Here is a 242936-nt window from a genome sequence, read left to right as displayed (position 1 = left end):
GACTTTAAAAAACCTAGATCTAATTTGATTGTGTGATGCAGTTACTTTAATGCAGTTCGGAATAAAACGCCAGTCTTTTTGTATTTTTTGAGAACTCGAGAATTCTTTTCTTAATCAACAATTATAGTAATTGTCCGTGGGGAAATTATTACCAGGGTTTCAGAAGTCTGATCTTAACATATATTCTGATGGGAACAATGAAAAATTATTAAAAAACTTGCAGCATATGAGAAATCAACCACTACTGAATGCTGCATTCCATTGATTCGTTCGTGCTCATTAATTTTCCTCTAAAATATAATTCAGATGAAAAGCGATTCCATTGGAAAGAGAGTCTCCAATCGACCCAGTCCCACAACGATGATGTGACTTCAGGTTTAGAAATCTTGACATTAAACGTTAAAAGTTTTTAAAATCCCCATCTCTTATAGGGGCATGGCCACGATTTTGGTCAAATTCAATTTTAATATTTTTATTATTTACAATGCTTTAGGAATGTATTTATAATGATCAAGTGAAATTTAAGAGTCAGTCGTACTGTTATGAGCAAGATACATGGGTCACAACTTCTTGTCTGCTAAACAAGGCTCGTGCCCTGTTTTTGTTTATGTAGGGTCAATATACCAGTAAAAAAATTTTTAAAGCTGATTTGTCAATCTTCTTATTTATTTTAAGCATAAATAAACAGTTTCTAATGTTTAACACATTCATTTTCAGTTTAAAAATGGAATTTTTGCTTCAACATTCCAAATGTAAACAAAAGCTTTGTTTACATAGCTCTGTAACTCGCTTATAACTCAACAAATGATGCTCAAATTTCAGTTGCCTATTACAAATGTCTTACTAAAGCATTGTAAACATTATTATCGGAAAAATATTTTTTGACCAAAATGGTGACCATGCCCCTTTAAAAAAAATCCAGTTCAGGCTATAGAACAATGCAACCGTTACGGTTTTACATTGTATCCTTGTTCATTCAAATGTAGACAATCGATCTCAAAACATGACGCTTTTAGATGCAAAAATCATATTGCATAACGTATGCTGGTAGCATCCCTTTTTATTGTTTCTTTTTTTCCATCTTTTGTTTTGTTTGCGGCTTTCTTCTTCTTCTTTTTTGCCAAACAAGCTAATTGCTGAACTTATATCGAACAATGACTATTGTATGATTAAACAAATTGTAACAAACAATAACCACATGATGCACAACAGCGGCGCTAGCAAGGCACTCAGAACTGTTGTATTGCTTATTAATGGGAACAATGGTAGCAGTTATACTTGAAAAATTGCTGTGTTTATTTCCACTATTCATTTTCTTATCGTCTAAAAATCTTGATGATTACATGGAGAAATTCGGAATTTTGTCAAAGATTTGTATCGTTCAGATTTACGTGTATTTAAAGAGACTTGATGCATATTACAACTTCAGGATATTAGCTGGCAGCCTGACGTCCAAACCAGATTCTCTAGAATTTACATATACAATTAATATGCATTAACTAAAGAAAACATAGTTGTTTTTAGAGTTTTTCAAACACATATGGTGTCTTCATTTATGTTCAATTCAAAAGTTTACTAACTTCAATTATATAATGAAAGATATCATATGAATATCATAAATAAGGGGTTAAAGATTAAATGCAGAAAAAACAACAACAAAGAAACAGGCTGAACTAGCTATCTATAGATTTCAATTTAATAGTATTTGTCAGTAAAGAGGAAAAGACACTGTGCCGGGTAATTATGCCAGACAGTGCCAAGGTGGCATTTTTGCACCCGCTTAAGATGCGGTTTCGGAAAAATCCATTTATACCAAATGATAGACCATTGTCTAGAGAGTATATAACCACTTTTGATTTTAATGTATTTCACCTGACAGGTGAGATATTTACCCTTAAAATTAATATCCCATAGGAAATGATAATTCCCATAGGAGAATTGAATCTCCTACAGGAAATATTGACAATCCTATAGGATTTTTTAAAAGTCCTATAGGAATTATATTTCCTGTAGGAGAATGGTTTTTCCTGTATAAATTTGATTCAGAAATCCTATAGGATATCGTGTTTTCCTATCGGATTTTATTAAATCCTATCGGAATAAAAATTCCTATAGGAAGTTTTTGTATTCCGATAGAAAGTTTATAATTACCTATAGGAATATTGTTTTTCCTATGGGAAAAATTATTTTCCTATAGGAATTTGTTTTTGAAAGGTAAATATCTCACCTGAGAGGTGAGATACAATGATAACAAAGATGGTTGTTTACTCTATAAGCAATGGTCTATCATATGGCATATTTGAATTTTTCGATATATGCAGCATAGACGGGTGCAAAAATGCCACCTTGGCACTGGCATAATTATCCGGCACAGTGTAAAAACAGTATAGAGCATTGATCTGAACCTTAAATTCCGGGATAACAAAACACACATACTATACTAATGGCTTTATATTTATATATACAAACCATACGCCATTATTCATTCTTCAGGAAATTAATGACATCATTACCCATTATTTCTCAATCAACAATGATTATATCAATGTATGTCATCGGAATAAAATGTCTTACTGCAACATCAACAAAATATAAACGATCTTCGGAATGTGCATCACTATCACTTCCAAATGTCCGATTCCAACTTTTATCCGTAAATTTGTAACTGTAAAAATTACAAGGCTTTTCGACAAATGTTATTTATATAGTGTGGTGACATACATTTTATATAAAACTACAAACAAAAACTTTTTAATTCTTAGAATTCTAATCTTTCATTTTCTTAATCTATGAAGTAAAGATTATACATTGTATGCAAATAAAAATTACGTTGGGTGTAATAAGCAATGTCGGGAACTAGACCACTAGAGAGTTTAGCAAGGTGTTTTGTAATTTGAGTTAGATTTCCTATTCTTGGGTCATAAAATTTATAATTATAGCAGGCAGTTTTATAGTTTTTCCAAATATAAAGTCAGTTTCTACTCAGTTTCAGTGAACTAAAACAGGTTATTAAACATAATATACAGTAACACGTTATGACCATTTTAGCCCCGTTTGATAGAAAAATCCCTACTCCTGAAGACATGAAATTTGAATTTAAGGAAGAATTCTTTTGAATTTCTTTCATCTTTCAGATGTGTAAATTTTGAAATAATAATCAAATTTGGCTCTGTCCTTAAGAAACTTACAATTCCTGATTCCTTACCCCAAAGATGCATCATACATGTATCACATTTGAATAGGATTGGCCATGTAGTTTTCAATAAGTTAAAACTGTTAATTGTTATAACGCTCGTCGAACGTCACACGGACGGAAGACGAATACCACTTGCAATAGGTACCCCAAAGTTACTAAAAACCTCAATGTGGTCTGTCATTATCTCTAATGACTTGCTATTAATTGGTGAACCGCAAGAACTAGCTTAGAACTTTATTGAATCTAGTAAACAAATTATTTCACTCTTATTATTATTTCGTAAAAGTCAAAATTTCATTGATTTAAAAAATGTAGTGACCGCTTACGGCCTGGTACATGTACATTGATGAGATCATGAAAAGCATATCTGTTTTCCTTTTCTATCCTTTAGATCCGATTATTGTTTATTGGTTTTTTTTCAGTAGTACCCAATCACCCAATTCTCGCATCCATATTTTAGGTAGAAAATAGCAGTTGTTTATTAAATGATGAAAAGATTAATCTAGCAATTTCGTGTTCATTACAAATGACCAACGACAACGTTCTAATCTTTTCTCGTTCTCTCAAATCCTTTTAAACGTTAAAGAAAACTAAAATTAACGGATAGGATGATTATTCTATCACTTGCAGATCTGCTATCGATTGTGCTTAGGAGATTCCTTTTTTGTAAGAGTTCATTCCGCTCGAAGCTCCTTTGGAGTATTCGATATTTTTACGAAACAGGTAGTGATCACTGTGCTTTGTTCACCTACTCGCTGTGATGTACGACGAAAAGATGTGCTGGATTAGAAGACTGGGGAAAAAACAATGGTCTTCGCTTAAATCTCTGAAGCAAAGCCCGCGACATGAAAAAGATTTTGAAGAGAATTAATGAACGAAAGCTGTAGAGCTTTCCGTAATCATTTAGCGATTTAAGATATTCTTAGCTGATGAATGCCCAGCTGAGCAGAATTTCAAGAGTACTAATATACTTATATCACATTCTTTGGGTTATGGCATCCTTTATACATAATGAAGAATAAATTGTTACGAACGACAAGGAGATACCAGATTCTTTCGAAAAGCTTTAGTTATAGATGGAGAAAACAGCAATTTATGTATTTAGAACGCAAGCAAAAGCACAAGGACCTGATTTATGATGGTACCAGAACCCGAACCCTTAGAATGTGATCGACAACAGTGCAATTATCTTGAGTATCCATTACACAGAAATGAACTTTAAGGTTTTTTTTTTTATTATTATTAGACATGTACCAAACTCTCTTACGTGCCTTTGTAAGACACCCCCTTCAATCTATACACTACACGTAGTAACAAGAATAATATACAGAAGAGCAAGCAAGCAAATTTAAGTCCAAATTAAAAAAAAAATTAACACCCCCAAACCATTTAAAATATACATTCTTTACATAGACCATTGAGAATAAAAACTATATATAACTTCAATTTAATTATCATTTATCAAGGAAGCCTAGTTTTAGATCTATGTTACAGCTTTAATTACCTTTTTTTCAGTTAAATGGGTCTCTTGAGTAATTGTAATAAAGACAAAAGGTTTTATAGAATTATTCAATTAAGGAGCTTTGATTAAAAATAACTATTCAATTCTTTAACCAAAGACCCACCCATATTATACATCAAAGAGTTACTTAACAAGAACAAAAAGAATTGAGAATAAACATATATCTCTTGAGTTAAGGGTCTTCTGATTTAATAAATTATTTTCTAGCAAATTCCAATTTGAAAAGAAAAATCCAATTTTGTTGACAGAAAACGGATTGATTGTGTCGAAACAGAAGTGAACATACGTAAACATATTGACTTTAGAGCAGACACCAAAAAGCATTATTTATCTATTGGACAGGTGGATTAGCAGGGATCGCATCAATCGACAAAACTGCACTCATCTTCTTGACAGCAGTGTAGTCGGTGAAGAAAGCTAGACTGCCAAACTATCGTTTAACTATCTCTGAGTCAGGGTGCTACTTTATCGAGACAAGTCACGAGTCTTGTGCTGCTATTATTTCGTGTTAAATAGTAAAAAAAATCTGAGACAATACGAGGATATCAAAATGACACTCATGATTTTCTGCACAAATAATATGATATGCTGAAAATGGAAAAATAAGAAAGGTAACAAAAAATTGTGATTCAATTTCAAATCACGTTTGTGATTCAAAATCATAGACTGTAATATGTACATTCATTCTTTTAAATGTTGCTACCACAAAACTTTTAATGATTACCAGATTTTCTTTATTAATCACGATGTTTTTTTTAAATAGACTTCTGCTCTGCGGGCGCCGTAATTTACGCCGATCAAGTCCGTCCGTCCTACATCACTTGTTCGGTGTTTATCTTCCCTAGGCCCAATGACATACTTCCCCCGCAGTGTGCTTTCTGGTATGGGATGTGCATAACCTTAAACAGAATTTTCTCTTACCCATCTATCCTTTGCCCGGACCATATGTTCTCTCCCCTTGACCTTACATGTCTCATACTTCATACTAGGCGGTACTGGCATTGTATGGCATTGTAATATATTATGTATAAGGAAAGGACATTCTAAGTTTTTGAAACTTGTGTCCAATCCTTTTGGCATTAGTCAATAAAATATGTTCAACTCAACACTAGGCGGTACAAATGACGAGGCTTGCCTTATATGTTTTATTCTTATAGGTCTATTCAAAGTAAGAATTCATTGTTTAATTATACAGGGATTGATCCAAAAGTAATGTTACATACTTTAACGCGCTTCTCATGGGCGCTGTATTACTAGGATATAAAATGTTATAACAAAATCTGCCAACAAAAGTTTAGATTCAAATTAGAAATTTTATGACATTTCGTTAAATAATTTTAACAAAGAGATAAAAAATTATGAAAAATCTCCAGCACGGATTAAAAAAGTACTGATGTTTTCACTTAAATAGTTACATTGCTATACATGTGAGTGGAATACATATTTTATCATTGTACCCAAATTGAAGTCTCACCTGCTTCGGTTGAATGTGGTTTGAAGCTTACAGAATCTCATGGGTTCTGGCAATTTGAAAAAACCCCACTGGAATTTCAGCACTAAACACACGAATTTTAATTATAAAATGCAACTCCTCAGGCCTCTCCGGAAGAACCTCGAAAACCCGAAAAACACCTCATATGTATTAGTCGCTTTCCATCATTTTAATTATTGTTTAGACTGCATTTAATGTGGGTTTTTTTTTGTGTGGTGTTTTTTTATTTTTTGGAAAGGGTGTGGGGGCAACGTAATACATGCGAGGTTGTTTTTCCGCTTATCAGAAAGTCCCGGGAAGTTGTAATTGTCATTTTTTGTCTACATCAGTTGTTTATAAACCGCAAACATAAATGGTTTGGTGATGGAATTGTTTATTTAATTCACTAGAATTTAAGGACTAAATATCCCGATACAATAAACTTCTCCCAAAGAACATAAAGAATAATACAAATGATGCAATTATGATCACTTGAGTGTATCGCTCTCTTATTGTGTGTAGAAAATTCTTGGTGATACAAATAATACCATTACTTAGAGAACATAAAGAATAATACAAATGATGCAATTATTTATCATTTGAGTGTATCGTTCTCTCATTGTGTGTAGAATATTCGGATGTGTAGACCTTCGATGTTTCCTTTATATTTCTGTGCTATTTGTATTTCAACTCCTGGGAACGGTCTTCCAAAGAACCTCTCCGACTAATTTCCTCGAATACAATTTAATTGATATTTTTTTCGCCCCCATGTGTCGACATGTACAAATATGATCCAAGTTAAATAAATTGTCGATTGTTTATCCCTTACATGCGACAATACATCTAAGGTTAAATGTTGTCAGTTCTTAACACAATATTTTCATAGCGTCTCTTATCGTCTGCTCTGCAGCTCAAGTTCAAAAGTATATTTCCGGTGGGTTTTCCTTTTATAGAGACCGATTTATCAGAGAGAATCGATTTTTCTATGAAATAGGTGAACACGACAATTCAAGACAGGCTGACCGGCTGGTTCTCATCAAACAGGTAACAAGAAGAAGTGTCAATTCGAAATGATATTTATATTGACATGTATGTCTTGTAGTTTAGAATTCTTTGTTTTATAAACAAGGCTAGAGTCTTTTTGTTGTTTACTGTCCATATGTGCTGTAGTGGTAAAAGTTTCAATCAAACCTGGTTTTTTTTGTTTACAATTCTATTTACTAAAACATTGCATAAGTTTATTTTGTTTTCCTGTGGTAAAGGACAAGAGCGTACAAGGCCTGACAAATCCCCCCGTACCCAGGATTTTGAAATGGCATACAAACATATACAAAAATCTTTACATTTGAAAGTGTGCATCTGTTCATGTACATGTATGATATAGAACTGCATTCTCTGACGAATAAATAATATACGTTAATAGATGTACTTGGTACTTATCTTCTTTGTTCGATTTATTTGCTTTCAAAAAATTACAGCATGGTCTCATATCTGTGCTAGCTATTATTATTTGGCATTGTGTGTACAGAACATGAACATTACGTAATTGTTATCATTATATAAATGGTATTGGATATTTTTTTCATAACGATCCAATAAAAAAGCCAAAAATGCTTTACTTAAAAGCAAATGAATTAAAAATGAAATGCTCCTGCATGACCTCTACTTTTGTAGATTCCCATTGTTGGTTCAAACGATATACTTTAATATATCTGAATATATGGATGAATTATTTATGTGTGCCTTTATGACATTGAGGACAAATTACGTTTCCTTTTCCAGAAGATTTTCCATCTCAAGTTTTTGAAATAAATGATAAGCGGCGAATTTGATCGTAATGTAATCGTAAAATGTTAATAAAAACATCACTAATATATTTTAACAATTTTATTATAAAAGAAAGAAACTCAATATTCACTTTTGAAATATGTATCTGCATGTTTTTTATTCATAAATGGGAGCACCAGCGGTTGTTGAAATGCAATTTAAAATTGATGGATACGTTATAAATATTATGACATATACATGTGTATAAACACACATCATAACCAAACATTAAAAAATTGCTGACAAATTAAACTTTAAAAAATGGAAACCTCATAAATGGTTTTAGCACACTAAATTCTCCTTACCCTATATTTTGTAGGTTTTAGGTACTGACAGTCTGAAGTTATCTGCGGTATCAAATTTGAAAAACAACATTAAAACCATAAAGGGATGAATATGTAGGAACAATTAGAAATTCTAAACATATTTTCCAACAATATACAAATACATGTTTTAATGTTTATCTGTTTTGTAGATGAAAATGTACATTGTGTTATATTTTTGTAACATTCGTTCAAACTATGAAAAGTACAGGATAATTCTGATGTGGCACCATTAAAAAATGGTTTTAAAGTGCATATAGGTTCCTTTAAAATATTACGAGAGGTCAAAACATTACGCCCCTAACTCATAATTCGACTAAAAAGAAAATGTTTATCTTAGGGGTAAAAATATCCATACCAAACAGTCATAAGAAACTTGTATTTATTTTTTACTTGCAGCATGTTTGCTTTTTGGCATAGACACAAAGCCATTTAATTTTTTTTAAGTACATGTACATGTAGATTTATAATCTGCTATTTTAAAGCCAATGTATTACGAAATGCCAACGAAAGTAATATTTTTTCAACTTTTCTAATACGGTTATATTGATTTCTTCTTGGAGATCAATCAACCAAACTATTTACTTTTATAATTGCAGTAATTGTTAACAACAAAAAGATTCATTTACGTAGCATTAATTGCTGGACTCCTGGTGTTTTCATGATTAATAGGTAGACGTTTATTAAACAGGCCAACCTCAACGATCTATGATCGATTTGTCTAATTTAGTTTTTTTTTACTGCCAAATTATAATATTTTTAATGGCGAGTTTTTCGTATTTATTGAGAATACGAGACAATATAATGATTAAATGTGACACATGAAGCTGTCATTTAATCGTGCTTGAAATATCAATTAAATTAATGAATTGATCCGTCACAATCTGCAGATCTATAGCGTTGTTTATTCCATACAGAATAAATTGTTCATTCAATTTTTTGCAAGAAGCACAAATCGAATGCAAGGTAAATTACAAATACAACTGCAATTTAAAAAAAAATAGATATATCTAAATTTAATGTTGACTTCAACACTTGGTCATTAATTTCTTTCATTTTATTATAATAGGATATAAGTTAGTTTATTCTACGTTTAACGTCGCCATCAAAATACCAAAAGTACGAGGGAGGAAAATAATGTTCATACAAGTGTTTTTGTTTATTTACATTTAAACAAATACATTGAGTATTCAAGCTACAAATATACAATGGCAAGGAGAAAGCCATCTTTCTAAGTCAAGAGTTTCGGATCAGAAACTCTTGACTTAGGAAGAATGGAAAAGTTTAACAACAACTAGTTAGTGCAGTCTTATTTCACACGAGAATAATTTTACTCTTTGTGATTCTTTTTTTAGTTTCAAGTTGATATGTCTTTTGGAATAAAGGATAGAAAAATGCCAAACTGTTCAATATCTTTCCAAGATGGTTAAAAAGAAGGGAAACAAGCTTTTGTATCTTTTAATTAATAAAATAAATTTAATTAGGGGAGACAATCAAGGTTTGTTTAAAAAAGCTGAATTGCATATTTGCCTTCAGTGATGTTTCAAAGGCTGGGATTATCTGGTCTGCATTTGACGTAGTCTCATTCTCTCTGTCTTAATGGTAATGGTTGTCGTTCTTAAAAAGCAGTTTCTGTTTTATTTTCTGCTTATGGTCTGGTTATCAGTTGTTTATACTAGTAGTTTTCCACATTTATCTATACACTGGGATATATTGCATATTTTTTGTTTCGTTTGTATTTACTTTGTATTACAACACTTATCTATTTGCTTGCTTACTGTAATTCATTCCTTTCAATAGCTTTTATTCCCCCAAAATAGGCACCACCGGTGTTATATCATTTTAACCGAAGATGCGGCAATGATTGGTCGTTTACAATGTGCCAATCTCAACCTCTCTATTGTCAATTATGACCTTCGTGGTTAGGGTTTTATTTCTTTATTGCTTTTAGCTTAACAGCTCATCAGTATAGCATATATATGTATAACATATTTACAGGCCTATGAGAACTTATTTTACATGAATAACATACTAGTATACTACTACATGTAAAGGTTGAGAAAACAAATTAAAAAAACATAAATACATAGCAAATATATATTACAGTACCATCTTAATAGCATGCATTTTGAAACGAATTTACCAAGATTACAGAGATCTTTTATAACATTTTCAGTATTAAAAAGTTTAATTAATCTAAACATAGATGGTTTCTTATAATAATATTCTTTCATTATAATTTGTGCAATCTTCTGTATAAAAGACATTCAGCAAAAAAATAAAAATAAAATAAAATAAAACTCATCTTCAACACTTGTTCGGCAATGCGGACAAAGTCTATTACATTTGTGTTATTATATCTACCAGTTTATAAGGCCATGCGACAGTCGTAGTTTTGTTATACGGTATATTTCTGTAAGTTACTGGGAATAGGTGTCCTTGAATAGTATTGAAGATATATTCCATCGATTAGACATTTATAAAAATAACGTTTTGTTTTTTTAAAACTTCAACATTTGCAAAAATATCTTGTTTTGCCTGATCAAATTTTTTTGTTTTACAATTTGTAAAATACCTTTGTTTATTTGTTGGTTAATCCATATATCAACAAAATCGAGGTCCATTGGGATTTTCTTTACATCGAAAACTTAAATTTTACAACCATATTCTTCACAATTAATATATACATAACTTCCTAGCAAATGTCTAATTATACAATTGTCTCTATTTAAGACATTTTTCCAAACCTTAATAATTTTAAACATTCTATAATGTACAATGAGCGGCCCAATTCAGCATACAAATCAGCAGTATTTTTACTTTTCTTCACTCCGAGAATTGGTTTACAAAAGTCTGTATGAAGTTTCTCGATATTGCAACATGTATTTTCCCCCATATACATGTATCTGAAAAATGATTAACAATTTCGTCAATAAAACAACCAAAAAGCGACAATAAAGTTTTTAAATGACATTCCCCGTATTTGTTTTAAGAGCAAACAACTTGTGTGCTTATCTGATAACTGCTTTTTAGCTTTGGCTTTTTTTGTTAAAGTTGAAAAGTATTCTTCAATAAATGAATTTATTTACAAATTCTAAACCATCATAAACAATGTACCAACACTCACTATTTTGCAATATACTATATCTAGTGTACCGTTATATCTAAAAATTACATTTTTATACTTTCCACATTAACATGCATTTTCTAAGTATTACAAGAGCTATATAATTCATTCAAAAGACATTGTAAACCCTCCACAGATTCAGAGAACAAAACCATGTCATCAGCTTCCTAAAATCTAATATGAATAGAGTTTAGGAGGATAACTCGTAAAAAGAAACAACAAGCATTTAAAAAGCTATTTTCAAAATCGTTGACATACAAATTGAATGGAATGGGTGACAACATTTCGCACGCATTAATCCTAGGTTATCAAAAAAATATTCACTTAAAAACCCTTCAACACCAATACAAGATTTCACATGACGATATAACGCTTTAATAACTTCCAATGACTTCCCTACAATGGCAACCTTTGAAAGTTTAAGCCACAAAAGTCGTCTATCAACAAAGTCAAACCCTTTTTTGAAATAGATAAACGCACAATATAACCTCATTGGTTTTTTTTTTTACATAAACTCTTACTAATAATAGAATGTTGAGCAAAAATAGCATCACGTGTACCATACCTTGGTTTAAAACCAAATTGCATCAGTTATAATTCCATTGTATTTCGACAGTTCCAATAACCTTTTATTACGGGCCGCCAGAAGGCTGTCCGTTATTTGATATACATTTAGATTTTGTAACTGCGTTTCTGCGGGATAGTTTTTTTTTTAATAGAATTAATATTATGCTTATTTTTTTATAAGTTTAAAGTAAATTTGCATGTAGAAATATGTTTTATTCCTTAAAAAAATGTTACACATTTTTTGTTTTACTTGTAAATGTAAAGTGGGTCGTAGACTGTCGTGTTAGGTGCGTTTTTATCGAGACTTTAATCTATTCGGAAAATTTCGGAGTTTTTCATTCTTTTCAAAACAATGTATCGGGATCAGTATACGGGGCATACTTAAAGACTTGAAATATTAAAGACCTGAATGATATGAAATTTTATATAAATTATATATTTGATTCATGAAATATCAATTATTTACGCAAAAATATGTAAGACCTGAAATTTGAGCTGACCTTATTTTTTTAAAATACTATTGAGAACCTCATGCAATTAAATAAGCATGATTATCTTCATAAAATGAAGTGTAGATAAGATTTAGGGGGAAAAAATATCCGGCTTAATTTTTACCCTTGAAATTGTGCAGTTTCTACCGGATGAGCATATGATCTTGCACGTACCTTTAAAATAATCCATTTCTATTTATTATGAAATCATTTAAACTAATGCATTTAGTTTTAATTCAATACAATGCAACAAAAATAGAAATGATCTGAAATACATAATCTCCATGAGAATAATGATAAGTTGAACTTTGTATTAGAATACATACAAATCAATGTTTTCTACTATACTTCATACTATGGCAATGGTCATACAATTACCGTTAGAAATGCTAACGAACTCGGTTCTTAATAAAAATAGTAAAATGTAAACTTCAAAACGTGTTGCTGAAAATATTACTAAAACCGATTTGGTTTGACTTTTCCGATCGCGTCGCTTTTTCAGCTACGTCATACATAAACAATACCCGCACCTTAACCACAGTTTTTTTAATTGGTGGATTCAGCTTACCGCTGATTGGCTGCTGGTTAACTAAGACTAAATTATGCACGGACAGAACAACAACATATCAGAGAATGAAAAATTCACATGGGTACTCGTGACTGTCGAAATTGGGCTATTTTTCGAAAGTGTACACTTGTGATAAAACAATACATACGGTACATAACATATATAGCTGTAGCTCTGTGTATAAATTTTGGGTTAGAAAATATAAAGCTACAGTGCATACAATACTTACATGTACAAAAAAACTTTACGGCAATTTGCCGCGTATAAAAATAACACTATTTTTTTTAAAATATTTACATCATACCATACCACATTTTGTGCAAATAATCCATTTAAATAATTCTTCATTTAGTTTACTACTGTTAATAATTGTAGCTTTACCCGCCCCAAACTTTCTCCTATTAAACAACCTTTAACCGTACTCGGAAAGCGGATCAAGAACTGTATTTTTTATGTATGTAAACAAACCAGTGTTCATGTATGGAGCGGGTGATCGGGGGTTCAGAGACAGGTAAAATAAAGAAATCTGCAGTAAATGGTTTGTGGATATTTTAGTATATATATTTACACCGAAAGTGATAGGGCAACAGAAGAGAAACGAATCGGACACTTGCCTAATGAAGACGCACATGTACAAACCTCCTTGCACTCTCCACTTCCGTCTCGTTCTTTCACACCATCGTTCAATACTTTTATTGACTGTCGATTGCCGATCGAAAGGTGTAGAAATCGAGGAATTCATACCGATCACTTTGACTGGCAAATTAGTAGGTAATACATGTGCATTATACATTTACGGTATTTACATGAAATGAACGCTTAGCACATGCAACTTTTAAATATTATATTTTTTAAAACGCCGTACTCTGGACCGTAGCTTGAGGCTATGGTTTAACGCCCGTTTACACTCAGAGAGAGAGAGAGAGAGAGAGAGAGAGAGAGAGAGAGAGAGAGAGAGAGAGAGAGAGAGTTTAGCACAGAATTTAAACATACGGGATAGTCGATTTTGAATGAATAATATTGGGGGGTGAAAAATCCTTCAGCTCTGGCATTGCATAAGCGTATACTGATAACTCGGCCTAAAAATAGGAGTTAACCAATCATATAGTTTTCACACCGGCGGCGTGTATAATTTATGCATGACGTAGCTGAGAGAAATGATCGTGACGCTATAGGAAAAGTCAAACCAAATCGGTTTTGGTAATATATTAAAATTTACCATAAAATTAGTAAAACAACTCGTTTTATTTTCTTCTTTTTGGTGTGTTTTTATGTAAACAATCAATGATGATTCGTACAACAATTATATTTTTTTGCGGCCCATTTGACGCTTGCGTCAATATATGCTTTCTTGTTTAATATTGAAGTAAAAAATTTACACATATTACTGACAAGACTTATGCCCCTATAGTTGTAAGGGCCTGTAGAGTCATCTTTTTTAAACACTTGAACAATAATTGATGAATACCACGTACTGGGAAAAATACTAGTATTTAAAATACAATTAAAAAGGTTATGTAATACAGGACAAAATTATAAAGGAATTCAATAAAATATTCCTTCAAAATCCCATCTCTTCGATGTGGAATTTTCCAGGCTTTAGATTATCGATAGCCTCTTTAATTTCATCAATTCTAATAGCTTTATCCAACTCTTAAAAAAACACAATTCATATCCAAACCTTCATTTCCACCTTCGGTGTCACCGTTATCCTGCGTGGTAGCAATTGATTTAATGTGCTCATGAAAATTTTCTAAAGAAATTTTTGCACTAGTTTTTGACCCTTTTTTATAATTTGGCGAAAAAATATTTTGGGTTGTTTTGTTTAAACAAAGATAATTGGTCACCTTCAGTATTTTTGTAGATACGTTTGGCTTTGGATTCATGTTTTTTGTAGGTACGTTTTTACTCAAAAGATCGTATGATTAGAATTACTTTTAAAACTGTTAAATGTGGAACGCGACAAGATAATCCTTTATACAAAAATTTTAGTTTTCCATCAAACCAGGGTTTATCGTCAACCGGTAGGTATACTATACATGTACATCTATGGCTACTGCGTACTTTCTTTGTTTGTTTCGGATTTTTAAATTGAAGCTAAAATGTTTGCCAAAAGAGAAGTCTTACGAATTTAAAAGTCCTTGTCAAGTTCGTCTTGTGACGCAATGCGCACTAAATATACGGACTTTCTGGCAAAAAGTGCTTTTTTTTTTTTTAAACATTTCTAAACAGCTAGGATCCCATTTATATACAAAAATCACGGGATCTTGAAAAATCATTGTTTACAAAATTGTAACCATCCAAAGAGCAATGAGGTCCAATATGTTGTGGAGCATGGTCAGAAAACATTGTAAAACTAGTTACAATATACTGACGGTATCATACATATCTATGGTGTTCCGATGGTGCCACTTCGACCTTCGCACTTTCGCCTTTAGGTCGAAGATGCGAGAGTGCGAAGTTGCGAGGGCGAGAGTGCGACGGTGAGGGAGCAAAAGTGCGAAGATGCGACGGCGAAGCGCGAAGATGCGATGGCGAAGGTGAGAAGGCGAAGGAGCGATGCTACTATCGTTCCTTCGCCTTCGCACTTTCACCTTCTTACTTTCGCCTTCGCATCTTCGCGTTTCGCCGTCGCATCTTCGAACTTTCGCTCCTTCGCCGTCGTACCTTCGCACTTTCGCCTTCGCAACTTCGCACTCTCGCACCTCGACCTAAAGGCGAAAGTGCGGATGTCGAAGTGGCCACATCGGAACACCATACATATCAGATGCTGTTGAAGGATGTTGTTAGATGACAATAGCCGTGTTCCATACTCGTTGTGACCTACATCTGGGTTGATCCGCTCGATCAGCTGATCGTCGTTTGAATACGACAACACAGAAACAGAATTATATTGTATGTACAGTTCATTCTCAAAATATTAATATTTTTGTTCCACTATTCAAAACCCCAAATATGATGGTATCACATGAGGATTCAACAACAGATAGGTAAGAGGTATATTCACTCTTAATTAAAATAATTGAGCATCCTTTTTGTGCTGATTTGGATTTCCTAGGGAAGATATATGCTTTAAAATCTGGATCATCCATTGTAAATTCCTTGTCGATCCAACATAACGTCGTACGTACACAAAAAGTTTTTAAAATTTGATTCTTTCCATTTATTTTCGAAGCCTCCTTGGATATTCCATTCTATGATTTTTAGGTATTTGGGGTTGTTCTTTAGTTACAGTAGCATGGCCATTGGGCTGAAACTTGGACTTGTTGTGTACCAAGTCAATTGGTATCAGTAATCAAAGTACTGAAGAACTGACGGGAGTTGATTTTGTCGATGTTTATTTATTTTAAAATCAATGATATGTTATTTTGCATGACAAGTACATGTACGAGTATCTAATTTGAATTACGCACATTTTTATAATATGAATTTTTGGACTTTTTCGACAAGAATGTCGATCGAGAAACACCCATATGACTAATGTTAAATAATATTTAAAGATAAAATTAATTCAATCAAACTATGTATCAGTGATAGAAATATTTCTCGAAAATTGTATGGATCCAAGCAATAATGAACTCTAGTCTCGTTCAACCAAACGCTCGGCTGACACCGTAAATCTCCGACAAGGATTTACAGAGACAGTCGAGCGTCCAGTTTAACGAGATTATATTGAACCTTGGCGTAGGAATACATACGACTACAAAAATATTTAAATTGTTCGTACCATTTAAAATCTGACTATTTTCAAGGTATTTATAAATAAGTTTCCTTGAAAAACAATGCTTTAGCAAACATTACATCGAAATCATCAATTATTTTCAAGAACTAAGTCTTGTTAGCAGCAATGATTTGTGCTGAGGTCCAAACACTGTTTCACTTTCGGTTTGTCTGAGTAACTGCATAGGAGAGTTGATTAAAATCAACTCCCAAAAATCCATTGTTCGAGGTGTAAGAGATGTACTAAAGGCTGTATGTATTTTTAAAATCCGTTTTCGACTCTTTTAAAGACGATTCAATACTTCATTCTTTGTTCACTTTAGTCTTTACAGTCCACCTATTTTCATATAGATACAATACATATTTTATAAATATAAGCACGAGAACAGGACATTAGACAAAATACTTGAACTGAGGTTATAAATCATTTAGTAATTTAAACTATTACCAATATACTTTCCAAGATTGTTATTTCATTTTTTTAGCTTAAAAGTTGTACAAGTTTGACCATCGAAGGTCTCCTTCAAAAGGTAGATTTAATATATTTTTTTACGGGAAATATCACAAAAAGGACGTACATGTATCAACATAAAACGAAAATCATCTTCCACGAAATAAATATTACGATTTATGCATGATACCTGGTGGTCCTATTGAATCGACCAGTTTCAACAGCAATGGTAATTGAAGACTAAATTTTACAAATACATTTTTAAGCTTAGTAGGTATGACTATTGTAAGCAATGTTGTGAAATAGGTATCGATAATATGAACATTTAATAGAATTTTCAATGCATGCAAACATGTCTTGTTTTGCATGGTTACACATTATTTGTTTAACAAGGCTGAGTACAGATCGAGTACGCACGCTTTCGCGCAGCGTTTCATTTGTATTGTGACGTCATCTTTTTGCGTGGTTGACGCCATGGCGTGATAGTTTCAACTGCAGATATTCAGCAAAATTTGTTGAAAATAGCTCGTTTGATGCGTAAAATTGATATTATATTGTGGAATAAACATAAATGTAACGAAGTATAAGCTATATTTTTGCTCGGGTCGAAAACGTGAAGAGGGTTCAGCAAGCCTAGCCGTCTGTCAAGTTTTTAAAAACCCGCCTTAATATAGCTTGATTCATATATTTCAAGACAGTAACCATGTATTTTATATCAATGACCCTTAATATGGTATGTTATATATTTATATATAGCTTAAATATGTCTAAATGTTTTTATAATACTATAAAGATACTATAAAGATCACCATTTCCGCCTTTGTCAAATAAAAAATAGCCATTATCTGACAAATCTGGGGAATTTGGCATACAAAAAACAACTGATAAGACCCCTGGAACAAACCAGGAGGTAAAAGGATTTTTGTATTTGACCATTTGATGCCTTTTAGCAATAACTATAATATGAAGAAAAGAAAAAGAAATCCCTAGGGCAAAAGCTTTTTAAAAAATGTAAAAAGATTTGCAAAATTGATACATTTCAAGCAAAATCCAATAGGTCCTATGTTAAATTGTAAAAATTAACAAACTTTGAGATTACCCCTTAAACAAACGGTGTGGTAAATGTCTAATTTTTTAATCTTAAAATAATAATTTTATTAGTAGAAATTCAAATTCATGTAAAAAAAAATTCATTAAAAAATCTGGGGCAGAACAAATTAATTCCGGCCTCGTTAAGGTAACTTCATTGCATCTCTGAGCATCAGTGGTAGCTAGACGACACGTCAACGGAGAATGGTTTAACCTTGAATACCGGGGCCTTATGTCTTGAAATTTTGATACTAAGCACTAGTACTTTTTGTCATTTATAGAAAGATAAACTTTATGTTACACTGCTTATTTCAAATATTATTGATTTATTGAAAAGATTAGATATGATTGTACTTATAGTATAACAATAATGTATCCACTACAATTACACCAAAATATAAGTGTTTGAAGATTATTTGGACACAGTTAACGATTTGACAATGCAGTGTCAAGGTATTATTTGCAAGTATTGTTATTTGTATAATACAAAACACACTGGAAAACCATTCCAGTTCTTTCTGAGATCGATTTTAAATAGTGCTTCACCACGATCACATTTTATAAATTCAGTATGCATGCATCTTTATATCTTCAGGCTTAGTTACTTTTATTGTTGATACGTCAGATGGACAACTGCTAACCAAGGTCTTCCTGATAAGTTAAAATGATAAGTAAAACAAATTCAAGATGTGGCCATGTTCTCTGTGTATTCTCAGTGTTCTCTGTACTCTATCCTGTCGATGCCAAGGTTATAACGGGGGTCTACATCTGAATATCAGACTTAGATAAATCAAATTCTCTTGATAAAACGGACATGGTTTTGCAATTTATTTATGGACGTTTTGGAAAAACACGGTTCTCATACAGTTAACCCCTTAGGAATGTCTCCGGCATTTTTGTGTGTGATAGGAACTTGTTTTTATGCCATTCGGACCATAGGGTTATTTTACTCCAACGTCTCCATATAAGCGGAGTATTCTTGTGGGGATTTGTAAGGCCAATTACTGAAACAATCTTAATCCGTCAATAGACGTTTCAATAACGCTGCGAAAAGCAGACTCTTTTATCACCAGTAGGTAATGCCTACTTTATAAATGCCCATTTCGCAAATAGATTGGTCTTTTGACTCGCATGTACTTCAGTGTTTGTCGTACATTGGTAGTCTTGTACACATACCCTGAGGGTATTGTCTTTTACATCTAGAATTATTCCTGTTTCTGTTCCAAATCCACTTAGAACCCCGATGGGTATCTTTGATCTAGATTGATCAAATCATCATCAGAACTATGAATATGCAAAATGTACATTGTAAACAAGGCATTATGATAAAAACCAATTTTCTTAGCTTGAGAATTCCACTTGAAGACAAAATAGATTGGTGAAATGTTTTTGTAAAGAGTTAGAATATCTAACATTGAATGCAAAACACTGCTTTAACATCAAATAAATAAGAGGCCAATGGGCTACAACGCTCATCTGAACAACAGCTATTTTATTTCTTTATAAATTCTTATAAATTAAGCTCTTTTAATAATCTCATACATTCCAAAATTTGACAATGAATAAAAGTAATATATAAATAGAAACTCTCTTTTCGGACATCATACCCTAAGATAAAAGATGTACCAACTGACCAATCTAGTTGTGTATAAATGGTAACAAAATTGGAAATGAACTTCGTATAATGTAAATAATATACAATTTATATAAAAGGTAAACGGAGGTCACTGTGAATTGATATGAGGATATAAAGATATGAGGATGCATAAAAAGTAAAATCACCAGACATTATGATAGCATTGGTTCTCTTCAGGAATTTTTTAAAAGCATTTTTCCTTTAATATATTTTTGCTTTGAACTTTAAACCCTTTTTGGGGCCACATCATTAGTCCGGGGTAAGAGTTAGTAATCTCACAAGTTTACGAATGCTAAATCTTAAGTTTATCTGCCTGTAATGAGAATAAATTCATTTATACAATTGCAAGCAACAGCAACCGCAACATCAGTCGTGATCCTAATGAGGATCGGGTTAGCTTCAGCTAAACCATCGGGTTTTTGATTTTCGCAATTCAATCGGGCTTGGCATCCTTTTTCATCAAATTATTCCGCAATGCTGGATCATCTGACGAAATTTTTGGGTGTTTTTTTACATGCATTGCAGGTTGACATTGGTTTTCTGATTTAGTATAAACACATTCCGGGCTTATGCTGATTGATCATGGATTGATTGATTGAATATTTCTTTTGCTGATGTCATTAATTTATATTGATCAATCAAACAATTTGATTGGTTCATTATGGATCGATTGATTGATTCAACATGGTTCATTATGGATCGATTGATTGATTCAACAATCCATTGCTGATATGATTGATTACCGTAACATTTATTTATTTCTTGATTGCTGATGTGAATATTGATCGATTTATTGTACAGCCATATTCCTGTTCACCAACTGGGTGAACAGGTCGGTTGTATAAAAATGCATGTTCAACTTTAATAAACAAGCCATGACCAAAAACGCCAGTTGCTATTCAGCTGTTGTTTTTTATAATGTTGATAAAAATAGATTCACATCTGTGAACTATAAATTACATTCGTTAACTATTATATGATAGTATAGAATTGTTTATCATAATATCAAAACTCGTGAAAATATATTTACATGTATCACATTGATGATCTTCAAGTTATTTTTCAAATCGTGAAACCATATTTTTCAAATAAAATATGTTTTGCAATCACAAGTCATAGTTTTCAGTGTTAATTATAGTTTACACTTCTGAATATAGATTATTGCGTCAACTATGGTTTACAGATGTGAAATATAGATTAACATCGTTAACTAGAGTTTACGGTCCGTAAACTGTCGTTTACACCTGGTAAACCTAATTAATCGACTGTGAAACTATGTTTAACTCATATTAGTTTCACGTAAAGTAAGGATCAGATATGAATTAAACTACGGGATTTCATGCAGTGTTGTTTTCAAAAGAGTCTAGAGAAAGACAATTTCAATGTTCAACGTATCGTATTATAAAATTCAAGGAAACTTAACAAAAGTGAGATTTAATAATACGGACAACAAATCTTGGGGAATCTCGGTGAAACGATACTTTATAAATAACCATAAGTCCATTCATTTTGAGAGAAATTATCAAAGAAACCTTAGAAGTAAATGATGGGTGAATTTGCATCGTAGCAGAGATCACTTTAATTCAATTTACGTATAAATTGTTATCGTTCGACATACTCAGACGAATCATAACTATTCTCTTAGTCCCACACAACAGGATAACCAGACAAGATAACATTATATATACTTTATTTATCGATTGGGATAAAACTTCTCAAAGTAGAGGTTCACAGGAATTCAAATCCTAAGATTGCTTAATGGAGAACAGTAATCCTATTAACTCCATTGAGGGCAGATAATTCCAATTAAAGCCGTTATCCTTTAACCTCATGTTTTCTTCTCCCATGGGATTTTAAATAGGATTAATTTAAGTGGGAACTTTCCCCAATTAGATGATATCTGCAACTGTGGAAGAATACTAGAAAAATGTGTACGTTCAGGATGACATGATGTGGTCAGAGTAAGAAGTCCAACAGAAATTCATAAAAAAATAAACTTACGTCTCAAAGAACGTTTTGGCTTAGAGTCTGAACTTTGTGAAAATTGGAATCCTTATCATGTTAATTTGCCTTTAGTGGTTAATTGTGGACTGAAAAAAATTGTCAGAGATCACATGTAGAATATTTCGTCTTCAATAATTACTTATCTTGGGTTTAATACTTCTGTTTTAGACTTTGTTTAGAGTTGCCTCGCTTTGCCAAATCGGAAAAGTATAACTTTTGATCGTTGTTTGGCCTATCTTAGAAAAAAAAGAGAAATTCCTCAATAAAACAAACATCTTGAAGTGTCACCGATAATTTTACCTTGATGGTGAAACCAAGCTGACATTGAAAGAAACATCGATAAACCTGATCAAAAGAAGCAGCACAAAGTCACTGATGATATCGACATGCATAGTTCATATGGCGGCCCACCCAAAACGGCAAATAAATCGACAATGGATTTTATCAGATGATTGTCTGTTTCCTACAAGCGTACGTTTTCTATATCACTCAATGCAGATCTTGTTATTACGGTTAATTTGATGAGATAAAAAAAATTAATCGACAGATCTGGTAAACCATGAAAACTACATACAAAACAAGAATTGCTAAGAGAAAGAAAATGATTTGTTCGTTTTAATCCTTGGCCCAATAAAATATTACACAATTATGCTAGCGTCATTCCTATCTTGGTTTTGATTTTACAATGCACCTTTCACTGTTCTGATTCTTTGAAAGATAACACAGTCAAAACAAATGTCAACAAACTTGGAAGTTTGGATCGACGTGGAAGAGAAGCATCGATCACGTCGACATGCCTTGATTGTAATTACATGTAATATAAATCACGAAAAAGCAAATATATTATGGTCTCATAACAAAGGGTTATTCGCGGTTAAACGCGAGTACCAAATATGACGAGTTTATTTCTTGTAGACAAAAAGTTCGACAAGAGAAAGTTCACAATATCACCGTGTGTGGCAACGCACTTTGAAATTTTTTTTCAAGTGTGTTTTGGGAACATCAACGCATTTTGAATTTTTTTTTTCAAAGTGCATTAAAGGATCTATTGCAAATAACAATTGAATTGACCTTTAGGACCAGTATTGGTTTTTGTCTTTACAAAAAAAACATATAGATTTCCGTTCCACTTCTTGATTTTAGGCCATACACTGTAAACTCTTTGGTTCTAGTTCTTATAATGTATAGTTTTACTGAAAAAAAGTTTCACAGTCGTTTTCCGAGCAATATGAGTTATGGTTGCTTTTTACTTGATTATTTTTTAATTCTATATTCAGTTAACATTTTTATACGATCCATTCTTTATATGCCGTTATCTACAACCAGAGATATATTAGCAACTATCGAAAGTCTCGCGTTATGCAATTTTAAAGTTGCTGAATATCATTTGTTTTGGAAAGAAAAATGAAGGGTAGGGGACCTTCTTCTTGCAATCAGTTCAATGACGTACTAGTAACTGACCTGTATCTTTGGTTCACTCCCCCCCCCCCCCCCCGTTCTCAAAGACGGTAAATTGGATTCACTAGTGTTAACAAATCATCATACTATCAACAAATTAGAAATTTAGTTCCAGAATTTGTGATTTATGATTTTTTTTCAAAGTGCATTAAGTGTTTGATATCAAAAATGTTGATGTACCTTCATAACTAGCTGCAGGTCCATAGCTCCCGGTCTAAAATAGTTTGGATGGACGACCTGGGAGCTACAGTGCCACCCATTGAAATAATTGTGTATTTATTGCTTCTTCTTCATGAAATCAATTAAATGATGTACTTATAATTGCCCTGTATCCTTCGTTAATCCCCCCCCCACCCATCTTCATCCCCGTTCTCAAAGACGGTAAATTGAATTTACTAGTATTAACAAATCATCATACTGTCAACAAATTAGAAAATCAATTCCAGAATTTGTGACTTATACATATTTTTTTCAAAGTAGGAAAGTGTCTTGATACTTAAAATGTTGATATACTTCAAAACGCACTTAGAAAAAAGTTTTCAAAGTGGGTTAACTTGCAATTGGTCCCAAATTGAACGCAAATTGAACGCACTTTGAACAAAAAAATTTCAAAGTGCGTAATTTTTTCAAAGTGCGTTGCCACACGGCTTGTCGTCAAAAGCAATTTATCTATTTATTTATTAGGCGTATATTCCAATTTTTACTTGTAGTTCCCTGTTATTCTTCTTCTGATCCGCTCTCCTGTATCAAATTATCAATTTACGTCTTATATATCTCCATTTTCATACACGCTTTAGTACCAACGTTTTCTCATACCTCTGTTAATTTTTGTTGATGTTTACATGTTGTTTTCTATGTTTTAATCACTGAAACAATTCGTTTCCATTGGAAACGGAAGGCCCTAATTTAAAGAAACAGTAGAGTAACAGAATGGTCTTCCGTTAGAAACTGACAACACTGATAGTACCAGTAGAAGGCCCTTGGTTGGAGCGGGAGACTTTTAAATAAATGGTTCAAGTTATGGGGATTGTGGAAATTTCAGTTAATTAAAAACAAAAAATAGATGTTATCTGTATGAATAACAAATGGCAATGATGTAATTCTAAAGGCGATCAATTAGTAAACACTTGTACAGTAGTTGTTATTTATTCCTACAAAACTTGGTCCGTTTTATGAACTTTTGTCAGTGCTTCCAATAAATGGAATTGAATAATAATAGATCATGTTAATCCCATTATAAAAACATAACTGTACGTCAGATGCGTTTATCAATGCTTCCAATTTTCCCATTAGATTCTGTCGTTACTCCCTTTCTCAGGTGACGTCCAGCAGATGTAATTAATGTATGATTGATCCAAAATTAATGGACAATTCCTATACCTCATCCATTGATCGAAGGTGGAAAAGTTCTTGTACATCAAAGAAATCGGTTACCTGCCATGAGATGTTTTGTCTCAACCTTGCCAAATCAATTACTGCCGACCCATTGCTGTAAAGAACGCGGTAAGATGTAATAGAGAGAATCACAATGTCAATGGAATTGACATGCAGTGGACTGATTCGTGTCCTGTTCATTAAGAATGACGATTATTAAGTGTGAGTGTGAGAATAATTCTGCTTTCTTGCTCAATACTTAAAGTTTCTTTACGCCATTCCCAATGTTAATCTACACAATTTTTTTTGGTATTTAATTTTTTTTGGGAACATGTTTTGCCATCAACGACTCTCCAGATAAATCACAGTCTAGAAAAATTGTGGAATCAGATTTTTTCAGCCTTTGAATTTATCATAATAGTATTACAAATTCGCATTCTGCGATTACCAAGTCAGATAAAAACCAAAGTAGTGAAACTACTGAGGGATTTCATTTTTGTAAGAATTTCGTTCGACAAATGCCTGAACATTGCTGATTCATTGTCAGTTGTTACAACTTATCTGTGAAGGGAAAGTCTCTGGGAAATTCTAATAAAATTTTACCCTTTATTATAGTCAATGTGTTGCTCTTCAGTAAAAAATTTTTTAAAAATCAAGTAATTGCCATCTGATTTTATTGCTTGATAAATAATCTGCCAGAGTGGATCAGTTAAACCCAAATGGCAAAAAAAAAAAATAAAAATACTACAAGCGGGTCAGATTCTTTTTTTTCCTTTATTTTCAGTTTTCAGTGATGAGACGAGATTTCGCAAGGTTATTGATCCTCACACTCGGTAACAATGCAACAGCTGTAAAAATAAAGTAAACCGACCTTTTACTTGGTGTTTTCATTGTTGCAACAAATGATGGTAACTAATTTTGGGTAGAATGCACGCAAATATGATTAGGAAATTCTTATATTGCTATCTTGTTAGTAAACACATAAAAAAAAATTCTTTACAGTTACGTAGTTTTGGGAAAATCTACATCCCCAAGCTTTGCTTGAGATGAGCATACATTACAGTTCCTGATTGATTATCTAAAGATATGATGTTTTATAAGCGAGGGATAGCGCTCTATGGCCGACAGGGGATATTGTCTTATTGAGTTAAGGTTACTGAAGTAACGAGTGAGTGGGTTGAAGCACTCAGGATTGCAATAAGACTTTCGAAGATTTTTTTAGTTTGTTGTCTCGTAAAAGAAATTATATCTAACTTTAAAATGGTTCAGATTAATTTTTTTTCAACTGTAGACTTTCTTTGCTTATTCTAAGAAAGCCGCACAATTCATCATTCGTTGTATACGAGACGTCGATTGGGTCAGAAGTAATGATAAGCGCTCTGTTTTGTAAATGGCAAATAAGAAATGATCTCTTCTGTCTTGCAAATGGCGGTGAGCAGGGTTAGGGAACCAGTTTATATAGCTGGTTGTGCAGATAGAAGACGCGTTATATAATGAAACATGGAAACATAAATCATATACCGGTATATGTCAACATAATATTGATAGGCAATACTTAGGTCAAGAAAAAGAATCCCACTCCTCGCGCTTCTAACTTGCAGTCATCACATAACGGTAAACAGATGTATTGCGAGACTATGTTAGACTTTAAAGCGAACGCCTCTAACGTATATGGTTAGTACTGTGCATCAATAATCTCACTCTACATACCGAAAACAACGCCAAAGGGATCTTAAACTGTTTTATTTTGAAAATAAAGGAAAAAAATCGACCAGTCTTTTTCCCAGAACTTTTCGGCTTCAGAAGTCGTTTTAATTAAGGTGAAGGATATCACGAAAACAGCTGCCTATCGCTGACGTTATAAATACTGCTGTTGTAAAATCTCAGCAAATGCAAATGTAGAGTGAATAATTCATAAAACTTTATATAACAAATTCATGATCATTTATCCTTAGGGCTAGCTAGTCATCACCCTATTAACCTTTTGTCTGACGTGTATGTAAAGCATTCTCTCTCTCTCTCTCTCTCTCTCTCTCTCTCTCTCTCTCTCTCTCTCTCTCTCTCTCTCTCTCTTTCTCTCTTACTCTCTCTCAGATTTATATAAGATAGATAAGAATTGTTTTATTAATTTCTTTTATCAGCTTTAAATTGCAGACTTTTTCTTTGATAACAGAATTCGTTTAATTAATCTGTCTTCATATCAAAATTTGAGAATTTTGTCTACGTGAATTTAAGAGAATCGGCGGCGATCCATTGCTGTTACTTCCTGAGTCGTCTGAGGCCATTGGCAGAGTGATGATACATTCTTTTGGGGATAGCTGCAACTTTTTTTGAACGCATGCAAGTATGTAGAAGTGTTGATCGATTACAAGTCTACACAACACCAAGTCTGTGCTCACATTAATGACAAGAAGAGGCGTTCTCACAATTTCTCTGATCTAAAGTCAACATTTTTTATGAAATGCCCTAGAATCAGATGTTGAGTTCATTTCATCAAAATTACAACACTGTAACACCCAAAGATGTTAACAATTTGAATTTGAATATGATTCTTACCAATCATTTATGACATGCGTATATTTTGATATGACAAGCAATGGTCAACAGACAACGCCATAAGACAAATCATATTTATTCATAATGATAGAAACCAAAGAATAAACGTTATCTTATGATAAACACATATATTAACAAAACGTTCGTATGATACACGAACCCGCTCTAATTCCGATTTTGTTTGGCAATATATATATACATGTATGTTATAGTGCGGTATGGAACATTTTTCGCAATATAATTTGGCGATTTGTTTTCATTTACCATTTATGATTTGGGTAAATAACTAGATGCTGGGTAAATTTCTGTTTTGTTTCATGATGAAAGAGGAAGGCATAAATACATGTATGTTATAGTGCGGTATGGAATTTAACATTTGAACACGATTTTTAACTGGCGTCTGAATGCTTTGTTCATAAACGCATATATAATAGGGTTAGCAACATTATAGGCGAAATACATGTAAAATATGACCCGATTGTAGTCAATTATTTGGTGTGCCATTAACCAAGCAGGTAGAAAAACTAATATGAAAACAGCTGTAACAACAAATAACATCAATGCTGTTTTAATGTTGGCGACAAGCCCGCGTTCACGGATGGCTAATTGTCGCAGAAGTTCGGACTCGACTGCACTATTACTTTTCTCATTTTTCTCCTCTGAATTTTTCCTTAAACTGGACACCATCGAAAATCTGTATTCGTGAAACCAGGATTCTTTTGAAGTGGTGTATGAACACATTGAGCGTCTCTGTCGTCTTCTTTTGGCCCGACGGATTAAAACAGAGCGGTAAATCAGAGCGTACAACACCATGACTACAAGGAGAGCCAAGAAAAACAGGGCTGTGTACAGTCTCTGATAGTACAGTGTAAACGTATGTGGAAGTAAGATTTCCGAGGTTTTGCAAACCCCCGTGAATTTCACAACACACGTATCGTTCACACCTCCACAACCCTCGTATACACTGTAGTTCAATGCCGTGATTATGCCCAGCGTGAACGCCAAAAGAGCCATGGATGCTGTGATGATCTTCGCTCTTTGCGCGTTCATTAGGTGTTTGAACGGATGAACAATGCAGAAATATCTATCAAAGGCAATGCCCACCATGATAAATGCAGCAAAAGGAACGTTCGATGTTATGAAAAACATATACATTTTACAGAATATGTCGTACTTGACATAGTAGTTCAGGTATTCTATCACAATGGTATACGGCATGACCACGATACTAGTCGTCAAATCTGTGGTGGCCAGTGATATAATGAACACGGTCGCCGCCAGTTTATTGCGTTTCCTCGTGTATACATACAGAACAAGAGCATTGCCAGTAGTTCCGATGACACTGAAGAAAGACAGCATGCCCACAACGGCGTGAATGGGTCCCCCATCTCCAGAACCCGTACCGCTGATGTTAGCCGTCTCTGTGGACAGGGCAGTTGTATTCATAACGTTATATTACCTGAAATCATAAAATATTCCATGTCATATGCAACATTATAAACATACAGCAGTTCACAGATGTGTCATGAATCATGCATGTTTAAACCATGGATCACTTTAACAAGTGTTTTTGAAATAAAAAATCTAATACTTTCATAAATGATATTTTTGCACTTTTTTTCCTAGATTAAAGGATCAATTTGACGAAATTACAAATCCTAATTGTATTGTAAAAGAAAAATAACACTAAATGACACTTCTTCAATGTACTAAAATATACTCCAATGTGAATGTGTACAATTGTGTAAATGTGTACAAAACTCCTCAAAACAGGAGGATTGTGTGTTACACAGAGTAGAGTACATGTTCCATATATGAATGGGTACATGTAATTACCTAAACAAAAATGGTAGATGTCAGATATTCTAAAGAAACGAATTATGGTTATATTATAGATACGCATTTTATTGTTAAATCTGTGACTATTAAAGGCTCTGCCAAAAAGTTGAACCTGTACCTGTACCAACACGGCCGATGCGGCTTTTTTTTAACACCTGTCTGGGGCCTGTTTCTCAAAAAGGCCTACGTCCAGGCACAAGCTTAGTCCGGACTAAATCAGGGATTAAACCTCAAAACCAGACTAAGTTTCGTATTTTCATTTAAAAAATATACATGTAAATGCAATACGATACTTGTAAAAATTACCTAGTGTGTATGTTAACTGCCTTTTGTTTCTAGCCTGACAGGGGATATCATTTAAAAAAAACAGAAAAAAAATTGTCATTAAGTGACAAATAATTGTCTTTAAGAATACTTTGATTCTGTAGGTTATTTATAAAAAATATAATACAGGAATGTTATCTTATTTCCTTACCAGATAAAAATACATGCATATGAGACCGTTGGGATTGATCAGAACTTTAATTACCATAAGGTTTTAACATTCTAAAAAATCTGTAATTTATTTTTCCTACGATAATTATTAATGAAACATAATATTTTTGAAAAAGATATAAATATTCCACTTGACAGGTGATATTCACCAACCAGGAAAGTGGTTCTAATTAACTTTTAATGGTCTACTATATAACATATTTTAATTATCTAGAAACTGCAATTGGTGCACAAATACCACCATAGCAGTGACATTATTGTCCGAAACGGTGCTATGCACTGGTCAAGGCAATGCATCACATTAAGACTTGTCATTTTGTTTCACTAGTATACCACAATTATAGTTCCAAAACGGCAAAGTAATTCAGTTATCCATAAGATGAGAAGTTTAAAAGTTGAGTTAGGTTAGTCTTGGTGTTGTTAATTATTAAGTAGCTTGAACAGAACAATCATTCAACACAGTTCCATGACCAGAGTTCAGATACACAATTGAAGACCTGAAAAAGAACCTAGCACATTCTAGCAGTCTGTGTAATTAATGTGTTTCTATCTTTAATGGGACTACAGACATAGAGATGATACATTTGTCAGAACGTTCCTGTCGTTCGTGCGGTAATGCTTTTTGTGAGTTCAGGCAGAAAATCAAATTATCTAAGATTGATATAAAACGGCTTCATGATTTTGAAGGAACACCGACAATTACAATGTTTTGTGCTAAATGGGTTTTTATTTTACAACCAGAATTGCAAAACGAATTTTAAAAAACAATGATTTAAAATTCTACAATAAATGGTGCATTTGCACACAACACAAAACTTAATTCATAAAGAAAGATAGTTTTAATAAAATAATTATAGTCCTTGTTTTAAAAAGAATATAATCATTAATGTCAATCAATTCAAAAAATACTCTGTTTAAATAGTACCACTTTGAACATCTAAAAATCTGAATAATACATGTATAATTAAAAAACTCAGAGAGAGAGAGAGAGAGAGAGAGAGAGAGAGAGAGAGAGAATGCAGTGTTGAATATAATCATAATTGAATGAATCATTTTTTTTCTTCTGACAGTGAACACTGTTTTACTTTACAATTAAATCCGATTTTGTGAAATCGGTTCATTTCTTGCATTGTTTGACTTTTGAAATTGTATCATAAAATTAATGCCAATATACAAAAAATTTTGTTTAGACAGAACACGAATATAAAGAAATCAAAGATACTGCCAAGTTTTATTACCTCCTTTGCTAAATCTTCGGTAATTTCAGGTAAAGTGTTACAGTTACTATAACAAACCCCGACAAATTAAGCGAGAAAGTAAATTAATTTAAAGGCACATATTGGTCGAAAAAATGCAATTTTCATCTCTTTGAACAATTTGTTTCAAAGACCTAAAATTTTTAAACATTATCCAGTAACTTTTAATTAGTTTCCCAGTATAAAGAATTGTGTTAAAACTACTAACATGTCAAACATACTTCGCAATAACCGAAACTGACTGCAGCAAAAGTTAGTCAAACCAAAAAAAAAAAACCCACCAATAACAATTTTAACTTCTTTTTTTTAAAATATCACCGGCACACGCAAATGTGATATCGTTCAAAAAGATGAAAAGGCAAGAAAAATTCTTACCTACAGGTAAAGCCTCTAGGCACTCTAGATCTCATTTCTGAGGCAGAGGAAAAAACATTTCCCGCTATCACATTTATCCTATCAAAATCTAACCTCCAATTATAACACAAATTCAAAATACACAAGAAATGACAAATAATCTGTTTCGCTGCTGCTGTTTCGTTAGCTGTAACTCAAGCAGCAGGGCGCTGTTAAAATGCATCATTGATATTGATCGGATAACCCTGAAAATCCCAAGCCTGCTAGAGTCGCTCAGCGGACATCAAGTGGTGTCCTACATGCATGACAGACGAGTAGTTTCTCGTGGTGTTTTTTAATTTAGGAATAATTTGTTTCTCAATCATATTCCTATATGTGTAGTAGCTTTATGTAAATTGTAAGATAATACGTGTTTAGAGACCATATTGCAATTATGTGTCAAATTCAATCCTTGTTCAAATATTCGCTGATTTTTCACAAAATGATAACTTTAAAAATAGACGCTAACAGCAAATGAATTAGTGACATAAAAAAATATATACTTGTAGGATGTATAGTTATAAAACTCTGATAATATGTCATCAATCATAATGGAAAGCACAAACTAAACGAAGGATTCTTTAAAGTTTCAAATGAACTAGAACTGCAGAAAGCAACAATAAGCCCTTGCAATATTGCCACATGTTGATGACCGAATTAATGTGACGACGGAGAGGCTTGCAAAAACGTCATTTGATATTAAATCCCACAACAATGTACTGTTTAAGATCTTTCTTAAAAGATCATAGAACAGTCCTGGTGATCTTTTCATTAGAAAATCGGACGTTAAATCGTAGACGTAAGTTTGACGTAAGATATTTTGGTAAGATTTTGGTTATTAACAAAATGTCATACGTGTGACGTAACGTCAAAAACAGTCGTAAGTTTACGTCTACTTTTGGATTGAAAAAAAATTAATTATTTAAGGTAGACCCAGCCTTTAAGAAATTTGTGTCCAACAATTTTTTTTCTTTGAAACAACCTTTAAACTTATTAAAAAGACCAAAATAGTTATACCTTTTGCAAGTTTGTTTTCCTATAGTGAGCTTCAGCTTACAACAAGGTCCAAATATTCAACCGCCAATGTTAATACAATGAAGCATGATTTCATAATTTTTTAAATTATGCGCAAAAATAAAAATCTAATGATAGTCATGAACTAGATAAATTCTTATTGATTTTTCTGTAGAAAAAAATATGAAAAAAAATATTACATTTATTCTTCAGACGACCTTTCAAAAAATTCACAATATCGAAAGGAAAATAATCAATGGACACGCCGACGTGGGTGATAACACCTAGTAACTATATTATCGCTGAAACAGACAAAAAAAACAGCATACATGTATTTGGAATGTACATGAGCGATAGACTGACAGTATTTTTGACAGTATTTTAAGTATGCCACGTTTTATTACAAACAAATTCTGTCGTAGATTTTTTGGAAGTTTAAAACATGAAATAAATTTCATACAGAATTAAGATTTTCTCACATGCGTCTGACGTTGAAAATATTTCTTTTTATAATATGTTATTCCCGGGAATATAATAATGCTATGATAAATCAGGGAATTATCTTTATATTATAATAAAACATATTTTTAACGTCAGGCACATGTGGATTTTCTTTCTGTCGATAATTGTAAACAAACGCACATTAGAATAGGCGTATGGAAAGAAAAAAGTAACTTTTTTATATATGTCAGTGCTCAAAGGCGCTAAAAAAAGTTCCACCAATGTAAATGTGCGAAAATACAGCGTAACGTCATTTTTCCACAATGCTCACTGCGCATGAGCATGGTCGGTAACTAAGAACTTCGACGCACTTACGGCTGTAACAGACGTACGACAACGCTATCATCTTACGATAGCTTTTTTGAATAGCACAATAAACATTGTCAATTTCTTGACCCATAAGATGCTGAGTGTACAGACCTTTTATTTAATATCATTTTGGTATTTGCACTAACTATTGGTGAACCCATAGTTTTGACTTCATTGTTGGTGCTGTTGTTTTAAAGTCTAGAGTTTGTTTTGATTACGGCCTTATCTTGCTTGCTAACAAAGAATCTTCTTGCATAATAATGATTTTAACTTGTCATAATTTTGATCGTTTTTATTCTTTTTGAAGATCCTTGATCCTATCACTCTTTATACTTTTAAGTTTTCAAACTCAATATTGATTACTTCCTATCCTTTTGACGACTGTGTGAAGTTTTTAGATATGAAATATGAATATCACTTTGGTTATGGGGTAGTGTCTGAAATTTGAATAACAATGTGTTTTGATCACGAATATGAAAAGTAAGAACAACCCCGCGAGATATAAAAAACATTATATTTAGTCATGACCGTAGATGGTTCTTCAAAGAGAATACAGACTATCAATGTGCTGCCAGCACACGTTTCCTTTCAACTTTGATCATTTTTATGTAGGAAGTTGAATTATCTAACGAGAATTGCAAATCAAACCAAGGCCATTTTCTGACTGTTTATTCTGAAGAACTGTTTTGATCCATTTCATGAACGATAAACTGATGTAGATATGTGGACAAAATATTCATTTAATCAGCTATAAAAATCAAAGTTTCCTTAAAAAGCTGTGTGTGTTTAGTTAACAGGAAATATTTAGATCGAGCAGTGTCTATAACCCCTTTTTCACTGTGTTCCTTGACGAAACTATCCCCCATTTATTTATGCGTTGGATGCTTATTTTGGATGTCGTCGGTCCTGTAACATTTAACAATTGAATACCGCGCGTTAGCGGTGTGTGATAATTTGTCTGCATCGCTTGGTGTGTTACAGAAACGACAGCATCCAAAAATAAGCATTCAATGCTTATATTTATATTCATACCGATATCTGTTTGTATAAAATATATGTTTATTGTTGCTGTAAAGCCATAATTTACGCTCTCAGTCAGGGAGATGAAACGTACATGGAACAGCAATATTAACATGTTGTTTCGCTTCTGCGACCAAAAATATAGTGCCAGAGACTCAAAACCCATGAAGACGTTTATATTTGTGTTCATGGTGCATGAATTAGCAAAGTGTATTCATAGGAACTTGAACTTCGCAGATTCCCAATGCAAACATATGGGGAAATATACACTGAATGTAAATACAGGGACATGCATTTTGATGATATATAGAGAAAAAAATTACAACCAATTTCTAATCATAACGTTCCATTAGTAGTGCAATGTATATCAATAAATGTCAACAACCGAAATACATTGAGGAAAACAAATGAGTAAATAGCCTGGTTATTTTCACTTTCCTTTTCCCAGAGCCGTTAAATTTCCTATTTCGAGTGCTAGGTTCTTTTTCATCAATAATGAGTAAATGATGTTAGTTGTGTTTTGGTGTTTACCACAGATTCCCCTTTTAATAAAGTTAAACGTCAGTTAATGATCACGTTTAAGAAAAAAAAAACAGTTTGAGGCTCTGACTGTGTGATAAAATAATGAAACCGTCTCTCAAATAAGACAACAAACTGAGAAAAAAATGTGTTTGTTGCCGAGCAACAAAGCAAAATCAAGTAAATAATCGAGTAAAGGGGTCCACTTAAACAAAGAATAAGACACATTATCTTTCATTGCTTGTTATGCTAGGCATACAGCCAAAACAACATTAACCAAATTTCTCAACTGTGTCTTTTAATAGTATCACTCTGAAGGCAGTTTTATAAAATTATGAATAATAAAAAATTACGGAGCTAGCCGAGACGAGACACCATCTTTATTATATTTAATGAAAACCAAAGTTCATGGTCAATATTAAAATATCATGTTGTATAGTTTGAAACATCATATAATACAATATTGTATTTTATCACTGCATGTACAATATCACATTGTAAGGTATACAAATGTCATTTGATACATTAAATATGAAATCATGTGGTAATATATTAAACAAAATGAGTATGTATAATATCATATTGTATCATATGACACAATATTGTATTATGCAATCATTTTGTATCATATCATACAATATTGTATTATATGATATCCAACACACATGACTCAGATTTAGCATTCAAGCTTGTCAAGTACATCAATATCAAAATATGCATCATTTGTGCAAGTTTAGTAAAGTTATGTCAAGTAATAATCAGATATGGCCAGCAAAGGACACCTGCTTTAAAACTTGAACCAGTTACAAAAACTATAACCTCCTCCAGCATCCGAAATCTGTGGATAAGAACTAGCATCAAAGCCAGCCGAGTGTATTAGTATCATATGCTGCACCATACATGCAAGTATTATGAGGTAAATATGACTTTGTCCCCGTGAGCTAAAAAGAAATGTTGAATCTTGACGAAGGCCAATTTCACAAGTCAGTTTTGAGTACACTAGATAGAAATTGATAACCGAACCAAATGCCGCAAGGTACAATCATTAGTTCATTATTTTCTCGTGCATGAAACAGCTTCTTCTCTGTTTGACCAAATGACAGATATATTAATCATTTACATTGTTTGTGAACAAAAGTCGGTGTTTAACAAACACTTGTAAATACCTTTAGAGCAAACAGATGATAAAAACTTAAAATGATGAATTGCATATATTGTGAACATCGATTTTTGCACACAAAATAATCTTCAAGCTGTTCCTAAGATATCAGAAAGGGGTCATCTTTAGATATCTCAAAAGCTGGTGCTCTTTGTAGTTGACATTTGACTTTTGATTTAGGGGTTGCAGATCGTTGTTCAACAAAGATGCAAACACCACATTTGAATAATTGTTTAATCAATGGTTGAACCTTTATTTGCATTTCTAAACATTTAATTAATCATGGTAGATATATACACATATTTTTATACATCAATATAAGGTATTATATTGTATTGAATACCCATCTGAATAGGCCCAATTCTTCCAGCATATCTTTGATTCTCTTACCACTTAACCACTACAACAGTTGAGTGCGATTGCATACTTTAACCTGGAAGTTTTTATTTCTTCACACATTCAAATAAATAAAATATCGTATTGACAAAGGTCTTGCTTCTATATACTTTATAATTCATATAGCTTAGTTATTATCTATTTTATCTTATACAACCTGAGACTTTTATCAGAAATAAAAACAAGACGCCCAGGGGTCACATAGCTCAACTGAGCAACAATAACCATAACTCTGATCAAATCAGCATAACAGTATTTAATTCAAAATATCTTGACAATTTAGTAAAGTAGATTTTGCATAAAAAGTTAACAAATCGTCCTATTTTTATCCACATAATTATATCTTAAAATTCAAACTCTTTTGTTGTTTCAGTATTTGTGAGCAGATTTTTCTCTTTTCCTATTTAAAAAATCCCCTTTTTGGGCCCCACCCTTCTTCAAGGAACTGTGATTTGAACAAACTTTAATCTGCACAACCTGTGCTTTTACACAAGTTTCAGCTTTTTGGCTTTTCCAACAGATTTTTAGAGGGTTTCTCTATGTATAATCCTATGTAAAAAAAATTCGATCCACCTCCTTTATGGCTCAACCCTGTCCCATGGGATAATTATTTGAACATACTTGAATCTAAACTACCTGAGGATGCTTCCTACAAGTTACAGCTTCTCTGGCTGACTGGTTTTGGAGAGGAAGATTTTAAAAGATTTTTTTTCTGTATAATCCTTTGTAAAAAGATTTTTTTCTCTGTAATTTCCTATTTAAAAATTCACCCCTTTCCCCATTGTGGCCCCATCCTACTCTCGCAGATTATGATTTTTTTAGTAAACTAAAATCTACACTACAAGAGAATGTTTCCAAACAAGTTTCAGCTTTTCTGACGAAAGGGTTTATGAGAAGAAGCTTTTTTAAAGCTTTTCTCTATATGATACTATGTAAAATTTCACACACACCCTCATTGTGGCCCCACCCCTACCCCAGGAACCATGATTTGAACAAACTTGAATCTACACTACCTGAAGACGCTTCCACACAAGTTTAAGCTTTTCTGGCCAAATGGTTTTTTAGAAAAAGATTTTTATAGATTTTCTTTATATATTCCTTTGTAAACATTCGTCCCCCCAATGTGGCCCTAGTTTACTCCCGGGGATTATGATTTGAACAAACTTGAATCTACACTACCTGAAGATGCTTCCACACATGTTTCAGCTTTTCTGGCCAAATGGTTTTTGGGACGACTTTGTAAAATATCAACAAATTTTAATAATTCTTAATTATTTTTCCCTTTAAAGAGGGTGTGGCCCTTCCGTTGATAAAATTTGAATCCCCTTTAACCAATGACACTTTGTGCCAAGTTTAGTTGAAATTTGCACAGTGGTTCTGGAGAAAAGGTGAAAATGTGAAAAGTTATCAACGACGACAGACAACGGACAAATTTTGACAGAAAAGTTCACTTGAGCCTTCGGCTCAAGTGAGCTAGAAATGAAAATAGTCCTTTTTGTAAGCTCAAACTGATAACAAAATGAAACAATTGAATTATTTTAAAAAACGTTTATTGCATATATATCTGCATGTCAAGGTCTTTTTGCACAGCAAAGTTTGGTTGATTTGTAACTGATCGTTTTTAATAACTCTTTTCCTTTCATTTCCCGTGACAAGTATAGTACGTAGTAACAGACGGCTGATAAGAAACCCACAGATGTAATATACCTGCAAACGACATGATCCGACAAATAAACTGAAAAAATTAATGAGATAACTGGGATATCGTTAAGAAAGGAAATATCTTTTTTTTTTATCTTGGTTAGCTTTGCTGTTCTCCAAAATATGAATTAAAACTTTAAAATTCACATAAAAACCTTCAAATTATAAAATAAATGTTTCTAGCATTTTCAGTGAAAAGTTATACCCTCTTTGCACATCCTTGTTTCGAAATTCTGTAATATTGTAACGTTTAGTTGCATTAGTTATTAACTTTAGTGACATCTCTTTTGTACAAATTTAGAATGAAGGAAACTCAGTAAAATACTTTAGATACCCCAACAGAAGAAGAAGACATTATATTGTGTATTTAGTAAGCATTGATATGCTATATTGGACACCTTATACAACCTAGAAGTTTTGTCGAAAACAACAAATTCTAAAATAAAATGTAAGCTTCTGGTGACGAAAGAAGAAACAATCAGAACATTAAAGCTTTGTTTGCATATCTACATGTCAAGGCCTTCATGAAAAGCAATGTTTTTCAAAAGCTGCTTCATACAAGAGACAAACATTGTGAGACAACTAAGAACACGAAAATCGAACTTTATGTAGTAAAATTACTAAGTGTTTGTCATTAACATCTCAAACATTAAAATCATTTAAAAGATTGTGAATGTAAACACATATTAATTAAAAAATCAAAACGAGTAAGAAACCCAAATTAAATACCTGAGCAATAAGATTCTTGAAGACGGAAAACGTTAAAGATAGTGGTTATATCCTCTGATACCAACTATAATTGCCGTTGCTGAAAATGACATGCTTAGAGTCATGAAGATGAATACTGGTAAAGATGTATTTGTACTTTTATCAGTTTGTATACTTGTCGACTTGTATAATCAAAGTACTGAAGTACCGACGGGAGTTGATTTTATTAATTATTATTCATTTTGAAATCAACGATATGTTACTTTGGTTGGCAAGTAGTTTATAATCTGTCTTTGAATTATGCACATTTTTATAATATGAATTCTCGGACTTTTCCGACAAGAATTTTGAGAAAAACCTCGTATGAATCGTGTTGTGTAAAGATTAAAGATAGAATTGATTCCATCAAACTATGTATAAGTAATCGAAATATTCAAATAGTTGTATAAATCCAAGCAATAATGAACTCTAGTCTCGTTCAATCTGATGCTCGGCTGTCTCCGTTAAGGTAATTATCCATACGTCACAAAACAACGTCTGACGTAATTCACGCGTTATTAGGTCTTATCCGTGCCCGATCTAATTGAGACCTCACGTTAAAAGGCGTATTTCAAAACAAAGAAATCAAGCTGACATAGAAATTGATTCAAAACAAATATATAAAAAATCCTGGCAACTGCAATCAATTAGGCCCACCGGGGTATTAATCAGCGAAATAACATGACTGGGTTGTGTCGATTGTGTACTCGTTTTGAAAATATAGACCGCTTACTTTTGTCCTGCATGAACATCAATCCATTATAAGGTTGAATTTAATCTAATTCTTTTAACATTAATCCCTGAAAGTCCATAAACATCCAAAATGAAATCCTGACCGAGATCTATATTTCAGTGCATAAGGGAGATAAAAACACAAGGGGAAATAATTTGACCTATATCATCTTTATCCTATTCGCTTAGCAACGAGCATAGATTTGTTTTCCACAAAAAAATGTTTTTAGAATTAAAAACCGTGCGCTGAAGAGAAGTTATTTCATTATAAGAACAGTCTTTAAAACCAGTAAAAAAAAGTTTGAATAGAGGTTTTGTCTTGAAGGCATATATCAGGTAGTTAGCATTATCCACGCATGTATCCGCAATTTCTAAATACCGATCTCGATCCATAATACTAACCGATATCCAAAGAAACCATCTTTTGCGATTTAAATGATACAGATTAATCTACAGTTTGTTTAAATCATATTTTCTATTTAACAATAATGAAAACATATTTGTTTAGAGTTATGAAATAATTAACCTATGCACAGTTTTATTTTTACGGATCTTTTTTCAAAATATATATTTTAATGATTTTACCAAAAATATGCCAATTGTGATCCTGCAAAGGCCGGTCCCTTGGGTAATTTTATTTCCAATTGATTAATGGCGTTAAGATGTAAATAATATCAAAATTTTAGAGAATTCTGTACGTAAATAAAATCATAAGAGCTTATATTCTCTTTGAAAATTTATTCATTTTATCTAATTTGTATGCAGATTTATCTATTTTTTGATAAATAAGCAAGTGTAACATAAAATTTTTTGTTTTGAAATAATAATTCCTTTATTTTACATAGGATGCAAGTCAAAAAAAGATTTTGTAAAAGTCAAATTTTAGGCTTAGGCTTTTATTCTTTGTGTATGAGAAAAGCGCCATTTCCGCAATCGGTTCTATTTTTAGCAACGGCCCTAGCTTTTATAATACCGATGGACCAGCCAACAGGGTAAAATTTGATAAGAACATATCCTCAGATACACGTTTGAAAAATATGAAAAAATTCTGTACGCATTTTATTTATCTAGTGGGGTATGGACCATTACCTTAATATCCAACAAGCAAGAGAATGTGTACACCAGGTCACGTGATAGCTTGATGACGCGACCTCTAAATATAGAATGACTCTTTGCTTGTCGGAGATTTACGGAGACAGCCGATGGTTGAACGAGACTTTATTGAACTTTGGCGTATGAATACATACGACTGCAAAAATATCTAAATTGTTCGTACTATTTAAAGTAAATCCACCCTCCTGTGACGTCATACATTTTACATAAACCATGAATTCATTAAAATTCTTGCAAGTAGATTTGTAATTTCTATGTTATCATAAGTGCACATCAAAAACTCAAATCACTGTTTACTTGGAGATATTTAATAAACGTTTTTCATCCTAATATTCGACATAATTCAATAATGACAAAGGGAAATAACTCTTTTCTACTTTTCTCTAAGTGATATATCTAAATGCTATAATGTTTCTAATGTAAACAATTTTTTCTTTTTTTTTTAAATTAATTTTAGTTTTCTGGCATAGTAAGCAATAAAATTTAAATAGACAAACAAGTATCCGTCCACTTTTATTTAATTTTTATACAAAAATGTGTGATTTTCAGATGATAATTTCAGCCTTTGTTTTTTATTACCTTACATCTTAGATAGTATGGATACTTATATATTTAATTTATTTTTTGATGAAATTCAAGTCCAATAAGTTAAAAAAAAGTTAAGTTTTTAACTTTGAACCCATGGTTTTATAGGTACGGAGTTACCTTAATATCTGACTATTTTCAAGGTATTCATAAATAAGTTTCTTAAAAACCAATGGTTCAAGATACATTACATCGAATTTATCGATTATTTTCAAGAACTAAATCTTGTCAGCGGTGATGATTTGTCCTTAGGTCCAAACAATGTTTCACTTTCGGTTTGCCAGAGTAACTGCATAGGAGAGTTGATTAAAATCAACTCCCAAAAAGTATCTTAAATTAATGATCATGCCCTTTAAGCTAGAAACAAATCAATAAAGAAAACCCTGCAAAATAATTCACTTTCTTAACGAGATTTCTATTATTGATAAAAATCTATCCAACTCTTCACACACGCAGCTAGACCGCACAAAATTTATCAGTGTAATTAATGTAGGTAATCAATTTCTATAACACTTTTTTTTGTTAACTATAGAGGATAAACGACACCTTACTTGCAAACGTGCTCGTTGTGTCACGAGTCTTTACATATTAGAGTATTGTGTTTGTGTATGTGTATATATACACACACACTGTGTTTGAAATTACACGTGGTACAACTATTCAAAACTTGGACGTAAATTGATGGCTTCGTACTGTATTACGAACAAAGGTTCCTGTATTTTCTGAGGTTGCTGTACTGTTGGGTCTATCATTGTTAGATAAATAGTGTAATTTATTGATATAAAACGTTGGGGGTTCATCTAAAATTCTATTAACCATTGTGTGCACTAAGTGAATGCATGTCAAACATAGGAGAGTCTTTCTATCATCAGGGCTACCTGTGTACAACAAATGGATGAAGTACGCCACGGCCTTTTAGAATAAGATTACGTTCGTCACGAAGATTGCTATATTTACTCAACATTAAAGAAAAACACTTTTGATATTTTTTTCCCAGGGCTTTATTGATACGCACACACTTTATACCAAAGAAAAAAAAACACTTTTAGAAGAATGGCGTTGTGTAGGACGAAAGAATAACATATATAGTTCAAGGCATTGGAAATGCAATTTTAAGGCAATAAATGGTATGTCCACAGTTTTTAATTTAATGCCATCATGCTTTTCGTTTGATCCAAAGATGCCCTTCTTTGAAATAAACGTTGAATTTCGTGGATCCTCTAAACATCGATTTCCACGAAAATTGGTACTCAATGAAAAATGATGATGAAATCACGGTATACGGTTAATGTTTGTCTTTTTAGGGGGATCAATGAACATTTATTTTCTGATTCATTGAATTTTAATCTAATTAAACGTATAAATCGAACCAATATGGTCAACATATAATATAAAAACACATTGATCAATTAAGTGTTATACGTTATTTTTTAAGACGTCTTAACGAGACCTTAATCCATGTTTTAAATAAAAAAACCCAAAAACGTGTCATTTTAATCAGCCATCTCACATCTAATACATTAATTTCCAAACACTTGGTCTGTTTTGGTTTCTTTTTTTAAAAAGTCCATAATCTAAAATCATCATCTGTCGCTAACATTTTGGAAGAAAATCAATCACCGTTTTAAAAAAAAACCACATTCACAATATAAATGGTTGATACCGATAAAGTATATACATCATTGCGGCTCAAATGACCCCAGGTGGATTTATATCTCTGATTTCTCAAGGCAGTACCTACAACAACTGAGTATCACTTACCGTGCACATGCGTCTGTTCTGATCCGCGCTGAGAAACTGGAGAGAATTGTCTCGTTTCCCATGAACCCTTTGCTTTAAGCCGTGTACGAACTGTCGTAACAAGGTGTCTAATAGTGCTGTGTACTGTTCTATCACTAGACATTAACTCCAATGTAGAATCTGTTATTGGTATAAACAGTTACTAAAGCAGATGCGTTCATCACACATCGATTTGAAAATAATCAGCAGAGATTCCTGTCAATACAGAGTCATTTATGAAAATAGTAATAGCTGATGGCCGCAATCATCCAAGACACTTCCCTGCAATTAGCCTTTTGGTCGTACATTTTGTGTAGATTTACGAGCAATACTGTTTTAGAGTTACTCGCAGTGCTACAACTTTCAATTCATATTTTAAAACGCATGAAGAATAACAGAAATATAGTGAGACGTTTGTCTTGAAATGTATTGTCTCCGTGTTGCTGTTACTAGCAAAGGCGTTTTAGCTTTTAGGGTTGCTTTGATGACGTGAATAAATCGTTAAAGGGATTTACCCTTTATTAGATCATCAATGCATTTTATTTCAAACAAATTTTATGCGCTAATACTTCTTGTGGATTGCGCAAAAGTGGTTACTCTAATTGAGAAATATTCCATGTTTAAAACAAAATTATTCAATTTTTCAAATTAAAAGGAATTATCAGGTAGAAATGGCTTATGCTAAAATGTTTTGTAAATAATTCACCAACTCTATCTAAAAGGACTGTCAGGCGCCAATGATAAAACTATATTTCAACGATTATTTAGTTACATATTTCAGAGACTGTTGTTTTTATCTAAAAATCTTAATGACTAAACAGAAAGCATGTTACAAACAAATCATTAAAAATAATTTGAAAAAATTCCATTTAATCTTGACTGTTTATTTGGATCCTTGCTTTTACCACTTCGTAATTATTCTTATTAAATGATTTATATCAGTCATCGAGATGTACGGAAGCCCATTGAGGCCAGCTTAGCAGAAACAATAATTGCTTTTGCGTTTAAACGCAATAACTATTGCGTTTAAACGCAATAACTATTGCGTTTAATCGCAATCTTTTGTGTTATATCGCGTTATATTTGCATTTCCATTGTTCTTTCCCACTGTAAGCCCATACGGAGGAGCTGCAATTATTTCTCTATAATCGCAATTGCTCTGTCAGTATACTATGACGTCATATTCGTGTAACGTTATATATACTTTTCCATGACGTTATAGATTTAAACCACTATACGATACATCATGTGTTTTTCTCCAACTCCATTAAAATTGACATATTTACATGTAATATTAAAACATGTTTTTGATAACATTTTAAAGGAATTACTGTTATAACATATCATTGATTCTGTTAACAAATCTATGTGAATTAAAAAGATACATTACAGTCTGAATGTTTATTTTTGATGTAATAGGTAAATGTCAAGGTCTAGGCTAATACAGGGTATTTGCGAGTGGTAAAATGCAAATATAAGTAATAAACAACGATTATTTAGTGAACATAGCGTTATGAATAGCAGCTGCTCTGCTGGCTTATTTTCCATGATGCGCTAGCGCGCATCATGGAATATGCCAACAGAGCAATTGCTATTCATAACGCCATGTTCACTAAATAACGTTGTTTATTTCTTAATAACGCAAAAGATTGGGATTAAACGCAATAGCTATTGTGTTTAAACGCAAAGGTATTGGGTTTAAATGCAATAGCTATTGCGTTTTATTGCAAAACTGTTTTTTAATTTGAACATGACTTTTTTATTCAGACCAAAAGAATAGGTTTATGTTGTTAGGACATACTAATGTTATGCCACAATCATCCGTCAATCTGTCCATCAAACGTAATGTTAGACATTTCTCGCTTTTCTCGTCGAGCTCTCTCCTCTATTTCTAATGGTTTTACATATTGTTTCTCATAAATCGAATCTTAATTATTCAATAAAATCAAATAGTCCGCACATACACTGTTTAACTGCCATCCATAATGCTTTACTATATCATTGTGAAAACGTTTATTCAACTAGACTTTGACCCGTGCGTGCACGGGCTGAGATTGCATATCGGACATTTACGAAATACGTACATCGACACACCTTATTATTGACATTTACCATGTTTACAGAAGAAAGCTATAACCCTACAATAATGCTATTAATTTCATCTGTTTTTCGGGAAAGGCCCTCACCACAGTTAGAATGCCTCTTTTATACCCGTAATATAGCAGAAAATTGCAGAATCGCTCCGGAACGATTTTGGAGAAAGTTAATGAAGTTGCCTTGAAAATAAGAGCCATATTCATCACAACAAACCTTTTTGAGACTGCAAATAACTTTCAACTCAAAAGTTTAATCCATAGAATGGAAGAATTCAACCCTTTTTCACCAACGTACACGTATTTTCTTTGTAAAACTGGGTCCGTAGGACATTGTTCATTTATACGATAAAACATATTATATCTTCACTCTCCTAACAAACATAATGTAACTTTTTTGCATGCAATCAAATATTTTTTGTCATCACGAAGACGAAAGGAAGTAATTAGTTGAAATTATATTTGTTATTTTATACTCTCTCTCATAAGAAATCATTAATATATATGAACAGATTACATAGCAAAAGTCCAATGAAAATTTACCCGTATTTGTATTATCATTTCTGAGTTTATTCATGCTGATGTGATATTGTGGAAACATAAACTAAAGATCCCGTTAGCATTAATGTATTGCGCAAGCGCAAGATTATAAAATCCAAAAAATCCAGGTGATTTCCGGGATTTTTGAGGAATTCTCGTTGATTATTAATCAGCGAAGCTTAACTGAGAAAAAATAAAAACAAATTGGTAATCTTCAAGTACCAATGATGTTTAAAATATATAAAACAAAAGACAGTATTATTCCGATTTCTCGGTATTACAGACCAAAAATTCGAGTCTATTATTTTAATATAGTAGTATAGATATGAAAGACTGATTGGCATTTATTGTAATTGTTATATCACTGATTTGAATTAGTGATATCACCTATTCAAAAAGTGATAGCATTTATTAGAATAGGTATTATCACCTATCAAGCACCTATTTATCTTGTGATTTGAACAAGGGATATCACATATTTGAAAAAAAAATGATATATGTATCACTCTTTTAGTTTGAATAGATGAAATCACCTATTCAAATAGATGATCTTACTTTTTGAAAATTTTTTGAAAATTTGGTAATACCTTGGAGACAATAAATTTTCAAAGTATAGCCATCAATGCAACTGTTTGTGCAAGTTCCATTTGTTTTAATTTGTCACCCGAATCGAAATGCCTTCATTAATAAGGCCCCTAGGCTTAGCATAATGCTCTTTGCGAAGGAGTCTTTTCCGTTTTTTCAATTCAACTGTTTCTCATAGTCTACATACCGAGTGTCCGGCAAGCAAACATCACTGGTGCATCCATCAATAGCCATTTTGCATGTCACCTCTAAGGAAGAATTTGGAAACAAATATAAGCAAAGACTTATTTTTTCTCTTGTATTTATTTATAGCGCGATCCTTCTTTTCATGATATGTTTGCTTAGAAGTGCCTGATGCTTTTAAGTTATGACAGTTTACTATTTCATTATAAGTTAATCCACGTGAAAACCAGAAACTGAGTCTATGTGATGTGTCAAGTGTTGCCCTCACATCAAGGACTTGGTACATATACTAAGTGTATGTATAAGCAAAATACTAAGTGTATGTATAAGCAAATAAATTGATTGCTATTTAACGCAAAAATCATTGCGTTGAATCGAAAAATCATTGCATTTAATCGCAAAATTATAGCGTTTAATCGCAAAAACTATTGCGTTTAATCGCAAAAACTTTTGCGTTTATTCGCAAAATATATTGCGTTTAAACGCAATAATAGCTTTGCGTTTAAACGCAATATATTTTTGCGTTTAAACGCAATAATTTTGCGTTTAAACGCAATAATTTTGCGATTAAACGCAATACTTTGAGATTAAAGGCAATCCCTCTGCTTTTAATCGAAATACTTTTTGCTATTTATCGCAATCTTTTGCATTTAAACGCAAACTACATTGCGAATAAACGCAAAAGATTGCATTAAAACGCAATAACTATTGCGATTTACCGCAATATAAACTAATTTTTTTACTGAACTGGCCTTAATAAGCTTCCGTAGAGATGTCTTACGCAACTAAATAAAACATTCACTCTAGTTTATATGCCAAAAAGAGAACACGCTTTTAATGCAGTTAACTCTCTATGAATTATAGCTTTAAGATAATATAAACCAGTCTCATATTTCAAAAGCTATTTGTTTACTACCGTTTAGATATTAAGGATATGAATATCAAAATTAGACACAATTTTAAATGCACCATAAATGGTGAACAGTAGTATCATGAATCCTTTATAAACATACTTGACAACGTGTAACACAACGAATTGTTACATGCACGTAAATTATGTGCTTACGGTTCGCAATAGAATTTACTTAATTTCTTTATAAAAGCAGTAAAATTTCCTTTAAAACTAAGACATTCAGTATAATAAAATAAATAGTGACGTCAAATACGCCATCATTGAAAATTTAATAATGAAGATTTTACGCCCACAGCATTATTTGAATGTTGTGCATTTGATTGTGAATTAGCGAAAATGCACTCTCTGTGTAAAATAATTAGAAAGAAGGAAGTTTTGAAACAAAATTTGATTAAAATAAGTCCAAGAAATTTGAACAATCATTCTCGAGTACAATTTTTAGCAAGATTTACATGTACTAAGCATTATGCACACATTATGTTACACATTATTAACAATTTTGTTAATGATTAATTTGGGTTTTGTGGTTGTCCTCTCTATAAGAATATCTAATAAAATGACGCAGTCCTTGTTTTTGGGAGTTGATTATAATCAACTCTCCTATGCAGTTACTCTGGCAAAGCGATAGTGAAAAGTGTTTGGACCGGGACATACTAAAGACCTAAAAAACTAAAGACCTGAATGACCTGAAACTTTAAATAAATGATATACCGAGTACTTTTTATATGTTGCGTCAAATAAATGACTTTGTGTGTGTGTGGTTATTATATTTCCTTATTTGTGGTAGTAAAATATCATGAAATGACATCTATATGAATTATTTACGCAAAAATATGAAAAACTTGATAATTTGAATTAACCTGAAAATTTCAGTTGACATGGAATTTTATATAAATGATACGTTTCAATGTTATGTGTCAAATTATATGACTATGTGTAAGGTTTTACCATACTAAACATGTAGTTCGGAATTCTTATTGGAAGAACCAAAAAATTCATAATAGAAAAAATGTACGCAATATTATTCATATACAGCTAAGGAATTACTTGCCAGGCCAAATAACATATTTTTGATTTTAGCATAAAAATAATCGATAAAATCAACTCCCGTCAGTACTTCAGTACTTTGATTGTACATTGCATGCACTAATCAACACACATGCATTATCCTCACTCCCTTTGCACTATAAAACGATCAATAAAATAATCCCATTTAACTTGCAAGAATCACCGCCTTTGATGTTGGGCTGCAGTGTTCTTTTAAGACGATGGCTTAAAACGTGTGTGTATATATATCATGCTTTGGCGTATTGATTTTTAGAATTCGGAGACAAAATGGTCTTTTGTTAAAAAAAAAAAATAAATAAACAAGACTGTGTATAATTGAATAAAAAAACCTCGATCTAGATATATAAGACTGAATGTTGCAGATATCTCAATATAAATGAAAGACTGATATAATATTTGCAAGTTTACACGTATAAACAATTTAACACGCATGTTGGTGTCAACTTGACAAATCAAATAAAAGTTATCTTTAAGGTGATATAGGACACCTGTCGATATTGATGTGGATAAAAGTACTTTATAATCAAAATACTTTCAACGTTTTAGAATTTCCAATTTTTACAAAATTTGACCAAAAACTATATTTTAAAAATTTTGTAAGGGTGAAAACTATAAAAGCCCCAACGGGGTTCGAACTAATGATTTACAGGTTCGTAGTTATCGCTCTACACACTGCGCTACGCTGTTAGGTTACAAAATTGGGACGGAAAAATATTTAAAATTATACTTGAATTGATAGATTATTTCGATAGGAAATGTCATTTTTGTCATCAGAGTCGCCCAGAGGACTTATCATCGTTGGTCATTTAATCGTCATGCATGATGCGTGATCCGTCGTCCGTTGACAATTCTACAGTTTAAACTAAATTCTTTCTGAAACTTCAGGGCCAATCTTGACTTGATCGATCATCAGTAAAGATAATGGAATAAGAACATTGAATTTCATAGTCAAAAGACTAAAAGACTGTGACTAATCTTTTAATTTTTCAAACTTGGGCATCTAGCAGAGAAACTTATGACTTGGTTATGATGTCCGTTACAAATGCTTCGAACCATTTGTCGCTTTTTCCACTGCAGAAATTTCAAACACAAGGAGGAAAACTCGACAGTCAGCTGCGTAAAAAGCGGACAGACACGAACGACAACACAAAAGCTAACTACACAATTATAGCTAAATGGAGTGGAACCTTTCGTTCTTTGAATTCAAACTGATTGCCTACTTACCGTTATCAGAACGGTACTCAGCGTTCCATAAATGACATGTATGATGTGTAATTTTAGCTAGAAAAGGAAATCATCGGAAAAATGAAGTACTTGCACGAGGGACTGAGAATGCTTACCGAATAACACCTTAACCTCACAGTGAACAAAGTGCAAAGTGTAGTAAGCAAAAGTTGGAAATGTTCAAAATCGTTGTACATTATAGGCAATGAAATCGAATTCTGCGATTCATTATACTGTTTTAACATTTTTTTCAACAAATGAATGTTTTGCTGATGATTGTCAATGTCTTATAAGGCGCATCCATCTTTTATAAGATTTCGCTGCCCCTCCCCCCTCGCCAAACATGAATGCTACACGTATCACCTCTGATTTCTATCATTTCTATGAAGTTTATAAGCGAGGTCAAAATTCTATGGGGTCAGTTTTCAACGTATGGGGATCGTAGATTTACAGGTCTGGAATGGATTTCTACTGTAGAAAAAGGACCCTACTTGTCACAGAATACTGGCCCTGTGTCAGTTTTCTCCGTTGAAATTTGACCACCGGGTCAGTATTCTACAGGGGTCACTTTTCGTCGTTACACCAGATCTAATATATGTACATAAACTAAGCCAGTAAAATGAACATATAAAGCACTAAAAATGAAATGGCGAACGACATGAACAATTGAAATTGTACATATTCTGTGTAATTTGTGTATATCATAATTCAGCACACAACTGTGCCTTAGTTTAGTATGAATGATATCAGTCACTTTTTTGCCGTGAAGTAACTATTTTGGAAGTATTGCATCATTATTCTGATAAGGATATATATCTTTCTTCAAAATTGACACCTTTGTGTTGCTTTTTAGCACCCAAATTTAGTTGATAAACACACTTCATTTCAAATAGTCAGAAAATGTCTAGATGTTTTTGAGAAGAAACTGTACCTGATTGACAATCTTGAAAAAACAGTTTTTGGATTTCATTACGTATTGATTTGATAAAGAACACAATTTTGGTTTTATTCGAATTAAATTTTAGTAACCAATCATCAGACCATTTCCCAATATCTAAAAGTCATGATTAAACACAATTTCTTTATTTCTTGAGTTTTTATACGTCTACGGGATTGAATTATCATCCGCGTATAATCTACAAAAGGACAACATAGTTTGTGCAGCATCATTAACTTAAATTAAAAACAGAAGGGGTTCAAGTACAAGTCCTTGTGGCACCCCAGCAATTATGCTTAAGCTGGATGCATATCGCAATACATCACTTTTTGATATCTGTAACACAGATAGCTACTAAACCACTGAAAAAAAAGCCACAGATACCATACATTTTAATCTAAAAAGAAGATCATCATGCCATACTCCATCAATATATTGTCAAAAGCAAAAATATTGAATAGAACTTTCACTGATTTTTGGAGGGGCCTAAAAAAGTACATTTATAACGATCGCAAAAAATGTTGCAACTGGACCAAATCATTTACTCAAAGAGTACTTCGTTTTCTTAAAAAGGCGTTGTCCATTGTTATTAAGTTATGCTTTTTGGTGGGAAATGAGCAACAAGATGTTTCACAATTATAGTTCAAAACTAAATTTTCTGAAATCTTCACCCTTCCTAATCCCCTTTGAAGTTCTGCATTTTTAAACCTACACAAGAGTATCAATATAGCTATTGACCCAATCAAGCACATTTTCCATAAGCTCTTCCATACCGTGAAAACACTTTTTTTCAACCAAATATATTTCTTCTCTCCTAAAACTAATATAGAAAAGAATTACAATAAGCGAATAGAATTAATATTATTTGCAGATGTCTCAAATTTCATCTCCCGTTCAGCAACGTAAATGCTGGTTGATAGGAATACGACGAAGCTGCGATGACTTATGCCAAATATACTCGGTATTTTCATGTTGCTTGGCGCGATCGTTGAATAAAATCAGCATTTACGTGACGTCATGGAATGAAAAATTACAGGGTTTTTAAACAAAGCATTGAAAACACCGATGTTACTTTTTTTCTATTTTTGTACTTGGTCTTATGAAGTTTTGCACACCAAAAAATGATTACGTAGCAAAACCTTGTAAGCAGTATTGTTTATGTTTTTCTAAAGCGCTGTAAATCTATGAAATGCTGTTTGATTATACATTCCCTTGCAATAAAGACCAACATTCAGAGATTTTATTAGAACATTTCTCTTTCCATTTACATATTCCATCTCTATCTCACGAACCTCGTATTTCTTGTAACAAAGTTACATCTGAATCGGATTGCCAATTTTCAAAAAGAAGACGTTTGGTAACATCGATACAATGAAACTAATCAATTTGACGTAGATGAATATTTATGAATCTTTTCATGAACATTCCCTAATGCAAAAGGACACAAAATAACAGAATACAAAAAAAAATTAAAATTGTGCATAATTTAAACCATAAATTTTAGGTGTCAGCTCAAGGTGAATTTTGATCAAAACACATTCATTGATACATAAATATAAAAAAAGTATAAAACTGCATGCTTCATGATCTAGATGGAATCTAAACATTAAAATAAGAGACTTAGCGGCCACATCGCCTACCTAAGCAAAAATAACCATTACGCTGATAAAATCAAATACAAAATATATGGACAATCAAGTAGAGTAGATCTTGTTTTAAAATATTATTCAGATGTTCTTCACATAATGATTATTATTGTGTTAAACATTGAGCTCCATTCTTTTTGTTTTATCTTTTGAGAAGATTTTTGACGACTTTTCTCTATTTAAGGTCAGACGACACGTTCCTCGAGCATCTTTTTTGTATCTCTTCGTAATAAAGAGTTCCAATAAAAATTATCAATTTTATAATAATTTTTAAAACTAGATCTCGTTACGAGTAACGAGTAGGTCTTCCGTCCGATTTTGTTTTCATATGATACGATGAAATATCGATATTCTCTGCCAAATCTGCGATCTTGGTGAATCTAGGTTTTTTGTCTCGAGACCGAAAACGGAAGAACAAAAGAGGTTTATGAAAATAAAAGCTAGGGTTTTTTATACATATGTTTAGTGTACACTACTGTTAATCATAGCAGATGAAACACCAAAGATAATCAGTTAAACTTGTGAAAAAAATGAATTGTTTGAACTCTTCTGGTGAGTACCGGAAGTGACGGTTGACAAAAGAAAACCCGTTAAATATATCTTCAATCAATTGTCTATCATTTATAAAAGTTTGTGTCTCAATCACTTACAGTGACTAAAATCTCGCTGGTATCAATTTTGTAAAAAAGGCTAAGTACCAAAGATATTTGAAATCTTGCTTGTTTTCAAGTTATCTGTAATATAGTTTACGAGTGTCTTGGCTTCTCATTTAAGGGGCCAGCCCCTTTTTCTTGAGTTCAATCGACAGTTCTCACGAATACTAACATTTTTTGTTCTTACACCCATCTAAAATTGTTGTTCATTTTTGAGATACAAATGATTGAATATTTTAGGGGCCAGCCCTATAGATCCTTAATGGGGACAGACTTTGGAGTTTTGATTAGTGGAATTGATTAGAATCATCAATGCAAACATTTTCTTTTCTACATTGCCTAACAAAATATGTCTCCCTCTCTAGATATATTGCATCAAAGTTTAAGTACTTCGGCCCCTTAAAATCCCTAATTACGTCATAAAATGGGTGTGAAAATGATTTTACCTGATAAATATTGCTACAATCAACAACTTTGCTTCTATATTGCATTACCAAATTTTGATCGTTTTTAAGTTATTTGCAATAGAGTTTACGAGTGTCTTGGCCCCTAATTTAAGGGGCCAGCCCCTTTTTCTTGATTTTGTTGGAAAGAACGTTTAATTATCTACTATATTTGTTATATATGTCTTAACAAAATATCAACTGATAAAAAGATACAGATGAAAACGTATGAAGAATTTGAATGAAAATTCGTACCCAATTTTCGTGCCTACGCGAGCTCCAAAAAATGGCGCCACTGGCGTAAAACAAAATAATAGTGCACAACTTCAGACTATAGACTACCTATCCTGAAAATTTCATAGTCATATCTCTGATAGTTTCTGAGATCAGCTCTGCACAAAATAGGTCGTAAAAATGTACAAAATGGCCGATAAATCGGTACCGGAAGTGCTGACAGGAAAAATCTCAAAAACGTATGAAGTTTACATCAAGACTCATCTTCTCTGAAAAAATGGTCGAAATCGGTCGAACAGTTTTTGAGAAATCTCGTGCACAAAATTTGTGGAAAAAAATAATAATAACTAGATACGATCTCGTTACGAGTAACGAGTAGGTCTTCCGTTCAATTTTTAAACGATAGGATTAAAATATCAATGGAATTTCAGAATCCCCCCCCCCCCGATCCACTCCCTGATAATGTATACGATTGTCAATATCCTTTCAAATGCTTGACAAAGTGTTTTGCTTTTTCACATACAAAACATTGAAGATTTAAGATGTTAGTCCCCTAAAATCCCTAATTATGTCATCAATGGGTGTTGCAATGAGTTTCACAAACTGACATTGTTACGATCAACAACTTTGTTTCTATAATGCATTACAAAATCTTTATCGTTTTTAAGAAATATGTAAAAGACTTTACGAGTGTCTTGGCCCCTAATGTAAGGGTCAAGCCCCTTTTTCTTGAGTTCATTCAAAAGGTCTCACAAATTCTAACATATTTTGTTCTTACACGTATCCAAAATTGTTGTTCATTTTTTAGATACAAATGATTGAATATTTTAGGGGCCAGCCCTCTAGATCCTTAATGGGGACAGACCTTGGTGTTTTGATTGATGGAATCGATTAGAATCATCAACGCAAGCATTTTTTCTCCTAAAAAGCTTAACAAAATATGTCTCCTTCTCTAGATATATTACGTCAAAGTTTCAGTACTTTGGCCTCTAAAAATCCCTAATTACGTAATAAAAGGGCGTGGCCATGATTTTTCCTGATAGATATTGTTACGGTCAATAACTTTGCTTCTATAATGCATTACAAAATATGTATCATTTTTAAGTTATTTGTATTAGAGTTTACAAGTGCCTTGGCCCGTAAATAAAGGGGCCAGCCCCTTTTTCTTGATTTTGTTGGAAAGAACTTATGATTATCTACCACTTTTGTTATATATGTCTTAACAAAATATCAACTGATAAAAAGATACAGATCAAAACGTATGAAAATTGTTGATAAAAATTCGTACCCAATTTTGGTGCCTAAGCGAGCTCCAAGAAATGGCGCCACTGGCGTAAAACAAAATAATAGTGCACAACTTCAGACTATAGACTACCTATCCTGAAAATTTCATAGTCATATCTCTGATAGTTTCCGAGATCAGCTCTGCACAAAATAGGTCGTAAAAAAACTACAAAATTGCCGATTAATCGGTACCGGAAGTGACGACAACAAACATTTCAAAAACATATAAAATTCAGATCATGACTCATCATCTGTGAAAAAATGGCTGAAATCGGCCGAATAGTTTTCGAGAAATCGCGTGCACAAAATTTGGAAAAAAAAATAATAATAATAAGAAACAGTACGAAAACTATAAGGTCTTCCGTTGGAAACGGAAGACCTTAACTAGATACGATCTCGTTACGAGTAACGAGTAGGTCTTCCGTTCAATTTTTTAAACGATTCGATTAAAATATCAATGAAATTTCAGAATTCTCCCTCAACCACTTCCTTTTAGATAATGTATACGATTGTCAATATCCTTTAAAATGCTTAACAAAGAGTTTAGCTTTTTAACATATATCACATTAAAGATTTAAGATTTTAGTCCCCTAAAATCTCTAAATACGTCATCAATGGGTTTGGAAATGAGTTTAACAAACTGATATTGCTGCGATCAACAACTTTGTTTTTCAAATGCATTACAAAATCTTGATCATTTTTAACGTATGAGTAAAAGAGTTAAGGAGTCTATTGGCCCCTAATTTAAGGGGCCAGCCCCTTTTTCTTGATTTTATACGAAAGGTCTCATGAATACTAACATTTTTTGTTCTTACAGCCATCTAAAATTGATGATCACTTTTGAGATACAAATGATTAAATATTTTAGGGGCCAGCCCTCTAGATCCTTAATGGGGACAGAAATTCGTGTTTTGATAAGTAGAATCAATTTAAATCATTTAATCAGACATTTTCTCTTCTTTGATGTTTAACAAAATATGTATACTTCTCTAGTTATTTTTCGTCAAAGTTTAAGTACTTTGGCCCCTAAAAATCCCTAATTACGTAATAAATGGGCGTGGCAATGATTTTTTCAAATAGATATTGGTACGATCAACAACTTTGCTTCTATAATGCATTACAAAATCTTTATCGTTTCTAAGTTATTATAATAGAGTTAACGAGTGCCTTGGCCCCTAAAAAAAGGGGCCAGCCCCTTTTTCTTGATTTCTTTGAAAAGGTCTTAAGAATACAAACAATTTTTGTTCTTACACCAATGTAAAATTGTTGATCATTTTTGAGATACAAATGATTGAATATTTTAGGGGCCAGCCCTCTAGATCCTTAATGGGGACAGAAATTCGTGTTTTGATAAGTGGAATTAATTTAAATCATTTATTCAAACATTTTCTCTTCTATGATGTCTAACAAAATATGCATACTTCTCTAGTTATTTTTTGTCAAAGTTTAAATACTTTGGCCCCTAAAAATCCCCAATTACGTAATAAATGGGCGTGGCAATGATTTTTTCTAATAGATATTGGTACGATCAACAACTTTGCTTCTATAATGCATTACAAAATCTTTATCGTTTTTAAGTTATTTGTAATAGAGTTTACGAGTGCCTTGGCCCCTAAAAAAAGGGGCAGGCCCCTTTTTCTTGATTTCGTTGAAAAGAACTTTTGATTATCTACCACTTTTGTTATATATATGTTAACAAAATATCAACTGATAAAAAGATACAGATCAAAACGTTTGAAAATTTTGAATGAAAATTCGTACTCAATTTTCGTGCCCAGGCGAGCTCCAAGAAATGGCGCCACTGGCGTAAAACAAAATAATAGTGCACAACTTCAGACTATAGACTACCGATCCTGAAAATTTCATAGTCATATCTCTGACAGTTTCTGAGATCAGCTCTGCACAAAATAGGTCGTAAAAAACTACAAAATGGTCGATAAATCGGTACCGGAAGTGACGACAACAAAAATTTCAAAAACATATAAAATTCAGATGATGACTCATCATCTATGAAAAAATGTTGAAAATCGGTCGAATAGTTTTCGAGAAATCGCGTGCACAAAATTTGGAAAAAAAAATAATAATAATAATAACTAGATACGACCTCGTTACGAGTAACGAGTAGGTCTTCCGTCCGATTTTTTTTTTTTTAAGATAAAATGATACCATGAGATATCGATACAATTTCAAAATTACCCCCCCCCCCCCCCCAAAAAAAAAAAATTTGAAGATAAAGAATAAAAATCCTAATTACGTCAGACATGGGCCTGACGATGACTCTTTCAAACCGATAATGTAGAGATCAACAACTTTGATTTTTATAATGCATAACAAAATATTTATCGTTTTCAAGTTATTCGTAATAGAATTTACGAGTCTCTTGGTCCCTAATTAAAGGGGCCAGCCCCTTTTTCTTGATTTTATTGGATATAACTTTTGATTCTCTACTACTTTTGTTCTATATGTCTTTTCAAAATATCAACTGATAAAAAGATACTGATCAAAACATATGGAAATTTTGATTCGAAATCTGTACCCCATTTTTGTGCCTAAGCGAGCTCCAAGGAATAGCGCCACTGGTGCAAAACAACTAAATAGTGCACAACTTCAAACCATGCTCTACCTATCCTGAAAATTTCAAAGTCATATCTCTTATAGTTTCTGAGATCAACTCTGCACAAAATTGGTCGTAAAAAATTTCAAAATCGACCGTTAATCCGAACCGGAAGTGACGACGACAAAAAATTCAAAAACATATAAAATTCAGATAATTTCCCATCATCTGTGAAAAAATTGTTCAGATCGGTTGAGCAGTTTTCGAGAAATCGCGTGCACAAAATTTGGAAAAAAAAAATAATAATAAACAGTACGAAAACAATAAGGTCTTCCGTTGGAAACGGAAGACCTTAATAAGAAACAGTACGAAAACTATAAGGTCTTCCGTTGGAAACGGAAGACCTTAACTAGATACGATCTCGTTACGAGTAACGAGTAGGTCTTCCGTTCAATTTTTTAAACGATTCGATTAAAATATCAATGAAATTTCAAAATTCTCCCACAACCACTTCCTTTTAGATAATGTATACGATTTTCAATATCCTTTAAAATGCTTAACAAAGAGTTTTGCTTTTTAACATACAGCACATTAAAGATTTAAGATTTTAGTCCCCTAAAATGTTTAATTACGTCATCAATGTGTTTGGAAATGAGTTTTACAAACTGATATTGCTGCGATCAACAACTTTGATTCTATAATGCATTACAAAATCTTGATCATTTTTAAGGTATGAGTAATAGAGTTTAGGAGTCTATTGGCCCCTAATATAAGGGGCCAGCCCCTTTTTCTTGATTTTATATGAAAGGTCTCATCAATACTAACATTTTTTGTTCTTACATCCATCTAAAATTGTTGATCATTTTTGAGATACAAAAGAATAAATCATAAATTCAAACATTTTCTCTTCTATGATGTCTTACAAAATATTTATACTTCTCTAGTTATTTTTCGTCAAAGTTTAAGTACTTTGGCCCCTAAAAATCCCTAATTACGTAATAAATGGGCGTGGCAATGGTTTTTTCTAATAGATATTGATACAATCAACAACTTCGCTTCTATAATGCATTACAAAATCTTTATCGTTTTTAAGGTATGAGTAATAGAGTTTTGGAGTCTATTGGCCCCTAATGTAAGGGGCCAGCCCCTTTTTCTTGATTTTATATGAAAGGTCTCATCAATACTAACATTTTTTGTTCTTACATCCATCTAAAATTGTTGATCATTTTTGAGATACAAATGATTGAATATTTTAGGGGCCAGCCCTCTAGATCCTTAATGGGGACAGAAACTCGAGTTTTGATAAGTGGAATCAATTTAAATCATTTATTCAAATATTTTCTCTTCTATGATGTTTAACAAAATATGTATACTTCTTTAGTTATTTTACGTCAAAGTTTAAGTAATTTGGCCCCTAAAAATCCCTAATTACGTAATAAATGGGCGTGGCAATGGTTTTTTCTAATAGATATTGATACAATAAACAAATTTGCTTCTATAAAGCATTACAAAATCTTTATCACTTTTAAGTTATTTGTAATAGAGTTTAAGAGTGCCCTGGCCCCTGATTAAAGGGGCCAGCCCCTTTTTCTTGATTTCTTTGAAAAGGTCTTAAGAATACTAACAATTTTTGTTCTTACACGTATTTAAAATTGTTGATCATTTTTGAGATACAAATGTTTGAATATTTTAGGGGCCAGCCCTCTAGATCCTTAATGGGGACAGAAATTCGTGTTTTGATAAATTGAATCAATTTAAATTATTAATTCAAACATTTTTTCTTCTATGATGTCTAACAAAATATTTCTACTTCTCTAGTTATATTGCGTCAAAGTTTAAGTATTTTGGCCCCTAAAAATCCCTAATTACGTAATAAATGGGCGTGGTAATAATTTTTTCTAATAGATATTGGTACGATCAACAACTTTGCTTCTATAATACATTACAAAATCTTTATCGTTTTTTTTAAGTTATTTGTAATAGAGTTTACGAGTATTTTAGCCCCTAAATAAAGGGGCCAGCCCCTTATTTTTGATTTTGTTGGAAAGAACTTTTGATTCTTTACCTCTTTTGTTATATATGTCTTAACAAAATATCAACTGATAAAAAGATATAAATCAAAACGTGTGAAAATTTTGAAAGAAAATTCGTGCCCAATTTTCGCGCCCAGGCGAGCTCCAAGAAATGGCGCAACAGGCATTAAACAACTACATGCTGCACAACTCCAAACTATCGTCTACTTATCCTGAAAATTTGATATTCATATCTCTAATGGTTTCCGAGTTTATAGCTGCACAAAATTGGTCGTCAAAAATTACAAAATGGCCGACAATTCGGTACCGGAAGTGACTACGAAAAAATTAAGAAAAATGTATTAAGTTTAGATCAAGCCCTAACAACTGTGAAAAAATATTTGAGATCGGTCGAATAGATTCCGAGAAATCGCGTGCACAAAATTTGGAAAAAAATAATAATAATAATAAATAATAATAAGAAACAGTACGAAAACAATAAGGTCTTCCGTTGGGAACGGAAGACCTTAATAATAATAATAAGAAATCGTACGAAAACTATAAGGTCTTCCGTTGGAAACGGAAGACCTTAATGATTTAAATTTACTTGTATATAGATATATGCTTAGATGGCCGAGTGGTTAGAGCCGTGGCCGCTCTCTGACAGGAGCGTAGGTTCTAGAGGTTGTGAGTTCAAAACGCGGTCCAATATAGTGAATTTCGCTGTGCTGTATTATTCATTTTTATATCAGCAATTCAAGTATATTTTCAAGAAGATTATATAGGAAATTGCATCCTAATTTTTTGCAAGAAAGCTTGTCAGAGTAGTAGTAAACCATTAACTGTAAACCAAACCTGTAAAAATGTTATATAAAATTGAGGAACGTGTCGTCTGACCTTAATTCTAGTGAAACATTCAATATCCACATTGTGACCCCACCCTACCACCAGGGATCATGATTTAAACAAACTTGAATTTACAACGAGTGGATTTTGAGAATACTTTTAAAAACTGTCGATTAATTTTTAATATATGTGAATTATTTCGCTTTAACAGAAGATATAGCCCTTCATTTAAACAAAGAATTGTTTACACCAAAAATGCTTTCAAATTGTATCAAATTGGTAAAAATTAGCCTAGTGATTCTAGAGGAGATGAAAATTTGAGAGGCCAAAATCGACATACAATGAACAAATTCTAAATGAAGTTACCATTTTTGATCTTTTTTAAAATTAGTTTTAATAAGTGTTTTTTAAACTTTTCTTCACTGGTATAGGCCTAAATGTATTTTATTTTCTACAGAAAATCGACAAAAGATGAAGGAAACAGGAGCTTGAGACAGACATTTATTGATTTGCATATCTCAATTATGTTTATTTTGATATTTTAGGCTTTTATCATCAGAAAATTTTTAGCCATGTGCGACCTATTTTTTCATTCTTTTTCTAAAAACTAATACTTCAAAATGATATCAAATAATTAAAGAATTGGAGTACATCAGTATTCATACAGGACACTGTGATTTAGCTTAAAAATAGTGTGATATTCCCCCTTAAGATACCATGGCTGACTTTTTTACGCTGTACTGGTATTGTACATTGTATTTCGATATAAAATAGACAACTATATGTAGCATAATTTGGCCATGGATAATGACATAAAAAATGAAGTCTATGTATGCAACGTTTTTACTGGCAGTCAATGTTTGGACGGAATTGAAACAACAAATTTACTGATTAATCCAACAAAATCAGATCCGAGAGTTCGATATGCATATGATTAAATGTACTAGAAATGAATTTTGTTTTGAATACATCAATACATATATAAAAAACGAGCTTTTTGTCAAATCAGAACTCCTTACTGGAAAAAAAATTCCTTGACATCATATTGTGATAAAAAGTTTGAAAATTGAGAAAAAAGTTATTCAAGGGCATTACTTTGACATATAACCTCTGAATTAGAAATCAAGATCACGATCACTGGATATTCTTATCTAACAAGCAGTTTATGTGTTGAATAAACGGTAAGAAGAGCAAACAGAAAAAAAAAGGTCACAACAAGGATTTATACAAAAGTCTGTGACCTTGACCTTGCCATTCAACTGAACAAATTCAAGATTATTGAAAACCCATTCAATTCAATCAGTCTTTTGGTAAGGTTTGAACAAGAAGAATGAAATAACGGTTCCAAACTAGATTCCGAATAGATTTGCTATGACCTTATAATTTAACATTGTTCAAAGTCAATGTAAACCTGTTTCTGACAGACACTATTTATTTAAATATAACCAGGTAGGACCAAGGAAAGAGAATACATGTATATATATATTAGTCCAGACAGGATTTTGCTTACCTGTCTGATATGACCTGATATAACCTGACGTTTGACCTTGAATTTTTGTTCAATGTCACTGCACATTGTTCATCCACGGGCATCCTGTGGTTGTAATAAGAGCCAGATTGGGCTATGAGAATAGAATAATCTGATATCTGGTCAGGGTAAGGATTTTACTTATGTCTGGATATGGTCTAAAAAATGAAAACATGGTTTAAGGTCACTGCGTATTATTTACTCAATAGGTAAATGAAGTATCAACAAGAGTGATATAGGGGAGGGAGGGGAGAGAAAATATGCACCGGACAAGTGATGGCGACGGACAAATAGACGGACAGACTGATCGCAAAGCGGGGTCCAAAATAAAAAAAATACATAAAGCAATACCTACAAATGTAAATGAACACCTGGGTCTGTATAGATAGTACAGTTTCTACATTTCTCATTCATAGTTGTAAACACACTACAGAACGCTACAAACAACCACCAAGTTGTTGTAAACTATTTACATTCGGTTTATATTTAGAATCCCCTTATTTTAGCATTGGAAATCTGTGACGTTCAATTTTCAATAACATACACGGCGAGCACAAGTGAACATCATCATTTGTTTTGAATAAATTTATTTAGCATAATTAGATAAAACTTCCATAACCATTTTGATATCTACTTTTGAAAAATAATCGTTAAATCATATCTTTTCGATCTCAAAAAAGAGTTTTCCAAACAAAGTCAATGGCACTTTATATTTTTAGCCGCGAAAGCTTACTAATTGAATAACATAAACGATTTATGGCTGTTCCATCAATTATTAATATCACTTATAAAAAGCGGATATAAAATGGCTTTAAAGTAATGATACAAAAGAAAATACAAATAAACAACAACTGATAAACAATAAACAATGGTCTGGTGTATTATAGGACCCACAATATCCAAAAATAAGCATTCAATGCTTAAGTAAAGATAATATGGAAAAAAAAGAATATCAATAACTCAATAAATAAAAAAAAATCACTGGTCTTCATTGTCAACAATACATATACATCAATACAAAAATATTTCGCATCAATTATGATACATGTACTTGTAATAGTAAAAACAAGCTTTATAATATTTTGGCAATAATACAGTATATACAACTAAATATTTAAGGTAGACCCGTTTTAAAAAGAACTTAAAAACTATTTATTTGAAGTATGAACCAAATAGGACTATGTGGAGAGTATAAATTATATGCTCTGGAAAAAGGATTTTTGCGTGGTTTGATACGACCTTGACACTTGACCTACAAACTTCATGCAAGGTCACTGCACACCCTTTGACTTAGACTTTGCACAGTACGTGAAAAACTCCGATTTTATGAAGGTAGGGTCAACTCGTGGCAAACTGCCCAGCCATTGATTAATAGATATGAAAACATTAAACGCAATGACACTTGTCTGACTATATCCAGAGCTATATATCTTAGTTGAAATAGAGTCCATATCCCACAACAAAGCAGTTCTTGGAGGAAAAAAACATCCCTAGTTGACAGTCTGTGTATATCAAAAGTGGACAGCTTGTTTTGGTGAGCAAACTAGATATAAAGTAACATCCTACCAAAATCCCAAGCTTTTGGTAAAGGGACATGGTCACGATATTGGTCAAAATTATTTTTCCGATTTTAATATTTGCAATGCTTCAGAAAGGCATTTTTAATAGGCAACCGAAATTTGAGTGTCATTTGTTGAGTTATAAACGAGTAACAGAGCTTGACATTCTTCGCTATGTAAACAAAGCGTTTGTTTACATTTTGAACGTTGAAGTAAAAAATTCAATTTTAAACCTAAAACGAATGTGTTAAACATTAGAAACTGTGTATTTATTCTTTAAATAAATAAAAAGATAGACAAATAGGCTGGGAAAGATATTTTACTGGTATATTGAACCTTTGTAAACAAAAACAGGGCACGAGCCTTGTTTACATGACAAAGAATTGTGAACACTGTGTCTTGCTAATAACTCTACGAATAATTCTCTCATTTTATTTGATTATTAGAAATGCATTTCTAAAGCATTGTAAATAATAAAAACATAAAAATAGAATTTGATCAAAATCGTGACCATGCCCCTTTACAACGGCTCTACCCTCCCATCTTTATTATGTACATGAGAAATCATGTCAAATCATACGTTTCAAAATTCACGTTATGTCTCACCTAGACATAAGTCTCCAGCAGTGATTGATCCGGATATGTATATTCAGAAAAAAGTTGATTATTGCATAAATTATTAATGGTTGATGACGGACGAAATATAGGAATTTTTAGCTAGATAACAATAGCCACAATTAATACATAACTAATCAATTTATACGATGATACTTTCAAAGAGGAGTTCAAGATGATGCTTTTGTGCTTGTAAAAGAATACATAGTTGGCAGCTGCCTACTAATTTTTCAGAGTTTATCAATTAAAGACGCGGATATATATATATATATATATATATATATATATATATATATATATATTTCAGACCACGTAGGTATTAAGCTTCAACGCAAAAATTACTCACTATTGAACTACTGAACTAGTCACTTCATGAGCAATATCATAAAACCACAAAAAAAATCAGCCATATCTGCGAAATGGGTTCACGTTTGGATTTTTTGATCTTGAATCCGCCTTTTGTTCTTTTCGTAATCGATCCAAGATGATTTGTTGAAGCCAAAAAATATGAAGTTTAAATAATCTCATTTTATAGATTATGCAAAGAGCAGTAACAAGAATTAGCGTGCTATAAAATAGTGAACTAATCCACCGCTGCTAATTTGAGAAATGCGGAACTTCGCATAAAACGACGTATGATTCTATAACATTTGATTCGGATTAAAAACACTGTAGACTAGCCAGCATCAATGACAAGAAGGTTTGCAATGGTAAGATATAGTTCATCATACAGAGATATCATTCTATGAAGCAAGAGAAGGCCTACTTCAGCGAAAGACTTGTCGTGTTCATAGTTTGTGGTACATGCAATGATTACCTAGTCGTTGCTTAAAGACAAGCTGGCATCATATAAAGTTAAAAAGATAGATGCCTCATATCAAATTTTTATCCACTGCATTCCAATTACCCTTAAGAGATCACAGTTCTTCAAAAGTTCAACTTTACTAAGCTATGTATCATTTGGGTAATTAAGATATCTGGCATTGTAGAAGATGATGATGTCGGTAAATTTGTTTGCTGCTGCAAACTACCTGCAAAGAAAACCTCAAAACAATCGCCAAAGTCACATCACTTGTGCTGCTTTTCCATTCAACATTGCGTGTTAAAAATGTTGGCAAGCAAACGTTGCAGAGAGAGATTGTACAGGTATTTATTACTTCTGAATATTACCAATAGATCGGCACGCTTGGTTTCACTATAGATGCGGCGAATAAGCTGTCCACTGACCAAGTGTAAGTTTTCCTTTGCCAATATAACAAGATGGAGAGCGTCTGAAGTGAATCTAGATTTAAATTCACGTGCCAGCCTATTCACAAATTAATACATACAGGCTTATCGAAATTCATTTATGTACACTTTTGGTGTTTTTTTCTTCATACAAACTTTACGATTATGAAGATATGCTATCAAATTTAACTAAAGACAACATGGCGGACACGTATGTGTAGGGATCTGAGTTCCAAAAAGGAAAAGGTCCTCTTTCGGCGTTATACCCATGAAATACTTTTGGAACATTAAAACCAAAATGTTTCCGATAGAGCTGCTTTCTGTACCACTCCGGCGATTCCACTCCTTCCATTGCAATAATTGTATCCGAATTTGGTATTTGGGACTCGTCACTGAACGAAGTTCCGTTCAGATATTCTTTCCTGTTTGATGGATACCACCAAGGCATAGAATTCTGATAAGAAGAATTACAAGATAAATGACATGCTATTTTATCAAACAAAAATGCATGCCATTGTCATACTTTAAATCAAAAAGAATATTTTGATTCAATTAAAAAAATAACTACGTGTAGTAAGTGAGACCTAAGGTACATGTTATACAAAATTAAGAAAATAATTTCATTTCTTTAGGAACGAGTCAACCGACATTTTTTTCAATTCATTATTTTGTCTGTCTGATATTTTTCTTTTTCAAACTGACTTTGAAAAAAACAACAGCAATGTACAATGATAAATAAAGTAGCGCAAAACTATTCAAACTGCGAATCATAATTCCGTTTACTTGTTATTATTACCATTCAATTACATTAAAAATTTGCATTTTGTTAATTTTTTTTTTATAATATTCTGCATATTTTTCAGTCTTTTAGGTAGAACATTTTATATAAAGAAAAATCAAATGTATACTTACAAAACTTTTGACTGATCCTGAGAAGAAAGCATTCCAAGGACGAAATCTTCCAGACAAAACGTTTCTATATATCCAACTAACACCTCTCTTAACCACATCCACCACCTTTACTGGAACATCTAAATTTAAATATCACTCATGCGTTTACAAATAAACTGATGTCAATTTTTTCTTGTGCAGTTTAATTTTATGTAATACCACAAGTTAAGAGATTTTACAGACTTTACTTCACAATTGGGTTTCCTCCATTACCTTTAACCCATGTCAGCTGTCTTTTGGCAGGGTCATAGATGGTCCAAGTTGTCATCAAGGCATTCACCGCCATAGACGTAGTGAATATTCTATCTTCACCTCTTTCCTAAATAACATCAATATAAAAATGTAGATTATCCAGCTAAAAACTATGTTATGGTTTCTAAAAGCTATAAGAAGAAGATAAATCACATCATCATATGGTGTCACCTAATTCGGTGCTTACACTTTTGTCAGAAAGAGGAGCTTTTTAAGTAGTGTCGTCATCATATGCAACAAGTGACGTAAATCTTATCGGTTTCCATTAAGTTGTAACTCAAATGCAGGAGTGGCAGAGTTATACCATTGTGGTTTTTGACAAGAAATTACGACGTTTCTACTTGACTGCATCGGCCAACTGAAGGGACTTATTTCCACTTACATTTAAATTCATGTATCAATTGTTTTCTTTACATACTATTGTTTTATTTAGAGATGACATATCGCCGTCTCCCAGAAAGTCGTCATAGAAAGCAAAACCTTCCTCGTCGGTCTTGTAGGACTGCAGAAGTGAGGAGGTCATCTGACCGCAAAGAGCCTCTCCAAGAATACCGTGGACCTGCTTCATTACCTGCAAACACAGAGAAAAATACATTAATCGGTAAATCTGCTTAATGGAACTACCCTGTAACTGTAAGGGAACAAGATTAATTGTCTGTTTTACTTTAAAAATTGATTTCAAGGTATACATGTATATGTAAATACAATATGCTACTATGTTCATAACTGTCAGCAAAACGTAGAACGGTTGGTTGCAAAAATGGGCCGAATCTCCTTCCGTCCATATGCCAACAGAAAAGTTTTCTAGTCATCCAAATAAACTATCAATTCGAAGATTTATTAAACACCGTGTTAGAACGTTTATTTTAAATCAAAAGAGGTAAATGTAATAACGCCTTTTCCCATTTTTTGCCTACAACCGTGTTCGAGAGGAAAGAACACGTTACCAAAAATAGATACAGGTACCTGTTGTAAAATGATTCTCGCAACCCTGGTACTGATTTTAAAATGCATTGTGTCTGTAACCACTGATTCGTCAAAAATTCAGGGCACCATCGATAAATGATGTAGAACTCTGTGTATAAAAACAGCTGATATTCTGAACCGTGATAACTTTCAGCAAATTTAAATGAATGTAAATGTAAATAGAGTACGTGTAAAATGCTACAGACGATTCCCAGGGAGAGTCTGATGCGCAGTTTGACTTATTTAGAAACTGGCGAGTTTTCTTAACACGGAATGCCTAATTTCTTCCCAGAAATCCAATGAACACAGACGCAATCGAATTTTTATCCGAACTTGAATTAGTCAGTTGACACTTGATAAAAAGGTTAATAGCAAAAAGGCTGGCCTGGCGCTTTCGGTACTTTGATATATGTGGCTAGATGATAGATGATAGTATTAGAAAAGTCACTCATCGAGATATTTGTCTTTTTTTCAGTACGAAGACTACGTTTAATTAAAATTAATCTAATATAAACATGTACTACAATACCTGTAGAATATAGTTTTAATCGGCTTTCTTTGGTTTAGAGTTTATAGTGGTTCAAACAGTCAAATATTCATTTTTAATATCGTTTTCTAATTATTTTCCCTAACAAAACCTGAATATTTTAATGATGTCGTGTAAGATTATTTAGATTCTTTTAACGTGGTGATTGCGTAAATTGGGTTCATTTGAATATACTTTAACTTAAAAAAATATTATACAATATTGAAAATGCTTGATGTTTTCAAAAGCGGTATATATTAAGCGAAATCGTTATGCTGACTAAAGAATCGTCGGTCGTCTAGCGGTTATATGCTATCAAATACAGAGGGGTTATTACACTTGGGTTAGCAATTGATCATGATTGTTTGTCTAAGCTGGAACTAAACTTTTTGTTAGAATTTGCAACTGGTTGAATTGTGTTAAATGACAAGACACTCATAAGTATTTTTAAAAAAGCATGAGATTAAAAAAAAAAAACAATGTACACAAACAAAATCCTAACATTTGCAAAATTTTAAATAGGTGTATTCAGTTTTTAAGCGGTTTCATTTTTCAGGTTTTCTTTCCTCTATTGAAGTTGTTTTTTTAATCAACTCCTCTATGCAATCACTCGCACCGGAAGTGGAGTGGACCTGTGCACTCATTAAATAATGGATCTGCAGCATAAAATAATTCTTTGGAAAAAAAAGTAAGAAAATTGTACTATGTCACTGAAATCATAACATGTATTTAACTTAAATTAAAAAAATATAACAAAAATGCTATCTTAATCAATTAAAAATGAAAATGATGATATTATTTACAGCCTTCTATAATTCATAACAATGCTCATCAGCACGTGATGAAATTTTGAAAACAAACCTTTAATTTTTTTTTTACACAACAGGAATAATGACACAATAGCTCATAGTATTATCTGCTCAAATGTTTAGTTTTATTCTCAGGGAGAGACAATTATGCGTGTAGAAAAAAAATTATCGTAACAAAATTTTAACAACACGATTGTCGCGGCAAACATAAAGATCTAGTGAGATAACCACCTTTAATCTACGCTAACTATTTTGAATCTACGATTTAGACCACGATTTTAATCGCGCCGCGAATCGTGATAACGGGAACGCAACATAATAGTCTATGATGAAAAGTAACATGTTTAAAACTCTAGGGCAGGTCTGATGGGCAATTTGTTGACCATGCAGCCGCCACCTCAACTGTACCCAACTTCATGAAATATCAACATTTATATCTATATGAAAATTTGAGCTTGTCATCAACATGATTATTACATGCAGTATGTGATTTTTAATGTTTGCTGAAGGTAAGGATCAATCGATAAACTGTTTAGAACTGGATCATGTAGATTTCAGTTCTGTCAGTTTCTACAGATCTGTGAATCACAATCGGTTTGCTTAAGAAATACAATGAAGCTGAGAAAATATACATTAAATGTGGTTAACGTTTGTGGTAAAGCAAAAATATATGAAATACAAAAATTATTTCATATAGCTACTATACCTACAAGACCTGTATAGAACTTACTGGATGTAACCGTTGATGCTGGGAGTGTTCCTGTAGTTTACTAAACGTCCTCGAAACAAACCAGTAAAACTCATACTCTGAGGGGTAATAGGTCAACGCCAGATCTTTTCTATTGGTTAAATTTGTCTTGATTTCATGAGCAATCAAAGCTGAAGTGTTCAGGTAAATTTGCTGCAAACAAATTGAAATCATGAGGAAAACAGTGCAGAAAACAAAATCATATCTAAATAGTAATGACATATTTTCTTTAAAATAAATATTATATAACAGCATATTATAACCATTTTTTAAAACCGTTTTCTATCTATTTATTTCTCTTAGAAATATCTGAGATAAGAAATAATAGGCCCATAGGCCTTACAGTCACCTGATTACCATAGCCCATAAATGGACTTGTCACAGTCTCATGTCTGCATTTTAAGCATTTTGATGTCTAAACCCTAATCCAAGATGTCTCTGCGAGTAACCACCATTTACATCATAAATTTTATGTTTGCAAACATAATTTTATAACAGTGTAATAAAAGTCAGATTAATACCCTAGTGACTAAAGTGACCAAAAAATTTTTCAACCATATAGCCATATTTGTCACACACACACACACACATCTACACCACCAACCTACCCCCCCCCCCCCAATAATAATAAGCTTGAACTCATGCCCCATGGGCATACATTTCGCAACTTAAGGAAAGAACATTATGGACAAAATATCAATTCATTTGGCTTATCTCCAATGACTGTGAAAATCATAGGAAAATATTACAAAATTTTATACATTTTCACTATATGGCCATGTTGGAGATTCTACTCAGTGCCCTATATGGCCTGACCCAGGAGTAATGAATTTCACAATTTTGGTAAAGGGTTACATGGAGATTAAAACTATGCATTCAGTTTACTTCCCCCTGCTGTAGACGTAGAGAAGAAGATTTTCTAAGACTAAATACATTTTCACCATATGGCCATATTTACTTTGCCCAAGGGCCTGAACCCCTGACCCAGGGGTCATGTATTTCACGAGTTAAGTAGAGGGCATCATGGACATCATAACCAGGTATTTAATTTGAATTTTTTAATGCATGTACAGCTTGCCGACTTGCCAGGGTAGTTTAAAATGTGCTCTTTCTTACTCAAGAGTTGAAAGATTTCCTCTTCCAGTTTTTGGGGCATACTCTAAATAGTACTCAGTTGAGAACATACTTCAAAACTCATGTAACCTCGGTTTTTAGAGTTTTACTCAGCAGAGCACTGTGAGTTTGAACTATGAGTTTGAGTACAAATATGAAAACAAGAAAAAAGCTGTGACAGCAGACCAGGCTTTGTTTTGTGTAAATCCTAATCCATTTGTCAACCCTGAATTAACAAACACTACTTATACAGAGAAATGGGGTACTCTATCTGTAATATTTTGCCAAAAATGACTAAGTTCAACAAGTTCTATTTTTTCATAAATTATTAAAACTCAAAATTCAAGTTACCTTTGAGATGCTTAAAACCAAAAATGGTAACAATTGGCCTTGTGGTTTTCAAGAAGAAGTCAAAACTGTAAAATTGTTAATGAAAGACTCACAGTGACAAAGACCAATGGCAGTAGGTCACCTGAGTCACTCAAGTGTATTGAAAAAAAATGTAGAATATTCAGATGTCTGTGATATATCTGAAATACTTATCAAGTATGGTACACTTATTCAACCAACTATGAACAACATCACAACTTTTCCATGTTGTTGCATCATTGGGAACTCATGGCCAGTCTTGTATAAGGTATCCTTAACAAAGCAGGCCAAGTCATTGAACAGACTTCTAATTTCCAGAAATATTCCATATTCTCAATCCACTAATGCAAATGCAGAGCTACAGCGAATCTTGGGAGGTGTAAAACAATGATCATATTTATATTACAAAAACATACCAATGTTTACCGATGTATGCACAAGCAATAACGTGATTGGTTAGATTTCCTTTGGGAAAGCGTGAAGGCTCCTCTTGGTTATTCATATTTTTAATATAATAAATATAACAAGTTGGCCCAGGGAGAGAGGGCAATATTAGCAAGATTGTCCATGGTTTCCAACAATGCAATTTTGGAATTAGTGTTAAACTTGTTAATCATCTTAATTTGAAATTGTACAATAACATGTGTGTATTCTTATTAATTGTACATGTAATCATTTTTTAGATATCCTACCTGAATATCAAGATCCTCCAACATGGAGCCTGGCAATAGGCCTGATAAAACACCATTGGTTATTCCATAGATACCATTGGCTGCCACTGTGACATCCACATTATTAACATTAAATGGCATCACATTTCCCTTGTAATAGTCTTTCCTAGATTCATCTAAATTCTGAACCTGCATATTTAAAATTTTTGTTTTTACGTACATGTATAATGATATATATTTGTACAGAGCATAATGCTTATTTTCAAAGCTATGGCGAGATTTGAAACTGGAACAAATACATTACCATACATTGTCCTAGAAAACTATAATTTCCTATTATAAATTACAAATATTATTTAAACAAAACTCAGTGTAAAAGTATAAAATGTGGTTTACATAAATGACTTTTTTTAACAAAAATCTGTTTTAGTGTTATATAGTCAGAAAATGTTGTGGTTTTTTCAGACTTGCATTCAAACATTGCATTATGCTTACATCTGGACTTCATTATTGGGTACATGTATTATGTTTATTACAGCAACTCTTATGAATTTTTGGACTTAAACTGTGTGTAAATACATGTTAGAACACTTTCTATTTATACCTAAATTTATTTTTGCAAATTATTTTGAATAAGTTGTTATATCAGTTACATAAATAAAGTTACTGGTAATTAAATATTCAAATTTTGTTAGGGATTATTGTCTGCATTTCAAGTTACAATGACCAATATTAAACATTGGTCAATTCAACACTATAGCAACCCTAGCTACTCAAGCGCCACAATTCTATTCAATGCAGGTCAACAACCCACAAATAATAATGGTAGTGTAGTTGTTTTTACATAAAAAGAAGAATTATACCCAGGTTGGAATAAGAACAATAGTCTCTCCTGCAGATTTGGATTTTTCCAGGAATTCTCGTAAGTAGAAGTATGTCCTTGGGTCTACTGTATTAGTGTTCCTGTCAGCTGACATTGGTCTAGTAAACAAAAAAATTTGTATGTAAGATATATTGTACTCAATTCCGCGATCCCGCTATTTTGTATCAAATCGCAAGAATATAAAATTGCGAACGCAAAACTTTTATCTTTATTTCTTATTGTTCCAAACTCTAAAAAATAATGGCAAGATTTTAAAATTTTTAAAAGGGTGCTCCTCGCGATTTAAAGTGGATATTAATTCCTCGCGTTTAATTAGAAATCTACAGAATATTTTAGTGACACTTATATTATCATAAAATAATTTAATAAATGCATCATACAATTTTTGTAGCACTGATGCATCATTAACATATGAATCATACAAAATCTACATACAAAAAAGTAATGAGACATATACAGTAAAACACGGTTATAGCGAACACGCTTATAATGAATTGACGCTTACAGCGAAGTGAATTTCATTCCCCAAGTCTCTATTTCATCTTGTAAACTTGACGGATATAACAAATTACGCTTATAACGAAGTTAAATTGGCCGTCCCTGGGACTTCGTTATAACCGTGTTTTACTGTACCTACCTGTAAGCATACTTCTTTAGAGCTGAAAAAGCTGAGTTTAAATTGGAATTTCTTTTTGTCCAAGACTTGTAAGACTTTGGGAAAGACTTTGAGTTCTCCTTTAGTAGTGAACCTAAACCTATGTTCACAAATGTATCATCAAAATCAGCAGGAATGTGGAAAGCTTTGATATAAGTATCCCTGAAAGACACGAAAAATCTTGAACAAACACATTGAAATTAATAAAATATTCAACAGACTAAGTGATGATTAAAGCAAAAAAACTTTTCAGTTTAGTTCTAACTTTAAAGCATGGTTTAAAATAAATGTATGTGTATTGTGGATCTGCTCATACATTATCATAATCATTATGGTATATGTAAATGTTTCATATACTGTGGTTTCATCAACATTCATTTAACACCAAATTTTTGGAATATTGTTGTTGAGCTTAATTCACCTACAAGATCAAATGTTCATCAAGTAGGAAAAATGTTAATGATATGACAATTGACCACAAATGTCTATATGCAGGATTAAGTGTTAATTTATGCACCCAAAATCAAAGCTATGAATAGAACTTTAGAAATTTGCTTATGTCAATGGATTAAAACATACATGTATATTATTCAAGTATATAATAATAAATAATCTGATCTATGTCATTATGAAAATATGTATATGATTAACTGATGATGATCTTATTTTACAAAATGTACATATAAGAGAGCAAAATTTCTGTATGTCATGAACATAAAATAAATTATTAAGAGGGCAGAAAAAAGGCCTAATCACATTTTTGACTCTCTGCTTCATGTGGAGAGAGAGAGAGAGAGAGAGAGAGAGAGAGAGAGAGAGAGAGAGAGAGAGAGAGAGAGAGAGAGAGAGAGCGCAAAATATTTTAATGTTAAATACATATGTATTTCATTTCTGTAATATTATACAATTATTTAATGCTTGAGCAGTCAATAGACCAGAATATTTTTCCCGAGGTGCAGGGAACAGCTCAGTATGATCTATTGCCCGAGGCCAACGGCCGAGGGCAATAGATCATACTGAGCTGTTCCCTGCACCAAGGGAAAAAATTCTGGTCTATTGACTGTTCAAGCATTAAATAATTGTTTTATTACCTAATTCCTTTTTTGGTTTTCGGGGTTTACAATTTGCATATTGTAAATGGTTTGCGTGCCATTATGCAATATACTAAGATTTTTTTTCATCTTTTACATGCACAAAACCTGTTGCATGCATTAGAACATCTCAATTTAATATTAGTTACACAAAGAAGGGGGAGTCTTCAACCCATTAGATTTTAAATAGTCTTTTACCTTAAGTTATATGAGGCTTTAAAACTGTTGCTTATTTGATACTCCATTTTGATAACATAAATTTGGTTTTACCAAGTACTAAAAACAGCGTCTATGTAAAGAAATATACATTCCCTTAGAACTATCGAAAGGATGTAACATTAACATACCCGCGTTCTGAAATACGTTGCCGGTCCAATAGATCGCAGTCTATTGACCGGCGGTCCAATAGATCGAAGTCTATTGACCGGCGGTCTAATAGATCGCAGTCTATTGACCGGCTGTTCAAAATAGACTCAAATATTTAATTTGTAATAAAACAACAAAATCCCTTTGATTAGGTAATAAAAGTAAATGATACAAATGTGGCTGATTTAAATACAATATCAAACCTTGCAAATTTCCCTTTGTAAACTGTGTGCATACTTCTGCATATTTTTTTTTTCTTTTTAAATAACAGAAAATAGGAAAGTTAGAAAAGCTCGACCAAAATTCAAAAACCAAGGACTCCAATATTTCTTGTCTGATGCTTAACATCAGGGCTACAGGGGCTGACAAATCCGATTGCCCGACGCCCGGCAGAGTTGCATGGGGTCAATTACTTTGAAAAGTAATTAATTACTTTCAAATACATTGACAATTTTATCAATTACTTGCAATTACAATTACATTGATTTTTAAAAATGTAATTAATTACTCTCAATTACTTTGATAAATGTAATTAATTACATTTCAATTAGTTTAGTTTTATTTTTTAAATCTTGAGAACATATACATATATTAAGGACATTAAGATATACATGGCTATATGTACGGTTATGTTTTTAAAGGTTGTATAGTTCAGTTCAGATCTGATTTCTTGAAAATTTTCTTTCACATTAAATTCATTAAGTACTATTGGGTTCATTTTTGGTTCTGAATAATATTTTCTCTATAGTGAATTAATCTTTATTCACATATTAAAACTATGTTTATGCAGAAAGTACAACTTTCGGCAATAAAGCATATCAGTATATAAATAATAATTTCTATAATTCACAAGAATGAGATATTTTTATTCCCTTGAGTCTAAAATCAATTGGGGTTCTTGGGTATTGGAGGAGTTTACACCTCCACAAAACTAGATCTTTAACTATTGCCCTGGGCAGTGTGTCATGCTGTTTAAACATATGAAACATTATGGAACATTTAATTATTGTATAAACAAAAGTCCATGCCAAACATGTATAAAATCTATTTATCATTATAAGACACCTTTTTTATATTTTAAACTTGAAAAAAAGTAATTGAGATGTAATTGAAAAGTAATTGAAAATACACAATATTTTTGGAATGTATTTAAATACATTCAATTACTTGTAATTGAAGACAGACTCAATTACCAATTACTTTCAATTACTTTGAAAAATGTAATTAATTACACTCAATTACAAATACTTTTTTCAATTACCCCATCCCTGACGCCCGGGGCAAGTGGTTTTTCCGATCGGGCAAGTAAAAAATCGGTAGGGACTTGCCCGTGGGCAAGTGACTTTTTAAACTTTCGCATATGTACTGAAAATGAAAGTACCGTATTTTGCTGAACATAATACTTACTTTTTTCTAGAAAATTCTTTACGATCTAAGGGTACTTAAATCATACACCACAATAGGATTTTGACGGGTTTTTTTTTTTTCAGGTGCAGCATAGGCTATATCATAATGAAATAAAATTCTAACTACTGTTCTTCAGATCGACTGTTCTTGTGTTTGTTTATCATAATGTTTAAAACTAATTTAATCTTTGTTAAAGTGTTTAATTGCAAAAACTGTTTTGATTATAATTTGACAATTTAACATCAATTTGAGCTGTTTATTCTATGTTCGACTTCTTTAAGCTGTGTTCACCGTCTCCATGTACGTCGCCATAACTGATGTTAAAAATAGATGTGTGCCCGTTATCACTCACTAATCATAATCATAGCCTAGAACTTTTTTAAAATAAAAATATCAGGCTTAATATGATTAGATACAACTCCTAATGATTCATTTCACCTTTATTTTTAACACCTCTGTGCCCTAAATGAAATCATGGCCGTGAAGACGTGTCCGCTTGTGACCTATTAATATCGGACATTCACCTAAGGTGACAAAAATTATCAAAACACCCAAAACTGTTTATAAAATGTTTGTTTTTTACCTTTAAAACAAATCCAACTAAATATCAACATGTTATGTGTTGATTTTTTAACACACTCTCTCGAGAAAACCAAGAGGAAGAGATGTGGAATCAAAACTATATATTTTATGAAGAATACTCGTATTAAAAGTGGAAAAATTTAAAGTGAGGGGCAAAAACAGCGTACGGTATGTGTATTGTTATTTTTAATCACAAAAAAGAATTTGGTTGGGCTAGTAAATATTGAAGTAGGGCAAGTAAATTTTGCCTTGCCACTTGCCCTAGGGCAAGTGCTTAAAAAATGTATTTGTCAGCCCCTGGAGCTATTCAAACCAAAATTCTTAATCTTTCGAACAAATTTACCAAACTAGAACAGTGTTCTAGTCAACTTTCTGTTACACCCATATATGGTTTCTAATGAATCAGTAGTGCACATTGTGTATATACATGTACTGGTTCATGTACATGAGCATGTATTTTATCAAAATAACAAAGAAGCTTTCTTACTTTTCTCGCAATAACTCCTGGATGGTTTTGATCACATCAGTATCAACTATGCCTAGTTTCTGCAAAAACTTTAGAATCGTTGACAATGGAATATCATCAACAAGTGCGAAAAAGTTCAACAAATTTTGTGGAGTGCTTTGCCATACATTCACTGAATCATTAAACTCCTGAGGCCAAAACGTACAAACAGAGGAATTGAATCGGTTTTTATCAGCAAAGTTTCCTATAGCATGCACTGCATTGAATATTAAATCCTCATGAACATATGTTTCATTTGCATCTAACTTATGCATTTCTAGAAGAGCCATTGTAATCCAGGCTGAGGCAAAGTTGTTGTTGTCATATATTTCAAATCCTTGGCGTAGAATAAATTGACTGAATGATCCATGGAAATACAGTTTGACGTGGCTTTCAAACAGCCCTTTATCTTTTTGCCATGAAAATGGAGGAAATCCTCTTGAAGACTTTTTTATTTGTGCGTCACTTACTTTCTTGTAGAGCTTTCTTGCCATAGATGGAATGTCCATACCACATACCGAATACAATAATATAAACAATGCAAACGTTATTAAAAGAATTCTCGTTAGATTAAGATTTTTCATGACGATCTTGCTTCAAAATATATAGTTGGATACCACTGTCTGTAACTTTTTTTAAACTAAGGCTGTCAAAATGAACGTTACCATGATGAATGATACAAACAGCTGACTATAAAAAAAATAAAAGTATAAGGAAATGCACACCGGAAATGGTATTTACCTTATATTAAACACAATTCGCAAGGAAATGTTTTATCCGAAAAAATGTCACCTTTGGGAAACCTTAGATCTTATAAGGAGGCTGGCAATAAATCACTCACCAGATCCACCTTAAATTTTTAGAAATGTAATTTTTTTGAAGCTATATACTATTATTAAGGAAAGAATAATTTCATTCTTAACTTGAGAAGATCAGTCACGAGTCGACCATCCAAACTCAAAATATTGACTATAATAGTATATATCAACTCAACCGGACCGCTAATGCAGGTTCTTATAAATCACCCTAATACCTGCATGAATACCCACAGAAAGTTGATGTTGTTTTTTGTTTTTGTTTTTATTATTATTATTTATTTATTTATTTATTTTATTTTATGCTTTTCAAATTAAAGAAGAAAAGAAAACGAGGACTGAAGAATGTTTGTGAAAACAATTTTTCCTTTCCTTTTTCATTTTTTCATAAAAAAATAAACAATTCCATTTTCTATTTTCCAACATATAATAACGTTATAATTATACCAATGTAAAAATAATTTTAAAAAAATATTTTTTGTAGATTAAAACAATTTTTAAAAATGAAAAAAAATTATTACTTGTATAAACAAATGCAAAGGTGTTGAGCAAAATGTCAATAATCAAATGTAGTACGGAGAACAAGTTTCGTTTTAAAAGTAAAATAATAATATAGGGTGTCTTTAGAAGCCGTAATGTCAAGTCCAAAGAAACAAGTCCGTTTTATAAAATCCCACCTCACGTTCCACGAAAGTGCAACTTTCGGTACAATATCGATCCACGGGCGATAATATTTCCATCGAAACGTGTTCTAATAGAAACAATGGAGAACAAGGACTGACAGTGATTCCGTTTCTGTCAATGCGAGAGCGGATGGAGCGCCGAGGTAATTACAGCCGTCACTCACTTCTCTCACTGCAAGACAGCGCCAACAAAAGACCTCAAATAATAGCAATGAGGAAAAAGACAGACGAGAGCGTTTCGTCGAATGCTATTTCCTTTGTGTGCGTTGTCGTTTTCAGAATTTCATAGAAACGATACAAATTTTCCGGAGACTTCAAACATGTTTGAAGAATATTAATTTTTTACCATCTAAGAGCCTTGAGTTTTTTAAGTTCTCATAGTGTCTTAACCTTTCATCTTAATGATTTCACGTAATCGTAATTTCTGCAGATTGTTGAACAATATAACAGTGTATCTGAAATATAAGGATGACGTGACAAAAGGAAAATCATTGAAATATGTCAAGTATATGGCTACTTCTTTCAGACAACGCATTGATTTTACAAATAGTGCTCACACATTCTAACTAAGCCAATCTATTTACTTCCTTATAACCAAAAGTACATGTAAACATTTCCAGTTGCCCTTATAGAAGGACAAAGGGAACCAATTACGGCCGGTCAATCATGCAATTACTTTTCCCAATTATTTCAGAAAATATTGTTCGAGTATTGTAAAAAGTAACACAGCTGACTAATGGCTTAGATGTATGCACGTGTTTTGCTTGTGATGGCTACTTTTATATTTATACCATTACTGCCCAATCTCTCCTAGCTGTATACTAAATGCAAAAATAAATTAATTATACCCAGAGTCCTGCATTTCACCAGACAGACTCGCACTTTATTCATTTATTCCCACCCGAATTGAATGATTAAGAGTTTCTGTGAAAATTTAGAGCAACAAAACTGGATACTTGCGGGTGAAATCATTCTGGACCTTAAAATTCTAAACATATACACCTCATGAATATTTGTTTAAAACAAAATAAAAGAGTAAAAATATTAAAACGATATCTGAAGTTTAGCTTTAATAGTGGCACTCTCGATAACGCAAGAATTAATAGTTTTGCAATTCATATTGAGAACATTTTAGCAAAAAGGCATCGATGAGAAAATTTAATAAATAGATCCATAGATTTCTCACAGTAGCCTTTGTAGTCTGGAGGTTTTTAACTTTGTCATTTGACATTAAAATCTGTTTCCGTTGTGTATTTTGATTGCCCAATGATGAGGCAACCCACACATCGAAGGGATACAGCAAATTCAAAGAGATTTCATCACAGGACGCAAAATATTTGATTGCATAAAGAAGGGGAAAGTTGGGTTTTTCCTTTTTGACCTTTGAATCGACCCTGCAGAGGGAAACAGCTTTCGCAAAGTGTGGATTGGACTATTTTGGTACACATATTTCAATCAGTACATCGATACTTGACCCAAGTTATTGATTTTGCTAAATTGCCAAATCGCCGTAGACTCTCGTACATCTCCCATATTTGAAAGCCTTTAAAATATACGAGCGCAATATTAAGGTACATTTTTCTTCATCAGCTGGTCAATGTAAATATATCTATATTTTAAAGGAGAAAAATATACCTCAATGCGATCATATGTAACTTTTTAAATGATGGAATAGTCCAGCTGGCCATCCCCATTGTAAACTGATGTTGTTTACTTTGTGTGTACTCGCCTACTAGGTTAACCTTTAAGACATAATATTTACATGTTCCAGTGTCTTTGCCTGTGATAACACTACGTATCGATTTTGTGCTATATAACCCATAATACAAATGACGCCAAATCGAGGCGCCAGCGGGGTTTGCTTATTAGTATTTAAACATATAATCGTACGATTGCTTAAAATTATGTAAATATAAGTAATAAGGAATCATTCTTTGAATATTATGAGATGACAATTTCGGTCGGGGTGTGATCAAATCTATCATAAAGCCCTTCGGGCTTTATTGGATTTGATCACACCCCGACCGAAATTATCACCTCATAATACTCAAAGAATGATTCCTTATTCCTTATGTATGCATATGTGCATATTCCAGGAAATACTGATTCCTTTATTTTTGGGGGAATTTTGGCCCTTTTGAACTTAGCATTTTTACCATATATTGAATACATTAATGAACAATTTGTCATCACAACTCCTCTTAAACCGTTGCACGGAATTTCTTAAAACTATGTAAGCATTTAGGACATAATATGTAGATGTGCATTTTACCAGGAAATTCTGCTTTTGGTCGAGTCTCAGAATGAATTACAATTAATTTTCACATGAAATAGAAGCAAAAATACATAGTGAAATGGATACCTTAACTTATTTCTCACATAAATCATAAACCGGGATCAATAACGTTGAGACTTTGAACTTTTGATTTATATTACAGAGTGGTGGCAAATGGTAAACTTTACACAAGAGAAAGCCTGCAATCTTTATCATCCATCTAAAAAGAAACAGAATAGAAAGATCAGCGCAGGTAAATACCTGTACCTTCATGAAAATCATTTCATGTGCGTATAGTAATACTGAATTGTTGAGCAATGTGTATTTAATCCTTTACCACAGACAGTTGGCGAAGGAAATGACTTTGACATCATTTGGAATCCAGGCGACTCACAAATCCAAAACCATCGCGGATGTTTTGGAACACGACACCAATCTTTTGGTAAATCAATTGGAAATGATTATTATACAATAACCATCTGCGCCGGGAAGGTGCCGTAAACCTGGGAAATGAAAAGAATGATTGTTCGGCTCTGAGGTTGTGTGTTGAAGATTAGGCCTAGTTTCTGCAGAAAGGTTCTTCGACTTACGTTTTTTACGTCTAGATTATAAATTTAAGAAGGACTAATGAGAAGAACTGATTAATATGAAATTAAGTTTCAAAATTTGAAATATAAAAAAAAAAAACTTTCAAAGATGCATATAGATATCACTGCTTAAAAAAAGACGTGCTGAAAAAGAATGATGCAAATCTTTCATTATTTTTTTTCTTCTCTATTTTAGGGATATGAGGGGGGGCAGTAGGGTAAAAAGTTATTTGTTATGTAAGAAGGAGCCTAAAATTCTTGATAAGAAAATTGCTACAGTCAAATTCAAACCCGTTTTCCTTACAGATAATCGAATGGATACGATAACAAAACAAATTTGCCTCCTCTTGTAGAGGTGAAACGTCAGTTGTGATAAATGCTACATGCGCATCAAAAATGTCGACACAGTCAGAGGATTTATGTTCGCAAGATCAGAGGTAAGATGTCTCAGCTTTTTAAAGAATTTATTTTTTGTTTTTGTTTTTTATTGTTCCTGTAAAAAAAAACAAACACTTTTTTAACTTGAACGGAAATTCGAAATGTATACATTTGGTTTAGTTATAACGTGAATCGATTCATACTCTCCTCTGCACATCTTTGACCAAAAGGTTTCTCTAAAAGGGGTTGTCAAAAGAAGAAATCAAGGAAACTTATGCTTTAAAAGTAAGAGGAAATCTTGAAAATCTGTGTCAAACTGTTTTCGTAATCTAGAAATCTATTAAGATGTTTGAAATACTTCAAAACCTTTAAAAGACTTTTTTTTCATAAAAATAGGTTTTATTTTTTATAGTGCTACAAGCATGCAAACATCGGATTGTTGTTTAAAGAATACTGGTATCTAACATCGTTTATGTTATTGAATATTGTAATTATTGAACATTTAAAAATTTTATTTTAACAAAACAGTCACATTTTTTTCATTCTGGATGTTTCATAGAAAAATGGTGCACGAACATTAATAAATCAAGTCTGCAAACAAATGTTGCGAAAAATTAAAAGCAACATAATTTATATTATTGAGAGAAAACAAACGTGAATAAATTGTGATGGGAATAACCCCTTAGAAATATAATTAATCTCAATTGGGAAACATCTTTACGAATCTGTATTGAAAGGAACACGAGAGATGTAAGTTGTATTGTATCTTTGCGTTCGTTGACTTCTTATAAGGTTAGATATAATGCGTCTGTGCAATCGTGCGTACATTGTAGTAGGGGTAGGGCGCGGGCACTATTTCCCTAAAGATAACAATACTACATAAATCTAAATTTAAAAAATGAATAGTTATATATCTAAAAATTAAATTTCAGAAAGACATTTTCATACGAAAAACAAGCAAGGGCTTCATGATCTTTCAGCTACTCTGAATTGGATACTTTAGAAGTTATTTGAAAACAACAAATCTCTTAATGAAAATTAATTCAAAACCGGAATACTCTTTGATTCACTTAGTTTCTGTCGCCTCTATTTTATTGATATTCCCACAGTTTCCTTTGACAAGCATTATTTGGTAGATTTCCTGGATGGGTTTCCTGAAACCATTTTCTGGAACTATTTAAGACATCGTCAATATTAACCAGCGAACCAATTCCTTCAACCTTGGCCAATTTGTCTTTATCCTGTGATTCAGACAGAAACGGTCTGATACTGACACCAATACGCGAAAATTGGTAATTTTCACGGGCTCTAGAACCTCCTTATTAGATCAACGTAATCACCACATAAAGATTTAGATATCGGAGTTGAGATGATCCTTGCATAGCTCTGTCGTAAGCTGAATAACCTCATATGTCCTTGGAGAATGCTACACCATTCTCTATTGATTCTTGTCTTGTCTGTCGGGGAAACTCCAATTTAGTAAAATTAATTGTGTGGATAAACCACAGTCTAAGTTATTGCTATCTGCCTGAAATAAATGAGATTTTATGTTATTTAAGCGACGACTTTAACAACGAATGTAAATAATTGTTTTCATTTTAAGTGTGGATTCTGTGGAGCAATTCTCAAAAACTGACGATCTTACATCATGGCCACATAGAAGTAAAACGATTCTTTTCAAATTTCATATACTTAACGTCATCTAGCAGGAAAACTGTATTAATTTGTGTTCGATGAATTGGCGCACATTTGTCTTTTTTAAGAAACTGGAACTTTCGGACGGTCCATGTCTAATACACATCTTATATATGTTTTGATTAGGCGTTGCCATCTAGAAACCGAGTTATCTGCATTTTGTCTTAAACTAAACATTGAGTTGAAAAAACTCACACACGTCACATTCTGCTAATCGCCTGAAATTGAAAGAATGACTTCTTTTTTATCAATCCAGAACATTTATCGTAACTTTATCACGTTTTTCAGGTGAAAAAACAAACCGATGTTTCAGTAAGATGTTCTCTTTGGCCGACTTTATTGTTTATGCTGGGACCGTACAAACTGTTTCAATGAATATTTGTGCGAGAGTGAGTTCGGGGATGTGATGTATCAATTGTTTAAGCGACCCAAAAACGACTACAGCAGGTTTTTTTTGTAAGTACACATTAAAATACATAATATATTTGTTCAAAAGTTTGGGAAAATGAAATTGGACAAAACAAAGACTTTAATCCAAAATTCTCTGTGTCACGAGTATACTTTGACTTCGTTTTAATTATAACCTTATGTGAATGAACTGTTTTGATTTGATTATTCATCATGCTTATAATATCAAGTTAAAGAGAATGCATTAATGTACATCATTCAAATTGTGTTAAAGTTAAAGATGTTAACTTATTTTTAAAAAATATACTTTTTTTAAAAGAATCAGTACAAAGTGACTACAATGGAAGCCAATGGAAATTCCAAATATTATATAACAGACGACCCTAGCCAGGTAGACTTCAAAAGGTAGGCCAAGGACAAAACATATTGATTGAAACAATAATTACGGAGTTGCGTCGTTGCTTTACATCTTTAGCTGATATAAGATTTATATAACCAATAAGCTTCAAAATTAAAATCTATTTTCCTTTACAATTTCTTGAATTTTCAATATTAGGTATTCATACGACGGAGGAAGCGCAGTTCTAGATAACGAATGCAACTTTTCAGATATTTTTTTTCAAGCATCTCACCAGATGAGATTAGTTAGATGCGTTTCAAATTATTAAGGTATTCAGGTTATTTACGTGAGTGAAATTCCAGTAGAAACCGATATATCAAATGAGTGTTAATGAGTCATTTACTGAAAAATTTCGTTAAGATCGTAACAATAACCCGGTCAGTCTGTCACTGACCTGTTGTAATTAAAATGATGACCCAAATGAAAGAAAGGAAAATCAGATTGACCTTATTAAATTCAAGATCTTAAACAGTATAAAAATCGAAACAACGTAATTAAGTACAATTTTTTAGATCGAAATAAGAGCCTTGGATTTTGACTTTGGACCGGTTAAAAGATGACCCAAACGGGCACAGACTCAACTGTGACGCTGACTAAGAAGTAGATCTTTCAATGCACAATGGGGACCAATATTACACCTTTTCGATGATTAACTTCTTAAATATCTAAATTATGTTGGCTTAAAAAGTGTAAATAGTATCGCAATCACCTCATACATGTAATTTAGTAAACTATATATATTTGTTAATTTAATTTACTAGTATCATGAATAAACAAACCATTGATTTTTATTCGACATTACGAAGTATTTTGAATAATAAAGGTAGTTTATGAAAGAGCTTTACCGGTGTAACAAATAAAAAAAAACTCAAACAAAAACAACTTTTTAAAAAACTCTCAATATTTTCTTTTCTAAGTAAGGCAAACGAATTACAATTAAAATGCGATAGGAATTTACAAATCTACAAAAAAAAATGAAAGATAAACTCCTCGTACATCTTGTATGCTGTCAGAAATAAAATTGGTATGGAGTCTATTTTAAAGTGTGAGATGTGTAGACCTGCCAAGAGAGAAAATGTGTTGTTTTCATCACATTGAGCGGGAATCTTGTTCCCTGTCAGATCTGTATACAAATTATGACTTCCTCTCAAGATGCCTTTGTTGATACAGTTATCACATAATAACTCACTCACAGACATTTACTCCTAGCTCAATGAAAATAGTGCTGTTATCATATATATTTACGATACCAGCTGAAAGCTGATATGTAATACTTCTCCGATTGTTGATGGCGTAATAAATGTCATGTCTTAATAATTAATATTTAGTGGTAGTATTATAGGGTAACTTTATGTTCGATATCTTTATTTCTGGCACTTTTTGTAAACATGATTTTTTTGGTATAGTAATCAGAGAGAGAGAGAGAGGGAGAGAGAGAGAGAGAGAAAGAGAGAGAGGGGGGGGGGTTGATGGAGAATTATTTAACACAATCAATGGATCTGAATGGATCTTATACATGTAATTGGTATAAGTATTTTTATACCTATCTTGTAGTTGAAAATATGAACAAGTTATTTGCGAACTCGGATATATTCATCCTTAAGAAAAGTGAATATACGTTTTCACGCGAAGACGTGGGAGTAATGATAATGGAAGAGCTTTATGTTAATAATATCCTCAGGATGCCCATTATCATATCGTATCCTGATTTTCTGACTGTGTATTGAATTAGTTGATGGGCTACCCACACGCCCTTTTGTTTATAGAATGATAATTTTCACCAGAAATAACACAAGCGTGTTTTATTGGCAGTTAATTCTTAGTTGTAATCTAAATCAAAGCAATATACGGATGGAGAAATCTGTTATAAACGATAAGGGGAGTATCTGTGTAAAGTATGTTTCATAATTCAATAGACCGTTTGTGTCTTACACCGGGCTATGATACTGATTCGTCGCGTGATCAAATCTTGATCACGAACCAGACAAGTTCACATCACGGTGAACTTTTTTTGAATTGTTGTTATTACTTTTTACGTTTGAGTGTCAAACTGATCAAAATTATTATCATAACTGAGTTTTTATGTTTTTAATGATGCTAGGGCTCGTGTAATAATCAAATATGAATAAGACCTCTTGGTCCATACAAGATACACGTTTTTGTACTTCTGTAAAGAAATTTATTCCCAAAGTAAATGCGCTTCAAGGCGGATTAAAAAGTTCAAGAATTGCGTACGCGAACAATTTGATTTAAACTATTTAGATTCTGATTCGGCGATTATTACAACTTATCTAAAGAATAAGGAATCATTCTTTGAGTATTATGAGGTGATAATTTCGGTCGGAGCGTGGTCAAATCCAATAAAGCCCGAAGAGCTTTATGATAAATTTGACAACGCTACGACCGAAATTCACATCGTAATATTCAATCAATGATTCCTTATTACTTATATTATTATATTAGTTCCATTTTCTACACTTTAAAACAACATTTTAAAACCACTTGTTTTTTTTTTTTTCATATAGCACATGCTATGTACATGTATCACTACGCGGCGCAGCCAATACCGTTTTTCGATTATGCTATAAGACACGCCCATTTAGTGTCACTCATCTTTTATGAAATTATTGGGCAATAGGCTTCAAAATTGATTCGTAATGTTATCATAGACAAAGACAGTTGAAAATGTAAATATTAAAGAAGCAATACTTAGTCAATGTAAATATTTGTCTTTCACTTTCTTTGCACTAGGTCGATTTTTGATTATTGACACTTTTGCGTTTGAACTTTTTTGTTTTGCTCCTTTTTCTCCTTTGATAGATCACAGGATGATTTTAACCGGCCGTGGTGGAATAGGAAGAGAACCCCGCTTGAGATAGTCCTTGTTCTTATATGCCTTGTATGCATTGCTGTTACAACTATTTTAATTGTCATAGAAACTACGAGAGGTAAAAGTTCCAAATTGTCCACTTAATATGAGGTAAATTGGTGTCTGTTGCATGAAGTGAATTTGACACGTAACTTTTCTTTGCAGAAAATAGCCAATCGAATCATTTAATACAGACTCAAACTGAGGCTGGAATTTGTTTGACAGAAGAATGCGTGAAAGCTTGTGAGTATATGAAGATGTAAACAGCCTGTAATTAACTGCTGGCTGGCTGTTTGTATATACTGTTTATTTAATAAAATGCTTTCTTTGGTGGTTCATGCTGGACATGAAGATAGCGACGTAGTACAAAAAAATACATGACCCACGTTTATGGATAATGAATTTTTTTTTTTGCAATGATTGCTACCTTTAGAACCCTTATAAATTATCAAAGAAAGCATTTTATTGTTTATATGATCATCTTTCTTTTAACAAATTATAGTGAATTTTAATTAAGTAAGTTAAATGAACTAAATTATTGTTAATGTACATCAGTTCGTTAGATAAAAGAAATATCCATTAATTCGTCTTATATAAATTCATTATTATTTCATGCACTCCGTGATTTTTGCTGAAGGTTTCAACCAATCGATGAACCGCTTAGAACTGAATTGTGTAGATTTCAGCCCTGTCAGTTTTTAAAAAAGCTATGAATCAGAATATTAGGTTCTTTTTTAGAAATAGAGGTAAAATTACTCGGTAAATGTAAATATAAGTTCATAGTCCACGCTTGGGTTGGATGGTATTATTTCCCAATAAAGAAAACTAACAAGAAATATTTGTTGTTTTCAAGGACTTGCTTTTTTATGATAACTTATATAAATCGATAATTATACCACACGCAACAATCAATATGTATTTTATATTTATCTAAGAAACTGACAGCAATTTAAAAAGCTACCCCGGATGTGAATTAAATTTGGCTGGTCACGTGATCAAATTTTATTTTCGTTTGATATTGGCAAACTGTTCATAACCGTGTTTTATGTTTATAATAATTCAACTTTCAGCTCGCATGTTGATCATTGTGAGATCAAAAATATGACCTCTTGACCCTTTAAAATGTTCATAGAAAAATTAACATTTTTGCTTTTTTAAAGGTTCAAACGTTTAAACGAGAACGGCTTCTTTTCCAGTTATAGAAATAATTTTTAAAAAAGGAAACTATACAAATTATTTTCACAATCAAATTTTACAGCTGCTCGTCTTCTACGCGGAATGAGACAGGATATTAACCCATGTGACGACTTCTTTGAGTATGCATGTGGGTCTTGGAATAAAATAAACGTCATTCCAGAGGATAGATCAGGCTACAACACGTTCGCCAAACTTCGTGATGACTTACAAGTCATTTTAAAAGGTATTGTCTTATATGTGGTTTGCATACAAACGAGTATAAATGTGAATCATGTTAAATATCACGATTGGAAAATATGTCGAAAAATAAACAAATTAATTTTTTTTTTCAACGGTTGGTCCAAAAAAATCCAAGACTCGTGTTTCTTGGTTTAATAGCTATTTTTTGTGATACTTTGCATACTTTTTTTGACATGGGTTTGAGTAATTATAATTTTAAAATTTCAAAAATTAAAATATGTATGTATTCATTTAACGACTTTGTAGAAACTTGAAGTCTAACGAGTTTATTTTGATAAAGATCCAACGTGCAGAATCATGTTGTTTAAATATTATTGTTATAGATTATGCAAAAATGGAGGATTGTCAAAGAAGAACCTTGCAATCTAGTCTATGCTATACACTATATTGCTATTGCTGGTTTGGCTTTCTTCTAATCTGAGAAAGTTAATTGAGCCGATTAGTTAGAAAGCGTGCTACTGATTACTGCACTTACTTTATCTCCTTGGGTCGAGCAAGAACACCATATTTTCGGCTCTTTATCTCAATGGTTTAAAGTTATTCTCAATGATACATGTCTCAATTTTTTAAGTGCAATGTGTTTTCTGGTCAGTTGCGTCTTATTTGATATGCATTTGAAGCCTCTTCGACAGGACTTTGCTCCTGCCATCAAGCTAAATGTATTTTTTTTTTTCACGAATATTTGGATGAAAAGCTTCTAAAATATAATGCCCTTGGAATGGAATCGTTTTGATAGCCTTGATGCTATTTCAACCAATACACAGATTTAATACCATGCATTTTGGATGTTATATTTGAATATATTAATGAAAGAATAATTATACATAAAGCTTTATTTCAAGAGTTTCCTTGTTTTAATAGAGAGAATTATTTCTTTTCAGTAAACCTCTGTAATCTTACATGCACGTCACGCTTCAAGTAAAAATCAAAACATTGTGAATTTATACATGCTTTTTTTTATTCTTAGATTTGCTTGAGCAACCAATATCAAACGATGAGCCAAAAGCAACCCAAAAGGCCAAACATCTGTATAGATCATGTGTCAACGAGTGTAAGTATTCTTTGCACGAGTCTTCTAAACACATGAATCATTATTTGTCATTTGTACATATTTTTGAAAATTGCTTATTTTTGCTGTACAAGTGTATATTTCTAATGATAAGATACACATCGTTTTATTCTTTTACCTTTAATCTCTGCTAATTTAAAAAAAATGTTAGAACTCTCACATTTGGATAAACATCTCTGAAGAAACCGTACAATGATATCAACACCTGGGCACTTAAACCCGACACAGTTGCCTTTTTCTATCTTCGTGATCATTAATCAATGCAACAGCTTGGTGATCGTTTGACTTAGCAGTAACAAAACATTCTTCTTGAATAGAATCCTGTTTCCAAAATTATACGAATTTTGCGACTTTTGATATCAATAAGATTAGGATGTATCTATGCATATATCAGCATGTGGATTTTATTATCTTTGTTCACTTTTTATAACCGAAGTTTGTCGAATTTTGAAATTGTTCAATTTAACCTTGAAAGTTCGTTATTTTCATTTTAGAATATATTTTCATCACTTCACACTTATTTATATTTTTGTAGAAATAACTATTTATAGGTTTCAGTTTGACTAATGCAAAATTAAATAAGTTCCATCCTGTATAGACTCGTAATACTATAAATACTGTAAAGCTATCAATTCTTTTCAGCAAAAATTTTGCTTTTTATGTAATTAAACGCTTGGTTTTAGTTTTATCTACCAGAATGCTGTAGGCAGACAAAAAAGCATGTTTAACATTAAAAAAATTCTTTATTGAAGTAAATTTAAATATATTTTACAATGCAGTCGAAAAGAAATCCAGTAATGCCATTTGTCTGTTGCTGAAATTAAAACAACGCATTGCGTAAACAGTTGTATCATTCTCATTTTTAGCAATGATAGACGAGAGAGGACTCGAGCCGGTCAAAATATTTCTGGAGGAATTGGGTGGATGGCCGGTCACCTACCCAAAGAACAAACTCTGGGATGAAACGAAATTCAATTTTATCGACCTGTTAGTGAAGCTGAAACTTTATAATAACAAAATCTTTGTTGATCAGTGGGTGAGCGCAGACGATAAGAACTCAAATGTGAATATCATACAGGTTAGAGACGTTTTACTTTGAATTCTCGGTCGATATTGTATCTCGAAACTCAATGAATTCATAAATGAGGTGTCTGACACCTTATCAAAAGAAACAACAACCGTAATGCATATTGAACGCCGATTCGTGAACGATAATTTATCTGAGAGTGCTCCCGGATTATTTTGATACTTTATCTAAAAGAATATTTATTTCAGTTAGACCAACCAGAACTTGGGATGCCGTCACGTGATTATTACTTACGCGGCATTGGGGATGAGGATGTTCAAATTTACGAGAAATTTGCTGTCGATGTTGCCATGATGTTCGGGGCAAGTGAACCCCAAGCAAGGAGAGACATGAGAGAAATGGTCGAATTAGAGATTGAGTTAGCAAATGTAACTATGCAACAGATTTTTTTCCCTTAAATATTGAAATGACTGTAGAAACAGTGCATTGCATGAGATAATTACATAATGTCAATTAATAGAAATGAAAACTTTGTTGAATAATTAGTATCTTCAATAAATAAATTTGACCTAACAAATTTTCATATAGATGTTGAGGTTGAAAAAAATCAATGTAAAGAAAATTGTTTCTTTAATAGATAACTACACCTCAAGATCAGCGTCGAGATGGGGAAGAAATATACAATAGGATGACAGTGAAGGAACTTCAGGGGAAAATCCCAGGGGTAGGTTGATATATATATTAAAGAAGACATCATTTTAATTTGAGACCCCAAAACCAACTTGTTTTACTTAGTTCTTAGTAGTCAGACATACTGACCAATTGTGTGAAATAAAATTTTCGAATTTAAAGTACATAAATTAGAACTGTAACGTTCATAGTTTCTGTCATGTATATGGTTGAAGTGATTTATATAATAAAAGATATATTCTCAGTGTTATTCTGTTACAGCTTTAATGTTAAATAATTTTCAAGGCTGTAGTACTTTTTTAATGTATGAAAACAGAAATTGATACACAAAGTCATCATTCCGGAATTAATTCCGGAATTCCGGGTAAGGGGTGATTCCTATTGTAGTATGCTGGTTGAATGCCACCAAAATGAAATAAAATATATAGCAATGAAATAAAATATTTTATAAGGCACGTGTAAATGTTAACGTAAACAAAGAAAACAAAATCTAGCACTACAATCTACTAAAGAAACTATAAAACGAACAACTACATTTTAAACAGCGTTGAATTCCAGTGATAGAGAAGGTGTTGGCAATGTGGCCGATCGCTCTGATTGCGACTTCATTATGCCTTCAATCTTGTTAATTTCCAGTTCACTTTATCATATACTTAATATAATAAGCATTTTTGGGAGTTGATTTTAATCAACTCTCCTATGCAGTTACTCAGACAAACCGAAAGTGAAACAGTGTTTGGGCCTGGCACAAATCATTGCTGTTGACAAGACTTAGTTCTTGAAAATAATTGATGAATTCGATGTAATGAATGGTAAAGCATTGTTTTTCAGGGAAACTTATTGATAAATAGTAAATACCTTGAAAATAGTCAGATGGTAAATGGTACACACAATTTAAATATTTTTGTAGTCGTACGTATTCCTACGCCAGAGTTCAATATAATCTCGTTCTCAACTTGTTTGCGGCTGTTCTTCTGATTTTTGTGTCATTTCTTTCCTTGCTGTATATTTGTAGTTTGATTGGTTGGGATACCTCAGACTTATATTTCAAAAAGTGAACATAACTATTGAAGAAACAGAAGAAATAGTAGTATATGCCCCTGAGTACCTCGGCAACATGGTAAAAATTGTCAAGAATGCAAATAACAGGTAATTCAAAATGGAACTTGTTACTTGACTTTGAGAAAGTATATACATGTGTATTATTTTTTTTTCCTGAATAGAATGATTTAGTACTTTATTTGCAACCAGGCTATTGGCGAATTACATGATTTGGCGCATAATGATGAACCGAGTTACCAACTTACCTCTGAAGTACAGGAATATTCGAAATGAGTACTATAAAGTAAGGAATCATGCACACTTGAGTGATCTAATGCAAATGAACGCGACTCATGATATGTCGCAACAGAATTGTAATAACAAAGTTCTGTTAATTGTTTCGTCTAGAAAATTTATGGGTCAGACACGGAGAGGTCGCGGTGGAGGGACTGTATAAGCTATGTGAACGATAACATGGGTAACGCTGTCGGGAGACTCTTTGTCAAGGATCATTTTGATGCGGGGGCAAAGGAAGTGGTAGGGGTTTTTTTTATCAGCTAACCTAAACCGAAGGAAAAGTGAGCTTTTTTGGTCATCATTTGTCCGTCCGCCTGTCTGTAAACCTTTTACATTTTTGACTTTAGAACCCATGGGCCTTTGAGAAGCCTTGGTAACAAGCATCTTTATGGTCAAGGTATTCTTAATTGTTAAAAAAGGGGTGGGGATAATCACGAAACAGTGAAAATAGGGTGAGTGTCTTTAAAATATTTTCGTCTGAAAAACCACTGCTGCACCAGAAATGCCAATATTTAAATCAAAGCTTGTATTAATATTGAAGATTCTAAATCGTTAAAATAGTTACCGCCTGATTAAAACAGAAACACAAAGAAGTTTAACATTGAATTATTATATATTGAGAAAATGTTTCAAAAAATCTTCTCAGGAACTACAGTGCTACAATCTTTTATATATCTGTGCAAGCATCCTTAGACAGTGCAGATTCTAAATTGTTAAAACTATGACCCCTTGACCAAAATTGAGGCCCAAAGAAGAGTTAAAATTTAAACATAGATATTTGTAGGGAAATTGTTTGTAAAATCTTCTCAAGAACCACAATGCTACAATTTGTGATATTACTATGTAAGCATCTTCAAATAATGTAGAGTCTAACTTGTAAAAACTAAAAAATGAAGGTTTAGCCGAAGAGGGGTTCAACGTTCGACATTGAAATAAATTAATCTTTCCTGAAAAAAAAACCATCACTACGTAAGCATCCTCAAATCATAATATTCTCATATCAAGTTACAGTGACCTTCTCTCACTTTTTATAATTATTTATGAATAGTCCATTTTCAAATTTTGCTATTTCTGATACGTTGAGGCCAAGGATAATACTTTCACAATATTTTTGAAGAGTTTCATATTAATTAACTTTAAAAGAGATAAAAGAGATACAAGAACGTCTGGCTGTGTGAGCGATGTGGCCCATGGGCCTCTTGTTTTACATATGTTATTACACATCTATTATATTTTGCATAACACAAATCAGTGTTATGTGGGGTACTGTGTGCTATTATAGACATATGTTCATAATCTGCGTGTCATTTTATTGTTTAATGGTAGAGGAAGAGGTATTTTTGTCATATAAATAAGTTATAATAGCAAATACTAATTTCTATCTTATTTGATCTTATGCTCGATTTTGATTTAAATCGAGGTCTTCCGACTTTGTCAATACCGGTTTTAAGATGATCGTATAAACGCTGTGTGACTGTTTATAGGCTCTCAATATGATCCATGACATCAGAGCGGCATTCTACGACTTACTGGAGGAGGTTACGTGGTTAGATCAGAAAACGAGGACAGTGGCCATAGAAAAGGTATAGACTTTTAAATTGATATTTCATATAACTCATCAAATGTATATCTTTGTTGCCGACCGTCAATTACATGATATGAAAGTTTTTTAAGCCGCCATGCGTTTCGAACTTGTTTTAAATCTCATTCTTTAATAAAGCTGTTTTATAATCTCAAAAATGCTCCCAAAACATAAGTACATTGTAGAAGTAAACAAAACAAAAATAATAAAAGAACTTTTTCCGTTACGTACGAGTATGAGGGTAAATAAAGTCCGAGAATATTTTTCAGTCATATATCTCAACAATCAAATTATACGGCACCCTAAAGCATGGTAGATATTTATACCATTAACGGGATTGTGTACATCTTGTACAATTGACAATAAAAATGTGAACATTCCTTGAACTGGCTTGTTTTTGCCCAAAACTGGCCAAAATTTTGTCTAATGACGAAAAAGCTATAAATTTGGGGTCTTGTCATGTTGTAAATTTTGAATTTACTGGGTGGGTGTAAATACAAAATTTACAACATGACAACTGTAAATTTAGTTTTTTTTATAGATTACTTATTTAATTTAACCACATTTATTATGCAAGAGATATATCTTACATGTGAAAATGTACTAAAGAAAATAAATAAACATCATTTTATACCTAGCTCAAATTCTATAAAATAAAAGGTATACTTCTTGCTAGAAAATGATTATAATATTGATATATGATACTTATACTAATAAAATGTTTAAAATACACAACTTGATATAAAAATGAACAGTGAAAATTGTATCCAAGTAGGTTTAAAAGTTTTGAATTTACTGGGTGGGTGTAAATACAAAATTTACAACATGACAGTTTTATACATGTTGTTTTGTATGCAAATTATGCATAGAAGAACAGAACAATGCCTTTTTAGCTCACCTGAGCCAAAGGCTCAAGTGAGCTTTTCTGATCACAATTTGTCCGTTGTCTGTCGTTGTCGTTGTCGTAGTCGTAGTCGTTGTCGTTAACTTTTCACATTTTCATCTTCTTCTCAAGAACCACTGGGCAGATTTCAACCAAATTTAGCACAAAGCACCACTAGGTCAAGGGGATTTAAGTTTGTTCAAATGAAGGGCCACGCCCTCTTTAAAGGGGAGATAATTGAGAATTATTGAAAAATTGTTGGTATTTTTCAAAAATCTTCTTCTCAAAAACTATTCGACCTGAAAAGCTAAACCTTGTGTGGAGGCATCCTCAGGTAGTGTAGATTTAAGTTTGTTCAAATCATGGTCCCCGGGGGTAGGGAGGGGCCACAAGAAGGGGATCAAGTTTTACATAAAATATATAGAGAAAATCTGTAAAAATCTTCTTCTCAAAAACTATTGGGCCAGAAAAGCTCAAATTATAATGAAATCATCTTCAGGTAGTGTAGATTCAAGTTTGTTCAAATCATGGTCTCAGGGGGTAGGGTGGGGCCACAATTGGGGGATCAAGTTTTACATAGGAATATATAGAGAACATCTTTAAAAATCTTCTTTTCAAAAACTATTAGGCCATGAAAGCTCAAATTTGAGTGGAAGCATCCTCAGATATTGTAGATTCAAGTTTGTTCAAATCATGGTCCCCAGGGGTAGGGAGGGGCCACAAGAAGGGGATGAATTTTTACATAGGAATATATAGAGAAAATCTTAAAAAATCTTCTTCTCAAAAACTATTGGGCCAGAAAAGCTCAAATTATAATGGAATTATCTTCAGGTAGTGTAGATTCAAGCTCGTTCAAATCATTGTCCTCGGGGGTAGGGTGGGGCCAAAATGGGGGGATCAAGTTTTACATAGGAATATATAGAGAACATCTTCTTCTCAAAAACTATTAGGCCAGGAAAGCTCAAATTTGAATGGAAGCATTCTCAGGTATTGTAGATTCAAGTTTGTTCAAATCATGGTCCCCGGGGGTAGGGTGGGGCCACAATAGGGGGGATGAATTTTTACATAGGAATATATAGAGAAAATCTTAAAAAATCTTCTTCTCAAAAACTATTGGGCCAGAAAAGCTCAAATTATAATGAAATCATCTTCAGGTAGTGTACATTCAAGTGTTCAAATCATGGTCCCCGGGGGTAGGGAGGGGCCACAAGAAGGGGATCAAGTTTAACATAAAATACATAGAGAAAATCTTCTTCTCAAAAACTATTAGGCCAGGAAAGCTCAAATTTGAATGGAAGCATTCTCAGGTATTGTAGATTCAAGTTTGTACAAATCATGGTCCCAGGGGGTAGGGTGGGGCCACTATTGGGGGATCAAGTTTTACATAGGAATATATAGAGAAAATCTTTAAAAATCTTCTTCTCAAAAACTATTTGATCAAGAAAGCTCAAATTGGCGGGTAACCATCCTCAGATAATGTAGATTCAAGTTTGTTCAAATCATGGTCCCTGGGGGTAGGGCGGGGCCACAATGGGGGATATATTTTTATACATAGAGAAAATCTCTAAAAAATCTTCTTCTCAAAACTACCGGTATTATGCCAGGAAATCCCAAATCTGAGTGGAAGCATTTCAAAATTGTATAGATTGAAGTTTTTTAAAATAATAGTCCAGTGGTATGGTGAGGCCACAGTGGGGAATGAATTTTTACATAGGAATATATAGAGAAAATCTTTAAAAATCTTCTTTTTAAAGACCATTTGACCAGAAAAGCTTTAACTTGTGTAGAGGCATCCTCGGGTATTGTAAATTTAAAATTACAGTCCCTAGTGGTAGGGCGGGTCCGTGATGGCAGTTTGAATTTTTACATAGGAATACATAGAGAAAATCTTTAAAAATATTCTGGGAAAGTTTTTCGGTCCAAAACTCAGTACTTAGTGTGAAAGCACAGGTTATGCAGATATAAGTTTGATGAAACCATGATACCCTAGAGAAAAGTGGGGCCACAAAATGGAGGGGGGGGGGGGGGTATATAGGAATAGAGAAAAATCTTCTTACAGGTACAAAATAAACAGGATAAAAATTGGCAAGATCTACTCTACTTAGTTGTCAAGATATTTTAAAACTGTAATGCTAATTTGATCAGAATTAAGGCAATTGTTGCTCAGGTGAGCGATGTGGCCCTTGGGCCTCTTGTTAATCACTTAGAACAGCTGTAGAACTGTGCAGCTACATTCACAGACTTATTTTGAAGGTTTAAAACCTAGAAAAATAAGAAAGGGGTTTATTGATGTCTTTTCTACTACCATTCATTGAGAAAAAGGTTTAATTTTGCACATTATGTAGTAACTTTGTCTCAAAATAGACTACCTTTGTTTTTATTTTTTGTTTTTAGAACAAGAAAAATCTTGTCTATACTTAGAACTCCTATGTCTATGGAGGTACATTGACGTTATATTTTCATTAAAAAATATAAATGTCAATTCAAAACAATCTGTGTTGAATGTCACAGATATCTCTATAACAATTCAAATGGGTAGGGTTTTTTAAAGTTCTTTAAGTATTAATTAAATTAAATATATTCTTTTTAGAAGTAGGATAGGGGCCCAAAACATTGTCTTGAATTGAAAAAATATAAAAAATTTCAAATGAAAATGTAACGTCAATGTACTCCCATACACATAGACAAAAAACATCTCATGCAAATTGATGGTTTTTTAAAACCAATTTGAGAATATGGTGCCATCTATTGAGACAAAGTTGCAACTTAAATAAGCAAGTTTAGACCTTTTCCTAAACAAATAGTTGTACAGTGGACACCAATGACCTCCTTCATATTTTCAGATTTTGAATATAGAATTTAAGTCTGTAGCTGCGCAGTTCTAATATTTCATTTCATTTGTTACCCACTCTCAGGGAGACATTCATAGTTATATAGTTAATTATATGTCTTTGTATCTATGTCGAAGAGTTTTACATAAAGAAATTTTTCTTTCCGTGTCTATGACCTGTTTATAATTTTCCCACGTACATATGACATCTACGTGAGAAAATGCTTATTCTTTGTGCTGACTCTCCATAGTTCATATGTCTGAGCATATTTTATGTATTTTTCATGTAATGCAATAAAACAGTTTTTAGAGGTTACACCGCAACCTTTCATTTAACATCATATTTTCAAACACTTATTTTTAAAAACAAATTGCTGTTGCCGTTCTTTTTATTTTTGCGCAATTTATTTTGCTTAATCATTACAATAAATTTTGTTTTTTCTTTATCAAAGGCTGATGCTATGGCAGAGAAAATAGGATATGCGCCTTTTATCCTTAATAATACAGCACTGGATAAAACTTATGACGCAGTATGTTGTGAAACAAAAATCTAAATACTTTAAATATAATTATGAGTACAGAATGGCTTCCAATCTAAGAGAAGTTCGTATTGAATCGGAATTTATTTTTTCAATTTATATTTCAGGTAAATTTTTCATCTGACACATATTTTGAAAACGTCTTGGATAATATCCGATCGATTGCCTGGAGCAATTCCAAAAAGCTTCGCGAAGCAGTTGATAAGACAGAGTATATATATATATATATAACTATAACTTTATCCATTTCAATTAAAATGTTTGCGATTCTAAATAAATCTTGCTAACTTATCGATATTTTTAAAAACAGAACGTTTTTTTTTATATATAAGAATCAAAGATAAGTAGAGAGAGCTACTAAAACACTGTTGTATTTACTTGTCTATTCAACAGATGGTCAACAACGCCGGTAGTAGTCAACGCATTTTACAGCTCAACCAAAAATCAAATAAGTACGTTTGTCAATTTTTCAAGCTTATTGCAAACTGTGCCTGTAAATTCTAGATTCTTTAACCCATTAATTTTTTTTTCTAGTGTTTCCAGCAGGAATTTTACAGCCACCGTTTTACAGCAAAGGCTATCCAAGGTATACATGTTAAAGTTTTTGACCAGTAGATAGAATAAGTTAAAACGACTTAAGTCAGACAAGTGAAATAAAATTCGCTCGATCTAAGCTTTTAAGAGTCAGGTACAAGACCGTCATATTTATTTCTCAGATCATTGAATTATGGAGGAATCGGTATGGTGATTGGACATGAAATAACTCATGGATTTGACGACAGAGGTACAGAGTCACCTAATCTTTTGTTATAAGATTTTTCTTTCATAACATAACATCATAACATGATAGGTTCTCAAAATAAAAAAAAAATGCCTTTTACAATTTCACTACTCATTTTTTGTAATATAGCAAAAAAGTAACAACAGAAATAAATATTAAGTATCTTGAACAGTTAATTTAACAATTCGTGATGTAACCGATTAAAATCACATTACTGCTATACAGTACATTTGTATTTGCAGTTGTTTGATACATATTATGGGATTATATACATTTTATTATAGAACAAATACGTTCTCACCTAAACGTATACTCGTTTTTAAATGGAAATTGTGCATGATAGTTCCAATTTTGTTTTTGTAATCTTCGTAAAATCAGTTATTTCTCTTGTTTAACCATTTTTATAGGAAGGCAATTTGACAAATTTGGCAACCTTAAACAGTGGTGGGATGACGAAGTGATAGCCAAATTCAAGGATCAAGCCATGTGCATTATAGAGCAATATGGCAATTATACGATGCCGGAAGTTGCGATAAATGTATGGGGTTACGAATTAATATTGTCATTTTAATTAGACAACGTCAATTTTTGGAAATTTGATATCGACTTCAAACTTTTATATAAGTCGTTTTTCTATAATGTTTGTTAACAGTTGAATGGAGTTCAAACACAGGGGGAGAACATTGCAGACAACGGAGGATTAAAGGAAGCTTATAGAGTAAATGATTTCAAGAACAGTAGCATAGAAATTTTATTACGATTCAAAAATGCTAGTAAATTTCTTTTGTGTTATCCTTTACGGACAATGGTGAGATATTTTTGATAGGCTTATGAGAAATGGGAGAATAACCAGGCACGAGAACCCGACAGACTCCCGGGGATGTCTCAGCTCAGCAACAAGCAGCTCTTTTTCTTAAACTTTGCTCAGGTAAGACAACATTTAACTACTTTAAACATACTAGACTTGTGAAGTAAGGTGGTATAAATCGACGAAAGTTATACCAGGTTTTCTTGCTCTAGACAACGTTTTACAAAATACAGGTTGGAAGCGATTTCATGAAAGTAAAAACATGTAGGAAAGTGTGGTAATTGCGCAACAATTTTCAAACAACAAAATTCAAACAAAAGAGGCAAATAACTCTCAAAATAACACTAATTCGTAAGTTTGAAATTGAAAATTGCTTCCTCCAGCGAGTTCTACGTTTGGAATCGATTTTGCAAATCCTCTTTTTAGACTGGCTCATAAATTTGTGATGTTAATTGACATAGGTATGGTGTGGTACCATGAGACCGGAAGCCATTATCAACAGAATCAGGACGACATTACACAGTCCGGGAAAATTCAGGTACCTCATCATACATTTGTTTAACTCATTTCACTTATTTTTTCAAAATCATTTTGGTTGCAAACCTTTTTATTTTAGGGTCATTGGAACTCTTCAAAACATGCCCGAATTCGCAGAAGTTTTTAATTGTTCTGCAGATTCTTATATGAATCCAGTCAAGAAATGTCGAATATGGTGATGTAAGTGTTCAAAGTAGATGAACCAGGTGATTAAAATGTGATTGAAAAAAGTCTAGATATTCGTCACAACGGCCGAAACATGATTGCTTTGTCTTAAGATTGTTTCAGGACGAAGAAAAGGGTTTTTTTTTTTCGTTAGGCGAAAGTAAAGGGAAAAAAGTGAAACTTCTAATGGCAGTTGATAACACCTGAATTGTAAATAATGTAACTACTTTTGTGTTAAATATTCATAGATGACAGCTTGATAAAATAAATGTTTGTTTGTTTTTGTATATGGATATCATCTTGTTTTCCTACCATTTTATCATCATTTTTGCTTCATACGTTTGTCACAAGTTTGGACAGTGGTTTGTAAATCTATATGGGTTTTTTTTCAGAGCAAAACATGACAATTCTCTCTTATAGGATAGTATAATATGCTCATAAAAAGCATGTAGATATATATAAACGCAATTATTTCAAATAATGTTCTAAACCATCTTTTATATACGTGTATCCTTTAGCACGTAGCATACGGGGAAGGGGCTCTGCCATTTTTTATACGACCTTTGTCTTATATTTTTATACAGAAAATAAAATGAAAATTGAAAGATACCTGTAAAATGCTGGTGTTGATCAAATTTTAAGATAACAAGGCAAATACTCCCCTGCAAATGCCCTATTTACATTAGAAAATAGAGATTTGGTAAAATTTATGTTAAATTTATTGATTTGAAATTTTTTAAATTAGATTTATCATTTATTTCTTTTTATTCTGTTAAAGTGTTGGGGTAAGTCCCCTTTAAAAAAAATACTTCGTGCCTGTTTTGTAAGAACTTTTATTTTAATTAAACAAATTACTTAATTTCTAAGGATTTGCGTTGTTTGTTCAAGGTTTAGATGCGTAGATGAAGTTTTGAATATGTCATCGAAGACTTCTTAACTTTGCAAAATATACAAAAAAACCCACACAAAGCTAAATGCAAGGTTTATTGAAAGAAAATATCACAGATAAATCAGAAATATAGTATCCGTATACTACGTAAAAAAGCAATGATATAGAAGTATCGAACCTTCATTTGAAAATCTTTCAGTACTTAAACGATTCACATGTGTGGGCAGACATACATATACATGTAATTATCTACAGTTACGATTTTCAAAAAGTTATAAAACGTATTAAACATTTTCCTTCATGTCCTAAGTTTCTGGTGAAGATATGAGGTAAAGCTCCATAGTGAAGAAACATGGGTATCAGTTACACAGAATGTGTAATTTGTGTTATTTTTTATTTCAAATTATGCCTTCGAGGTCATTTGCACAAAAGGAAATGAGCAACCTCTATATCAATTAAACAAACATTACAGCGATGAAAAATGTTATTTGTAAGTTCAAGGAATTAATACATGTAAAAGTTGGTATTCTGAGCTTAACTTGACATGTTCAAATTAACATATGATACATGCTACTTGCTACTTTAACCCAGAAAAAATCAACAAAAGGCACTAGTAAATGAATTCGAAAGTGCATGTAATTCAAGTTTCCTATTACTTAATCTTGGTCTAATCTAAATTTTACATCAAATAGCAGATATCACGAACTGCAAAAAAGTACCCTTGATAGTTTATATTGGAAGTCTTTATATAATTTATCACAGGCTCTGTTCGTTAAACAGTCTATTAGAAATATCATAGCGTGGAGAAATGGCGGAGTCCAGTTGATAAATAGTTGGTTCAACAGTGTTCTGGTGTATGGCTCTCGGTATGTACAAAGATATCATCTATAAACCAACATAGCTACACACAAGCAGACGAGAATCCGGAGATGAAATCGGCCCTTGTTTATGTCCTTATTTTCACTTCCTTCCACCAACAATTATCTTTTCCAAGGCCATAAACGGAGCCTCAAAGGCAAGTGATGCCACAAAAGATGTCATAAACGTCATCACCGTATGCCCAAGGAACAGATAAATCTACAATAAATAGTATTAACAGTGCTTGGTGAGGATTTAAATCTGGATTTGTAGATCTACCAAACGTAGTAATTCTTTAAAGAAAAAAGTTTATGAAATACGCGCTCCTATATATTCGATTTGATACTGAATACCCAGCAGGCTCACCTCTGATCCAATCTTCACAAAATTTAAAATATGAAAAGTTTACAGACGCGAACGGTTGACAAAACATGGTCAGAAAAGCTGACAAGGTCATAAAAGGGTTTAAATCATACACTTACAACATCAAAATCTGCAAGATACACAAGATTTCTCTTGGAGAACACGTAGATCATCATCATCATTGGATGTACAAGGTAGGCCGCATACGACATCCTGGACAGGGGCACCAATCCACTCCACGACAAGATTGAATTTACGACACCTTCGATAAATTAAATTGAAATGTAGTTTTATTATATGCCATAACTGAATATTAGCGAAGCTGAGTACAATTTGAGTGCGCAAGACTTTGCGCACCTTTATATTATATTGCTATTTACATGTATATCTCTCCTTTGCATTGAGTGGTTTTTGAATTAACACAAGTAATAGCTTTCCAAAAAGCTTGCCTGACTAAACAAATTTATTCAATGGAAGCATGCAAGTATTAATTAGGCTATCTTATCAGAAATGAATTTTAATTTTCGCTGCTGATCATAAAATTATAAACGGAACGTGCAAATTTAAGACAAAATGTCAGTCTTTTCTTCGATCTAGAACATGTACATATATATTACTTGAAATTCATTGATTTTATTAATTCAGTTTTTTAGGAATGTACACATATCATATACATGTAAGTGCATGTAAGCTTGAAAGCTGGAGAGTAAATAGTCGTTTTTTTAAATTTTATTTGTTATATTAAGATGCAAAATCAAATGAAAGGCATTTTTAAAAATTTCCAACCATATGAAATATGAAAAGGTATACAAACACGTATTGTTTTAGAATGTGTGTGAGCAGCTTCATCAAAATCATCTTGACGAGCAGCTTCATCAAAATCATCTTGACAAGCAATTAAAAAAGTTTGAATTCTCAAATTCATGAAAAAAAAACCCTAACTGTAACTTCAATTCAATTAGAATTCCTTATTTGCAGTTTAATTTATTGCATGCTCCTACAAAAGTGGGGGGGGGGGGTCCATGATATTTCCATTTATCCTATAAAGTTAAGAAAAGTGCTAGCTGCCAAAAAAGTGGGGAGGGGGAAGCAGCCTCCCTCACCCCAACCCCCGATGCTACGTGCCTGTGATGTAAACACATAGTGTGCTCTGGGGTATTCGCATGATCCCAACGGACTCGTCAACTATTCGGCGCGCAAAAAATATGAATGAGATATTATGGCGCGAAATCTACGCAAGGAATGAACTCATCCATTGGCAGAGATCCATGGGGAGGGGGTCAGAAGAATTTTTTGACAATTGTTTTGAAACAGTTACATACATGTATATCATACTTTGGATCGGATGTTTTGGAAGAATTTTATCGAATTAAAAAACACATTTGATTAATAATTGTTAAATGTAGTAATGTACATTTAGTAAGACACGCAAGTTATGACCCCTTTTCAAGATTAATGAAATCGCCCAACTGAACGAAAATCGGGTCACACCCCGCTTTGGCGATTTAGTTCCTCCAGTAAACATTCCAGCTGTATAAATATATATTTGTTTTAATCCAAACTGATGACTCTCTTGCAATCATGATAATCCAACGCCAATTATACCATTGTACCGTAATAGACAATATGTTACAACTTATTGCGATGATCCCCTCCCACTTTAATATGGTGGAATGCCTGATCTATTTTTAAATCAGGATTACACACGTGCACTTGAAACCTCTTGCTCGCTATTGTTATAACATGCCATATAACATTTTCATCAATTGTGAATGTAAATGCTGATATCTTAAACATGCATCGGTAAATCTTGTTTGTGAAATATCATGATATTGATTGTCCCATTGTCTGCACTGAACATTTCGGAGATTGCAACTTTTAAACCTTAGATATGCCTGACGTCATGACGTCAGGCAATAATCAATCCGTAACGTTTATTAGATTAAGAAAAAAAACCTGTTATTTTATGGCATTAATCGCGTAAAATCTTTAAAAGGCGCTTATGTCAGCATCGTTTCCTGGTATTTTAAACTATGCGTGAAGCCAAACAAAAAGTAGGACTCGTTCACATATCTCAGGGGCCGTAATTATTTTCACCGGGAATCATATAACAGGGGCATCAACAGAACAATAAGCAGATAAATACTTCTTAAAAACATGTTTCTTAGCCATTATATACCGTAATTTGCCAATTTAACTTAGAAAGAGATAGCCCATTGAAACAAATTCACTTTGATATTATAATACCTGGAGCAGATAGTCGTCTTTTTAAATGTCACTACTTGGTGACTTTTACAATTGTTTTCATAGATTTGAACGAAAAAGAAATCAACAACGTCCTACAGTATCCAATAGTGAAAATGAATAACATTCGACGACCCGTTAGAAAATCCGTGTAATAAATGACTGAATTTTAAGATATGTAAATAAAACTTAGTGCAAGAAATTTCATCAACATTTCTATGGTAGAAATAATGAGACCCGGTCTCGAACCTTTAGGAAGTACCCTTGTGAAAGGAATATATGTTTAATCATCGAATTTGAATAGATTTTTTTACCCCCTCGTCCATAATGACAAGCTGCTATAACCCAGGCTACACAAGCGGCCCACAACGGCCTACCAACGGACTCGTACACAGCACGGAATTCTCGTGACCACGTCTCGCCATTTTCTTTATTTTCACTGTATGTACAATACACGAGAGTAAATCCGATTGAGATAGCCATACTCCACCCAATGAAAGTCTTCACCTGTGAACAATGCAGTAAAGTGACGTATAAATTTTAGTAACATGCACAACATTAGGCAAAGGTAATTTACAACTAGAAATTAGTATTCCATCATATTGGTATATGATATAGTTATAATTTGAATTGAATAGAAAAAACGCAGTTACGTAAAATACTATTTTCCATGGGACCCCACATCGTACAAAATATTGTTTTTGTATCATAAAGCGTAATATAGAGTATGCAGTAGTACCCTTGATAAGTAAGCTTTTGGCTTTTTGTAGAAAATGATGCCGAGGAACAGACCCACACAGAAAGCGGCCACTCGACACCACGGCGTTATGTAGACGTTGTTCCAGAAGGCACCACCGTCTGACTTCATCCTGTTACATATGAAATTCATTTTCAAAGTATTGACTTACATGTTTATTCGTTCTTGATGAATACTGGTAAAATATACCCATAGATTCACCAAAAGATTCAGTGCATTGCACGAGAATAAATGCCGCTTACGTGAAGAAGCTTCCGTTGTACGTGTGCTCTTTGACCCCAGCAGAAACGATTCCAGCGGTCATCAGAAGGAAAACAAAACAGGAGCCCAGTTTGATGTTACTGAGGTTATAAATTTTACGTTGTTAGATTCAATAAAGGAAATTGGTACTATGAAAGTGCATTATTATCGTACTGGTATAAAATGACAGTTGATACAAAGATCTTAGTTTAAATCTTTAGAAAGTTACAACTGAGGGCTGATATGTTCAAACTTATAATAATCGCTGCAGACACAAAACATTGATGTAGACACAAGGCCAAAGGTTTGACAGAGACACTTACACGGTGAGGAAAAAGAGAAGCACAATGGAGACGACGTAAAACTGCATGTCATTTGCAAGGAACCACGACCAAGCCATACACTAAATGGACAACACAACACATGTCAAACGGAATATGCATAATCATAATTATATATAATTATATATATTGTTTACGTTGTCCTCTTTGGGCATTTCATTCATTCGCACCTGTTTGTTAACCAGCACCAGGTTGTTGACGTATAACAGATTCGTCCACCAGCTCTCTCTGCAGTTTTGTGCAGATTCTATCTGTTTTGGCCACATTGGACCATCACCCAGATATGTGGTCAGACAAGTGTATATCATCAGTATGATCATATACATGGGAGTTAGCCTAAAACCAAAAATAAATTTAAGTGTAATGTATCGATTGACAAGCAAATGGATGAAAAACGTTGGTAGTAAATTAGTTTTCTACACAGCACCTCCAAAACCTGTGGAAGTAGTAGTAAAAGACGTAATATCCGATCTTCCCTGGCTCGGGATCTTTCTTTAATTTTGCCATCTGTTTAAGCTGAATAAAAGCCAGGAGCATTCCACTAAATGAAAAGGGGAAAAAATCAAAACATGCTCACTTAATCTTGATAATTAGTGTCATTCTGACTGATTTCAACTAATTGTATAACATTAAAAGTTTACCATTTTACATGGATATGGGTTACCTGATCATGTAGAATGTATCAACAGCATAGCCTGCCCCTACCACCGCCTGATAGGTAAAGCGCTGTGTCATAGGAACGGCATCCACAAAGTTTACTACAATTTATTCATTACACTGTTTCAACATCTTACATCATATGAAATAATCTCCAAGAAACTATATAGCATACACACTTTTCCGTTATATTAAAATTATGAATACACAATTTATGATTTAATTCTGAAATTCATTTCTGAAGATCTATGTACATATCATTGTTATTCTCTCATTGAATAATTTTTTTCCAAATGTTTCTCCTGAAAATGCCTGGAACTACCACATGTACTAGTACCTACGTTTAACGTGTCTTACTTGTTGTCATGACACCTGGATTTGTCACCAGGCCGTAGTTATACGTATGTCCCAAGATAATCCACGTAATGCTAAAAAAACGGATTCCGTGGAGGCATGTGATGGCACCCGGACCACTTTTACCGGACAAAAGTTTGGGGGCATTGGTGATGATCGAAAAGCTCTTCAAGATAGCTCCGAGTGTGCCTTGATGAATATAAAATTTCATCAATTTTAAGTAAGTATTCAATAATGTACATTCTTTTAAAGTTTTTAAATTTGTAGTTTAAGAGTTTATGAGTCCCTTACTGTCCCTCGTTTTATGGGGCGTTGCCTCTGTATTAAGGTGCGGTTTGATGTTGACAGTGAAGGACTTATTTGTATCCGTCTCCGCGTTATTTCCGTTCGGAATCGCGGAGGGGTTGAATTGGTTGTCTTCTTTGTGGTGCATGTACCCAGCCGGAAGTTCTACATTGGTGTTTCCATTTTGTATCACTCCTCCTCCGTTTTGCTTTGAGATATCACCGTTTTGATTTGAGATATCACCGTTTTGCGGTGAGATATCACCGTTCGTCTTCGGTTCGTCATGGACGTACGCTTTGTTAAATGACGTGTATTCGTTCTCGGACTGACTTTTTTTACCTATAACATCATAATGTTTACTCTCTGATTTCGGCTTCAGTTGCGCAGATTTTTTGCTTTCTTGACGGAATTCGTAAACGGTTCCACAAAGAACCAAAAATCCAAAGAAGGACAGAATTATGCTAAAAGAAACATACAAAAAACGAAATAAGTACAAAAAATGGGGGATTTTATTAACTTTATGATTTTGAAAAACAAGAGTTTTAACATACACTGCAGCAAGCGCCGGTGTGTCGTCTCCAATAGAACGTTCCTCGGGACAATAAACGTCTATTGAATCCGCACTCGATCCCATGATTCGACCAAGGAAACCTGACGTAAGACGATACACTCAGATAAATGGTTTGAATGTTACTTTAACTCGAGTGGTATTTCTTCCATGTAGTGTATAAATAGAATAAACATAGTAAATTCTTACCCAACTTCAGAATCCCATCTACGTCCTCTGCTTTGCACGAATCTGGTAGACACATACCTAATGTAAGCAGTGGGTGAATGCCATGGGTGTCCTTTATACAGAAATAGAAATGTTTTAAAGATTCAGACATGCATGTAGACTAATATTCATTGATGCAGTCCACAGTTAAATAGTCCTATTTTCCCTCATCGCTGTTCACTTATAGTTACCAAAGACGAGTAGACTGGTTAAAATAATTGTAATTTTCTCGGGATTTGTTCATAAGCAAATCAAAAAGTGTCGATTCGTGGTAATTGGTGTCCATAAAATCAAAGAAATATAAGTCAACACAAAAAATGATATACCACAGAAGTTGGTATAAACCTTATCATGACAGTAATGATATCAAAATATTGATTTCTAGTGATTTAGTACTCACAAGTCCCCCTAGCACAGAGGGATCCAGGGCCATTGTAGCTCGGCAATATTTTGTATCAAATTCCCGAGGGTAACGGGACGCGGTTTTGTTTAGAGCGCCGATGACAATGTTTCTGGGAATCCTGCCGTGGATTGCTAGACAAGAGTCGTAGGATCCTAACGAGGTAGTGTGTCCTCTTAGCACTCCGGAGGGTATCTTGCCTGTGGCGTCAAACACTGAAGTAGCAAGGAAAAAACCCTAAAGTTTCTATGTGATGAAAGATTTATCAAGCAATAATATAGCAAACTTATACAAGTTGCTTGTGTTTATCAATAATATAGCAAACTTATACAAGTTCCTTGTGTTTATCAATAATATAGCAAACTGTTACACGTTGCTTGTGTTTATCAATAATATAGCAAACTTATACAAGTTGCTTGTGTTTATCTGTCTATCATGGTTTATTATGTGTAAGATTCTGCAAAGCCTAAATTTGTCACAATGGTCATGACGTCTTACTTTGCCTCAGTTGGACGATCAAGTATTTGTTTCCCCGCTATCCTTAGATGTGAACTTAAAATACATTGTAAACTTTATATTATAAATCTGCTGTAAACCCCCATTCACATTTGCAATAACGGCCGACGGTATCTGAAGCAAAAATTCTTCGGGTGACAGTCGACAGATCATCAGCCGTTACACCCGCCGATATCACTTTTTTTTCGTCGGCCGACCAATTTTGTGTTCGTCAACCTAAATTAAACTGCGTCGATGGCAGATTTCTGAAGTTGAATCAGTTGTTAAATAGTCCGTATAGCAACCTTCGACAGACAGTTTTATAATGTCCGTCGTCAGTCGATCAACATTTAGGCATTCGGGTTTTTCATAATTGTCGACCGGTAGACACCGACTGAAGACGAAAATCGACCGAAGGTCGACTTGTCTGTCGGGCGATTTTGAGAAATCGTCTGACGGACGACTGAACGTTAAATATCTACCATTTATCGCTCGATAAGCTGCTATAAACATCTATCAATACATTGAAGCGATGCCACCGAGGTTACAAGTGAAAATTTATCAACTGCAGAATTTTTTTCAAATCAATTATGCAACTGCAATCATGGTCGGCTGACAATGGTTTTCTCGGGGTGTCAGTTTCAACTATAATCCTCCCAAACAGGCACTATTTATTTTATTATACTAGAGAAATGTTTACTGCTTTTGTATAGAAATGACGTGAATTCTACGGCGAACCATACGCGCATAAATTACGCGCTTGTTACAATTCGTTGTGTTACCCGTTGCCAAGTGTGTTGCTAACGCTGAGGGTAATAAAACGGATTATCAACTACGTCTTAACTAATCAGATTTCAGTATTTAACATGAAAGTATAATAAACTAAAATATGTAATCGGCCTCTCTCCTTTTTTTCTAGAAGTATGTGTTGAATTTAAGAGTAATCAACAATATTAACACTTTTCAAGATTTCGTTTACATCCTCCCCAGTAAATTAAAAATTTACAACATGAAACTGCCCCCACTCCCTTCACCCATCCCGTCCTATATATAATGTTGAAGTATCAGATATAATGACGAGTATCAGCATATAATGTTGAAGTATCAGCATATGAAAATAAAGTATCATCATGTAATTTTTAAGTATAGTGTATCACCATATAAGATAGAACTATCTATCATCTTTATTCACAGGCTATTTGAGGCGTTCGATAGTTTAAGCTTTAGTTAAATGTCATGATGTACGAAACACGTTCAGTTTTCATATATGCTATTATATGTCCAGCTAAATACGTTTAACCCAAATAGATAAAGATGTGTCCAATATTTAGAACGTCAAGACCAAAAATGGCGACCGGGTACCCCAATGGGCGTTGGTACATGTATTACATTTGCTCTCTAGTGATTGGGGTCAGGTGTTTATATTATATATAATAAGCACAAACATTGCTTATAACTCTCAAATTGACATATACCTGCCCATAGTGAATGATATAGATATATATAAAGAGCACTAAAAATGATGGCTAACGATACGAACAAAATATATTATTATACTTTCATGTTAAATACTGAAATCTGATTGGTTTAGACGCAGTTGATAATCCGTTCTATTACCCTCAGCGTTAGCAACACACTTAGCAATGGGTAACACTATATAAATAGTGCCTGTTTGGGAGGGTAACAGTTGAAATTGACACCCCGAGAGAACCATTGTCAACCGACGCGAAGCGGAGGTTGACAATGGTTTTCTCGGGGTGTCAATTTCAACTGTTATCCTCCCAAACAGGCACTATTTATTTTGTTATACTGAATGTCTTAATTTTAAAGAAAATTTCACTTCTTTTATATAGGAATAACGTGAATTCTACAGCGAACCGTTCGCGCATAATTTTCGCGCATGTAACATTTTTTAATGTTACCCGTTGCTAAGTGCGTTGCTAACGCTGAGGGTAATAGAAAAAATTATGAACTGCGTCTAAACCAATCAGATTTCAGTATTTAACATGAAAGTATAACAAAACGAGTTGTTACATGCGCGTAAATTATGCGCGTACGGTTCGCCGTGGAATTCACGTCATTTCTATATAAAATCAGTAAAAAAAAATCTCTGAAATTAAGACATTCAGTATAACAAAATAAATAGTGCCTGTTTGGGAGGATAACAGTTGAAATTGACATCCCTCGAAAACCATTGTCAACCTCCGCTTCGCGTCGGTTGACAATGGTTTCCTCGGGGTGTCAATTTCAACTGTTACCCTCCCAAACAGGCACTATTTATATATTGTCAAATTTTCGGGATAACCAGTTTCTTCCTCAGTACAAAAGAAATAAACTACATGGGTAAAAACAAAGAAAACAAAATCTAGCGCTACTACTAAAACTACTGAAGAAACTATAAAAAAGAACAACTACATTATAAACTGTTTTAGTTCACATTTTTAAAGAAGAGGTTAACAATGCGGTCGATCGCTCTAAAGTAATCAATCGACTATATATACATGTAGATATCATATCATCTGGACTGATGACAAAAAGGAAATATTTCGTTAATATGTTATTCCACAATCAGGTTGAACATGGGGTTAAAAATAAACAAGATAGGGTCTGAAATCTGACATCGTAATCATATCATGATAAGGCTTAATATTCGTGGAACGCAAATTAGGAAATGTGTATCAAACTAATGTTTACAAATGATTTATAAGATTTTTCACTATTGTTTATATTGATACGTAGAACGCTGTTTTCGGGGTTTTTAATTGTCATTTTCGATTTCTAATATACAGTGTATAATTTGTAATGTTCTGTATTCTAAATAATAAGAAAACACACAGCATTTATGATTTAATTTTTGTTAGTGATAAAATAGAAATTATGTGTCTTCTTGAAAATGTGTATATATAGCAATATTTTGTAAACATATTTAAACCCACACGACACTAGCTTACTTAATTAAATCTGTGTCAAAAAGAATTCAGTCATTCTTATCATCAAAGTTGATGGTCATTGTCTATCGTGCCGATCGTGTATTTGGACCAAGCTGTCGGCAGTGTTAGTACATGTGTACATATACCGGTACTGTCCCCGTCGTCTATCCCCTCGTGTTTATTATGTAGGTGATTATTTGCACTGACCAGTGCATATTTAGTGCTATCGCAAGGTATCTGGGTACAGTCTGTGTATTGTATATGTGTTATCACCATTTCAAGTATCAACAGACCGTAGAGCCAAAGTGCACTTTCACAATAATAGCCATTATTTGTATATACGAAATGTAACATGTGCAACGGATCAAAGAAACTTTGTCTCGTTTTTTCCCCCCGAAAAGTTTTTAAAATTAATGATCTTGAGATAAGAGTGTTATGTAACTACTAGCATTATAATTTGCTGTAAAAAATATCCCTGACAAAATATGCAAAAAAGTCTCACTTGTCAACTGACTTGATATTATTTCTTACTGTTAGTAAATTAATTAGTTTTAATTCAAATTGTTACGGTTTGTATATAGCAGCGTGAAAAAAGCGAGGATTTTTTTTCAGCGGTTACTGTACAGTGTAAAAGCTGTACTCAATAAAAAATGTAAAAGATATCTGGAGGAAAAATTCTGAATTCGATACCTTTTAAATTCCATACTACATATTACATACTGGATTATCAAATTGAAATCGTTACTATTAAAATATGAATTTTCATAAAACTCCTTTTAAGCAAATCAATTGTATCGAAAAAGGCAGTTAACTAAAAATAAGGTGAATTGAAAGTTTTTTCCCGTTTTTAGGACTATTGTCCAAACTTAAAAATTCTTGCATTACTTACTGACTCTTGCCCACGCCAGATCGCTTCTCTGCATCTCGTTGACGGCATCCAGGACGTCCATGGCATCTTCATAACAATCTTTGTTCATTTTGGAATCCTTGGTCAGAGGCATCAGCATGCGGGCACCGCCAAGTCTGGTGATATCATGTATCGTCCCCACAAAGTCCATTTTGCTGAGAATCAGTCCCCCTAACTGACTCTGGTGGTCACGCAGCATGGTCCTGTTCCACTTGCCCACTCCAGATTTGTTGTAAGCATCCGAAAGATGATCGAGGACAACGTCTGCAACCCGGCCTGCCGTGGGGTCCTTAGTACCCTGCAGCATTCCTCCCAGAATAATTCCCGCCGCCTGAGCTCCGACTTTGGACACAAGATGGGCCCCGGCATCATACATAGAGGCACCAATTGACGGCTGATCAATTCCTACAAAGTTACCGACCCATCTTGCCTTGTCCCCCACTGACATGTTCTGGGCGGTCACTTTCCCGTGACAAACAGAAAAAGCTGAGGATACAACTAAAATTAACGGGATAAATTTCTTCACACAAGTCATGATCATTCAGTCACTAGTATTTCTTCTTCGATACAAATGTTACCAATGGGCTTGTCCCAGGACCTCTTGGTTTGCAATGTTGGAAGGTAATAACAAACAATGAGATAGACCTGTGTTGATATTGAGTTATCTCACGGACTAGAAGGGTAACCGAGGAATCTCCGCGTGGTCTTGTAAACAAAATCAGCTGATTGTCAATATTACCGCCTTCCTTACCTGCAGACCACCACGTGATTCCTATGTTTTTACTTTATTTCATTAAATATTTGTGTTTTACATGTATCAAAGTCCAGTTGTAGGGTTCGAAGGTCCATTTTCTGGGTGCATTATGTGACTCAGTAGTAAGGAATCGATTATATTACGCAATAGGGCGTAATGGAATGGTTCAAGTTCCCTCAAATGCTGTTTTAATGTTCGAAAAATTTTAAACATTTTTTTAGACTATAATTCATCATTTTTTTTTTTACAAAATCAAAGTGTTCATCCAAGGAAAACTTAATATTTCCTTAAACTTAATCAATATGTGTACATGAGATAGGGTATTTTGGAAATCATTTGATTGAAGCAAATACATGTATCTATTGGCTTTGTTGCAACGGTAACATATTAATTTTTTAGTTTGGGTAGGACATCATTCTTTATATCATCATCAACCAGCACCTCAAAATATCTGAAAAACTGGTTTTTGAATTGCTTAGTGCTTGAAATCGTTTCAAATAATTTCCTCATGCTTTCAGCCTGGCATGCCTTTTCCGTTTTTGGTTTTGGACTTTGGAACAAGGGAATATTCCAAAGATTCCAATTGATAGGCAACGCAAAAATGACTCTAGTAAACTCGTCACGTACGAATAAGACGCTCAGGCTAAATGAAAACATTTTTTGCTGACAAGGGAGGGCTCAATTATTCATATAAATTTTTTGCTATAAATAGAGCCCACATAAGGTCTTATCTGAAAAGTGGACTTTGATCTTGAAATGTTGAAAGTCGAACCCCCCCCCCCCCCCAAACACACACACACGTATATGTATATTTAATATATAAATGTAATTAAGTTTGTTTTGGAAAATTCAAGTTTTGAACTTATGACTGCAAAATTGTGCAAACAACTGCATAAATGACAAAAAGAATAAACCATACACATACTGTAAAAGTTTTATATATATATATATATATATACAGTTGTATGGCACTTACTAAAAAGGTTTAATGAAATCTGTAATGGTCTTGGTTGACTCCCTGAATCCGGCATGCATATCAAAAAATGAATTATTAAACTTACTTGTATATACCCAAAAGGGGATCCGAATTTGCTATTATACATGTAAATGTTTACAAAATAAATATGACAAAAATTATATACAAGGGTCAATAAAAAAAATAGGAAGACTTTTACCATAGCTTTTTAACTTAACGTCATATTATTCCTTTTGGCAGACATAATTTAGCAATAGTTTCAAATAGTTTGATGTTAAAAAAATAATAATAATATGTCTTAATTTTTATGAACTATTCAAAATGTTATTCCTGCAATAATGAGGTCACGGCGCACGGTCAAAACTTATGTTATGTCAACAATAAACCATATATTGTCGAAAGTAATATTTCCAAAAATTGGACTTTAAACCAAAGAATATTGAAATCTCAAATTAAGTATTGTCTTGCTATTTTATGTTCCAAAAATTGACGCGATATAGTGTTTCATTAAACAGATATCGGTTACTAAAGACAGATAGTCCTATTTAAAGATTGAATATAATGAATAACCTTCAGATACATCTATCACTAACGTTACGTACGTTTAGAACAATTCAAAATTATACGTAGGTGTACACATTAAAAGAAAGACCATGGGAAATATCAATCTATATAATAAATCAAACACATTGAAGCTTATTCATAATGTTATTACTGGAAAATATCTGGATGTAGGTTTTAAAAGATGTACTCTGAACATCATGACGTCAGGCATTTGCCAGTCCCACAGTGACATGTTTGCACCTGTCTAAGGTGCACGTAACTAAAAAAAACAAAGGTGCCATATGATAGAGCATTGGTTAAATAGTGCATGAGATATTTACCGTTGAAAAATATATTCCTACGAGAAAATATTTTTTTTTCATGGGGAAAGCAATTTTTCTACAGGATATTCGGAATTTCATATCGGAAAAAAGAACTTCCTTTATGAATTTTGATTTCGATAGGATTCGACAAAACTCCCATAGGATTTTAAAATCCGATAGGAAATTTTCATTTTCTATAGGAAAACTACCTTTCTGAGCTAAATTCCTGTAGGAAATACTTTTCTCGTACATAAAATATTATTTTTAGAAAATTCTGTATGATTTTCAATATTCCAAGTAGGAAAATTATTTTTCCTATAGGAATTTTTATTTTCTTGTATGATATTAAGTTTTGAAGGTAAATATCTCACCTGTCAGGAGATACACTAAAATCAAAAGTGGTTATATACTTTTTAGACAATGACTTAGCTATCATTTATGCATGAATTTTTACGAAAGTAACCTGCATCTTAAGCGGATGTAAAATGGCATCTTGACACTGGCATCATTATCTGGCACAGTGTTTTATCTTAGGTTTGAAAGTTATGTTGCATTCTACGAAACAGCCAATGGGAGCCAGCGTTATCAATATTTTACATGAGAGAACAACGCGTACAATTCCGTAATCAAAGAAAATGTGATATTGGATGCAATGAGCAACAATGATATTTCATGGTATAATGTTCATCTATCATCGCACTGCATGCATGATAGACATATATATCAAAATATATCTTAATTAATTTAAATGCGTATAATTTTACCCAAATATATTGTACTCTTGATTACATTGGAGAGATATATATATAGGTTTCCTATACACTGCAAAGCCACATAACCTATTCTACAATATGTTTAAAATTCATATTTTTTGTGAAGAACTGATTTGCAAATATTAATTTCTCTGTGGAAATTATGTTAAAATTATATCAATCAATAATAATACCAGTAATGACTTATGGGTCTGAAATATGGATATCCGACATCAAATGTGATTTAATGTCTTCAGAACAATTTACATTTGAAAAAACACAAAACCTTATTTTTAAAGACATCTTGGGGGTACACAGAAAGGCATCAAATCTTGCTGTTTTATGTTAATTAGGACAATTTCCTCTGTATTATCTATGTATTGAGAATATGTTCAAATTTTATAAGAGACTGGAAGATATGGAATACAAAAATGACTATAATAATTAATTAGTAACATCTGCATTCAAAGAAGACAAAAAATGGACTTCTAGAGTATCTTGGCAAAGAGCTACAAAAATTAAATATCAATTCTTTGAATATATGTCACAAAATTTTAAAGAACAAGTTAAAAGAACAATATCAAAACAAAATACATGAACAACTAAACAATATATGTAAAGCTGACTCTGGAAAATTGTCTTTTTATAGCAAAATTGTAAACCAAAATGAATATGAACTTAAACAATACTTAAAACTACCTTTAAAAAAATGTGACAGATCTGTTCTAACAAAACTAAGAATCAGTGCTCATTCATTATTTATTGAAACTGGTAGATATTCTAAACCTCCTATTCCAAGAGAAAAACGTCTACGTAATTTTTGGAAATTGTTTATTGAAGATGAGAAACACTTCGTATTGTATTGTTCAAAATATGACCAATGTAGATTGAATTATAATGATATTTTTAATGTGAACACATATACAAATGTCAATCCCATTAAGGAACTTGTCAATCCTAAAAACGTTACAGCTGCTAGAAGGATATGTTGTTTTCTAAAAAACTGTTTCAACGCTAGAAAGGAAAGTCAACAATGAACACTTACCCAATTTTATGAATACCAATAATAGTCTTCGGACAAGCCTAGTTTTGTTCACCCAATGTTTTGTCCATTGTAGATTTGTAGTGGAGATTTATAAGTTAATGTTTAACTTTTGCATGCTATGTTTTATGTTTTTGTTTTATGTAACTCATATTCATGACTGTATGCCGACATGGTAATTGTCAATAAATGAATTGAATATTTTTCTTTCAGAATAGAAAACCTTTAATAACATATTACCCAACTGACACAGTTTGCATTGTATTCTGAGCATACTAACCCTTTCTCTCACGATGATGTCATCACTGATACGTTTATCTTATAGGAAGCAGTAAATGATGTCACTCTGCTTCCAACTTATTAATTAGTTCAGCATCGTTTAATATATGGTGTAGTTTGATTTGCTAAACCAATGACAGTATCTATAAACACATACGTACATGTATATCTCATCATTTGTATCTTTGCAATCAGCCTTTGGTAGTTATGCAATACCACCAGTCTACATGTAGATGACAGCATTGTAGCAACCTCTAATGATATAACGTCCACTAATGATATAATGTTGCATTAGTGGTCAGGATGTTGACCGCAAATGATATAATTTAATCATTAACGAACAACCTAACCGTCCGCTAATGATATAATTTCAGATTTATATCATTAGCGGTCAAAAACTGTAACCTCTAATGATATAGACAAAAAACGGGAAATAAGTACTATCTTGACCACTAATGATACACATCTGTATATATTTTCAATTGTATTAGTGAATGGATGTGCAACCTTTAATGATAAAATATGATATAATTTAATATAATATTAAATCGTATTTGAGTATACCTGCGCTCTATACTTACAAGGGCAAAGTATCAAGGAAAAATGACGATATTTACATTTGGGAAAAAATGCTTAAGTGACGTCATAGATGGACAGGTCAGAGACAATAGTGACTAATGTTGAGTCTAATATGTTAGACAACCTCTGTATAACGTTGGATAAAGATTTGATTTTGATACGATACTACATAAGAATTGGTTAAAATTTTAGGGGGGGGGGGGGCAGTTATTTGATCATAGATATAGTCCTTTATTGTAAAATACACCATTCTGACATTGCCCCTGATATTTTGCGTTTTTACTTGAACTGAAATAGTCGCATACAAACAAAATACATACAATTTACGACTTCGTCGGTTTACTTGAATTCGAAGATCCAAAATTGATTAGCATTAATCAAAAAGGAGTTGTGCTAAATATGTTTAGTTGAAGAAAGTTTGAAGAAAAGCAATTTTACGATATTAAAAAAATTAGTGTTAAACTTGAAGCGGGATTAGCATAAAAAAGGTCCAGTTCATAAGACTATTTGCTATTGTGGTCTGTAGCACAATTGAATCACTAATCTGTTGTTAAGTTGAAAATGTGGGTTTGTTAATTTTATATTAGAACAACAAAGAACGTTAATTAAAGATAGCTGAATTAAAACTACTTTAACAATGGTGATTATGTCAGTGTACCAAAGAATATTGACCCGGTTTGAAAACTAACCTGGGTTTGATAAAATTATATCATTAGTGGTCAACATCCCGACCACTAATGCAACATTATATCATTAGTGGACGATGTATTATTAAAGGTTGCTACATACTACGTTTTCAGTCTAATGAAATATTAAAGGATTGAAGTAAGAAAAATCAACCTTTGAAATTTCAAATTACCTAAGACGGCAAATATAGCGGATAGTATGAAACCGAAACTTTTATAGTACACACATGTAAAATTAAACTGTGAAGAGCAAGTTACACTTCTGTTCGAAGACAGTTCAAAACTCTGAAGTCAGAGTCAATTTTCAACAGGATCAGTTTTTAACGTGTCGATGTCATTAGAAGTTTGAAAAATATTTTTCAAGCTGTTGAAAACTGACCCCAGGTATAATTTCACGACTTTTGGTATCAGTCTTTCAACGTTGAAAAATGATATCCGGGTCAAATTCACGTCAAAACATGGCTGAGACAAATTAATCCCAATTTCACCTGATGATTTTCGCCATTTTTGACTGCGACATTTGATAATTTTTTTATGCAAACAAGATCACAATGCTTGGTGTTCTATTATCTCATATTCGTAATAATACGATGTCTTTTTAGTTTTCGATTGATGTTGTTTCCAGGGGAGTAAAAAGGCCAAAGGATAATAAACGCACATGTTCAACTTCGATGTAAACAAATTATCTTGCCACACTGGATTGGCTTGGGGTTTTTATTGTTATTTGTTTTATGCCTTTAAATTTACTTTAATTTAACATGTCTTTTATATCATAATATCATAATCAATATTTTATATCATAATATTACTTTATACGATGCATATATTTTTTCTATTTGTATCAATAAGACTACACTTAGAATAACATTATTTTCATAACTTATTACATGTATAGACGTATTTCATTTCTATCCAACAAAGGCGCATTTATAACTCTTATCCAGGCGAGCTTTACTGCTTCGGAAGTCGTCAATGCTCGTACAAATTTTAGAGCATTAATCATTTTGATATTAATTGAAACATGTCGATAATTAAGAATTATATTTTTCTGTTCCAGTACTCTCAGTACTTTGATGAATTTCCTTATTGGCTGCTAGCCTCTACGGGCTGCAGGTGTCGCTACAGTATTTCAATGAAGGTTGATAACATGGCTGACGCAAAATAATTCCCCAATTTTCTTTTGAATTTGGGATGTTTCCGCTCGAGACAGGAGCTGATTTTTTATGAGATGAAAACCAATGTGTAAGAATGCGTCAGAAATGTCCAATATTCCCTAAACACACCCACGAAAAAGTTTGTATCTGTATTGAACACAATATTTTTTTCTGTCAAGTCAAGATCAGTAGCTTATTAATCATCATTTAATATTGTTAATCTTGCAAGTTAAAGAAAAATATTAATTAAACTAGATACGATCTCGTTACGAATAACGAGTAGGTCTTCCTTGCGATTTCTGTTTTAAATCATGCCATGAATAATCGATACAATTTCAGAATTACCCCCCCCCTACACACACACTTTCAGATAATATATACAAATCCCTAATTACGTTATAAATGGGTGTGGCAATGAGTTTTCCAGATAGATATTGCTACAATCAACAACTTTGCTTCTAAATTGCATTACGAAATCTTAATCGTTTTTATGTAATTTGTAATTGACTTTATGAGTCTCTTCCCCCCCCCCCCCCCAAAAAAAGGGGCCAGCCTCTTTTTCTTGATTTCTTTGAAAAGGTCTTAAGAATACTAACATTTTTTGTTCTTACACCCATCTAAAATTGTTGATCATTTTTGAGATACAAATGATTGAATATTTTAGAAGCCAGCCCTTTAGATCCTTAATGGGGACAAAAATTCGTGTTTTGATAAGTGGAATCGATTTCAATCAAAAATTCAAACATTTTCTCCTCTATGATGTCTAACAAAATATTTCTACTTCCCTAGATAGATCGTGTCAAAGTTTAAGTACTTTGGCCCCTAAAAATCCCTAATTACGCAATAAATGGGCGTGGCAATGATTTTTTCTAATAGATATTGGTACGATTAACAACTTTGCTTCTATAATGCATTACAAAATCTTTATCGTATTTAAGTTATTTGTATTATAGTTAACAAGTGTTTTGGACCCTAAAAAAAGGGGCCAGCCCCTTTTTATTGAATTTGTTGGGAAGTACTTTTTATTATCTACCACTTTTGTTATATATATGTTAACAAAATATTAACTAATAAAAAGATACAGATCAAAGCGTATGAAAATTTTGATTCAAATTTCGTATCCAATTTTCGAGCCCAGGCGAGCTCCTAAACTTTGCGCCAATGGCATTAAAAAACTGCATTGTGCTCAACTTCAATCTATGGTCTACCTATCCTGAAAATTTTATATTCATATCTCTGATAGTCTCTGAGTTTATGTCTGCACAGAATTGGTCGTAAAAATTTACAAAATTAGCCGTAAATCGGAACCGGAAGTGACGATTTCAAAATTTCAAAAAACTTCTAGAATTATAACTTCTGGCAATCATCTGTGAAAAAATGGTCGAATTCGGCCGAATAGTTTTCGAGATATCGCGTGCACAAAATTTGGGGAAAAAAATAATAATAACTAGATACGACCTCGTTACGAGTAACGAGTAGGTCTTCCGTCCGATTTTTTTTTTTTTAGTTTAAATGATACCATGAAATATCGATACAATTTCAAAATTACCCCCCCCCCCAAAAAAAAAATTAAGATAAAGAATAAAAACCTTAATTACGTCAAACATGGGCCTGACGATGACTTTTTCAAACCGATAATGTAGAGATCAACAACTTTGATTTTATAATGCATAACAAAATATTTATCGTTTTCAAGTTATTCGTAATAGGCTTGACGAGTCTCTTGGTCCCTAATTAAAGGGGCCAGCCCCTATTTCTTGATTTTATTGGATAGAACTTTTGATTCTCTACTACTTTTGTTCTATATGTCTTAACAAAATATCAACTGATAAAGAGATACTGATCAAAACATATGAAAATTTTGATTCGAAATCTGTACCCCATTTTCGTGCCTAAGCGAGCTCCAAGGTATAGCACCACTGGTGCAATACAACTAAATAGTGCACAACTTCAAACCATGCTCTACCTACCCTGAAAATCTCAAAGTCATATCTCTAATAGTTTCTGAGATCAGCTCTGCACAAAATTGATCGTAAAAAATTACAAAATCGACCGTAACTCCGGACCGGAAGTGACGACGAAAAAAATTCAAAAACATATAAAATTCAGATAATGTCCCATCATCTGTGAAAAAATTGTTGAGATCAGTTGAGTAGTTTTCGAGAAATCGCGTGCACAAAATTTGGAAAAAAAAAATAATAAACAGTACGAAAACAAAAAGGTCTTCAGTTGGAAACGGAAGACCTTAATAAGAAACAGTACGAAAACTATAAGGTCTTCCGTCGGAAACGGAAGACCTTAATAATCACTGATTGCGACTTGTCTGATAAAAATATGACTTCTGTTCATTATTGTGCTGTCAATTAATTATCATGACTTCTCAAAATAAATTAAAGTTGAAGCGATTAACCGGAAATATTACATAAACGGCCGGTATTGGTTTGACAATCTTAGCAAACCACGGCCCACATGAACGATCATGATTGAGAGAGGTATATATAAACGGACTCCGGACCATGGCTTGAGACGATGTTGTTTGAAATATATGCCTTTTAGCTCTATCTACACAGCTTAACAACAAGAGACAGTTCTTAGTCTTAATAACAAACTGTTGCTATCGGGGAAAAAAACAAAAACAAAAATCCATGAATCGGCATGAATATCGGACAATATTAGTGTCCTTTCTGATATATTTTATTTATCAAATGAAATATACAACATAAGCAGTCGTATTGTATATTTTATTTGATAAAATAAAATATATCAGAAAGGACATTAGGAATTAAAATATGGAGCTGAATTTTTTTATCAGAATACATAATAATTGCGTAGAGCAAGTTCCATTTCAGAGACAGTTCAAAACCTGTAGTTGGTCAATTTTCAACGTGTGAGGTCATCAGAAATAAGAAAAAAAAACTTTTTTAAGCTGTTGAAAAATGACCCCGGGCATAAATTTCAAGACGTTTGGTCTCAGTTTAAACGTTAGAAAAGCGCCCCCCCCCCCCATATCCAAAATCAATAATCAACGTTGAAAAATGAAATCCGGGTATACATTTCACGATTTTTGGTATCATTTTTCAACGTTAGAAAAGCCTCCCCCCTCCCATCCCCTCCCCAATCAATATTCAATGTTGAAAAATGAAACGCGGGTCAATATTTAACTCAAGTTAATATTTTTTGTTACAACTACATGATCTCTATTGTTTAGGTAGTTTTAATTCAACCAACTTTAATTGATATTCTTCGTTGTTTTAATCTATAATTAACAAACCCATATATATATATATATATATATATATATATATATATATATATATATATATATATATATATATATATATATATATATATATATATATATATATATATATATATATATATATATATATCTTTTATCATGTTATATCATTATCATTTAAGGTTGCAAATCCATCCACTAATGGAATTGAAAATTTGTGCAAATGTGTATCATTAGTGGTCAAGGTAGTACTTATTTCTCATTTTTTTTTCATATCATTAGAGGTTACGGTTTTTGACCGCTAATGATATAAATCTGAAATTATATCATTAGCGGACGGTTAGGTTGTTCGTTAATGATAAAATTATATCATTAGTGGTCAACATCCTGACCACTAATGCAACATTATATCATTAGTGGACGTTGTATCATTAGAGGTTGCTACACAGCATCCCAAGATTAAGTTCTGGGAGCAAGATGTAAAATATCAACTAGAGAGTTCAGTAAATAAAGAAATGTGTGTAATTATCTTTTACATGGACATATACGTACACTGTTATATGTTCATGGTTCCATGGAGCGTAAAAATATGTTTTTCTCTATAATATATCACTATAATATATATCATTTGATATTTTTATCATATATAAATGACATTAAATTAAAAAAAAGGGAAAAAAAAGAACGACATGCTATGCACAGGATTAGTAGTGTGTTTGTTAGACACGAAGTACACTTTGTGGAAGTTAATTCAGCCTTTTGACGTTCTTTTGACATTTCGCCTGCAACTAGAGTGTATGATTTTAAGAGTAGTTTTTCATTGTAGCTTTTGCATAAATATGTGTACTTTATGCGGAGACATGTCGATAGTAGATAGCTAGGAATCAGAATGTCGAAGACAGCTGAAATCATTGCTAGATGCCTAGGCCTTATGTCATTATAATAATAATTAATGTGATTCCATATAAATCGAGTACTTGATTTTAGTGGAAAATTAAAAAGAAAATATCACGTTCATTACTTTCATAAATATTAGGAATAAGAAACAATAAGAAACTAGTATAAATCTTCAATAGGTGTGGTTTAAATTATATAGGTTAATTTCACACGTTTTAACGTTGGGTGTCAATTTTACGTATAATGAAAGATTTGATCCGCGCGGGATCTATGATGGGCGAGTGAGCCAATGGAAATATCTGTTTTATTAGGGTCTTTGGATTTTAAATCTCGCGAGAATGGAAGAATTTCGCGGGAATTCGCCGGTTGAAATAACATCTGACACAGGGTTGTCTTTGTTATTAAAATCGATAAAAATTCTTATTAACGAAAATGCCACCAAAGAAAAGAAATACAGAAAGCAAAGGAAATTCTCAAACAAAACGTAGAAAGAAGCAAAATGATGTTATCGAAGAGTTTGAAGAGGATTCCGGGGGAGAATTGGATAACACAAATAATGGCACGGAAACAGATGAAACTTACGATGTTGTGAGTTTGCTTTCAGATGGCAATTTCATTTAGTTGCTTTGTGTACCAAGCTTTGCCCACTGTAATAAACTGGTATTATGATGAACCCCTCCATTAATCATTATTACGATCAACATCGAATTTTTATTTGCAATTTATAAACGGTGTAATGGGAAAGGAGGAATGAACATTAATACATTGAACCGGTCTGTCCGTCACTTTTGGAGGTTTCAGCGAGGACGAGCCCCCAAAATGTAATGGGATGGGAGAAATAATGACAAACCAGACCGGGAATCGAACCCGGGCACCCTGAATCTCAATGGTCTGTCCCAGGTTACTTCTTCCATCACTTTTTGACAAATATTTTAACGAAAATACACATATCTGTCAAAGAATTACAAGTGAAATCAATGTAAAAGGAAAAATCCAAGATGTATTCATTGACAATTCATCTATTTTTATCGCAGAAATGAACATGAACAAAAACAAATTTTGGATGGAGATTTGTAATGGGAAATGTTTACATCTTTTTTCCATTTGGAATTACCTGCTTGCACAATTTCCCAACCTTACCAGTTGGGTGTTTTCAAGTCTTCTGCAATGAAAATTCCCTGTAGATTTTCAATTTTTGGTTGTGTATTGAAACCTGAGGCAATAGAGTGGGACTGTTTCGAAACAAATGATCGGGACTTTTTTCATTCTATTGGAAAAACGTAGTTTATTGCAAAGATATTTATGATTATGGAAGTATTCAGCAAAAGGTGGTGGAAGCAGAAACTTGGGACAGAGTATAGTCAGGTGCTCTACCAACTGAGTTATCTGACACCGTTACTCGAACTGGTCTGACCATCACGTTCTTCCCCCTTAATTGATCTTTGCCCTTGAAAATCATCCCCGGCTCTTCCTCTTGCAGGAGTTAACCTGTCAATTCCAGTAGGTCACAACACCAATGTAATTGTTTAATGGTTATTACTTTCATTTACATGTATTTGATACACTAATGAATCAAAGTTGCATCACCAATTTACTGATATAGGGTTTTTATAAAACTCTTGACACCAGTGTATTGTTCACTTGAAGGGAAGGTTCAAGTGAGCTTTTCTGATCATCTTTTATACTTCATCTGTTTATCTTTTTGTCCATCTGTCTGTCTTTAAACTTTTACATATTTGATTTCTTTTCTAGAACCACTAGGTCAAATTTAACCAAACTTAACACAATATTGGGGATCCAGGAGGGGGTCCATATTAAATATAGGAATATAAAAGTTGCAGTGTCCTTCTCATTATAATACTACGGCTGTGATATTATTAGACCTATGACATGCTCGTTAGTTGGTGTATCTATATCTATTCAAAAGTAGGTCACAGTATCATTCTTTTCACACTTTATCATTTTCCATTTTTATGTAAGAAAAATTAACCAAAATACTTTTTCAACAGATTTTCTAGTTTTTGAATGTTTTTTAGACCCTTGAGGGATCAATGCTGACTGGGGAACTGCTGATTAGTGGTGGAACAAACTGGGACTTGGTGGGAAGGAAATCTCTTCCTAAAGGAGGTATCATGAAACAGCTATCATTTTATTAGAAGTGTAACGATACAGCAATATATTGGTCGTATCGATCGCGAGGGTCCATGATATGTGTATCCTATCTTCACATGTGTATCATGATACACTGTTCATGAGTAATTTTCATTGACTTTCTAGAATAGTTATATGATGCATAACATGAAGACATTGAGAAATTTCAATTAAAGTTGTAAATTTGGTTCTAATTGATTGAATTTTATATCTCTACAGTTTGTTGACTGATTTTGTAAGGGCTTAGAAAATTAATCTCTTGGTTCTCGGGCCAACATTTTCAAAAACAGATGCCGTCATGTGGTGATAATTTTTAAGGCGTCGAGATAATGCTCAGCAGCCTTCTAGCGATCGTCTGGATTTGCAATCGTCCAAAAATTCATGCTCTGCACCGCCTTTTAAATGGGCATAGGAAATAAGTTCCTCAAAGTATTAAATATATTGCAAGATTTTAATTCCATTTATTCAACTAAATTGTGTACAAAAAAAACAACTTTGCCTCTCTGGTTACTGACAACTTGTTACATAAGTATAAATTCGCTTAATCAAGAAATGGCGAATGAATACAATAAGGTGTAAACATTCGCAAAATATTATTTTAGTTTATTGCTTACATTTTAATTGGAGACCGTGCCCGATAAAAATTAAATTTGATATGTAAATTCATTTGTTATCAGGCACGGTCTCCAAAATAAATTTAAGCGATAAATGTATCTAGTGATTTTGTTGCAATAAATAAACACGATAATGCAGTTTGTTTGGTCGAGCATTTTAGATAGCAGGTGTTGTGGATTTGTTTGGAAACAACCATACTACAGGCAATCTTGTTTCAAACAGGAATTGAAATAAATAAAAGTATGTTTTATTATTATAATTAGCGACACACTATTAATGTATTCAAATTATGAACCTGTGAAAGATGTTCAAAGACTGATTATAGCAGGAAGAAAATATTTTTTTTGAACTTTGAAATTTCTTAGATTTTTGTAATCATGATGAGTTATTGTATTATAAACGCTTCACTACCTATTTTATAAGAAAATATACTCATTTTTGTCTTTAAAGCAGCACAAAACATAATTCATTTACTTTTTTATTCTAATATTATTTGATAATACGACTATTAGTACAGAAATTCAAATTATTGATAGCATTTTATATAAAAGAAAATGTCAGCTTGACACCTTTGTGGCCATTCCGGCCTTTGATTTCTTTTTATTTCATAAAAAAAGTATTTTTATTTTAACAATGTGCAATTCTTATTCAGATCCAGAAAAAGCGATGTTTTATAGCAAATGAATAGTTAACGTGCAATGAATGTTCGGATTATAAGCTCAAACTAAATAAAATAAATAAGTACGTGGCTTGAGAAAGCTATGTGTTTAAGCATAATGGGATATTTGGAATAGTACAACCTGCAGGAACTCCCTCCTATGTGCATTGAGGTTAAACGACGTTCTTTTTCATATACCAAATTTAAAATCATTGCTGTAGCGATCATAACTTGAACACAGGGTCTCGTAACTAGATTTGGTGGCCGTTTGCAATTGTTTCAATCAAATTTGAATCATCGTGATGTTTTCAATATTCTTCATAAAATAGTGTTTTACTGACTTGTGTATCTAAAATGCAGTCCTAAATCCGGATTTTTTTTCCCGGAATAAGCAAGAGCACTGCGAAATTTTATTTTATTCATTTAATGATAAAAATGGGCAATGCGCAATGTTAAATCACATGCACGCGGGCCTGAGAACCAAGGAATTAATTTTTGATGACCTTAGTAGTTGACAATTTTGGCAACATAGATATCAGTTTAGTTTTAGTTGACAACTATATTGTGAGACATGATGTATTGCATTAGTATTTCATTATGCTTGTATTTCAATTTAATTGGTAAGTTGTTTTTTTCTTAGCCAAAAATGCAGGGGGTCCCAATCTATGGAGGCCACATAGGATGAGCAGCTTGGTTGGAGTCAAAATTAGATCTGCAATTTCTGGATGTACAGCTTGTCACAGCGTTATTATTACAGCAGATGGAAAAGCAATGACATTTGGTAAGAACCCCCAACTATGTACTGAGTTGTTTGGAAGGGGTATAGATTCAAATTTTTATGCCCATGCGCATCTTGTTGCGAAGGGGATATAGCATCGCTGCTGTGTGTGTGTATGTATGTATGTGTAAGTATTATCTGTCCACTGCAGCTAATGGGCAATATTCAAAGAAAACCCTCACATGAATTTGTACACTTCTTTGGCATGTTAAAGGACAAACCCTATCAATTTTCAAGTTAATTGGTTAAATATATATTAAAATATCACTAAAATTATTTAATACCAACATTGAATACAGAAATTTTATGTACGACTTGACAATAGGCATTTCCAGTACAAAAGTATTAGTTGACATTTCAAATCAACAACTTAATATTTTTTAGGATTAAGACATTTTAGAAACAAACCTTTTGTAGTAATGGAGAGTTATAAGTGTTTCACAAACATCTCTTGTTATTTTTTATTTTGCCTCTCAGAATAAAATATGCCTGATTAAATTTAAAATCACATACTTATTATAGCTAATTTGGCAGAACAGTCTTTTTTTGTTCTGCATGAAAGGGAATAAAAAGGAGGGGGGGGGGGGGTTTGCTTGTCAACCATCTATACATATACCTGGGTCTCTGGAGAGGTTCAAAAATCATTTTAGAAATTTAATTGAACCTAAAAATATTTTTCAAACAAGATATATTCTACTTAAGTGTCAAATTATTTTGTATTTGACCTTAAAGTCTGTGTTGATAAGAGTTATGACCATTTATGCACATGTGAATGATGTATGTCCCTTCGGCTTCTTGTTGTTTTCCTTGTCTTGGTATTTTTATACATGTATAAGCAAATAAACTGTACAATGTAAATTTATTTATGTGACAATTTTAAAGTCATGAAAGAGCTTTGATATATTAATTGATTATTTACTTGATATACAGGTAGAAATGATTGTGGACAGCTAGGTCAAGGCGACTTAAACAGAAGAGATCTTCCAACAGAGGTACCACTACTTCAGGGACTTAACATAGTGGATGCATGCTGCGGAAAAAACCATACATTGTTTCTAACAGGTAAGAAATATTATCTCAAACCACGTCTTCAAAAAATTGTAATGATGGTTGGTACATATAGACTTACTAGATTTAAAGCAATTCAAACCACTTTTGACATGTTAAATTGGACAGCACATGACCAGCTTTATGAAGTCTTTTGTTCGTTTGCTTGTGTTTCAAATGTTCTAAAGAGATTTAGATACCAAACTCAAAGTCTCTGTATGTTCTGGCTTGTAAGCTAACAGAGATGAAATCAGAAGGGTTTGGGGGGTGGGGGCTTATGCTATACTCATGGTTGGCATCAATACCTTGTTAAAGTTTTTGCAGCAGGTCCTGCATCTACATTGTAGGTTATTACTTGTCTAATCTTCCTCAATCTTGCATGAAGGGTCCATCTGGGCATACTTAAGAATTACAAAGACTTGGATGCTGAATCTAGGCCATGAAATTTAGATGCTGGTGGAGGTAAAGATTATTACTGGTTTGGAGCTGGTGCCCTTTTATGGCCATATGTAGGTTATTACTTGTTCTATTACTTCAAACTTGGATGGATAATGCATCTTGTGTTTCTGATACGGATTTGTTGCTAGATCTGAGCTATAGATTTCAGATGCTTGAGGAGGTTATGGTTTTTGGAGCAGGTCGCATGTTGATTTACTATGTAAATGAATCACAAGAGTCAGATTCAGATATGGACAGACTGAGTGATGTTGATTATTCTGATGCTTAGGCCGGTTCAAGATTTTCAACAGCTGAAACTGGTTTTGAATATTCATCTGGTTACACATTGAAGTAAATTCTGTTCTTACCCAATCAGACTTGTGCAGTTAATAGAACTTTTGATGTGCATATAAAGATAGCTTCAGATACAGAACGTGATCTTGATTATCTGAATGCTGGGTCAGGTTTTAGTTTTATCAGTAGTTTAAAGCAGGCTTGAGTTTTCAAAAATCTGTCTTGACCAACTTTCACTGCCAAAAGAATACCCCTACTAAATGGATAACTCCTCCTTCAGTTTTCAAGATAGGAAGTTATTGTTTTGCAGACCAATTGTACATTTATCTGAGATTTGCATATTATTTGGGTTTTGATTTTTGATTACTAATGAAAAAAATGCAAGCTAATGAACAAAGTAGTCTTTTTTCCCATAATATTGCAAATAGGGTACCCCTTTTGTATGGACAACTCCTCATACAGTTTTCAAGATAAGAAGCTTTTGTTTTGCAGATCAAGTGTACATATATCAGAGATGTGCATTATAAAACTTGGATTTTGATTTTTGATAATTTATGAAAAAAAAGAAGCCCCTGAACTTTGTGTTTTTTGGGCAAAATATTACATACATGTATAGAGAACCCCATTTCTCTGTATTGGTATATAGGGTTAATCAATTCAGGTTGACAAATGGATTATGGATACCGTTCACATAAAAGTAAACCCGGTTTGCTGTCACATTGACAGCTTTTCTCTTCATATAATATGATAGGTTCACCTATGATAATGGTGGTCTCATAAAGGTGATGCCTTATCTGGGTGAGATCTGTCTACGTTTTAGGTTGTTAAAAAAGAGCCCTCATATGTACCTTCTCTGCCTTTTGGTTATTTTGAAGTTGGCATATTTTTTTTTAAGCAAAAAATCTCTGTTTTGCAGCTGTAGATTATCTTCCCTTTTGTTTCAGACAAAGGTCATGTATATGCATGTGGAGACAACAAAATGGGACAACTTGGATTGGGTCATCAAAGCAGCACTGTTCTGGTTCCAACAAAGGTGAGGGGATTAAAATCTATTGAAACTTGATTAATGAAGTATAAGTTTCTCAAAAACTATTTGGTAGGAAAAGCTGTAACTTGTGTGGAAGCATCATTCGGGTAGTGTTGATTTAAGTTTATGCAAATTAAGATCCCTTGGGTAGGGTGGGGCCACATTTATGGGAGGGGGGGGGGTTCAATTTTTTCCATGTAAATATATAGAGAAAAAATCTAAATAATTTGTACAGATTGTACTGATAGAATAAAGCAGAGTTGATCTGTAATGGCTGTTGTTTCTCAGGTGAGCATGGTGGCCCCTGAATCTCTTGTATTTTGACTTGTTATTAATAATAAAATAATTTTTTTGTTACATATACATGTTATACATAACATATTCATTCAATGAGTAAAATATGTATATGTATTTCTCATATAGAATAATGTTTGTACTGACAGATATCATATAAAGGACCTCCGGTCAGGAAAGTTGCAGGTGGGGGAGAATTTTCAATGATGGCTGACATCAGAGGAAACCTATACTCCTTTGGTTGTCCTGAATATGGTCAGCTAGGTAGGTGTTGTTTGAATATCTTTCAAAGCTATTACACAAGTTATCAAAATACTAATGCAGTCTTTGATTTTCTTTCCATTGTATATTTTATATACATGTAAGTTTATTATGTTGTGTTAAAGGTACACAAACCAGGCTTAAAGTAGCCAAATGGCTACCTACCCATATTGAATTTATAAACAAAATATATTTGTATGCTTGATACATTAAAACACTAGAAAAGAAGATAATAAGTCAATGATTTTGGAAATATTTTATTTGAGATATAATTTATATGTGTTATATACTTGAAAATTCAACATTTCCCTATCTACCCATTCATATCAAGCTTTGATGTTATGGTCATATCATACACATCAATTTATTCTCTCCTGTCAATTTTATTTTAATCTTATTAATTGGCATCTTTGTTTGCCAATAGCTAGCAAAGATGATTATTTAGAAGACAAAATGAATCTCGACAGCTTTGTGTTGTTTTGATTTGATGCAAAAAAAAAAAAAAAACCGAGGATCTGTTATTAAATTTCTCATTGGCTTTACAAAGTTACTTTTTGCCTTCCAGTGACCAAATGTTTGCCTCACACAATTTTGCCAATTAAACTTGATTGAAGTCTGAACCTGATATAAAAATATTTTAACATGCAAAACCTGAATTAAGGTCACAAATGCTGGCTGACCTCATAGCTCACAACTTAGAGCCTATGGTGTTAAATGTATCTGAAGACTATCAACACTTCAGTTCAAATTTGTTTTTGTGATTTAGATAAATGAGGCTCTGTACATGGATGCCAGCTAGAATGTATACCCTGTAGCATAACTTATACTCATACATCTGATGGTTTGTTTTTTAGGTCACAATACAGATGGGAAGTATTTCGTCACTAGCAACAAGATGTCCTTCAGATGCGAGACTCGTCCTCGTAAGGTCAATGTATTCATTGAGAAGGCACGAGACGGCCATATTGTCCCTGTCACTGATGTAGAGGTCAGAGAGCTGGCCTGTGGAGCCAATCACACGGTGGGTCCGCTATGTACACTTATTTATTCTTCTCCACTTAGATCAGTTAACTGGCCTGTGGCGCCAATCACACAGTGGGTCCTCTACGTACATTTATTTATTCTTCTCCACTAAGATCAGTTAACTGGCCCGTGGAGCCAATCACACAGTGGGTCCGCTACGTACATTTATTTATTCTTCTCCACTAAGATCAGTTAACTGGCCTGTGGCGCCAATCACACAGTGGGTCTGCTACGTACATTTATTTATTCTTCTCCACTAAGATCAGTTTTATGAAACTGCCTATCTGTATGTGAATTTGAAAGGAATATGGTATTTATAGAAGGTCTTCCAGTGGATATTGAATTTGATTTTGACAAAAAGAAATACAATACAAATGTATGACAAGTTATTTTTACAGCTGTAAATTTTTATGAATTTATAGGCAAACTCACTATTTTAAATCTTATATATTAATTTATAACAATTTTGAATATGCATAAAAATCTTAATCAATATAATATTTCAAAGTGAAAAGAGGGGTTGTTCAGACAATTAATCACTTAGCATTTACAAATAAAATAAAAGATTAAAATGCAATTTCATTGCTAATGCAAGGTAAATACTTAGGTTTCAAGCAGTTGACATACAGATTATTTCTTCACACCTTACAAAAAAATATGTTTTATTCTAAATTCAAACCACATAAAGGTTAACTGATTAATTTGATAATCAGTTAATCTAATATTTGCATGAATGCACCAGGAACACTATCGAGAGTATACAAATTATAAGCAAAATACACTTCTTTTTTACTTTTACCACTTTCATAAATTCCTGCAGTCATTTTGTGTGAGAAAAAATTGGGTGAGGTAGCTCAAGTTAAAGACAAGCAGTTTTCACCTGAGATTGAATTAAGATACCAATATGATGTAAATTAGGCGAGAAAATGTACCCACAGGTGCGCAGTTTTACCCGAGTTACCTTTGTTAAACGCGAATCATTTTTACAGAATGAGAACTCATGGTAAAAACACAAACAACATTAGTGTGTAAGCCTACGTTTTCATATATATAATGATAAAAAAAAATCAAAGTACTGAAAGTACTGAAAAGCGCTAACCTAGCTTGGTTCTAAGAAAATTTACTGTGTGCAAGCGTAGGCGGAAATGAGCCTTATTGAAATTTTGGTTTATGTTTAATGAATATCAATTTAAAGTATCGAAGGCCAGACATTTTCTTGCAAAGAATCAATTTTATTTTTCTATATTTTAGCTTCTGAATACGCACTTTATTTTTTCATCACTGCGTAGCATCCCGTGCTGATATACGTAAGCCCCGCAAACCAATCGTATCTACTCGGCCATTTCCGCCACCCAGATAACTGGTTCCCTATACCTCTTACCAGTTTAAATGATGTATATTTCTGCTCATAGAGGGCAGTTATTCCTTGCACCGGAAATAGAAGTCTAACGACAATAAAGCGCTGAGCTATGCTTAGCGCTTTAATTAAATTAAATTAAATTCTTGTTGTATTCACAAGACTGGCATATGAAGTGTATCTTTAGCTGATAAATTAAAGATGATATTACAGCCGATTTTAGTTTAGCACTATAGACCGGTATGGAAATGTCAGAAGATCACCTTGGTGGGACTTGTTTGTAAACAGGCACACCATGATATTGAGTCAAAATGGGAAGTAACTAGAATTTTTAAGATATCAATAAAATTAAAGTATATTTGCAGAACTGTTGATGTATCCTCATATTCAAATTGACAAGATTTTAATAAAGGCATCAATGTGCAATTTCAGTTGATTTAAGTAACGTGTATGTCTTTCATTTTGATTCTTTTGTAGGCAATCATCGATTCAAAGAAAAGAGTGTTCACCTGGGGATTTGGTGGATACGGACGACTTGGCCACGCTGAACCGAAGGATGAAATGGTTCCTCGCCATCTCAAGTTTTTTGATGGGCCTAACAGAGGGGCAACACAAATACATGCAGGCTCTACCTTCACTTTGGCCACAAATGAATATGGTAAATATCTTGAATGTAGAATTGTTTATCTCTAGATTTTCAAATGCAAAAAAAATTTTTTATGGCCATTGGCATTGATCTGATAGGTAAAACAAGACAGCCTTACATTTATACTGTTAAATTCATCAAATGTAGATACTATAGATGTTATTGAAAGAAAACAAGATAGTTTTCATCGTTTTAAAAAATCATATTATGAAGGTAACTATTGCCTGATGTCTACTTGTATTTTTTAAAGGTACCACGGTATAATGATCTCTAGATGATAGGGAATCCGTTCGTGATTTTCAAGTCTGGTGAACCTATTCATTTAAAGAGCAAAATGTTCAAAGATTGAAATTTTTAGATATATACACTGTTTCTTTGACATTTTACACCAAGACATCCTAGTAGTTAATCCAATTGTTTGTTTACAGGGGCATTGTACATGTGGGGCATAAACAAAGCAGTAGGAGAAGCCGCAATGTATCCCAAACTTGTCCAAGACCTGAGTGGGTGGAGAATCAGAAGTGTTGGGTGCTGGTAGGCGTCTAAATTTACTTATTTCAGAGGATTAGGCTATAAGACCGTTTATTAGGTCATCTGAGTGACTCAGGTGACCTATTGCAATTGGTCATTGTCCATCATTGTCCTTCATCCATCATGGGTTTTCTGCAAACAATCGTAAACAAATCATTTATATATTTTACAAAAGTTTAAAATGTAAAAAGAGGTTCAGAATGTTCCTTATAGCTACAGATCTATGTGTTGAAACATGATACAGACACTTAACATTTGTTGGAATGATTTAGTGTGCATGATAACACTGACATGTGTACTGAAATGATGATTGTTTGGATTTAAAAGAGATTTTCAAAAAAGAATCCTTACTATTGAAATATTGTGATTTCAATGTTTGCGTCTTTCAATATTCTTACTTTTTTTTCAGCAACAAAAGTATTGTGGTGGCAGCAGATGAAAGTCTGATATCTTGGGGGCCAAGTCCAACATATGGAGAGCTGGTAAGACATTTTTAGATTACGTTAGTCACTCAGGTGACCTATTGCCGTGTTTGTCTGTTGTCCTATGTCGTTCATTGTGCGTTAACAATTTTACATTTTTAACTTCTTCTTGAAAAGTAAGGCCAATGGTTACCATTTTTGGTTTGAAGCATCTCTGGTAAGGGGAATCTTAATTGTGAAATTTGTGGCTCTACCACCCCCAGGGCATCATGGGTGGGGCCAAATATGCCAATTTTTAAAAAATCTTCTCTACTTCCACACATGTGAGGGAAAATCAAGGCCCCTGGGTCAAGGGTTCAGGCCGTAGGGTGGGGCCAATATGGCCATATAGTAAAATGTATTAATCTTAGAAAATCTTCTTCTCTACACCAATATATATTTGTTAAAACTAAATGCATGATTATAATGTCCATGAAGTCTTCTATATAAATTATGAAATTCATGACCATGCAGTTCAAAAATTATGGCCATGAAAAATTGGAACAACCAACCCCCACCCCCAACCCCCACCAGAAGTTGTCTTTTTTGAAATCTTTTGTAATAGAATAAGGACTTTTGTAGTGTTATGGAGAAGACAAAGCCAAATCATCCACAACTCCCCAGGAAGTGAAGACCCTGTACGGGGGATACATTCAATCGGTCGGCTGTGGATACGGACACACATTACTTATCTTCCGAGCAGACTCTGAGGAGGACAAGGTGAAGATCGAAAAAATCAATGTGTTTACCCCATAAAGGGGCTCTTGTGAACAGTAGGGACACCATTGAATCATGTATATATTATAGATGTAGTTACTGAACAAAAAAACCCATTGAATCATACTGATATTGATTGCACATTTGTTCTACCTCTTCTTGGTATTGACATTAACAAAATCCTGCAATAATCATTGTTTTCTTTATAGATATGTCAATCACTGTTGTTATCATCTTGAGTAGTCTTTTTGTTGTGTTGTTTGTTTGTTTTTTTTTGCATGATTGTTTTTTATAAAATGAATTTTTCTTCTATTTCTCTCTCTCCAGTATTTTGTATAAACTGTGGTGCAATAGTGGTATGTCTAGAGGTTAATTTTAGTTAAAGAAGATAGTGATTCAACTGTAAGCAATTAAGCAAAACATGTTATCTACAGTATATTGATGTATTGTACTTTGACAGTGTTAATAAAATGTTCATTAGGCCATAATTTTTTTTATTAGTTGTTTTTCAAGACTTTTTTGAGAAAGAAATTTGGCTGGTAGGTTGAGAAAAAAAATGTAAAGACCCATTTTTACAAACTTTAAATGTTACAGTAATACAACCATTGAATTGCATCCAACATCCAAAAAAATTTATAACAGATTCAATGTGAATTTGCTATTTAAAATCTTATTCAACAAATCTTGTGTAATATGTATGCTGATTTTTCTTGTGATTTGATGGTTTTGATGAATTCATTTACTCGACACCTCAAGCAAAATTTTTCCCCCCAATTTCTGAAAATCTGGGTTGGTCGGTCTTGAAGCCCAACTAATTAAAAACAAATGTTCAATATGATAGCTTTACAACTATTAATTGAAGATTTCTCTGGTATATTGTGCATCTAAAAATGTTTGAAACACATAATATTTTTGCATTTTATAGAAAATGGTAACCAAGCTATTGCTTAACTTAATAAAATGTGTGCTAATTATACAGGTTACAATTGGTTGTTGTTCTAAATCTAAACTATATCTTATTTGAGATTCTTAAGAAATTATGTAGCTGTAATTGTATTTTTTAAACACCTTGCCACTTGTGTCACTTCTGTTTTATTAAAATTTGTATCCATTTGAAATCAAAACCAGTCTATATGTGTATTACACCACCATTTTTCCCCATTCCTTCTCAATAGTTAAGCAGTACGCTTGTTAGTGAAGAATGAAAACAACTGGCAGATACAGTATATCAATTAAAAACATGCAGAAATTTGAAAATTTATCAAGTATTCACCTGTTTCAGACATTTTTATACCCACCCAATGAAAATTAGTTTGCTCTATAGTGTGTTTTTTGTATTTTCCAGCATATATAGACTGCATTTTTATTATATATTTATTCACCAAATTTTTGTATACATATATTTTTAGTTTGTTTTCATAGAAAGTCAGGGAAACATTTGATCATGCTGTCAATTTCTTTTTGTTAAGAGTTAATTTTGTTTAATTAAAAAAAGGTTCCAAATCTATTTTGTCAAATTTTTTGCAAAACATATTGCCACTGATTTTTCTGTGCTACATTTTGAAAGAAAACTTTCCCATGTACTAGCTCAATATTAATCGAAAATAGAAATAAAATTATATCAATATGGAATCTAGTTATTCTTGGTAGGATTTTTTTTCCGTCCAGTGTGCACGTCAACAAATACAGGGTATATCATATGCAAGATGTATATACTAGTAGAATATTCATTTAAGTTTCTTTTAAAATACATATAATTTTACTTTTAACAAGAATTATTGCTCTCTACCCTGAAATTTATTATGGTACTTAAAACAAAGCAAACATTTATCTGTAGTAAACTATATACATAATTATGTACTAATTTTACTTTGTGTATAGATCTTGTATAGCAAGCAGAATAGGTACATGTAATTGTGTCTATGTACAAAAATTATACTTGATTAATAAAGACATAAATTCATTTATTTTTCAGACTTTCATGAATCTGTAATTCAAATGAAAAGAATTTTGCATGTACTTATTTCAAAGGGGCATGGTCACAATTTGGGCTCAAAAATTATTTTTCAGATTTTAATGTTTACACAATTACTAATATGGAATAGTCTGAAAATTTGTACATAAGTTCAACATCATCTGAAGATGTGCACCTACAATTCTTATTAAGATTGGACAAGAATGATTTTATGGCAGTTTTCAATTTCCCTTATTCTATATATTGTTCACTAATGTTGAAAAGGTAGGTCTTCTTTACATATTCTATCAATCAACAGTTATGCCTTAAAATTTTGGTAGTATCAAACCCACAACTAAAAAGCCAAGGTATATAAGGTTAGGTTACGCCTGTTGCTCTAAACACTGAGCCATTTAAGACACAAGAAACTAGATATTTAAATACTATCTGTTACTTTGGCCCTGAATTTACTGACTTGTATTACTTTTTCAAATCCTTCAACTGTTGGGATACTAAATGATATTTTAGTGGGTCATCTCTCCACGTTTTTGATGATTGAAATTGGTTTTCCCATTAGACGTCATTTAGACTGAGAAAAAGGAGCACAGACCCACTCAGTGACTCTTTAAAAGAAAAGGAATTGAAGGTCTAAAAAAATTACACTATTTGGAGGTTTTGATACGTATACGCCTGTTTGAGTTAACATATTCCAAGTATGGAAGACATTTAAGGGTTACAAATTGATGATATGTTAAATATATATATATTTTTAAAAATATCAGATTTATTGATATTTTAATTTTTCAGTATCTTATCAATCCATGTATAGACGTTTTACATGCCTTATCTACCCATCTTCTTTATACATGTATTTTATAGTTACTTAATTAAAATTAGGGGTATTAGTCCCATTAGGACAGTTCTAGTTGATTCAGCATTGTTTATTCACAAAGAAAAACACTTATCATAACAGAAAATAATGACTTTTAATGCAAGTCCTGATGGCAAACACTGTATCAAATAGCAAAACTTATTAAATGTTCCAAAACCTGATGGCAGATAAGTTCATAGTATGGAGCAATAATACACAGGAGTAAACATGATGGTTATAACAGTCCATATTATCTGTAAAAAAAAAATTCTAATTTCCTCCTTGCTGTGGAACAAGATGTCACAATATATGTAAAAGACGGGTCCATAGTTGTCACTCATTCCATCTGTGTTATTTCCAGAGCTTAGCACTACCGCTTCCTCTTAATCTGTAAAAAGAGAAGTTTCATTGATCCAATTTACGAGGTGAAATATATAGTAGAGCACCGCTAATGTTCCTACTTAAATAAACTTGTGGCACTTGCACTTCATATATTGGTACCAGAGCATGCAGGGATGGGGTCAGTTATGTTACTTGGAAAGTAAATAACTAAATTACAGTTACTTGCTTAAATCTTTTAATTTATTACCATAAATATAATGATTTTCAAATGTAAATAATTATATTACAATTGCTGTGCAGATGTATTTTATTGAATAACAAATTACTTTTTGAGAAAATACATTTATTTGTTGACTTAAAGCAGATAGAACAGATTAAGGTAGTAGGAACACTTCCGTATTGTGACATACTTCCTATTGAAATAAACAATAAAATCAAGTATAGTTTAATGAAAAAAAATTCTCAGATTTTTTTTTACCTAACAGCGTAGCGCAATGGGTTGGATCGTTGTAAGTCATGAGTTTGAATCCCACTGGGGCTTTTATGATTTTTACCTTTCCAAATACCGGGTACTTATTTTTGGGTCAAATATTGTAAAATTTGAAAATTCTTAAATGGTGAAAGTATTTTGATTATAAGGTACTTTTATTTACATTAATATGGACAGGTTTCTCATACCACCTTAAACAAATTTGTCATGAAAATTTACTAAAAACATGATTTAGCTACATTATAAGTTTTAAGTGGTGTTTGATGTTCATTAAATGTTCAAAAGTCATGTCCCCTATCATATACCTCTCGGGTCTGAAAGTCTTTCAAGTTGGTGTAATATTAGTTAAACTTAAAGGGTATAAATATTTGTTATAGGAAAATTATATAACATCAGGTGCTTGTGACCTGACTCTACTCTTAACAGAAATGCTGTTTGATATACATGTATCAAAGAAATTACAATGTCTTACTGTGGAATCCTTTAAACTTGTTGGACTAATTTTCACATTGTCATTTTTCACAGGTTCATGATAATTTGTAGATTTACAAACAAACTGATATGATCTATGAAGTAATACTATTTTTCATATATTTGTTATGAATGTATATTCCTTGGTGAGAACAAGGGCCAAAGAATTAATGAAAACTAATGAATCATAAATTCTAATGATTCCGCAGTATTGATAGTTTTCAAAACAACTAAAACAGCTAGTCCATAACTATTGTAGTTACCCCTTTGTTTTGGAGGATTTCTTGCTTGGTTTATCACAGGACATAGACACTTGACTATCAGTGACCATCTGTTCTTCTGAATCCTGTTGCTGTGTGTTCTTCAATGTTTTCTTGATATTGACAACCTATTTCATAAACAACAAGGCTTTATACAGTAATATCAAACAAGAGGCCCAGGGGCCATATCACTCACCTATGCAACAATAGCACAACTCTGATCAAATCAGCTCTATGGTATCAAATACAAAAATCAAGTACATGATTCTCCAGGTATTCTTACGTTAAACATTGAGTCCTTAAAATTTGGTTCTTTTTTGAGAAAAGACTTTTCCCTCGCCCTATGTAAACATAGGTAGTAAAAGATTATAGAGCTCAACAAGACGAGGCATCACCTTTAAGAGACCACTATAAAAATCATAGTTGATGATTCTTATTACGATATTGGATATTGTTATACTTTCATGTTAAATACCGAAATCTGATTGGTTAAGACGCAGTTAATAATATTTACTATTACCCTCAGCGTTAGCAACGCACTTGGCAACGGGTAACATTAAAAAATGTTACATGCGCGAAAATTATGCGCGTACGGTTCGCTGTAGAATTCACGTTATTCCTATATAAAAGCAGTAAAATTTTCTTAAAAATTTTAAAAAAGACATTCAGTATAACAAAATAAATAGTGCCTGTTTGGGAGGATAACAGTTGAAATTGACACCCCTCGAAAACCATTGTCAACCTCCGCTTCGCGTCGGTTGACAATGGTTTTCTCGGGGTGTCAATTTCAACTGTTACCCTCCCAAACAGGCACTATTTATATATTGTAGTGTGGTTTGACACAATATCATATAATATCATGATACAAAATTTTATCATATTTCATGTAAATGTCATAATGTATATTACATTATAAAATGTATAACAATACTCAACTGTATATTACAATGTTGTATCATATGATACAATATTTCATATAAGGTTTAGCTTTTCTAGCCCAATGCTTTTTGAGAAGACTTCCCATGAAACATGACAAATGTTTGCAGCACAAAAAGTGATCTGAAAATCTCACTTGAGCACAGGTAAGCTTAAAATGCTTTAACAACATTGAACTGATTGGAACACTCTGTTTAATGTTTACCAGAATAACCATTGCTTGATCTTACTTCCTGTTCAATCTGATGTTTGATTCGTATGTTGTTCTCCTTATTTTGGTTAGCTTTAGAGATCTGGGTTTCTATACTCTGCAACATTGCCTCACAGCCTGTGCACCTGAATGTTCATCAAATTGTTTTAAGCTACATGGACATGCATATATGTACTGATGAAAAATCACAATGAAATGAGTATTTTTCTTTAAGAGTTAGTATATTTTAAATTACATGTACACAAACTAGTTGTGTGTTTGATATAGTGAAAGAATTTGACCCACTCACCAGTCTTGAAGGACAGATACAATTTCTGGGACAGCTTCGGGTCGAATGTCTCGACCTAAAGCATAATCCACCTCCAGTTGTTGGTTCTTTTGATCTAACTTCCCATGAACAATATCAGCATAGATAACTTCAATAATTAAATCCTGAAACACAAAACCCTTCATTCAAAATATCTGGACAATGTAGAAGAATAGATCCTGTATAAAAAGATTTTTAAAATTTTGTCGGTATATTCTCTTGCCCCTTTTGTAACAGGATGATATCATAGTTATATCACATACTGAGCATTGCAAATCTCAGGAAGATCTTAATTATGGACAATACTACATACTTCCAGTGTTCGTAAATTCTGCATATCCAGTTCTTCTAATAAAACAGAATAGGGAATGCACTGAAAAAATTAAGAATAATTGAAAATATTTTTAACCAGCATATGCATAATTCATCATGATTTGTAATGATACTAAAAATATTCCAAGATATACATTGAACGTAAGTTATCAAAGATTACAGAGCTCACCGAGACAATGCGTAATCTTTATGAGACCACCAATATCATTTAATTTATTTGAATATCAAAGTTAATAATCCATTTACTATATCATATTGTATTGTATGGTACAAAATTGTATCATATCATATGATACAATATACAAAGTGGCCAGTTAATTCCATATGGGGGGGGGGGGGGGGGTGGAGCTAGAGTTACTGACCACATATAAACCATATTAGGTCAACTATACACCATGTAACCAATATATCTTATTGACTGCCTTTGTTTAAGTTACATATGTACAAATAGTTAATAAAACAATGAAAAGTAAATGTTTTATAACAGTTTTACTAGTTTCAATTTGGGTACAAAACTCTATGAATGACTTCATAATGCTCAAAGAGAGCAATAGTTTGTACTGACGGTGTATCGTTTATACAGGTGACTGCTGTCAATAATTAGAAAAGTTTAAAAAAAATCAATGCAAGAGTGAAAATCAAGCATTTTATAACAAAGTTACAAGTTTCAATTTGGATACAAAACCTGATGTTTCAATATGCTAAGAATGATGTCATAATGCTCAAGGAGTGTTATCTTCCAAACTAACAGTGTATATAATACAGTATTTTCTGTGGCTCAAAATTTTTGCAGTTTAGACACCAAAAGGTATCAAATTATACTCTGTGTTTCAAATTTCTGCGATTAATTTAGACTGCAAAAAACAAATTTAAACATAAAACATGTTATAAACTGTATCAAATTTTGACTCCATCTTTGCGAGTTTATTGAGACTCTGCTAGGGTTATTACCGCAATACCTAGTGCAATGAGGGTGTTAATTTTCCCATTATGTAATCAGCCACCTTTTTATACTAGATGTAGTAACTGTCACATGATCAATGTGTATCTTAGATATGGCCAACAAGGGGCATCTGCTCCCAAAACTTAAACATGCTCCAAAATCCTAAACCTCCTCAAGCATGTGAAATTTATCCCTCATTTTCAGTATTCAAGTGTGTCAAGTCTATAAGTATGCCTAGATACACCATCCATGTAAGTTCTGTGAAGATAGGACCAGTTATAGTTTATATACAGGACCTGCTCTGAAACCAGGTCAGGACGCTGAGGGTATAGCATAAGCTTTCCCTGATTTTGTCTCGGTGAGCTAAACATTAAAATAATTCTCAAAATGAAATAAGCATTTTAACAAGTTAAGTTAAAATCAGTTTGTATAATACATCTTCACATCTTGTAAGAGTAAGAAAAATACTGGACCTACATGAATGAGCCTCATGACTTTAAAAAGAATAATAATTAATAAATTGTATTTTCATGAAAAGATACCATTTGTATCACTACTCAAATGAAAATTACCTTGTTTTTTGTTGCTAAGGAAACAATAGTCAGGTGCCTTAGTTTATCTAACTGTGCTGGACTTAATGATGGAAGGCTGGAGGAGGCTGCTGTACAACATAAAACAATATAGCAATCAAGAACTGGTGAAATTTTTTAAAAAACATTGATAATTGACTGCCCTCATGAAAAAAGGGCCCTTAACCTTTGACCTCATAATGCTCAGAAAACGCTGCAATTTCAATTTTTTTTTTTATGATTTGTTGTGTTGTTAACACAGGAGTAAGACTTTTTTAAAATACCCAATGAAAAAATTTTTTCAGTCAAATATGACATGTGGATTAAAAAAATAGTTATTTAATAAATCACATATCATTTTTTTTGGCAAGTTACTATACTCTTCGAATGTAATATTGCATACAAGCTGATGCCTATATTTCATAAGAATGTGCTAATTCTTTTTGTTATACTTTCATGTTAAATACTGAAATCTGATTGGTTAAGACGCAGTTAATAATATTTACTATTACCCTCAGCGTTAGCAACGCACTTGGCAACGGGTAACATTAAAAATGTTACATGTGCGAAAATTATGCGCGTACGGTTCGCTGTAGAATTCACGTTATTCCTATATAAAAGCAGTAAAATTTTCTTAAAAATTTTAAAAAAGACATTCAGTATAACAAAATAAATAGTGCCTGTTTGGGAGGATAACAGTTGAAATTGACACCCCTCGAAAACCATTGTCAACCTCCGCTTCGCGTCGGTTGACAATGGTTTTCTCGGAGTGTCAATTTCAACTGTTACCCTCCCAAACAGGCACTATTTATATAATGGTCAAAATTTCTAAAAACTTATGAAAATAAGCATTAAATGTATTTGATTTCAAATAACTTTAAAAAGTATTTTATTTAAATATCCATTAGCTAATGTATTATCTTTCTGGTGACGCTTATAGATATTTGAGCTTCATATCATCTTTAAAAGCAAGTCATGTTAAGTCAAACAAACTTAAAAGTCCTTCCCCAAAGGATACTTTTAGCAAGTTTGGGTTTATATTAGACCAGTGGTCTGGAGAAGATTTTTAACACATGGAACCCTATTTTCACTCTTTCCTGATTATCTCCCCTTCAAAGTCAGACTGCACTTCAACTGAACAAATCTGAAAGCCCTTCACCAAAGGATGCTTTGTACCAATATGTTAAAATTAGCCCTATGGTTCTGGAGAAAAAAGATTTTTAAAACAATTAACCCAACTTCCAGTCTTTCATTCCCCCTTTGAAGAGGGACTAGCACTTCATTTGTACAAACTTGAAAGCCCATCCCAAAATGATGCTTTGCACCAAGTTTGGTGGAAATTGGCTCAGTGGTTCTGGGAAAAAAATTTTTTTAAAACATTGAACCCTATTTTCACTCTCTCCTGATTATCTACCCTATGAAGAGGAAATGGCCCATTATCTGAACAAACTGGAAAGCCTTCACCAAAGGATGCTTTGTGCTAAGTTTTGTTGAAATTGGCAAAGAAGATTTTGAAAACATTAACCAAATTATCACTCTTTCCTTATTATCTCCCCTTTGAAGATGAACTAGCCCTTCTGTTGAAATTATTTGAAAAGACCTTCCCCCAAGAATGCCTTGTGTTAAGTTTGGTCAAAATTGGCTCAGTGGTTCTGGAGAGGATGAAATTGTGAAAAGTTTACTATGCTGCTGATGACATTGACGACAGATGACAGACAAATTTTGATCAGAAAAGCTAACTTGAGCCTTCGGCTCATGTGAACGTAAATGTGAGTTTGTGAAATTTTGACCCTACGGGCCCTCTTCTCATGGCAACAGTCAATAGAATATAGTAAACAATTGAAAATTTTATCATTCAGACATGTTGTACAAGCACAGTACCTTTGTAATCTTTGTAACATCCATAAGCAAATATGTTGAGGAGGTTGAAGTATTGTGAATGTGCACCAGATGCAAGCTGAAAAGGAAATATTCTTATACCAGTAAGTAAGCTGATACACAAACAGTCAAACTTCGATATCTCGAACTAGATTGGACTGTTTAAAAGCTCTGAGATATTCGAGATATTGACGGTAAAATACGTAAAAAACAAGTGTTTGGGACTTACAAGTCTTTTTGACATATCCATTGTATTCAAGATATCAGTGTTCGAGATATGTCAAATTCAACTGTACTTGCATTCTTCTGACTAAGATTGCATACATGTATTAATGTCTTAAATAAAGCAGGAAAACGATACACCGTCAGTACAAACAATTTCTTCATTTTTTGTAGTCTCTTAGGCTTAAGGATCCTTGCATCATCTAAAGTCAAGGGTTTCTGAACTGCTTTGCTCTACATAAACCATTGACCAGACTGGCATAGTTGGATTGGGGGCTAGAAACCAGCTCTTTGGTTGGTGTCATTAAAGTCTGCATTATCCAATAAGAAACGTTGTTTCATGATTGATGTTAATGGTGCAATGATTAACGCTGCTCCATTGTCATTATAAAATTTGGGCCCTATCCAATATAACTCTGATGGAACAAACTGACACTTCAACTGACTAGCAAACAAACTACAGGACTCTTGTCAACGAAAATTGCTACAGTCTTAAGTTTGACCCAGGTTACTGTTCATGAATTTTAACGAGTATACATGGTACACACACCTGTCAAAGAAATGATACAAGGAGAAAAAATTCAAGATTTCTTCAAAGATACTTCATCCCTTTTTACCTACAGATACTACAGGTAGCTAAACAAAAACAAATTTTATGGAGATTTATAATGGGAAATTTTGTCATCTTTTCTCCATTCGTAAGCACGAGAGAGACCTCGCAAATTTTTTCTTTTCATGTCATTTGAAATGCAAAATCTCCCTGGACTTTTCATTTTTGGTTGTGTTTTGAAACCTACACTGGTAGATGGGCAAACTGAAAATCTGATTTTTTATCATTCTGAATGCAATTTTGGCACAAAGGTACTTGCGATCATCAAAATACCCTCTAAGCAAATAGCGGTGGAAGCAGAAACTAAGGACAGAGTCAGGGCTCATCATTAACACTTGACTGCTACCAGTGAAAATAAAATTTGGACATGTCAATATTGATGGGCGCTTGTCTAATTGGACAAGTGATTTTTTATTTAAAGAAGTCTTCAAATCATTAAAAAAAAAACAATCGATGAAAAGTTTGTTACTGAATTTGGAAGGAATGTTTTATCAAAATAATTTTGATAAAAAATCAGACAAAGTTGAAATTCGGAAATATCATGATCTCTTGTCTGAATTGACAAGTAGGAAAAAAATTTAATGTGGAGCCCTGAGAGTAATGTGAAATAATACAAATGAATCATGTATCAATTTCACAATTAACTATCCGACGTGCAACCAGTTCTCGCCAAGTACTATTTCTTACAAGTGCATTGTTATTTCATTTTTCGTACGTGATTTTATTTGTTAATAAAATGATGTAACAATGCACTGGCAAGGGTTTGTACTCGGCAGGAACTGGTTGCATGTCTTTGCCAATCATGAGTTATTACTGTAATGCCTTCGCCATCTAAACAGACATGTCATCCATTCTAAACCAGTGAACCTGGGAAGAAGATATATTGTTTTTGTTGTTTCAGGACACTTCCTAAATAAGTTGTACCACAGATGAACTGGACTACTAATAGCGAGTGCAGCTCGCCGGCGCTGCGAAGCGAGCTCTAAGAACCAGTGTGCGCGGGAAAAAGAACGAGCTAAACCTAAAGTTCATCAAACAAAATTTTTTGTCTACGTCCCATAATGCTCTCTAATGTTTTCACCCGTGGTGCTGTGCCAAAAATGGCTGACTTTTAACTCGTAATTTACGGTGTCTTAAGGTTTGAAGACACGTTTTGAGTACCGCATATGCTTTGGCGAGACTCAAGAGATTTGTTAGTTGCTTCCATACCTTCGTATTGAGTCGAGATACGTAAACAAAGACGAACAAAGTTATGGATGACGTCACAGTGCACCCGCGCTATATTTCCCGCGATAAATTTAGAGGTGGATCAAACATCTATTATGCGTGTACTAGCTATTTCAGTATAGACTGCGATACCTGTCTCATTGACATACGATTTGTTTTTTGTTTTTTTTTTAAATATAGAGATTATTTAAGTATATACTAGCAAAACCAAACTTTACTGTCATATCAATTCATTTTTAAGCTAATTGTGTATGCATGTAAAGTAGGCAGGTAAGTATATGAGTATATCAGAAGGGAGGAAATAAACAATAGGATATTTTGAACAAAATAAAAAGGAATAAAGAGAAAAAATAAACAGTTAAAAAATTTATGTAGATATTGCATATAGTCAAACCATTAAATTTAAAAGTGGGAAATTACACACCTACAAACACGCAGGAACGGGACTCTCTCTCTCTCTCTCTCTCTCGGGAGAGGGGTAGGGGGTTGCGCTGTATTTATCATGACCATTAAAATTAGTACATTTGCCCCGGCATACTTATTGTAGAGAAATAATCTCTCAAAAAATTTTTGACGTTCGTTGATACCTAAATAACACTAGGTTGACGGTATGTGTAATTCTTGCTGCGCTCGCCAGAACGGTAGCACCGTAAAACATATTATAAATGGTTTTGGTATCCTAATGGTCAATATGTAATTAAGCTATATTAATTAAACATTATTTCAGCAACAACCAAATTAATATCAAATCAATATGCTCTGCAGTTTAATATTTACCTCCTGAATATGTGGCATATCCAAAAGCTCTCCAAAGACGTAAACTCCCTGTGCATCCAGGGCTTGCTTGATAAGCTCTACAGCTCCAGCACCCTTGGCAGTTTTGGCCAAGAGAACGAACTGTTCCAAAGGATTGGGGGTCGCTTTGTCTGTCATCTTAAATCTATAACACAACGAGAAATAAAAAGTGGAATGTTCTTTTTATCGACGCACGGAATTATTTAGTTTAAAAAAATGAATGGATATATGAACATTAAATATTATTCCTGTGCCAAACCTGATAGTGATATTTGATAAATAATAAGAATGGAATTCGGACAATCAAATCAAAAGATTTCTTATCTAACAATAAAAGGAATGAATATTAACTAAAGAATTTAAAGTAAATACGTTTGTTTTTCTCAAACCAGGAGTATCCTACAAAGCGAAGATCTTCATCATGTTCATGGTCTGATTGGTCAACATCGAAACATCACAGGAAGTTTACATGTTATCTCCCTTCCAATATGATTCTAAATTTTAAAAACATGAACGAGTCCACATTTTTATTCCGGAAAAAGTGAACCATTTTGGTGTCCCAATGAGCATTTTCGGAATCTTAGAAACCCGACAGGGGACTTCGGACTGTGTACTTATTAGTTGAAGGAAAATGTCCAAAAGAAGTTTGAAGAATTTAAATTAACTATATAATATAATTATATAGTTGATTTATTGAACTTAATTTTTAACCATAAATAGTAACGTTAACTTCATTTGCTCTCATAAGTAAAAGGAATATATATGCACATAATATAATTTTTTTTCAATATTCTATTTCGATATTTTCTATGATTCATTCAAATGAATTCAAGACGTTATTTTAAATTGATTTTTTTTCTATAGTAATTTCATGTATATCATAGTGATACCGGACAAAAAACTGGGGCAGGCACGTAGCCTCGTTTTTGAAAGTGGGGGGGGGGGGGGAGACTCATCCCAAAAATCTTGTCAAGCAAAAAAAAAATTTTAATTTAAACTTTCCCAAAATTTTCAAAATCCTAATCGGGGGGGGGGGGGGGGGGGGGGGGTAGCGTAATGTATCACTTCACTTTCACTCCTCATTTCCTTATTTTTATATCAATTTTTTACATACCCCCAGAAAAGTGGGGGGGGGGGCAACTCCATGATTATTCAATTTTTTATATGTAATTTTTAAAAAAATTGTTGCTGCGAGAAAAAGTGGGGGGGGGGGGGCAGGCTACGTGCCTGTGGGGGACGTCATGCATAATTGTATGGATTGCTTTCCAATGCTAATGATCTTTTGGGGCAAAAACCATGATCATTGTTTATATACGTTGCACTTTTGTACCCAGTTTATGAACTGATCAAATCACCCTTTAAACCGAAAGTTACTAGGCTCGTATCATTAAGAAAATTGTGTTCTCAATAAAATGTTTCCCATAATCGTAATCCGTGGGGGGGGGGGGGGGGGGGGGGGGGGCTGGCTCATTTCCTTATTCTCTTATCATTTTTTTCCATACTTCCAAAAAAGTGGGGGGGGGGGGCAACTCATTCAAAGTTCAAATTTTTACGTGTAAATTTTTAAAAATTTGTTGCTGCGAGAAAAAGATGCTGCGTGCCTGTTATAAACAATGTATGACATGTACATACAAAAGCAAGACTTGGTGGAAGATTCTACCCCCCCCCCCCCCCCCCCCACAAAAGGATTAGGAATTTGTTGTATGCGTGGCCCAGTGGTAAAGTGTAAAGTCTGGTCGATTTTGCGGTCGCTAAATCGATTCCCCATGCTGTATAAATGCTATCTCATCCTGTGTTTTTTTTTTTCAATTCCTTTAGTACAACTCTGTGTATGACATCCAATATAAAAAGACCTCTTTGGTACCATTTCATTTTTTTACATTAAGATGCATTGCATTTTCTGGAGGTATGGCCCGGAATATCAACTGATATCATCATATAACATATAACTTCAGTTCTATATAATTATTAATTTCTCGATGCAGACAAATCAGTGGTTTCAAACGCCATTTTAAAATTAGTACCTATTTAGACAGGTATACAGGTATCAACATATTTAAAGGGCGCTACACATGTGTACGTTTATATGGTCAAATATATGATATTGTCGATTCACTATGGTGATCATATGCATGCTCGTTTTTAATTATCTATTCATTGATTTTGTTCAATATGTTTATTTGTATGATATTTTTGTGCTTTTTATCACGAGTACAAGAAGTTGTGTATTAAAGGTGATATTGACAAAAACCAAGTAAAAGTATTTATACATTTGTACAAGTATCGTAAACTGAAAATGTCAATAAATTAAGTAATTTGGAGAAACTTTTACAGAAAGCTTAAATACACTCGTTAAATTGCTATCTGTGAAATTTTGAAATACATGTACTAGCATAAAAGTGAATATTAAAATACTATAGCGTTAAGTTCTGATGCATTATCTTTGTGATTTACTGTCTGTATTCTAAATTCTCTACTTCGTATTATTATTTTTTTTTTTTTTTGGTGCTTCATGGGGTATGAAGGTAGATAGCATAGCAGAAAAATACAAAACCTGCGTTATAAAAATTGACGAGCTTTGTTTCACATGAATGAATGTGTTTACCTTTTGGCCAAGGACCCAAGCTAGTGTGACAAGCATCAAAGAATTTTTATTTCTTTTGTCTCTTATGTGGGTTCCTTACATTTACTAGATCTTAACTTCAAGATGTACATATTGTCCTTTACAAAAAATTAGATTATTGAGAATCAAAATTTGTACATGAAAAAGTTGTCATGTACAAATTTTGATTCTCAATAATCTAAATTTTTGTAAAGGACAATATATTGGTTTCTATTTTGACTTTTTACCATTGACAGATTACGGATTTAGTAAGCTGTTAGCATCGTTTCGACTGAGTAATCGGATAAGCGGTTATAGCAGTTGCCATCCCATATACATGTACTACTATATACCGGTATTAGATTTACAACACTGCTCTCTCTCTCTCTCTCTCTCTCTCTCTCTCTCTCTCTCTCTCTCTCTCTCTCTCTCTCTCTCTCTCTCTAAATATATGTATTAGATTTACAACATCGCTCTGTTATGGTTACTTTTAAACATCCATTTGTATTACCTTCAGCGCCCATTCCCACATTCTATGTACAAAACATTTTATTTCTGTCGACGAAAATGGAACTAGTGTGTACATACACCTAACGCTCAAGTGCCAGTTTAACACACCTCTATTTACAGAGGTATAGAGTACACTCAGTTCTTAAAGGCATCTGGACTGTGTTAAATTTCAGAAAAAATATATTATCTGTCAAGGCAACATACAATGTATTTACCTCATATATTGATCAGACTTTTTTTTTTTATACCAGTTTCATGTTCATAAAATGTCCATAAAATGTAGAAAATCTTAGAACAAATTACATTATAATAACTGCTTGAAGAATATCATCCAAATCTATTTCATTATCCCCTAGAGTGGAACAAAGACCGATTGTACCCCAAAACACAAGCCAGTCATTGATTACATAAATATTCCCGCCAACATGACATACAACAAGACTTGTTATTTAGTTGTAGTTGTGCATTAAGCATACATATACAACTAGTAGCATACTGTGTTTGTTGATTTTTGTGAAAGGTTGCCAGTGGATTTATTTTAACGTTTATACATATATGTGATTAAAAATCCCAGCGACAAAAAAAACCCCAATAGAAAAGTACCTTTGAATAAAACAAGTAAACACATCTATTCAAAATCAATGTCATAAATATATAAATTTTTTAAATCGATCCATATTCAAACAGGTCCTTATATTTTATTTGTTATTGATTCTGCAGGGCGAGTCCTTAGTTACCACCATATTAGAAGCCGAACAGCTAAACCTTGGGCGCACATTGAATCTTTTCCCGGGAGGCTTCACTGCACACATTTCAATCAACTTTAAAGGTAAGAAAATTATGAAAATTGCAGGTACATGTCGACGCTTTATATAACGTTTGTAAGTGATGTGATGTAGTAGGCCGTTTTTGGAGATGTTGGATACAGATCTTAACTTTTAAAATCTAAAAGAAATGTTGACCTACCCATGTGACTTTATTATGGTAAATCAAATACCCTTATATCGTTATTGTCGTCTGCCTCTTAAAATGGCATCTTAATTACACCATACATACAAAGAGTGTAGGAGGCTAATTTTCTTATACAGTATGTAAAATCAAGTTATGTGCTACACGTTGTGTAAATCTCAATCAGTTTTTTTTATCTTACGTACGCCTATGTATACTTGTTAGCATTTCATTACATAAATGCACTACTTACCCGTACACGTAAAAAATCGTAACCTCTTGGCATCTTAATTCCATCATGGATACAAAAGTAAACGTCACATGAGAGATGCTGTTTACCAGTATTGATCTAATCAATAATTTCTTGTCTTATATATAGTTTCTAATTTAGTATTTATGGGCAAATGATTAAAAAGTTCTTTTGTTGATCAATGCATACCGTGCGACCGCTACCTCGCTGCTGTATGAGAATGACCATTGCAAATAAAAGTGTCCAATTTGATACTCAAGTTCATTGAACTTTCAGGTATCATCACCAAGAACCAATGCCGACTCAAGGTCACGCAAAACTCTTGTTGTCCTTTCACATTGTCGGGTTCGAATAACTCCGGAAAGCTCCTCTGTCATGCAATCCATGCAGAAAGTGGGGGGGGGGGGGGGGGGGGGGAGAGACATGACGACTTGTGGGTTTTCATAACTGTATGAACGACCCGCTCATAGTTGCCGAATCTGTTTATGGATTTTTCCCTTAATTATACCAAAACCCTTTGTATGGTGCATTTTTGTCGTTGTTTTTATAATGATGTGTCCAACAATAAAATCGATTACAATTTGCTTTTTTTTGTAAGTCACCACTATAAATTATGATCGAAACAGAAGAATCAAGTTTACGTTCAGGTGTGTTGCACCGCTACTAAAAAAGAACTCATTTTTGCATTACAAAAAAAAAAATAATAAAAACTCCCATATGACTGTTGTCAAAACAAAAATCCAGCGCTGTAGAAAATGAAAGCGAATTTAAACCATTACAATACATTGAATGCACGCAATTCTAATTGAAATTCGTCACGGGGTAGAAATGATTGCACCCATAGAAAGGGCCGAGACAAGTACAACGGAATAAACCATTCAGATGAGTGACGCATGTACATGTTAACAACAATCTACTCTTTAAAATTAATAGATTTTCTTTAAATGAAAATCCAATTGAACGTTTACACAAAATAAATTGTTTAGCATTTGAAATCTTTGTCATGAATATGGCCGACCCATTGAGAGCTTATTGCTCGGTTTATAACCAAATAATGGATGTTAAAGGCAATGACATACGTACGTGCTCTTTACAAATAAAGAGCGCCAAGTTTTTTTCATTGAATATTGAATATATAATGTAAATATACCGCTATGAACAAGTATTTACACGTGTGTAATTGTATACAAATATAAAATGAACTATAAGATAGAATGTTAAAATATGTATCAGATTATCTCCTCTTTTTTTTGGGGGGGGGATAAATCAAACACATTATCAATAATAATTACTAGGGGAGGGGTCGTGATTGCTTTAATTTTTTTTTGTTTTTTTTTGTTTTAATTTTTGTTTTTGTGTTCGAAACAAACAAAGATCTATTTTAACTTTATGAAAGAGATTTAACATTCATATGGTTTTCGAGCGTTAAGGTGCCAAGTATGATCGGTTTAATATAGATGAATGGACTGATTTTGTCAGTTTCTGATTACAAAAGTTGCACCAAAAGAAGTATTTTGTATGATGTTACATGTATTTACACTCTTTATAGAAACAACCCTTTAGTGTTATGGAACAAACTCAGATTTGACGATCCAATCCGAACAACAGATGTTCGGTAGCTCAAATATATATATAAACTCAAACTGTATACTCTGATTTTTAATAAAAGATGTTTTTTATTATTATTTTTAGATGGGAAATGCTTGTTCGGGTGGTAAAGGGAAAGGTAATGGGGGAGTCATGAAGTCAGTGAACAAATTCTGTAAATGTGGAGGACCACGCCCCCATTCCGGGCATAGCCGAAAGGGTTCCGGTCATAGCCGAAAGGGTTCCGGAAAAGGCCGAGGCAAAGGTCATGGTCGTAAACGAAGAGGATCGGGATCGTCCAAAGGATCGCATTGACCTAATGTCTAATCTAGCTGTTATGTTATATCACCACTGTTGTTTGTTGACTGCACTCACTTCAAGCTACTCTACGTTACTTATATGAACTGTGAATTTGTTGAATTAATTTCCCCCACACTCAAAACGGTGCTTTCAGACTACTGGGTATGCTTACATGATACGAGAGGAAAAATCCAAGCAGCAAGAGTGAACATAATTTGAAAATCTAGGCCAGTTTGGCATGCCCACGTGCTTTTCTACTCTAAGATACCCATGTATTATGCATAAAAATAACAGTAATTAACTCTCGAGACTTATTTTGTTTATTGCAATGACTTTGCAGATATGAATAAAGTTTTTAAAAGGAATTGTTAAGTTGGCATGTGGGTGGTGCGTGTGCTCTGTGTGCTTGTTAATTATTATACATTTTTAAAATATCAAAATGAACGACGGAATAACGAAAATCCACGATCAATCGGTTGAAAATTGTTTATTATTGTTGTGTCATATTATATATAATTAGAGTCTGGTGCAAGGATGACTGTCGATTTTAATGTGAATTAGCCCCCTGCGTTTTTAAAAAATATATTTCATTCACCATAAACGGACCAAGGTATAAAGAAATCAATGTATTCATCAAAAGAGTGATTTAATTTTAACTGAGGATGTGCGAGTAGGGTACGTAGCGTTATTAAAACACCTTAGAATTGGACTGAGAGCATTGTGGAATCAATACACCCCTGGATACTGCTTTGGATACTGGTATTCAGGCGTCATTGACTCTGGAGAAACTGGTAATTTACCCTGTATCGTATCGATGCATGAAATTGTTTCTTCAATTTGCAATTAAAAAATAGTGAACTGACCTCTCTCTCTCTCTCTCTCTCTCTCTCTCTCTCTCTCTCTCTCTCTCTCTGTGGATGAGTAGGTGTGAAAAGCACTAAATAAAATCAACAACACTAGTCATCTTAAATGTGTCTGATCTAATATGGCTAACGACACGAAATTTTTATCGTTCGTGTTTTTTTTTATAAACTTTTATATCTGAGAGAGAGAGAGAGAGAGAGAGAGAGAGAGAGAGAGAGAGAGAGAGAGAGAGAGAGAGAGAGACAGAGAGAGAGAGAGAGAGAGAGAGAGAGAGAGAGAGAGAGATTATAGTAATGTATAATATAAAACCCAGCGGTTACTTTATTTCAGCGTCCCACGCTTCCGTCGTCGAGACCCTTTTTTCCATGAGTATAGCAAGTTTTCGGCAAGGGTTTCCCGTTTCAGTTATTTTGTTTGAAAAACATATGCCGCCAAAAAGAGCTACACAAAAACATCTGTTGAACAACAAATCTTTGCATTTGTTAAGAAGATAAAATAAAGGGGAGAGCTAATTATTGCTGATAGATTTGAAGAGAAAGCTTAAAAATCATGCTGGACGACTTTAAGGCAGGAAACAAAAAGGGACAGCGGTGAAATACTATATCGCCTCCTCTTTTATCACGGCTTAGTGCGAGGGTTTTACGGATTATTTCGGATGAATGCAGATGCAATATTGACTTCTACGCTTGGTATCAACGCAAAGGAGCACTCCGTTCATTTCATTCCATCGTAAAGGTGAAAAAATAATCTTTGGGAAAATACTTCATATATAATTACAAAAAGAAAATGATTCTGCAATGCTTTCCTTTACAAAAGCAATGCTCTTTGGGAGGTCGAATAACATTGCATGGACCACTGAAACCCCCAAATAAACAGTCTGAAGTTGAACACTATCCACGGCAGAAATAAATGTATGTTTCCGTGAAGTTCAACAAAGAATTCCTATGTTATGATCACTTATTGTAAATATTTCCTGCGCGATGAAAACGATTCTTTTGAAAAAGTTTGTTTGCAAACAGCACATTTTCTCAACACCAAGAAGAACAAGTAAATAAATCGATGATATAGAATTAGCATATAGAACATGAATTATATTTCTACTGGTAGATACCGGTATTAAATGAAGAATTCATGGTAGAAGTAATCTTAGGATTAACTCTATTTGTAAAAAGACATGCCTTACTGAACGCGGTCGATTTATATGAAGTGAATTTACTTGACGTTTACTTTCAGTGTACATGTCGTATGTACCGGTGTGAAACAGCAAGTGCATTATTAGTATACGTACAGTGTACATACATTGTGGCAACGCACTTTGAAAAAAAAAATTCCAAATGCGTTAAATTTGGGATAAAGTTTACTCACTTTGAAAAAATTTTCAAAGTGCGTTATGAAGGTACATCAACATTTTTTCTTATCGAGATTCTAAACGCTCTTTGAAAAAAATATGTATAATACACAAAGTCTGGACTTGAAGTTTCTAATTTGTTGATAGTATGATGATTTGGTAACACTAGCAAATCTAATTTACCATCTTTGAGAAAAGGGAGGGGACGGGGGTTAACCAAAGATACAGTTCAATTACCAGTATATCATTTAATTAGTTACAAGAAGAATGTCCCATACCCTTCATATTTCCTTCCAAAACATATGATATTCAGAAACATGAAGTAAACGTATAAGAACGAAAAAGAAAAAATGTGATATTAAAAAAACGAGCTGACCATAAAATAATTCTACAATGGTATGTTTTAGAATCTGCAAGGGTTTCGCCATAAACCCTTTTTTAAAATTCTTATTAAATAAACCACTTCATTATATAAACAAAAGTTACATTGCCAAACATTGAATTATTATAAACTTTTAAACAAACATAAGGTGTGGGATTTTTTTTTCTCGCACTGATGTTCTAAAAGGTCACACTGTTTTCGATAAACATTAATAATGTATACTTTTTTCACATCATGTTTGTTTATAAGCACATGCAATTGAATCCAGTTGAGATATGTTATACATTGATATCCATTATCAATATAAATAAATTATTTTGGTTTCTAGCATAGACCAATGTACCAGATAAGAAAAAAAATTGCTGCATACATAAGAAAGGACAACGTAAATGCTAAGCGGCGCAGTTTATGTTATATTTGGATAATTAAAATCTCCTGAGTTGTTCTTTATGTATAAATTGTCAAAAATTTCAACATAAGCTTCCGAGAAAAGAAAAAAAAATCTAATCGAGAAACAGTTTATCAAGTTAGCTGAGAGTGCATGTGGCTTCTTTTTTTTTTCCAGATATCTCCCATTGAGAATAAAAAGTTGAAACAATAATATTAAAATATCGACGATGTCAACGCACTTTGAAAAAAAAAATTCAAATTGTGTTGACTTGGTCCCAAAGTTAACGCACTATTCTTCAAAGTGCGTCATTGTTCAAAGTACGTTGTAACAATGCATACACACAGTCTTTAGAAACGTAAACATAAAATATGTAAATCCATGAATACCTATACATTTAGCTAACTTATCCTGATTTAATTCGTTTTCATTAAACAAGTTGTCGCACGCACTCCTCATTTATCGCAACACGCAGGGGAGGTCCAAACGTTTGCATTCAGAATTATTCAAAAAATAAAAAAATAAATTGAAATTTTGCGTCCTCTGTGTAAACCATTTCGGGGTAATCTGTTTCTGGGGGTATATTCATATTTAAAATCCAAGTCAAAATGTAAGAAATACTCTTTTAAAAATATATTAATGTAAAATAATGCGAGATAATCGCGTGGAATTGTAAAATCCCACTTTGGGAAAGCCTTGTCCTAGACCCCCTCCCCCCCCCCCCCCCCCTGGAATAACTCGAACCATGGCATCGATATAAATGATATTATATAATTCAAGGTCAGGAAAATGATTTTGCGCGGACCAAGAACATTTTCTATACAATATTCCACCTTCCAGTTTCGATTGAAAGTTTGTGGTTACATTTTATAAATTTTGTAAAAGCAACTCTTTCGTCATTTGAAGGTTTGTTTAGATATTTATGACCCAAAGCTTTTCTTCAACACTCTGGGAGTCAAGCATTTGGGTGAACTTTCTACACGTTTAATCCAGTCTTTAGCCAAACTGATACTTAATTTCTTTAATACAGACATAAGAAAAACCACATCATTTAAGTATATCTCTGTCATATAAATTCAGCTCTGGCTGCATAAAAACTTTAGAAAAGCATTTATAAAAATTTAAGTTTACAAGTTTACAAGTTTACAATCACGTGCCAATTAAAAGTTTAACCCAATACTGTTATTTGTAATTATTCGTACCTTGATAAAAATTACCAAAGTTACCGAAGGATATCGCCCAGTTTCCCTATAAACAAAACAATTTGGGATGCTAGATCTAGTGTGATTTGATGTTAAATGAATCTTTTCTAAAATATGTGTTTTCATGTACATACATTAAACTGTGGGCTAATAAACTATTAAACAAATCAATTTGACTACAGTAGCGTTTTAGTGCCGCCTTGACACTTTTTATTTTTTGTTTTTCTCACTTTTTAATGTGTAAGCTTGAGTGAATTGTGTGAATACCCTACACAAATATAGTGAATGATTCTATCACACACATAAAGTGTAACATTTTCACATTAATGTGTAAATTTTACACTTTATTTGTAGAAAATATCTATCTATCTATCTATCTATCTATCTATCTATCTATCTATCTATCTATCTATCTATCTATCTATCTATCTATCTATCTATCTATCATCTCTTGCCATTCGTTTGAATTGTGTACTATATGTTAATATTATAAATATTAGGACATTAGAAATTGTTTAAACTATAAAAATACCATTAACGCTATTTATTATTATAACAAAATTAAGTTTTATATGACATGTGCTTGAAAAAACAAGCGTTCAAAAACACCATCGAGAGAACGCGTGCGCGCCGGTTGCAATTTGGCTACAAAAAGCTTCAGGAAATCTTTGAGGTGAGCCAATATTTGTCAAAATGTTTTCTTTGCTTGGGTGCGCGTGTCAAAACTTCCCCGTTGACTGTTCATTTGCAGGAGGGCATGAGGATAAAAGCAGATTACCGTTGTTCCCAAAGTAATTATGGGATTCTGGCGGTGGCGCTGGACGAGGGGTTTGTTTACCCTTATCACTGGGGATCACTTAAATATTGGTACAGAAACAGAGTTGGGTTTCAAAATATAATAATGCATTTTGGAGATTAGCTCCCCCGTCAGGGCGGGTCGGAAACGATGACTGTCTGGAATATATGCCTGTGCGTGTCAAATACCGCTACATGTGATTATTTCACCGCCGTATTCTTGTATCTAATGATGTTTGAGATAAGATTCTAATGAAATAATTTGGTATTCCATGAAATGACAATTCATTAACAGATCTATCTGAATATTTTCAGAGCAAGATATGGAATATACGTAAAACACTACCAGTGAAGCATTATCATGATACGTTCAGATTCGTAACCTTTTTAAAGCTTAAAATCTTTAAAAATTGCGATTTGCAAAACCTCGATATACCGGAATTTGGAACAAATTTTCCAAATAATGGTTTATAATCACAGATACTAAATATAATAACTTTTATATTTGAAACGTACGAAAGTATCTTGCGTTATGTTTGTTATTTGTGTTTCAAAGGCAGAGTGAACAAAATGAACCTAGCTGTGTATTTTTTGAAAGACGTTCGGTCTTGATCATACTGCACTTATATAAGATATCATATATTTGCATGATTCATTAAATAAAATTCAGCTCTCATACTCCAAATACTGGTAATATTTAAAATGGTGACAAAAATTACCCCCGTGTAATCCAAAATATTCAACTACTCGCATTAAATCTGTGACAATAACGACAGTCGACCTTGACCAGATTATGATTTTGGACTAACCATTGTGTATTTGGGTTTTGGTAACAACTGTTCACACCTAATTGACACAATCTTTTATCATGGTCATTGGTAGGCGCACAGACATGGTCGATCTAGTGCGTTTCCCCGCTGTACCTGCATGTGTGGGAAGCGCAAATATTCAGATTTTTCATAGTTATCTAGATATTAAGCATTTAATCATTATTTTTTGAAAGATATAGTCTCATAACTGCAGCGGTGTGTGCATTCAAATTGAGCAACGCGCGTAACTCAATTTGAATGCACATACCGCTGCAGTTATGAGACTATATCTTTCAAAAAAATAATAATGATTCAGTGCTTAAATAAATGTACAACAATTAGGTTTAACAAAGTTAACATACAGGGTTATTCTTTTTTTTTTCAAAACCCCGTGCAAAATAATAATATTTATTTAACATTATATAACATCAAATAATATTTATTTACATTATACACGTACTTACCTCAAATTCATATAAATAATCATACGCATTTTGCTATTGATGCCTCGTTATACAGATCTATACTAAAAGTTGTTAAAAGTTATGGGATAATAACCTAATTTTAAGGAGAATAGGTGGTTACAAAAGTAAGAATTTAAAAGCCATTAACTATCATAAAATATGTTAACTGTATGAATGTTGGACTAATCACAAATTTTTAATTGAAACGAAGACAGTACTGTTTTGGATTTTGAATAAAAGAGAACAAAATTTATTTGAAATTTAAGCTTTCACAGATGGATCCGCCAGCCTACGTATGCTAACGTTAAGGTAGCTCACGAGTTTACTCGCAAGTCAATTTAAATTTTGAATTTTTTTTTCTGCAGAATATGTACGTCTTTTAGAAGTTTTACAAAAACAAAACAGACAAAAACAGTCAGAGTATTTATCCTAAACATTTGTCAACTAGATCCATTGGTTTCAAAGTTTTGTAATTTTTGAAGTGTGTTGAAGACGTATCTCATACACATCAATGTTGGCTAACACAAGTGACGCCATATCAGTACTTATCATACTTAAGCGTATTTGAAAACTATGCTCATCATTTTTAAACTAATCAATTTAATTTTTAATCAACACGAAAAATGTATATATGATTTAAGTATCCATCCGTAAAAAAAATAATAATAAGTAGGTGGCTTCAGCCTATATTCTATAAAGCGACTTTATTTAGCTTTAAACCGTTTCATTAAACCTTAAATTTTGATTACGACGTTACGATAGAACATCATTACTTTCTAACGTTTGCAAGGCGAAAAATAAGTATTATTCTTTTGTTTAAATTGATGTGCACATTAGAGCATGCAATTAATAAATTTATATAAATATTGTATTTTACAGTCATCACTGTAAGCCCAAACGCAATAAATGGAGAGTAAATAAGAAAAGACATACCTATGGTTCTTTTAATTTTTAAGTTCCTTTTAATTTAATGAAGCTTAAGTAATGCGGAAAAATTGCAACAGATTCACCCAGAGAAAACAATTTATGCTTAAACATTTTTATTTCATCCTGCTAAAGATGATTTGCTTAATATTAGATAAAGGCATACCTGCATTAAAAAATTAGCCGAAACTACATATCTTAAATTTTGCACTATAAATAGAAAGGAAAATTATAAACTAATCACTGTCAACAAAACATAAACAATGACTTTTTAATGATAAAAAAAGCAAATCATTATTATATAAATATTGAAAATACGCTAAAAGTATGATTGAAAAATAAACAGTACTGGTAAACAAATTTATTCACGAAACATATACAAATGTATACATATAGACACACACATTGAAATAAGGCTGACATAAACTTGCCCATAAAGAAGGAATTGGATATATTATAAAACACAGAGAAACTCACCATATTGGAGCCCGGTCTGGATTTAAACTTACGACCTTCGCGGGCAGCGTGCTAACCACTTGGCCATCTAGGCAAGACAAAAATCTTGCTTTCGATGCCGAACGGAATCTAGCGCGCTGGTCGCTCACTACACGGTCGTTTAAGAATGGGATATTGCCTTTTCATTCAAATTTCAAAAAGGGAAATTATTTATCGACACATGTACACTTTTATAATCTGCTTTCAGAATAAACCTTCGTACATTGTCACCAACTCCCTTCAGACAGTTTGATATGAACACAGCGGAAGTATCGCATATTTCAACACAAGACATATGCTGTCCGTAAGCTATAATTGAATTTTACCTGACAAGAAGTTATTGTAACATTAATTAAAAACCTACTTTCATTTTTGGTAAACCAAACCGAAATTGCAAAAATGAGAGTAAGGTGGTAGTCAGGCTTTGGCGGATCCAAGTCGGTGGAAATTTGCATCAAAATATAAGCTTACAATGAAATGATATTGAATGATTACGCAAAGAGTTGATATATTTTCTTGGGACTTACTTACAATAGGCCTATACGTAAAAGTTAAGATATGACAAATGTTGAACAAATGAAATAAGGCAATTCGTTTCTTGAATGCACGATTTTAGTTTTGGTGGAAAGAAGCATCACCTCTGGTGAGAGAATTTAATAGTACTTTCCAGAGCAGAGCAACCAAGAAAGCGGGTTAAATGTTGAATACGCAGTATATAGGACAGTTCATCAAGCATTATTGGCAGATACCTTGGATTGGACATCGATGTTTGGTTAATGTAAAACGGTTAATAAATATGTTAAACACTGAGGCGAAAATTTCGATAGAAAGAACTTTACAGAACGGGGTCCCTAGGAACACAGGTTGACTAATTAAAATGTAGGACGAGTTAACCATCGGACAGATACTTTGGATCTGACAACTTTGGTTTACAATATCGAAATAAGTATGCATACGCTAGCGTTTTTTTAATTTCATACTTTTATAGCACGACAGATTAGTAGAGTAGTAAACGTTATATATACATCAATTTGTAAATCACGTACAGTCTATATGAATAAATGATGTATGCATATCGTTGAGTTTGAGGAGGATTGGGAAGTTAAATTGGAGGGGGGGGGGGGGGGGTGACCCCCCCCCCCCCCAGTTGATTTATTCAAAACCGTCTTTTATATGAAATGCTGTTTTGGGACAGTGGTAGAACTAATAGTGGAATTTGATTATAGAACAAAATTAAGAGATTCGACGCACTAAATACCCAAATAAAGCGTTTGAAATAAAATAAACAAGTTTGTTATTTTTTTCCTGTTATTTGGGATACTCTTAACATTCACCCATGTAGTTGTATTTTGATTTCGATTTAAAAGAAAAGGTTAGAAAGCAAGTACAAAAAAAACAGGGTTCAAAGTTTTAAGCATTGTATCATATTACATGTATTATGTAAAGTGTTAATTCCCGCGCTTGCGCTGGATATCATTTAGTTCATTTTTAAATTTTGTCGCTACTGTGTATTCAGGTATCAGTCGCTTCAATTACGTTATTAAGATTTTTGTAAAATAAAAAAAAATACTGAAATTTTACGTTGTGGAGATTAAATAGGCGTCAACTACTTTTCATCAGTGCGTGTTTATTTCCAACACACGGATTTATGAGAGTCAATTAGACAGTTTACGAAGTCCACACTCGTTGATGGGTTATTATGAATTCGATAAACATCACAAATAAATCCATTTAATTTGTTTAGCCCATATACCGGTACATATACGCCAAATAATTATACCTTAAAGATTCTTATTTATGTTCTTATTAACCAGTTCAACCGAACATAAATTATTTATAAAATAAAACACAAACACATAATTTATAGGATAAGCTCGCATGCGCGAATGCAACAGACTTTAATAATCATATAAATGTATAATATAGTACAAAGTAAACGGCTCTCAGTCTCTTTACTTTCATAAACAAGTACAAGCATACTCATTCTACAAAAGAAGAAAAAATCATGTAGAAACAAAAAACTGACAGAAATTGTCATCATTTGGGAGGGGTGGGTGGGGATAGTCTGTTGCAAAGTGGCATCGAACTTCGAATAGCTTAAAAAACCCCAAATTCTACTTTATATGTGTACAAGTCATGCGTAGCACGGAATAATTCATCATATTCACCCGTAAACACCCGTAATTTAAACAGCCAATCGATATGTAATATCGACACGCCCACTTAAGGTATTCGATGTATTACGACCACATTTTTACCTAATAAATGAATGGGCCGATTTTATTAATCATGATATCATTTTTAGGTGTTATCAAATAAAAATACTCCACCAAAGGAATTTTCAAATTTTAATCATGGTCCAACTAATTACACCTTGAATTTTGCATTGAAGTCTATGGACAACGTATGTTTTATTAAGATATTGTAAAAAGTAACTTATAATTCGTAAAACTCTCTTGGTTAATACATGCATAAACTTTCTTTTTATTAAAATATGAAATAAAATGAATCATTTACCGCAGATGTTTTGACAAAATTAAAATTCCCTTTTTCCATCAAGGGGAGATAACTCTTTAAAAAACTTTAAGGTGCAAAATGACCGGCTTCTTACATGTTGTCTGTCATGTGAATTTGTTTCATTTTACTTTCATAGTTATCTAGCAATAAATATTTAAATATTTTAAAATGATTCAAAATTATTCAATATCCCTTCACTATACATTGAATACCTTAATTCAAAACAAACACACGTGTTTTCTGTAACTTTTATAAATATATTTGTGTCATTCAGAATTTTAATAAAGGGCAGTTATATGATGTTCACTTAGTGTTTTTTTTTATTATCTTGATTGTGTTGTTGAAACTGGTTTTAAATTACTTCATATGAAAGCTTTTAAGTTCAGGGGGATCTAAAGCTACTTGGTCCGATTTTTTGGCTAGTAAGTATCAAATCAAATAATTTTCAACACAAAACAATCATTTTAGAGAGTTGTATTATTGCTTATAACATCAGAATAATTCTCTTTTTAAGCAGAAATAAATGTCGTAAATAAAAATAATTTTGTTTGGTTACCTCAGAAATACCCCCAAAACAACAACAACAAAAAAACCCCAAAACCTCTACACCGGGGACGAACCTAAAAAGAAGTAGCTAAATACCGCGTTACTCTTTTCGTTGATTTTGTTTTTGTAGACAGACTTTGTACGTCATATTTCCATAGAAATATATCGCTAAATGTATCGGGAAAACTACTACAGTGGCTCTATTATACATATAGGAAAGTAAACCATCGTTTTACAGCGTTTATAAGATTTAATTTTGAATCGGACCAAGTACTATTAAAGGCAATTTACATCGACGACGCCCGTCATTCATATCATGGCAGCTAATATAGCGACGCCCATTTTATTAGCTGATGATATTGCTGGGCTGCGTTCAAGATCGTTGTTGCTACCTTAGCTACTAAATTCTAAGACATCTAGGTCCTATTGAACGCATTGCATGAATGAACTACATGTAATGCTGTCATTGCTAAGCTAGGATATAGCGGCTACGTAGAGCTATAGGTATACGTTAAAGTCAACTTATTAAACTTATATTGCTGATTATCTAATATAAAAATCATACGTTACCCGCTCTTGGTATAAAATCAAAATGAAATCAATCAAGGTATATAATGCGTATTTTTAAGATCAATTTTTTTTTTTACACACTGCAGCTCAATTACTTCTTTAATACGTAAACATTATACATTTTCCCCCAAAATTGCCCATTTAAAGTCAATTGCGTTACAAAGATATCGTGGTCTCATTAATTTATTTCCGACGGATAAATACAAACTACTCTGAATAACTCCATCAAAAATTGGTTACCTGAATATGTCTATATATCATCAACAACTATTCAGGACGATAAGATCCAGGAATGTTTATCAAATCAGATCAAATTACGAGAAAAATACCACAGTTTGTTATGTAGCTGCACGTGTATATTTGATGTCCTTTCCGTAATCCTGCGCAGTGTTGAAAATGTCATGTCTGGGTAGAAAACACAAGCAAACCAAATACGAATATATTTGTATGAAAAAATTATGACAGGGGAAGTTTATCGGAGACAAAAGGAGTGAACAATGTAAATTTTGATATAAATAGCAATTGTAGTATGTACATTCATAATAGAATTGATTCAGGGTCATCACACAGTATAAGGAACACTAAAATGAGCAGGGAGTACAGGTGGTAGGGGACACCTCCATAATGTGACCTACTTCCGATTGAAATAAGCAATAAAATCAAGCATAATTTTACAAACTTTTTTCCCCGAATTTTTTACCTAACAGCGTATCGAAATGGGTTGTCCAGATCGTTAACTACAAATCTGTAAGTCATGAATTCAAATCCCGCTGAGGCTTTCAAAATTTTTACCTTTTCAAAAAAAAAAAATTTAAAACACATTTTTTTGTAAAATTTTTGAATTTTAAGACGGTAGAATGAATTTTTATCTATATATTTATAATATTAAGAGGTGTCCCATACCACCTTAAAAGAGCATGGTCACGATTTTGGTCAAAAATTATTTTTCCGATTTTAATATTTGCAATGCTTCAGAAAGGTATTTTTAATAGGCAACCGAAAATTGAGTGTCATTTGTTGAGTAATCAGCGAGTTACAGAGCTTTGAATTCTTCGCTATGTAAACAAAGCGTTTGTTTACATTCTGAACGCAGAAGTAAAAATTTCAATTTAAAACCTAAAACGAATGTGTTAAATGTTAGGAACTGTTTATCTATGCTTAGAATAAATAAAAAGACAGACAAATTAAGCTGGAAAAAGACTTTTTACTGGTATATTGAACTTATGTAAACAAAAACAGGGCACGAACTTTTTTAACATGACGAAGAATTGTGAGCCCTGTATCTTGCTTATAACTCTACTAATAACTCTCAAATTTTATTTGATCATTAGAAATGCATTTCAAAAGCATTGTAAACAATAAAAACATAAAAATAGAACTTGACCAAAATCGTGACCATGCCCCTTTAAATCGATTTTATGAAAAAGGACTTTGAAATATGTGCCGTATCCCCATCCCACCATTTCGTTATTTTGAACCAAAAGTGAACATACGCGTCTTTTGATGCATAGGCAGGAAATACCAAGGGGTAAGGAAGAAGTCTGTGTGGCACAGTATGGATCAGCTGGGGAGAATTAGGCATATGTCACAGTAATCACGCATTTCCTTCGCAGCAGTTTCTTAAGTCCGCATTTATTTGTTTCTCCTTATGCTGGTAAGTTATAAAAACAATGAGCAAATTCAAGCTAGGTCCCCGACTGAATTACAAAATAAAACAGTGAAAAATTCTATCAGCAATAACAAAAATTGAAATAAATAAACATATAGGCTGATTACAATAATTTATTATCATGAAATGTGTTCAGTGGCAAATTAAATATTTTGATGTATATATTTTGTACAAACAAGTCATATGAAATAAATTAATTGCCCAACAATGGTACAATATTAGCTTAATTTTAATAAAATGTCTGTCAGTTCTTGGCGTCTCAATAATTCGATGTTCTTCCACATCTTCTCTGACAGTTACCTGAAAAGATACGCCGAGACACAGCTTCTAAGTTACAGACACGTAAAATATAGTATACTTATAAACATAACATTTTGGTTAAAAAATCAAAGCATACCAAGGTTGTAACCAATTCACTTAAAATATGTTTATGACTCTACGACTGACACATTGGAAATGCATTACTAAAGAATTGTAAACAATAAATAAAAAATTTAACCTAAAACGCGACCAGAATCACGTTCACGGAAATGTAATATAAAGTTACGAGTATGCCCTCGACTTCTAAATCTAATATTCTTTTAAAATTGAAATGGTTTGAATCCTTTGTTAATAAAAATAACACAACAAAACTCGAATACAACGATCACGGATATTGCGAATTTACGGCCATGTAGCGATTTCTATTAATGTCTCGGCAAAGTCCATATATAAGTCTATATAATTATAGGAAATCGCCGATTTCAATGTACACGGCTATAACTAATTTACGGCTATATAGCGAATTAATTTAAAACTCCCGCTGATTAAATGTTAATGCATTATTTTCATTCCTATAACAAATATTTTTCAATACAAGTTTCACTAAAAATACACCTAAAGATTTGTCAAATATTTTCACGTTTAGATAATAAATGTTCACGGACTGGTAGAGTTTTGTTCATTGTTCCTCACGGTAAAATACATTTTATTTTACATATGTCCACAATAACATAAATGGTTAATTCTTATTCGAAAATTGTCAAGATTTCCTCGCCGTCCAAAAAGCGAAATGCGATTACGTTAGAGGCAAGGTATGGAGTTTATACAAAAAGTTGTAAAGGGCGGCATTTCGAAAAATGAAATTGCTAAAAAGTTTGATATTGTACCAAATACGCTAGGTGCAATCCTGAAAAGGGAAGAGATTGTAAACTGTTACGATTCAACAGAATTCTATCAGGATTACATGTAATTTATTTTGTTCAATGTAGCATTTGTAAGGTTTTTAAAATATAATTAACAATTTTTGATGTATGAAGTTGATTGGAAAAATACCTACGTTACTTTAAAATTCCCACATTAAAGAGAAATAATTAATTAAGTTATAGTTTCCATGTATCTTTTTGTCTTAACTTGTATCCACTTATCGTATTTTTATTATCATTATATTTAGTGCACACCAATCAAGTTACTGGTAAAATTCAGCTGCAGTATTTGTAATATTAGTACGCTGCACACGATTAAACGCTTTTGTTTTCATATCCTCGTGTTTCAGCTACGAGAATAAACGACGAAACTCCGCCGATGTAACTTACAACCGTGTAGGTTTCATATTTACAGAGATTAGCCACTAAAACAGATGCAAAATAAACAGTTGGCCAATAAGAATAAACAGAGGCCTGCACGCGATCACCCGCGACCCTCTTGATTGACGAACTCTGATCCCCGGGGTCCCCCCAAAAGAATTTGCCAGTTTATTGTTATACCGGTGGGTGAGTATCATATCCTATCGTGTACGATCTGATAAATCCCTAATTACCGAGCACCGTTGCAAATTAGCTCTCCTGGATATAACAAGAGGATAGCACGATGATGATTTAAAAAATCCATTCTCTGCATTTGGTGAAAATTATTCAGTGACATATGATGAACATTTTAAAGATAAAGTGTAACCTTTTGAAATTATGATTAACAACTAAAAGAACAAAAACCTCCTATATAAACCTTTATGGCATTTGTACATGGAAAAATAAATTAAAATATTTATATTATAATGTATAATGGGCATGTATGCATTGGATATTTATATAATTTACGTATATTTGACATCCCGTCGTTTTCATAACTTAGCAGCGACCCCAAACTCATTACGCTGACAAGAATACCACGGCATCACACATAATTTTGCCAAAAATGGGAAAATCAAAAATGCAATCAATTCTATTTCATTATGAAAACTCTTTTTCAATTATTAGCGGATTACAGCATTTTTTAAAAAACAAATCTTGAATTAAATATATGTACATGTAATACATAATAAGATTGTTATATATATCAACAACGTTTTTGAATTAGTTAAAATGTAGGGTTTACTATTTAACTAACGTTAATATCTAATTATTCTCGTTGATATTACCGGCATGATATCATTGCTAAATATTTATAACTTATCAGCACATATATTTTAAGATCTATCATAGATTATGATCGCCATTAAAATAACTTACAATGTTGAAAAATTCAAATCAATTCGGGGGTATCCAGTGTAGGAATAAATTTAATAATTACCTAGAATAAGTAAACATGTAGCATTGTACAATTCTGAGGTGTTATTTTAAAATAAACATTAATTTGGATTTTATATTTCTGTTTACGTATGTTTGGTTATCACAGCAATCATTTGTAATTTTAATTTACATCTTAACGCATCCCGTATAAACTGCCCCCCCCCCCCCCCCTTGTAAGTCGACATGAAAATATAAAAGCACTGTTGCTTCTTTACTTGAGAACTGTAATGAATTTCTTTGAAAATTATATTCTGAGTAAATAATTTAGATAACTAATCAAATAATTAAAACCATCGGAATAAAATGTTGCTTTACATATATTTTTAGTCAGATGTATATTGTGATACAGACGAGAAAATAAAGGCTAAATTTCAAATACAAAATAATTTTCTCCTTGCTATAATCATGACCAGTACCTGTCAGTCCAGTACGAGTAATGCATGTGATTTAGCGTGTCACCCTGTTGTCTGTAGGCGAAGGGGAAGCCCGTCCCGGGGGTGGGGACCGCCGGATAGTCGTTAAGCTGGGTGTATGATGGGGCATGGGGTGGGGATATCTGCATGGCCTGCTGCATTGCGTTGTAACCACACTGTGTGAGAGAGGCGCCCGGTGGAGGGACCCGTCCTTGGGTGCAGGAACTATAGTTGCCGATTTGGTTCATAGCACTGGCCATCCCTGCTTGCGACGAATTGTGTGCCAAAGCTTGTGCCCATCCCTGATATTGAGAATACTGAGAATAAGGCGGGGGAGAGAAATACGGTTTGGAGAGGGAGAACTGATTGTATGGTCCACAGTGGCTGTCAGGGGCAAACAAAGGCTTGGGCAGAGAAAGGGACGCCCGGTATGGGCGCCTCATTCTACGGCGACGGCGATAATTTCCTTTTTCAAACATGTCCTCGAATGCCGGGTCCAGGGTCCAGAAATTTCCCTTTCTCTCCCCTCCACCTTCACGAGGAACTTTTACAAAGCATTCATTTAAGCTCAAATTGTGGCGAATACTGTTCTGCCAACCTTTCTTATTTTTTTCGTAATACGGAAACTTGTTGATAATAAATTGGTATATTCCACTAAGCGTTAGGCGTTTTTCACTCGATTCTTTGATCGCCATAGCGATCAAAGCTACGTAAGAAAAAGGAGGTTTCTGCTCAGGATCTGTATATTTGTTCTCATTTTCAATTTTCACATTTCCGGCAGAGGACTTCGATTTTTCTTCCAATTTTTCCGATTTGATTTTCTTCGTCTCTACAAATTCTTCTTCTTTGTTTTCCACTGGTTTGCTGTTTGAAGGATTCTCGAGTCTTGCTGCAATTCCAAACGAAACTTTTGATCCATATTTACAATTAGAAGGAAATTCGCTAGACAAAAAAGAGTGCTTCCATATTTTGTTTTCAAAACTACTTTCACTAAATCCAGATTCCAAAAACTTTGAAGACGGTCGCATTAATCGCATTTTAAAGTCATAAAAGTTTTCATCGGATACTGAATTGGACACATTTTCGTTTTTGTTCTCCGACATTTTGAGAACCGAAAATGTCCGTGGCTAATGAAGCATTTATATATTTGTTACAAGATAATATAGTGATAAATGCCTACGTCTTTCTGTCTATCTTAGATCACGTGACAAGAGGAGGAAGCAGATAGGGCGGGGTTGATTGTCAGTTTCTCGTTTACTGACCCCGCAGATCACAAACTGACACACTGAACATTGCAGTTGAGTGAATTTTAGATGGGTTCTCGTGCATTATTTTGCATACAGACGCTATATAAATGAAATGCATTTACAAATTAGTTAACAATTGTGTTTCAAATTGCTATAAGCCTTTGAAAATCCGTAAAAAATCAGGATGTGACGTAATCCTTCATGTTAAATTAATATTTTGTATTTATCTTAACATATCAAATGTGAATTAATTTAGGTATTTAGACAGTTTATAAAACTAATATTGCATTCAATTCACACAATATAAATAATAAAGTAAAAATATCTCACTACACGCTACATAATAATGGAAAACCCAGCCGCCAACTCAACATGTTATTGTGGGATGGAAAAATCTCGTCAAATTCGTCGACAACTCCTGATCAAATTATTGACATTCCAAGTTTAGTAGACATGATGCCGAACTAATTCCTGCGAATTAAATTCAAAATAGTTCTCGAAAAAGTATTACACATTGAGAACATTTTGAATTTTTTTCCCCACTGTCACAAAATGACGACTAACATCGCCATAACGTAAATGTATCTTTCAGTTTGAACATATTTGATTGTCGGGATTGTGTTGACGAGCGGATTGGGCACTTGTTCTCATCAAAACCGTAGGCGCTCTCTCCATGTCATTTTAACAAAAAATAATATTCAATACAATAAAACATTTGAACATCCAAAAAAATTTGAAATAAGTTTATAACCTAAAGAAAAAAAGAAAAAAAATCATTTTTTATGAACAATTGCACTTTAAAACTTTTTTGTTCTTCATTTTCTGCAATACTAATGTAGTCATCTCTCCACATTAGAGCACGTTTCTTTTCAAATCAACATTGCGATACTGAAAGAATAATTCCAGTCAAATAAGAAACAATCCTTGTATGCACGTGTAAATTTATCTCATTACTAGTAAACTTATCAAATTACTGTGATACATTAAAACTGCATTCAGTGTAATAAAAAAATGAGTACATTAATATTCGAATGACCAAAATCATTTAGTTTCAAAACTGTGAATAAGTTCATCACTCTTACTGACTGTCCTCTAATTGGTTGAATTAAGTTACTAATGGTCTCAAAGTCTATAATAATTATACTAGTTTCAAGGTCAATTAGATGATTTGCAATATTAGGATACGCACGTCACGTAACTACGAAGTGCATATGACGTCGCAAAACTGCATCAAATATAATATTGAAATTCATTGTCAATTATGTAATAAAGATTTTTTAAAAGAAATACTCCCGTTCAAAGTATTTTTTCGGTGATTCAAACAATACCGTTTTTCAGTCGCATTTTAGCTTCTGGACACCTTAACATTGCTGCGAAACTTTATTCCGTGTTCTCTATATTACCAATAAAGTCCCACCCTAATACCAAAACTCCTGATCCAGTGGTCATTTATTTCACAGTTTGTTAGAGGTCTCCTTGCTTATCATGATCATGCGCTTAGTTTGTCTGTCGCAAGTTATTGCTTCCATTACTTTATAATGATTTTTAATGAAAATACACATACCTGTGAAAGAAATACAGCTGAAATCGATAAAAGGGATATATCCAAGATATCTTCATTGAACAATTATCATTTTTCACTCATTAAAGTTCACAGGAACGAAAACAATTTTTCATATTAGTGGATGAACGTAGTTTGAGCAAAAAGGTATTTAAGATTATCGAAATGTCAGTCAAAAAGTGGTGGAAGCAAAAACTCGGGACAGAGTATAGGTACCTAATTGAAGAGAAGATTTTTTCTTAAAGAATGCATATTCACTGTATGACAGCTAGAATGCTGCCCTAACATCAGAGCTCCTGACCCAGGGCCATACAGTTCACAACTTTGTAAAATCCTTGCTCACTATAATCATGTCATTGTACTTAGTTTGTCTGGTGAAAAACCAGTTATAGAAAAGATAGCTTTTAAAAATTATGATTAATATTTTACTAGCATTTTTATAAAATTAATATAGCGATAAATAAGGACTTCAACATTGAAATGTACGTATAAATACACAAAATTTAAATTGAAATATGTAAGAATTAAACTCATAGATAGTTAACAAAATAATTTAAAGTTCTAAAAATTAAAAAGTATTCTAGTGACTTTCTTAAGAAAATAAAACCATAGAGTCAATATTAAATGCTGTCCATAGGATAAACATTATTTACAGTTTTTACCCAAAAGTTAAGGCCCCTTTGGGATGGAAGTCATGAATTTCATAATTTATCATGTTCCATTCCTCCTATAGATTCTACACATCAGGTCAAGATAAACCAAATAGTTTTAGAGAAAAAGTTGAAAATATCTATAAGTTAATGCACGATGATGTAAAGAAAAAAAATAAATAGCAATAGGTCCCTGAACAACTCAAGCAACTTAAAAATTGAAAATGGAATGTCAGTTTCAAATAATCATGGACAAAGACTTCACAAAGTTAATAATATTTTAAAAATTGCACAGCTTTGTTCATTTCAGACTTATGAGAAAACCTTGAATATTCCAAAAAAATCATGTCAATTATTTCAAACAAAACTAGCATTTTGCCTTTTTTCTTTATCTGTCAAGAGCTTAATAAATGAGTATCATATTGGTAATCAAGATCATTTTGTTTAAATAAATATAACCAGACAATGTAATTTATATATATTAAGCATTTTACTACGATTGTTTGTAGACTTTTTAACAATAAATGCTGTAGTTTAATTTACGTTACTAATCAAATGAATTCAAAAATATAAAATCTATTCTAAAAGTCTTCCACAGTACATCTGGTAGTTTACAGCTAACACAAAAAGCAAGTGTATTTAAAATTCAAAAACGTTTATTCAAAAAATTCTACAAATGTAACAAATGTATTATATCATATATTCAAAACAAATGCATTTCCTGACCTCAGATCATGAGTAATGTTCAGTTCAATATATTATTGAATTGCACATGCATTGTGTGTTATATTTTGATTTTCTCCTTTTTTAGAACTTTGTTGATCACAAACAGAGCTCATGTAATCACTTTCAATGTTTCATGTATACGGTATGAATTGATAGCAACAGCAGCACTAAGTCAAGTCATATGACTGGTCATTAGTGGTCCTCTCTTCTTCGCTTGGTCTTCTAAATCTGAAGTTCTGTAATGGCTTCAGATCTATTGTATTTTCAATATCCTATAATAAAAGATGTAAGGACCTAGTACAATTATGTATATTTAGCTTAAAAATAGAGGAAACATTAATAACTCCAATGCAGGCATGTGGCTCTTTATACATGTATCATTAGAACTTAACTGCACAAATCCCCCTCCCCCAACCCCAACACAGTCACAAACCTTAAAAACAAACACAACTCCCCTTTCAAAAATATTTTTAAAAAAAGCTTAAAAGAAATTTTTTCAAGGAATCAAGAACAACATTTACAACAAAAATTTATTGAAAAAATTACCTCTCTTGGTTGCCAAAATGTTTCTAATACCCAAAGCAAAAACATGTTCAGAACAGCAGCAATCACAAAGAGCTTCCCTGACAGAGGGCCACACTTGTAGAAACTACAATCAAGTAATCAATGCATGTCATCATTATATTTGAAAATAAAGTTCATTCCTGACCTCCCAAATAGAGAAAGTGTTGATAATTAAGGTGGCTTAATCCACCTTGAAATAGTTGCTAAAATCAGCAGAAAATAACTTGATTATGATAAACAGCATAATGCATAAGAAATATATAAGTATATAAGTCCTTTATGCAAAAAAATCAAAGTACTGAAGAACTGACGGGAGTTGATTTTGTCGATGTTTATTTATTTTAAAATCAATGATATGTTATTTGGCATGACAAGTACATGTATACGTAGTTTCTAATTTGAATTACGCATTTTTTTATAATATGAATTTTTGAACTTTTTCGACTAGAATGTCGAGAAACTTCCATATGAATCATGTTAAATAATATTTAAAGATAAAATTAATTCAATCAAACTATGTATCAGTGGTAGAAATATTTCTCGAAAATTGTATGGATCCAAGCAATTATTTTATATTGAACTCTAGTCTCGTTCAACCAAACGCTCGGCTGACACCGTAAATCTCCGACAACGGTTTACGGAGACAGCCGAGCGTCGAGTTGAACGAGACTATATTGAACTCTGGCGTAGGAATACATACGACTACAAAAAATATTTAAATTGTTCGTACCATTTAAAATCTGACTATTTTTAAGGTATTTGTAAATAATTTTTGTTTAAAAAAAATGCTTTAACATACATTACATCGAATTCATCAATTCTTTTCAAGAACTAAGTCTTGTCAGGAGCAATGATTTGTGCTGAGGTCCAAACACTGTTTCACTTTCGGTTTGTCCGCGTGACTGCATAGGAGAGTTGATTAAAAATCAACTCCCAAAAAATGCAATTTTGAATAAAAAATTATGATTTTTAAAAAATTTTAAAATTGAAAAAATATGAAGAAAAGTCCCTGGCAGATTCGAACTTATGATCTGCAGTTTACAAGCTGATACTTTAACCACTGAGCAATAGTAATATTCAACAAAATCGTTCGATAGAAACAATTTAACAAATTAAAACATTTAAATCACCATCTTGTGACCTACTGTCTTAAAAGTATGGACCTAAAAGATGGACCTCATTTGCTTTGTGCATAGATATTGTGCATCCAACATGGGTGATTGTTATAGATTAAATGTCCATACAAAGATTCTCAAAAATTTCTCCATTTTATGTCACAGTTACTTAATTTCACTGAAAACTCATTTATGATGCAATTATGTACAGCTGTTCTATGTTATCAATATACAGATAACATGGTGCATGTATTGGCTGACCTTGCTACAATCTAACATACTAAGATATGCTTTTCAACATTCTTTTACATGCACAATTTTTTTTAAAGATGTCAGCAGTTCTGTATTGAGTTTTTTTATAATACATGTAAGCTCAAGTTATTTTTATTATTCATCTACTTAATTAAGTCAACAGAGTTTCTGCCAGCTAGCTAACAATTCATTTACATCCTTCATTTAATACTCTTATTAAAAATATTTAAACCATCCCTGTGCTTCAGTTTTCAAGTATTGTTTCATAAGAAAATATGTATTACGTCACTCCAATAGTTGTTTGGTTTCATAAATCATCCTCGAAATGATGTACATTAACATTTTTCTTAGTGTTTGCAAGGTATTTTTAGTGAAAATTGAAGGAACACACTGCACTTTGGCATCTCCCTCGTGAAAACAAAGTCAATGGCGTAGTCAATTTTTAAATGATATTTATTCAAAATCATCATATAAGTATCATATTTCAGTTTGGATAGAAAATCTAAAGCAGAATTTTTTCAAAAAAAAAATTTTTTTTTCTCTTTTCCCCATTCTGTTTGATTGAAAAAGTGATGTAGTAAAAAAACTTTTGAAATGGTCCCTACTAAAAATCTAATTCCATGTCCATGTTATTTTTTATTGATTTAGGTACATCTTTAGTTACTATGACTCATTATGACATTTTTGTGAAAATCACTATTGCATGTAGAAATAAATAAGATCTATCATCTATTACGCCTATTACACATGTTAATTATCTAGCATTACAATGCATATAACATATTTTAATTATCAGTGTATTTGAAATATCACATTAATAATGATATCATAATGGATATAGCATCTAAAAAGACACTCTAAAACCATTTACTAGATCTTGACCTAAAAAAAAAAAATGAATGTTTTACTAGTCTAAAAACCTTGCAAGTCTTTCTCCTGAGTCATTTGGTACTTTATTCATCACACTGTTGTAGACAATTTCTGTCCGCTTGGCTACATCTCTCCAGGTGTAAATCTTTTTAATCCTCTCGTGAGCTTCAAAAGGAGGAACAAATTTTCCTCTTCTCCTGTCTTCTATTGCTCTGTTCAACGTATGAACCAAATCTATGACAGATAAATTTAACACATGACAAAGATATGAGACAAAATATCTGAAATAATTTTTTTACTGAATTCTTTCAACTACAAGAGATTTTTGAAAATCCAAAATGAAGTAATAAAAGAATGCACATTGTTAATTTTCATAATGTCTATCTACTAATAAAAAAGATATGAAAACCAAAACACCAAACATATACCTTTGACACTGGGTTCTGAGAAATATACAAGGTCAGGAGGGAGAACTTCTGGTGTTCCTCCAACTCGAGTACTGACAACTGACAACCTGGACAACATGTAAAGTAAGTCTTTTATTGAAGAAATAAACAGCAAGCTCAAAGTTCACAGGGATATGAACTGTATTGGTCACATGATCAAATCCTGTGAAGCCTGAAGGGCTGTTGAAATACCAACCTGTAACAAAGTTTACACAAAAAAGATTTTTTGCTTTTCTAGAGGTTCATATAAGGAAACATATTTGTAAAAGTAAATGTTTAAAGATAACAAGTATCTACAGTAGATCTTAAACATATCATAGATCCCCTGGTACCCAGATAAAAAAAGAGAGAGAAAAATCCAAGTACATGAATAATATGAAAGAACTGTGTATTTATGTGCCTATTGAGCTTGAAATTCTGCAGTGTGAAAAGTATTTCAAATTGTATGCAATCATCATCTGTTACAGCTGTCCGCATGTCAAACAGATATATCTTTCTACCAAAACTGTTCACATTATATTACATAACAAATTGGCAGTTCTCCCCAAAATAAGTAGTTCAGACTCTGTCAAATACTGACACATTATAAAGTTCAAAAACTGTATTGTGCTGAAATTACATAGCAGACTTTGATATTTTTTTGACAAGTTATCAATTATTGCTGTGATTTTTTTGGTGACTTACTGACCCGCAACAGGCTGCCTCCACTATAGCAATGCAGAAGGCCTCAGTGAGGGATGTGTTGATCAGAATGTCTCCCTGTACAAGCACCTGAATATCAACAAAAGCACTCAGTTTAATAAATGCCCATACATGAATAAATGCATTCCAGCCACAAACCTCAACAATCATCATTACATGTATAACAGATCAATGACTTTTGTTTCCCTGAAAACAAGTATAAAAAAAATGTGAGATTCTGAAATACATAAAAATTATTCACATTACAAGTAAATCAGCAAATAAAGGGATTTTACTCAGATGCCTTTCTTTACAAAATACAGGAATGATAATAAAGATCATAAGCTAACTAGATAACATTGAAATGGTGACCATCTCAAAGGGCTCCACTTAAATAATGGACAATGGGATGAAAAGCATTTCAGAGAATTTTACTTTGACCTTGACCTATAACTTAGAAATTTTCCACCTGGCATTAAACATTTAATTCAATCTCATTACCTCTTACATACAAGCATTTTCGTTCAACCTGAGCAAGATTAAGATAAAAGGAAATAATTTACGGACTAACACTGATCACAAAGAGATCTGCTATGACCCTCACACTGACTTGGTTCAAACTATAAAGTCACTGCACACCATTAACCCAAAAGCTTTGTGAATGTGAAGTAGGCGCCAAATAGGGCTAACGGAGAGTATATATATGCTCTAAAAAAAGAATTTTGGACTTTCCATTTGACCTTGACCTACAAACATCATTTAAGGTCACTGCACACCGTTTGATTGTAAACAATCTGTGAGTGAAGTATGAGCCAGATTGGACGAAAGGGAGAAAAGATATGCTCCAGACAAGATTTTTCATTTAATTCTGCTATGACTTTGACATTTGACCTTGAAATTTGGTTTGAATCAAAATGAAAATTACAAAAAACCTTCAAAAGTATAGCTCTACTAAGAAAACAAATAATTACAGTAGAATGATGTTGATTTAAGGGGGGCCTTTTCAGTCTTTTATATATATTTTTTAAAGATTTATCAGAATTACTCATTTTACTCTTCGTGATTTCTAGTAAAATTTTATGGTTATTACTAACTTGTATATAAGAAATTAACAGATATAACAAATTAATTTCTGATCAACTACATGTATGCAGTACTCATCTCATCATATTATATATTTTTATACTTTCCTACCACATTAAGCTTTGAAACTGTAAAGATTCCAGATATAAATGAGTAACCAACATTTGTCATCTCATTATCTATATCATATCAATACATGTACTATTTATTTTATTTTAATATTCCAGTCCAGTAAGAAATATTACAACCTACAATTGAAGAATTCACACCTGTTCAAATGTTTGGAATTTTTCTAATGTTAACAATTACATTTTACATGTTATTTTTACATTGTTTTCATGGTTTTGACATCTTTGGACACAGTTATGAAGCAAACTGCCAAAACCTTTATAGTATGGTAGCAAAGGTTGCACAGCATCACATTCTATTTGTAGTAGTATAGGCATTGCAAACATTTTTATGACTAGTTGTTTTATTATTTTTTTACATCTTTCAAACAACAGTCATTAAACTGATTTGTGTTGTTATTTTACATATAAAAATTTGAATCCTAAATATACTTTAGAAGCATTCTTAAGTATGTCTGTGTTTAACAAAATCAATAAAAAAAAGACAACCTTTTCTTGCACTTTTAAGATAGATATTTTGAAAATTTCAACCAATTTTATGGATAATTGTCAAACAAATTAAAATCTTCATTTTCATAAATACATATTAATCTATCAACTGAAGTCTGTCCCAGGTTACCATTAATTTCCATTACTCTTTCACACTATTTCTCTGTATATCCAGAGATATTGACAAAAACAAAAATACATTTCTCTTGGGGATTAATAATGAGAAATGTTGACACCTACTCTCTATTTAAAAGTCAGTCAGGTACTTTTCATGTCAGTTTTGCATTGTAAACAAGCAGAATTATTATTTTTGGATGTGTATTTAAACCTCAAGCATTGGGGGGGGGGGGGGGGGGGAGTCAATACAGAAACACTTGAATTTTTTCTTTCTAGTACATGGATGTAGCTTGGGCCTAATGGAGATTATGATTATCAAATATTAAGCAACAGTGGTGGAAGCAGAAACTTGGGACCTGCAAGTATAGATGCTGTCAAAAGAAAGTTACTGTGGAATCATTAGAATTTTTGTTGAATTTATGGGAACCTCTCATCCATGAATTGAAATCGTCCACGAATTAATAAATTAGAGTTGTAAAGTCATATTTCTTTTGTAGGTATAAGATAATAAGATTTAAACACTTTCCCTATATGCTTCTATGCTAAACTTTGAACCCCTTCTGGGGCCCCAGTTTTGGTCAGGAGGTCACAATTTTTACAATTAAGAATCTTCACTAGATATACAAGCATTTTTGTAAATATTCGCATTTCTGGTGGTTCTTGAGATTTTTTAAACATTCTTCCCGTGTATTTCTATGTTAAACTCTAAACCCCACCCCGGGCCCTAGTTTTGGTCCAGGGGTGATTGTCACCCATGGACCAAAACTAGGGGCCGGGGTGGGGTTTAGAGTTTAACCCCAGTTCAGTTCAGGTGAGGAAAAAAAAGTCACTAAATTATGAAATTAAAAAAAAATGTTTACTCTGTGATTATGTCCAAGGATAATATCAAAGTTGGCATATTGTGGTATATATTGGCATATGAAAATTAATTTCTTAACCAAATAACAGTTTTGAAATGTTAATGTTTCTCTTAATGTTCTATCAATAAATTCTTATTTTTAAAAATCATTGCCGCCATGAATAAATGAGCTAATCACACTTTTTTCTTTGGCTTTATACAAAGCTTAAAATACCAGGAATCAATGTTGCATAGGCGCCATTTTAGCATTTTACCCTATCTAAATTCATAAAATCACATTTTTCAACTAATTAACATATATTAATTTTGTATAGAAACACAATTCAGAACAAAGTTTAAACATTGCACCTATGGCTGCATGAAAATATAAAGAAGAGCAAAGATAAAATTTCCCAAACATTACGTGAGGCCACCATTGGGGGTAGGGATGACTCACATAGTTACTGTATATTTCTTAATTAACACGAGTTCTTAATTTCGCGATTCCTCTGTTTTATGTGTCAAATCGGAGAATATAAAATTGCAAGCACCAATTTATGTTATAATTTCGTATAGCTAAAAACTATCTGAAAAATAAAAGCGAGATTTTAAAATCTTCGAGAACTGCTTTTTGTGATTTTACGCGGACATTAATTTCAAACGTTTAATTAGGAATTACTGTAAACTTTTCATTTAAAAAAAAGATTCAATATTTGGACAAGGAACAAGAATATACATAGTTAAGTGGTGGGAATCTTAATTTTCCAAGATATTTGGGCGCTTCCTTATTCAGAAAAGTCAGGACATCAGCAAAAATGGCCACAACCATCTATCCTTCTGAGAGTCTTGTTATGAAGTTCTAAACACCGTTCATTCAAAATTTCTGCTTTCAGAATTTTCTTCCGGCTCCATTTAGTTCAAAGTATTCTTTTTGGAAAGCAATGTAAAAGAACTTGCACACTTGTTTACTTGCAAATGCTGAACCCTGTTGAAACATGATCATGATTTTTTAGGCTATTCATGAGAGAAGATTATCCAAGGCAGATTTAGGCTACAATATTTATTCTGTAATATTCTGTAAATTCTGTAACTTACATTTCTGACATCTTTATGGTTGATAGCTCCAAGAAGGTGGACTCTATCATGAAGATCATTGCTTTCCCTCATTTCTTCTAGAACTATTCTTTTTGGCCCCTCTCCACCTAAAATATCTCTTTTTTCATTTTCACTAAAACAGTACAAATTTATACAGAAGTCTGTGTGTCCTTTGAGTTATTGCTAAGAACACTGCATAGTTATTTGTTCAGGTGTAAGAAATATCAGTCAAGATGTCAGGAAAGAAATCTACAAGAGTCACCTTTCAAAATGTACGGTATTTTGTTTATCTATTTTAAAATTCCTAAAGCATGTATACCTATGATGAACTGCACATCCTGGTGCATGGAGCAGATCTGTGGGATGACCGCTGCTAAAAGGTCCATGCCCTTCCTATACACCAGCCTACTGACCATCACAATGTTCACTGGAGGTAAAAATACAGTAAGTTTAAATCTATGCAGGAGAAATTTTATGCATAAAAACACACACACAAAAATAAATCTTATGCATAATTGTCAAATCATCACAAATCACAAATATTTTTCTGCAAACCAGCCCTTGTCACATGGTTTTGATGAGAACACTGGTTTGATAAGGCTTACTTGGAAAATTAATTGTCGTAAACCAGTCTATATTCTGTAAATCACTAAAAAAATGTCATGGTGAATAAAAGTTGGTTTATATAGTTTAGATCTAAACACTGGTCCAAAACTATAAATATCACCAAGGCTGTTAGTGCAACTCTGTACATGCATTTCATACTTGATTTACAATAACTGAATAAACACAGCAAGTTTTAAAACCAATATATATATACATGTATTCTTCCTTCATGTTTTCATTATACAAGTTTACTTAATTTCAATACTGTAAGTGACTTTAATTCCATGTTTAAATGTTTCTCAAAAAGGACCAATCGCAATGGGTTTCACTGCAAGAGTTATCTCTCTTTGCTCCTACGTCAATATAATACGATTTTGAAAACAAATGATAGAACATGTATTCACAATCGGTTTAATTTCAAAGAAAAATAATCAATTGCAAACATAGTGAAAGATTATTATTAGTGAAAGAAACCATCAAGATTATTTACCGGGTATATATATGTACATTACATTTGCCATGAAAAACATTTGTAATAGTATGTACTGGTATATAAGTATGATAAAATGCATCAAAGTTTTGCAAGTGGGGGTCATAATTTGTACTTTGTAATAGCTGTAAATTTGTTATAGCTGTGTTTGTTATATATACTGCTTTCTACTTTTGTAAGTTTTTATAAGAACTTAATTGTTTGGACGAAAATTAAAATTTGTTAAAGACTTAAATTCTTTATATCCATGTTTGTTTTATTTGAGTTTTGCTGTATATACAAATACGGCAAAACTTAAGGTACATGTCTACAATTTTATCAAATGCACACTTGCAGATTTTATTAATACCCATATTTTTGTTTTCTTTCTTCATTTCTTAACCTACAGGTACATTTTAACAAATTGAATATGAAAGACACAATAAATTATTTTATTTTGAAGACTTTCATTTAATCAGTCATGCTACATTAGCAGTATCTTACATTTTGTTTTGGTTTTTTTAGTTAATTGATCTGTATGTTTTATGTGAATAGCAAAGCTTATACCGCATGTATCCATAATTACTTTTATCTTTGGGTCTCTGGGTTGGATCTGGAGTAAACATTGTCCCATCCACTGCATTAGGTATCACTGATACAACCTGAGGTCTTATGCTGGCTCTTAGTACTGTGTTCTCTTTACTTTAAAAAAAACAAAAGTTATGAGAGCAATTTATATATTTAGTTTCATTGGGTATTGCAATTTGATTAATTTATGTTCCCATACCAATTTGTGTGGATTTAGTAAATTTCAGATACTAGTATGAGAATATCAAATGAAAAGCATTCAATGAATAATAACTACAGTAAAACTCGGTTATAGCGAAGTCCTAGGGACCAATGGAATTACTTCGTTATATCCGTAATTTCGTTATATCCGTATAACGAATCCGTAATAATATTTATAGCGAATTCACTATATATACATGTTTTCTTTCACCAGACTATAATTTTTGCTAATTTAGGCTTAAAATAGAAATTCATTACTTTGTGATAACTTTACTAATCGGATTGTAAATTGAAAAAAGCATACGAAAATATATTCATTCAAACTATTTTGTTAACTGGAAGTGCAAACTTTTTTAAACTGTAAAAAAATTCGTTATAAAGGTGTTAAATTTCGTTATTATTCACCTCTATGGGACTCAAAATCAGTTTGCTATATCCGTAAATTCGTTATATCCGAATTCGTTATAAACGTAAAATTTTGTAAAGATTTGTTAAGAATTTTACCGGGGACTCTTAAAAACTTCGCTATATCCGATAATTCGCTATATCCGTGTTCGTACTAAACGAGTTTTACTGTACATGTAATACATAATATGGTACTGTTGAACATATTATAAAGAGTGAGATTTTTTTCTTAAAAACAATCTTTTTCTTCATGTAATCAATTTGGTGGGCATCCCTTAATACAAATTCAATATAATACTATTCAATATACAATATAATACTATTCAATAAGTTAGTTGTGAAATCATTGAAAATATACAGGTCTATACTTCTTTGGTACACTATTTGATGTTTTGACTTATCATATACCTTGTATGTGAGACACATATGACATGGTTTGTTTCAGACAGAGAGAACTGAAGGACTTTGTTGGTCAGTATGGAGCTAGCATCAGCAAAGCCAAAAAGTGAGTGGTCAGTAAAAACAGTCCTCAGGCCCATGGTGCTGGCATGAAACATTGCCTCATGGGCTAAAGTTGAAAAAGCCTGCAGCAAAGAAGATTTTAATTAAGAAAACTATATCTATGCAAGATAATATTGCAGTTGTCAAAATTATGAATTGTATGTGCCCCTCATATTCATAGGCATTTGAGGCGTGGACCCGGGTTCTATCCCCAACCCTTAATTTAAATTAGATTTATATATAAAAAAATCTGAGGTCGTCACTCACTCTCTTCCTTTAAAAACATTCTAATTTACATATATAATTTTATTGAAAATGAAATCTTTTCGACCCTATGAGCTTTTTTAAAAAAATCTCATTTTTTGACTGACATATAAAAACAGAGAAGGCATGGCATCTCTTTCCTTGACACCTGTCTACCTTGCTTAAACCAATGATTGTATATTGAATGCATGGCATTTCACATCAATAAATCTGTTAGACTTTTTTTTTTTTTTTTTAACTTTATTTTTAAGAGACAAAAATTTGGAATTAATTCAAAGGCTGTTAAAAAATTATGCAAAGTTTTTGAATTGGAAAAATATTTGATGACACAAACAAATCAAATTCATACATATTGTAAGCGGTATTCACACGAAACAAAAGGCCCATGGGCCACATCGCTCACCTAAGCAAAAATAGGCATGATAAAATCAGCTTCATGGAGTCATAATAATTAAAAAATATCTGGCCAATATGGTATAATACATGTAGATCCTGTAAAAAAAAAATCATTTTTTTCCTGAATATTCTTATTTTTATAATCAAGTCCCTTTTCTAACCTGATGATTAGTGTTGTTACAATGGATAGTTAGTCTTTAACATCGATAGTCGCTAAAATTTAGTCACGTGACAGATAACTTTTAATTGCATAGCAATATCCATAAAACAACTAAAGTATTATTATACAGTGACCAACCTAGGGGGTGACTTGCTGTGTGATTGGTAACTTCGCTGGAATTTCCTCCAAAAGAGAAGTTGAAGTCGCCCTGTATGCTGAGTTTACGATCATGTTAATTAATCCCAAAGGCAATAAAATGATAATTATCAAATTCATAAGATGTTTTCACAGGTTCACTTAACCCCTTTTGAGATTAGGAACTTATCTTCATTGGCTATAAAAATGGGTGATACTGTGCATTGAAAATTACAACCAATGTTTATTACTATTCATGCTGATATTACAATTACAGATAAAACCGTTTGTGTACAGTTGTTCAAAATTAAACCGATCCGCTACATAACGGTTGTAATTGGGTCAAAGGGTTGCACTAATGCTTCCAAAATACACAGAAGTACAAGGACTGATAACTCACAGAATTACAAAACATTTAATGTATAAAATGTGTGAATGTATCAGATCAAATGAATTTAACAAATTTGATAAGTTTTTACAAATTTTAGAAGTGGTTTTTATTTTGATTGACTTGCTTCTAATCCAATTTAAATTAAAATTTTGCCCTAGGTTGCTCCCTAAATATAATATTAAATTCATTTGAAGATAAGTTCATAAAAAAACCTATTGATATATGAATTTTGAAATTTGTTCTATGCACTTACTGAATGTCCATGTACAATAGTTATTTGCTCCCTGATGAATATGTTTCTCAGCAGAGGGAATGTGGTAAATATAGTTGGCAGGATACACTGATTATAAAATGGAGTAAATGGAAGATAGTATGCCTACAACATAAAAACAAAACATTCACTGAATATTTAAAAACCTCATACATTTTCAAGTCTCAGTAAATACTGTAGATTTCTAAAATTTTTTGCAAGTACTTAATTCCGCAATTCAACCATTTTGCATCAAATCACGTTAATATGAAATTGCGAACACTAAATTTTAATCACATTATATTTACTTTACATCTATCAGAAAAATTAAAGTGAGATTTTAAAATCGGCAAAATGTGCCTCTCGCGATTTTACGTGAATATTAATTCCACGCGGTTAATTAAGAATTTACAGTAATTAGTAGGCTTATTGTTCGTGGAACAATTAGACACTTTCTACCTTTCTAAAATGATTTACTCTAAATTTCTAAGAACTCGCAAAAAATAAGGAATCTAAGGTAATTAACAAGTAGTTAAAGAATAATCCATTTTGAATCTAAAATAACAACCAGGCCAATGCTACTCATTATAGGTGTGCACTGATAATTTTTTCTGCTGCCGATCAAATCTGATGTGATGCTTAACAATACACACCCATGTGGCTTAGATCCACTGTGCTTTTACATGAACAAATTACACAAGATTGAGATGCGTAGCGAAAGGAAAGGCATGGTTAATATGACTGTCACAGTACAATAATTAATGCCACCACAGGCAGCCAAAACATCAAATGTCATATTTAGTTTTTACATTTGTTTACACAGAAGATTTCTACTTTTTTCAAGTTCAAGGTACAATTAAAGTCTGTCAAACATTATTAGATCTTAACCAAATTTGAACTTGACCTGTATTTTTGTTTAGATATTAATTGATTGCTGTGGATTTGTAGATTACAACAAAGGTGGTTCTAAACAAGAGGCCCATGGGCCACATCGCTCACCTGAGAAACAATAGGTGTGATAAAATCAAATAAACAGAGTCATAATACAAACTATCTGGACAATGTAGTATAATACATGTAAATCCTGTATAAATAAAAGTCTATTTTTTTTTATCCTGGATATTTTTATGTTTATAATCAAGTTGCTTTCAGTAAAGTTACAGCATTTCTAAGCAAGTGGTTTTTAGGAAAAGATATTTTAAAAATTTTCTTTTTAAATTTTTGCCCCCCCCCCCCCTCCATGTTGTGACCCGATCCTACCCCAGGGATCATGATTTGAGCAAACTTGAATCTACCCTACCTGAAGATGTTTCCAAACAAGTTTCAGCTTTCCTGGCTGATTAGTTTCTGAGAAGAAGATTTTAAAAGATTTACATTATATATTCCAATGTAAAAGTTCTACCCCCCCCCCCCCATTGTAGCTCTATCTACCATCGGGGACATGATTTTCACAAATTTGTATCAACACTACATAATGATGCTTCCACAGAAGTTTCAACTTTCCTGGCTGATTAGTTTCTGATAAAAATAATTTTAAAGATTTACCGTACTCTAAATATTCTATGTAAAACTTCGACCCCCCCCCCCCCCCCCCCATTGTGGCCCAACCTTACCCCTGGGTGTCATGATTTGAACAAACTTTAATCTACACTATCTGGGAATGCTTCCACACAAGTTTCAGCTTTTCTGGCCAAATGATTTCTTAGAAGAAGATTTACACAATATAGTCCTATGTTAAAATCCCATTGTGGCCCCACCCTACCACTGTGGGTCATGATTTTCTCAACTTAAAATCTACACTAAATGATGATGCTTCTACACCAGTTTCAGCTTTCCTGGCTGATTGATTTCGGAGAAGAAGATTTTTAAAGATTTGATTATCACATTCTATGTAAAACTTTGATCCACATTGTGGCCCAACCCTACCCTGGGGATCATGATTTGAACAAACTATAACTATCCTACCTGAGGATGCTTCCATAGAGGTTTCAGCTTTCCTGGCTGATTGGTTTTTGAGAAGAAGATTTTAAAAGATTTACAATATATATTCCTATGTAAAAGTTCGACCCCCCATTATGGCCTCACTCTACCACTGTGGGTCATGATTTTCACAACTTTAAATCTACACTACCTGATGATGCTTTCCTGGCTGATTGGTTTCAGAGAAGAAGATTTTAAAAGAATTACTTATTACATTCTATGTAAAACTTTGACCCCCATTGTGGCCCAACCTTACCCCTGGGAACCATGTTTGAACAAACCTTAATCTACACTATCTGATTTAAAGATGTAAAGATACTGAAATTTTTTTAAAAATTTAAAAATTATTCAAAACAATTTTAACATCATCGAATTTTAACTTTAAATATGTTCAATACTTGGAACATGTTGACTCAAACAGGCGTAAATGTATCGAAACCTACTAATAGTGTTATTTTTTAGAACTTCAAGGCCTTTTCTTTTATAGAGTGGGTCTGTTTTTATCCCCTGTAATGGAAGCGATTTATCCTTTTAGCAGTGTTTTGAAACATTCTGTCTCTATGATAGTTGTCCTATGGTCAAGGACACAGTAAGGTTACATATACAGACTATACTCTGAAGATATGATGTGCATAACTCTCAATATAAAATCTTATGATGGAGTAATGAATAACTAGTGAATAAATAAAGAGGATTTTTAGAATTATTTCAAATAGTTCATCATGTTAATTATGAAGCTTTGAAAATGAGAAAAATTGCCACAAGTAGTTATTTCTGTTGATTTCAATATAAGAGATTAGTTTAAGAGATTAGATGTCTTTGACATCATGCAAGACCTGGTTTATGCTTCGTTCACAATGACCATTCTCAGTGTAAACTTGTCATTTTATTTTCCTTTTCTCCAAGTATGGTATCATTATAATCATCATGATTTTTTTTTAAATCACAGCACCTCTCTGTACGTGCTGTCAAGAGCTGAAGTTACTCTGCTCCTGTATATTGTACAGTGAGTCGTAATTTGATGCAGTTTTAGTTCCATAGCCAACTTTATGCTATTAAGTAATCCAAGTGTTATGTGTATCTACTAATTCTAATACATATCTTTACGCTTGGTTTTAATTTTCAATGCATGATTTCTGAAAATAAATGCATATCTGCGCATATACACACCTTATTTGAAGTTCTCAACATGTAGATGGAGGACCAAAAATTTGCATTGAAAGATAAAAAACTTCAACAAACTGGAGTTCAAGAGATTAAAGAGTAAGTTTGCTTTGTTGTAAAGAGATAAAAAGTGGACAAATAGCTATAACTTATCAAATATATTTGATTGAAAGATATATGGTATGTGAGAGTAGCATTATTATGTTAGAAAAGTCCAAATGGATAATCATCTATTGCTTGACTTTGTCCCCTGATTATAATCATCTATTGTATTCAAATAAAATAAACATCCCTTTAATATTGAAATTACATGTATTTCAAATAATATGTATTCATTTATTTAAGATTTAACTTCTCTCGATTCTTAATTTATGGTCTTGGAACCAGTTTTTGACTTCTGACCTTCAATCCATTGCTCAGGTACCGCACTCCTCTCTTTTCACCATAAGCATGAGTCACGACCACCACTTTATGGCCTCGCTCTAACAAACACTGCGACAACTGATAGATGTGGCTCTCCACTCCTCCCATGTTGGGATAAAAGAAATCTGATACCATGCTAAAAATGCCAAAAAAAAAATAAAAAAAAATAGGATATATAAAATAATTTTTATAAAGTATTTTTAAAATTATGGAAAAGAACTACAGGTCAAGTTTGTTTTTAATTTTTAAATTCAAAGTATAAATACCATGAGTAAAAATGTAGTGCCGTTCTTATCGTTTAAATAGCGCGGAACCTTACATTTAAAATTCTCTTTCCTGTATACTTTTAAAAACTATTGTTATGTATAATATTTTCATTTTATTTACGTAATTATTCCGATAGTCTAGCTGGAATTAATTGAACTCAAATGTCCCCAAAAGTCCCATTGAAATGTTTTCCAAAAGTTAATGTAATAATTCACGCTGTCGTTTAAGAAGTACTTTTTAGCATATTAAATAGAATTTCAGTAAATATCCTACAAAATATCGTAGTTAGCAGATTTAGCTTTCTGTGGAATCATTAGATTTCGTGGTGGCTCAATTTTCGTGGAAACCGTGGGTATCTCTCATCCACAAATTAAAATCTTCCATGAATTAATAAATTAGGATTTTAAAGTCATACTTCTGTTCGTAGGTATAAGAAAACACATGAAATTACATCCCCATGAACCAGTAAATTTTAAGCAATCCACGAAAATTGACCCTCATGAATTTTAATGATTTTATAATAATTATAATCGCTATGGTTTATTTGGCCTGTGTAAATGTAGTCCCAAGAAATTGATCGGGAATTTGGTTTCTTCTTTTGCTCTGCCCTTAGTTTCAATTTAAACTGTGATGTCCCACAGAAAAAGGGGTATACAATGCTTTACAGATAGATGATAAAAAAATGCACTTTAATTAAAAAGTAATTTTAAAGAATAGCATCAGTAAAATAGTTATTTTTTATTCTTCAATGTTTAGTTTGACAAAACACAAACCAGAAACCGAAAAAATTGCTGAATTTTTGGGACTACGTTTACATTTCTAAGCAAGAGATATTTTGCCATTAAAAACTAAATAGGCATTATTACAGTGCCTATTTAATACAGCAAATAAATGACTTTAAATGACCATTGAAAGATATCTTCAATGATCATTTTCAAAGTAAACCACAGGGGGGGGGGGGATCTCAATTATTTAAAGTCATTGTCATGCTTCTTTTTGTCTAGTTGAAAAGAAGCTTCTGCTTCTAGCTCATTAGAAATAAGCTTCTTTGTCTTGCTCATCTCTCATGACTTAACTGGTCGGATCCGATCAGTACCCTTAATTCATAATAGCGAGCGAAGCAAGCTCTAAGAACCAGCGTGCGCGGGAAAAAGAACGAGCTAAACCTACAGTTCATCAAACAAAATTTTTTGTCTACGTCCCATAATGCTCTCTAATGTTTTCAACCGTGGTGCTATGCCAAAAATGGCCGACTTTTAGCTTGTAATTTATGGTGTCTTAAGGTTTGAAGACATGTTTAGAGTACCGCATATATATGCTTTCGCGAGACTCAATAGATTTGTTACATGCTTCCATACCTTCGTATTGAGTCGAGATACGTAAACAAAGACGAACAAAGTTATGGATGACGTCACAGTGCTCTCGCGCTATATTTCCCGCGATAAATTTAGAGGTGGATCAAACATCTATGCGTGTACTAGCTATTTCAGTATAGACTGCGATACCTGTCTCATTGACATATATGATTTGGTTTTTTTTTTAATATAGAGATTATTTAAATATATACTAGCAAGAGCCATACTTTACTGTAGTATTGATTCATTTTTAAGCTAATTGTGCATGCATGTACAGTAGGCAGGTAAGTATATGAGTATATGAGTAGGGAGGAAATAAACAATAGGAAATTTTGAACTAAATAAAAAGGAATAAAAAGAAAAAATAAACAGTTAAAACAATTATGTAGATATTGCATATAGTCAAACCATTAAATTTAAAGGTGGGAAATTACACACCTACAAACAGGAACCTCTCTCTCGGGAGAGGGGTAGGGGGTTGCGCTGTATGTATCATGACCATTAAAATTAGTACATTTGCCCCGGCATACTTATTGTAGAGAAATAATCTCTCAAAAATTCTTTGACGTTCGTTGATACCTAAATAACACTAGGTTGACAATGATGCAAGGTATGTGTAATTCTTGTTGCGCTCGCCAGAACGGTAGCACCGTAAAACATATTAAAAATTGCACCGCTCCGTCTCTGTTTTAAAATAAAAAATCTGTATTTGGCCAAACTGTCAGACTGCTTACATATCAAAAGAATACTTTATCATTATATAATTATTAACATAATACAAAAAAAACCACCAAAAAACAAAACAAAACACAAACCATATTGAATGCTTCATTATTGTCAGCTGTTAACTTTTGCATATCAGGATAAATCAAATTCAGATTCTCCCTGTTTTCGGTGATGGTAAAATATCTTCTTGAATCTTCTATGTAATAAGAAGCGTTAAATAATAAACCGATACATGGGTAAAGAGAAGGCTCATGTGAAAGTTAGAAATCACCGGAAGTAAGGTGTGCACTATAAATACTCCAAAAATGGTTTTCAAATAAAAAATAATTCAAATCAATCAAAAATGTCTTTAAAATAATTACACTTCGTTATATTAAGTGTAAATTATGATGGAATAGCTAAAGTGGTCCGGATTATAAACTGATTCCACGTCCAATCAGTTTATAATCCGGAATGATATCATTCAACCGCCATATTTATATCTGAGAGAACTTGCAGAAGCAAAGCAAGGGAAAGAAGAAAACTGGTATATTTTTAGATTGTTCACAGTAACAAAATTGTTTTTCAAGTACTTAATTAAATAATACATTCATTGCTTTATGTTTGCTATATGTTTGCATGTAGCTGAATATATTAAAAACGGTGCATCTCGCAGCTTCCGCCATTTTTTTTCACATGTTAAAAATAAGTATTTACTTGCAGAGACAAAGTCTTGGTAAATATTAATGACATACAAAATGTATATTAGTATAAACATGTATATATAAAAACTTTAGAATAAACAGATACATTGTAGCCATGATATTGCTCTGTGATTGTCCCACACTGCAAGATTTTTGTTTTTTAGCTCACCTGAGCTGAAAGTATCTGTCTGTAAACTTTTCACATTTTCAACATCTTCTCCAGAACTACAGGACCAATTACAACTTAACTTGGCATAAAGCACCCTTAGGCAAAGGGGTATTCAAAGTTGTGAAAATTAAGGACCACACCCTTTTACAAATGGTGATAATTAGAAATTGAAGAATTTTTAGAAATGTTCAAAAATCCCCTTCTCCCGAACCATTAGGCCAGGAAAGCTGAAACTATTGTGAATGCATCCTCAGGTAGTGTAGATTCAAAGTTGTGAAAATCATGACCCTTGGGGGTAGGGTGGGGCCACATTGGAAGGTCGACTTTTTACATAGGAATATTTTGAGTAAATCTTTAAAAATCTTCTTCTCAGAAAGCAATGAGCCAGGAAAGCTGAAACTTGTGTGGAAGCATCCTTGGGTAGTGTAGATTAAAAGTTGTGAAAATCATGACCCACAGGGGTATAGGTAAGGGCCACAATGGGGAGGTCGACTTTTTACACATGAATATACAATCGCAACTTCTCGTGCCTTTCCGGCAGGCTCGGAAAAACACCTCGAATGTATTAACAGCACCGGATGTTAGAATTTTATACAAAATGGAGTCGCTTCTCATTAAAATAAGTATCAGCTAGACAGTCTTGTATGTCGCTTCTGTGTTATATTTAAGTGTATATATCGTTTACTTTAATGAAGTATAGCTCAGATCATGCAATGTGTTGTATTTATATCAAGTTCTATAAAAAGGGGGGTTGTCATGGACGCTTAGGTAATACATTCGAGGTGTTTTTCCGAGCCTGCCAGAAAGGCCCGAGAAGTTGCGATTGATGAATATATAGAGTAAATCTTAAAAAATCATCTTCTTAAGAACCATCTGGCAATGAATGTTGAAACATATGTGAAAGCATCCTTAGCTGGCGTAAATTCAAGGTTGTGAAAATCATGACCCTCAGGGGTAGGGTGGGGCCACAATGGGGGGTCAAATTTTTACATAAGAACATATTGAGTAAATCTTTAAAAATCTTCTTTTCAGAACCATTATGCGAGGAAAGATGAAACTTATTTAAAAGCATCCTCAGGTAGTGAAAATTCAAGGTTGTGAAAATCATGACCTTCAGGGGTTCGGTGGGGCCACAATGGGAGGGGGGGGGGAGGGGTCGACTTTTTACATAGGAATATATAGAGTAAATCTTTGAAAATCTTCTTATCAAGAACCATTTGGGCAGGAAAGCTGAAACTTGTTTGGAAGCATCGTCAGGTAGTGAAATTTCAAGTTCATTCAAACCGTGATTCCCAGAGGGTAGGATTGGGTCACAAGTGGGTGGGGGGGAGACAAATTTTTACATAGAAATATATAGAAAAAAGCGTTTAATCTTTTTCTAAATAAACATTTGCCTAGAAAAACTGTAACTTAAGTGAAAGCAACTTCAGATACTGTAGATTCAAATTTGTGCAAATCAAAATCTTTAGGTGTGTGGCTACATTGGGGATTCAGTTGTACAAAGGAAAACATAATTATTCCCAAAAACTCTAATGTTATTATACCGGTATATGCTTTTACTTATATGCAAGCATTTTTATATATTGCTGATTCTTTAAAATTGTTTAAACATTTGCCCCTGGGTGATTATTGGGCCTCACAGAGGGTTCAGAGTTTGATGTAGGTTTATATCCTGTATATATCAACAATTGTTAAGGGTCTTTTTGAGACTGCAGTGCTGAATATGATATGATTCAGAGTTTGATGTAGGTTTATATCCTGTATATAAACAATTGTTATGGGTCTTTTTGAGAACTGCAATTCTTAATGTGATGACTATAAAATCATCCTGTTAGAAAAAGGACTTGATTATAGATATAAGAATATCCAGGGGGAACCAGATTTTTTGTATAGGATCGGTACATGTATTATACCACATTGTCCATATATTTTGTATTATGACTCCATGAAGCTGGTTTTATCATGCCTATTGTTGCTCAGGTGAGCAATATGGCCCATGGGCCTCTTGTTGGTTTTCTCTTGCTTGTCGCTATATATGATAGATATAAGTGCTAGGATGTCAACGTAGTCAAGATCTTCTAGTGTGGACATGAATTTCCAGTGTATTTCATGCTTTCTATTGTTGGTGTTTCATATTAATCAGTCAACCACAATTATAAATAGGAACCCAGACAAACTGCATTTTGGCCTCACACAGGTCTGAGCCTTAAACCAGCCTGTTGTTTTATCGTTTTTGATGACCTAGCAAGTACTTCCAAAGACCATCATATATTTTCCTAATGATGTTGTTTTAATTATCAGGAATTCTATACTGCTTGATTATATCCCATAATTTGTCCATGATTTTGCTGTCAAATGCTTTTATATTGAAGTACGTCTTATTTACCATATGTACCAGGGTTCAAAATAGTTCTTTGTATATACTAAAACAGGACTGAGACAAACCACGTTGTTAAGTAGTCTGCCAGTTAGTTTATTTTGAAATTTTTTTTAAAATAATCTTAGCGGATATTTTTGGCTGCCAAATGGCGACTGGCTTTTAATTTTTAGGTCACCTGAGTCACTCAGGTGACCTATTGCAATTGGTCTTCGTCCGTCGTCGTGCGTTAACAATTTTACATTTTTAACTTCTTCTTGAAAACTACCAATCGTTACCATTTTTGGTGTGAAGCATCTCTATGGTAAGAAGAATCTAAATTGTGAAATTTATGGCTCTACTACCCCTGGGGTGCCACGGGCGGGGCCAAATATGCAAAAAAAGCCAAATTTTCAAAAATCTTCTTCTCTACTTCCACACAAGTGAGGAAAAAACTGAATGCATGGTTATGATGTCAATGAGGCCCTCTACCAAAATTGAGAAATTTATGGCCCCTGGGTCAGGGGTTCTGGCTCTAGGGTGGGGCCAATATGGCCATATAGTAAAAATGTATTAAATCTTAAAAAATCTTCTTCTCTACTCCCATATATATTTGTTAAAAACTAAATGCATGGTTATGATGTCCATGAAGCCCTCTGCCTTAATTGTGAAATTCATGACCCCTGGGTCAGGGGTTCAGGCTCTAGGGTGGGGCCAATATGGCCAAATAGTAAAAATGTATTAAATCTTAGAAAATCTTCTTCTCTACTATCATATATATTTGTTAAAAACTAAATGCATGATAATGATGTCCATGAAGCCCTCAACCTAAATTGTGAAATTCATGACCCCTCGGTCAGGGGTTCAGGCTTTAGGGTGGGGCCAATATGGCCATGTAGTAAAAATGTATTAAATCTTAGAAAATCTTCTTCTCTACTCCCATATATATTTGTTAAAAACTAAATGCATGGTTATGATGTCCATGAAGCCCTCTGCCTTAATTGTGAAATTCATGACCCCTGGGTCAGGGGTTCAGGCTCTAGGGTGGGGCCAATATGGCCAAATAGTAAAAATGTATTAAATCTTAGAAAATCTTCTTCTCTACTATCATATATATTTGTTAAAAACTAAATGCATGATAATGATGTCCATGAAGCCCTCAACCTAAATTGTGAAATTCATGACCCCTCGGTCAGGGGTTCAGGCTTTAGGGTGGGGCCAATATGGCCATGTAGTAAAAATGTATTAAATCTTAGAAAATCTTCTTCTCTACTCTCATATATATTTGTTAAATACTAAATGCATGAATATGATGTCCATGAAGCCCTCTACGTAAATTGTGAAATTCATGACTCCTGGGTCAGGGGTTCAGGCTCTAGGGTGGGGCCAATATGGCCAAATAGTAAAAATGTATTAAATCTTAGAAAATCTTCTTCTCTACTCCCATATATATTTGTTAAAAACTAAATGCATAGTTATGATGTCCATGAAGCCCTCTACTTTAATTGTGAAATTCATGACTCCTCGGTCAGGGGTTCAGGCTCTAGGGTGGGGCCGATATGGCCAAATAGTCAAAATGTATTAAATCTTAGAAAATCTTCTTCTCTACTCCCATATATATTTGTTAAAAACTAAATGCATGATTATGATGTCCATGAGGCTCTCTACTAAAATTGTGAAATTCATGACCCCTTTGTTAGGTGTTCATGCTCTAGGGTGGGGTCAATATGGCCATATAGTAAAAATGATTTAAATCTTAAAAAATCATCTTCTCTACTCCCACACATGTGGGCAAAAAACTGAATACATGGTTATGATATCCACAATCTCCTTTACCTAAATTGTGAAATTCATGGCCCCTGGGTCAGGGGTTCAGGACATGAGGGGGGGGGGGCAATATGGCAATAAAGTGTTAATGCATATAATGTTTAAAAATCTTCTTCTCTATTCTCACACATCTGTATAAAAAAAACCGACTAATAATTATGTTTACCAGGAAGTCCTCTACTGAAATTTTCATGTCCCCTGGGGTATGGGTTTTGACTCTAGGGCAGGGCCAAAATGGATGTATAGATGCTAATGCATATAACGTTAAAAAATTATCTTCTTTACTCCCACACACCTGAAAGGAAAACTAAATTCATTATTTTGTAGACCAGATCTTTTAGTTTTTCACCAAAATTATAGGTTTCACAGTTCTTTTTGAATTAAATGTGGTTGTCATTACAAATTTATAATTTTTCTACTCCAGTATGAAACCTAATTAATTAGATGCATATATGAGACTCCATGACAAGTTTGTGTATTGGATATATGCTACTCAGGTGACCGTTAAGGCCAATTGGCCTCTTGTTTAAGTATGTTTCTTGTTCTGATGTTTCCTTTCCTCTCCTATATGCAGCTTGTTCTGGCCTTAGTGTGTCCTCTATCTCATCTCTTATTCTGTCTATCACTACTCTGCCAAGAACTTTAGAATGAACAGGTAGTCATATTACTCTGTAAATGTCTCACAAGGTAAGATCCCCCTTTTGTTTTGTGTTTTTATGATGGCGATCTTAACCAGTCTGGGGGTATCCCCTGGTCATTGATTCACTGTTGGAACATTATGTACTGTTAGTTTTGATGTTGTTGGTGCTATGTCATATTTTAACAGTTCTGCGCTGACGTTAACTATGCCTTGGCTTTTTCCATTTTTCAGATTGCGTTTTTAACCTCTTCTTTTCGTTATGTTGATGGGTAAAACTTTGAAAAAGAAAACAGTTATAAAATTATACATGTACATCAAATGATTTAAATTAAATAAATTTGATATATTTTTTTTCAATTTTAGGAATTTGTTTTATTTTTTAATCATAATGACTTGTTTCTAATCTAATTTAAATTATTAAAGTTTAAATCTGTGTATATCATCATTATTGTTATGCCATTGTCAAGTAATGAAAGTCTCCCCGATTTCTCAAACTTCTCCATGTTTCTCTGTTAAGGAGAAGTAAAGTCTTGATCCTAAAGTTTTGTTGGTCCCTGGTCAACGATTGAATACTTGTATCTTTATTAGTACAGTTTGAATAAAATTAAATCTTAAATAGTGTTTAAATGATTCATTATTGGGTAAAGATAAACCAATACAATTAAACAGAAACAGGTATTTAATATTTTATGTTTGTCATTACTTTTAGTTTCTTTTTGTCAAAATTGGTCAGGGCTAGTAGTAAAAGAGTCAGGGCTAGTGAAAAATTGCTGAGGTAGCCCGACTGGTCTACTAATTAAAAAACTTAATGTCAAACCCTGTGGAGGTTTCCCATACAGCCTTAATGTATTAAGGATTTTACTGGTAGTGATGTATATCAGAGCTGTGCATATTACTTGGATTTTAATTTTTGATCACTTTTGAAAAAAAAAATACCATGTGTTGAAAGTTGCAAAAGTTAAGTTACAATGATATTTGAGATATCATCTTGCACATTTTATGTCAGTAAAATAACAGAACTTATATTTTGGTGTAACTGATGGCTGATATGAATGTGAGAGAGCGTTGAAAAATTCACAAAATTAATTCCAGATAGCATATCTTTAAAAATTATCTTTGTCCTTACAAAATTTCACCTTCAACAGAATGATTTATGCCTACAATAAAAGTAATAACAGACTAATAATTCTTTGGAGTACCTATCAGTCAGATTTTTTCTGTAATACCAATATTTTAGCGAAAATAGGCGAGATTTAGAAAACTCATAAAGCTAGGAAATTTGGATTAAGTTAAAATCAAACTTTGATGTTGAAACTAATCATTAAAATATAGGAATACATTGTGTTAAAAGAAGTCATCATTGTTTTGTTGTTTACCACCCCCAACATATATTTTTGTGATTTGTAGCAGCTTCAAAATAAAGAAAATCTTGCAATTTACTAGAATTGTTCCGACCGATTTTATCAACAGATAAGACAGAAAAAAAGTTTAAAAGAGAAATTAGTGTTTGTATACATATGTGTTCAACAACACTATGGTATTTATTTTAGCCTTATCATAGAAACTGCTGAAATGATCTTTTGATTGATATTGTTTTTCAATTTATTGCAGAATAAATAACATAGCACGAAACAGGATGGATGGGAAAAGTGTATCAAGAAATATATCAGAAACAATTAAATCTGGAGATGAGGTATTTATCATAGAAATAAATTCAGACTACAGTGATGATGAGGAAAATAGTACAGAGTCTGCTTATACTGGAAATTACTGTAATGAAATAGATTCATTGCAACAATGTTCAGAACAGTTAAGTTCGGAAAAGGAAAAAAACCAAAGCATCATTTTACCACAAGTAAATAAAGATGCAAAAGTATCAAGTCCTCTTAAGATTGGGAGAGATGATGATGGGAAGGTCAATTACATCGGGTTGGATCCTGGAGTTGATGAACCACTTTCATCTCAGCTAGATGATGAATTGCCTCCAGGACTTGAAAATATTAAGATTGTTAATGTTTTCACTCTTTCTGATGATCTGCAACAAGACACCACAGAGAATCAAGAAAGAAATTCCTACAGTTTGAAACAATTCATGGGCTCTGCCCCTGGAGATTATGAAGCTGAACCCAACACAAAGTCATTAACAGCACCTAATATGATCATTGTTGATGAACAGCCATCACAGAGTACTCTTACGGTGAAGCTTGTTTGCAAAGTCTGTCAGCAGTTGTTACCAACTCATGAAGCTTTGTATGATCATTCAAAACTACATGCAAGTCAACATGACAAAAACAAACACTCATTTGACAAACACATTAACCAGCAAGCATCAGTTCAAAACCTAATGTCAAATCCTGAAGAAACTATAGTATCTGACAAAGAAGGAAAGGTAACCCCTCCAAAGAAAAAGAAATCAAAGAAAAGAAGGAGCCAAGGAAAAATAGATGAAGAAAATAAGTGTGAAAAGTGTGGCAAAATTTTCATGAAGGATTATCAGTATAAAATGCACACTTCCCTTTGCAGGGGCAAAACAACACAAATGGCTACATGTTTTGAGTGTAACAAAATGATCCCAGCCCATAAAGAATATGAACATGCTTTGAAATATCATGATACTGTTTGCCGCATATGCTGCGCTAATCTGATGCAAGAATCGAAGCTAAAAAGTCACATGAAATTTATGCACAATATTCCAAATTATGGAAAGGATACAAATGCCACTGATATTACACCTCAAGTTCATGTTGTGGAGCAAATCTTTTACAAAGCATGCATTCAGTGTGGAAAAGCATGTGCCTCATATGATCAGTATAGGCTTCATAGAAAACTACATGTTAGAATGGCAAAACTTGAAATTATTAAAGCTCAAGAAGAAGAAAGGAAAACACAAAAGATGAAAAACCAAGAGAAGAATATTCCAAAAGAAAAGAAGAAAAAGAAGAAAAAGAGTCAAAATCTAGTAAAGTGTGAAAAATGTGATAAAATGTTTCAGTCATCTTACCACCTACGCAGCCATTTAAAAAGGTGTTCAGCTAAGGCAGTGAAAATGATACTATGTGATGTTTGTGAGCGATTGTTGCCAAAGGATGAACTCAAAGACCATATCAAAATTCATGAACGATTGTGCAGTTTTTGTGGAAGAGTCTGTATGGGAGATCGCCATTTAATGCGACATCAACTACAGTGTACTAGAAAACTGAAGGTAGCCAACAACCAAAGAGAAGAAATTACTTCAAGTTCAGAGGCAGAGGTTGTTAAGAGAAAGAAATTTGTCTCTAAGAAAACCTTGAGAGCCATCCGTTTTGCTAAGAATATTAATAGAAAATTAACAGCACAGCAAGAAAAAATGTTGGAAGAAATTGAATCTGTGAAAAGAATTTTTGAAGATTCTTCTCCAAAAGTTGAAGATGATGCAACAGGAAACCAAAAGATGACTAATGATGAAAATATGAGGTTACCCATGGAGATTGAGGGAACAGAAGATTCGCAAATGCAGAAAAAGAAAATGTCATCAAAAAATAATAGTGAAACTGATGGTATAGAACTAGATAGAATTCATCAAGAAATTAAAAAAAATTACGTTACAATAGAAGGCTTTGTGAATGAGGAAGATCAGAGAAAAGACTCTGTTAACAAAGAAGAAATGGTGAAAATTAATGGTCAAATTTTTGAATCTTTGAATCAGTTTGACTGTTGTGATCAAATCCAACAACCAAAAAAGGGAAAGCAGGGAAAAGGAGAAAAAAAGAATTCAAAAGAGAAAGCTAAGATAGATATCATCCCTGCAGCTCTATCCATGAATGATATCTGTGAAGAAAGTGATGCAAGTCAAATTTTAGAAACAGAAGTTAGACATTTTCAAGAATCAGAGAGTGAGAGATTAAATCACAGGGATGCAATTATAAAAACTCCTTCTAACTTGGAAAATATCACATTAAATGCACCAAATTCACCAGAATCCCAAGAAATCTCCCATGATATAGGAATATTCCTTGAAGAATCTACCGCTGAACGTTGGGTTGAAGACTTAAAAGAAACTGATACACTACTTCCGGAACCAATAATTAATTACCATGCACTGTTAAAAAGCAATGGGTTAGTTATGTACCATTTAAATGAATGGCTGTTGCAATCTCCAGAATCAAATGATGTATCTCAACCATGGATTTGTAGACACTGTGGGAAACAGCTGAATAGTATAGATGAGGGCTTGCATCACATGATTAGAAGCCACCCCACCAACAAGACAACAAAGGCAATCATCAATGAATTAAGTCATTTAAAAAGAAAACTTCATTCTTAAAACAAATGAGATGTGTACATGTTTTATCATTTTGTTTTACCATTAGCAGAAGTAATATGGAAACAAGGATGATGTGAAATTGTGTACCACTACAGCTTGTCTAATTCTCAAAAATGAGCTAATTAAACATAGTTTTACAGGAAAAAAACCCAAAGATTCATTGGTTGTAAACTAAAGTAAAAGATATTAATCTATATTACTGTAATTACATCTGTATACCATAGTTCATTTGATATCTAAGATAAAAAATGTAAGCTATAATTAACACTGAAAACAACCATTTGGCATTGCGATTGCATAGTTTATCTGATAATTGATAAATACAGTTTAACAGTTTGTAAACAACAGTTAATAATCAAAATAAATATATCTACAGAATGTAAATTATAATTCACAAATGTTTATATATATTTATGATATCAGAAAATCTATATAATGTTTATGAATTTAGATTAGCATTCGTAAGCTATAGTTTTAAACCATTTGATATGGTGTTACTGCAGATAAAACTATTGTTAACAATTGGTTAACTGTAGTTTACAGTTCATGAACTAGTTTACAGTCGATATACCTAGATTTTAAACTCACAGTGAAATTTTTGTGAATATGGCATGCTATAAATGTGCTCTTCTTGAAATGCTTAAATATTTTGCAAGTGCAAAATCTATAGAGGATTGATAAATTATATTTTGAAGATTTCTTTCTTAAGTTTGTTTTAAGGGGGATGGGGTCACTCAGGTAAACTGCTTGCCCATTCGTGGACATGCGGCAACAATTTTACATTTCTATCTTCTAGAACACTATAAGGTCACTTGTTACTACTATTGGTTTGAAGCATCTCTAGAATTAGAGGAATTTAAATTGTGAAATTTATTGACCCAGAGACATAAATAACATGTTATTTATGTCTCTAATTGACCTTACCACCTCTTGGGCCTCATTGATGAAGCCAAATATGCAAAAAGGTCAAATTTAAGAAAATTATTCTCATACACGTGGAAAAAAAGAAACAAAATGCATGCCTATGATGTCCTAGAAGCCCTCTACCAATATTGTGAAATTCATGGGCTCAAGTCAACTAGGGGTTCAGACCTTAGGGTGGGACCGTCTGTACTACATCAAACATAGAAAATACATAAATGATAATAAATCCAAGAACGTTACAACATGTCGTCGTTTTATCAGTTTCTACTAAACACTCTCCGTTTTTCTAAAGCCCATGATGTCGCATCACGATCTACGACAGTGTAAGGTTTGTGCGTGTGCGAGGATATAAAGTGCGACACAGGAAAAGCGTTCTACAGGGATCGAGAATAATTAGTTCCCTACCGGTGAAAGTGTGTGTGTGTGGGGGGGGGGGGGTGATTGTAATTTTCGCGGTTTGTTAATCATTCTGTCCCAAATTCGTTCTTCAGACCTTTAGCTCAACTAAACCAATGGCTCGTCAAATCACGAGAATTTTAATTTCTGATAAAAGTTTGTCCGCTGTTCCCTCATTGTTGTCGTAAACTTTTCATATTTTCGTCTTCTCCAGAACCACAAGACCAATTTCAACCAAAGTAGGTACAAAGCATTTTTGAGTGAAGGAGATTACAGTGGCGTAGCTACATTAAACCAATGTTAGCACGTGCTTGCATATTATTTTCTGAATCTCAGTTTTTAATACATAAATTTTTCATTGCAAAGCACGAATTCAGAGAGTAGATACATATAAATAACTGTTAAACAGAATGGTAAAGAACAGTTATCCGCTGCTATTCTGTTGAAAGCGCAAATAATATACAATATTAACCTTATCAAAGGGATTTTGTTGTTTTATTACGAATAAAATATTTTCGTCTATTTTGTATGTATATGCTTAACTATTAAAACTGTTCTATTGAACTGCCTTGTCAATAGACTGCGATCTATTGGACCGACAACATATTTCAGAACGCGGGTACGTTAAGGCTACCCTTTTGGTTTCACAGCAATGTGTAGAAAGTCACTTGTTTGAATGTCAAATTATGAGGGCTTGGGAAGTGGATGTAGGCTATGCTTGTCTACTTCTAAAAAGAGAATAGTATCGAGCATGTCCAGATATGTTAATCACAAAGAAAAAGATTGCCATAATAAACTTGAATGAAATAAATAATACCTCTCGGTCAATTCCGTTTTCCTGCCAACACTTGCACCCCTCGTCACTAATCCAGCCCTTAATTTGGGAACGCTCCATTTCAAATACGACCGCGTCGCCATACTTGTATAACGCCACACACTTTAATATCAACATAATTCATATACAGAATACAAAACTTGTTTTATCGATATTTATTCTTTATTGAGGTTATTTGGGATTTGAAAAGGTAGAGTGCCATATCTGATAGTTGTATTGGGGGGGGGGGGGGGGGGTTCAAACAGACCCGGCATAATGTTATTGGCCTTGTAAACCCAATTTAAACCCAAATCTATCATAAGTAAATTATGATATCCTGGATCTAAGTCAATCCATGCGTATTATCACTGCTATTACTGAAACAGTTTTATTTTTGTTTTTGTTTTTACGAAAATCACTAATTTTCACCAAGCTAGCTATACGTGTTATAGTTGTCAAAACTCATTTTGTCTATTTCTAAGCCCTATTCTTACCAGTGATGAAGGTATAAATATGGCTGTTAGATACGGCCAATGCCTTTAATAGTTTTCCACAAAACCTAAGTGCGATGTACGACTTACTAGTAAATTCTCGCCAGGTTAGCTAGATATGCAAGGGGGCTTGCTAAAAGTTAAGCAAATTTATAATATAGATTTAAAACTCGTGATTTCAACAGAATCTCTCTTGAATGCTTTTTAATACATTGGTCAGACACCAGAAATGACGATAAATTCTGAAATTAAAAACATGGTTTATTTTCTTAGATTTGATTTGAAAGTCATTTAATATTTATTAGTTTGATAAGATATTGGCACTTCTGATTGGTCGAATAATTTCTTTGATACTTGCATCAATAAAATGTTTGCTGGATCTACTTTTCTCATCTGTTCTTATGTAAGGAGGCCAACTTTAGTTTTCATTGCGCATGTTTTTGCGCAATCTAGTATAATGTAGTTGATATATAATTCTTTTGAGATTTTTTCGATTTCATTTATAAAATTTTATATTTTTTTTAAGGAAATTTTTATTTTGTTAAACGATTTTTCTGTTGTGGGGTAGGGGAGCGTTGCCATTGCGCTTTTCTGGCGTTATGATAAAATGAAGTTTTATAGGAGTACGTTATAAGAAATAACATAAATAAAAAAGTAAAAATTGTACGCCGTTGAAATTTTATATACAGAATGATGCTATCCTCGAGGACGTTTTCCTTAATTTTGAATGAATCCATTTAACCAATCTTCATTCGTAATGATCCAAATATATAGTAGAATTTGTTGCATTTTGATATTTTGAGATGGCCCCCACAAAAAACCAGGCGGTAGATTTTGGTATTTTTACATATCAGATAGGAAATTATTTTACTACTCATATATAACAATTTGAGAAATAAAGCTACCGTAGTATTTTTTAATCTGCTTTGATGTGCGGAAAATGACAGTTTCCTATATAGTAAATGTACTTCTACTTTGAGATAGTCCTTAAAAAGAACCAGACGGTCGATTTTCTTGAAACTTCGCAAATAAACTAGAGTTGATTTAAATTTCATATGATTAAAAATTAAAGAGTTTTGCTATTGTAGTTTTTCCGCAATAAAACCCTAATCGGCATCCTAACTCTATTTATAGAACGGCGATTTCCAAGATAAACACTGGTAACAAAATGTTAAGTTGTGTTTGTTTAATTGTCAGCAAACAAAATACAACTTAATGAGTATAAAAAAACTGAAAGTTTTACTTTCAAAAATAAACAAAACACATTATTTAATTCACTAAATAGAAAATTAAGCGTCTTCTCACGATTTCGTTTGCGTGAGATCAACGATCAACATTTACAGAGAGGCTGGCTGTTCCAAATCCAGGAATAATCATAACGAACATATAGGCCTATATACTTTCACGGTAACACTGCTGTTCAAATTTGGTAACAAAGAGTTTTCAATTTACAGGCGTACATGTACATGATCGGTCATCAAAATAAGCACCTTAAGCAAAGCCATGAGTAGTGCATTTACTCCTTCGGCGTATTCCAAGCGGCAGATAATCAGTACCTCACTGACTATCTAGTTACCACAACATTTACAAAAGTCGCACATATATACTATTATTTGTCGACATATCCAACTTTGAATGGTTATGCACAGGTGCATATTCCAGCTATCTAACTCGCATTAATTTAACGAATCTTGTTGCACATTGAATAACATCACACGCCATCGCATGTATTTCCCTTTCGTTTTCAATTCAGTCGGTTCAGATTTTAACTAACATTAAATTAAGCTCAATAGCTCTGCATCAGCTGAAGGCGCATCCATTTTGAATATTGTTGCTGATGTTGTTTTGTATTCATACGCGCCGCTTCCTTTAAATTATTTACATTTTTGATCAATGACACTTCACATTTTATGGTTTGAAAATACTTTATTAAATGATAAGAAATGAATTTAATAATTTTTCTATTGATCGACGTATTAAAGGAAAAATTGACCGGAAAACTTTTTTTTTCTAAAGTAATTTTTTATCATCTACACACATATCTAAACCAAAATTCAAAACAAAATTTTGGGGTCTATATGCTCCTTTCGGTGCTACGGTGTATTTAATATGACCTTTCTGCACTAAAAGTGCAAATTGCACATAAATCGCTTTTCCCTCTATAATTTTTTATCGAAATGAACCATGGTATGAAATACCAATTTACATTTATTTATTTAGAATTAATAAAATTAAAATTATCATAATGAAAAAGTTTGCAATTTCTTCACCTTATGGATATTTTGACCTTTTTGTACTGAAAAAATACTATTTTTTATTCATAAACGATTCAACATACAATTAAATAATTTAAAAGTCTCAAACTTTTTCTCAAATTCTGACAGACTTGTCAAAAGAAACTTAAATATTCAAAAAATAAAACCAAAAGTATGGGTCTATAATGTAAATTTTGAGATATGGCATGAAATAAGCTAATTTTAGAGGGAAATTGGAGTTGATTTTTTCTTTACCTTTATGAAATATCACTTAAACATACCAATATATGTTGATAGAAACATTTAAATATTGTTGAAATATGTTTTTTGAAACAACACGAAGATATCCCAATGCATAAACTATCTGAAAATTTGGTCTGCACGGAAAATAAGAAAGTCAAAATGACGGTACTCTAAAACAACTGAGTTATGAAAAATGTTCATTTTCTTCTTAAAAACCTTCCGCCACAAAATAAAGTCCTTTACTACACTCTTTAAATATGGAATTTTTCCTTCACTATTTTATTCCATATAGTTTATTTGGCAATGTAAAAAAGGAATTTACAAGTAGAATTCATATATGACACAGAATTTCCAGACTAGAGGTGACCCAAAATGGCTACCCAAAACCAGAGGATCGAACCTCTTTAAAGAGAAGGTCAAGAGCTTGTTTAATTCTGTTTTAGGAGAGACTGTAGGCATTCTAGAAAAATTATTGAATTCATTTTTTATAATTAAATAAAACATGTATTGTTTTCCTCTTGGACTGATACGTCACACCTTCATTGGTTTAAACATAGCACATAACTGCCTCATATATCTCTATGTTAGTTCGGTGAAAATTATTATTAGGCAATATGGCCGTCTTTGAACGACGCTTCGCCTACTCATTTCGACTTTTTAGCCGGGCTCTGCTGAAAGCAGAGTCCTGGCTGTAGGCAGGCAAATCGCCAATGTTACTATAAATAGCTTAAGTAAACAAAAAACCTAACAGCGTCAAAGTAAAAGCTTCCGCTTACACAAAGAGCCACGTTTTGTCAAAAGTGTTGGCATTTTGTTTCTTTTATTCTCATTTCGAGAGAATTGTCTATCTTTTTTAGTTTTCTTATTAATAACTTGTTTTAAAAACAAGACTATGCATTTTTGATACATACAATGCGCATGAATTTTTATGAACTACTTTGCCTCGCGTTGAAGGAATGGGGATTGAATATATAACGCTTGTTGCAAAATTCAAGGCAGCAACTGTTGAACTTTTTTCTACTAGACAGATATATTTTTGTTTATAGCTGCTTACAAAATTTGGTCGCTCTCTGACGCTTTGCCGACATTAAAAGCATAATTATGAGAGAGAGAGAGAGAGAGAGAGAGAGAGAGAGAGAGAGAGAGAGAGAGAGAGAGAGTACTTCAGTACTTTGATCATATTATGTAACACAGAACCCGCATACCGTAAGTTCTTAAATATTTCAAGTAGTTGCCCTTTGAATGTTGACGTCACATTGCTGTGTCTGGAGCAGAACAAAATGGCAGCATCGAAATCAATGTTCAAATCTCTGCACAGGAAAGGGAGAAAGCGTTTAAAATTGAATTGCAATAAAACATAGGAAGAAAACATGGGTAAAGCGAAGATTTTTAAAGAGTACTTTTTTTAAAGAGGTGAGATTGATAATTTTGAAGAGTTTAAATGAGTTAAATTGGACGAGATGTTAGGCATGATCTTGTACATGACTTTGCGTATTTCATCGCTATTTGTGAATATAAATATGTAACTTGGTAGTCCTTGGGAAAACAAAACACTTAGAACCGTTTTAACAAGAGCTTGGACTTTGGGCAGTACGTGACAAACTCCGATTTGATGAAGGTAGGGTCTACTCATGGTTAACTGCCCAGTCATTGGCTAATAGATATGAATATATTGAACGCAATGACCACTCGCCCGACTTCACACAAGGATGTATACTGTATTTCGCTGAAACAGCGATTTCACACAATTTCACACAGCAGAGCAGATCTTGTCAAACAAATTTCCGGTTTTGACAGTCTATAAATATAGACGAGCATCTCTTAGCAACTTAGAAGAAAGGAGGTCAACATCTGACTTGTTTTGATGGGCAAACATATAGTTTTCCCCTTGGACTGATACGTCACACCTTCATTGGTTTAAACATAGCACGTAACTGCCTGATATAGTAACATCCCTCAGAAAGTCCAAGCTCTTGTTTAAACGGTCCTATTACGTTTTTTACTGACTGACTACAGAAATATATTGGGTTGATCAATCTCATAGACGGCTCGACTTCGCCTTACCCTCAATGAGATTGATCAACCCAATATATTTCTGTTGCAGGATAAACAAAATACATGTTCAATAAGACATAAGAACCCAAGAGGCAAGAGTCATGGTATTTACAACCAATGTTCTTTTTACCCCAAAGATGCATCATACCCGATTGAAATGGGTCAGCTAATTGAATCAGGTGACTTAAACTCCAGAGTTACATTATATGAGTGACATCTTTAGGTAAGACTTTTAGGAACATATATTTCATAAGAAGCAATCTCTCTTTTCTTTATTGTTTCTCAAGAAACCTCTCCAAAAATTCATTCAAACTGAGAACATCTCCATGATTATTTTTGTCCATGGATATGAATTCTTGTATGTTGTTGGAACATTCTAAAAAAAAAAAAAAGAAAGAAATTTAATAAGTTAAATGCTTAGGCCCTTTCTAATATTGTTTTTTTTTTGTATAGTTTACCTTTATATTAGAAACAATTATTTTTTATAAATTGTGTTTTAATTTTAAAATTAAGTTTAAATACACTGTATTTATCCAAGCTTTTGTTATTGAAAAATCACTGAAATAATTCATATCGGATTCCCAGATTTCATAATTCTGTTCTAGATCTTGACCTTAAGGAAGGAGTCTTTTCTGGTTTTCGACTTGTCAAACGTAAAATTGATTAATTGTTCATTAAATCAAGATGAAAGGAAATTAAAATAGAATATTTTTCTTTCTTTTTTATCATCATACAACTTGGCATAGAAGAAGTAATCAAAGTTTACAATCTAACAGGGACTATATTTTTGGCGTAATATTGGCGTAGGAAAATATCACATGTTGCGCAATTCAGAATTGCTGCAGATTAATGAGTCTGATTTAGCATTTTAAAAACAATAACATTAATGTTGGATTTTTTTCACTAATGTAAACTAATGATATGATACTTGGGTTTCAGAATATGTTTTTAAAATATGATTTGCCTATCAAACTATTTTTATATGCTTTTAAAGCGCCCATTCTATACACTGATTTTTGTGAAAAAATCACTAAAATCAGTTTTTCTCTCTTATAAAATGGTCAATATATTAGCTTTTCTGTCAATTTATATCTTTTTATTAAGTCTTCATTTTACATAAAAATCATAAATATTTTATAATTGAAGCATAAAAAAATAATAAAAATTTCTTCAAAATTTAAGAAAATTAGAGGAAATGCGGGCTAAGCAATATCAATTTTAGTATAAATATTTATTCTGATTTAGTAGTATAAGCTGATAGATATTCTGATATTCTATCATTTCATTGAAGAATAGAATATTCAAATCTTAAACAAATGTCTACAGAACTACAAAGATCCACACTTATTTTTATTATCCTTTACGTTGAGGAAACAGGTAGTGACCTTGACCTGACCTTTATGCAAAAACAAAAAGGTCAAATTTGATAAAACTGATAGAATCATTTGGTAATATGATCCGTTTGACTGTGTCAAAATTTCATGAATTTCTTATTACAAGAAATATGTTTGATAACGAGAAGACTCCTTCCTTAAGTAGATACATGTATTCAATACTAGTACCCTTTTTCAGTCTCATTGGCCCTTGTGTTAGTGTCAATACCTTTTGTTTTTATGGGTGGATATGTGGGGGGTGGAGACACCCAGTGACCCTCCGGAGTCAACATATGGGACCTGTCTGATGCGAAAGTCTGTAAAAACTCTTCTGCTGGTATTACTCGAAACATTCTGTAATGTATAATATTGTTGCTCGACAAAGAATTTTTCGATTATATTATATTATATTCACTACTATTTCAAAAAAGTTTCGATGACTTTTTTCAAACAGACTACATGGACTATAGAACTTGAAATTTCAATGTACTATAAACACGTCTATACACACAGCTTTAGTATTTTGAAACTGTGACCATTGCACAATTCTTGAATTTAAAACCTACAGCGACCTACAAAACATCACGGACTGCACGAAATAATCATGATGGTGTCAGACTCAAAGTCTCACAGGAGACGATTTGGCTGTTTCTTTTAGCTAACGTACTTATGTACGTTAAACAGTTTAGTGAATTTTACTTACTTTTCACAATTAATTTATTGATTTGTTAAAAGAGTGATGTTAATATAAACAATAAAATACTTTCTTTGATGATTCATGCGGGTTATGAAGGTAGCGATCATTGCAGAAAAAATTTACTTAACCCGCTAACGCGGGTTATGTATTTTCTCTGCAATGTCGCTACATGTACCTTCATATCCCGAATGAATCACCAGAGAAAGCATTTTATTGTTTAAGTAAACTCAGATGTTGAGGGACCGACAGGGAAACGGAAACGGTCACAGAATGATTTTACCGATGAATTTCAAGCGAAACTTCCAGCTGATGTGACAGTTTTAAACAGTTCCAAAATATCGGCGACGTGTACATGTATCTTTCTTAGGTAGAAGGTATATATTCAATCTAATTAAATTGGTATATATTTTTGTTTTCAAATTTGATGTACCTGTGGTATTCTGGTTTTAAACATCTTTCGTCTTTAATAGATTCCTCGTAATATCTTCTAAAGTCACAAGGAAATGTTAAGGTGGTGTCCAAGTCATATACTATTGTTTTGGATTCAGAGGGTTCGTACAGGAATATCACATGGTAATCCTAATGTAATCAATGATAGGTTAAAAAACATTATCATACACAGTTAATAACTTCATATTAGTCTCAAATGAAATATCAACTTTCTTACTTTTTTAAAATTATTAAATGGGCACTATTTCCATTAATTGCATAATGTGTATATAATTTTAAAATTTAAATCCCAAATTGATGTTTAGATGATGAAATAAATACTTATGCAAACTGACCCATATAACTTGACCATCTTGTCTGCGGCTTGCTTTCTGCTTCCAAAGTGGAATCTTTAATCAAAAGAAAAAAAAATGATTTATCGTTATACTTGCTGCTCTATAGCTCCCGGTCTGAAAAAAAATCGAATGGACGACCTTGGAGCTACAGTTCAAACGCTACATTTAAGAAGTTGCAATTTACAGCGCCCAAAAAATTGCGCTAGTTTTGAACTGATTAATCTTATACCCGAATACATTCTGTGCAAATATTTGATTTCAAAAAATCCTCGGATAATTTACTACAGATATCGTCACTTTACTTGCCTCTGATATTCTTTTAAACACCATCACCAGCTCCGTAGAGTGAAGTAGTGTACATGTAGTTTGTTTACATGTAAAAATGGCGACTTTCAATATGCACGTGAATTTAACATACTTTATTTTCCGAGGTCGGGAAGCGTTTTTAAGAGAAAGTCTGAGGCAAGTAAAGTGAAAATAGCAACAGTAAATTGCTTGAGAAATTTAATTGGTACTAATGTTTTTTATAGAATTCTTGTGAAAATGAGAATAATTAGTCCTAAACTAGCGCAATTTGAATTTTCTGTGGACCGTAAAGTCATGAAATTGCAACTTTTTAGCAAGTACGGAACTGTAGCTCCCAGGTCGTCTATCCGAATTTTTTTTCAGACCGGGAGCTACAGACCAGCAGCTAAACGTAAAACATGTAAATGTACATTGTCATTGTATTACATCCTAAATTTCAGAAAAGGGCGATATGAATCGATCGGAAAACCAGTATGGTGATCTGAAAATTTGGGTCACATTCTGTAAACTTAATCTGTTAATAGTACAAATAAAAGTTGTCTTTCTACGTAGATATACATTTGGCTTTGGTGCACGTGTACCAAGAAAAGAAAATTGATGGGTATATATAAAAACAATCAATTATTAAACGAGGCTCATGGTGCTCATCGCATAAAAAAAACAAGGTCCATACAATAGCAACTTTTAGTAGTAAGGAGCATTATTGATAACATGTCTATCCATATCTTTAAATTGCTTTTAGTTTTGTTTTATTCATAGAAAACACAAAAATTTAAAGATAAAAAAAAATTTGAATTTTGAAAGATCTAACAATCTAAAATGCTTAGAAGTAGCAAGTTGTCAATATTCACAATCAAAACAAAATAGTCATGGTAATTAAAATTAAAATAGCACAGCTAAATATGCTACCTGTTTGAAAAAGAGGGTGTAGGATAAAGGGTTTCTATAAAGTACATTCTGTTTTAAAATCACAACACACAACTACATACAGCTCTCCGTTTGTTTGATATAAATACGCAATAGCAATTCTGGATCGCTCCGGGAATCTTGCTCTTTAATGAATCACATAGACACCACACGTTTTCTTCACTAAAAAGAAACATTTCGTAGAATTTTAATAACAAGTAACAATGATATAACAGATGAAAACCTATAAACACAAAATGAATTTTTAGCGACTCACTGTATACGCAATAATCTTAATATGCATTTTTAGTAATGAATTGATCACTTCATAGATTCAACTAATATTGCGCACATAATGAATATATACAATTATGGCAAATTTTAAATATAAATTACATGTATTTCAAATAGTCCACTGTGAATACATTTCTCTCAAATGACGGTAAACTAAAAGAAAACTTATTACTCAGTCTGATACATGTATACGGATGGGCGAAGCAAGCTGTGTTTAAAGAGAAACGTTCAACCAGTTGCACATTGATTCTACGAATATTTTGGTGTCAGTAAACTGGTTCAACTATTCCCTGGTATCTACACATGGCTTCGTTTCATGCTCTCGCAAGAACCATGAAGATAAAACGATCCCGATTACGTAAAGGGTAAATATGCTGCTGACACAATTCACGGGTATGACATCTAACCTCTGACCTCAAATAATCAAAGGCTACAGGTACACTCTTAATCAAAATACAATCAAATGATGTCATAGTCGTTTGCACAGTAAGTCCTATATGATTGTTTGGCATCAATTAAAGTAAATTGCATCTCACGTTTAACTTTTTGTTAGGATCAAAGACAAACTAAACAAGAGACCCCAACATACAAGCTCACTAAATTGCTATTATAATATTTCCCCACCCCACCCCAAGAATCAGTTCAAATTTGCAATTTTTCTAAAATTTTGCATTCTTGTAAATTCTAATTTCTTTGAAAACTGTCATTGATTGATGAGCTCTTTATTTGACTATATGTATTTGTGATGCTTTGGATTTTATCAATACATTTAAAAGATAAAAAAACACTAACAATTTTAATTTTCAGAAACATTTTTTTTACTTAAAAAATTCATCAGAGCTTCTTTGGCATGTATGTATTTACAGTTATATTACACATCAAATGAGACCAAGAATATCCTATTTCGATCCCGATTAAGCGAAACTCATTGATGTTGGGATCGAAATTCAAAATAACTAACCGATAAACTTATCACAAAGTTTTCTTTTTTATATAAAAATGATTTTAACAATTTCGAATCCACGCTATCTTAAGATGTTTGGAATGCATAGTAGTCTCACAAACTGTAGCATCGTACATGTATACGTAGTTCTTGAGACTAAAAAAAAATTAACAATTATAAGGAATCAGCTGTATAGTACTCTCACAAATTTAAGAATTGTAGTTCTTGATTTTTTAAACATTATTCCTACATATCTCTATGTTAAAATTTGAATCCCTCAAGGGGCAAAAGTATTATTTATAGTCTGGGGGTCACGACTTAACCAATCTGATTAAAATCAAATCCATAGCTATTATAGATCGCTACACACTCGTAGAACGGCAGTAGAAAAACAAGAAGCGGATCGAGGATCTGATTTTAGTCTGATAGCTTGAAAACAAGCTTGCTAACTGCTTTTCAGTACTTTCAATACATTGATTTCTTCTGCACAATTAAGTTCCTGTGTCCCGAAGGATCGTTGCGAATGTAAACAAATCACAGCTGTTAAGGAATTCATACAAATGTCATATGTATTATTTGACATTGTCAAAAGTTATTATTTAAAAATAAATAGTTCTATAAAGATTTTCAAAGGACAAACCAGTAACAAGACGTATATGTGCAGTCTTCTTTCCTAAATTCCATTTCAATTTATTAACTTTCAGTTTCACTTTCCAATCATTGAAATCTGAGTCCTTAGCGCGCTTTGTATTTAATCCTATGCTATCGAAGCGTTTTCATGATGTCATAATGTTTGCATCCTCGTGTAGAAAATGGCTTCACAGTCACTTAAACTGGGAAATATAAAACCTGAAAATGCCATATTTTTCATGTGTGACATCCAAGAAAAATTTAGGCCTGTTATTAAATATTTCAAAGAGATTCTAGAGATTGCAGAAAAATTGGTATGTCTGTATAGTTTAGCCTTTGTAACGTTAACGTCATACAGTACGTTGATGGTTATCTCTTGAAATATACGCCCATATTCAGGTTCGGACAGTGTCGGCATATTCTCTTTTGAGTATTGGACAGACACAGACCAGGTGGTTTGAATCCTAATTGGTGGTCAATACCTATTTTACATATATACCAAAACGGGAGTCATACATTTTTATTCAATTCGGAATGCGTTATAACGTTACATGCAGTTTACCTTTCAAAGCATAAGTGGGAGACTCTCCCCCTAACCATTAAAGGTCACGATTTTGTCAAATGCTATATTTCTCTGTTTTGTACCTAAGCAAACAAAATATTGGTGTTGAAGACAGCAACACAGGTAGATTTACACGTTATTGAAAACTGGCAGTCATAAAAGAAATCGAATTCAAAACAATCTTAAATACTAATAATAATAACCTGTAAGCAGTTCACATGAGAAATTAATGTTTTTATCTTTTTTAATTGATAATTTAGATATAGAATACATGTGTATTAAAAACAATATTTTGCGAAAAATTCCTCTAATTCATTCCCTTGATCTATAATCACTAATTTTCATTGTTTTAAAACTGATATTGATAGCATACTTTTCGTTAATGCCATGTGTCATCAAGAGGCAGATGACATCATAGTAACCTGTGCAGTGAGATCGGCCTCTAGCTTCTTATATTTATTACAGTAGGCTTTTTTTAAATGACGGCGTTGTAAATAATATCATAATTATGTTAGTAGTAATTATTAAAATGGGAATAGCTTGAATTTCCAAATGATACGTTGAGTATTTTAAAGGTAAGCACGATATTGTATAATTTGATATCGGTTTATATAATATACAATTATATTAATAACATTTAATTGTATTATATCATATTGTTATAAATAATATTTTATTTTATGATTTTATATTGTATCATATGATATTGTATGTTTTATCAAATTATATTGTATCATATGATGCAATTTCATATGTATCAAATATGAAACAATATCATACAATACAATATCATACTATATTATTCAATATTCTATGATACAATACTGTGATGTATTAAGTACAGTAATATAATATTGTATCATATAATACTGTAATATTGTATTATATTGTATCATATATTTTTTTTATGAAATATATTATGTGATCAAATACAATTAATGAATAACATGATACAATGTCATATCATATGTAACAATATCATATTGCATCATTATTACATTGTTACAGTATAATATGATAATATATTGTAAAGATCATAGGATGCAATATTGTTTTTTATATTTTTGTATTGATAAACATTGTATCTTATAATACATATGATCATACTACTGTTTAACATATGATATTGTGTCAAAACAGTATCCTTGAATATCCATGATCATTAACCATGATTTTCATATAGTATGATAAAGGTCGTCTCATAAAGGTGATGCCTCGTCTCTGTGAGCTTTGTAATCTGTGATTACCTATTTTTAAAAAAAAAATTTATAATTGATTATCAATTAATAATGGATGGTTATTTTTCAGGTTGAGGCTTCAACAATTCTTAGTATTCCCTTGATTGTTACAGAGCAAGTAAGTTTTTGGTATTTTACTTATAAAATTACCTGAGTCACTCCGGTGACCAATTGCAATTGTGTCTTCGTCCATCATTGTGTGTTTTGCAACATGCTTTGTCCATAAAGAATTACTTTTCTAATTAACTGGGTTTTCCGATGAAAAAAAATCTGGTTATTGATATGGTGAAAATGGTACCCTTATTGTATGGATAACTCCTAGAGTTTTCAAGATAGGAAGTTGTTCTTTTGCAGATCAATTGTACTTATATCAGAGGTATGCATATTGCTAGGATTTTGATTTTTGATAATTTATGAAAAAAAATACCAGCTTTTGAACTAAATTATATCTTGACAAAATACTGTATTGCATTTTGGGTTCCCCTATTGTATGAATAACTCCTTCTACAGTTTTCAGGATAGGAAGTTGTTCTTTTGCAGATCAATTGTACATAAATTAGAGGTGTGCATATTGCTTGAATCTCTATTTCTGATAATTTATGAAAAAAATACCAGCTTTAGAACTTAATTCATTTTTTTAGCATAATATTGCATAAAGGGTTCTCTATTTCTCTGGATACAGTAGGTAGTGTTTATCAATTCAGGGTTGACAAGGATTATGAATACAGTTCACATAAAAGGAAACCCGGTTTTCTGTCACATTGGCAGCTTTTCAGTTGTTTCTTAATTAAAACTACAAGCCAATTTTTATTAGTTTGGGTTTGAGGCATCTCTATGGTAAGAGAAATCTAAATTGTGAAACGGTTATCTGATTTCAGGAATATGTTACAGTCAAAATAATATGTAAGATTGCACAATCATATGCTTTCATAACCTACCTGAGTAATATTTCCATATACAAAGGACATTTATAATACTCTCAAAGTATATATTACCAAAATTAATATCTAGTTTATGTAAAAAAAAAAAAAAAAGCCAAAAGTGTTCACACTGTATTATGTACATGTACATGCAAAACTCTTAAACAAAAATGGGTATTATTGTTATTCAGTCTCTCTTGCTAAACATATTTAATCTTTTGCAGTATCCCAAAGGGCTTGGAGAAACTGTACCAGAACTAAAGGAAAAATTGAAAGAAGGCCAGGCACGCTTCAGTAAAACAAAATTTACGATGTTGATTCCTGAGGTCATAAGCCAGCTGGAGTCAAACCAAGCAATACAGCATGTTGTTCTGTTTGGAATTGAGGTAATTTATTGATCATGTGATATTCATGGATTGATTGTAAAAGACAGATTATTGACCTACATGTGTATCTGTCATTAAGTCAGTCCATTAGTTTTGGGGGGGGGGGGTTTGTAAGTGCAAGTCCATTGAATTTTTGCATAGAATTTTCCGAAATTTTGTAAGGATTTTATGACACAAAGTGCATATTACCAGAAAATCTTGGTTCCATTATTTTTCCAGGAATTATAGATCTTGCACTTATGACTTGTAGCCATTTATTGAATGTGTTAATGAACAGTCTGTAAGCGCAACTTATATAAACCCCTGAACAGAATTTCCCAAAACTTTGTAGGGATTTAGCCTTTAGGACACAATGTGTATATGTGAATATTACATGTACCAGGAAATTCTGGTTCCATTAGTTTTCCAGGAATTTTGGAATTTTTGCACTTTGACTTTTTACCATTTATTGAATGTATTAATGAAGAGTTTGTAAGCGCATCTCCTCTTAAACCACTGCACAGATTTTCCTGAATCTTTGTTGGGAGTAAGGACACAATTTGTAGATGTGCATTTTACCAGAAAATTTCAGTTCCATTATTTTCCAGAAGTTTTTGGCCTTTTGCACTTCAATTTTTGTCCATTTACTAAATGTAGTGCTGAAGAGTTTGTAAGCGCAACTCCCCTTAAACTGCTGAACAGAATTCTCAGAATCTTTGTAAAGAACTAGGGCATAATGTGTAGATATGCATATTACATGTACTTGGAAATTCAGGCTCCAGTATACGAGGGTTGTTCGGAAATTATTGAGACAACTCGAATATTTTCTTTTCTAATTGACGAATTTTGGTTAAAATTGGCATAGACACCGAAGAAACGCCAACAAATAATAAAACAAAGTAATATTTAAAGAATATTTAATATTTTGTTTACGACGGTAGATAAACAAATCGGTGGTCAGAGTACCCGGCGCAGCCATGAACTCGGAGATTTAACAACTTAAGCATCTACTTTATAAGTGTCTGTAGAATTACAGTTAATGATAAAAGAATTCAAATTAAATATTTTCATTTTGCTATTCTCTACGACTAACTTTTGATTAAGTTTCACTGATGTTCGAGTTGAAATACGGATATGGTACACATATATTTACCAAACAATAGAAATCTGACGACGATTTTACATTGAAGTTTGACGTCAAGGCGGCGCATTGAAAACCGTCAAACCAGTGGAAATCTCAGAAGAAAACCTTTTAAGGCCAATCAATTGCTTAAAAAACTATACGATGATAAGACAAGGTAAAGAGCTTCAGTTCATCATATTTTTTCACCGATTGTTTAACTAGAATTAGGCCAAAGGGATTAATTATCGAGTACTTTTGACACACTCACTGTTGAAAACAGTTCTAAAATATATATATATAAAAATGACAGAAGGAGACATTCACAGTAATTAGACTTTCGGGAAAAATAACTCGATTCATCCCCTAAAAATAACAAGAATGAGAGAAAATGTAAATGGAAACATCTTGAAATGAAAACAAAAGATGAGAAATAAAGAATAATTCTTTTTTCCGTTCGTTTGTAAGGTGTTTAAAACACAGGAGCAATAAGAAGCGTTAAAATGACGTCGCGAAAAGTTTGCGGTTGCGCCGGGTCACTGGACGAAGGCACGTTGGTCAGCTTACCAGGAATGATCTATTCATGCCACGGACAATAAACTTTTAACATTGATAATCTCTATCCTTATTAACGTTATGGTGAAATTTCAAGGGTTTATCTTTTTTACTAAAAGAATAAGAGAAAATGTCTCAATAATTTCCGAACAACCCTCGTACATTGTACCTCTTAGAATTTTGTATGTTTTGCACTATTATTTTTGGTCATTTATTGAATGATTAAACAGTTAGTTGGCAGTACTCCTCTTAAACTGCTGCACAGAATTTCTCAAAACTTTTTAGGGAATTAGGACACGATGTGTTCCCATATATGGCCTTCACTGTCATCAACTCTGGTCGGAAAGTTGGAGTCATTTTGTCATGGTTTTGCTTTTGCTTCTCAAGAACTTTATCTCCAGGTGGGATATTGGATTCAGTACTTCCGCGTTTCATAGCGCTGTATTCTTTTCTTTTTCTTTGAGCTCTAAATTCCTGTCACCAACTTCAAAATCGTCATTGTGAAATTCACATGCTTGCGGTATTTTGGTTCGAATCTTCCTTCCAAACATCAACTCCGCTGGACTGATTCCAGTAACTGTATGTGGCACTGATCGATACAGCATCAGGTTCCTCCTTCCAGTTCTTCTTCTCACTCTGTGCAATTTTTATCCTTTTCATAAGGGATCTATTTTGCCTCTCAACTTTCCCATTAGCTTGTGGCTATAATTGAGTAGTACGTTTATGCTGAATTCACATTTTTTACTTCTTCTCTAAAACCACTGGGCAAAATTTAACCAAATGTGGTACAAAGCATCTTATGGGGAGGGTATTCTAAATTGTTTTTTAAAAAAAAGGGCTAAACCCTTTGGAAAAGGAAGATAATTGCTAAACAGTGAGTATAGGGTGTGTTTCTATTAAAATCTTCAACTCAAGAACCACAGCACCAGAAATGCCAATATTTAAACAAAAGCTTGTATTTATAGTAAGGATTCTAAATTTTAAAAAATTGTGACCTTGTGGACCAAATCTGGGGCCCTAGGTGGGTTTAAAGTTTAACATAAAAATACAAAGGAAAAATGTTTAATAATATTCTTCTCAAGAACCACTGCACCAGAAATGCCAATATTTACACAAAAGCTTGTACAAATAGTGAAGTTTCTAAATTGTAAAAATCATGACCCTGGACCAAAACTGGAACACCAGGCGCAGTTCAAAGTTTAACATAAAATTACATAGGAAAAATGTTTTAAAATCCTGTTCTCAAGAACCACTGCACCAGAAATGCCAATACATGTATTTTCACAAAAGCTTGTATATATAGTAAAGATTGAAAGTTGTAAAAATCGTGGCCCCTGAACAGAAACTGGGGCCTCAGGCAGGGTTCAAAGTTTAACTTATATAGGAAAATGTTTTAAAATCTTCTTCTCAAGACCTACAATGCAATAGTTTGGGATATTACCATACATATACATACATCCTTGGCTATTGTAGATTCTAAGTTGTTAAAATCGTGACCCCAGCATTAATACTAGGGCCTTTGGATGGGTTCAAAGTTTAACATAGAAATATAAAAGAAACATGTCAAGCATCCTTAAATAATGTAGATTCTAAATTCTTGGGTGTCCAAGTAGCGCAGTGGACAATGCACTCGCTTATTACCGCTGAGACCCAAGTTCAATCCCCATGATCGACAGTGGTTGTATATTGTGAAAGGGTATGGTGGTCGCCCACTTGGACACATGGGTTTCATTATTTAGAAAAGTGAAGAACAAAGAGTGCATGTATATGAATACATTTTTTCGTTCCAGACTCATGTTTGCATCCAACAGACGGTGATTGACTTACTGGGGAGAGGATACCAAGTTCACATTGTGGCCGACGCTTGCTCTTCCAGAACACAGATGGACAGAACATTTGCTTTTGAGGTTTGTCAATATATTCTTGCACATCACTCAAGATTTTAGAAACTAGGATTCTAGTTGTATATTGGAAACTTTAATTCTATCCCTATACAAAAATGCTGTTGACTATATTATATTTTTTTTTACATATTTTGTACGAAATACTTCACTAGGTAACACGAGTCACTCAGGTGACCTATTGGTTTCCATTCGCCGTTCTGCATTAACAACTGAACATTGTTATTTTCTTGAAAATTATAGCTAGTAATATTGACAGTTCAAAAATGGATTTTTATTTTTATTTTTTTTTTTGTCAAAAGGATTATTTCTTTCTTCTTTACATTTATAATTTTAAATCAAATACAATGTCACTTATTCAATTCATCATAAATTCATGATTTTAGAAATGATCATGCATAAATAAGAAAAGTAATGCAATGTAATGCCAGCATTACACTAGACTTTGGAAAGTAATGCATTACATTAATATTACTTATACATGTAATGCTAAATTTGTGGCATTACACATCACTAGCATTACTTTGAAAGCGTGGCGAGGCTAATATGTCCATATAGTGAAGAAGTATTTAATCTTAGAATATCGTCTGGTCTTCAGCAGGGGGAGGTTAACTGAATGCATGCATCTGCTGTTTCAGAAAGCCCTTTACCAAAATTGTGAAATTCATGCCCCTGTGTTGGTAGTTCAAGCCCAAGGGCGGGGCTAATATGGCCATATAGTAAAATGTGTTTAATCTTATAAAATTGTCTTCTCTTCACCCATAGCAGGTGTTTATGATATTATGAAAATTTAGAAATTCATGGCCTCTGGGTCAGGGGTTTAGGACTCTCTCTCTCTCTTGTAGGGCCAATATGGCAACATTGTGAAAATGTGTTAAATTTTATCATATTTTCTCCTGTACTTTCACAGTCGTAGGAGATAAATTAGATAATGTATTGTTGTTATGTACGTAACGTTCTGTTGTAATGCTCTGAAATTGTTATCTTCACTGCCCATGGGGCAGGGGTTTTCTCAGGGTTTTTTTAAAGGGGGAAGATGACAAATGTGGCCGTATACACGGTGAAAAAGTAATTATTTAGTTCACTTTAGTCACTCGGGTAACCAATTGCTGCCATATTTTAGGACATCTTCTTTAATTTTCTGTGCATTGTATGCTTATAGAACAAATTGTATACATATAGTGTGCATGATACTTAAAACTGAAGAATGTATTATAGAAGATTGATCATTAAAGGTCTGCAGGTGTCTTTTTACCAGAAGTTAATATTTTAGGCCACCAGAGCTTGGGTATACTAATAATCCGAGATTCTTCCCGACTTTTGCCCCCCCCCCCCCCCCCCCTTCCATTTTATTATGAATAAATGGTTTATAAACATAAAATTAGGATTAGGGTCTAGACTCCAAAATGAAGCTTAGAATGCAAAAATGAGACCCTCTGACAGGTCGGTGTAAGAACTATGGTACTCAGGTAGGTCTTTTGTTTTTATTTTCCAGAGATTTCGGCAGAGTGGAGCCTTTGTGACAACCAGTGACGCCATTTTGCTTCAGTTAATTGGTGATAAAGAACATCAGCATTTTAAAGCAATTCAAAGGCTCATTATGAAAACTGCTCCGGATTCAGGCTTATAAACAGATGTTGTATATGAACAAATGGTTAATTTTGTATATCATTTATTTTTTATATCTATTCATCAAAAACATGAATGCTATAATTACTTAAAGTCTACAAGATTTTGTTTCATTTCATTATTGTTAATAAATTAATAAAATAATTAATGTTAATTGCAATTTATAACAGTTGTATACCATTAATTAGCTGCAATGCCATAATTGTGTAAATCATAATTTTTAGTGAATATGCATTAATGTGAAACAATATGTTGAAATACATGTATTTGTTTCTGAATATTAAAGAAACCCGAATTGCTATTTCTCATTTGCAGGTTTTATATCGTCTTTTCCCCTAGCTCTGTCTCATAATAAAATTAACACTTTAAATTTTCCCCAACTGAAAATTGACTATATATGTATATTATGGTAGGATTTCCCCCTTTGATAGCCAGTTTACCTCCCTTAAAGGCCTTCTATGTAGTAGATATTCTCCTTTAAGATCACTTAAAGTGAGCTTTCTTTTCTCTCGTAAATTTGGGTCCATACGTCAAATTCCCAGTAAGTATGAATATGCATAAGTTTGAGAATGTTTGGGGTTCACAAGCAATGATGTGTAATTGTATAGTGGCTATTTATACAGCCTCCTTATTTGACGTCAAATAATGGCGATTCCTCAAAAACCATTGATTAATTATGAGATTCATGGCGGGGTTCTTTGTCTGTATCGTATATTACTTGCGGATTATCAATTAATCTCCTGCAGAGACGTATCTTTCTATGTATAGCTACCCCCAGATAGCAAGCTTATATTGGCCCAGCGTTGGCCCGATGTTATCATTTATGTGGGCCCGATGTCGGAAAATAACATCGGCCCAATGTAATTTTGCTCATCGACGCAACATTGCACCAACACGCTGGCGTGACGTTGGCCCATTGTCAGTAGATTGACAGTTTTAATGTTGGCCCAATGTTGGGACAACGATTAAATCCAACCAATAATCCCCAAACTCTGTCCTTATAAAACAATCTCACAAAGATTAACAGTAAGTCTAATCTTTATTGTTTTCTCACAGAAATATGATCAATATTCAAATTTTCAACATCAAAAATTTATAGTCGATTTATAAACTTCCAAATCCCTTCAATCTTCTTCATTTGTTTTCTTTACTCCTTTTCATCCCTTTCCCAATCAGATGAATAACGAATCACAATAAATGCGTTTGGTCACTATCTTTAGTTCAGTTCCAGTTTGATTCTCTAGTTCTGACCTCGTTGATAACGTCAAAAGCCCGTTTTTGCAAAATGCTGCTGTAAATTAAAAAAAATAATCATATAAAATTGAAGAAAAAAAATTGATATATATAGAATTGCATTTACATTATTATAGCATTGAATCATGGTTTTTTGAAGTATACAGTCTCATAACTGCAGTGGTGTGTGCATACAAATTGAGTAACGCGCGTTAGCGCGTTATGAAAATTTGTATGCAAACATCGCTGCAGTTATGAGACTGTATACTTCAAAAAATCATGATTTAATGCTCATATTTACATTATTTTAACTTCATGCCTTGTCTGCAAATGTGATTTATACCTTAAAATTCCTATCTTATCCTAAGGGTAAGTTCATATTAAGGAAAGAAGAGGCACAGTAACAGCCGCAAGCTTGAACTTTGATTTTCGCTTGTGACGTTGCAGTTAATACGTTTAACGATAAATCAGCTTGAAAAACATTTTACCGGTTTATTGAACCAATGTAAACAAAAACAGGGCACGAGCCTTGTTTACATGACAAAGAATTTTGAGCCATGTTTCTTGCTTATAACTCAACGACTGACTCTCAAATTTTATTTGACCATTAGAAATGCATTCTTAAAGCACCGTATATGATGAAATATATGAAAAATAGAATTTGACAAAAATCGTGACCATGCCCCTTTAATTAAAACTCCAAACCTTCCATATCTTAAAATATGAAGAAGAAAAAAACCCATATATTTTTGGGAGTTGATTTTAATATTAAACTTTCCTATGTAGTTACTTTGCATGTCAAACCGGAAGTGAAACTGTGTTTTGAGCTTTGCACAAATAATTGCCGCTGACAAAACTTAGTTCTCGATAAATCGATAAATTCGATGTAATGTATTCTGAAACATTGTTTTTTTTTAAGGAAACCTACTTATAAATACTTTTAAAATAGTCAGATATAAATGGTACGAATAATTTAGATAATTTTTGTAGTCTCATGTGTTACTACGCCGGAGTTCAATAGAGTCTCGTTCAACCAGACGCTTGGCTGTTTCCGTAAATCTCCGACAAGCAGATAGTCTCTCTTGCTAGTCGGAGATTTACGGAGACAACCGAGACTAGACTGAGTTAAATATTGCTTGGATCCATACAATTTTTCAGAAATATTTTCATTACATATACATAGTTTGATGGCATTAATTCAGTCTATAAATATTGCACAACATGATTCATGACGTGTTTTCCCGGAATTCTGAAAATTGTCGGAAAAGCCCAAAAATTCTTATCATAAAATTGTGCGTAATTCAAATACGGATAAGAAATTACTTGTCATGCGAAATTACATGCCGTTGATTTAAAGGTAGGTCCCTACTCAGGATTTTTGTGGTAAAAGTAAGGTTTTTTTTTTTCATTTAATCAAGTAGAATAATACTTTATGTAATTAAAAAACCCCAAAAATGCATGTCTTAACTATTTACTTTCATCACTAGAGTCTCTAGAAGATGCATAACCCCCTTTTTCGATCACAATATTTCAACAAAAATCATTATTAAAAAATATTAAAGCAAAACAAAGTTTCAAATGTTTTAATTTATCATTAAATATGTAAGAAAGTAATAACAAGTGTGATTATCATCATTTGGTTGATTAAAATGAATTGTTACAAAATGAAATGTTACAAAAATGCTATTTCAAAATTTTTATATAATTTCACATTTTTTAACTTATCTTAAAGTTTTTATGGTTAAACGCTGTTTTTTAAACTTTAAAATATTAGATTAACGTCTACTGCAACCAAAACAGCTAAAAAAAAAAGTACTTCGCATGCTTCTTTTTTTCTAGGACCCGTAGAACAATATACCCCATTATCAAATGCAGCTAAAAAGTGTCACAAACACAATTTAACAATAATTTATTATATATCAGAAAACAACATTTCATTTGTTTGCTTTGATAAACACTTAAAGTCTTCTTTCAAAACTACATGTATTGAGTACAAATTAATATTTTGGATAAACAGTATCTTTCCTCTGCATATATAAACACAAACGAACTAAAAAAAAATCACGGTTTCAATCTATTAGATTCATTGAAGATCAAAACCTTTATATACTGGTAGACATTATTTACACTTGACTGCTTCTATCAAATTCAGAATTATCAATCAAACATTAAAAAATTAGAACCAAAAACGGTAAATCCGAACAAATATCGTTTTCGATTTTAAAGCTTATTATATCCGTTAAATTGATGACGCGTCTGAGTAGGGATCTACCTGAAGATAAATAATAATCGATAAAATCAACCCCCGTCATTACTTAAATATTTTGATTAGATTATTCTCCTCCGAAATGATGCCTCGGTCTATTAGTACTTTCAGCACTTTGATTTTAGTTTAGAGCGAATATCTTGATAACCTTTGTTGAGGAAGCAACATGACGTCATAGATTAGAGTTCAATGGCAGTGTTCATAGCTCAGTGGAAAATTTAAATCATACAAACGACATTTCCTGATTTATTCATTGTTCCGGGGTTTTTATTGACAACCCAGGCACGTAGCATCGATTTTGAAAGTGGGGGGGGGGGGGGCAAACTCATCCAAAAAAATCTTGACAAGCAAAAAAAGAAAAAAAGGCGAATTTTATAAGAAAATTATTTTCTGCGAGAAAAAGTAGGGGGGGGGGGGTGTGTCGTCTATTTTTTCTAATTGATTTATGCAGTATTTCACAATACAATTGTGCAATCTACTCTTTGCTAAATAAAATGACACTTCCTCATAGAGTCTTTCCGCATATATTATAAATGAATACTTTGGTAAATGACTAGTCCTACTACGTTTATAGTGATATTGGCCTCTTGTAAAGGGGAACATATGGGCATTTTCACAGCGTCATGACAAACGTTTCTAGCAAGAAAATGTGAAGGGTCTTAATTGACATGTTCTATAATATGCGTCCTTTCCTCGTTGATTTATAGCGCGGAAGCTGAATTTCATTAATATTTTTTGTCAACAACACAAAGAGGTGTGTTCCCGTTTTGCACACATTTATAGATACATGTTGTTAGGTATAGAACAGTAGGTGTGAGTTTTAAACAAGAATAGTATGGAAATAATAACAAACTATGTTTATTTTTAAAGTGATCAAATTTAAATTAATTAATTTCACTGTAGGCTTCAGTGATCAGTGCAAAAGGTTTTGAGAAATTACATTAGCAATTAAATAATTGATCTTCTCTACTACAAATTCTGAATTAGCCGATTTTGTCTGAAGTCAACTGGGTACAAAAATTTAGATCTTGCTTGCGCACATCTTCGCAAGCAAAGGGTCCGGTTAATTTTTCTCTAATCAGAATAAACGAAACGTATCTTTGGCCGGCGAAGCACCATGAAGATTGTTGGTCTTTTTCGACCTCATATTCTTTTTTTTTTTAATAAATTCAAGACTTCAAACACGGAATCAATCAAAAAATTGCATTGATATGCGATAAAACATTTAATAGATTTTAATGAATAAGAGAATAACACGTGCATCAAGAAATTTCAGGGCTGGAGTCGATGACTCTCACAAGTAATTTAATTAAAGAAATTAAATTACAATTACTTTCGATTTTAAAAGTTATCAATTACAAACTGATTACATTCATCCAATTTTATAAGTATTTTATAAGTAATCGATTACATTCGATTACTTTTTCTTCTTGTGTGTGTGCGTGCGAGCGCATGTGCGTGTGTGTTTTCCAAATAATCTTTTTTTAGTTGCGTAAATATACAAAATGTATCTATATTTAAAAAAAATGAAATTAATCCGTCCATCAAAAAGACTCAGTTTTAATTATATGCATACAACAGAAAACTATTTACATATATTAACTGACAGTGTTGACATAAATTGGTATGTTTTTACCACAACATTTAACACAATGGTTGACTAGGCACGCTTTAATGTATCGCTGTTGTTAATTAAAATTCTATTAAAAGCTTTACTATTTCAAACTCTTTGTCTTTGAATTTAAAATTTGGTATAACAAACTTTAAAAGAATTGTGAAATTGAGGTAGATCTATTAAAGCTGCTTAATCGTATTTTATATCAAATTTAATGAACGGGGGATTGTTTTATGTTCAGTCATAATTGCTCGTAATTCATTTTGAAGTTCACCTTTTTAACTAATGAGCAGCTGTCTTTAATGACAAGTAAATGCCAAGTTGCGATTCATAATTCAATGTTTTTACATCAATATTAGACACTAATTAAATATTAATAAACATTTTACTGCTTTGATTAAAAACACCTTGTTCTGGGTTTTTTCTTTTAAATCCACAAAATCCTTCGATATCTTTCAGAAAGCAAAGTCGCAGTTTGAAAAAAAGTAAATTACAGTCAAATAAGGCTTTGTCGGTTTGGAAAATTTTTATAAAAATACAAATCGATCCAGTTCTCTCGTTGGCTGAACACTGCATTTCCCTGAATCGCCATTTGACATATGTGCTTTTTGAAATTCTTACAATGACGCGTATCACTTCAATTGGGGGGGGGGGGGATAAAAATAATTAAAAACGGGGGTCCTCTGGCTAAAGCTTGATTGTTTTTCTATTGACCACAACCCTCTAGATTTGACATTTTTCTATCAATTAATTCTCAGTTAAAAAAATTCAACGGTCGCCTTCAATATGCGAGCGAGTCATGTTTTCTGTTTTTCCATTGGTATTATGTATGTACATGTACATAGTTTACAATACTCGAACTTAAACGCCATAAATGTTCCATATAATATAAATTTTGTTTTGTTTTGAACATATTTTATTGACTAAACAAAAGGATCAGAAACAAGTTCTAACAACTTACAAGTTCCTCTCCATAAATATAACAATAGCTGTCATGCATATGAATATAGAACAAAAGAAAATATAATATTGATATACACAAAGAAATATTATTTAAATCTCAAGGATTCGTCTATAAACTTTTGTACAGAAGCAAAAATGCTTTTGTTGATATGTAAAGGAAGGTTGTTGTTGCCATATAAAAGTAAATCAGTATCAATATTGACTAAATCTAACATAAACAATTGATCAAACATGTTGTTTCTCGCTCTAGAGTATTTTTTACAAGAAAAAAAGAAATGATACACATCTTCTGTTTGACCACATAAACACAACGGATTATCTATAATATTACGTTTACAAAGATAAATTTAGTTATAAATATTCGGCAGTTACAAAAACACACTAAATAGTTTATGAAACAAATAGTCATTTTTTACTTTTATGGTGTGATTGATCATTATGCATGTACAGTCGGGCATTTGATCGACCCCGATAAATCCCGAAAAAGCTTTATGACATACATGTATTTTTAAATTATTTGATAACGTACCAGGTCCATAAAAGTCAAAGAATGATGCCTAAATACTTATATTTAAATCATTTTTCAACAATTGTAAGTACAATTAAAACCATAAATATTTTTAGCTTACCTGAGCTAAAAGGTCAAGTTAACTTTTCCGATCACGTTTTGTCCGGCGTCTATATGTCTGTCCGTCCGTCCGTCTGTCTGTAAACTTTTCTTTTCTGACTTTTCTTTAGGACCAATAGGCCAATTTCAACCAAACTACACACAAAGCATTCTTTGGTGAAAGGATTCAAGTTTTTTTTAAGATGAAGGGTTACGATCTCTTTCAAGGGGAGGTAATTAAGAATTTTTTTTTTTTTAAATTGTATTTTTCGAACATCTAAAAATTATTCGGCAAACTTGTTGAATCTTGATCCCCGGAGGTAAGGTGGGGCCAAAATGGGGGTCGTCTTTTTACATGGGAATATATAGAGAAAAATCTTTAAAAACTAATTGGCTAGAAAAGCTATAGTTTTAGTGAAAGCATTCTCAGAAAATGTAAATTCAAGTTTGTCAAATCGTGATCCCCGGGGTAGGATGAGGCCTTATTTTTATGAAAACCCCGCTTGTGCCCCAAAAGTGAATGTCGATTTTTCAAATACTATAGATTGTGTATTATCATGCGGTGAAAAACAACAAGTAATGGTACTTAACACGCCAATTTTAGGCAATGTGCTAATGCTGAATTTTTGTTGGATGTTCCACTTTCCTTCTACGCTCATTCAATTTTCCTACGACTAGGCCACACGATCCAAATAAGAATATACTAGTATGCTAAAACATAAAATGGAGCAGACGAGCGTACAGATTTTACACGAACTTGCGATTTTTGCACGCCATAAGGTTTTCTAGATAATTTACGGCACGGTACGTTTTTGATACGACGAATAATTTTCTTGCTTGGAATAGCATGGCTTTTACACGCTCAATTACTCTAGTGGAGTAACAAAGCTAGAAAAAGTGGCTTATTTATTCGATCTCAAGTTTCTTAAAGTTATACCTCTTCAAACATATTTGCAAGGTCGTATAGTTTTCTCCAGTCAAATATTCTTAATAGTTGATAAAATCGAGGATTTTAACGTGTTTTTCCCTTTGTTTTGCAACTGAATATTCTAGTTTATACAGTTTAACATTAAGATGACTATATATTTATGGAATAAGAGTAATTGTAATCCCGAATGTCGAAGAAATATATTTTTAATATCATTTTTGTTTTCATATTTTGTCTGTATAATTTAATTATTATTTTTTTTAATCATGTCGAATTGCTTTTATATCAAACCAGTTCAAAAACATTAAATAAGGCATAAATTATTTCTAATATATTCTTTTGATATAAATGATCATTGCTTTTTTCCCTATTTCTATGAAAACGGATCAATTTACAGTGTCATTAGCTATAGCTACAAATTATGCATATCATACTTAACACTTCGTCTGCATGAACGACTGTTTCGGGCGCTTTGGCCTGCCGGAAAAAAAAATGCATCATAATCTATCGTTAAGTTTGCCCCACCTACACGCAGCCGTTTGTATTTAATAAATACATAAGGCCTTGGAGCTGCATTAATGAAACAGTTACCTGGCTGGAAGCGGTGTTTTCACTTCGCACGTCGATTTCACCTGGATAATGCAGCTACGCTATGACAGACATAAGGATACCGCTGATTGCATGTTTTATTGGATACATAACGTTGTCTGTTGCCCATTTCCTACCAAATCCATCATTTCAATCACCGTTTCTTCCTAACCGAATCCGTCCCTATCCTTATTTGCACGCTGGGAATTATGGTCGTCGTCCTGTGTTTAATGTGTTTCCCCAATTTTTCCCCTATTTACATTTCCTTCATGTACATCAAGCTCAGTCTCAAAGAATGTTCAACATGCATTCGCATTTAAATTTGCACGGCAACTGTCCAAGCGAGCAATTTTCTGGAAGACAGGCGGTTTCACACACGAAGGTAGCTCGGATTTCATCGTACGATCATAAGGATTTACAGACACAACCCCCTGTACAAATGTCGGATTTTAAGAAATTCCATCCAATTGTAAAACCAAAACCTACCAACTTCGTTCGCGACGTAGCTAAATTACATACAATTCCACCGGAAAGCAAGTTTAGGAAAGCTCCAAATGCGCAATATTTTGAAAATATTGTCATGGTAAACCTAACAGAAAATTCAAATACTAGTCAGAAAGTTGGTGTAACGCCTACTCTCAGATTGGGAAGTCCTAAAAGTTTAAACGAAACATCCGGTGATCCTAAAAATCCAGACTGGAATTACTTTGACTTTATTACTAACAAGGACTTCATAATCAAACTTATAGAAAATAAGTTAATCAAGCTTCAGAACCAGGAAAAGTTTGTAGGAGGTATATCGGTGAACACTCAGTTGTATGACCAAATAAAGAAAATAGAGGATGCAATGGGTATACATGTAGCGGCATCAGTGGGGAATTGGACAACAACTGTACCCCCTGACCCCGTTCCGGCAATTTCAACAGGTAACAATTCTTTATAGGAAATGATAATAAATCTAAAGGGTTAATGAGATTGAAACTGCATTTTACACTTTAATTTCCTTGATTGTGCACCGCTATATGTATGTATGTATGTCTGTACGCGAGATGAACATATCGTGATTAAGCTCTGTCATTAAATAGATTCGTAATTGTCATTTAGTAACACACGAGGAAATTAAATATAAAAAGGACCAAAATGTCTCGTTGACCGAATTTGCATTTTTATGCCACTTGATAGTTAATTTATTTTACGTAAATACGAATAAAGGTGAAATGTACAATGATTGTCTGAGTCCATATGAAGAAAGTCGTGACGACATCACATTAGAGTTCCGTTTCAATATTCGAAATCTATCTCAAAATGCAAGAATAACTTAAATAGGGCAGAGTGTATTCAAATATTAGCCATGCATCTTTTTTGCATATAGTTCATTATCAAGAAAAAATGCATTCTACTTGATGCGGTTGATATGTTCTATCATGTTTGTGACCCTTAAGATGTCACAACACTATTTCATCGAAGGTTTACGTCAAAACATGGCTGAGGCAAAAAAAATCTCCGAATTCCCCTTTGAATTTGGGGTGTTTCCGCCCGCGACAGGGGCTGATTTTTTCTGAAATGAAAAACAATATGTAAGATGTCTGACGATCCCAATTTTGTTAAGTGCAATGCGAGGTCATTTTTGATGCGTGTCGTAAGGAACGCGATGGCTGCCTTATGAAAAGATTAATTATATTGAGCTCAATTATATTATGCTGTGGTTATTTCATAAGAAAATGGTGCTTTACTATATGATGATGGTGCTTTATTATATAAAGATGGTGCTTAATTATATGATGATGGTGCTTTATTATTTTTTATCACTTTCTGAAAACTCATATTATTATTGCTAAGTAGGTGAAGTGTTCAACGGAATATCGCCAGGTAGTCCATCCACAACTATCATATTTCATATCTAATAGATTGCAAGTCTGATCACTAAAATCTTAATGTGATTTTAAGGAGTTTATTAAATAATAAAGTTTCACCTTTAAAATCTTAAAAAAAATTAATTTTGATAAATTTATCATATGTTGAAGTTAACATGGAAGTCTATGGGAAAAATGCATTTTTAAATATATTTCTTTAGTACAAGTAATTTTCTCACATTTCTCTTGGTAAAAAGTTGCAAAAGCTTTCTCCGTCTTCGAATATGCTAAAATAATTTACAGTTTACCATACATTTTTTCAGAAAATAATTTTTTTAATTTTCCTCTTTAAAAAAGTTTTAAGTGCAAAAAGTTCATTAAATTGACTACATACATAAACCAAAGTTTGGTTTATGTCAGCCTCATATTAGCGTCAAAGTATGTATTTGATGTAGTATAGATCAATCAAAATTGTTAAATTCACATTAGTTATGGATGGACTACCTTAACGTTTTTGCCAAGTATAAATGTAGTTGTTATTGAAATGTCATTAAATTAATTTTTTTCATCCAACTTCATTTAGATCTCTTGTAACAAAAATCAATCTCCAAAAGATTCTAGTGTTAAAAAAATACGCCTGCTTTATTATATATGTTAGCTTCATAAACCAACTGGTCGTGTTCTGAAGGTATCTCTCTCCTCACGTTTTGAATTCATTGCGCAGATGATCATTATATTTAAAATGAATAGGATTTTATTTATTTAATCATCACAGAAAGATAATTATTTCATAATTACTCAACATTCACAAAGACAATCCATTTGAATTCAGAAACAAAAAAGTTTTGGTGAAACTATTTTTTCATGCGGAAGGATTTTTAGACGAAAATGACAGAAACAAGCAGTTTTATGAATTTTTAATATACTTTCCTTTCATTATTCATTATTTTCATTATTCATATTTTTAACATTTGATAGTTTAGTTATTCTATGGCTTCTGTGTGACATGTAAAAAAAAATCTTGAGAGATTGATAGACGTTTAGCATAACATCAGACAAATATATAGAAAATGTTTTTTAAGCCTTTAAGCCCTAAGTTTTTAAGAATTTTTTAAGCCAAATAATAAAATTTGATTTCACTTACCCCATGTTGAATTATGTTAAAATGATACTGAATAAATATCTAGGCAAACCGGATTAATCTTATAAAATGCTTGATATTCAAAAAGTTCTTATTTTAGATCAAATTGTAAGTACTATAGAAATTGTCTATTTTAAGTGCAAAAAAGGTCACTAAAAAATTATGCAGCTTCGTACAATTTTGTTTTGTAATCCCTATATTCAGTGTGACCATTGTGCATAATGAGAAATAATATTTGAATAAATAAGTTCGCTTAATTAAGAATATTGGCAAAAAATCCTAATCAGACTGAAATTGCATTTTAGGTGCAAAAAACTCAAATTCAATGGGCCATGAGTGATAAAATTCAATACTGACACCCCCCCCCCCATGATTTTTTTTCATTTTTTAAGTGTGTTTTGTCTGCAGATTTCTTTGATATACTTATAAAATTCTTGATACAACAACATTGAGGAGTGGGATACCTTTAAGATTCTTTGCACCGTCAAAATTTATTCAATTTCGCGTTTTAAGGGGGAACACGACGCTACAGTGTTAAATTATTTGTCAATTATTTATTTATTTTTTGCGTTTTTCAAAACATTAACAATATAAGATGTCTTCTACAACACATATTATTTTCATGACTACTTTCTTACCTTGCAAAGGAGATATTTTGAATTATATTCCCCTTTTCTGGCATTATGAATTTCTTTAAAAATTTCAATTACCTGTAACCATTATTTTATTTGATGGAATTTATTTGCATAATATATTGATTGATTTTAAGAACGGAAACAAATTTCAAAATTATTTACAACATTGGCTGTTTTACATCGCAACATCATAATTTTATCAAAATATTGCTAAATTCAGCACTTCAAATTTTTGATTCTAACTTTGAACAAAATGTAATGGCACATAAAAAAATTTTAATGATTAAAAAAAATTACATATTAACCTTAGCATGTGCTTATAAAAAAGTTTCTTGACAATCAAGGGAGATACTACAAAAGGAATTACCCCTTCCCCTTATTCTGGAATTATGACCTTTTGTGACAAATTCTGTTTTGAACCATCAAAAAAGTAATGCATTTTTTATATTTATCAATTAACATGAACATAATAATTATCGGAATATCTAAAACTAAAATTAAACGCTCTTGAGTGATTTTGTACATTTACATTTCTAAAATTAAAAATGTTAAATTTACCCAAACTCACTTGTGACACTGACTACTTTTAAGGAAGGAGTCTTCTCGTTATCAAACATACTTCTTATGATAAGAAATTCATGAGATTTTGACACAGTTAAACAGATCATATAAACAAATGATTCTATCCGTTTATTTTAAATCTGGCCTTCTGGTTTTCGCATAAAGGTCAGGTCAAGGTCACTACCTTTTCCCTTAACTTAAAGGAGGATAAAAATAAATGTAGTTCTTTGCAGTTATGTAGACATATAATTAAGATATGGAGATTCTATTCTTTAATGAAATGATAGAATATTAGAATGTCTATCAGCTTTCACTACTAAATTGGAATAAGTATTTAAACTAAAATTGGTATTGCTTAGCCCGCATTTCCACTAATTTTCATAAATTTTAAAGATATTTTGATTTTTTTTATGCTTCCAATATTAAAATATTCTGATTTTTACATATTATAAAACCATTACATAAAGATATAAATTGACAGAAAATATAATAAAGTGACCATTGTATAAGAGAGAAAACCTTATTTTAGTTATTTTTTCACACGAATCAATGTATAGAATAGAATGGACGCTTTTAAAAGCTTATAAACATGTAATTTGAAAGGCAAATCATTTTTAAAAAACATATTCTGAAACTCAAGTATCATATTAATTGCTCACAGTAGTTAAAAATCCAACATTAATGTAATCCCATTTTTAAAAACAATAACATTAATGTTATTGTTTTTAAAATGCTAAAACAGACTCATTAATCTACAGCAATTCTGAATTGCAAAACATGAGATATATTCCTACGCCATTGTTCCGCCATAAATATAGTTCTTGTTAGATTCTGAACATTGATTACTATTTCTATGCCAAGTTATATGATACATGTAGTAAAAAAAGAAAGAAAAATGTACTATTTTAATTTCCTTCCATCTTCATTTAATAAACAATTAATCAAATTTACGTTTGACAATTCGAAAGCCAGATTAAGCCACATCTTGTTTGACGTCATAATGGATAAATTATATAATATCATTATACAATCAAATCAAATAAGACGTCATAATAGAGTAAGCACATCAATGCATCATTGCAATGATAGTCACGTGATCACCAACCTGTTTCCCCATAATGTTATTTATATAAAATGGTTATTGTTGCGGCATTACGCTTGAATAACAAACGGTATGGATTAAATTAATACAAAATTGCACGCGACTTGAGAAAAAGCACGAAAGAAAAAGGTCAAGTCTAGCCTTTATCTAGTTTGATTTTAATCTCTTTCGGCTTACAATGAGCAGCTTATATAAAACTTTTACCGTTTGTGTTTCTTTTTCTTTGCTGTCAAAAGACTATGTTTAAACAGCAATATATTTATGTTCAGTTAATTACCTGTAGGTTAAATCATGTTTCTAGACAGCTCATTTTTTTAATCGCATTATAAAGACTCCTAAAATGAATTCGCTTAAGAAATATTCAAATGTTTACCTTATCTTTCAACCACAGAGATATTACATCAAATGGTGTTATTGTGATTTGATAAATTATTCGAAACCACTTTAGATCATAGAGATGAATTCTCACAGGTCTATTTTTTTCCATTAATGATCGTAGAGGTGAAGGAAACAACTTACTTTTTTTCTTATTTCATCTATTATATAACCTAACTGCAATATTTTGCTATTACATTGATGGTTCCTATCCGGTATACTAAATAAATATTTTGGATAGCTACAGTATATTTTATAGATCTAGAAAGGGTGCTAACATGGAGATATAATCTATCATTTATTCGGACTTTGGTGTTTGTTAGTATGCATTTATGAATCGCCATTGATTTTTTTTTAAATTTCTATTCTAGATAACAACAGAGATGGTCAGTACACTGCACTTTCAACGTTCATGGGGAATTTCTTCTGTGCATGGTGCAAAGCCCATAACGGGATGCAGAGAAGCACTTGTCTTAAGTTTTGCTTCAATGATATAATTCGCAAAAATGGTCGCTCTAATGAACGCGATCAATCAAGTGATCAAGAGAGGAAAAAGTAAATTCGCCCATAATGACTTTATTTACTCAAGCCTTAAAATACTCAAAGAAACTACAAAAATGACATGGTTCTGTTTTTTGTACAAATTGATCATGAGGAATTCCATTATTTATATCATAACTTTAAGTGGTGTTTGTTGTTTTGGTTGAACATTTAATTTGGGTTTTTTCTGTTTAACATTTAATTGTTCGTTTTTTCTGTTTTGTTTTGTGTTTTTGTACGGTATTTTATGTACATGTTATTTGGTCACCTGAAAAAAAAACCCTACTTAATTTTGTATATGTCAACCAAAAAGTAAATGTCGCAGATGCGATAAATTCATGAAACCTCACCGTAAAGCGACAAATTTGGAACTTTGAAATATTTAGATATAGTCATTTAGATCCAAAACTTTTAATTCAAAATAATTCAAAGTTCTCAAAATAACATATCATAAAAAGCAAGAAAGTCGCCGCACGCCTTTGACGTTATTTGTCTGTCATTAATTGTATCACAGGTGTGAGATTCGTCAGTCGAGTGTGAGACAGAAGTGTGGGAATGTGTTCCATACACTGTTTACTACAAAGCCGATGTAAAATTGTAATCAAACATCGTCTGTTGTTAAAAAATGCTAGAATGTGCAAAATCCATGAAGTAATTGTTATGCTCAACTCATTTAAATTTATCGTTATTTTATTTTTATTGAGAAAAAAATTGTCTAGGTTCGCTTCCTGACTTGCACTATAGATTCAGGTTTGTTCAAATTGTGATTCCCAGGGGTAGGGTGGGCCCGTAAGGAGCGAGGTCGAATTTTTACATAGTAATATATAGATATTTTTTTTCTAAATCTTCTTTTCAAACACAAATTGGTCAGAAATGTTGTAACTTGTGTAAAAGCATTTTCGGGTAGGGTAGATTCTGGTTTGTTAAAATCGTGATCCCCAGGGGAAGGATGGGGTTACAATGGAGGGGTCGATTTTTTTTAATGTAGAAATATATAGAGATTTTTTCAAAAAATCTTCTCAAATACCAACTGGCCAGAAAAGCTGAAACTTGTGTGGAAGCATCCTCAGGTAGGTTAGATTTAAGTTTGTACAAATCATGGATCCCCAGAAGTAGGGTGGAGCGACAATGTGGAAAGCGGCAATTTTTACATAGGAAAAAAATTAAATTTTTCTTGTAAACTTCAATGTAATGATACATGGTTTTACTAATACTGTTATGGAAAATCTTGACATATTATTAATTCTCAACTGCTTAGACCCTGGTCAATTTTTGGGCGCCAATAGGGATTATAGATTTATAGATATTTGTTGAAGATCTTCTTGAGAACTGTTATACTCCTTATGTTATATGAATTTGAAGTCATCCTGTTTAAAAGTGGCTCAATGTTTAAGATAAGACTATCTGGAAAAAAAATTGAAAATCTTATTGTACAGGATCTATTCTACTACATCGTCCAGGTATTTTGTAAATGACTCCATAAATCTGAGTTCATTGTGGCTATTAATGCTCATGTGGCCCATGGGCCTCTTGTTAATGTTAAATGATGAGAAAAGAAAAGTAATCACTCATCATATACTCGTGTGTGTGATGGTGAAATTCCACCTCTGAGCCAAGATTCACGGCCCAGGACTCGCGTCTTGTCCCTCAATCGATGGAAATTCATTATCCCACACACGTTATAATGAATGATTCTAATAGAGTATTCATGAAACATTACCTAGAAAATTTTAAATTTATCAAAATATTTTTGACTAAGGGTCAAATGAACCTTATGATATTTCCCTGCATCGTGTGTTTTTGTCATTATTTTAAAATGTATGCATTTATAAAACATTTTTATATAAACTTTGTGAAATAAAAGTTATAATTGAAGACAGCTTTATCTTCTTCCATCATTTTAATTTGTATGTTGATCAAATTCAAAATCGACGCCTTTTGAATATTGCGTATCAGTGCTATATTTAGAAGGATGACGTACATGTATTTATGTAAACTTCCGCTATCCTTTTAGCCATATATCGCAAGCTAAAGCAGTAGATACAGATTGAGGGATGGTTTTTATTTAAGACTGGTGTAATGCGCCCTTTGGTTGAATCGGTTGTAAGCTTCCTCAGGTCCACAAGTAGGCCCAGATGCATCATCTATGCAAGTTTAGTGAAGATAGGACCAGTACTAACTTAGATACAGGACCATACAGGCTAACGCCGAGGGTTTAGCATAAGCTCCTCAAAACCTAGAAATTAGTACCAAAATATTTGAGACCAGGTTAAATAAAGAAAGACAATTCCTCAATAGAATCTTTCAATTTCATTCCATTTCATAGTTCATCTCATTAATCAACTAATATTGTGATTATTTTTTAGATTTTTTCGTATTAATGTAATTTCAATAAAATTTATACAATCTTCATTCACGATGATTTAGTTTTTTCATTTCAAACTTTATAACGTTTCACTTTCATTAGAATTTTAAAAGCAGAAATGTTTAAGAATTTGACAAACAAGGGGTACCTGGAATAATACTAATATTTTTTTAAAAATTTAGAAAATATAGTAAATATTTTACTTTGAGGTTTTACGTTGTTGAATACTGGGTCTACTATTATTAACAAATGCATGCAACAAAATATCCTACACTTTAAATAGAGAAAAGAAAGAAGATAGGTGGATAAGACGTGTAAAATGCATGTACACTCAAACTCAATAAATGGGTGCAATTAATGTCGCCGTGAAATTACAAAAAAATTAAAATCAGCAAAATTGTAATTGATTTTTTAATACAAAGTTAGTCCATAAATGTTTCCAAAGCACATAAAAAGATCAGTGGAATGCGTTTATTTCCAGCGAGAAATCTATATTAAATGCTAAAACTGACATGTTCGTTACTGTCGCCATTTTGAAATTTCATTTTGAAGAGGATGTTTAAAAATCTTAATAAGAACATTGTGAGGTCTTTTTGTCCACAAATATGTTAAAACATTTAATGTAATTCCTTTTGTTAAATCATATCAGTTCAAGAAACAAAAAAAAGTCTGACCGTAGATTTAAGACTGTAATGTTCGTTACTGCCGAAACTGGGAAAGTAAATGCAACAACTGTTAAAGTGAATATTGAACATACGAAAGTATTTGTTGCCATCAAAAAACTGCCTTTGATAAACACTACAATTTTAATTTGAAGCCGCCTAGGCACATAAATGTTCGTTACCGAAATGTTCGTTACGGTATTTTACGAATCTCTTTGTAATTTCAATCCTAGCTCAAATTGTTTGATGCTAACAAAACACATGACAAATTGTTGGTTCAGCAACATCCACCATTAGTGCCAAGGACATACTGGAGTATCTTCAAATTATATCCTTGTAAACTAGAGTGACGCACATATCATACGAAAGTATCGAACATTTCATTGACATTTTCACACTAAAGGAAATGATTAACAGCGAAATTATTTAATTTGTTAACAGAAAATATGGCCAAATCAAGAGCTAAATCCCTTGGGAAAGTCTAAAAGGTTATTTCTAATCGATAATGAACTTTGGGAAAAAACTCGATAATCTTTAGGTAACGGACATTACCTTAAGTTGATTCAAAAACAGTTTAAATATGATACTCTGAGCGAATATGGTTTTGTTGATGTTTAAGTTGCTATTTCTATTTTAAATGTTT

At 32.7% G+C, this 242936-nt stretch overlaps 12 protein-coding genes and 2 long non-coding RNA genes across 19 annotated transcripts; 7 read left to right on the top strand and 7 right to left on the bottom strand.

Annotated features, from left to right (window-relative positions):
• Positions 1–7157: 7157 nt before the first annotated feature.
• Positions 7158–25691, top strand: LOC128189550 (uncharacterized). Its single transcript, XR_008244250.1, has 3 exons — positions 7158–7233; positions 17298–17342; positions 25609–25691. It is a non-coding gene; the product is annotated as an uncharacterized LOC128189550 (long non-coding RNA).
• Positions 25692–27443: 1752 nt separating this feature from the next.
• LOC128188995 (cholecystokinin receptor-like) lies at positions 27444–43317 on the bottom strand. 3 transcript variants are annotated; one of them, XM_052860355.1, is made up of 2 exons: positions 42921–43317; positions 27444–28839 (listed from the first exon to the last, which is right to left on the bottom strand). In XM_052860355.1, exon 2 carries the CDS (start codon positions 28824–28826, stop codon positions 27750–27752), a length of 1077 nt encoding a protein of 358 aa, XP_052716315.1. In that variant the 5' UTR covers positions 28827–28839; positions 42921–43317; the 3' UTR covers positions 27444–27749. The 3 variants fall into 3 exon arrangements, with proteins under 3 accessions (XP_052716315.1, XP_052716314.1, XP_052716316.1); XM_052860354.1 differs by lacking the exon at positions 42921–43317 and adding an exon at positions 31346–31519; XM_052860356.1 differs by lacking the exon at positions 42921–43317 and adding an exon at positions 31350–31519.
• Positions 43318–64144: 20827 nt separating this feature from the next.
• LOC128189512 (uncharacterized) lies at positions 64145–77668 on the bottom strand. Its single transcript, XM_052861148.1, has 9 exons — positions 76959–77668; positions 73008–73187; positions 72351–72468; positions 71509–71676; positions 69317–69487; positions 66704–66856; positions 66247–66352; positions 65995–66113; positions 64145–65536 (listed from the first exon to the last, which is right to left on the bottom strand). Exons 1-9 carry the CDS (start codon positions 77558–77560, stop codon positions 65246–65248), a joined length of 1908 nt encoding a protein of 635 aa, XP_052717108.1. The 5' UTR covers positions 77561–77668; the 3' UTR covers positions 64145–65245.
• A 3537-nt stretch (positions 77669–81205) lies between these two features.
• Positions 81206–101633, top strand: LOC128188380 (neprilysin-like). Of its 3 annotated transcripts, XM_052859391.1 has the most exons (25): positions 81206–81325; positions 81643–81773; positions 83698–83865; positions 84137–84222; positions 87038–87165; positions 87252–87329; positions 88345–88506; positions 89491–89574; positions 90459–90670; positions 90868–91047; positions 91257–91343; positions 92325–92458; positions 92561–92654; positions 92759–92887; positions 94132–94230; positions 98395–98472; positions 98589–98692; positions 98875–98933; positions 99016–99067; positions 99198–99265; positions 99670–99800; positions 99915–99980; positions 100089–100190; positions 100532–100608; positions 100687–101633. In XM_052859391.1, exons 4-25 carry the CDS (start codon positions 84158–84160, stop codon positions 100784–100786), a joined length of 2289 nt encoding a protein of 762 aa, XP_052715351.1. In that variant the 5' UTR covers positions 81206–81325; positions 81643–81773; positions 83698–83865; positions 84137–84157; the 3' UTR covers positions 100787–101633. The 3 variants fall into 3 exon arrangements, with proteins under 3 accessions (XP_052715351.1, XP_052715350.1, XP_052715352.1); XM_052859390.1 differs by lacking the exon at positions 81206–81325 and having other exon boundaries at positions 81560–81773; XM_052859392.1 differs by lacking the exons at positions 81206–81325; positions 81643–81773 and adding an exon at positions 81864–81999.
• Positions 101634–101737: 104 nt separating this feature from the next.
• Positions 101738–113946, bottom strand: LOC128188379 (uncharacterized). The gene is made up of 15 exons (XM_052859389.1): positions 113250–113946; positions 108936–109150; positions 108518–108608; positions 108312–108411; positions 107767–108221; positions 107479–107664; positions 107129–107222; positions 106892–107005; positions 106635–106800; positions 106447–106526; positions 106126–106224; positions 105866–105995; positions 105441–105633; positions 103002–103144; positions 101738–102738 (listed from the first exon to the last, which is right to left on the bottom strand). The coding sequence occupies exons 1-15, from the start codon at positions 113806–113808 to the stop codon at positions 102622–102624; spliced, it is 2742 nt and encodes a 913-aa protein (XP_052715349.1). The 5' UTR covers positions 113809–113946; the 3' UTR covers positions 101738–102621.
• Positions 113947–124836: 10890 nt separating this feature from the next.
• On the top strand, positions 124837–138420 carry LOC128187800 (protein RCC2-like). Its single transcript, XM_052858400.1, has 11 exons — positions 124837–125078; positions 126527–126617; positions 128555–128695; positions 129623–129754; positions 131416–131504; positions 131942–132056; positions 132908–133074; positions 134911–135091; positions 135508–135613; positions 136020–136092; positions 136654–138420. The coding sequence occupies exons 1-11, from the start codon at positions 124923–124925 to the stop codon at positions 136825–136827; spliced, it is 1425 nt and encodes a 474-aa protein (XP_052714360.1). The 5' UTR covers positions 124837–124922; the 3' UTR covers positions 136828–138420.
• Positions 138421–139709: 1289 nt separating this feature from the next.
• On the bottom strand, positions 139710–159811 carry LOC128187801 (COP9 signalosome complex subunit 7b-like). 2 transcript variants are annotated; one of them, XM_052858403.1, is made up of 9 exons: positions 159804–159811; positions 149190–149352; positions 146357–146432; positions 144479–144567; positions 142944–143003; positions 142613–142755; positions 142343–142448; positions 141180–141304; positions 139710–140001 (listed from the first exon to the last, which is right to left on the bottom strand). In XM_052858403.1, exons 2-9 carry the CDS (start codon positions 149343–149345, stop codon positions 139965–139967), a joined length of 792 nt encoding a protein of 263 aa, XP_052714363.1. In that variant the 5' UTR covers positions 149346–149352; positions 159804–159811; the 3' UTR covers positions 139710–139964. The 2 variants fall into 2 exon arrangements, with proteins under 2 accessions (XP_052714363.1, XP_052714362.1); XM_052858402.1 differs by lacking the exon at positions 159804–159811 and adding an exon at positions 149580–149705.
• Positions 152919–155769, top strand: LOC128187802 (uncharacterized). The gene is made up of 3 exons (XR_008244089.1): positions 152919–152937; positions 153040–153148; positions 155210–155769. It is a non-coding gene; the product is annotated as an uncharacterized LOC128187802 (long non-coding RNA).
• An 8661-nt stretch (positions 159812–168472) lies between the features above and the next one.
• LOC128190473 (forkhead box protein L2-like) lies at positions 168473–172669 on the bottom strand. Its single transcript, XM_052862546.1, has 2 exons — positions 171340–172669; positions 168473–168677 (listed from the first exon to the last, which is right to left on the bottom strand). Exons 1-2 carry the CDS (start codon positions 172437–172439, stop codon positions 168674–168676), a joined length of 1104 nt encoding a protein of 367 aa, XP_052718506.1. The 5' UTR covers positions 172440–172669; the 3' UTR covers positions 168473–168673.
• Positions 172670–175432: 2763 nt separating this feature from the next.
• LOC128188105 (phosphatidylinositol N-acetylglucosaminyltransferase subunit A-like) lies at positions 175433–193740 on the bottom strand. The gene is made up of 12 exons (XM_052858939.1): positions 193569–193740; positions 191111–191267; positions 187568–187690; positions 185876–186051; positions 184860–184975; positions 183518–183625; positions 183199–183305; positions 179456–179538; positions 178750–178835; positions 178372–178555; positions 176067–176169; positions 175433–175792 (listed from the first exon to the last, which is right to left on the bottom strand). Exons 1-12 carry the CDS (start codon positions 193583–193585, stop codon positions 175688–175690), a joined length of 1365 nt encoding a protein of 454 aa, XP_052714899.1. The 5' UTR covers positions 193586–193740; the 3' UTR covers positions 175433–175687.
• Positions 193741–193877: 137 nt separating this feature from the next.
• Positions 193878–204158, top strand: LOC128188104 (uncharacterized). Its single transcript, XM_052858937.1, has 2 exons — positions 193878–194005; positions 200766–204158. The coding sequence occupies exon 2, from the start codon at positions 200791–200793 to the stop codon at positions 203455–203457; it is 2667 nt and encodes an 888-aa protein (XP_052714897.1). The 5' UTR covers positions 193878–194005; positions 200766–200790; the 3' UTR covers positions 203458–204158.
• Positions 204159–210318: 6160 nt separating this feature from the next.
• Positions 210319–216733, bottom strand: LOC128190229 (protein N-terminal glutamine amidohydrolase-like). Its single transcript, XM_052862178.1, has 6 exons — positions 216580–216733; positions 214786–214885; positions 213491–213544; positions 213136–213284; positions 212238–212362; positions 210319–211011 (listed from the first exon to the last, which is right to left on the bottom strand). The coding sequence occupies exons 1-6, from the start codon at positions 216621–216623 to the stop codon at positions 210908–210910; spliced, it is 576 nt and encodes a 191-aa protein (XP_052718138.1). The 5' UTR covers positions 216624–216733; the 3' UTR covers positions 210319–210907.
• LOC128190228 (isochorismatase domain-containing protein 1-like) lies at positions 216714–225160 on the top strand. Its single transcript, XM_052862177.1, has 5 exons — positions 216714–216883; positions 218440–218487; positions 219514–219675; positions 223120–223236; positions 224726–225160. The coding sequence occupies exons 1-5, from the start codon at positions 216752–216754 to the stop codon at positions 224858–224860; spliced, it is 594 nt and encodes a 197-aa protein (XP_052718137.1). The 5' UTR covers positions 216714–216751; the 3' UTR covers positions 224861–225160.
• A 7749-nt stretch (positions 225161–232909) lies between these two features.
• Positions 232910–241081, top strand: LOC128189702 (uncharacterized). Its single transcript, XM_052861414.1, has 2 exons — positions 232910–233985; positions 239098–241081. The coding sequence occupies exons 1-2, from the start codon at positions 233124–233126 to the stop codon at positions 239283–239285; spliced, it is 1050 nt and encodes a 349-aa protein (XP_052717374.1). The 5' UTR covers positions 232910–233123; the 3' UTR covers positions 239286–241081.
• Positions 241082–242936: the final 1855 nt, after the last annotated feature.

The sequence above is a fragment of the Crassostrea angulata genome, chromosome 6, assembly GCF_025612915.1.
Source record: "Crassostrea angulata isolate pt1a10 chromosome 6, ASM2561291v2, whole genome shotgun sequence".
Lineage (NCBI taxonomy): Eukaryota > Metazoa > Mollusca > Bivalvia > Ostreida > Ostreidae > Magallana > Magallana angulata.
The sequence above is the reverse complement of the archived record's forward strand: the minus strand, read 5'-3'. Positions and strand labels throughout refer to the sequence as shown.

What these genes read in the sequence shown, in the direction of transcription:
- LOC128188105 (XM_052858939.1), bottom strand. An exon ending in ACCTGAGCAATGGATTGAAG is followed by an intron (nt 187,691 to 191,110) that starts GTCAGAAGTCAA and finishes TTTATGTTGTAG; the next exon opens with GCATACTATCTTCCATTTAC. An exon ending in ACCATAAAGATGTCAGAAAT is followed by an intron (nt 179,539 to 183,198) that starts GTAAGTTACAGA and finishes GTTGATATTCAG; the next exon opens with GTGCTTGTACAGGGAGACAT.
- LOC128190473 (XM_052862546.1), bottom strand. Translation starts at nt 172,439, where the DNA reads ATGTCGGAGAACAAAAACGAAAATGTGTCCAATTCAGTATCCGATGAA.
- LOC128189702 (XM_052861414.1), top strand. Translation starts at nt 233,124, where the DNA reads ATGACAGACATAAGGATACCGCTGATTGCATGTTTTATTGGATACATA. An exon ending in CGTTCCGGCAATTTCAACAG is followed by an intron (nt 233,986 to 239,097) that starts GTAACAATTCTT and finishes TTTCTATTCTAG; the next exon opens with ATAACAACAGAGATGGTCAG.
- LOC128188379 (XM_052859389.1), bottom strand. Translation starts at nt 113,808, where the DNA reads ATGATCATGACTTGTGTGAAGAAATTTATCCCGTTAATTTTAGTTGTA. An exon ending in TACAACGGAAGCTTCTTCAC is followed by an intron (nt 105,996 to 106,125) that starts GTAAGCGGCATT and finishes CATATGTAACAG; the next exon opens with GATGAAGTCAGACGGTGGTG. An exon ending in CAAAAGCTTACTTATCAAGG is followed by an intron (nt 105,634 to 105,865) that starts GTACTACTGCAT and finishes CATTGTTCACAG; the next exon opens with GTGAAGACTTTCATTGGGTG.
- LOC128188104 (XM_052858937.1), top strand. Translation starts at nt 200,791, where the DNA reads ATGGATGGGAAAAGTGTATCAAGAAATATATCAGAAACAATTAAATCT.
- LOC128187800 (XM_052858400.1), top strand. Translation starts at nt 124,923, where the DNA reads ATGCCACCAAAGAAAAGAAATACAGAAAGCAAAGGAAATTCTCAAACA. An exon ending in CTGTTCTGGTTCCAACAAAG is followed by an intron (nt 131,505 to 131,941) that starts GTGAGGGGATTA and finishes TTGTACTGACAG; the next exon opens with ATATCATATAAAGGACCTCC. An exon ending in GTCCAACATATGGAGAGCTG is followed by an intron (nt 136,093 to 136,653) that starts GTAAGACATTTT and finishes GGACTTTTGTAG; the next exon opens with TGTTATGGAGAAGACAAAGC.
- LOC128187801 (XM_052858403.1), bottom strand. Translation starts at nt 149,345, where the DNA reads ATGACAGACAAAGCGACCCCCAATCCTTTGGAACAGTTCGTTCTCTTG. An exon ending in CCTTAGCAACAAAAAACAAG is followed by an intron (nt 143,004 to 144,478) that starts GTAATTTTCATT and finishes TAATTTTTTCAG; the next exon opens with TGCATTCCCTATTCTGTTTT. An exon ending in GTATCTGTCCTTCAAGACTG is followed by an intron (nt 142,449 to 142,612) that starts GTGAGTGGGTCA and finishes ATGAACATTCAG; the next exon opens with GTGCACAGGCTGTGAGGCAA.
- LOC128190228 (XM_052862177.1), top strand. Translation starts at nt 216,752, where the DNA reads ATGGCTTCACAGTCACTTAAACTGGGAAATATAAAACCTGAAAATGCC. An exon ending in TAGAGATTGCAGAAAAATTG is followed by an intron (nt 216,884 to 218,439) that starts GTATGTCTGTAT and finishes GTTATTTTTCAG; the next exon opens with GTTGAGGCTTCAACAATTCT. An exon ending in ACAGAACATTTGCTTTTGAG is followed by an intron (nt 223,237 to 224,725) that starts GTTTGTCAATAT and finishes TTTATTTTCCAG; the next exon opens with AGATTTCGGCAGAGTGGAGC.
- LOC128189512 (XM_052861148.1), bottom strand. Translation starts at nt 77,560, where the DNA reads ATGAAAAATCTTAATCTAACGAGAATTCTTTTAATAACGTTTGCATTG. An exon ending in CAGGAGTTATTGCGAGAAAA is followed by an intron (nt 73,188 to 76,958) that starts GTAAGAAAGCTT and finishes CGTGTCTTTCAG; the next exon opens with GGATACTTATATCAAAGCTT. An exon ending in TTGTTCTTATTCCAACCTGG is followed by an intron (nt 71,677 to 72,350) that starts GTATAATTCTTC and finishes TTAAATATGCAG; the next exon opens with GTTCAGAATTTAGATGAATC.
- LOC128188380 (XM_052859391.1), top strand. Translation starts at nt 84,158, where the DNA reads ATGGAAGCCAATGGAAATTCCAAATATTATATAACAGACGACCCTAGC. An exon ending in TGGATAAAACTTATGACGCA is followed by an intron (nt 98,473 to 98,588) that starts GTATGTTGTGAA and finishes TTTATATTTCAG; the next exon opens with GTAAATTTTTCATCTGACAC. An exon ending in GATTAAAGGAAGCTTATAGA is followed by an intron (nt 99,981 to 100,088) that starts GTAAATGATTTC and finishes TATTTTTGATAG; the next exon opens with GCTTATGAGAAATGGGAGAA.
- LOC128188995 (XM_052860355.1), bottom strand. Translation starts at nt 28,826, where the DNA reads ATGAATACAACTGCCCTGTCCACAGAGACGGCTAACATCAGCGGTACG.
- LOC128190229 (XM_052862178.1), bottom strand. Translation starts at nt 216,623, where the DNA reads ATGGAATTTAGGAAAGAAGACTGCACATATACGTCTTGTTACTG. An exon ending in AAGATGGTCAAGTTATATGG is followed by an intron (nt 213,285 to 213,490) that starts GTCAGTTTGCAT and finishes TGATTACATTAG; the next exon opens with GATTACCATGTGATATTCCT. An exon ending in TCCACCCATAAAAACAAAAG is followed by an intron (nt 211,012 to 212,237) that starts GTATTGACACTA and finishes TTTTTTTTTTAG; the next exon opens with AATGTTCCAACAACATACAA.